General features: G+C 54.0%; 2 protein-coding genes, 2 long non-coding RNA genes and 1 pseudogene across 5 annotated transcripts; 1 reads left to right on the top strand and 4 right to left on the bottom strand.

Annotated features, from left to right (window-relative positions):
- Positions 1-61,518: 61,518 nt before the first annotated feature.
- LOC121490615 lies at positions 61,519-63,254 on the bottom strand. Its single transcript, XR_005987731.1, has 4 exons — positions 62,861-63,254; positions 62,540-62,730; positions 62,203-62,305; positions 61,519-61,740 (listed from the first exon to the last, which is right to left on the bottom strand). It is a non-coding gene; the product is annotated as an uncharacterized LOC121490615 (long non-coding RNA).
- Positions 63,255-72,518: 9,264 nt separating this feature from the next.
- Positions 72,519-194,875, bottom strand: EIPR1 (EARP complex and GARP complex interacting protein 1). Its single transcript, XM_041756781.1, has 9 exons — positions 194,692-194,875; positions 179,741-179,824; positions 170,083-170,215; positions 109,028-109,184; positions 90,586-90,685; positions 79,434-79,570; positions 76,408-76,575; positions 74,964-75,131; positions 72,519-73,061 (listed from the first exon to the last, which is right to left on the bottom strand). Exons 1-9 carry the CDS (start codon positions 194,731-194,733, stop codon positions 72,887-72,889), a joined length of 1,164 nt encoding a protein of 387 aa, XP_041612715.1. The 5' UTR covers positions 194,734-194,875; the 3' UTR covers positions 72,519-72,886.
- Positions 194,876-195,031: 156 nt separating this feature from the next.
- TRAPPC12 (trafficking protein particle complex subunit 12) lies at positions 195,032-277,202 on the top strand. Of its 2 annotated transcripts, none has more exons than XM_041755719.1 (12): positions 195,032-196,807; positions 204,507-205,712; positions 214,913-215,029; positions 226,992-227,105; positions 227,726-227,864; positions 244,807-244,919; positions 254,937-255,009; positions 257,911-257,984; positions 261,859-261,957; positions 275,523-275,623; positions 276,242-276,329; positions 276,549-277,202. In XM_041755719.1, the coding sequence occupies exons 1-12, from the start codon at positions 196,778-196,780 to the stop codon at positions 276,789-276,791; spliced, it is 2,397 nt and encodes a 798-aa protein (XP_041611653.1). In that variant the 5' UTR covers positions 195,032-196,777; the 3' UTR covers positions 276,792-277,202. The 2 variants fall into 2 exon arrangements, with proteins under 2 accessions (XP_041611653.1, XP_041611654.1); XM_041755720.1 differs by lacking the exon at positions 195,032-196,807 and adding an exon at positions 196,885-197,185.
- Positions 273,352-273,449, bottom strand: LOC121492273 (annotated as a pseudogene).
- A 1,664-nt stretch (positions 277,203-278,866) lies between the features above and the next one.
- Positions 278,867-280,784, bottom strand: LOC121491181. Its single transcript, XR_005987891.1, has 3 exons — positions 280,497-280,784; positions 279,506-279,528; positions 278,867-279,406 (listed from the first exon to the last, which is right to left on the bottom strand). It is a non-coding gene; the product is annotated as an uncharacterized LOC121491181 (long non-coding RNA).
- Between the last annotated feature and the right edge of the window lie 5,527 nt (positions 280,785-286,311).

Raw genomic sequence — 286,311 nt, 5'->3', positions numbered from 1 at the left:
ATTCCAAACTGTAGAGGAGACTGCGTGAGTCTCAGATCCCACAGCACATGAGATCCTGCAGTTGGTGGGGGATTTTCCCCACGGTAAATATTTAAATGAATAACCACATTCTAGCCACTCGGGAAAGAAACAATTTGAGAAAAGTCTTGAAGGAATTTTCTCTAAATGAAAAGGAGCTTTTCCCTGACCACATATCTTTGTGAGCGTTGACAGCCTCTGACGGGGCTGCTAATAATGAGGAGCAGAGGGTTGGCACCAGGTTAGGATTCAATTCCAGCCACACTGAACTCCCAGTGCTGGGGACGCATCTGTGCCAAGAAACCACCACGGACATGCCAAACAGGACACACAGGACCTATGTTTTCAGTGCCCGCAAACAGTAATGTAATATGTTCACAGCCCCCCTTCAGATTAGAATTTCCAGACTGAAAGCTTTGCAAAGGAATTTACAATTCTTAGGGGTCGTTCTCCGTATGCGGACCAGCAGGTAGAGAGCAGAATGAAGAATAAAATACAATTTCTGTGTATTGGGATCATTACCAGATTTCCAGAATCCATAAAATAACTGGATTTCTTTTTTAACTGCGGAAGACTCTCAGAGGAGAGGCTTTCACTCCTTCGCTCAATAACCATTAGCGAGTGCCCACGGTGTGCCCAGCGCTATTCAGGGACTTCCTGCATCATCCTCTGAACTGCTGTTACTCTCCATCTCCAGGACGAGACGCTGGCACTCAGAGGATGGAGGGATTGCTCAAGACTTCAAGGGGGAGCCCCAGACTCATTCATGCCTCAGCTCCCACAAGTCTGAGTGGTGTTAGCTGAAGAATGAATGATGGGTGAAAAAGCATACTTGTCCCAGGGGTGTTCGGTCATCAAGGGTTCAAATCTGGGTCCCCGTGACTCCAAGCCCACTGCTGTCCCTATCACATAGCTCTGGTCCCTTCAAGGCAGAGGTAGAGGGCAAGTGGCCAGGGCACTTTTTCCTGTCCTTCCATCCGTCCCATGCCAGCTGCCTGCCAGTGTGGTCCATCAGCTCCACAAATTGGTGGAGCTCGTGTGGGCAGAGTGGATTTGAGATGGTATAAACGCCCATCACAGACCTAGGAGGACCTTTCAAGGTTTTTTTTTTTTTTTAATTGATGGTAGATGAAAGAAAGTGAATACATGAGAGACTGAAATAGTAGAGTACCTTCAAGGTCATGTAGTCCAACCCTCCCACTGCACAGTGAGGAAACAGAATCCTCAAGAGGACAGGTGGCTTGCTTTTAGCAGGTTACTCAACCTTGGCACTTTACCATGCTGAGCCTGATAGTTCTTTGTTGTGGGGCTTTTGTGGGTATTATAGGATGTTCAAATAGCACTCGTACCCAGTTATGACAACCAGAGATGTGCTTAGACATTGCCAAATCCCCCTGGGCACAAAATCACCCGCAGTTGAGACCCCTGGATAAAGGCAACACAGCTGTGCAATGACAGTAAACAGGGCCTCAGGGCACCAGTCTGGAATGTTAGTATTCAAAACGGGGCTGGTTTAGCATCCATAAAAAACTCCTACAAATCAACAAAAGCAGCAACAAAATGTATTTAAAAATGGACAGAAGACTTGAACAGACATTTCTCCAAAGAAGACATACAGATGGACTATAAGGTCACGAGAGGATACTCAACATCACTAATCATTAGCCAATGCAAATCAAAGCTACAATGAGACACCAACTCACACCCATTAAGGTGACTACTACCCCCAAAAAATTTTAAAATAAGAAGAAGGAGGAGAAGGAAAGAGAAAGAGAGAGAAAGAAAGAAGAAGGAGGGGAGGGAGAGAGGGAAAGAGGGAGGAAGGGAGGGAGGGAGGAAGGGAGGAAGGGAGGAAGGAAGGAAGGAAGGAAGGAAGGAAGGAAGGAAGGAAGGAAAGAAACAGGTATTGGCAAGGATCTGGAGAAAATACACTATTGCTGAGAATATAAAACGCGCAGGCACTGTAACAAACAGTATATCAGTTCCTCAGAAAATTAAAAATCAAAGAACTAGATGACCCAGCAATCTCACTTTGGGGTATGTGCCCAAAAGAATTAAAAACAGGGTCTCAAAGACATTTGTATACCCGTGTTCATAGCAGTTACAATAAGCAAAAGGTGGACACCACATCAGTGTCCGTCAACAAGGCAGTGGGTGAGCAAAATGTGGCCCATCCATCCAATGGACTATCATTCAGCCTTCAAAAGTAATGCTACGACGTGGACGAACCTGGGGGACACGATACTAAGTGAGATACGCCAGTCGCAAAAAGACAAACACACACGATTCCAGTCATATGAAGAGTCGTCAGACCCACAGGGACACAGATAGAACAGAGATTGCCAGGGCCTGGGGGAGAGGGTGGGAAGCTACTGTTCACGGGGACAGAGTCTCAGTTCTGCAGGATGAAAAAGTCCCGGAGGTGGTTGCACAACAATGTGAATACACTCAGTACTACTGAACCGTACACTCAGAAAGTGGCTCAAATGGTGACTTCACGTTGCATTTATTTTACCACAATTGAGAATAAAATGAGAAGCAGGGTTGGAAGTGATGTCATGGGAATGGGAAGCTGTTTTCGTCTTCCCTTTCCTATCCCCGGGCAGTCAGCAGGATTTCCAGTGGCCACTCTCTCTCCACTCTCTCCATAAAACTGCCACTACCCCCCAATCCGCTGCTCAGGAAACTTCGCTCTTTCCTGGAAAGCTTTGAGAAGAAATACCAATGATGTACAATATTTAGGGAACCAGGAATCTTCAAAACACAATGGTTGATTCGTCGGGTATTTTGTAAATCTTGAACATCAACAGTCAGGAAGCCTCTGGACAAGAAAATTTTAAAACAAAACAAAGAAAAGTGAAAACCTCTTCCCCTAACCCTTGGCCCCTGAGTTCTGAAGATGATAGAAAGAGGCAGAAACAGCAGAAGAACCAATAAGATTTTTTAACATTTGTGTTTGTAGTATCTTTCTGAAATTTTCTTTGAGTTACATTTGGCCCAGAACGCCAGCTGATACCCATGGAACGATCGTGCTGGTGTTTCTGAAAGTGTGCTCCGTGGCCAGCCCACCAGCATCACCTGGGAACTTGTTAGAGATGCAAATTCTCAAGCATGAGCCTTGACCTACTGAATCCTAACTCTAGGTGTAGGACCCAGAGTCCCTATTTCAATAAGGCCTCAAGGTGATCCTAAATTTTGAGAACCATTAAAACTGCCAACTATAAAATCTCCTGAGATTCCAACCAAATAGTTTCTTACGGTGCTCTAGGTGGGTACAAAGGGCCACGAAAGCTGAAAAAAAAAAAATAGAGGCAACATCAAACACTAGGCAATCAGGGATCCCTGGGTGGCGCAGCGGTTTGGCGCTTGCCTTTGGCCCAGGGCGCGATCCTGGAGACCCGGGATCGAATCCCACGTCGGGCTCCTGGTGCATGGAGCCTGCTTCTCCCTCTGCTTGTGTCTCTGCCTCTCTCTCTCTCTCTCTCTCTCTCTCTGTGACTATCATAAATAAATAAAAATTAAAAAAAAAAAAAAACCACTAGGCAATGATAGTAAATACCATGGGTACTTGCTATTCCAGATGTTGACTCACACTCTTTAACACTCACCTGCAAAGGCAGGCTTCCTGGTCCTCCTGCACTCTAGGAAAGCTGTGTTTTTCCTTATCCCTCCTCTAAATATTCAGACAGCTGTGACCAGACCTGCTTTACGTTAACTAAGGTTTATTTCATTTCCAAGGCTATTTGGAAGAAGGCTCTTGCTTCCAGCCAATGTGCAGGTGTGGAACACCTAGAACAGGTGCCTGACCAGCAGGAACCACAGCATCCCTGCAGGAAGCTCTGCGGAACGTACGGTCCCTGGGTCTGCGTTACTCCTGCCTGTACCTATCTCTTCCGGTGATCTCTACTTGCCTCCACCAATTTTGGTGCAACCATGCACTGGAAATAAAATGCAGAGGGTTAGTCTGAAAGTGTAGATTCCCACGAGCGCTCCACTATGGCAATGGGGTGTGGGAAAGGGAGCGTCGCCAGCTTTCTCAAGCTGCAGTAAGCTCCATTCAGTAAATGTCTCGGTTTGTGCTGTGGATATTTTAGTTGCCTGTTCAGAAGCTTCCCCCACTTTCTAACCAGACTTGTGTTCCATCCAGATCCTCACCCCCCCCCCGCCCCCGTGCAGCCCCGTGCAGCCCCATGCAGCCAGGAACACCGACCCCTTGTAGCACTGGGTAGTCCAAGCCAGGTGGGCGGGGGGGGGGGGTGCTCATCAGATGGTGATTATCCAGGATCGGGCCAGAGAACACGTGGGGCAACCCAGGCCGGCGTGAGACAACGGCCCCTTACCTGCAGAGAGAGAGAGAAGCCTGAGTCCTCTCCTGTGAAATTAGGGGCTGCTGTCAAATGTTCGGGAGCTGGCCCTCGAGCTGGCGCACAGCGATGTTCTGGGGGAGGGTGGGAATTACTCAGCATCTCTTTACTTCAGTTCCTCTCCCCTAAAAGTGTGTATACTCTTGACATCAGCCTTAAAATTAGTGAGAACTACATAGAGTCGTGTGTACGAAGCCACGGCATTGGGCCCGGCGCAGCGTTCAGTGACAGCCAGTGACTGCAGACGTCATAGCGCGTGATGACCCAGCCAGAGCCGCTGTCCCGTGCGTGAGCGGGAAGGAGTGACTCAGGAAGGGGGGGTGGTGTGCAAGGATGGAAAGAAGGAGCCAGAGGAAGGAAGGAAAGTGGCGGAGGAGAGGGAAGCCCTGGGCCGGATGTGCTGGTGTCTGGGCGGGTGACTCCGGAGCCGAGGGGCAGCAGGACCGGCAGGAGGACCCCCAGGTTCCCTGCAAGCCCAGCCCGAGACAGCCCCGCTGCTCTGTCTTGCCCTCTGTGTCCACTCCCTCGCCAGGTCCTGCCGCCCCCACCACGACAATGGGAAACCTCGGTCTCTTCAATTAGCCAGTGTCCCCGCCTGCGAGGAGCCGCCCTCCCGGGAACCCCTGCCTAAAGCAGCGCGTCCTCCAGGTGAGTGCACCCGGGCAGCAGGCCAGGGCTGGCGCTGGAGCCTCTCTCCCTCCTTCTCTGTCTCTCCCCCCTCCACCTCCTCCCTCTCTGTCTCTCCCTCCCTCTCTCTCTCCAAAGCCATTTGTCCCCATTTCTCGCTCATCCAGCCTCCCACTTTCCATCCCTCTCATCTGCCTGCTGGAAAGTCGAGAGCAATATTTATCATTCCATTTTAGCATCTAACTCTCCAATCCTGGAAGGTATTTTCATTCCTCCTGTTGGTGATTATCAGTTTATCCCTTAGGTACTTCTTACGATGATCGCTTCTTCATCCGTGACTTGATCTTCCCGGCTAACCTGAGTCCTCTGGGAGTTTGGGAAATATAAAGAAATGGGAGCTTAGTACTGAACGCAAGGCACCCCCGCCCCTGAACCTATCTAGACACAGAGAGGGGGAGGGAGGGAGGGAGGCAGGGAGGCAGGATATGGACGCCTCAGGATTTTTATTCTTTCCCTAAAACTTAACAGCTTTTAAAATATTGCTGGTAAACTAAGGATTCCACTTACAAATGTCCTCAGGTCTTTCTCGATCAAGAAATCCTATGACCTTCTTGAAACTGAAGGTTTCGAAACCCAGAAACACAACAGCTGGGGGAAAGCGCTGTCGGAGGGGGAGGCAGCGGCGCGGGGGAGTGGGGAGGCCTGACTCCTGCCCACGCCCTGCCAGCCCCACCAGCGCCGCCCCGCACGGGCGCCCGGCTCGAGCACTGCACCACGGGGCACGGGGCGAGCCGGAGGGTATCGACCGAAGACCTTTCCTGAACTCCAGTCTGCCACCCGCAGCAGGGCAAGGCCGCTGAAAATCGATGGCAAATCCTGGGGGCCGAGAAACTCCACTGAAGGCAGCGGCTCTCTTTTGTGTTTTCAATTATTGTTTAACTCGGGAGGGAACCAGGTTACCACGCACATTTGCTCAAAGCAAAGGAAAATCTAATCAATGCGACCAGCAGATCCGGACGGGAGCGGCCTCGAGGGCCGCCTGGCTCGCGGCACCCGGTCGCAGGGAGGGGCCCCGGCGGCAGCCCCAGCACCCGGCGAAGCCCCTCCGGCGTGGACCGCTGTCCCCCCACGACAGAACCGATGTCCTCCCGGACCACGCAGGCCAGAAACCAACCGTCAGCAAAGCCCAGGACGCTGTGGCTGTAACTTCTAAACACGTGGATTTTGCCAACGTACACACAAGACACGCGAGGGCCGTCTTCCCTACGAGTGTGCGGGGAGGCCAGCCCTGTGGGGACGCCAGGCTCACGGGGCGACACCTGCCGCCTTCCAGGAAACGGGGGCCTGGGGCAGGGGTTTCCCTCTGGGCGGCTGGTCCCGGGGCGCTGTCCACCCGTGGCCTGCATGCACGCACCCTGGGGCCGGCCCAGCCGTGCACCGCGGCCCACCCCCAGCCGTGGCACCCCATGGACCCCGGCTCATCGGGCCTCTTGTTTGACATCACAAGACCCTGCCAGGGCTCGGGGACAACAAATAATGCCCCCCCCCGGGGGGGGGTGTTACGGGCACAGACACAGAGCAAGAGGGCGCACACGGTACCCATGTCCCCAGTGAGACAGGAAGGAACCCCGGGGGGCCCTGAGCAGGACAGGGACAGGAGCAGGTGAGTTGTGGGGACCCCCAGCAGGCGGCACAGCTCCCCGCACTGGGGTCCGGTAGGGGGCCCCATCCAGGGCAGAGCAACGTCTGTGAGACAAGAAGAAGCCGCATGGGGCTCAGCAGGTGGCTGAGAGGAGGGCCACGTGGTCTCCGTGCACCCCGAAATGCTAGACCACGGCCGACTGCCGTCTGCACTGTGGCCGCCTCTGCCTGGTGACCCCAGGCTCTCTCCTTGGAGGCGGTGGCATTTGCTCTGTGCCTCGATGGCCCAACAGGCCTAGCACGTCAGCCAGCAGAAGGGGCGCCTCGGGGTGCGGGGGCCGAGGAGGTCGGGGCTTGAGGGCACGTGACCACGGGAAGTCAGATTACAGAGGGGAGGCGGGGAGGCGGCCCAGCTAGGTGAGGCCTCTCTGAACCCCATCCTTTCAGTAGCTGGGGGGCACTGAGGCCTCCTGGGGGGGCCTCCCTGGGAGGAGTTAGCAAGTGTTTTGTGCAGACGCCCCTCAGGGACCCAGAGCAAGGGGGCAGGGATGTTCGGGGGCCCCCGCAGGACCCTCAGTTCACCTGGAGACACCCTCCTGCAGGGGCTCCGGCTGGGACCAGGGAGGGGCAACTGCACGCGTCCATCTGGCTGAGCACACGGCCCAGAACCACCGGAACCACCACACTGGCCGTCGGTGTCAGGGGGTTCCCAGCTCTGGAAAGACACCGGCCAAGTGCTCAGGAGGCCCCCCTCACCTGGCGAACGGCCCCACCCAACAACACCCCCCTCCCCTGGCAAATGACAAGGAAGGTCGTGTGGGGGCACAGGTGCAGAGCCCAGGACGGGAGGGGCAGGGCTGGACTGTGGGGGTGCAGGAGGGGGCCGAGGTGCAGACAGGGCGGTTCTCTGAACCCTGGAAATGCAGGAGGGGCTGGGGAGGGCAGAGGCCAGGGCAGCAGGGTCAGAGGCCAGGGGCGCAGGGGAGGCCAGAGGCGAAGGGAGGCCACCGCGTCAGGGAGGGCGGCCCCTGCCCTCTGGGTCGGCTGAGGGTCCCCAGCAGGCGGCAGGCAGGCTCACAGAGGCTCTGAAGGCACACGTGGACGTCGTGGGGAGAAGAGCCTGCAGGGGTGCAGCCGACGTAGGGCCGGACGGCGGCCCTGAAGGACGCAGACCTCCCTGCACCAGGCCCAAAAGTGAGGTGCCCGCAGGGTGGGGGGCCCACACAGGTGGGAGCCTGCAGCGTCAGCCTCTCCGGCCCGGGGCTGGGCCTCCGGAGGCCGGGATGGGGTCTCTCAGGGCAGGAGGGCACCAGACCCACAACCCAGAGTCAGGAATTCTGTGCCGGGACCCGAGTGGCCAGACAAGGGCACGAGCTCAACAGCGCCAGGTGAACCTTGACCCTGAGCCGCCCCGGGGCAGATTCTGGAGGATGCAGATGCAGGTGTCCAGGCTCACACGGCCCCTCGCGCAGGGTGAGCCTCCACGACACGGGGACAAGGCCAGGTGACACTGTGCCTGCCGCGGCAGCCGATACGCTCCCCGCACAACTGAACCTTTGTTCTCTGTTCAAGTCATCGTCCTTGGGTCGACCTGTGCCCTTGTCTGGACCGAAGATGTTTCTGACGTGCTGCCTGCTAGGGCTGAAAGCCCCCACATGGAAACTTCCACTGGGGCTGGGGCTGGAGGCTGGGGCTGGGGCTGGGGCTGGGGCTGGAGGCTGGGGCTGGGGCTGGGGCTGGGGCTGGAGGCTGGCAGTGCCACCATGGTGACGCTGTCACTGCCCCCCGGGGGCCCCAGGCGCTCCCGATTCCCCCTTGGCTCTGACGGCTGTTCGGGGGGATCTGTTGTTCCCGTTGTGGTGTAAGGACCCCCTCGCTCGGAGCTCCTCCCACAGGCTCTGACCGGGTGTGATCTGAGTCTGCACATCCAACCTGCAAACTGAGGCCCCCTTTAGTGGGGGGACCTTGGGGAGGGACCTCGGGGGAGGCCTGCCCTGTGCTGCGATCCGTAGGGCTGTGCTGCTCACAAGGAGGCTTCCAGACCTGGCTCCGTGGGGACACGTCTATGCCGAGGGCCGAGCCCACAACCCTGACGCAGGGCAGGCCTGTGCAAGCCCGGGAAGCAGCGGAGCCGCGGGAGACCCCAGACCTGCTGAGGGTCCTGCTGCCTCTTAAGGACCAGTTGTTCACACCTTTTTCTTCTTTCTTTCCTTTTCTTTCCTTTTTTTTTTTTATATCTTACGAAGGCGACGTCAGGGGCCACACCCAAACCCCCGCCAGCCACCTCCACACTTGAGGAGATGCCAGGTGCTTTGTAGGCCCTAAGGGTCACCTATTCGAGGCCCAGGGCCCCCGCGGATCGTTGACAAAGGCCAAGGGATGTGCCGACGTCACGCTGCCTAGGGACAGTCACAGGCCGCCAAGGCGCCCACTGCTGGTGTCGGAGCCGACGTCCGCCCGGGTCTGTGACCCGCCTCGCGGAGCTGCCCCGGTGCCGGGCGCCCAGGACCCGGCGCTCGCCCGCGTTCCCTGCCTGGTCCTCGCCTCTCCGTCGGGGGCACCCGGGCCGTCCCTGTATCTAGTGTGGTCTCTGCTTAAATCCCTGACAAAGTCAATTGAGGCAGGAAAACATACAAATATCCAAACCTTAGACCATTTTTTTCTTTGCTTCCTTCCCTTTGCTTAGCTCAGAAAGCTGATCTTTCTCAAGTTTTATTTATTTTATTGACTAGCGTTTTTTCTTTTTCCCCTTTGAGCCCTCACCCGTGCGGTACTTTCTCATTCATTTACGTGCCCAAGTGTCCCTCGTTAGCTCCCCCGCGGGCCTAGGACCCAATCTCACGGGCGCCGTGGCCCCGCGACGGAAAGCACCCGGCCTGTGATGGATGCCCAGGGAAGACTGGGGGCGTGGGGTAGATCGCCAGTGGCAATTTCCAGAAGCTTCTGCCCTTCAGAGCACTCCACTTCGCTCCTCTGTCACCGATCTCGGGCTGCGGGGGAACAGGGTGGCCGGGACGGGGCCTCGGGTGGGAAAGGGGCAGCCAGGCAGCCCCCGCTCCGTGTCCCCACAGCAAGCTTCCGTAACGCCACTCCCTTGGGGGGCGCGGACTTCGGGAAACAGCAGCTTGCTCCCACGTGGGCGGGGGGACAGAGCACATGGCAAAGCTGAGGCACGGCGTCGGGGGGCTCTCCACGGCGGGATCCTTCGTGTCCTGCTCCGTTCCCTCCTGAACGCAATCAGGGCTTGTCCCTCAGCTGAGCACAGATTACCCCAAAGTCACAGATAATTAGCAAATCAACTACTATGCAAATCGAGTGCTAATTCCAAGCAATTAAAAGCTGAGTCACAACTAAGCTGCAGTTAATTTGAAATTTTATTTTTTTATATAGTGCAAAATAGCAGAGGCCTCACGTCACGCAGAGACACAAAGCCCAAAGATGTTCTCTTTGTCACTCCAGATCGGCCGGGCGGACGTGTGACTGCGTGCGCCCTCCCGCCCATGCCTCGTGTCAGGGAGATGGCGTCGCTTCATCCCCTGTGTCCTGCCTGAAATGACCCCCCGGAACGGAGAAACGGAGGCAGAGCCGGGAGGACGGGAGGGAGGCCGCGCGGCCAACACTCTGGATGGAGAAGCAAGACTTAAAGCACCGCAGACGGGGTCCACGTGGGCAGAGAGGACACCAGGAGGACAGAGGGACGTCCCCAAATCCTGAACACCTGGCCAGGAGGGGGTTGTCGGGCCAGGTGGGGAGCCTCCCCCGTGCGACCTCAGTGGCCTTCTCGGGTGGTTTGTGAGCCCGCCGAGGAGGCCAGGGGCCTCCAGGAGCAGAGCAAATAGGGGGCCGGCCGCTCACGCCCCCGTCCAGACAGGGTGCAGGCGCACCCCGGGGTGACCCGGCGCGATGGGGGGCCCCGGTGGCCGGCAGAGAAGGGAGACGCAGGGAGCCTGCGAGCCCTGGCTGGGAGAGCTGTTTCCTTCTGGCCGGGCCACTTGTTCAAGTCCCAGTGCTCTTTATGGTTCCTCTTAACTGCGGTGGAAATGAGGCACAGAGGTCAATGTCACGCGCGCGCACACAAGCTTCAGAGGACAGGGAGACCTCAATGTCATTCTCGGCGCGGGAATGGAAAGACAGATGGCCCTTCTGTGACAGGCCGCGGGTAATTTGAGCCTGAGATTCAGGCCGCGAGGAGAGGCTATCACCAAAGAATAAATCTGAGTCAGCGGCAAAGTAATCACTTTGGATTAAGGGCACTTTCCGGGGCCAGAAGGAACAAAGACTATTCCCCGAAGCCCGCGGAATAAATGCCAGTTGTTTCTCACGATGAGAGAGGCTGGCAGAGGGACCGTGCCCACTGACCGGGGCGGCCGGGCTGCCCCCACCCGCCATCCCCGGGACCTTCGAGCCGCACACCTCGCACGCGCCGCCCCACCCCGCCCCTGCACGCGGGGCCTGCCCGGAGGGGGCAGGAAAGCTTTCCCAGGCTGGAACCTTCAGGGAGACCCACGTCACCCGGGCCCAGGGCCGTCAGACCAGTGCTGGAGGAGGAAAACCGGCGCCGCCCGCCCCCAGCCTGGCGCCCTGGCGCCCTGCGGCCAGCACCGCCCACCCTGAGCTCCGTGTCTGTTGGTTTTCCCCGACGTGCCACGCACTTCTTCCAAACAGAAGTGGAGCTCAGCACACGGCTGCCCGTCACCGCTCACCTGCGGGCAGGAGTGAGCCCGCCTACCTGGGATCCCCTCGTCCCGGGATGGCACGTCCTGCGGCCGCCTGCCCACCCCAAGCCTCCCTCGGCGCACCCCCAGCCTGGAAGAAGTCCTTCTCCAAAGCCATTATAATGGAGCCCGGGCTTACCCTCGGCGGGAGGGGTGGCTCCTGGCGCTCAGCACCCGGACTGTTTTTGGGAACCGGTGATGTTCCCTGGCATGAACATAACCTCTTCGTGGAGCCATTTTCTGGACACCTGTTTGCACCCGGGGCATGCCCCTGCCTTCTTACACAGCATCTGGAATGCCGGCTCGGCAGTCTTTGCAATGCGCTGCACCTGACCTGCGCCCACGGCTTTGCAACTCGCTGCACCTGACCTGCGCCCACGGCTTTGCAACACGCTGCACCTGACCTGCGCTCACATCTCTATACCCTGCTTCTCTCACTTGTAAATGCACACAGTCATACCCACCCCAGAGAGGTGCTTGCAATTAAAATCCAAATGCGATGCATGTGCCAAACAAATCCTGGGCCTTCTATCTCCTTTCCCTCGGCCTGCCCCCTCCCCCGCTCCCCACCACCTCCCACGCCTGGGGATGGAGGAGCTATAAATAAGGCAAGCCTTCTCTCCTAAAAGCTAAATGATTTCAAGTCGATATGCTTTTGATGGCTCTCCCAGCTCCCCCCTCTCTGTCAGGCTGTCAGAAATCCTTTCTTGCCGCAGTAAACGCCGCCTACGCTGAGCCTGGACCTCCCGCCCCCGCGCTAACGGGGCCTTAGCGCCCTCTCAGGCTCCTCCACAAGCCGCTGGAGGGGCAGGAGCCTCCACTGTCACGGCCTCCGACACTCTGGCCCGTGAGTGTTCAGAACAAGGCCTCGGTGTACAGTGCGTCGGGGCGGCAGGTGTCCCAGGGCCCCGAGGACAGTCCAGCGGCAACAAGCAGGTGATGACTTCCCATCACCTCCTCAGAAGCCCCTGACATTCCCCCAGGGCCCAGATTTGGGGATGAAAACTCTCCCTGTGGGCCTTCTTCTTGCTCACTCCCTTTAGGTTTGTAACATCTTCCGAGCTAACCAACTGAGAATTATTTATCAAGTACCACGTATTAAGCACATGACCACATTTTGAGTAAATTATAGGTAAAGAAATTATAGGGTGAGTGTAGGAAGAGAAATAAAAACACTTTTTGCTCTTTGAATATCAAATTGATAATTTTGAGCATGATTTATTTTTTATTAAAAAAAAAATCTGCATGCCCTCTGACGCAACGGTCCACGGCTGCTGGCCATCCTACCCGCCCTGCCAAACACTTGCACAGGACTCTACAGGCCACCAGGGCAGAGTGTGGTGGGAGAGGCCCCGGACCAGACTGGCTGTGTCCCTGCAGCATGGGGACACATGCAAACAAAGACCAGCACCTGCCCCTCTCCTGCAGACCCTGGGGGTGCCAGTCTGGACGCAGCACCCCTGACGCCCTCCCTGACTGCAGCAGCGATCAGAGCTCTTGGCCTACAGGCCACACCTGCGGGGTCGGCCACGTGAAAGCACATCTCGCTGTTTGCGTTCTGGCCCCCAGTGCCCAGAATGGCAAGAGGACAGGGAGCAGGTGTGCAGGAGGAGGACCCCTCCCCACAGCACAGCCACGAATGCAGCGTGAGGCTGAGGCCTTGCCCCGGACAACCCCTGACCTCTATGGGGTGATTGTTACCAGGACGGATCGTCCGTGGAACTGAGATGACCCAGCGCTGCAAGGTCAGCCTGGGGACTCAGGTAGAAGGACGAGAACCAACCAGAGTGCCCTGGAAGACTCTATAGATGCCACCCGGGTGTCATCGACAGGTGGATGGGTAAAGAAGACACGATGCATCTACACGATGGAACACTACTCGGCCGTCAGAAAGGACGAAATCTTGTCGTTCGCAAGGATATGGGTGGAACTGGAGGGTACGATGCTGAGTGAAATACGTCAGTCAGGGAAAGGCAAATACCATATGATCTCACTCTTCAGTCGAATCTAAGAAACAAAACATGAACTTAGGGGAAGGGAAGGAAAAATAAAATAAGATAAAAACAGGGAGACAAATCATAAGAGATTCTAAGCTCTAAGAAACAAATTGAGGGTCGCTGGAGGGGAGGGGGTGGGGGGACGGGGTAACTGGGTGATGGGCTGAGGGAGGGCAGGTGATGGGATATGAGCACTGGGTGTTACCTAAGACCAGTGAATTACTGAATTCCAACCGTGAAACTAAAAAAGAAAATCTGGAATGGATGGAGAAGCTGTGGTCTGTGTATACATGGAATATTCCTCAGCCATTAGAAACGACAAATACCCACCATGTGCTTCGACGTGGATGGAACTGGAGGGTATGATGCTGAGTGAAGTAAGTCAATCGGAGAAGGACAAACATTATATGGTCTCATCCATTTGGGGAATATAAATAATAGTGAAAGGGAATAAAAGAGAAAGGAGAAAAAAAATGAGTGGGAAATATCAGAAAGGGAGACAGACCATGAGAGACTCCTAACTCTGGGAAACGAACTAGGGGTGGTGGAAAGGGAGGTGGGCGGGGGGTGGGGGTGACTGGGTGACGGGCACTGAGGGGGGGCACTTGACGGGATGAGCACTGGGTGTTATTCTGTATGTTGGCAAATTGAACACCAATAAAAAATAAATTTATTTAAAAAATTAAAAATAAATAAATAAATAAGAAAGTGGGGATCTCTGGGTGGCGCAGCGGTTTGGCGCCTGCCTTTGGCCCAGGGCGCGATCCTGGAGATCCGGGATCGAGTCCCACGTCGGGCTCCCGGTGCATGGAGCCTGCTTCTCCCTCTGCCTGTGTCTCTGCCTCTCTCTCTCACTGTGTTCCTATCATAAATAAATAAAAAAAATTAAAATAAAATAAAATAAAATAAATAAGAAAGTGACAGTGCTGAAATAAAAATAAATAAATAAAAATAAAAAAGAAAATCTGTAGAGAAAGTAATACTGTTTCCTGTTTGTTTGCCACATATTCAGCCCGTTAAAAAAATCAGTCACATACTTAGGAAGAACGACACACGTGCATTCAAGTACAGAGAATGAGATAAAAACACGCAAGTATCTGCCACGCGGCTCCGTCACGTGGTGACATGTCACCGTATTTGCTTCATATTTAAAATTGTAGGCATTTATTTCAATGTCAAAACGGAACGTCCACCCCCGCGTTGACCTCTGCGCGTCCCGGCCCTCCCGTCCCCACTCCCAGCGAGGTCTGTGGCGCAGGGATTTGGCCACAACCAGCCGTGTCTGGCTCCTCGTGAGATCGCTGAGATTTACAAACACCGATTCAGAGAGAGAGAGAGAATTTAGGCTTGTTCGTTGCGATTACTATAAAATTAACCTCTCAGTACATCACGATGCTTCCATTTACGGGGATGGTCATTTAGATTACTTTGGTTTTCTGCGGCGATAAGCAATTTTGCAGACACAAGCTTATGCGTGTCCCCTTGTGCACACGTCCCCATGGGTACGAACCCAGGAGAGGAAACAGGGCTGCGTCCATCAGGTACGGCCCCGCCCACCTCCAGCGCCTGTTCTCGTGTACCCCTCCATCAGGGACCGGAGCCTCCCCACCTGAATCCCCAGTGCTCTGGGAATCATCCCCTTAGTCTCTGAGGTCCAGGCCGCGTCCCTCTGGGCCTCCCAATCCTTGTCCTTCTGGTCGACCATTCTGGAATCGACTTCTTGTTAACCAAGTGTCTGCTCCGGACCCCTTCCTCGCTAAGCATCTTGACAAAATTTGATTTATGCTGTTAAAATGACTGGTGAGCTTTCGTTATTTTGTTTTCTTAAATGTACTAATTAAATTTTATTCCTAAAGTTAGTTTATTTAAGTATCCCTTTGCCTTGTCCCTCTGCTGATGACTCGGACATTTATTTAACAAACGCTGGCTTGGTGTTACTGTGTCGCGGGCTCTGTCCTGGACTCGCACACCACACATGCAAAAGGCAAAGTTCCTGCCGACGTGGGGCCTACGGTTTGGCAGGGAACCAGGCAAGCAAAAGCAAGCAAATAAATCAATGATGTAATTTCAAGCGGTGATGACATAGAATAGAGGGTGAGAGTTAAGAGAATCACGCAGATTTGCAGATGGAGCACCTCCATCCGCGGGGCGCTGAGCCTCGGGGCACACTCTGAAGGTGGCTCGGACAGGACCGGTCAGGGATGCTGCTGGGTCTTTGCCTCCCTTCTGGAGTTCTCCATTCTCTAGAATCTCTGACTTGCAGAGAACAACGGCTCCTGAGACGCTTCGGGTCTAGACAGGAGCCGTGCGTGCTGCTCCTCTCAGCATCGCCAGCAGCCTCCCGTGTGATGGGGAGCTCCCGCCTCCCGGGCCTGGAGCGCTGGCAGCGCGGCCACGGACGAGCTCCCGGGACGCTCGCCTCCGCCTCCGGGAAGCTCACGTGGATCTCCCCGAGCCGCCAAGGCCCAGGACCAGCCCGGGTACGGGCGCCCTGCACAAGCACCAGCCCCGGGGGCTGCCCTCCGCTCCGGCCGCCCGCCTCCCAGGCCCGCCTGCCTCCTCCGCCCTGGACGAGCCCGCCCCACACGCCGCTAGGGGTTTCTGTCCAACATTCAGAACCTCTCAGCCGATGATCAGTATAGATCTCTCTGGCTTCAGCCAGTGATCAATATGGCCTGGAATCGATAGCCTCATTCACAGGATAGCTTCCATCTGACCCTCTTCTGGGGTATTTTCATATTTACAGTCTTCGAAACAAGAAGGATGAGTGGATGGTTGGCAGGTACAGCAACCCCCCCTCCCAACCCAATTCACATCCTATAAACCCCGAGTGGGAAATCCACGTCTTCTTGTGCGACCTGTACTGGCTGCATGAGGTGATGCTCACAGGGTCTGGCAGCCCGAACCAGAGGGTGCCAGGGTCCCCGCGTGGCCTGCCCTGGGCCCGGGAGTGGCCCCACAGCCCCCAGCCACACAGTGGAATCTGGATAAGGAGTCTGCTTGTGCACTGGACCAAAAGCCCAGAGTTCTGGGAATTTCCTGACTGTGGTATTAGTGACAGACCGGGTGACTCTCGGTGGGGGTGGCGGTGGGGTCCTGCACACTTTACAATGTTTATTTAGCAGCGTCCCTGGCCTCTACTCATGAGTGCTGACCGCACCTGCCTGAAGCCATGATGGTCGCACATCGCCAAGGGGCTACGTGGTCCAGTTGAGAGCCACTGATTGGGTGAATCACTGCAGCCTTGGTCTTCTTCCTATTGGGTCCAATGAGTCTAGAGCAGCTCCTCCCCGCTCCGTCCAGCCTGACTCCATTAGCCCAGGACCCCAACACCCCTTCACAGCCACTCTCTCCTGCAAGCCCCTGAGTCCCCTCTCATTGCTCCAGATGTCTGCTCCCTGAGCGTGGCCAGGGGGCCACGTGCACCAGCCCAGGGGGTCCCGACAGGCACACTGGGCCCCAGGGGGGACGTGCTGTGCTCACACAGGCTGGGGCACACTGACATTTGGGTCTTTGTCCTTCCAAAGCCTCACGGCCTGCAGCTCGGCACAGCAAGCTTGTTTTCAGCAGAAACACGGCGATCTACACACATGTTATTAGGCCCTCCAAGGAGACACAGCCGAGCTGCAAGTGTGGGATTATTTCCCTTTCTGCTTTTCCAAATGCTTTCTAATTAAAGGATTTCATTTTACTCTGAAAAGTTCTCATTCCTTTTTGAAAAATGTGCACACAAAATGCACAATCGTATAAACATAATCCTGTTCATTAAAAAAACTACCATCCTCCGACAAAAGCTCATTCCCTTTCAAGGGCTGTTTATCTTAACCTTCATGGTGAATAAACATCATTTTTCACCATAAGGAATCTAGTTCCTATGGCAAATTCTATAACAAATAGAGAAAGTTATCGGGATAATTTGGGTGGTCAACCAGGAGGCCACCATGCAGCGCTGGGCACCCCGTGATGGGGACACGGTCTGCTGCCCTTAGGAACAGCTTCTCAAGCCCTGTGTGGAGGGTTCTTCCTCTACCTTCCCTCCCCTCACCATGGCGAACCCCCACTGCACCCCCTCTGTGGGCTGACCACGTGGCCCAGGTAGAGGGCAAGACCCTACCTCACGGCTCAGCTCCACTCCATACACACGCACCAACCTCCTGGGATGAAGTGGGGCCAAGGCACCACAGGAAACCACTCTTGGCTCCTGCTCCTGGGGGCTCGCAGTCTGGGAGGAATCCCTCGTGCACACGTGCACACATGCATGAGCCCCAGCAGCACCCCAGGCTCCTTGTAACCGTCTTCCTCCCCCACTGCGTGCAGACACCTGCCTTTCTTGGGTCCACGGGGGACCAGCTGGAGCCAGAATTGGCCGAGGGTCACCTGTTGTTGGGCACCGTGCCAGCATTTTCCATATTCCTCCTCATGTGGATCCACGCAGGGGCACTTCCACATCAGATGCCACTTTGGCCAGCCCCGGTGGGCCACAAACCTGAGGCTGCAACCTCAGTGGGAACCAGGAACCAGTCCAGGTCTTTCGTCCCCCGCGGCCCCACCCACCAGCTGAAGGTACTCCCTGGGATTTGACTCCTGAAAGATTAGGCACCCAAACTTGCAGGGGTGTGGAGAGGATGACGAGAGCAGAACATGCTCACCCCACCAAGATAGTTCCACGGCCTGGAACCACAGCCTGACGACCCGGACCTCAGGCCAGAGCCTGGGGCACCTACGCACACGCCCACCCCGTCCTAGGCAGGACCCAAGAAGACTGCCAAGGAAGACACAGAACACAACAGTGCAACTGAAGCGTCAAGTCTTCCATCCTGCCCTAGGCCCCACGAAACAACGGTGAAGGAGCTAAAATGTATAAGCACACAGGGCCGGAGAGGACGGATGTAGAGGGCGAGCAGACGCAAGACTGGCATGTGAAGGCAGATCATGTGAAAACAGGAAGTGGGCAGAGGAGGGGACTGACTTACCAAAGCCAAGGCAGTGGCCCCCGGCCGCTCCTGCCTCAGGAACCAGGAGAAGAGTCAGGACGGAAAGATCAGGCCTCGAGCAGCTTCCTCAGAAGCCAGCTGGGCATGCGTGGTCGTGGCCATGAGGAGCGAGATCAGAAACGGGTGCGAGATTCGTGGGCAGAGCACGCGGATGACCCAGGAGGGCCCGCAAACCCTCAGATGACCCCCTCCTCCGCCCCTGGCCGCACGGCAGGACCTCACTAACACACGGGGCCCAGACGAGGGACACCCGGGGCCCTCAGAGAGCGGGCAAGGCCGGGGCTCCACGGATGGGGTTAGTTAAGCTGCACACGGGAAGGCCCGGTCTCCCAGGCCGCCTCCCCACTTGCGTCCCCACCCCACTGACCCTCCCGCTCCAGGCTTGAGCCCTGACGGGCAGTTAGCAGACTGAGCAGGGAACCACCGCGTGGAGGGAAAGCGCCTCTGCATGAACACCCGGTGCCCCCCCATAACCACACTGAAGGCAGCCAGTGGGCACACCCCCCCCCAACATGCCGCACACCACTTCTTGCCCCCCCAGCCCTGCGCTGCGAACCTGGGCACACAGCCAAGCGCGGAATGGAAACTGCAAGAAACAAAGGCAGAGTAGGAATCTGAAGGAAACAGATAATAACACAAAAAATTTGAGGGAAAAATCATACAGAACAAATGCTTTCAGGCCCGGGGACTGTTGAATTTGTTTTAAAAAAATAATGCTAGAATTATAGAAAACAAGGAAAAGAGAGGTTTGTTTAAAATTAAAATAAAGATAAGTGAAGTTAAAAATCCAAAGGACTGGGACACCTGGGTGGCTCAGCAGTTGAGCATCTGCCTTCGGCTCAGGGCGTGACCCCGGGGTCCCGGGATCGAGTCCCACATCGGGCTCCCTGCATGGAGCCTGCTTCTCCCTCTGCCTGTGTCTCTGCCTCTCTCTGTGTCTCTCATGAATAAATAAATAAAATCTTTTTTAAAAAATCCGAAGGACAAACTGGGATGTGAAGGACAGGAAATTTGTGAGAGGTGACAGAGGACAGGGAACATGGTAAAGGTTTAGAGGATGGACACGGGCTGTCCTGTGTCCAACTCCTAGGAGCATCAGAAATAGGACAGCGGGAAAGACCACCTTCAGATGGCCACAGAAATAACATGGGAAGTGTCTCCTGTGCCCCAGAGGCCCATGGGGTGGCCACAGCCGTGATGAGGGGCCCACTAAAAGCTACCAGAAAGGGAAAACGGGTCACATACGAAGAACGAGCACAGGACTATGTCTGGATGTCACCAGCTCCAGTTCTGGAAGACGGCGGAGTGAGGCCTCTGACTGGGCTTCTTCAACCAGTAAAATGAGCATCATGCAAATAGCAGCATTTCCAGACATACAGGAAACTCCACAATGAAAAGGCAGTAAACAAAACACGAATGAACCAAAGAAGGGAAGGTGCGGGTTTGGGGTGCGGGAGATGCAGCCGCTGCTGGGGGCACGGGAAGAATTCCAGGACCACGGTGACAGAGCATCCAGAGTGGAAGGACCAGGGGGCTGGACACAGTCCAGAGGGGACAGAGAGGCAGGGGGCTCCAGACTGCACAAAACAGTGAGAGCATCCAACTCGTGGTGGAGTGACGGCCCAGTTTCGCAGCCTCTTCCTAAATCTCCCCATAAAAGGCAGCTATAGCAGCCAGACGGCAGAACCAAAGCCACGGCTAACATTCGCAACGAAACCAGGTGCTTTAGACCGAATGTTGTGTCTACAATCAGACTAACCCCCAGTGCATGGTATGAGGAGGTGGGGCTGTGGGAGGTGATCAGGTCATGAGGGTGGAGGCCCCATGACCCCAAGAGTTTCCACCCCCACTTCACACGAGGGCAGAGCAGGAAAGGGCCCTTGATGCAGGAAGCACCACCTGCCCCAGACACCAGGCCTGCCAGCGCCTGTCTCAGACTTCCAGCCTCCAGAGTTGGGGAGAGACACCTGCCCGCCGACTGTGAGCAGCATGGTCCACAGCCTCGGGGAGAGCCACCCCGATGGGATGCCACCAGTGACCCATCTCCTGGCTTCCTAGAGCTGCTCTAACAAGCACCGCCAACCTAGCAGCTAAAGCAACAGAAATCCACATCTTCACAGTCGCAGGGGCCAGAAGTCCCAAATCAAGGCGTGGGTAGGGCTGAGTCGTTCGGGAGGGTTCGGGGGAGCATCCTCGGAGTGGCCCGGCTGGAGCTGATCACTCCAATGTCTGCCTCTCCTTCTGTGTCCTTCTGACTAATCTCCCTCTCTTCTCTTGGGACTGAGGGATGATCTCATGTCAAAGTCCCCCCAGTTGAGTGAGGTCTGCAAAGACTCTAGCCAATAAGTCACAGACAGGGCTGGCACTTAAGACTTGGACTTGTTTTCTGGGGACATACGTCAACTCACTATATAAGGTTTTCCCACAAGGCCCAAGATAGAAGTAGAGAAGGACAAACCATCGCCATCCAACAGGTATGTGTAACCCCAATGTCCATGAGGGAAAGGCGAGGGAGGAGGTGCATCCGACAGGCCTCAGCATGACAGCTGGGACTGAAAACTCTTCTGGCCACGCCGTGGCACGGGGCAGGGTCTGCAAAAGGACTGAAGGAGCTAGACGGCTCACACAGATCAGCTAGGACTCTCTCTCAGGAAAAGGCCACATGGAGAAAGTACTTCTAGAGGTTGGATCAAAATAAAGCAGGACAGGGACATGAGAGAAAACGGAAAAGAAGGCCAGAGAGAAGGGGCCTTAGGTCAGAACTTGCCTGGTCTGTTCACTCTTCAAAGCAGTCGTGTCGTTATGTCCTTTTCCAGAAATTTTAATTTCAGGAGGGCTGGTTGGTTAGGCCCTTACTCACCAGCGGGAACCCACATTGGTGGATTTTCCCACGTTGAACCCACACCTGCATTCCAGAGACAGACCCCACTTCATAACGATGTATGTACTTTTTGTACAATACTAGATTGGATGTGAGAATATGTCCAATACAGATTTTTTTTACCTTCACAGGGACACAGATCTTTAATTGGTGTTGATGTCAGATCAATACTGCCCTCCCTAAACGTGTTGGGCAATTTGCAACATTCCCTCTACATCCTGAAAGAGCTTGTATAAGATCGGTAATATTTTATTTTCTGTAAGAATTTGATACAGGGAGCTGATAAAAACCCTCTGGGTCCAGTTTTTCTCCATAGAAAAATGATTATTATTCCAATCTTTATTAACTGTAAGGCTGATACTCAGACTTTTCATTTTTTCTTGAGTCAGTTTTGTCAAGTTCTGTTTTTCAGAAACGTTTCCATTTTTATCTAAGTTGTAAAATTTATCTTGTTAAAGTTGGTCATAATAGTTTCCTACTTAAAGTATCTGCAGTATGTGTATGTGGCGATATTCCCTTGTTCCTTTCTGGTGTTGGTGATCTGTGTCTCGTTTTCTTCATTTTCCTTTCTAGATTTTTACCAATTTTATTAACATTTTCAAAGAACCAGTGTTTGGCTTTCTTTATTGTCTCTATTGTCTTTCTGCGTTCTACTGCACTGATTTCTGCACAGATATTCATTATTTTTACATTCTAGTTACTTAGATTTAACTTGATCTTCCACTTGTCACGTCTAATGGAGGAAACTTAGACGGTTGATTTTAACCTTTCTTCTCATAAAATACACATTTAAAGCCACAAGTCTCCCCTCTGGTCTCCTTTAGCTATCTCACACATAGTTTGATATGCTGTATTCGTTTGTATTTTTAGTTTGTATTTTAGTTTGTATTTAGTTTGTATTTTTTTCCAGTTCCCAATGTGTTTTCTTCCTTGACCCAGGTGCTATTTAGAAGCATGCTACGTTATTTCCAAGAGTGGAGAGATTTTCTTGATATCCTATTGTTATTTACTTCAAACTGAGTTCTCTTTTGGTCAGAAGACATTCTCTGTTACCTATTAATTTTCTAAAAATCATTGGCACTTCCTGTGGCCCCGTGTATCTTAGTGAACGTCCTGTGTTCACTTGGAAGGGACACGTGTTGTGCTGAGTGTGGTGTTCTGCAAATGCCAAATAGATCGAGTTGGCAGATAATGTCGCTCAGATAAATAACGTTAGCAAAGTTAACCGCCCCTGATGATGACTGCGGATGTTTCCCCCGTTTCCCCCTTAGTATTGTCCCTTCTTGCATCATGAATTTTGAAGCTTGGCGGTCAGGCCCATGCACACCCTGGGTTGTTATATGTCCCGCGTGCCCTGCCCGCTCACCAGCACAAAGTGGCCCTCTTAGCTCCTAGAACATTCTCCGCCTGGAAGTCCACTTTGTCTGTACGGACGGAGCAGTCACAGCTTTTCTATGCTTCCTGTTTGCAGTTTAACTTCTTTTTATTCTTTTACATCAAACTATTTGTGTCTTCAACTTTGAAGCGCATCTTCAGTAAACAGCATGTAATTGGAGATGGCTTTTCTATCCAACCTGACAATCTCTGCCTTTTAATTAGAATATTTAGTCCAATTAAATTTAATGTAATTCCTTACATGGTTGGGTTTATTGCGGCCACTTCTGTGTCTCTGTCCCTCTGTCCCTTCTTTGCTGCCTTCTTTTGTGTTAATCAAATGTTTCTCAGGATTTGATTTTATGGCCTCTATTAGCTTCTTTGCCTTTTCTCTCTTCTTAATTATTTTTCATTGTTGCTCTACAACAATATGCATCCTTAAATGGTCGAAGTCCATTTAGAGTGAATGCTACAGCATCTCACGCCTTCTGCTTCCCATCTGATGCCCCACTCCTGCCCTACCACAGTGCGGCTGCAATGACGCACCCCCTCGGCACTCTGCTTCCACACGGTGGCCTTTGGGCCTTTCCTGCTCATTCTTTATAAACGTCCCCTTACACGGTCATTATTTTGTCCCAAGCGGTCAGTTGTTTTCCAAGGAAATTACAAGGAGAGAAACCAATTTGCATTCACTTATTTCCAGTTCTAATGCTCTTCTTTCTATGAATTCCTATAAATTCGTGTTTTGCATTTACCTTCAATCTGAAGGATTTCCTTTAACATTTCCTGTAGGGCAGGTCTGCTGGTGACAAATTCTCTCAGTTTTCTGTTTGTCTGTAAATGTCTTTATTCACTCACCTTGAATGAATAACACCTTTGTTGTTGCTTTGTTTCATTTTCTTTTTCACTTGTGCCAAACTCCGTAACTTGATAAGACTCAATTTCCAAATTCTGTATCTGCAGGTCTTGTCAGGGCTTAGTTTTCACTTAGGGAAGACCCGGAATAGGCTGACCCCAGGAAGTGTTTTTTATCCCCTCATTACTGTGAGATGAAGGCCCAGGGTATCCCAGAGGGGCTGACAGTGTCCGTCTACTCTGTCCGGGCCCAGATGTCACCAGCACGGTATGGCCTCTAGTATTTCCATCCCTGTCAGCCCTGCAGCAGCTACTCCCTGGTGGGCCCCGTGCAGTCTGTCCTGGGCACACACAGCCCAGACCCCTACCGAGTGCTCATGGAGAGCCCACACACGGACTCCCGGGCTCCCCTCTGCCCTGCCCCTCCTTTCCCGTGCCTGCTCTGCTGACTCCAGGTGCATCTGCTTCCACAAATTCTGACCTTCACCTCCTTTGCTTAGTGGGATTGCCATGCTCCTTGGTGCCCAGATTTCTGTGCCACAATAGGAAATTTTAACCAGCCCAAGAGCCCAGGCAACCATAGGGCACAGCTCGCCAGTGTCCCCTGTCCTGGGCTCATAGTCTTGCACTGCCTGTTGTCTGTGCCCGACTACAGTTGTCCCGTAAATGCTGCTCATTTTCATGGTTGTTTAACATGGGGGGCGGAGGGGTTAAGCTCCTTTCCACCAGCTCAGCAGAACAGGCTGCTATTGCTGGCAACCAGGAAGCCCGCCTGAGCCACAGCCGCAACATCTCCACGACCTCCTTCGGGCAGGTGGGCTCCGCAGCACCGTCTCCCAAGCTGTCCCTCAGGCCAGTGACAGCAGCACACAGTACAGCTCAGCAGAGGAAGCTCGCTGTGGGAAAGGAAGAGAGATAAGAGCACTGCAAGGCTCCTCGCTCATCTGGCTTCGTTGGGAGAGCTCCCAAAGCATCTGGAGCCACAGACTCCAACCTACAGCTTTCAGAGCCATCACACCCTTGGGGACCTCGAGCCACCGGGGGCAGGGCGGGGCGGGCTCCACTTATCAGCATGATTCTGGGAGTTGGCTGTGGGCTAAATAACAGGCTGTTTTCAGATGTGCCCAGATGCTGCTATAATTTATCAAACATGAACCATTTTAGGCAGCCCTGGTGGCTCAGCGGTTTAGCGCTGCCTTCAGCCCAGGGTGTGATCCTGGAGACCTGAGACCGAGTCCCATGTTGGGCTCCCTGCGTGGAGCCTGCTTCTCCCTCTGCCTGTGTCTCTGCCTCTCTCTGTGTCTCTCATGAATAAATAAATAAAATCTTTTTTAAAAAATACAATAAAATAATAAATTAAATAAATTTTAAAAAATAAAACTATAAATAAATGCATGGTAGGTTTATTTATGCTATTTTCTCAGTTAACAAGTGTTAAAAGGAAAAAGCACTATTGGTGGGGAGCAGGGGGCTCTGGAAGTTGTTAAGTTCACAAAGGAGGCTTCATCTTTAAAACATCAGAGAGCACCGGTCCAGGTGAACAGTGGGCATCTCCGGAAGCCTCCTCCAACGCCGCTTCTACCGGCCTTTGGTACACGCGGGTCAGGCTGCGCTGCAATCGCCACCACACTCCCTGACAGAAGCCGGTGCAGATTTTCTGGGCTGCTCACTGAGATAGCAACCCTGCGCCTTATTAGCTCACCAGCTGAGGGTTAGGGCAAACATCCCTCATGGAAATTAGAGAACTTACTCAGAGTGTCTGGCCACCGAGAAGCTATCCGACATCTCCCGAGAGGTTTTACCCAACAGAGTAATAAGCTAAGCCCCACATCGAAAAACCCAGCTGTAAATTCCAGTCGATGCACCAAGCTCCATCAAAGCCAGCACATCCCACTACCAGCAGTGGCTGGAAATTTATGCAATGCAATAAAAGGAAAACAAGGGCCTTTCTTGTGAAATTGCTCGGTGACTTCATTCCGCTCAGCCTGGCTGCTCGGCGCTGCACCCCGGGGCCACGACCGACCGGGAGCGCAACCTCTCTGTGGGCTGCCGCTGCCGACCGGGAGCGCAACCTCTCTGTGGGCTGCCGCTGCACAGGCTGGAAGGGAAGGTGGTGGGAGGAGCTCCTGGGGCTTCAGAGGCAGCGCCTCCCTCTGCTTTAGGGGAAAAGGGAGAGAACGGAGCAGAAACAGGGCAGGGGCAGGAGAGGGGCCGGGGGAAGACAGAGGAGAGCGGGGCGGGAGGAAGGGCAAGGGACAGGAGAGCCCGCCAGCCTTCCTGGCCATTCGGGGCCTCAGGTCTGGTCTCAGATCTGCCCACGGCCTGTGCACCCAGGGGCGCGGGCCCTGCGTAGTGTCCCATGGCGCCCGGAGAAAGCCCACCCCGTGGGCGAGCCCCCGCCAGAAGGCAGAGGAGGCCGGAGGCACGGGACACGCGTCCCCCCCGCACCCCGGGGTCCCCGCCACCCCTTCCCCCCGGGTGGAGGACACCTTTCTCTTTACTGTGTACCTACGCTTTACCTACGCCTGTTTGTCCTCTCCAGGTGGCCCCACGGGATACACTTCTCCCCCTTCCCACTGCTGTAGAAACGGGTTTTCATGCATTATTCACCACGATCGATTCCCAGCAACATCCGGTGCACCTGGCGGGGGAGGGGAGCGCGGCCTCGCGTGCTCGGCTCCCGCGTGACCTTCAGGAATTTGCTCCCCAGCCAGCTTAGTCGGGTGGAAACTGGGTTCTTCCTCAAATCTCTAGAACCCTAAAAAAAACATCTCTAGAACCCTTGCAATCTGCAACAGGAATCGCCCACACCGCCCGACACCACTCCTCCTCACCAGAGCCCCCGAAGTCCGCGTGGCTCCTGGACACGCCTCGCTTCTGTCCCGCAAACCCTCGCACTGTCCCGAAGGGCGTCCAGCTGCGAGTCCCGCTGCCTCGCAGGCACAGTCCCCACGCCCCCTGTGTGGTCTGGCTGACCGGTCACCACCCGCCTCCCTCCAGTATGACGGGGTGGGGGGTGTCACGGAAACGACGGCAGTGGCCCAGCAGCACAGCCACTCACACGCCGGCGCCGCACCCACAGCAGGCAGGGGACGCTCACTCCTGCGTTCAGCCCCTCACACACACACACACACACACACACACACACACTTACTCTCCCTCCTCTCTGTCCTGCAAGTGCTGACCCCCTGCAGCGACACCCACTGCCCCTTCCCTGGCCTCTCGTGACCCGCCGGGAATCATGAGGGACAATGGGGCACATGCAGGTCCCACATTACCTCATGTTTCCCCAGAGCCTGGAGCAGGTCCCCCCAGCCCTGCAGGTAAGGCACCTGGAGGAGGTACCCCCAGCCCTGAAGGTAAGGCACCTGGAGCAGGTACCCTCATCCCTGCAGGTGCACCTGGACCAGGTACCCCCATTCCTGCAGCTAAGTCACCTAGAGCAGGTGCCCCACCCCGTGCAGGAGCAGCCCCTGCATGGCACAGTCCAGGCCAGGAGTCCATCCATCTGATTCTGGAAGATCTGAGATGCAGGCCAACCCGGCCTGAGGTACCAAAGGGCAGACTGTCTGGAGGGAAGACAACTGGCCGGACGCAGTGCTGCTGTCACCAGCCAGTGACCTCGGTCCCCCAGTGAAGCCCGTGGTCCCGAGCACAGCCATCCATTCAAAGCCTCCAGGAATTCTCGCTCACTTCCTCCCGGGCACATACCAGGGCCAAGGTCCCGCGTGGGCCCTTGCTCAAGGTCATGAAAACCTTGTCAACAAAGCTGCTCTCTCATCGTCGGAAGCTTTTTCCGACCCATCTGAGTTCTCTCTGACCGCGCTCACTGTGCGCTCAGTCGGGAGCGTGCCTGGGCAGGTGTGCATGCACTTGGATGCGTGCGCTAGGGACCACTCTCCGCAGCCGTGTCACACGTCGGGGCAGGTCACCTGAGCAGCTGTTCGTGGTAAGCCGCTGGTGGGTTTCCAAACATACCCCACGCAAGGCGCACGTGGCTGCGACCCTCTTCACTTGTCCGGAGGGCGGGCCAAGAATTCGGAGTTGTCACCGGCCCCCCGCTGCGGGTCGCAGATCTCCTTGGGAGGCGCTGAGCAGCAGGTTTTCAGACCCCCAGTGTGTCACAAACCCCGCCCTCCTGTCAGGGAGCCGGCCAGGCCCGGGAAGGGTCTCCGCCCAGATTAGGACCAGAGTCGGGAGGACGCAGCAGCAGCCGGGAGATGGGCGGGAGGCCCGAGTCCCCAGGGCGCCGACCACGGGCTGCGGCCTGATGCGCAGGAGGGAAGGTGGGAACGTCGTGGTTTTCCGCCTAGCATGACTGTGCCTCTGGGGTGGGGCTCAAACGCTGCTCTTTAAAGAAAGAGCGACACTTTGGGCCCCGGACTCTCAGGGGCACATGGCACTGAGACTCGGGTAACTGCGGGAAAGTAGGGCCGAGAGCGCACCCACGTGAACCTCCTCTCACAGCCTGGGCTGGAGTGAGAGGGCAGGCGCGGTGGGTCAGCGCCCCCCACCTTCCCTGACCTTGCCGCCAAGGGTGCAGACCCCCCTGGGGGACGCCCAGCCTCCAGGGCACCAGCAGAGTCACCGGAGGAAGCAGTCACCAGCGGCCACAGCACAGCAGCCTCTCCTCGAGGCGTTGGGGCGGCCACCACGCAAGTGGGGAGTCCCTAGGAGGCAGTTCCCCTGGGGCTGGGGCGCCCCACGACACATCCCCTCCTGGCCTGGCTCTGAGCCTCCCGGATGTGCCCGCCCCACTTGGCACGTGCACCTGCCTGCTCCCCGGCACCCACCACCTTTAGGACTCCACCCTTCAGGAAGGGAGTGGGGAGCAGGGCCTGCCTGGACCCGCCAGAACCAGCCCTGCCCTCACCTCCCTCCCAGGAGGAACACCAAGTGCTGTAACCCAGCCAAAGACTGGAGAATCCGTCGCGGGCCAAACCAACTAGCCTAGGGCAAGGGTCTGCCGATGCTGTCAAAATCCCCAGCTCCCCACCCAATGTCCCAGAGCAAAGCCCCTCACTCGCCAAGGCTCCCCCGGGCACCCAAAGCCTACATCAGGTTTCCGTGAGCCACTCTTAACAGGAGCAGGACAACCAGGTATCCCCAGATGTTTGAGGAAAGCTTCTAACACAAAAACAAACACAGCAAACAAAGAAACAAAACTAGGAAAACCCAGAGCAAGCAAAGAAAGGCAACTCAGGAAGAAAAAAAATAGGAACATAAGAAAAATATAAGAAGAAATTATAATTAATTTGCTCATAAAGAACAAGAAAAATGAATGTATAAAATTAGACCAGTGTGCTATGAAAAACAAAAGAGACAAAGGAAAAAAAATCTTAGAAATTGAAAAGTAGAATGTCAGACACTGAAAATACTGTCAGTTTGGATTACCAAGTCAAACAAAACAAAAAAGTAAAAAATTGGAATGAAAATACAAGAAAATTAGAGTATCGGCCCAGGGGAGCCACATCAAAAAAGTCATAGCCCAGCCCCAGAAAGAGAGAAAAGAGCAAAGAGAAGAAACTATCACAGAAACAACACAAGAAAATTTCCAAGAACTGATGGGGATGCGTGTCCAGATGGGCAGCACCGACGCTCCGTCCAGCCCAATGAAAAGAGACGTTGCTGCAGAGACTTCTGAAGTCAAGCTAAGGAGAAGGTAACTGGGGGCCCAGCAGTCATCCTGTCGGTGTGAGTCCCCAGTCTACTACCTGCCGTTCATGCAAATGTGGACCATTGTGCCCCTTCTGTGTCCCACAGTACTTGGACATCCTATTACAATGACTCGTTCAGTTACCTGCTTTCATTTATTCACTGAGTTCCATTAGGCTAATGACTCACTTACCTTGTAAAACAATAGGCCCTACACCCCTGGGACAGTTCTTGGACACAGCAGGGGCTTGGTGAGTATTTACTGGATGGAAGGATGGATGGATGGATGGATGGATGGATAGAAGGATGGATGGATAGATGGATAGAAGGATGGATAGATGGATGGATGGATAGGTAGAAGGATATACAGATAGATGGATGGATGGATGGATGGATGGATGGATGGATGGATACAACGATGGATGGATGGATGGATAGAAGGATGGATAGATGGATGGATGGACAGATGGAAGGATGAATAAGAAGAGCACAGGTAAGCCAAGGACTGGCAGATAGAGAACAAAAGCAGCCCCCTAGAAGCAATATCCTACTTCACTAACGGGTCATGAGGAATCTTTTTATTACTCATTTAACATTTATCAGGTGCCTACTATGCGGCACACGGTAGGGATACAAATGTGAATGGGCCACAATCCCAGGCGAAGAGGAGCTTACAGGCCAGGGTATACCGTCAATGAACATCAAATTCAGCAGCTTCTCGAACAGTGGCAGCAGTCGTTTCTACGATGTCCAGACAACCCGCGGTGAGTTTCCCGGGGCTGAGCATCTCCAGGCAACCTGGCCAGAGCCGCTCGCCGCCCACCCAAGACAGGTGCCACACGCACTTCCAAGGAGCCTGAATAATCCTGGGATCACATAACGGGTTTCACCAAAAGCAGTGTCGGGTGAGGGCCTGGCCGTGCCCGCGCCTGCAGCGCACCTGTGGTTTCTATCTTAGAAGCTTCTAATCCAGACACTCCCCACAGGCAGAAACCCGCCCGGCTTCGGGGATGTGATGAGCTCACAGCTGGAGGAGTTTGCCTTCATCAGCCTTAACCGATAAGCCTCGAGGAGCTCGCTTCTCTTTTCTACCTCATTACTGTGCAGCCCTACCACTGCCAAGCTGTTGGCATAAATATGAGCTATTTCTCCTTCACTTAGAATAACCTCGTTCTAGTTCCTTCTTCCTGAAGCAGTTATGGTGTAATGATGTCATGTATTTAAGCTTGATAAACATAATTACTATCAACATTTAATTGATTCTTGATTACAATCAATTATATTTCTGAAACAATCAAGCATCCTACAATTAAAAATAATTGATTCATTAGCACACCCCCTTACTTGACAATTACACAAATGCATTATTTATGTAATTAGACACATTTACAGTTCATTATTCCACATTTTATGCTATTGTTACAAAGCTACCAAACTCTCCAGCTTACTTTTTAATCTTCCTTTGGCTAATCTGAGATAGAACACTAAGTTATTCAAATGGATCTAGTTAAAAATTGGAAGTTACCTAAAGCAGCACAATTAAGTTATAAATCAAAAGCCTGAATAGCATGTCAATTCAAAAACAATAATTAACTAATTTACTTCCCATATTTTCAGAGGGCGATGTCAGGGCCCATATTAGTTGGCATCCAGTGATGTATTTTACCAGTTAAGCAGAATAATTGCTTTGTTGAGGCAAAAAAATCCTCCTAATGCAGAGTAGGGTAAGAGACAGAAAAGACATGAGAAACGAGGCAAACCCCGACGGCAATGCTCTGGTTCAGGGCAGGGGTAGGATCTGCGCTGGGGCCCTCCCCGCCCCTCCCTGCCACAGAATGACCCATCTGCGGGGAGACCACCTTCGGGGACGTCCGAGACTGAGCGTCCCCTGCTCTCCGAGTGCCTCATTCTCTCTGTCTCCCAATACTCTTGCCCCACCGAATTCTTTTCAAGATGGGAGAACTGGCATATGTATTTTCCTTGTTCATTCCCCAAATTGTATTGCGTGAAAATAAGAATTCACCAACGTACATGAATCTGCTCTAGAGCTAAGACATGGTAACTGGGGCCACAGCAGCTCAGATATCTGGGGGCCTTTCTGGAAGACAGAGTCGATGGGATTGCATCGGCAGGCGAGCTGGCGCAGGTGAGAGAGACCGAAGTGAAGGTGGAAGCCCTCTTCCCGCCAGGGCAGCAGGGCTCCCACAGGCATGGGGGCTGCAGCGGGACTGGGACACCTACAGAGCCACTGGCAGCAGTGGCCTTGCCCCAAGATAAAACCAGAGCGCTAAAGAAACCAAGCGAGTGCCTAGGGAGACACAGGGGTGCAGCACCTCACACAGAGTAGCAGAGAGGCTGGGTGAACCCAGACCTAGCAGACCCCTGGGGGGCCAGGGCAGGGGAACAGGGAGGGAGGAGTCCCGTCCTGGATCCACCAGGGCATGGTTCGTTCAGGCCACGGGGTCCCCTTAACACAGCCTCCCAGTGGGTTTACCCCGCCCTCTGTGCAGAGGCTGGGGTCACCCTCACCAAGGGAGCATCTGTCAGGGTGACAGACATCAAAATGGGGAGAAAGAACCCAGGAGAGTGACCGACATCAATCAACCTGCTTTTCACTTCCAAGTAGAAAAACACCACGAAGGGTCACCATACAGCTGAAGAAAATCAACAGCAAGAAAGACAAAACCCAAGGGAAGAAGAGGGTCATTCAGAAAACGTAGGAGGGAGTCAGCGTGGTACTGCGTCCCATAATGCAAGCAGGCTGCCGTGAGAAAGGGCGACTAAAGGGCATGGACGCTCAGACGCCAAAGTAAAGGAGCTCAGCAGAAGATGGGAGAAACAGAATTCGAAATATTGTGTCCCCGAAGGCTGCATTAACCTTCTAGAAGACACAGACAGGAAAAATTGAAAGCATAAAGAGAGAGAGACAGGCAATCAGAGGAGAGGTGAAGACACGGAGGATCAATCCAGAGTGTTTTGCAATAGGAATGACAGACACGGGGTGAAGATTCCCTTGTAAAGAACAGGGCAAGATTTTCTAGAGCCGAAGAAAAGCACGAGATTTTAGATTGAGACAGTCTGCAAAGTGCCTCTAAGTATGAAAAAGAGAGGATCCATACTTCTCTATACTGTGCTGAAATTTCAAGATTTCAAGGATGAAATTCACATAAATAAATTATAATACAGCCACGAATGGAATACTATGTAGCTGTAAAATAAATGAAAAATCTTAATACATAAAGATCTCCCTGAGTAGCTCAGTCGGTTGAGCCTCCGGCTCTTGATTTCGGCTCAAGTTATGATCTCAGAGTCATGGGATCAAGCCCCACATCGGGCTCCATGCTCAGTTTAAGATTCTCTCTCTCCCTCTACCCCCCCCTTTAAAAAAAAGATCTCCAAGATATATTAAAGTTAAAAAGCCACATGCAAGCAATAAGCAAAAGAGAGCCAGCACGGCTGTCCTTACACCAGACAACATAGACTATAAACAGTTGCTCCCAGAGACAAATAAGGACATTTTGTCACAGCATGAGAACAGGCATATGGACCAACCGAATAGAAAGAACTGAGAGTCCAGAGAGAAACCCCACCTGACTGAACGGGGAGAGAACAGCCTTTTCAAAATGAGTCCCGGGACGACTGGACGTCCACATGCAAGACAATGAACGGGGCCCCCTCCTCACATCATGTGCAAAGCCCAATTCAGAAGGTGCCACAGATCAAAATGCAAGAACAAACTATAATGTTCCTAGTAAAGGGGCACCCAGGAGGCTCAGTGATTGAGCATCTGCCTTTGGTTCAGGTTGTAACCCAGGGTCCTGGGATCAAGTCCCACATCGGGGACTCGATTTTTCTGCAGAGTCATTTGCATCTGGTACTACTTCTGGACACACTTTTATTTTTTTTTAACACATTAGTCATTGCTATAAATCTTTTCCCTAACTAAGCCTATTCCTGTTTTCTATCAGTTTGGTATCTTATTAACTCATATTTCAATTCCTATTTCTAGAGTCCACGTTTTCGTGGCTACCCGCAGGGAGCCTGCTTCTCCCTCTGCCTGTGTCTCTCCCTTTCTCTATGTGTCTCTCATGAATAAATAAATAAAATCTTTTTTTAAAAAGAGTCCTAATAAAAATCACAGGGATAAATCTGTATGACCTGATATTGGGTCATAAATACAATACCAAAAGAGTAAGTTATTTTTAAAAAATTGGTAAGTTGGACTTCAGTCAAAACATTTGTGCCTCAAGGGACACTGTCACTATCAAAAAAAAACAGTGAAGAGTTAACCTGCAGAATTGAGGAGGGTATTTGCAAATCGCACATCAGATAGAGGTCTAGTACACAGGGCGTATAAAGCACTCTCACGACTCAAAAATGTGGAATAATAGTAACCCAATCAAAAAAGGAGGAAAGGGCTGGGTACACATTTCTCCATAAAAGATGCTCAACATCACTGGAATGAAAGGAGTGCAACTCGAAGCCACTGTGAGGTAGCTCATTGCATCCCCTGGGGCCACTAAGATTTAACAAGACAGACAGCAGCAAGTGTTGGGGAGGAGGTGGAGAAAGTGAACCCTCATACACCGCTGGTGGGAAATGTGACATGATGCCTTCTTTTTGGAAAATATTGTAGCAGTTCCTCAAAATGTTAAACATAGAGTTACATAAACCCAGGGATTCCACTTCTAGACATGTGCCCAAGAACGCTGCAAACATTTTCCCACCTGGCGTCCACAGTGCACACAGATATTCTTGGCAGCATTAGTCACAGTGGCCAACAAGGCGAAAACAGCATGTTTGTCCCTGATGGGTGGGTAAACCCGGCGTGGTCCGTCCACACAATGGAATATTTGTTAGTTAGAAAGAATAAGGAAGGAAGTCCTGATAACGTGCCACAGCGTGGGTGAACCTTGAGAATATTGGCAAGTGAAACAAGTCAGCCGCAAAGGGCCGCGTGTTGTGATTCCATTCATAGCAAATGCCCAGAATAGGTGAATCCATAGAAACCAAATGTAGATGAGTGGTTGCCAGGGGCCGGGGAGGAGGGAGTGGAGAGGGACTGGCGAAGGGTACAGTGCTGCTTTGGGAGGTGACAAAAATATTCTGAAATCTGTAGTGATGGTCGTGCAATTCTGTGGTATACAGAAAGCCCCCGGCTGGTATGCTTTAAAAGAGTAAATTTTATGATAATGAATACGATATGAATTTAATGTGAATTACATCTCAATAAAGCTGTTATTTAAAAGAAAACGTGGACTCTAGAAATAGGAATTGAAATATGAGTTAATAAGATACCAAACTGATAGAAAACAGGAATAGGCTTAGTTAGGGAAAAGATTTACAGCAATAACTAATGCATTAAAAAAAATTAAAAGTGCGTCCAGAAGTAGTACCAGATGCAAATGACTCTGCAGAAAAATCGAGTCGATGCCTGGAAGGAAGGCTTGGGGGGCTGGCCCATGATGCAGGAGGGCAGAACAAAGCACCAAAAGCAGTGAGGAAGGAGATGCTGAACACACATAGGACGCACATGTGTGGGAGAGATGAAAACACAGAAGAGAAGTCCCATGGTGCTGGGAGCCCACGGGAGGACGCTGTCCTGGGAGCGGACAGACAGACAAACCTGCACGTTGGTGAACACTGCATATGCCTGTTACAATCGATGGTAAGATTCTAACACCTGAGTCAAACTGGGCGATTGTGACTAAATTTGCAGATAAAGCTTCCTTTTAAAAATCCAGGAGGAAAAATAGGTTTCTTTTCACAAATAAGTAGCAGTTGGGCCTCACTTGCCTTTCACGACAGGGAATACTAGAAAACAATGGAGCAGAGGCTCCAGAGTTAAAAAGGGCACTTTGTGACTCAAAATTCTATACCCAGCTGAGGTGTCAAAGCCCACATCCACTGGCCTAGAATGTGTCTAGGTCATCAACAAAGCAATCAAGGGAAGTCCCTCAACTATTAGACGTCATGGCATCCAAGACGGGCACACGGTGTTAAAACCACGTCATCAAACAAATCTGAATGATTGTATAAATTAGATGCACCTGCCACATATAATTCTTAGAAGTGAGAACAGTGAATATACAAAAAAAAAAAAAAAAAACAGCCTGGTGACAATGTAAGGGGGGGAAACACACAGAAGACAGAAGGAGAGGTAAAGGAATATAAACGTACCAGTTTCCTCCGTTTATCTAGGGAAGATCAATAAATACATTTCATTCTTGATGTTGATATTTAAGCAATATATGCTTTTCTCTTCTCTAGGAAAAAAAACAAGCCCTGTAATTGAATCAATAAGCAATACACACAAAAAAGCTGTGTATGAAATTGAAAATGTTATTCAAGAATTACCTCTCGCAGGGTACCGGACCCGGACATTTTACGCGTGAGGCTCTCAGATCGTCATGGAGCAGATCATTTCCATGCCACATAAATGTTTCCAGAGAACACAAAAAGATGTCATGCATCCCGGGAATTCATTTCACAGAGCGAGCGTATCCTAGAGACCCGAGCGAGGAAACGAAAGGCAGGTATCCATTATGAATACGGATGCCAAAAACTGGACCCGACCCACCACTTTAGGATGTTAAAGCTGGGGCACGGGTGTCCCCGGGCAGGAGTCTGCAACACTGTGATCGTTGTGTCTACTCACCGCAAGTGTAAACGGAGGAGAAAAGTGCTCTGCGCATGTCAGTAGATGCTGCAAAGACGCTCACCAAAATTTTTAAATAAACTAATAAAACATTTTTTCAGTTATATTTTTTATTTTTTATATATTTTTATTGGAGTTCAGTTTGCCAACCTCTAGTATAACACCCAGCGCTCATCCCATTAAGTGCCCCCCTCAGTGCCCATCACCCAGTCACCCCATCCCCCTGCCCACCTCCCCTTCCACTACCCCTTGTTCATTTCCCAGAGTTAGGAGGCTCTCACGTTGCATCTCCCTCTCTGACTTTTCCCATTCAGTTCCCCTCCTTTCCCCTATAATCCCTTTACTATTTTCTATAGTCCCTGTATGAGTGAAACCGTATAATGATTGCCCTTCTCTAATCGACTTACTTTACTCAGCATAAACTAATAAAACTTATCCAAATATGATTAAAAACATCTACCCAAGGGCACCTGGGGGGGACTCTGTGGTTGAGCATCTGCCTTCGGCTCACATGGTGACCCCAGGGTCCCGGGATCGAGTCCCACATCGGGCTCCCCGCAGGGAGCCTGCTTCTCCCTCTGCTTGTGTCTCTGCCTCTCTCTGTGTCTCTTATGAATAAATACATTTTATAAAGAAATCGACTGAAACCACAAAGCATAGGCAAAACCCAACAGTGCATGAGGGGTGGCATTCCCTCTGAAACCAGGGAGAAGACAAGGCGGCTCACTGTGCCAGCGTTTCCCCGACCCCACAGCAAAATAAGAAAAAGGGGGAGAGGATCTATCCATCTATCTATCATCTGTCAAAGGTAAAGTTGACACAATTCAAACATGCCTATCTGAAAAAAAAGAAAAGATTCTGAAAATACGCAAATTTATAAAATTCCATTAACACGAGTATAAAAAGCAATAGTTTCCCTACATGCCAGCATTAACGGGGCAAACATGAAAAAAGAATCCTATTCATAACAGTAAAACGGAGTATCTAGAAATCAACCTTACAAAAACTGTCAGGCTCCGATGATTTTTTTTTTAAGGCTCCGATGATTAAAGCCACAGGCCAACGAGGTGCCGTAAGAATGGATTTGAACCAGTGAGTGAAGCTAGCGCGCTCCGTGTCGGAGGATCGATGTTAAGACGATGTGCGCCCTCGCCGAACTAATACATGAATTTGATGCAACTCATGCAAAATTCCAATAGAATTATTTATGTAGAATTGATGATCAGGGCCACCTAGAATAACAAAAAGCAAGAAAAGGCATGGAAATTTTTTTAACAGAATAGTAACCTGGATGCCCACGGGACCCCTCACGTTGAAAGACGGCTGCAATAAACACAGGGGTGAGGCCCGAGGGGCTAGAATGGGGAGACCCCGAGACGAATGGGGAGACACAAGAGCCCGGCGCCCGGACTGGAGGGGCGGCCGCAGGGATGGGGAGCCCAGCCTGCCTGGCCACCCGGCCGCGCCTGCTTCCACCCGTGCAGCCCCGGGACCCCGAGCAGCGTACCCGACTCCTCTGTGCTCTCATTTCTTCATCAGTGAAATGAGGACGCGATGCTCCGTGAGGACTCAGGGAGGTAATAGGTGTGAAGCCCTCACAGGGTCCTGGCACACGGTAAGTTCCGACAAGACTTCACTAACTAGGTGGCGGCGCGGCCCGGCTCCGTGGGTGCCGTGCGGGATTCCCGTCCTCGGGGCTCTGGGCCCCACGCCGGGTGCAGAGAGGACTCAAAAGTAAGATCTTTTAAAGAAAAAGAATTGATTAAGGAAATGTATTAGGAAAGTTAGTTAATGGGGGGGGGGGGGGCTGTGAATGAGACCCAGCCACGTTCACACCACACACCCACGGACGGGGCAGGTGGGACACAGAGTTAACTTAGGAAATGTAGTCGTGAAGTCACTCGAGTGTAGACAGATCTATGGTCTTCGGGAAGTAACCTGAGAGAGAGAAAGGGGCGGGGGTGGGGGAGAGACAGAAGGTGTGGGACCCTAAATGCCCACCTCGGGACACAAGCCCTCGACGGCGAGGAGCTCGGGGCGAGCTCGAGACAAGCAGGAGGATAAAGCATCTACACAAACTTAAGGTGAAAAGAAACAGGTGAGGGCACAGTCGTTTCTGGCATAACACCAGGAGTCCTGCGCGCTCCATCCTACGCGGCCCTTCAGAACAAAACCAGGACAGCTACAATGTCTCCAATAAATGTCATTTCCTTTTTACATTAAAAACTATTTTCTAAGGGACAGATTCTCCTCATTAGAGCTACAGAACCCACACGAATACCAGAGAATGCACCGTCTCTAGTCCGGCAGGAGGATCCGCCTGAACACAAGCACCGCCGGGTCCTGCCGGGATCACCATCTCGCCTTTGCACACGGCACACGGCCGCCACCTCACGGGGCGGGGGGGGGGGGGGGGGAGGGGGAACATGCTGGGGGGCTGAGCCTCACTGTGGGGCCTGGGGGGCTGAGCCTCACCCTGGGGGGGCTGGGGGGCTGAGCCTCACTCTGGGGGGGCACATGCTGGGGGGCTGAGCCTCACTGTGGGGAGGCCTGGGGGGCTGAGCCTCACTGTGGGGGGGGCACATGCTGGGGGGCTGAGCCTCACTGTGGGGCCTGGGGGTCTGAGCCTCACTGTGGGGCCCTGAGAGGCTGAGCCTCACTCTGGGGGGGGGGAACATGCTGGGGGGCTGAGTCTCACTTGGGGGGCTGGGGGCTGAGCCTCACTATGGGGGGGCCTGAGGGGCTGAGCCTCACTCTGGGGGGGGGCACATGCTGGGGGCTGAGCCTCACTTGGGGGGCTGGGGGGCTGAGCCTCACTTGGGGGGCTGGGGGCTGAGCCTCACTGTGGGGAGGCCTGAGGGGCTGAGCCTCACTCTGGTGGGGGGCACATGCTAGGGGGCTGAGTCTCACTTGGGGGGCTGGGGGCTGAGCCTCACTATGGGGGGGCCTGAGGGGCTGAGCCTCACTCTGGGGGGGGCACATGCTGGGGGCTGAGCCTCACTTGGGGGGCTGGGGGGCTGAGCCTCACTTGGGGGGCTGGGGGCTGAGCCTCACTGTGGGGAGGCCTGAGGGGCTGAGCCTCACTCTGGTGGGGGGCACATGCTAGGGGGCTGAGTCTCACTTGGGGGGCTGGGGGGCTGAGCCTCACCCTGGGGGGGCACATGCTGGGGGGCTGAGCCTCACTGTGGGGCCCAGGGGGCTGAGCCTCACTGTGGGGGTGCTGAGGGGCTGAGCCTCACTGTGGGGGGGCCTGGGGGGCTGAGCCTCACTGTGGGGCCTGGGGGGCTGAGCCTCACAGTGTGGGGGGCTGCTGGGGGTCCGGGCCTCACTGGGGGGGCTGCCAGGTGGGAAGCCCCATCCCCGCGGGCGGCCAGCTGACTGCAATCGCCTGCAGGAATTATGAGGCACTAAAACTCTGACACCACCTTCCTTAGGAAGAATTGCGACAAGAAGGAGAAATGGCACAACATGAATCCAGTCTCTCCAGCGCGACGGCCGGACCTTGACAGTTGATCTAGAGCCGCGGTGATTTATCCCGAGACGCCGACCCCAAAGTCAAGTGCGCACCCAGACGATCCAGACGGTGCCGTCAGACCAGGGGCTCGGGGGAGCCGTGCCCTTGGCAGGACGTGAAGGGGTTTGCAAACCACCAGACAGGAGCCACCGCCCAGCGTCTCCTTCTCGAAACCGAGCCGTGGGAGCGGTTTGCTTCTAGTGCCTTCGGCGCACGCCCCCAGGCCCACCCTTCCCCGCCTCCCTCATCCTCCAGCCGCCGGCGCAGCTCCTGCAGACGTGAGGGTGGAGCGGCGATGACCCCGCAGCAGGTGCCTCCCCACGTGTCTCAGCACAACACCCTAAGGCAAACGGCGCTGTGCACCCCAAAACCAAGCTCCCCAAGGACCCGCTTGCCACAGGTGGCCCCGCGTCCAGCGCCGCCCTGCTGGGTTCCGGAGCCCAGGCAGAGGGCTGGGGACGCGCTCAGAGCCCTGGGTCTGGGGGTGGCAGGAAGAAGCCCCTGCACCCACTGGCCCCACGGTGGGGTGCACCCCCGCCTGCCCACAGACACCCCGCCTCCTCCCTCTGCCTTCCGCCACACCCCTGCTCTGGACTCCCCACGTCGGGGCCGGTGTCTGCAGGGTGATGGCGACCAGAGGCAGAGGGGGCTCAGGGATGACCGGTGCCCTCACCCCCACCCTCACGGGGCCAGGCGCAGGGTGCTGTGCCACCACCAAAGAGAGTCGCCGCGTGGACTCCAGGGGGGGCAGCAGGAGGGGGGCAGGGAGGGCGGGTGCGACAAGAAGACTGAGCTTCCCTTCCCCTGCGCCCCCTGAACACGCAGGCTTGACCACATTTGTGCACCTGTGAAGCTCTCTGCGTGCGGGATCTGCTGCTGCTCGTGCCCAGTGCTCGCGCGGACCTCTGCGGGCAGGGGTTGTTGGGGTCAGAGAGGGCAGGTGTGCAGGTGAGGCGGGCGTGCAGGTGAGGCGGGCCTGCAGGTCAGAGGGCAGATGTGAGGTCGGGCGGAGGTCACACGGGTGCAGGGCCGCGGCGTGGATCAGAGGGCAAGGGCGCGCAGGTGGGGAGAGGGGTCACAGAGCAAGGTCGCACGGGTCGGGGCCACGTGGGTTGGGTGCCCCGAATCACAGGAGCGGGGCATAGGAACGGGCAAAGGGGAAAGGAGGGCCCCCGGGTTTCCAGGCGACCAGACGCACAAGGAGCTGGATGGGCCGGAGACGCGCTGCGGGGAGGTCACAACGCTATTTGCCTCGAGACGTGACTCGTCTCATTTGGCCGGAGCAGCCGGCTGGGGACAGGACACGGATGGGCGGCGTTACCAGCGGCAGAGAGGACATCAGGGCGCGCGTCCCCGGCTGCTGGCCTGCCTGGGATCTGTTGGCAGCAGGCGGACTCCCGGCGCGGAGGACGAGTGAGGGTCCGAGGTCCACGGGCGCGCGGGTGGGCACCGCCGGGGGCGCAGGGCACCGGGCTCCGTGGCCAAGCAGGGGGCGCCCAGGGCGGGCCGGCGGCCTCACCTCGTCCTCGCGGGGAAAGGCCTCCTGCTGGAAGGCCATGGACAGGGTTCCAAAGGCCCACCGCCCGGGTGGGGACCCGCGGGGACACGGGCCTCGCGAGCACCCGGACGGAGGCCCGGGCGGACAGCTGCGGCGGTTCGAGGGACCTGGCGACAGACGCCGCCCGTCACAAGCGGAACGGGGCTCTGGGGCCTGACATCTGCCGCCGCGCCCGTGATGCCCCCTGCGTGGCCCCGCACCGCGCAGCACACGTGAAACACGCGCTTTGCAGAGCGGTTTTATTCGGGTTTCTCCGCGGAGCACACACTGTTTCTCAGCTTCTGCGGTTTCTTCCGTCTCTGGGAAGGCAAAAATCATCCCTCTGCAGAATTGGTTTTTGATTTGCTGCTGTTTACCTGACAGGGAGCATTTCCCAGGAAGAAATAGCGCTCGGCTCGGGCCGGCGTCGGCCTCTCTCCTAAATTCCGAACCATCTGCTCGCCTGGGCCCCGTGGAGACCATCCGGAGAGCAGACATCACTCCAGCCCGGAACGAGTCCCCCGGCAGCTCAGACACCGCCCGGAGAAACCGGGGAATGGGGGGGCTGCTGCCCGGGGGCGGCGGGACAGATGCCAGGGGGTGCGGGGGCCGTGGAGGGCTCTCGGAGAAGGCGGCACCCCGTGGGCCCCAGGGCCCCAGCAGGCCTGCAGCCGGCGGTCGGGGGCAGCTGCGTCAGTCCCTGGGAGCCACCTCGGGCTGCCCCCCACCCCTCCAGGGCCTGTGGGTCCCGGCCCCCAGGGAAGAAGCCGAGCGCTCAGGGGGCCCCAGGACGACGCCTCCACGAGCCGCGCCAGATGAGCTCAGGATGGGGCGTCCGGGGCACAGCGGTCAGCGGGACCTCCGCCCGCCAGAGGTCAAAGGTCTGAGCCGTGGGCATGCTGGGGGCCGGGGCCTGGTCTGCAGAGTCGGGACCCTCCCTCTCCGTCCACGGGGCAGCTCACTGAGTGGCCCCCGGGGACGGGGCTGCATCTCTGAACTGTCAGCAGCACAAGCACAGATTCGTTTTGCACGTGATGTTATTTATTTTGCATGGCGTAAAGAGGTTTAACAAATCATACATATTTATTCGCTAACAAATCAGATTTATTACAAAAATAAAATACCGTGAAATCAGAAGAAAGCCACCCGGTGTGTGCTGCTCCGGGCGGCCTCTGCGGGCACCTCCCCTGCGCACACGCGGCCCTGGGGTGAGCAGGGCCAGGCCTGCGGGTTCATGTTCTGGCTGGGGACGGAGGCGCTGGACACAGACGAGTGGACGGGACAGGGTCACCGTACCTCAGAGGATAAGAGCCATGGAAAAAGCAGGAAGAGCTGGTGAGGTCAGAGACTCACAGGTCCCTACCGGTTTCTGTCGTCGCCCTAACGAAGTGCCACCAACGGAGCAGCATCGCCACAGAACACGTTAGCCTGGAGCGCGGGTCGGAAACGTGGCCCAGGCTCCAGACCCCCGCAGGGCCCGTGGGCGGGGCTGGGCCCGAGGGCTGTCTCCCTGGCCGCCGCTCCCAGCCCCCAGGCATTGTCACCATCGCCCAGCCCAAGGCCCCTTCCCTGTGCCCCCATCAAAGCCAGCAGGTCAGGGTGAGCCCTGCGCCGTAGGGCATCTCTGACTCACGCTCCTGCCCCCTTCCCTCTTCCAAGAAACGCGATGGTCTAGGATGACCTCCTGTCTGCCCTCGGCCGAGCCCTTGAGCCACACATGGGTCAGTGTGGGAAGAGGGGCACGGCGTCTCGGGGTCCTGCACGTGCCCTCCGTGTGCCCTCTGCGTACCTCAGTGTGCCTGCGCGAGCCCTCCGGGAGCCCTCCGTGTGCCTCCGTGTGCCCTCCACGTGCCCTCTGTGAATCCTCCGTAAGTCCTCCACATGCCTCCACGTGCCCTCCGTGTGCTCTCCATGAGCGCTCCATGTGCTCTCCGCGAGCCCTCCGTGTGCCTCCGTGTGCCCTCCACGTGCCCTCTGTGAGCCCTCTGCATTCCTTCCGCGTGCCTCCACACGCCCTCCACACACCTTCTGCGCACCCTCCGCGTGCCCTCCACATGCCTCCACGCACCCTCCACGCGCCCTCCACACACCTTCCACATGCCCTCCACATGTCCTCCACGTGCCTCCATGCACCCTCTACATGCCCTCCGCATGCCCTCCGCGTGCCTGCACGTGCCCTCCATGTGCCCTCTACGCACCCTCCACGTGCCCTCCGCATGCCCTCCGCGTGCCCTCTGTGAGCCCCCCACATGCCCTCCATGTGCCTCCGTGTGCCCTCCACATGCCTCCACATGCCCTCCATGCACCCTCCACGTGCCCTCCATGCACCCTCCGTGTGCCCTCCATGCACCCTCCACGTGCCCTCCGCATGCCCTCCACGTGCCCTCTGTGAGCCCTCCACATGCCCTCCATGTTCCTCCGTGTGCCCTCCACATGCCTCCACGTGCCCTCCATGCACCCTCCACGTGCCCTCCATGCACCCTCCGCGTGCCCTCTGCATGCCCTCCACATGCCCTCCGCAGCAGCCACCCTCCTTGGGCTCGGGGAAGGGCTCCTGCAGGCCCCGTGCTGCCTGGACTAGGACGTGGCGCTGAGACAGAGCAGCGATGTGCAAACTGGGAGGGTGTCCCCGGCGGAGGGGCAGCGAGTGCCTGGTCCCTGGGGCGGGAGGAGCCAGGCCTGGCCCAGGGGTCCCACCAGCCAGCAAGCTGGGCACCCCGGGGGGGCTGGGGCAGTGTTGGGTGGGCCCCGTGTGGGGGCTCCCTGGCTGTGTGGAAAGGGCAGTCGGAACCATTAAAGATTTTAAGCACGAGAGTGACATGATCTGATTTATATTTTTTAAAGATCACTCTGTTATTTGACATTTGAAATGATATTTGAGATGTGTCTTGAGAGTACAGGTAGGATTTAGAGAGATGAGGGGGTGAGACGTGTGCTCCAGGTAGAGAGCTGGGCTGCTGGGCTGCTGGGCTGCAGGCGGACACACGTGGAGACAAGAGAGTGTGTGTGTGATGGAGGGGCAGCGGGGAGGAGGGGAGGGCAGGGCGGGGAGGACGGGGACCCGGAGAGGAGGGGAGGGCAGGGTGGGGAGGAGGATGGAAGACCCCAGGGAGGAGGGGATGGCAGGGCGGGGAGGACAGAGGACCCCAGGGAGGAGGGGATGGCAGGGCGGGGAGGACAAGGGACCCAGGGAGGAGGGAAGGGTGGGGTGGGGAGGGCCAGAGACCCCTGGGGGCAGCATAAGACCCCTGGTCAGGCCCAGGGCACGGCCGGGCGTCCCCTGCTCCTTAACAAGTGGTCAAGAGCTGGAGGTGCCCAGCAGCAGCTTCCTTCCAGCATCCTTGATGCCATTAAAGAATCAATCCTTGGAATAGGGCTGTGTGTGGCAGGTCAGACCTGGAGCCACGGGGACCGGCCCGCCTGGGCACACCTGCTCAGGGCTGGCCCACCCCAGCCGGTGGGGTCCCTGCCTAAGCACAGGAGTCTGTGGTCACTCGCGCTCTTGGAAACCCTGCAGGAACCAAGCCCTTGGCTCCCCCACTTGTCTGCTTTCCTTGGTTCCAGCACGGGCTCCCCCACCTCAGGACAGCAGGGGCCTGCAGGGCAGCAGCCAGTGCTCAGGGCGGAGGGGGTCCCGCCGGCTGGTGGGGGCTGCACCTTGGCTGCGGCGGGGACCCCAGGACGGGAGGCCCCTGAGTCGGTGGGAGACAGCGCCGCTCGCCCAGGTCCCACCTCTGCGGGAACCAGTGTGCGCCTCGCCCGGGGTGGAACCCTGTGTCCCTGACGGAACCAGGAAAACGGGAAACAAATGAGGGCGCGGCCTCTGCGTCCTTAAGTCCCACCCTCTGAGCTCCCTTAGTACTGACTTCACGCGCGGCCCTCCGATCCCCCAGAATCACAGCCAACGGGCCCCGCGACCCCCACCTCATTTGGGGAGAAACCCCCCGCTGTGACCCACAGGCCGGTGCATGCTCCTCGGGGCGCTCAAGCCTTGGATTACACGAGCTTCGGATCCAGTGAACCTCTCGGGAGGCTCTGCCCCTGCCTGGCTGCCGGGCCGCACGGGGTTTGTCAGGGAGGGAGGGAGGGAGACAAAGGAAGGGAGGGAGAGAGGAGGGGAAATGACTGTCGGGGGAGCCAGTCCTCAGAGGACAGAGGAAGTCTAGCGTCCTGTCCTCCAGATACACAGGCCACACCAGAGTCCCCGAGGCCAGGTCCTGGGCCGGGACGTGGGGCCCTCGCCCTGCCGGCCATGCGGCGGCTCCAACGGGGCTGCTGCCGGGAAGCGGGGTGGCTCGCTGTGCCCTGGGCGCCTGGCCCCTTGTCCTGGGCTCTGAAGGAGCGTCCGGAGCAGACGCTGTGCTTCTGGTTCCAACCCCGCTCATCCATGACCCCGCGCGGCAGCCGTCCGTCCTCCACGCCACCCGCAGCAGGCGCCAGGAGGGCTGGGGTGGGAGCACCCGGCCCTGCCGCAGGGAGGAGGTGGGAGGGCCCAGAGCCAATGAGCACAGGCCTGGGCCTGAGTCGGAAGGGAAGCGCGCAGCTGCCAGGAAGGAAAAGCGGGAAGCAAACAGCGGGCGGGGTCCGTGGGCCGGGCCATGTCACTCGTGAGCGGGGCGGAGGCGGCAGGCGCAGAAGCCTGCAGGACGCAGCCGAGCTCTCAGCCCCGAAGCCGTCGCGGGGACCCGTGGGGTCAGGATCCGGGCAGACACTCGAGGAACGGGGCGGGGGGGACGTCTGTGCACCCGCGTTCGTACCAGCGTTGGTCCAGGAGCAAATGGTAGAAGCGACTGAAGCGCCCGTTAGGGACCTAAAGGAAATGTGCTCCATCGCACAGGGGAGGGCGGCTCGGCCCTAGACGGAAGGAGATCCTGGCCCCCGCCACCGGCACGAGCCCTCAGGACGGGACGCCAAGTGACCAAGCCATTCCCAGAACGACAAGCGCTGCTAACGCGGCTCACACGAGGTCCCCGGGGCCGTGGGACTTAGAGGGACGCAGAGGGGACAGCGGTGCTGGGGGCTGGGGACGGAGGTCGGGGAGTTCGGGGTCATGGGGACGGGGTTCTCTTCCACAGGACAAAGAGTCGGGGGCGACCGCCCAGCCCTGGGGACGGGCCTGGGCCACGGAGGGTCCTGCGAAGAGGAAAAGGAAATGCGGGCCAGCCCTTCCCAGACAGCGGCTCGAGCTCCGGGGCCCTGGCTCCACGGCGCGCCCAACACACAAGCACCGTAGGACGGAGGCCGCCCCTCGGTCGCCGAGCCCCCTCATTTCCTCCCGCACAAAGGTGGGGGGAACCCCAGCCCCCCGCGGGCCGGAGGGAGATGCACACCAAGCCCCCGCCGCCTGCCCTCACAGTACAGGAGAGCGAGGGGTCCCGGTGATGCCCCTGCGGCCCCGGCTGCCGCATGGGCCCCGACATGGGTCTGCGGGGCCACGGGGACCACAGCCGCCACCACGGAGCCATCACGGAGCAGCCCATGGGTGCACGGCCCCCTCATCCGCTCGCCGTCCGGGACCGTCACCAAGGCAGGTGTGAAGGGCCCCCTGTTCGTGGCACTTTTTAAAAAAAGGGAATCTGACCGAGGAAGATGCGCAAACGGCCGGGAGGCACGTGAGGGGTCCTCGCTGTCCCCAGTCCGCAGAGAGACGCGAATCGCAGCCACGCCCACGGGGACAGCTTTCTCGCAGACGGAGGGAAATAATAAGCTTGTCGAGGGTGTGCGACGCCCGGGCCGCGCACGCCCTGGAGGGAACAGAGGTGGCGCGGCCACTGCAGGACGCGCTGCGGCGGCTGTGCCTGTGCGACTGCGTGTGTCCCCAGCAGACCTGCCCTCACACGTCCACGCAAGAGCTTGCACGCCAGTGTGGGTGGCCGCACCACCCCCGGCACCCCCGGCGTGGGGACGACTCAAACATCAGCATCCAGGGGCGAAGTGCTCACCCACACCTGCTATGTGTGCCCAGCGCAGTTGCATTTGGTAACAAAACAGGACCAGGTGCCGATACGTGTTACAACACGGATGATCCGTGAACACGTGATGCTGAGGAAACGAGGCCCGTCACACAAGGAGGCCACTCTGTGGCTTCATTTATGTGAAATGTCAAAAAAAAAAAAAGAGAGAGAGATAGAGAGAGAGAGAGAGGCAACTATTTAGAGACCAAAAGTAGATGCATCCTGAATTGCCCGGGGCTGGGTCAGGATGGGGAGTGAGTGTAAAAGGTGAGCGGTTGCTTTTCAGGGGGACGACAGCGTCCCAAAATGAGATGGTGGGGCTGGTGGTACAGTTCTGCGAACACACGAACATTCACCGACGTGGACACCTGGAACAGGTGAGTTTCCGACATGCAAGCTGTATCCCGGGAAAGCCATTTTTAAAGGCGACCTTAAGCGGGGGCTCCGGAGCCTGCCCGCTGGGCGCAGCCCCCTGGCATGAGCACGGCGCACCGGTGCGCCCCTCCCGTCGCATGACAGCCTACGGGGTGGCGGCAAAAAAACAGAATAGCAAAAACACACAAAGCCAAAGTCATGAAACCCACATATTTCCTGAGATCATCAAGAGCTTCTGGAGAGAGCGCCGAGCTCTGCGGAGTCCTCAGGTTCCTGCTTCCTTCCTCACCGACGATTTTCTTTCCTTCTTGGCTGCCGTGTGGATCGTGTGTTTTGTGGGAGGAGAGAAATAAGCGAGAGCCCAGGGCCCCGGGGGGCGCAGCGGTTGAGCATCTGGCTTTGGCCCAGGGCGTGATCTCGGGGTCCCAGGATCGGGTCCCGCATCGGGCTCCCTGCATGGAGCCTGCTTCCCCCTCGGCCTGGGTCTCTGCCTCTCTCTGTGTGTCTCATGGATACATAAATAAAATCTTTAAAAAAAAAAAAAGAAGTTAGAGCCCAAATTGTGCCATTGGTCGACAGGAGGGAGGGAAACCATGAGGCCTGGCCCCTGGCCCCTGGCCTCCTCCTGAGTCAGGGCCCGGCCCCGGCAGGCCATGCATCTCCATGTGCTGCGCTGTCACTGAGACGGAACAGAAGAAAAGGTGGCAAATTGGTGCTTCCAGCGGCAGGTCACCCCGATCACAGACACGGCGCGGCGCTCAGTGGTGACTACGCTCGCTAGGGGCTCCTCCGGCCCCGTGAGCCCGAGCTGGTCCTCCCCCCCACGTCCCCGGGCTCACATGCTCACGACAGCACACACGCGCACCCATGCCCACACCAGCACACACGTGCACCCATGCCCACACCAGCACACACACGCACCCATGCCCACACCAGCACACACACGTGCCCATGCACACAACACACATGCACTCCCATGCACACTAGCACATGAGTGTGCACAGTAACACACCAGCATATATGCATTCCATGCACACTAGCACACAAGTGTGCAAGGAGCATACCAACACCCACATGCACATGCACACATAACATAACATACTAATGTGCACATACCCCCCCCACAAACCCATGCACACATACCAATACATGAGTGTGCATAGGAACACACCAGTACACACGGATGCCCGTGCACACATCAGCACACAAGTGTGCAAAGAACACAGCAGCACACACGCACACCCACACACCAGCACCCACATGCCCATGCACACACACGCCAGTGTGCACACACTAGCCCATTGCACACTTGGATTTCCCTGCTGGTGGCCGGTGGCCGTGGGTGGGACTTTGTAGCCCGTCAGGGAGCAGAGACAGACGACGGCTCCTCAGCACCGCCGTGCGGTTACCGGGCCAGGCCCCTCCCCTCGCTGCTGAGGCGGGACCACGCGAACCGGCTGCCTCCTACCCGGGACTCACGAGCCCTGCCCACAGGGTGCATTGCTGGGCCAACGCGAAGGGAGGCCGCAGCCCTCTGGCATCAGGCCGCGCCTGGAGCCGTGGGAGCTCGTCAGGAGCCCATCTTCAGCTCCCAAAACAGAAAATGGTCCACATGGAGGGAAGCTTGTATAAAGGGCCCCGCACGAGAGCGGAATCACAAACCAAGTTCCGTCCAGTGAGGAGCGTGGGCTCCGGAGCCCGGAGACCTGGATTCAGAGGTTAACCCCACCCTTGCCGACCGCGGCGTGGCTCTCCTCGGGCAAGCCCCCGTTCCTCGCCCCGCTTCTCTCCCTCGACCCTCACAGTGTCAGGGAAGTCCCCAGTTGTGGACTCGCCGAGATAAGTGACTAAACTGGGTACAACTCGCGCAGTCTCAGGACAACTCCTATCACACTGAGGTGCCCAGCGCACGTCCCTCCGCGTCCTTTGCAACAACGTGCAGCTGGCTGGAGAATGAGACCCTAAAAGAACGAGGGGTCTGTCCCCACAGGAGAGCCGCCGTGGGGTCCCGTCTGCTCCCACGTCCCCAGGGGCCCTCCGTCCCCAGCCTCTCACGACACGGGACTCAAGTCCCCACAGACAGGGACACACGAGAGACCGGAGCAGGCAGGAGGCCAGGCTGGGCGTCCACGGCGGCGGGTCCGGCCAGGGAGCAGCCAGGCTGCATTTGGAAAAAAGCGGCAGACATAGTAGAAAACGGGGAAAACGTCTCATTTTATTTTAGATTTTATATTTTCAAAATGTGCCAAGGAAATGAAAGAAGAAAAAGAGAAGAGGAAAAGGCTCACACTGAGAAATAATTAGATGGGGGCACCTGGGTGGCTCCGTCAGTTGAGCATCCAACTCTTGATTTCAGCTCAGGTCGTGATCTCAGGGTCGTGAGGTCGAGCCCTGCGTCGGGTTCCACGCTGGGCGTGCGGCCTCCTTAGGGTCCTCCCTCTCCCTCCGTCCCTACTCCCCACCCTCTCTAAAAAAAGAAAGAAAGAAAGAAACGAGGAAAGAAGGAAGGAAGGAAAGAGAGAGGGGGAAAGAAAGAAAGAATTAGAGAATTGGATGAAATAAACGTTATGGCATAGAGAAGGCCGAGGTCTTGAGGGGACATCAGAAAACAGACCAGACCGTGACGTCCAGGGCACTGCTCTGGCGGCCTCGGGGCTGAGCGGCCGTGGGAGGAGCAGGTGCACAGCCGGCGAGGGCAGAAGGGGCAGCGGTGGGGAGACCCCAGGAGAACAGGGGCCGGGCAGAGGCCGGGTCCGTGAGCTCGCCGTGCCCGGGCCTGGGGCCACAAAGGGCAGGTCACGCAGCCTCGCAGGCGGTGGAGCCCGGGCCGGGCCCCCTCTGCCCCCCTCTGCCCCCCAGGGCTGTGCAGCACGTGCTGGAAAGGGAAACGCGTCTGTCCACCCTGCTTCCCCCGTGAACGGAGGCCGCTGTGGGGAACGGCGCACGCCCAGGCCGCACGCCCAGCACGGCCTGGGCTCGTTCACTCATTCATTCATTCATTCAGAGGTGCCTGGACACTTCTCTGGGAGTCACTTAGCTGGACAGGGTGGGACAGGGTGACCAGGCTACTCGCCCTGTGCCCGGAGCTTACCTGGGGAAGGCGGAGTCAGGCTGCCGCGTGGAAATCCGGGCTCTACCGCTCTAGGGCACGGCCGTGAGCAACTGTGCAAACCTGTCTCCACCGAAGATGGGGACAGTAGGAAACCCTTGGGACTATGCGAGGGGTAGAAGAGATCGGGTCCGGGAAGGGCTCCCAGCAGGGGCAGGCAGGTCGAGAGTGTCGCCAACGCACCTGTCACCCTCATGGACGTGTGACGGTGAAGACGGGGAAGCTTCCCGGTATCTCTCCTCTGACCTCTGGCCTATGTCCCTGCTTCTCACTTGCGCTCCCCCAGGCCCGGGGCTTCGTCACCTATTCATACCGCGCGGCCTCACGCCCAGGGCGCTCGCTCAGCAGCCGCGTCCTCAGTGAATCGAGGCCCCGCAGAGACAGGTGGACACACACACCGTGAAGCTCCGCTGCGTGGAGCTGAGCCAGCGCCGCCCCACGGGGACCTCGGCATCACCCCCCGGCGTCCTCTGAGCCCTGGCCCTGACCGCTGTGCTCGGAGAGGGCAGGCGTCAGCAGCCTGGTTAGATCTCCGCTCCGTTTCCATCTGGAAGCACGTCCTCCGTTCTGCTGATTTATGTCGCCCAGCTCTGTCAAGTCGCCCGTGACCTTGGTCGCAGGGACTCAATCTCTCAAAGGCTGACTTGGATTTATCGTGAGAAACGTCCCTGCCTAGGAATCACCTTACCGCCCTGCGCGGGAAGGTCAACGGCCCCACGTCCCCGTCCCACGCCGGCAGCCGCGCTCCTGCCCCCTCCTCCCGCGGCCTGTCGGGGCCGCCCTCGCCTCAGGGCAGAGCTGAGCGCCCCATTACCACCACCGGGACTGGGGCGTGCGGCGGCTCCAAAGCCGGCGGCACCCCATGAGGCTGGGCCCCGGGCACCCCTGACCATCTATCACGCGGTGGTGCAGCTGTGGGAGGGAGGGAGGTGGCCAGCCAGGGGGCAGGTGCGGGTTCTGTGGTTCCGGCTCCGAGCGCGTGGGGCAGGGCCGCCCCGGAGATGCTAATGAGGAGGACCATGGGGTGGACTAAAGGGAGGATCACGGAAGGACTACGGGGAGGATCACAGGGACCATCATGGGGAGCATCACAGGGAGGACTATGGGGAGCATCAAGGGGAGGATCACGGGGAGGACTATGGGGAGGATCATGGGGAGGATCATGAGGAGGATCACAGGGACAACCATGGGGAGGATCACAGGGAGGACTACAGGGAGAATAGGGGAGGACTACGGGGAGGAGTACAGGGATCATCACAGGGAGGACTACGGGGAGGATCACAGGGAGCATCACGGGGAGGTCCAGAGGAGCCAGTGGCCAGGACGTGGGAGTCCCTCCCTGAGTCCCGCTCCAGGGCGGGCAAGGCCGGCGTCACCCCAGCGCTGCGGCCCCACGCGGGCTCCAACATCCGGCTCCCTCCACTGGGCTCTTCCATGGTTTGTTTCCACCTCCTGGATTTTTGCAGACTCGGTGCGTGTCCTTTGCTCCCGTCCCAACAGCGGCCGCGCCCCCTCCCGCGGGACCCTCGTGCAGCCCCCGCACCTGGGAGGAGGCTACGGAGGGAGATGCAGGCTTCACGGAACCTGGGCGTCCCCTCTGTGCTGCCCCAGGCGGGCACGTGACCCACCGGCACAGGCACCTGCAGCCGGTACACACAGGGGTCCCGAAAACGGCTCTTCTTCCTCACACCGGGTTTGGCCCCCATGCCCGGGGCTGCTGGGGGGCGTCTGACTGCCAGTGCCCCTGCTCCCGGCCTCCCGGCCCTGCTCGTCCCCCGGCGACGCCAGCCTGGCCTTCGGGGCAACCTCAGAGGCCACCTTCCCAGGCAGCGGCCCCACGGCCTCCTCCCCCCATGGCCCAGGTCGCAGCAAGGGCCCGGCGCCCTGGTCCACGCAGAATCCTGTCCGAGCAACCTGCAAACGTGATTTTTCCCGACCGGGCCCCCCTGCCAACTCTCCCCACGCTCTAGCTCACCCACTTGTTCTTGTTTTTAATGCAACAGAAGTAGGCCCGGTTACACTTTGTAAGATCCGAGTAACCGCTGGGGCCCGAGGGACCCGGTGGCAGCCGTGGGAGGGTGAGAAGCCGGACCCGGGCGCCAGTCGCAGCCCCCGCTGTGCTGTTTCCAGGGGTTCCCAGGGGTGGCCAGTGGCCCGCAGCGACTCACCTTAGAGCGTCTGAAGGCCCCGCGCACGGGGGTGGCTCGAACGAGTGGGTGAGAACGGGTGCACGGCACTGTCAATGACTAATAATTGCGTGGCCCTCAAGTACTAGGAAAAACTCTTGTTCTCTTGAGTAACCTAATTCCTACTGTTTACTTACTTAGCAAACCTTTAAATATTTTAAATTTCAATAAAAGTAATGAGCACACACGTTTAACATAGAAAACAGTAGAAGGGAGAATGGGGGAGGGGGGAAGGGGAGGGCGGAGGGGACAGAGAGACCCCGGCCCTGGTCCGCCCCCCCTGCTCTGGCTCTGGCGGCAGCTCCCCCCCAGCACCCCCCACCTCCAGAACGGTAGTGCGGCCCCCGCGCAGGTGAAGCCGCGTCGGCCCGCGCGCAGCCGTGTCTGACCTCGGCGGTGGCCGGTGGCCTGTGGCTTCCCCGCGCCACGGAGGGCGGCATCCTCGTGCCCCCGCTGCTCCCTCGCCGCCGCCTCCGACGCTGACAGCGACGCTTCACCTTGTTAAGGTTGGTACCGCCACCTTCTATTTTTACTCATAATTGAGTCTCCTGTGCTTTGTCTACAGAGTCTAGAAAGTTGAAAACCAATTAACCTGAATTAGTTAGCATAGCTCATCGCTGTACCGGATAAGCCCCACGTAAAACGGGGTAATCACCATCCTTGTTTCCTGGGCCCGTGCAGGTGGAGGTAGACGGTCCGTGAACAGCCCCTGGGGCCCCAGGTGGCTCTCGGGGCCGCTGCCATCCTGACCATGTGACCTGCTCAGCCCTCCCGGTCCAGCGGGGGAGCGGGGGGGATGCGGAGGGGCCCGTGCAGGTGCGCTCACTCCCCTGGTCACCTGGACGCCCGGAGCGGCCGGCGCTGGGGGGCTGCTGTGGTGGGCAGCCCCGCCCGGGCCCCCCAGCTCTCTGGCATCAGACCCCCGTACCGTGGACCCTGTGGCTTCCTCGTTCTTGGTGTGCTCCCCATTCCCCACCCCCAGTACCTCCGGAAGAAAGGACTTAGCTTAGTCAACGCTGGTCGACAGCTGCCTGCACTAGGTGACCGGTGGCGCGGGCAGGGTGGGCACAGGGGGCCCCGGCCCAGGCAGGCGATAGTGCTCTCTGCACTCGGGCACTTACCTCCCGCACGAGTGTTTTCCCCGATTAGAAAGGTAAGGAAGGGGCCTTGGGACCTCGCTGAACCTACAAATGCCTGGGGGGGGCTCTGTTTCCTGAGAGCCCGATGACTGCATCGCTGCTGCCGCCAGGACACTGGCACACTCTGCTTTTCAAGACCGAGTGCCTAATTTTAACATCTTTGTAGCCAAATCATTTTTTTTTTTCATTAAATAATTCTTCAGTGTCTCTGCACCTGGTGTCGTGCGTCTCTCGGCAGAGACAGCGCCAGGTTCCCCCTGCACGGGCCTCCTCCCGCCCCGCCGCCCGCGTTGCCGCTTCCCCTTTGGAGATTTCCGCTCACTGGACATCGATTCTCTGTGTTGATGTAGTTCTTTCGCTTTTCTTTTATAGTGTCTCTCATTTGCTCTACTTTCTAGAAATTTTCCCCAACTTTATGCTTTTTTATTGACTTTTCTTTTTAATTTCGGCAAGTACATGTCAGGTTTCCAGGAGCCGTCTGGAGGCACAAGTGTTCCCTTTACAGCGCACCGTTCACGTCTCGTGACTGCGTCGTACCCAGACCTCTCGAGGTACTTACTGGGGTTTTTAAGTCTTTTCCTAAATTGTCTGTGTTTCCTCATGTGTCATTTGTGTCCTGCGTATTTATTTCGGGTTTTCTTAGACGCTTCCATTTAAGAGCGAGGCTCAATAGCCCAGAGGTCTGTGGGCTGTCAATGGGCAAATGCTGCGTTAGGGGGTGAGCAGAGGCCCAATCACACAGGCGCCCGGGACCCCCCAGGGCAGCCGGGTCAGGAGCGGCGCCCAGCCCGGCCCCCCCAGCACCCACACCCGCAGGCTCCGCCCGGCAGCGCACCCCCTCCACCCGCACCCTCACTGCGCTGTTGAAACTCCTCGTCTGACTTCCACTCGCTCCACTCGCTCCACTTCGTTGTGAAGAGACCGAAGTGGGAGGAGCAAGATCCGAGCCGGGTCAGGACCCCAGACCCCGCAGGCCTGCCTGTGTCCAGGGACCGGATTGGCCCAGCCACGCTGGCAGGGCCGAGGGGGGTCGGTCGAGGCGAAGGCACCGGGGTGGGGGGCTCAGGGCAGAGACTGCTCACGGCCGGGGCACGTGGCCTGGGGAGGCGAGGAGGGACTGCGCAACGTGAGCGCTGCCGCTGCAGCTGGGCCGCCAGTACTGGGGCTTGTCCCTGCTTCCCTGGAGATGGAGAAACCTGGGGGGCTGCATCCGTGGTGCAGGAACCCGTATGTGCGGGAAGGTCTCGGCCCCTCGGCCCCTCCCCGCTCCGCAGGAGGGTCGGGGTGTTTCCGCACCAGGCAGGTGAGGCCCAAGGGAGGGCGAGCCTGACTCAGGACACTGTCGTGCCCGCGGTGGCCCGTGCTGCATACCGTGCTGCCCGGGGACGTTCCCACCCTGGGACACCGCCACTGCCCTTCGCTCCCCTGACACGGGGGTGCCGGCCCCTGGCGCAGGCCTCGGCCCCGAGAGGCACAAACACCTTTTGGTTTCTGTCGGTTGAGGGTCAGATGATTTGAGCTCCTCCAACGATAAGCCAAGCCCCGTGTGGCACATGCAGAGTTTGCCCCGCTGACTGCAAGTCCGCAGAGGGCACCGTGCGGCCACAACGGGCGGGACCCGGCGCACCGAAGGCTCTCACACGGCGGTCAGCGGTGCAACCAGGACCTGACCGTGCGTCTGTCTGGCTCCAGGTCACGGCTCTTCTAAGCACCTGGCAGCTGTCCCCAAGTACCAGTTGCCGCGGCTCGCAACTATGACGCCAGTACCGTGTGGGTACGACACAACCACACACCGACCACGTGCCTGCCGCGTAAGGATCATGCTGTCATCACACACCTGCCGCACAACGTCCACGCCACTTCCGTGCAATGACCATGTGAGGACCACGCGAGGACCACGCGAGGACCACACAAGGACCACACGCCCACGTGCCCACCACTCTCCTGTGGTGCAGCTTGCACGCAGCCACCCCAAGCTGCCGCCGTGTCACTACCCTTCTACACTCACAGCGTCGGCTGCGGCAGTGGAGGAGCCCGCTGAGGACGGAGAGCCACCGAGAGCACGGATGGCGTTCAGGCCTGCGAGCCACCTGCTGCCCAGGACACCTGTCTTGCAAACCAGTAGGAGCTGCTGTGACGTGTCCCAGGGCGTGGCAATCAGAGACGAAGTCCTAGGGGCTTAGAAGCTCCTCATCAGAGCCCTGAGGATGCTCCTGCCCACGGTCCTCCGGCGTCTGCGTCACACCGCGAGAGGAGGCCGTCACAGCACCGGGTCTGGACGCCTGAAGATGCTTCAGACGCTTGAGACGTGACGCTCTGCTGGCAGGCCCAGCCACACGTATCTCACCTGCAGACAGACGCGCCCACGGAGAGCCTCCCCTGCTGCGCTGCCGGCACACGCTCTGCTCGAAGCCCTTGGCTGATGGGACTTCGCCAGGGCCTCATCTATTTTGACAAATGCTTCCTTATCACGTCTCTGATTCGGCATGAAAGTCCTACGGTTCCCTTCAGGGGGAGTTGAACGGTTCCTCAGCGAAGATTTATGGAGTCCGCGCCACATCCCTGCCACGCTCCGAGCGCAGAGACGGCGAGGCGGCCTCTCCAGACCAGGACGGCGAGGCGGAGGCGCCTTGGCGGAGCCGCGAGAGGGACACGCACACACAAGCACGCACAAGGGGAGCGGGAGACCCCAACGGGGCCGGGCTTTGCATCCGGGCCGACAGCCTGGCTGTGCGACTTGCCGCGGTCCTGCAGGGTGTCCTTGCGGAGGGACACTGATGACGGAGAGGGCGCCATCCCCGTGCGTTACGTCTTACAGCCAGGGCGAACCTACGCCTGCATCAAAATAATGAAGGGGGGGGGCACAGACTTCCCTGCCTTCCCAGCGGCCTGGCGGGGCCTGCAGGTGGGTGCACGAGGAGCCCCCGGGGGACCGAGTGGCCGCAGCTCCTTGCCCCCAGCACCAGGTCGGAGGCACCCCCCGCCCGGGAACGCCCTCCACAAAGCATCGTGCGTCTCAGCTGCTCCGCATCTAACCACTCAGGTGAACGACCCCCCTCATTGATACCACCTGGTCTCTTAAAGGAGCTTCCAAACGTTTCAACCATCTCGCAAATCAAATCGCGGGCAGAGCAGGCTTCCCCACGGTGACCCTCCTTGCTTAATTAAACCACATCTAACAAGTGACAGAGACAGGCCGAGTGTGCCGCTTCCCAGAACACTGTGCCAGGGAGTCCTGTCGCCGGCGCACGCTCTCCCCAAGCACACTCGCCTCGGCTGCGTCCTGGCGGCTGTCACGGGCACGAGGCCTACCCAAGGACACCCCGGTAATCAGGAGGGAAGGCGGCAACTGGTAGGCTGAGGCAGCTGCCTTCTAATTATCTGCAGATCTCAATTGCAGAAATGATAGTTGTGTTCCGTCAAAGTTAAGGGATGATTAATAATTTCTCTGTGTACTTGGCAGAGTGGTGCTCAAGATTATGATGATAATGATGCCTTGTCTTTATACACTCTCTTTCCTCCAGAGTTCGAAATCTTCCAGAGATTGCTTCAATTTATCTTTCAGCATTGCTGCGAGAAGAAAAGAGTAACACCAGTGGGTCAAATTAATGCACGCCAGCGGGTAGGGGCTAAGACGGGATCAGAGATGGGAAATCATTCATCAAAAGTCCAGCACGTTCCTCGATGGTCAAGCCAGGCAGAGAGTCTAATTGCCCCTTAAAGATGGTATTTGTCAGCGTGATAAACTCTCACGGCCGTTGCAGCCCTGGTGTGACTTCAACCAGGGAAATCTTAGTGCTGCTCACGTCACAGTCCGGGGTGGGCCGGGCACCCGCCACGGGCGCATCCTCTGCACACGGTGACTCGGGGACCCGGGGCTTCTCCAGCCTGCGGCTCAACCGGAACGGCCACGGAGGCCACGCTGGCCCTCGGCGCTCAGCTGCAGGGAGGCCGGATGGACAGCCCGGGGCCTGCATGGGGAGCACGGACAGTCAGCCCGAGGACAGTATGGGGAGCATGGGCGGAGGCCCGGGGCCCCCACAGGGAGCATGGACAGATAGCCCGGGGCCCTCACGGGGAGTATGGACGGACAGCCCGAGGACAGCACGGGGAGCACGGACGGTCAGCCTGAGGACCACACCGGAGGGCTCCAGGCAAGGGCTGCACGCAGTATGGCTCAGAGCTGCACACACATGGGGTCGGTCACGTGGCCACAGCCCACGGCAAGGGAGGCTCCGAGTGCAGAGGACGCGTGAGCACGGCCGAGCCTCTGAACCTAGAACCACGCTCCACTGTCCTCTCCGTGTTTGCGCTCGACCCGCCCTCTTCACAGGGACGGCGGAAGAGAATAAAATAAAATTGCCCGATGCCAACCAACCCAGCACTCCAAGGATTAGGAGAAGCTACACCGGGCACCGCCCAGACTCCCCTTTTATCTTCCCTTCTCCCCGTCTTATAAAAGGAAACCAATCACCTCTGGTGTCAGCCACGATGGGGGATGCACCACAAGCCACCTCCAGGGATTACAGCTAATGCTCTGGACAGAAGGCCACACGCCGGCATCCGAGGACCCTGACAAGGACCCTGACAAGTGCACAGCAGTGGGAAGATGGGAAAGGGCAGGTGAAACCGGACAAATGACCAGCGTGGTCCTGAGCTTCTGGGTTTTCCTCCGTTTCCTCTCAGGCTGGCTTCAGGCAGTCTGGGCCTCCGAACCACGCGGGAAGCAGGACAGAGAAGGCCGAGGGAACCCCGCTTTCTGGCCAGAGGACATGAGGAGGGGCCTCGGAGAGCCAGAGGGTGCTGGGGGCAGGTCGAGGGGATCCTCTTCCTTTGTGTCCTCCCCTGGCTTTGCTCCAAAGCCACCGCCCACCACGAGGCTGCAGCCCCGGCCGGGCTGTAGGCTCCCCCAATGCCCAGGGAAAAGCAAAACAAAATAAAAAACACTTCTCTGGTGGGGAAGCAGGAAATCAGGCCTCTGAGTTCCAAAGAATTTAGGGAAATCCTGCTTATTCTTTCTTTTTTTCTCTTGCCACCTTGCCCCCAAAGCCAGCCCAGTTATGCGAGATCACAATACAGTGCACAGGGGGGAGGACAAATCTAAGACTCGGGGAAGCGGGAACCATCCAGCCCGAGGACTGGGAAGTGCCACTGTGGTCCAGAGCGCGTTGGGGACACCCTGAGGGAGGCAGTTCAAGAAGAAGAGCCACCAAGGACCCACGTGAGCCAACATGAGCTCCAGGCCTACTTCCCAGCCATGCCTGCGTGGAACAAATCCAAGGAATCACAGCAAAGGCTCGGAAGGCTGAGCTGACATTGAAACCACTTCCCGCAGATGGTGGGACAGGACTCACGGTCTGAACCTTATTCTCTACAATCTAAGCAAGGGTTTCTCAACCTGTGCACTGTCGATATTTTGGACTGAACAATTATCTAGGGGGAAGGTGGCTGTCCTGTGCACTGTAGGGGCTTTAACAGCATCCCTGGCCTCTACCCACCAGATGCCAGGAGCACTCCGGACATCACCAAATGTCCTCTGTGGGGCAAAATCCCACCCAACTGAGAACCACTAATTTAAACAGACCTAGAGGCACGTGAATGGTTAAGCATCTGACTCTTGATCTCAACTCGGGTATTGATCTCAGGGCCGTGAGTTCAAGCCCCAAGTTGGGCTCCACACTGGGTGTGGGGCCTACATAAATAAATGAGTAAATAAATAAAAAAAAAAAAAAACCAGAACACCTCACAACATAAAATTCAATATATCCAGGATATAATTCAAAATTATTCAACGTACTAAAATCAGGAAAATACGACCAACTTTGAAGAGTAAAGACAATCAGCACATGCCAACTTTGAGAGGACCCAGCAGCAGTTATAGCCGTGGTCTATGAGAGCGAGGGGAACACTTTTGAGACAAAGGGGAAAACAGATGTCTCAGCAGAGAAGGAGACACGATGCAAAACAACAAAAAAAGAGAGGACGTTTTAGAGCTGAAAAATAAGATCTTCGAAGTGAAAGTAAAGATCACCAGGAAGATTCAACAGTAGAATGCAAATGGCAGAATGAGTCCGAGAGCCTGAATACAGATCCTCGTAAACTATTCCACCTGCAGAACGGAGAGGAAGGCAGACACGGGAAGAAAGGGCAGAGCCCCCAAAACCTGGGCGCACGATCAACCCCCCAACAAAGAAAACTCCAGAACACTTTACTGGCAAATGCGATCGAACATTCTACCAAATGGGCTCCACGAAACTGCTTCCTAAAAAAGAGAAGCAGGAACACCTGTCAGCCCATTCCAAGAGGCCAGCGTTATTCTGATGCCAACCCCAGACTGTGACGTTACAATAAAAGAGCAGACCGATATCCCTCGTGAGCACAGACACGAAAGTCCTCCAGAAAACTTTAGCAAATAAATTTTAGTAAAGATAACAAATCATAAGCAAGCAGCCTCATCCCAGGGTGTGAGGCTGGTCAGCATCTGAAAATCCATCAACGTGACTCCCCACATCGACACACCGCAGAAGCGCTACATAATCATATCTATAGATACAGGAAAAGCATTCAACAAAATTCAATATCCAGTCATGATAAAAACTCTCAGATAAACAGGAAGAGAAGGGGACTTCTTCAATTTGATATATGGTATCTCTACTTAATGGCCAAAGACCAAATGACTCACTCCCTGGGATCAGGAACAAAGCAAGCACGTCACCTCCCAGCCCTTCTTTTCAACTGGGGTCCGTGGCCCCCAGAGAGATGGGGTAAGATACAGAAATAAAAGGCATAGAGAATGGAAAGGGAGATATAAAACTGTCTCCATTCTGCATAGAATAGGATTGTCCACCTGGAAAACCCCAAGTGTCCTACAAAAACAAAGAAAGCTCCAAGAACTAGTGAGTTAGGCGCATGTAGTATTAATGAAAAGATAAATGCACAGATCAGAATAGAGAATCCGGTCCCCTCGCACAAATACGCTCAAATGACTTTTCAAAAAATTGCAAAAGCAACCCAAAGGATCACCTTTTCAACAAGTGGTGCTTGTTTGTTGATATGCATATGTGACAAAAGAAGCCTCATTATACCTCTCGTAGCACAAGAAAATTAATTCAAGTGAGTCACAGTCATGACTGTAAGAGGTAGATCTGTAAAGGTTTTAAGTGAAAAATAGGAGAAAACCTTTTAGACTTTGGGTTAGGCTATTAGATTTTAGATATGACATCAGGAGCATGATCCATGAAAAAAAAATAATAGATTAGACATCAGCACAATTAAAACTTTTTTGCTCTGTGGAAGACACTGTTAAGAGGATTTTTTTTAAAAGCCACCAACTGGGAACAAATATTTGCAAATCAAACACCTGACAAAGGACTTACATCCAGAAGATATAAAGAACTCTCAAAACTCAAAAATAAAACATACAACCCGATTTTTTTTTTAATGGACAAAAATGTGAACAGATGCTTCACCAAAGAAGATTTATGGATGGAAAATACAGACATGAAAAGCCAGCCAACATCATTAGTCATCAGGGAAATGCAACGTAAAACCACAATTGGATAGCCTGTCCACCGACCACAGTGGCTGAATTTAAATGACAGATCGCACACACGCTGCCAAGGATGGAGGTCATCTGGGACTCGGATAACTCTGCTAGTGAGATGCACCATAGGGGAGCCACCTGAGGAAGCGGCTTGGCAGTTTCTCGCAAAGTTAAACATACATTTACCACACGGCCTAGAATCCTCCTTCACGGCAAGTGAGTAATGCGGGCTATGATTGCACAGAACCCGTATAAGATGCTTACAACAGATTTATTCACACTCACCGAAATAAGGAAAAATCCAAATACCCATCGGTGGTGCTGTCCTTGTACACAGCGGAGTACCTCTCAGCACTGACAAGGGGTGGATGCAGCTCCGATGCATCACGCTAAGTGGAAGGCGCCCGACCAAGAGGCTACGGGCTGATGCCATTTATGTGACGTTCCGGAAGAGCATAGGGATGAAGGTCAGATGAGCAGTTGTTGGGGTGGAGTAGGAGAGACTGACTCCAGGGGGATGCGTCAGGACGTCAGGAGGATGATGGACTCTGCAAGGTGATTGTATAGGAGCCACACAGCTATGCATTTGTCAAAAACCAGTGGACTGTGTGCAAAAAAAAAAAAAAAAAAAGTATATTCAAACATTAAAAACTAGATTTAAAAAAAAAAGAAAACAGGTTTTAAGAGGTCCATGTGTAAGCAACAATAAACTGGCTATGAAAACCCAAAGAGGAGCTCCTGTGCATGCACATGGTCACAGAAGGGCTCGTGCAGGGGAAACACTCCAGAAGCCATACAAATGCAGTAAGTGGAGGGAAGGTCTCTGCAAGGGGACACTTCAGAAGACTTACAGAGTAAGAGGAGGGAAGGGGAGAAGCGTAGAAGCGGTCGGGTCAGCAGGAGAGAGCCTAGGTTGTGGGTGGACGGGTCGTGAGGAGCCAGCGTGCCGGGTGGGGAGTGGCCCCATGGACACAGCGGGCGGGGGTGGGGGGTGAGGCTGGGTTTAGGCCAAGACGTGAAGGGCCCTGGAGCCCGACACCTCCCTTTGCTTGACCTCTGAACCTACCAAATTCTCTTGCTCTTTCTCCGTCCAGAGTTAGGTGGAAGCTCGCGATGTGCTTCCCTTACTAAGTGCGACCGCAGACTGTCTCCTCGCAGCTGAATGCCATCTGCAGAAAGTTTTAGTGGCAGTTACGACATAACAACAGGAAAACGACCCTTTACGAATACGTTACCCACCACACATGTAGCTCAAGTCTCCTGCCGTCAGGGAAGCAGAACTTCGGGAACCCAACCAAGGGCCTCCTGGGTCCCCAGGCATCCCTCCCCCACGTGGTGACTTAGCTACAACCACAACCCTCCACCAAGGACCAATATGAGAACCATCCTTCCTCGCCAAATACCTCTTTTTTGGGGAAACGGGTTCAGTGGGTTGTCTGCCATGCTGCTCCAAGACCATTTCAGAAGAATTTGGTGCCAAGAACTAGAATCGAGTCCCGAGAGTAAGTTCACTTGTGCAAATGGATCGGTTTGTGTCTGTGCTTTGGTTTCTTTCCCTCTATTGTGTAGTCTGCTGAAAGATGAAGCCTCTTGTCTGAAAGGGAAAAGTAAGTCCATGTCCTTATCCCTCTGAACGAGCGGCCTTAACCAGAGAGCACAGGTGAGAAAGCTGAACGCCAACCCCAGCCCACTCGGACCCAGAAGGGAAGGCCCAGCCCAGGTACCTGCGCCATAGCAGGGGGACCGTCAGGGCCGAGCAGCGAGTGAGCCCCAGCTCTCAGCCCTCCAAGGAGCTGCCCAGCAGGGACGTGCGGTTCAGCCAGTTCCAACGAGTGGAAGGGCAACGGTCTGGACCAAGCGACGGCCTGTGGCCTCAGAAGGCCCCGGAGCTGGCCGGCCGCCACCAGGCATGCAGGGGGCTCGCCCATGGGTGCCAGGTAGCCCTCCAGTCCTTTCGATCCTAAGGGTCTCATGCAGAGATATGGCGACCAAACCAAGCCTCTGTGACACAAGCAAGTGTAGTCCCCTGCTATTGAGCCACTTTATCAAATATCCTGAGCACGAAAGGGAGAGGCCATGCAGTTGTCATGGGGTTGGGGGCGGGGGTTGTGGAGGGGAACGGGCCACAAAGGGAAGCTGTCCCCAGCACCCCTCAAACACCTGCCCTCCCAGGGTATGGTTGTGGTTGCCGGGACAACCACACCGTCTGCTGGGAATCTGGGACCTCCTACCCTCTTCACAGCTTCTCGTGTCTGCTCGTGCCCCCAGTGGTGTGCGTGATCACTCACTTTATAAGCCGCCGCAAGTGCCCATGTGGGGCACGGGAATGAAAGGCGGACAGACGAGAGAGACATAGAAAAGAAAGACGCAGGGAGGGCCGTCGTAGGCCTCGCCATAAGCGCAGAACTGGTAACGTGCCAAGGAGACACCAGCATTTTCTGCAAGATGTCACTTGAGTTAAGGCGTCCGTGGGAATACGGCGCCTCCAACCAGCCTGGTAAAAGCACCCCCTCCCGTGGGGCTTTCTCGCCCCCAGCCGCCCTGCAGAAAGGTTTCGATGCTGTACCCGGTGTCGTGGTGTGGGTGAGCCCATTCCCAGCCTATGTGTGCATGCGACACCAGACCACACGGCCTCGAACGACAGGGAAAATGCTGCCAACCCTCATGGATGCGTCTTGCAATTCAGCCCACGTCTTGCCACATGCGGGTCTTACTTCGGGAAGCCTCAATGTTAGTTCTTAAAAGGCCGTCCCCACCCCCCCGCTGTGTCACCCTTGCGCCCACGCCGCCAGGCGCCCGGAGGACGATGAACCGCTGCCCCCTCGAGGCACCTTCCTGGCGATCAGTGTGCCGGGGTGGGCGCTCGGACGTGACGAGTCTCAGGGACAAGCAGGCGGCCGGTCCCCTGGCCTACGACAGGCAACGGGAGTGACGGGCGAAGTGCTGCTTGTGCGGGGGCCCGGGTCCCGCCCGGTGCCACTCCAAATGTGCCGCGAGCACAGGAGCTTAATTTATCGTCGTTGGCAGCTTCAGTGACCGCGGCGCAATCCACGGCCAAGGTCAGCCGCCCCTCACTCTGCACCCCCCGGGCGCGCTCCGTGCACTGAGGCTTCACTCCTCGGGGGGTCCCAAGGCAGCAAATTAGAATCCCCTTTCCTGTATAACAAGAAAAAAAATGAGCTTATTACACAGAAGGAAACAAAAATAAATGAGAATTCTCCGTCTTCCTCACACAAGGGAGGGGAAGGAGCGAGGCCGTGGCCCACGCGGGAGAACAAGGTGCGCGGATCTAGTTCTCTGGTCCGAATCCGGAAAGGGGGCGCGAGGCCTTGGCGCTGGCGGCTGGGGCGAGGGTGCCGGCCGGCTGCCCCCCGGGCTCCTGCTCGCGGGCACGTAAACTGGCAGCTTACTGACCCCGCTCGTTGGCGTCTGGCGAAGCTCGGCCGTGATCGCGACGGCGACAGCCAGTGTGCGCCTCGGCCGGGAGGGGCCACCGGCTGCGGCTCTGCCCGGAACGCGGTCCTGGGGCATCTTGTCAACCGGGAGAGCAGGTGGGCGCGGGCGAGCCTGGAGACCGGGTGGGCCTCCCTTCATCCCCCACGCCCGCCGCCCTTCCACCACCCGCCGCTCCAGACCCGCCGCGTTTCCCCTTTATTTCCACAAATCCACCCGCGGAGACCAACCCAGTTACCGTGACTGGCAGAACAGCCCCTGGCAAGTCCCGTTTTCCCAGGGTTCGGCGTGCACGCACCCGAGAACCCCGTTCGTTCCTGCCCAGGGGCGGCCTCCTGCCCTGCTGTCGAGAGCCCCCCCCCCCCCCCCCGCGCCCTTGGCTCTGGCCGCATCTCATGGGGCCCGCGGCGGAGCCAGTGCGTGCACCTCCCGGCCTCCCCGGGCCTCTCTTGTCACCGCCCGACAGTCCGCCTCTGCCACACCTTCCGACACCCTCGGGAGTTTACCTCTCCTGGAATTCTCCGGAGGATTAAACACCTGATCGGCAGTCCGGGCCGCCGTCTGCCCGGGCGGGTCCCCAACTCTCCCAAGCAGGGGCCCTTCTGCCCCAAGGAGCAACGTTCCAAGGGAAGGGTTTTGCGAAACGGCAGACGGGCGTCGAGCGGAGCGTCTCCGGCTTACAGGGGGTCGGTCGGGCACGTTGGCCACCGGCGCGGACACGCAGACACACGTGTGAGCTGGGACGTTCCAAAGAGCTCGGTGGGCTGGGCGGCGGGGCCCTGCAGCCCTGCGGCCCACCACACCCCCCTCGTGGGCTCGGGGGCCCACGGGCTGCGCCCGTCTCTGGAGGAGGTGATTTAATTGTCCAGGCTCCCGTCCAGAGCTCGACAGGATGACTGCTTTATGGCACCCTATAACGGATGCCACCCCACACTGCGATACATCACTGCGCCAGCCGCCCCACGCCCCGCGCCCTAGTGGGCTTTTACGCACGTTCAGGGCCTTCCCTCGCCGAGACGACCCCGGCAAGCCAGAGCTTAAATGAGGCAGTAACTCACCACCTTTCCTCGGTCTAATATTTCAAAAGCGGCGTGCGTTAACGGTTTTTAAACAAGGAGGCAGGAAGGTCACGCAGACCCTGCCCCCCACGGAGCCTGGGACAAGGCCTGGCCCCCTGGAAGGCACCTGGCCCGGAGGCCCCGGCTCCTCCCCGGCTCCTCCCCGGTTCCTCCCCGGCTCCTCCTGCCTCTGCTGCTCCCCTGAGGTCAGGTCTGCGCTCACTGGAAGGGCACACGTGCCTGCACACCCTCCGTCCCCACCAGGGCTCTCAACCGCCAGGGGGTGGGTGCTCCAGGCATCAGCCTGGGACCTTCCTGATGCTGCGGGGACTCGCCTGTGTGGCAAGCAGGCCCGAGGCGGCTGGGGGAGTGGGGCCCTGGGGCTCTGGGCCCCAATTCCTCCCCCACCACCACTGGGGGGTGCGGGGTCCCCACACCCCGATTCTGCACCCGGGTGTGAACGCCCCTCACTGGCATCGCTCCCCTGCGGTTCTGAACGAGCAGACTGCCCTGTGGGCTCTTCCAGGGCAGGGCGATGCTTTAGTTGCTCTCTACGCCCAGGGCTTGGCACACACAGCAATCGGGCAGGAAGAGGAAACGAAGGGCATCCAACCTGGAAACGAAGAGGGGGAAGGGGTCTCCGTTCCCCGATGACGTGATATCATACAGAGAAAACCCTGAGGACCCTGGAATACGAAGTCAACAGACAAAGGTCAACTGGATTTCTTTCTCTACAACAGAAACAAACTACCTAACAAGGAAATTAGGAGGACAATCTCATTTACAACAGCATCAAAAAGGATAAAAACACTTAGGAATAGGTTTGACCGAGGAGCTAAAAGCTCAGTGCACAGAAAACCAGAAGACGTTGGTGGCAGAAATGGAAGAAGAAGACACAAATAAATAGACGTACCGTGCGTGAACCGGAAGACTTGGTAGCGCAAAAGTGTGTCTACTACCCGAAACAACCTACAGATTTGATGGACTCCCTCTAAAAAAAAAAAAAAAAAAATCACACCTCCTCACTTAAAATCACACTACCCACGTACGGTGATCAAAGCGGAGCGATGCCGGTATTGAAAAGACGCACCCGCGCTCAGAGGGAGCCTGCTTGAGATTCTCTCTCCCTCTGGCCCTCCCCTCCACGTGTTCATGTGCACGTGCGCTCACTTGAATAAATGATTAAAATCTTTTTTAAAAAATATTTTATTTATTTTTTCACGAGAGACACAGAGAGAGAGAGAGGCAGAGACGCAGGCAGAGGGAGAAGCAGGCTCCATGCAGGGAGCCTGACATGGGACTCGATCTCGGGACCCTGGGGTCATGACCTGAGCCCAAGACAGACGCTCAACTGCTGAGCCACCCAGGTGCCCCCCAAAAATAAATCTTTTTTTAAAAAAATACATAAAACATTGGGATAAAAATAAACCCAAATGCGTATGGTCGACTAACGTTTGGCAGAGTCTCCAAAGATACTCAAAGGGTGACGGATGGCGTCTTCAACGGATGGTGGTGGGAGAACTGGATATTCCCGTGCAGAAGAACGAAACTGGACTTTTGCCTCACACCACTCACAGAAATTAACTCGAAACGAGTCGAAGATTTAAATGTAAGACCCGAAATTGTAAAACTCCTAGAAGAAAACATAGGGAAGAAGATCTTTGATATCGGTTTTGGCGATGTTGTGGGTTTTTTTTTTCTTTTTTAATATGACCCCACACAAAGGCAACGCAAGCAAAAATAAGCAAATTGTATGACATCACACTTGATGCAAATAAATCCTCTGCGCCGCGCAGGAAACCATCCTCAAGATGAAAAGGCAGCGTCCGGGGCGGGACCGCGTACCTGAGAAAGGACCGTCCTTTGGAACACGCGAGCCCCTGGCACAGCTGACGGCCACCAAGCATGCGGGCAACACGAGACACAGGCGACCGGATTTAAAGCTCAGCCAAGAAGACACATGCCTGCCCCGCGGGCACGCGCAGGCTGCTCTCCGTCACTCATCGTCAGGGAAACGCCATCGGGCAGCCCCCACCTCAGGATGGCCGTTACCCGAAAGATAAAGGCTCCGGCTTTGGCAAGGACCCCCCCCCCGCCGTGTGCCGTCGGTGGGGGTGCAAACGGGCATCGCCACTGCGGGAGAGGACACGAGGCTCCTCAAAAAGTGAAACGCAGGCTCAGCCCTCGATCCAGCAGGCCCCCTCTGGGTGCGCATCACCCCGGGGGAGCGCAGGTCAGGTCTTGGCGGATCTGCCCTCCCAGGTGCCGAGCAGCGGGACTGGTGGCGCGGTGGCTCCGTGGCCAAGATGCACTGCGCTCCACGGCACAATCGCGTCCAGGCCCCCAAAGCAAGAAGGCAATGCCACCGTGTGACAGCACGGAGGGACCTGGAGGACATCACGCCGATCGATATGAGCCGGACCCCGAAACTCAGATGGTGTAGGATCTCGCTTATATGGGGGATCTAAAATACACCCACGGTGACAGGAGAGCGGTTGCCCCGGACGTGGGGTCACTGTGACAGGCCTCGGGACTCCTCCGGGAGCAGAGGCCTTTCAGGAGCCCTCATGGGTGACGTCATCTAGATGGACGCGTTCCGTCCTCAAGGACGCTGAACGAGATGCCCTCCTGCGTCAGCAAAGAGCCTCAGCCTGGAGTTCCTCCGGCGGCTGTCTAGGAAGGGAGGTGCTCCCATCGCCACGGGTTTGCCACCCATGGGTTTGCCACCCTCGGTGGACGGGGTGGCTGCTCGGGGTCTGCTCCCTGGAGCACCCTGGCCCCCAGGATGGACAGGGCGGCCGCTCAGGGGTCTGCACCCTGAAACACCCTGGCTGCCGGGATGGACGGGGTGGACGGGGCGGCCGCTCAGGGGTCTGCTCCCTGGAGCACCCTGGCCCCAGGCAGAGGCCATCACACCATCCCCAGAGGCTCCACCTGCCCCCCGGGAACACAGAGACCACGTGCTTGCTGCAGCCCCCGCAACCGGCTGGGACCCTTATGTAGGTCGGGTTTCCCAGGCGACGGCAGCAGGTGTAGGGGCGCGGCAAGTCCCAGAAACAGGGGCAGCAGGAAGCGGCGCACGGCCCAGCAGCCTCCCCGGGTCCCACCTCGCTGGGGCGGCTCCTCGTCTGGCGGCTCTTCCTCGTCCTGTATTTCCTGTAACACCTCCCACGCGACACGGCCGTGGGGAGGACCCTCCTAGGTGCCCGGTGGCCGCCGCCTGGGACGCCCGGCCGTGAGGGACGATGGTCTGGTACCCCCGGGGGCTCAGCTGCAGCAAAGCACACTCTGCTGCTCACCAGGGTGGACACGCCCTGAACTCCGCGCCCCTGCGGCACGGACAAGCTCAGGGCCTCTGTCTGGGTCCCGGGCCCAGCAGGCGGCAGCAGGTCTAGGCCGTGTCACAGAGTCACAGAGGCCCGGTGAGCCCGCCAGCAGAGGGCCGGGTCGGGGGTGGCCCAGGACGCCCCTGCCCCCAGGCGCCCGCACAGGGAGACTCGCGCGTCACCCCGCAGCGTCAGCCCTGCACGCCCTCGCCTCCCCACATCTTGCACGCGGGTTTCTCACGTGTCCGCAGAGGGTGGGCAGCGAGCTCACGACGATGCCCAGTACTGGCCCCCGGCCCGGCCGGTGTCACTTCGTCATCCTGCCCAGACATGCTGGTCCCCCGGGAGGCGGGGTGCGGCCACGAGGACGCCGCTCTGCTGGGCGCCCAGCCCCATGGGGACCGGCGCCCGGGGGACGTCCCCTGCCTGACCGCAGCTTGGCGCCCATCTATCCGTCTGTGCTCAGAGGTGCCCAGAGCAGGACACCCGCCGAGTGGGCCTGAGGCTGCCGCCCGGGTCAGGCTGCAGAGCGGGAGCACCAGGCCTGTGGGAAGCCGGAGCGGAGTGAAGGCTCGACTGAGTGTGGCCCCGGCTGGGGGCCTCCTACGCCGTCCCCCTCCCCGTGTGTCCCCACAGAAGCCGTGGCCCACAGGCTCCCGCTCATCCAGGGGCCCAACACCAGCCCGCGCTCAGCTGTCCCATTCCAGGCACTGCGCGCTGCTCAGGGGGCAGGTGACAGATGGGTCCCCGAGGCTGACACTCGCCCCGTGCACAAGGTGCTCCCAGGCTGGGGAGGCAGGGGCCGCTGCAAGGTCACCCATGGGCATTCTGGAGTCAGGGACGGGGTGAGCCCATGGGGGCGGCTGGCTCATGCCTGGACCCGTGGGTGGGCCACACCAGGGACGCCCCCCCCCACGCGCTCGCGGCCCCGCACCTGTCGTGCTCGGTGTGACGAAGCGTGAAACACATGAGCACTTCCCACGGCCGGGGTGTCTCCTGGACAGAAACACGGGCATGTGCGCCGCCGCTTCCACGCAAACCCAACCGGCGGCTCCTCTGCAGTGACCAGGACAAGGTGGCCACCCGCACGCCCTGTGGCGGTCAGGCCCGGGGGGGCCCGAGGGGCGTCGGCTCTGGCTGCGCTAACTGGGTGACCGGGCCGGGCTAAGGGGCAGGGCCGCGCACGGCTGGCAGAGCTCCGGGTCGCTGGTGCCTCCCCCATTGCACACGAAGGCCCAAGCGGGATGCACTGGGTGGTGGTGCCTGGAGCAGCAGTGGACACACGGAGCAGACTGGGGCGGGCACCCTGGGTGGGCCGAGCACACTCACCACGGCCCGGAGGTGCCCTGGGCCCAGGGACCACGGAGCCGCGTGTCGCAGCCCCGGGCCGTCGTGAGTGTGCTCGGCCCACCCAGGGTGCCCGCCCCACAGCAGGGCCTGCGGCTCCACGGCTCACGCGGCCGCCTCCTGGGTCAACTCCCCAGAACCCGAGGTACTAACAGCGCACACGTGCCGCTGCCCACACGTCCCGTGCACTAGCAACACACTCGGCCCACGGGACGGCGGTGCCTGAGTCCAGGGAGCACGGGTCACAGCAAACTCTAGGGTGATCCCGGGGGCCTCTGTCCTCGGGGGCCTCAGCCTGCTAAGGGAGGAAGGACGTCAGAAGGGGGGGGCCCGGGGATGGGGGGACGGGGGTGGGGTGGGGAGGGGGTAGGGACGGGGGAGGGGGCCAAGGTGCAGACACAGCTCTCTGGGCAGGCCAGCAGGACGGCCTGGCTCCACCCCGCGGACACCCAGGGGCGCACCTTGGACCTGGCTGCTTCCCGAGACAGGTCTGCAAACCAGGACGTCGGTCTGTCCAGGGCCCGTGGAGTCCGTGGGGGTGGCCGCAGTGCAGGGGCTCAGTTCCGACTGCGCAGTGCAAGGGCCACTGTGTCCCCGGTCCAGCTCAGGGCCGGCAGGGAGGGCCGGGGCCCGCAGGGCGCCCACTGTCCCCGGAAGAGGACTAACAAGCAGCGCGGGCCCCGTGGCCCCCGACAGCCCCGTCCTGGGCACTAGTGGCGGCTGCAGGCCAGGGAGGGGGCTCGTTCTCCTACAGGGGCTCCCTAGTGGGCGGACGGCAGCGATGCCGCACAAGTGGGTTCAAAGCCAAACCATGTCAGAGGGTGGCCCCTCCACACAGCCTGGGGACCCCAAGGTGCAAAGCCCCGCAGCTGCACTGGGGCATCAGAGGCACGGCCCCCCCCCGACACTCCAGCCCCATGAGCGCCTGGGAGCCCTCGGAGGGAGAGCCTTGCCCTCCTGGCAGTCAGACACCCCAGCCCAGTACCACCCGCCCCAGTATCTGCCCCAACACCTGCTCCACACCCACCCCAGGGTCCGCCCCACACCCACTCCAAGGTCCACCCCACACCTGCCCCACACCTGCCCCACACCCGCCCTGACACCTGCCCCTGGGTCCGCCCCACACACACCCCAAGGTCTGCCCCACACCTGCCCCACACCTGCCCCACACCCACCCCACTCCCGCCCCAGGGTCCAGGGCAGCCCACGGCCTGCGCACACACCCTTGTCCCCACATCCCATCCCCTGGCCCCTGTGGCCCCCTGTAGGCAGGGCACAGCAAGGCCCCACCCTCCGCCTGGATGGCTCCCCCACCGGTCATCGTCACCCGGAGCCGGGGCCCATCTCTATCACCAGCTCATGACAGATGAGGTGAGGAAGCTCTGACAGTGCCCGATGGGGCTTTACTGGGAGCACAGGAGCCGCGCTGCCCCGATCTGCACGTGTCCTCCCGGAGCGTTCCAGGTGCTACGGGCAGCTCGTGGGTGCTTCTCGTCCCCCGCCCCAGCAGCTGCATCTGTCCCTCGGCCCTCCCTCCCGCCGACCGGGCACACTCAGAACGCAGCGACCCAGGGAAAGCTTGTGGGCTTCGTCTGAGATGCCCACGTACGAGGTGCCTGAGCCAGAGGAAGCACGCTCCCCTCTCCGCGGGGCCCACCTCCCCTCCCCCCTCCCTCTGACCCACGTGTCCTCCCCTCTCTGCGGGGCCCACCTCCCCTCCCCCTCCCCTCCCCCCTGGGGGCTCACCTGTCCTCCCCTCCCCCCTCCCTCTGGCCCACCTGTCCTCCTCCCTCCCCTCCCCCCGGGCCCACAGAGGAGGCCCAGGCTAGAGTCCATGTGCTCGGTGTTCAGGGTCACCTGGCAGTGGGGGTCACACCTCGACGTGGGATTTCCCGAGTGGGAGTGTGCTGCTGGGTGACCGGGCGCATGGATGCAGCTCCCAGGGATGAGTCCAATGCCATCAGCATAACGTGAGCAGGACCCAGTAGGGAGCAGCACGTGGGACCGGGTGCCCAGGCTAACGGGCCATCTGGTCACTGCCGAGGTCCGTGCACAGTCAGGTCAGGCCCAGGATGCAGGGTGCAGGGGCCCGTCTGCCCGTCGGCCCCCCTCTGGGCGGGGACACGGAACATGCACAGAAACCAGGCGACAAGGTACGTGGGGCAGAGTCTTGAAAGAACGAGGCAGGACTCCGTGTAGCACAGCCTTGCTTGTTTTATTTTCAATCTCAAGAGAAAAATGAGTTAATGTTATATAAACAAAGATTTTTTTCTTTCTAATGAAACTCCCAACACCCTTAAAGAGACCAGAGAAAGCCGAAGCCAGGAAGACGTGGACGCCGGGAAGGGCGGCTCACACCTGGCACAGGTGAGGATGACGCCCGCCTCCGGGAGGGGTGACGTCGCGCAGGGTGGCTGTGCGGTCGGCAGGAGCTCCCTGGTGTTAACGCCCACCGGCCGGCCCGAGAGGCAGGCGACCTGGTTCTCCCCACGGGGACCCGCTGGAAAGCGACCTCCAAAGAGCTGCACGTGTTCGGGGACCTGCCAGGAGGTGCATCAGGACGGGCCTAGAGCAGTATGTGGTACTTGAGCGCCCGGGGCACCCTGTTGATGACGAGCCTCCCGTCGTAACTCAGGGAGGCAAACAGCCAGGGGTCGGCGGAGGACCAGTCCACGGCATACACGCTGTCCTCGTGCTCCTCGTAGGTGGCGATGACGCTGTCCTGCGGCGGCTCCTGACTCCTGCAAGGCACCAGAGACACGCGTGAGCGAGGCGGGGGGCGGCCTGCGGGGGCCGGGGCCTCGCTCCCCGCACCGGGCGGGCGATGGGAGGAACCAGGGCAGGCGCGCTGGGCCGCCAGGCCGCTCCGGCACCTGCACACAGACGCTCACAGGGCCGCGGGGCGCGGGCCTCCACCGCGGCGTAGGGGTGAAGAGCAGGCGTCGGGAACCTCCCGGGGCCACCGAGGTTCGGGGGGCAGGGGGTGGTGACCACAAACACCCATGAGGGCTGAATAAAGAGTGACGAGAAGCAGAAAGGACCCTGGGGACGGCCAGCGTGACCCCAGGACAGCGGGTCCCGCTGGCGGGGCAGGAAGGGGCCCCTGGGCCTGGCCTCAGGCTTCGCAGCGCGGTCGGCCAGGACGCCCGTGTCACCTCCCTTTAAACTGGAGTGACCGCGCCCCTTCCCCAGGAACCCTGACCCGATGGGGCATCACATGTGACACCGCACGTGACGGGAGGAAAGCAGACCTGGCCCCTGGGCCCTGACGGGCCATCACGGGCTGTCCCCCGAGCGGCCACACCAGACCCCAGAAGGGCAGGAGCCGCTTCTCCCCCCGGCACTTTGTTCCCGTCTCACAGAAAGCATCTACTCGGCCCCCACTCTGTGCTCCCGGACCCTGCGCAGGCCCCTCCGCGTCCAGCTCTGCGTGCCATCGACCCCCTCCCGCGACGTGGACCCGCCGTGCCCACTGGGGCTGCATTACAGACGCCACGTGAGGATCCTCTTGGGGATTCGTTCTCCCAAGTTTGGCAGGTCACGCGGACAGACCACGGGAGGACAGTGGGGACACGGGGGCACCACCGCACCTGCCAGCCTCCCCACCTCAGGCATGTCCCTGAGGCCGCCTGCGTGGAGGGCAGCACCCCTGGGCCACACGGCGCCAACCGCCCCCCGGCGAGGAGCCAGAGCCCATGACCCCGACGGCAGGGCAGTCGGCAGGTGTTTGCACCAAGACGACTGCAACCGTGTTCCCAGACTGCGGATCCACGTGCTTGAACGTGGGAAAGGCCCGAGGACAGAGCTGTCTTCTCAAAAGTGAAGCGGGGCTCAGCTCAGGTGGGGCAAGAACCTCAGAACGGGTCGGGGAGGCCTGCTGCCTGTCGGCCTCAACCGTTCCCCCACCCGGGGCTGACCCCGCTGCACGCAGCTCCCCCTCACCAGCAGGCGTCTCCTCAGAACACAACAGTCCCCTTCCATGTCGCTGACGGACGACACGGCTGCCCCCCCTCGCCCCGGCGCCCAGTAGCCACAGCTGCACTCCGTCGCGCCTGGCCTGGGGCGCCCCGGCTCTGCACCAACCAGGAGTGGGCCCCCAGGAACCCAGGGGTCTCGGGGGCGCGCCCTGGCTGGAGAGCTAGCCCCCGAGCAGACGCAGCTGCGATGGGAGACCACCCGTCCAAGAGGCGCGGCTGCTGGGACACGCACCGAGGTCTCCCACGTTCCCTGCGGAACCTCAGGCTGCAAAGGGCCGGGGCCGAAGGTGCTCACCTGGAGTCCGCGCCCCGCCACGGGGAGGGCCGCCGGCCAACGACGGAAGCACACGTCTCAGACCCAAGCCCATGGAGAGGGCGCCGACGATGACCTGTCGCTCCAGGGACTACCAAGCCCTCACTGCCACCGAAGGGCACGTCTGATCACGAGCGGCCGCCCCTCCCCTCTCCCATACAGTGTCCGACAAGAGCGGACAGACAGTGGGTCGACGCAACACAGCGTGAGCTCCCCTAATGCAACCCCCACGCCCCCGCCGCAGTGCCGACGGCCCCAGAACCAGGGCCCCTGACCCCCACCCAGACGCTTCTGGCAAGAGCCACCTGGACCGCGAGGTGGGAGGAGGAGCCCCCTCCGCCAGGCGCCCTTACTTCTCCTCCGGACGGCGCTCCTCCTGGTCACTCAGGTCATCGTCGTCCACCAGGTGGCCGAAGGGCTCGGAGGAGATGGACACCATGTTGGTCAGGATGACCCTGCTGTCGCTGCTGCCCGTGAGCACAAGCTGGTCATGCGAGTGGTTGTAGCGGACGTTCCACACCCTGGGAGGGAAGGAGGCAGTTCTGGCGGCAGGCGGACCTTCCTGGACGGGGCACCCTCGGGCTGGCCGGGCCTGCCCTGACACGAGGACGTTCCCAGCAGAGGGCCAGGCCCACTGCGTGCTCCTCTCCAGCCTTCCTTTAAGGCCCGGCACCCAGACACCAGAGCAAGCGGACGTGCAAACCTCACAGGGGGAGGAGGGCCTGCTGCTCAAAACGCCCCCCGGGCTTTCCGAAGCGCTAACGGCAACACCTGCCCCAGAAGCAAAGGACACATTAGGGAGGACCCGGCGCATGGAGCCAAACCCCAGGGCGACTTCCAGCACCAGCTGCCGCGGGGCCGGGGTGCGCTCTGGGTTTGGGCCATGGCACACGTTCCCAGGGAGCGCAGCGAGCTGAGCGGAGGCCCGGGGGCGGGGGGGGCGGGGGGCAGACGCCTCTCCTCGGGCTGTGGCAATCACAGAAACCTACCGACTTGGGCAGAACCGTACCCTGGTAGGCCGGGTTTTTAAATGTCCCGATCCCAGAAACAACATGGTTTCTGGTAAGTAATTCAAAGAAATCAGGGACACAGACCCGAAGAAGTCACCCGTCCTGAGAGGTGCCCACCCTGGCCTGAGCAAGGGCTCCTGACGGTACTTTGGTTCCTACTCCTCTAGGACTTTCTTACACACACACGTGTTCACATGCACATAAGAACAGGGACGCACGCCCACGCACAAACCTGCATGCTCACGCCCTCACAAGCACACGTGCACACAGCCTGCACGTAGTCTGTACGGGCACGCGGGTCTGGAGCAGACCCCTCACTAACTCAGCACCAAGTACCCGGCACACGGTAAACACGAAATAGCGAGCAAGGACGGCTCTCGGGCACCGCCCGCCCCCGCAGAGCTGTCCCCTCCCTCCTGCTCACGGCGTGGGTATCACGGCCCGACTTAACCCGTCCCCTACCGATGCACATCAGGGCGCTCTCCAGGTCCCCAGCCTGGCAAGCAATGCCTCCTGAACATCTGTGCACGCTGCGTGTGCACGTTAGAACTGGTACTATTTCAAGAGAACACAGAATGCAATGTATTTTCTTCTTTTCCTATGTTTATAAATCATAAACATTCGGATTTGGGATTAGTGTTTCTTTAGGAAAAATAAAACTGGGTTGATTGAACGATTCACAGCAGCACAAACTAGTCTGGTCTGTGCCTTTCCAAATGGGAAAGGAATTAGCAAAATAAATTATAAGACCCCCCTACCCTGGACCAGCATGCAAAGAAGTCCGTACCAGTGGGAGTGCTCCTCCAGGGTCTTGACGGGCTCGGTGACATTTCGGGTGTCCCAGAACTTGACCTTGCAGTCGTCCCCGCAGCTGGCTAGGTAGTACTGCTTGTTGGGGTTGAAGTCCAGGTCCCGCACCAGCTGCCCGTGGGCGTTCTCTATGCAGTATATCTGGCTGCGGGAGAGAGCGAGAGGCGTGCACAGGACGTGCAGCGGTCAGGACAACTCCACCCACGACTGGCCCAACTCCCGTTCCCCAGGGCACGCCGGCCTCAGGGACTGCAAGTTGGGCCACGGCCATGCAGGCTGGGGCTCCTGGGTCTGACGGTGGGTGCCGGGGGGGCCTGCTACCACCCGCCCCCGTGCCTCTCCCAGGGCCCAGGCTTCTCCAGGAGCACACCTGTGATCCCTGCAAGCTGCAGAGGCAATGCTGCTTCATGGCTGTCACAGACGTGACTTGGCACTTCGAGAAGAGAGCAAGTCGGCGGGACTGTGACAGCCATGAGGACTGGGGACAGACTCGAGAGAGCTGACCGAGTTCTAGAACACGGAGAGAGGGAAGCAGAAGGTCGGTGGCAGGCCGGGAGTACAGTGCTGCTGGTGTCGGGAGACGTGGACAGAGGGAAGGAAGGAGACACTGGAAAAGCAATCAGAACCAACGACGGAGACGGCGTGTCATGGCTGGGCTGCCTTCACCTGTTCATAGCACCTCGCGGTGCCAACACTGGAGGCGCCTCCACCATGGCCCGGCGCAACACAGGAGATGCAGGGCGGTGTTAAAACCAGTCACACGGCTGCTTCGGGTGTGTGTGTGTGCGCCCATACGCACACAAGCACTCTGTACACATCTTCCATACACATGTGCAAACAAGGCACACATACACACAAGCGTGTGCATCCACACCTGTGCACACACATGCACAGATGCACACACATCTGCACACATCTTACATACACGTATGTGCACACAAGGCACACATACACACAGACGTGTGCATCCATCCTGTGTACACACACGCACAGATGCACACACCAGTACACACACACATACACACAGACGTGTGCATCCACACCTGGGCACGCCCTTGTGCACAAACAGGCACATATGCACAAGCGTACACACCTCCACACATCTTCCATACACACGTGCACACACAAGGCACAGATACACACAAATGTGTGCATCCATCCTGTGCGCACACACAGATGCACAAGCACGCACATCTGCACACACCAGTACACACACATGCACACAGACACGTGTGCATCCACACCTGTGCACGTACTCATGTGCACACACAAGCACAGATGCACCAAAAGCACACATGCACACACACATGTGCGAATGGACCCAACGGAACCTTGACCTCCACAGCTCCAAGCTCAAAAGATGTACAATGAGAACATTCCATCAACTAGATCCTTCTGTTGTCAGAAAGCCAAAACCAGAGGGGCTGGGCACCCCGTGGGGCTGGACAGTGGCTGGACCTGAACGTCCCACCCCCGGTCGGGGGGGGGCAAGGCCACGGCTGCCTGCACTGCTCCGTGCATTTCCTCTCCTGGTGTGGGCCCCCGGCCTGGTCTCCCCGGCTTCCGTGCAGTGGTGAGCCAGTGGGTGGCCCTGCTCCTTGTTATCAGTGTGCACATGTGACAGTCGTGCTGCGTGCAGCTGCTCTGCCCTCGAGGTGGGTAAACTCCCTTCCACCTTCTCCCACGCTGGACTCCTTGACCCCAAACCACTGCAAATCTTGAAACGGTTTTTATATCCTGCACCTTTCCAATACCCTAAAACTTCTTCCTAAAATAAGATACCCCAAACCTGAAGACCTGCCACATGAAACGGGCAGATGCATAAAACTACAGCCCCGCAGGCCCAGGGACACCGGGCGGACAGTCCCGCGAGCACGGAGCACCGCCCAAGGGTTTTCTGTGTGCCCTGGTGGCAGTGATTTTAACACGAAAGCACAACATGTTCCAGAAGCAACATTAAAAGCACCCTGGTTAAGTAAAAACCAAAGTGTCCTCAAAAGGAGAAATAACTGTCAGCAAGGGGTCATCCCGGACAGACCCAGGGGGAGCGGAGGTGCCACCGCCCAGAGCCACCTGTCATCTTTGTGTGCCATCTGCAGTGTCCTGTCTTTAGATATTGAAATTCCTCCCGTCCTTTAGAGAACAATGCAGAGGGAAAGATGGCCTCGGGACCACAGAAGCGGGTCTGCACCGGCACGTTCCTCGGGCTCGTCGCCCTCGGCTCTCAGCTCTGGGCTTCTGGCCGTGAAACCCCACACACACCCCTCAAGCAGACACACACACCCTGAGGAAGGAGCGACTGATTATTTATTAGCTGCTGAGTTTCCAGAGGGGCCGCAGACCTAAATTTAAAGTCGCCCCCCCCCCCCCGAAGGCAGTACACGTTACTTCGTGACGTCCGTCTCTGCAGCTCGGTGATAAATTACAGCGTGCTGAGGGGTAAACTGTATCTTAAGAACGATTGCACGGCTCCCGTTGCCATGGCAACAGATGTGCACACCATCACTCCTTTGCCTATCAAACCACACCTGGAACAGAAAAATCGCTCTTATTTGTTCCATTAGAACTGCTGGCTGCTGCGCATAATGACTTACATGACAAACTACGCTTACCCGAGAGGTGTGTATCTTAAAGGCACAGAATTGGTCACAGGCCAGTCCTCTAACTTAACCTGGGGGCTGCGCCTGGCCACCTGCGCTCGCCGATCACAGGGAGCGAGAGCCCGGCCATCCCCCTCACTGCAAAGTGCCACCACTGAAGGGACAGCCACACGGAACAGTAAACCACCAGCTGACCAATGCCGTCCACCCCGGGGGTCTGCTGGCTCCGGCCGGGCCAGAGAAACGGAAAGAGATGTGTGCCTTCCTGCCCAAAACCAGACCAACTGGGACACGCCAGGTGCCCCCAGATGCACCTGCCTCGGAACCGCCCCCTGAGGGATAGAGAGGGGCCGAGACGGGAGGCAGCGCCTGGGCCCGCCTGCAGCCCACGCCCATCACTGACCTCATGCTCCGCGTGTCCCACCCTCGGATGGTCGTGTCGTTCGCCGTGGCCACCTGGGTGCCAGTGTGGTGAGGGCTCCACCGTCCCGAGGTGAACTTCAGCTGTCCCTTCCCTTCCAGGGATGCCGAACTGGCCAGCTGGGAATTGGATGGTGTTTTGAGGGAAAAAGGAAAAAACAGTAATGTTTAAGAGGACATCCTATACTCACAGAATATTGTTGAAAATAATTACTGAAAATAATTAAGCAGCTCCGTCTTTGTTTCCTTCCCTTAAAAGGCAAAAATGTTAGAACCTTATTTGGAAAAAAAAACCTTAAAACTGAGTACAGCAAAAATAGAAAGCGTATTAATAGTGCCTGCCAGCGCTGAACGTGGCCTGCCAGGGTGTGCGCCCGGATCAGCTGACGCTCCGACCTGAAGGCAGCGCCACCCAACCACTCACACACCTGGCTTCACCCAAAGGCACACAGGGCTGGCGGGGTGGCCTGCTCAGACACTGCCCTCAGGACGCTGGCCTCCGGCTCCTTCCCCTGGGGGTCTGATAAGACCTCGTGAGACCCACTGGGGCCGTCTTGGGGCAGCACCACCCTGTCCCGAGAGATGGGGGCTCCTGACGGCGAGCAGGGGGGAAGGGCCTCCTGCCCCTCGTGTCCTGCCCACGCGCCCACTGGCCCACGTGGCACTTTACGCACAAAGACGCATCACAGTGGCCACATCGTTATTCCAATTCTGAGGCCGACTGCGCACGCCCCCTCTGAGGGCAGGGGGACGGTACAGGCCTTTGTCCGCAGTGCTGCCACGCATCTCCGCGGCGTCACCTCACTCAGGCTACCTTGAACACCAGCCTCATCCTTTGGGGCACTGGCAGGGCTGAGGGAGTCGGTGGGGACAGTGAGCATCCCCTGGGACCGGCCCGGGTCCTGCGGCCCATCTCAATGCTTTATTGGGGCCCCTGGAGCACAGGTCAGGGCAAGACCCCAGGCTGGAAGTGGGCAGGCCTGGGGCGGCCCCCTAGCCTCTGCGGGCAGTTCAAGGGGATTTGAGCTGAGCCTCAGGGAGAGAGCACCTGTTTCCTGTCCGGGGAGACCGGCCCTGGTAAGAAATGTGACAGAGAAGGATCCGTGAGACCGACTCCTCCAGGAGATCCCCTCATTCTAGGAAGCAGCGCGGCAATAGCCGCCCACCCGGGACACACTCCCCCGCCCCACGCAGGAGGCGCTGCCCCTCTCTGCAAGGTTTCTTGGCTCAACATGTTCCAGAAAATCTTTCTCCAAAAAAACAGCATTTTCCTGCCTCACTGATGAGGCATATCAGGCAGACCATGAATCTCAGGGCCCCTCATGCCCTCGCTAAGCTCCTCCTGGCTGCACGGGGGCGAGAGGCCCGGGGTTCAGCAGCAGGAAAGAGGTGAGGTGTGTGACGACACGCCGCCGGCAGCCGAGCTGGCACACCCTGGGGGCCTCCGAGCGGATGGCGCGAGGCGTGCCTTCCTGGGAATCGGAGGGGCCCTCCCAGGTGCCCACAGCCACCTGCTCCGGGGCCGCCCCCGCCCCCCACCTGACGAGTCCCAGGAAGTCAGGTGTGCCTCCTCGGAAAAGCGGGGGCCTTTGGTTTATACTTCACCCCAGTGAGGGACCCTGTTCTGCCCTCACATGAGCAAGTTCCACTTACTAATCCTGTCTCCACGGGAAGTTAAAGTGTCATTTCCGTCCCACGCAAGAAATGGGTACCGCGTCCCTGCTCACGGGGATGCGCGCTAGCGAGGGCGACAGCGCAAAGCAGAGGAGCGACTGGCCCTGCACTCTGGGGACCTGGGGGCCTGGCCAGGATCAGGTCACACCACTAGAGGGCACGGTGGCACCCAAGGAGCAGCTGACCCCACGGAGACCTGGGGTGTGCCTGGGATGGGGAGAGTCAGAAACAGAAGGGACCGTGGCTGGGGACAGAGGCAGAGGCCAGGCGTGCAAACCTCTCATCCCAGGGCCTCCCCAGGCCAACCGTAGCAGGGCCAAGGGAAAGCCGCTGGTGCCCAGGAGCACCAGGCCGAGTGGGTGCCATGAGTTCCTGGCAGGCCACAGAGAGCCACCATGGGCATCAGCGTGGGGCAGGCCCAGAGGACAGGACCTGAGGCCAGCCCCACAGTGACGACAAGAGCAGGGGGCAGAGGGGCCGTGGGAACAGCAAGGAGGCCTCCGGTGAGCTGGGACCTCAGGGTGTCTGGGGGAGAGGTCAGACGTGCACTGAGGACTCCGGCACCAGGGCCCCCACACCTCACTCCTGCACCCGTCCACACCCACTCGGAGCTTCTTGGGCACCCTCTGGACCGGTGTCCTCACGGTCCCCAGGCAGGGACAGGGGCACCCAGAGCTCCAGGGCATGACATGCCACAGCAGACACCCACACAAGGCCACACTGACCTTGAGACTCATGGCAGAATTCCTGGGGAGGGACGTGGCCTGGCTCAGCCTGTCCCATGTCACCACGACCAGTCGGGCAGGTGGGGTGACAAGAACACATGGACTGTGTGGTTACCGCACGCCGGGTCAGGACAGCGCACCATCCTGATGAAGGACGTGGCTCTGCCCTCTTGCTCTCCGGACATCTCAGCGGCCCAGGCTCCGGGATCCGAGCGGAGCACAAGGCACATGGGTCTGTGGCAGGTGGTCCCGTGCGGAGCCCACGGGGACCCCGCAGGGCGCACAGGCCACTGTGCCAGAACTGCCACCAGCAAGCCACAGGGGAGGACAGAGAACTGCCGGCAAGAGATTCACGACGGGGACCCGCGCCTGAGCCACACGAGGACGGTGTGCAGGAACAAGCAGGCAGGAGGCGAAGACGAACGGCCCCAAGAGCAGCGACGAGCACATGTTCCCGAGGAGCCCTGTGACCTCAGACGCTGAAAAGGGCTCTAGAACCATGTTAGAGACACGCGGTGAGCTCACACTTGGCGTTCACCGGCCGAACTCGTTTTCACCTCCACACACACAGCATCGCTAAGAAATATTTTCATGGTTCCCTGTAGGGAAAAAAATTAAGTCACACAAGAGTTCTATGGGTGCAATTTCACTTTTCTGAAGACGGCGTCAGGTCAGCGGGAACGTGAGAGGGTTGGACGCCTAATCTAACTAGTCAGCGCTCGGTGTTCTCGGTCGTCCGTTAAAGCAGCTGACTCATCATCAAACTCTTCAGAAAGGTGGAGACGTAGGCTGTGCCTTCAGAAGACACGTCACGCGTGTTCGGTGGAGCGACTCTCCTGCGAGGCTGGCGAGGGGAAGCGCGACGTCGCCCTGAATGGGGAACACCTGTGCTCTTGGCGTTTATGTCACCCCCAACTCCCCCAGGACTCCCCTGGAGATGGGAGATCAGCAAACTGACCGGCGCTTCTGCCTCCAGAGCCCACCCCACAGAAAGTCTCCCGGACGCCAGCTCGTGGACTATTCCAGGTTTCGGGAGCAAGTTGGTAACTCATCGATCCACCGACCGACCAGCAGCCGGCTGCGCAGGCATCTGCAAGCACATGGAGGGCCTGGGCCACACTGAGTACGGCAGAGGGAGAGGCCGGCGGAGGGGGGGTGAGCCGGCCCCCATCACACCCACCTGCTGCACAGGTGCGCACGCTCCACGGGAGGTGCCACCACTGGTCATCAGCTACTGTGCGGCCCTGACCTGGCGGAGTCGCTGCAGACACGCGATGTACGCACCGACAGCTGAGCTGCCGAGTACAGAGATTCACTAACTGCAAATAAACATCAGCCAGCCTGGGCCAGGCCACGGGGAGACGCAGGCAGGGAAGGCAGCCCAGAGAAAACACAGCGGTCCAGCGGCAGCAGCCAGAGGAGGGTGTGGTGAGGTTGGGGGACCCAGGACGGGCTCTGGGGCTGCACAGGCTGAGTCAGTGAAGGACGGCAGTGAAGCATTTCTACAGACACCAGGCGGGGTGTCACATAACAGGAAGGTGAGGCGGTGCAGGCCGGGGCGGGCGGAGCTGGGACGGCCCTGGGACGGTCCGTGGCAGGTGGGTGGGCAGCACCCAGGTCCTCACGGCCTGCGGGACCCCTTCCTGGGTATCGGCCTCAGAGCAGCAGAGCCCTCCGTGCTGAGGGGCGTCCTGAGGTGACACTGTCTGAGGGGCTCCCCGTCCCACTGGCTTCGATGAGGCCGGCCACCATGATCAGGAGCCCGCGTGCCGGGAGCCGAGGGGCCTCAGGTCTGCGGGCCAACGACGTCCTGCCACAACCTCGTCCTGAGCTTGGGGCAAGAAGACACCCCCGGTCGAGCCCTCGGATGAGCCCTGGCTGCTGACACCCGCACCACAGCCACAGGGGACACAGGAGGGCGCCTGGCTCCCAGGCCCCTGGTGTCCTCACGGGGACTGCCCTGACGAGGGGGCCACGGGGGCAGCCACCTTTGTGGTCCTCTGTTAGAGGGATAAGGGACACAAGCGCCAACCAGAGGTCAGGGGAGACCGCCAGTGAATCCCAGCTGACTCCACAGCCAGGAAATCCAAGACCCGGAGAGGGTGGGCGGCTCGCCCGGGCCACACAGCCAGTGGGGCAGGAGCAGGACCCGCCTCCTGCTTCGACTCCTGGGCTCACTGCAGCGCATGATCTGCCTGGGCAGTGGCAGCCCCGTGCCCACCCGGAGGGAGACCGTGCCACCGCCGTTGAAGGCCTGCTTCGGGCAGCCGGCAGGGCGTGCGCACTAAGGTCAGGCAGCCGCGTGACACGGAGGGAGGGCTCAGCAAGAACTCCAGAGGGGGCACTGCACACCGTGACCTGGTTTTCAGCGTTGAAGAGAAATATCCGGTGCTTCCCAGCCCACGAGGAAGGACTAAAGCCACCCCACGAACTTATCTGAAGGGAGTGAACTAACAGCAAGTATGAACTCTAACCAACAGAATGCTGCTCCTCCCGCGGTCACGAGCCGCAGACGTGGGCGTACGGCTTCTGAAGACCGAAGCGGCGCTCCCTGCACCCAAGACCTGGGCTGACAATGGTGCCAGCGCGCAGAGGAACGCAGCAGAGAGGTGCACGCTGCCCACCACCACCGACAGCGGAGCAGCAGCTGGGCAGTCAGGAGGGCGGCGATGGGGAGCAAGAGCAGGCACGGCTCTCAGGGCGCGGGAGACACGACGCAGTCACCCAGGCAAGCGGCACAGCCTGTGGGGGCCACGCTCACACGACGGCCGTGGCCGCTGCCCGAACCCCTGTGCCCCGCCGGGCTCTGCACACCCACGAGCTCTGCCCTCCTGGGCCCTGGACGTGGGGATGCGGCCGGCCTCTCTCAGGCTGGAAATCCCAGCCCCAGCTTTGACCATGACGACTGCCCGGAGCCAGAGCCCCTGCGCGGCTTCCCAGGGACCTGACCAGTGACCCAGTCCCTTTGAGCCTGGCTTCCCTCCGGCAACGCGCTCGTGAAGTGGAGCTCATCAAGAACCCGCCCCATGGGGCCAAGCGCCCTCCCAGTACCGGGAGCCCTGGTCTGTGCTCGGGGTCCACGGAAGGCATGGGGCGTGTCGTCCGGGGCGCAGGGCAAGGCACGAGCATTGATGGCGCGGTGGTGGGAGTGGATTCAGCAGCACAGCACAGCCCATCGCTGCCCTCGGCTGCGGAACAGAAAGGAGAAGCGCCACCTGACGGGGGTCGGGGCCGGCCGGGGCAGGACCCTGGCTGCCGGTGCGTGTGTGGACAGGTGCCCGGGCCATGGGGGTGGGCGTTCCCGGCTCCTGAGTGTGGCCCCAGGAAAGCCTAGCAGGTCCCCCGCCCCCCGGAGACTCGGTTCCCCCAGAGGAAGCGTTCCAGGCTCCACAGAGCTGGCCTCCTGGAAGCCAGAGCCTTCCTGTCCTTACAAAACGCACACAGGGCATCAGGTGCCAGCCCTGGTGAGAGAATTTGAGGTCATTTTACATTTATTATTAGCTTATTTCCAACTGGACTCTACTTGTAGGAAGAACAGAACGAAAAGGGCTTTGCCCCCTTTGCTGCCCCAGAGCCTAAGCTCTGCAGAGGAAGACGTGTCCTGCGCCCGTGACTGCGGCCTGACTTCAGCGCCACACTCGAAACGGGAAAGGTCGTGAGGCAGATTTAAATTTTTTGACCAAGCTGGAGGAGAATATAGCCAACACCTGGTCACGCCACTTAGACGCCGGTGATCTGCTGGAGAGAGATCTAATTATAGCTGATCTCTGGCGTGGCGGAAATTCTCTTATGAAAAAGAACAAAGGAGAAGAACTTGGAAGCGCTGCCACGATGACAGCACCTGTGTCCGTCCCGTGTCGGGTGTGACCCTCCCCTCTGGGGGAAGGTTTCATTAGGAAGCGCACAGGGGTCGCTGTCTGGTGCCTCAGGTTCTCCCCTCTGGACCTCGGGCCTTTGCGCTGGGATCCTGTTGACCTGACCCTCATTCCTCTCTGTCCGCGCAGTCCCTCCCTCCACTGCTGGCTTCCTCCCTCCACCCACTCGTCTGCCCGTCCGTCCAACGGGCACTGAGACGCTGTCCTACTTTATGGATGCGGAATCCGGTCCTGACTTTCCAGATGAGGACACAGAGGTGTGGACACGCCACTCGTCCAAGGTCACCTGGGAGTGAATGGCAGGAACGGGACCTGATGTCGAGGCTCGGAAGGCTGCCTGGACTCCCGCCACGGAGCCGCGGCCTTCAGCTTCCCCCCCGGCCCTGGGACCGCTGTGGCTGCCTTCACCACAGCCGCCGGCCCATGCCTGTCCCAGCCTGTCACGGCAAAGCCCGCAAGCTGAAATGAAATCACCTCTGTGCTGTGGGCCCCAACACTGGAAGATGTTCGAACCCTGGAAGGCCGAGGCCGTGTGTCCACGTTCAGAGCCCGGCCCCACCGAGGGGCACGTATCACGCCTCCGCGGCGGCTGCGTCCCCTTAAACTCACCGAGTTTGCCAAACGCACTGTTCACTCTCGTGCACTGCTGCTAGAAGGAAGCCTTGGAGAGCTTGAGAAGTGCATGTCTGCCAGACACCAACGCCAGCCTGTTCTGTGCGGGGTGACTTTTTCCAAGATCTAATGGAAGACGATTCCTGTTGTCTCTGATTTGTGTAAAGTCAAAAGCTGTATGTAGCTCTTATGCTACGTTGAGATACGCAACTTAGGAAACAACATACTCTGTATTTTCTTGAAAATCACTTTTTTTTTTTTTAAATAACTATCCTGAAGCATCAACTCCAGTGGCTGCTGTCCGAAACCCAGGGCTCGAGGGGTTCTCTTTACTGTCAGCGAGGCAGCAGTGCTCAACTATTTGGAAGTTCTTTTTATGAGACTCACCAGAAAGCCAGCTTTCAGAGTTTTAACCTGTTTTCTGTGGACCAGTTTCACAAAGCTTGGTCAACCATCCTATTTACTAGGTTCAGCTCCAAATAAATGCTGACTGTTTGCAACACTCCCATGCAGCCTCACAGACCAAACGTGGCTGGTGGTGAAGACAGGCCGGGGCCGAGGCTCGGGCCAGCGACACACAGCACACACCTGCGGGGCCACAGCAGCCCTTCGCACGGCAGGGGAGCGCGGTCAGGGTGCAGCCCCGAATCTGTTCCTGCGACTGTGCCGCCTCCAGGACGTCCCCTGGGCCTTTGGGCCTAACTTTTTCTCAGCTGTCAAGCAAGGGCTTTGAGTTCTGTGACACCGAGATCTGGTACCTTACGTGGATTGCTTTACATCAGCGAGGGACCAAGGTCTGTCAGCGACCGGCTGAGCTCCGTCACAGCTGCGAAGGCACAGTGTGGGTGCCTGGGGCTCCACGCATCCCCTTGCCGTGTCCTCAACGCTGGCATCTGCACGTGCTGAGTGAGCACATGCACGTGGACATGGCCCACACGCCCCAGACGGGGAAAGAGCGGCCACGTCAGCGAAGATCGCGGACATCAGGTGAGGTCAGGGAGGACGAGCCCGGCCCGGCGGGCCCATTGAGTGCAGCAAACGTCCCCTCTGGTGGGATGCTGGGGGGGCGGGGGTGGGATGCGCAGGTGAGGCGGGGTCGTCTCTGCTCCCTTCTTTCGATTTTGCCATGAACCAGTTAAACTGCTCTAAATAATAAAGTCTATTTAAAAAAAGATGAAAACCTTTCAGCAGGCGAGAGGCCTTGCTGAGCAGACGGGACAGGGAGGAAGGGGACACTCGCGTGGGGTGGAGCGACCACGTCCATGTGACACTCACGCCAGCGCCACAACAGGCCCCCCAGCCCCGGGCAGGAGAACAGGTTCCCAGGGGCCGGCCAGCCGCGGCCTCGCCGTTGCTGGGCACTAGGCAGGCGTCCGGGTCCAGCCCTTCGTCCCAGGCCGCCAGACTAAGCACAGAGATACGCGAGTGAGCGAGCCTCCTTCTCCCGTCGGGGCCACGTGTGGAGACAGCAGGCCGGGCGTGAGGCGTGGTCACCGTGTGGCAGGTGACAACCAGGCTCCCAGGAGGGAGGCGACACGGGGCCAGCCCTGCATCCGCCCAGCCTCCCCCACCCCACCCCGGTCCCCAAGAACAAACGCATGTTTTCTATTTCAGGCACAGCGGACGTGCCCTGAGCTGCCACCGCTAGCTCCTCCCCCGTATGTGCAGCCCTTGCCATAGGTTTTAAACCTCAGACTGGAACATTTCTGAAAGAACGCCGCGTCCTTGAAGCCCACTCCGCTCCTTCTGAGAAGCGTTCCTGAACGCTGGTACCGCGGGCAGGTGCGCCCCGGGTTCATCCTTGAGAAGCCCCCACCCTGACGCGCGGCCAGAAGGAGGAGGACAGCCGACTCTCAAGGCACCCATCTTCCTTTTGCTCTGCTGCCTGCTGCACCTGGAAAGCTATTTATTTCCACAGCTACTGAGAGCTGCTGGGCCCCAGAGATGGATGAGCACACTCCAAAACAGCGAGGCATCCCCTCTGCCTTCATCGGGGCCGGGACCCCACGCAACCTCCCCCTGCAGACCTCCCCTGGGCTCTGCTAATGATTATAAATGGCAAAGAACCTCCGATTTAATTGCAAAAGGTAATGATGCAGCGAGCATAAGATTAGATTCACCACAGAAGGCAATATCCTCCAACAATAAAAAAAAAAAAAAAAAAAAAAAAAACAACGGAGGAGCTGGGTGTGAAGATGGCCGGAATCGATAGGAAGGTTTCGGTATTAAATACCACGGCAGAGGGTCGCAAAGTGGTATTGACAGAAGTGCTGACGGCAGATAAAAACGAAGGAGAGAAAACTAAATTGGTCTCTGCAGAAAATAAGTTACAGATTAATCACCCTACCATAAAATCATTCTGAGATGACCGAGGGTCTGGAGCGGCGCCCCCGTCTGATTACGGATGGGCTGCTGGACGTGCGTGCAGCACCGTGGCTCGCCCCTCCGCGGCCTCTCCCTGGGCAGGGCACGCCAGGTGCCCACGGACCCCCGCCATCAGCTCCCCCAGCACCTCCTGCACCTGCACTGCAGCAGGAAAGTACTGCTCCCTTCCTGCCTCTGGTCTCTGGGTACGCGGAGCACCTGCGGGGGGGCAGGGGGTGCACAGGAGGGGGCAGGAGGGGCCTTGCTGCCAACTGGACTCAGACTCCGTGGCCCGCGCCCAGGAGGGGCAGCACCATCTCCCTAGACCCACAGCCCACCCGGAGCAGCAGCCCAGGCACTGGGTTACCTTCAAGTTTCCTGTTCTGCTCTAAAATCTGGGTGAGAGTGGCATTTCAGGCCACTCCATGATACAGAAATATGTCTTTTTTAAAAAATAAAAACCATGATTTTTCCCCTTAAATATTACTTAGGCACTACGAAAACAGACCAGCTCTTCATCCCACACTGAAGGCTAGGAGACCACCCTTCTGACCACACGGAGTTTTAAAACTTGAACGTGGAACTTTATTCTAAAGAGTCTGACTTTGATGCCATGTGCTGATGATGATAAATCACTACTGGCGCCATCTCCACTGCCTACCCGAGAATTTATTTGCGTTGTAACATAAAGGAGCTAAAAACGTGTCATGGGAACAAAGCAATGTCAGACGGGCCCCACTACAGAATCTGTGCACAGACCCTGCTCTGGTCCCTCCTGCCACGCGTGGCCACGGAACCGGGGACACCGTGACCTCGTCGTGTCAAGCCTCTAGATTGTTCTCTCTAAAGGTGTTACTTTGACATAAACAAATGCAATGAAACCATGAACACAATATAAAAAATCACATTTTAAGAGAGAAAATTTTAGGGAATCAACATGTCCCGTATATACTAATCAGAATGTTTACTCTAACGGACAAAGTATTGGAGGCAACAAATACTCGAAGGCACAACTGATTCCAAAGAAAGTCAGCGCGAAACACTCAATGGTGTGAGGATGTGCGGCCCCGTGGGGAGCTGTGAGGGGCCTGCCACTCCCATCCGTGGAAACGGAGCCCCGAGGGTGACGTGCAGGTCGCCGCGGCTCAGGCAGGGAGATGCTCTGTGCTGCCCAGCCCGCCCACAACCACACGCACGGGGTGTGACTGCGACCACGGCAAGGTGTGCACTTGTGAGCGAGGGGAAGGTCAGCTGACAGGCCACAGGGCTGGGCGGGGGGAGTGTCACAGGCCACAGGGGTCACAGGCCACAGCAGGGGGCACACAGGCCACAGGGGTCACAGGCCATGGGGGTCACAGGCCACGGCAGGAGCCCAGAGGCCACTAGCGGTTATAGGTCACGGGGAGTCACAGGCCATGGGGGTCAGAGGCCGAGGACCACCGTCATTTTCAACTCACATAGAAATTTGGAAGCAGCTCACCAGCACCGGGAAATTAGTACTTTATGACAGCTCCTACCTAAAAGGTTATTTTAACCAGACTGCAAATCTGTCCACTGAAGAGACAATACACTTGTTCAGCGTCTAAACGAGACAATACCCATCGGGAGATCCCACTGCCTCTTGTGGACAAATATGGCCAAAGGGTGGGGTTTTGTCAGCCTTGGGTCCTGTGTCCTGTTGTGTGCGGGGCCCAGGGCCCGACCTCGGACAGCTCACTGAGGGGCCAATCACGCAGGCCCCCGATTGGTGCTTCTGTCCGCTCACTAACCATGTCATAATCTATGTCAAAACCCTAAGCATACACCAACCAACTGCCTTCGGAACTCAGCCAAAAGGTTCAATTAAAAAAACACAAAAGCTGAAAACTGTACGCTGGTCACTCACCACGGCCTGGCTGGAGCTTTCCTGCAGGTCCCACAGCAGGATGTGGTTGTCCGCCAGAGAGATGACCCTCTTCCCGTCCCCCGTGGGCTCCCACGTGACACTGCAAGGAAGAGGAGGCCCCATTAGTACAGAGGCTGGAGGTGCCCGTGTCTCCGCAGCTGTTGCACGCACCCCTCACGAGCAGCCAGGCTCTCCCGAGCCCACGGCCAAGGCCCACGCCCGCCACGGCAGTAGCAGCAGGTGTGTGCGGTGCGGCGTCCTCTCCCGATGAATGCCCGCGTCCTCCCGACTCAGCTGCAGCCACATGGTTAGGTTAGGAGATCGGGGGGTTAGGAGGCCAGGCCTTCGGGCGCTCGGGGTTACAGGGGGTGGTGAGGGCGGACCCGTGACGGGACTGGCACACTCGTGTTCCCTCTCTCCCTCGCTGCCGCTGCGGCTGCCTCCTCTCCCGCCAGGTGAGGACACAGTGGGAAGGCAGCGTCTGTGAGCCGTGAAGGGGGTCCTCACCAGAGCACGGCCATGCTGAACCCCCGACCTCAGACTTCTGGGCCCCAGAACTGTGACAAATAAGGTCTGTTGTTTCAGGCCCAGGCAGCGGTGCTCTGTGGTGGCCACAGGAGCCAACGCATCTTCCCGGGGACCGAGGGACACAGAGCTGACCAACGGCGCCAATGGGACGGGATGAGGCCTGCCGGGGGGCCGGGTTTCAAGGGGGCCCCACGTGGACACTGCCACCTGGGCAGAGTGCCCACAGCTTTCGTAGCCCGAGGACGCAGCCGACGGTCTGACGGTGGTGGGAGAGGGCCCGTGTCTGCCCTGCCTGTGGCATCGGGTCTCTTCCCCTGTGTCGGCCAATCTGAGCCCCGGTTCCCTGTCACTGCGCCAAAGCCACCCCACCCAACACAGTGCACGTCTGAGTAACTAGTGGAAGACCACAAATACCTGCAGGAAAGCCACGGCGATCAGAGGTTTTCAGCGTGGCCCCAGGTGTGCGTTTGTCTTCACTGACAAATTCCCCCAGGACTACAAAGGGGAGACTCCTGCTCACATACGGTAAGGGGGGGGCGGTCTGCAGACCCCCAGTAAACACCACACTGCTTCTCCTCCTAAGAGAAACAACACCGACGGGGGGTGTCCTCGGGCGCCCCCGCCTCATGCCGTCATCCCAGGACCGTCCGCGGAGCTAGGAATACTTTCAATCACAACATTAGTATCATTCAAAACCACAATTTCCTTCTCCTCTGTCGTTCAGGAAACGCTCGTGAAGTTCATGGCGCTGTGACCACAGGTGCAGCCGTCCTCTAGCAGACGGAGCTCAGCGTGTCTTTCCTGATAACAACAGCGAAAAATGCACAATATCCAGTACATAAAACTAAAACCCAAGAGCTGGAAGAGGCACCAAGAAATCCGGTTCTGGAATCTGCTGCTCCTACTTTGGTAAGATAATGGCTAATCCCAGCTGTGAACATCCTCCCTCACAGCAAGACGACCAGACCTCTCCTGGTAGCGCATTTCCACGGGTAAACCTGTGCGGAGTTCACAGGCTGACTGTGAAGACCAAGGGCCACTGCAAGCCGGGAAGGAAGGCTGAGACCAGGCCGCCCCGACAGCTCACACTCATTCCCCACAGTGGGGAGGCCGCACGCCCGCCGCCAGGGTGCCAGGGAGGTGGGGTTCTGCTGAGCAGCGTCCGTCTGGCTTGCGGAAGGCCACCTTCCCACCGTGTCCTCCACACGGCAGAAAGGGAGCCCGCGTGCGTCTCCCAAGGCCCTGATCCCACTGTGCGCGCTCCCCGCCCAGGCCCTAATCACCGCCAGACCACCTCCCCGTACCGCCACGCTGGGGATCAGGGCTTCAGCAGACGAACTGGCGGGCAGAGTCCACAGCACGACGTATCAGGAGCAGCACCCGCGGCACGGCCTGCGAGGAGCTCCTCACGGATCTCACTCATAACTGACACACGCCCCCGCCCCACCCCAGCACACCCGCAGGCAGAAGCCAGGATGGGGAGAAGCTGCGTGGCCGTGGCGGGGCCCCCAGGGGCAGGAACACCCAATCCGGTGTTTGCAAGGCTACAGGTTGAAAGGCGATGACACACACACGGGGACTTTTTAACAGACACCCCAGAAAGCCAGAGATCCCGGGGAACCGACAAATCACAGGACAAGAATTAGCCAATCTGATCCCGAGACTGACTACCTAATTATGGCGGTTTCTCCAACCAGGCCGAGGGCTTCTGGAGAGCAGACCCAGTCTGCTCGAGGTCGCTCATCCTCCCCGCAGGGGCCAGCGATGCCCGAGGCGCACGGCCCGGGACCGGTACTTGCTCATGGGGTCCCAGGAAGAGTGAAGAGCCGGGGAAGAGAGGTGCTGCCTAAAAACGTGAGATCATTTCCAAGTACGTTCAGCTACTGGCCAGTGCTTGAGGTGGAAAACTCCACGAGCCCTAAGATGAGGAAGCCCTTTCAAGGCATCTGAACAACCGAGATCCCTCCACTAAAGCCCACGTGCTTATTTTATGCTCTAAACTGCATGATCTCTCGAGCCCGTACTCAGATCTCCCCTTCCCCTCCATGTGCCCACCCTTCTAACCTGGTTGCTCACAATGTCCAAACTACAGATGGGCCCTCGAGCAGCAGCCCATCTGAGGCGGGAACACAGCTAACAGGTAGAAACATGGTAGAAACTGATCCCCACTGCGGAGGGGAGGGGGGAAGGAGAGGGGAGGGAGGAGGGAGGGGAGAATAAGGGAAGAGAGGGGAGGGGAGGGAGAAGGGGAGAGTAGGGGAAGAGGAAGGGAGGAGGAGGAAGGAAGGGAGAGGAGGGGGAGGGAGGAGGGAGAGGGAGAATGAGGAGGGGAGATGGAAGAGAGAGGAGGGAGAGAGAGGAAGGGGAGGGTGGAGGGAGAGGAAGGAGGGAGGGAAGAGGGAGGGAGGAGGCAGGGAGGAGGGAGGAGAGAAGGGGCTGGAGACTCACAGGAATTTACAGGAGGATCAATCCCAGAACTGCAGAGAAGGCTGTGTGGGAAGCCACGGGCTCCTTCTGGAATCCAAACCCAACAGCAACAGGATGTCGTGAGGAAGCCCGAGCATCAGGGAAGGTCCCCCCGGAGATGTCCCCTCAGACCTTGGCCTGGCTCTGCTCTGGGGCATGGGAGGGGGGGCATGGAAATGGGAGGTGTGAAGAGGGAGCAGGGCTGTCCTGTGGGGAACCGCGGCTCGCCCCCCTTCCCGCCACATCCACACGGGCCAGGCCTCCATCCGCCGCTGTGCAGGCCCAGGGAGCCTTGCTGGGGAGGACCCTGTACGTGTGTCGCTCATCTCACCAAAGGACACGATCAAGTGAATTCCAAGTAGCCACACAAGTAAGTTTTTACACCTAAAAAGGAAAAACACATGAGAATTCCAAAAGAGGCTTAAGAAGCCTTAGGGCACCCATGAGGTAAGAGCGGTGGGCGTCAGGGGACGGCCGGCCCGCGGGTCCCCACAGGTGGAGGGTTTCTGTCTTCGGGAACGCTGTCCTGCCACCTGTGCAGGCCGGTGGCCAGGCCGCACGCCGAGGCACAAAGCCCCAGCCCGGGCCGGGGCGCGCACGACGTGCTCCTGCCCGAGCTCATGAAACCAGCTGCCAGGAGAGGCCCGCTGCGCTTCCAGAACAGCTGCAGGGGGTTCTCTGTGCCCAGAGGAGGAAGGGCCAGGCCCACAGCATCCTGGCTCCATGGCGCCGTGTCTCGGCCTCGGCGGAGCTCAGCTCCCAAGGTCCGAAGTCGGCCACACTGCGATCCTCTGGATCCCGGACACCCAAGGCCGCGGGAGGCTTATTCCCCTGCAGCACCAGGACCAAAGCTGGAAGGAGCAAGTCACTTCAGTACAACAGACCGTCCGCACATGAGGACGAGAGAGGCGGGCCTCTGGAGGCAGAGGGGGCTCGGCTGAAACAGCACCCGCTCCAGGAGCCGGCCAGATCCCAGCCCCCCTGCCCCCCCCCCGGCCTGGGGCAGCAGCGGCCCCGGTCACGCGCGTCCACCTCCCGGCCAGACTACAAACTGTGCTGAGCCCAGGCTCACACGGCGACCCTCGCAGGAGAGGCACTTAATAAGGAGGCGTTGCAAGAAAGACGGAACGAAGAATTACGCTTCCTCTCAGCCTGTGTCCAGTGCACCTTAAATTCATAAAAAACAAAATCGGGAAAAGATTCTATTTATCAAGTACACTCAGCGAAGATTGGTCCATCCTGGAGCCCACTGAGAGGGTTTGCTACTTAGTCTCGAAAGGACCTCATCAAGAGGTCTTGCTTGTTCTCTGACCCTCTCCTGAGGCCTGCTGAGGACGCGTGAGCCGAGGGAGCAGGGAAGGTCCCCTCCGCCCTGCCCTGCCCTGCCCTCCTCCCGCGCCCCTCCAGGCCGTGAGCCACGGGGCATCGCTCCTGGCCGCTCAAACCAAGCCTGACGTGCCCAGGCTGCCCCCGCGGCCCTGTGCCCCTGCCTCCCCCGGGGCAGCTCTGCCTGCGAGGTCACACAGGCCTAAACTCCACACACCTGCTGCACCCCCCTTCTCATTCCCAGGGGTCCCAAGCCGCCCAGGAGCAAAATCTTGGGAGTAACTTTTTTACAATCATCCTACTCAAATTCTATGTAAAAAAGCAATCAAGCCTGTTGAATTTTATTTTTGACGTCTGACTTCTTGCTTTATACCAATCTGCCCCAGTTTGCCTGTGGCTTCCTGATTTTCTGACAGCGCTGGCCTGGAAACACGGTCTCCCAGGCTCCTGCTTGCCCGACCGACTCTGCACAGCCACCTGAGAGCGCGGCCCACCTCCGGGCCTGTGTTTGCTTCCCGCCATCAAAATAGGGAAACGTGACGAGGTCTTGTTCTCACGGAAACAACACCCAGGCAGTTTTAGTTCATACCAGTGACATTTTGAATGTGGGTCACCTGCCATGTTTACACGAATACTGTTGGATTTGGGTTTTGAGCTCCTGTCTGTCCAACTGCCTGTTTCTTACCATCCGGGGAACAGCCATCGAGAAGGGCTGCAGCACGGCGTGCACACGGCCCAGCAGGCCAGTCCGCCGTGCAGGACAGGGAGGGGTCAACACAACACGACATGCATGCGCGCCTCCCACCACGGCCATCGCGCCCACAAACGCTGCTCCAGAATGCCTTCTCCCGCCACACACAGACCCCGACTGGGCAAGCGCGACACCTCCCTAACACAACGGCCAGCCCCCCAAAGTCAGGCCCGACCCCAGCCTCAGATGCCCCCATCCGTACAGCTACGGCACCCGAGCCTCGCGGGAAGGGAGGCTCTGGAAGGTCGACTCGCCTGCTCCGGGGGTTGCCGGGAATCCGAGCCGACCAGGGTCCCTCAAACAGGGCGGCAATCCTCCAAGGGCAGGAAGCTCGGGACACGGTGAAGTGGCGCGCCCGCCCTAGCATGTTTTCAGGGTAAATGGCATCGTGAAAACTCGTATTATGATGCATTAAATGTATGTGTGTGTGTGGGGGGGGTCATGATGTAAAATTACCTTTTTCTGGTTTTGAAATTTGGAGAATGCTGCTTCAGATCACTAACGCTGGTCTTTTTCAGTAATCTCAAGCATTTGGGGTAGAACTTCCTCTGAAGTGCACGGCCTTCTTACCTTTCCAGTAGTGCACCCAACACACAGCCTGTCTGGCACGGTGGTGCGTCCCGTTCCTCTGGGGACAGAGCTGGTGCCCCGTGGGAAATGGCCGTACGTCCTTGGTCTTTTATATGACAGCTGAGTGTGCAACACTGCTGGCAGCTGTCTACTGCCCTCCTGGCTGCGGCGTATGCCCTGCCAGCACCTGCCTCACGCTCCCTTTGAACTCAGCTTGAGCAGCACACACACTCACGACTAACAGGTTCAGTAGTCAACAGCCCTGTGTGGATGCAGAAGGCACTCTCCTCTGAATAAAACACATGACACCATAGCCCCTGCCTTCCTGAACTCCTAATTTAGGCTGTACTATGTTATATTCTACTTTAAAGCCACAGATGCTCAAAAAAATTAATAAATAAAGTCATAGACGCTCATTAAAAATGTTTAAGCTTTGCAGAAGTGGAAGTCTCTTTTACTGCCGCCCAGCGAAAATAACTCCGATCAATAATGGACGTGTCACATCCGGGTCTTTGCTGTGCACAGGCTGACGTGGATGATATGACCACCAGTGGCACTTACAGAAAGGCAAACATGCTGATACTACTCTGTGATGTGCTGCCTTACTTACAACATGTGCTGGGTAACTTTCCACGTCAAATAAATGTAATTCTAGCCAAAGGCCATACAAAATTCTATCGTAGGGATACCTGCAATTTTTAGCCTCTTTGCGCTCTGACTGCCTCATCTGTCCAGCAGAGGTAACAGTGCGCCAGCGTGAGAGGTTAAGCGGAGACCAACAGGACAATATTTAGGGCAGCCCCCCCAAAGCAGGTGTTCACTGAGCCTCGATATGTGGTCAGATCTGCACTTCTTACAGCGGGCGTGGTGCTACCCTCTGGAGGCTTCTGGGGACGTGGGGGGGGGGGCACTTTCGGTTTTCAAAGAGACTGGGAGGGCAGTAGGCTGGTAGGCGAGAACCAGGGGTGCCAGGCATCCCATAACACGCAACAGCATTCCACGGCAAAGACCGTCCCACCCCCAACGCCAACAGCCTCGCTTTGAAAAACCATCAAACCCTACTTGGAAAGTTGGCTGGAATATTAAAATCACCACCTTTACAAACACCAAAAGAAGTCCGTCAAGATTTACGTTAAGAAAAATCTTCAGGGGATTCCTGGGTGGCTCGGCGGTTTGGCGCCTGCCTTTGGCCCAGGGCACAACCCTGGAGTCCCAGGATCGAGTCCCACGTTGGGCTCCCTGCATGGAGCCTGCTTCTCCCTCTGCCTGTGTCTCTGCCTCTCTCTCTCTCTGTGTGTATCATAAATCAATCAATCAATCAATCTTTAAGACAAATCTTCAGAAGACGTTAGAAACTCAAATCTGTACCTTTCCTGCAGGGCCACGGAGCTCGATCGTGCTTCGCTGTCCCACCCGCTTCATACCCGGTGGCTGGGGTCCTGAGTTACCAGTGTTGCCTTCTGTGGCACCTGGGTTTTCCTCTGATGATCGTCCACAAGTCAGCCAGGCATTATGCCGTTTCCCCTGGAGGTCTGAGAACATTCTGGAGCTCCCAGAATTACTGCCATGTGCACCATGATCAGGCCGCCACGGAGGAGGCCTCCCCACATTCTCGTTCCCTCGCTCTGCCTCTCTACATCCTGTCTGCACAGGCCCCCATGACACCCAGAAAAGGTCTGATGTGGGGCCCGTCTGCCTCGGCCTGCCCTCCAGCCCCAGGGAGCACACTGGGGGCAGTGGGACGCAGGGAGCACATCAAAGACCCCGAGGAGGACCCAGGGGAGGGCAGGGAACCCAAAGTCAATAGGTCAGAAAAAGATGACGGTTAAGACAGATGCCAACCTGTTCCAAAGGTTGTTCCTCTAGTTCTAGATCTCTCTCACACACGCATATATGTGCCCCACACGTGCACACCCCTACACAGCCCCCCCACTGCACACATGCACATGTGCACACCTCTACACATACACGTCCCCCATGTGCATACCCCTACGCAGCCCCTATACACACACACCACATACATGCACATGTGCATAGCTGTGCATACACACATGCCCCACACATGCACATGTACACACCTCTACAAACACAGGTGCCCCACAAGTGCACACGTGCACACCCCTATACACACACGTCCATGTGCACACCCCTATGGAGCCCCCCCACACACACATACACACATGTGCATGCCCGTGCATACACACACACCACACACATGCACATGTACACACCCCTACACAGATGCCCCGCAAGTGCACATGTGCACACCCCTACACACACACGTCCATGTGCACACTCCTACACAGTCCCCATACACACCACACATGCACATGTGCATACACACATGCCCCACACATGCACATGTACACACCCCTACAGATGCCCCGCAAGTGCACACGTGCACACCCGTACACACACACGTCCATGTGCACACTGCTACACAGCCCCCATACACACCATACATGCACATGTGCACACATACATGTCCCACACATGCACACGTACGCACCCCTACACTGATGCCACACGTGCACACCACACACATGCACACCCACATACACACCTCCCACCTCCCACACGTGAACATACATCCTAACACACACACAAACCACACACTCCCCCACACATTGCACATACACACGCAGCCCCCCCCTGCATATGCACACACACCCCCAGGTGAGCTGGAGCTGAGGCCTTTACTTGGAGTGTAACACAAGACACACGTGTGAGCAGAGCTCAGCAGCCTCAGTGGCGTGAGGAAGAAGGGCCCCACGTGGAGCGCTGACTCTGAATAACTACAGGACGTGCAATAAGCTACGCCTGTGACATTTGCCATTTACGTCTGAGAGGATTTGAATTTGTAATCTCTGATTTACACGACATGAAAAAGAAAGGGAACAAATCTGCCTTCTCCATGCTGCAAGAGTTAATCTCGCCGCAGTCATCTGGACGCCCCGGAGACTCCCGGAGCAAAACGGGGACGGAAGGAACAGGTACTTGAGGCGAGCGTGAGGAGCTCCGACGCTCCCACTTTCTTATCTCACCGGGGAAAGGCCGAGATGGAGGCGGGAGCCGCCCACTGCGCTGGCAGGCCGGGGAGGGCCTGGGCCGTGCCCCGGGGATGGTGCCAGGACATCAGGCCAGAGCGGCGCCAGGTCACCAGGATGCTGGAGAACCCCCCCCGCCCCCGCCACGCACGGACAGAGGGCGGCAACAAGCTGCCGTCAGGACGCAGGACAGGCGCGTCTACACGTAGAAACAAACCTGCCTTTCTTGGCCGTGAGGCAGGTGACCAGACGCCCTGACTCGCCGCCGGCCACACGCGGTTCCTGCCGGTGTCCCCTGCCCCCCGAAGCTTCCTCTCCCCCGCCCTCACGATCGCCTGTCACCCGGTCCTGCACACCCCCGTCCCCGGGAGGGCACAGTCTCGGGCCCTTCCTGAGGAACAGGCCGTCCAAGGCATGTCGGCGATCGGGGGCAAGCAGACCCCCCATCACACGTGGCCGAGGCGCTGTGGGGCCCCTGCTCCCGCTCCTCGTATTTCATTATCTGTCCTGGGTGATGCATCAGGAAGTACCTGTTGTGGGTTTATAGGGGGCAGTCCCCAGAATCATCGGTGTGTGCCCCTAAGAATACACACCCTGGGATAACCGGAGCACGCGCAGTGCAATAAAAAGAGAAATTCTATTTTATCATGGATCATCACCATGAAACTGGTGCCATAAATGAAAGAAAATAACCTAGAATTTCTGCTATACTTGCTACTCCAAACTAAGAAGTTTATTTCTCTGTTCATAAAATCATCCCTTTTCCTGCTTTATCACACCCTGCCAGTGAATTTGAGAGGACGTAAAATTACATTAACAAGTGGAGAACACAGTAGCATCTACCTAATGTAAGTGTGCAATATCCCTTCATAATCACGGAGAAGAAAACACAAGAAAAGGGCTGTTTCTGTAAATAAACCCAAATAAAAAATCTACACTTCTGGGAGGCAGTTAACAAGGACCATAATGGCAGGAATGATGGTTCTAATTTGGCAGGTTTCATGCTGATCAAACAAAATACATGCTTCTCTTCCTCAGATTAGTGATTCCAAATGAATGATTCACACTCTGCATTCTGGCACCTGGGGTGAGGACAGCTCGAAGGACACTAGGAATTCTTAAAACCACCTCACTATAAATTTAATAATTTAAACCCAGAGCGACTCCCTGCCCTAACTCGGCTGCCGCCGGGTGCCGGCCCCCCAGGACGTGACGCCCGCGGCTGGAAGACACGCTTCCACGCACAATCACGGCCGTGTGGAGACTGAGCTCCCACTGCATCCTGGAACCCGTCAGGCTTGTTACGTTAGTGGAAAAGGGAAACCCTCAAGAAGGAAGCTACCTAGTAAGTCGCTGGTCACAAGTCAAAATTGAAAATCCCATTAAAACAACACATGGTGTGCCAGGTTAGGCACCTCTTTTCCAACGGAGACTGGGCAACCTGGCTCACTTCTGCCTGCTGGCAAACGCACAGGATGCCCCACAAGCCCTTCCCGGTGCAGCAGAGATCAGGGGAAGGAGGCTTCAGGCTGTACTGACATGTCGGGGAGGCCCACCCCGTGCACATGCGGGCTCCCGGGGCCCGGCGCCCTGGCACCCCGAGGGGTGCGCTCCTGCCCTGGCCTGGGGTGCCGCGGGGCTGCCGTGGTTATGAGAAGGCCGTGCTTACCCTGACGTCCCTCACCCAGACATACTCCTAGCCCCGTCAGTAAACCCCACAGCTGCGGTCGCACACAGCAGAGCAGGCCAGGCCTCGGGGAGAGGCTGTTGGTCCCACAGGTTCCTCGTGTGGAGCTGACGTCGGCAGTTACAGCCTGAGCCGCTGCCCCGTGCCGTGTGGCCCAACAGAAGCACGCACCCTGACATGGGGGCCCCAGAATGGACCCAGAAATAGCCAGAGGCCCATTCACTGCGTGTGGGGACTAACAATCACCCAGAGCCGTGCTCCTGAGAAGCCTCCCCCGCAGGAGCTGGTCAAGGCCCGTGTGCTCCTCCCTGGGGTGGACGTTGGGTGGGACACACTGCCTGGCCCTCCCTGAGGGAGGCTCCGTGCCAGGTCAGCCTGGCCGTCCTGCATCCCAGAGAGAGCTGCGGGGCCCAGCGGGGGCCTGACCGTCCTGTGTGTGACAGGTTCTCGCCAGCCCCGAGGGCCCCGCTGAGCCCCAGGTTCACGGGTCTGTCCCTCCAAGGCCACCCAACACTGGCCACAGGGGCCGGCACACCCACCACACATCTCCTCCCAGGACCTGGAGAGGAGTGCGAGCTGAACAGCGCGGGGACACCACCCCCACCCGGTGCTCAAGCAACGGCACATCCAAACCCCCATGCCCTGTCTTCCCAGGAAGTTCAAAGTTCACTTTTTAATTAAAAAAAAAAAAAGTACATTTAGAGGTTCCTGGGTGGCTCAGTGGGTTAAGGTCTGCCTTGGGCTCAGGTCATGATCTTGGGGTCCTGGGATGGAGTCCCGCATCAGGCTCCCTGCTCAGCGGGGAGTCAGCTTCTCCTCTGCCTCTGCCCCTGCCCATGTGCACGTGTGTGCTCTCTCTGCCCCCCCAACTGTTTAACTTGAATAAACAAACAAAATCTTTAAAATAAATAAATAAAAGGAGACTTCATGATAAACCTGTCTCCCCAAATTCCAATAGTGGTTTGGGTGTTTCTTCTTCCTTTTGATCTACATTTATTCCTTCCTCTCCAGCCCCATTTTTCAAACAGTGGAAAATGTTTAGGATTCTCACACATGTAGGTAGTACTCCTTGAGGTTTGAACTTTTTAAATCATTTAGACCTCTCGTTTAAATACAAACAGACCTCCATGCTCCCTTCTAACCTTGCCCCTTGGACACCCTGCTGCCCAGTCATCTCACGCGCTCTGGGAGGCAGCGGCTGGCTCACAAGAGGATCACAAGAAACACACTTGGAACCACGTCCTCACGGAGGCCTGGACTAAAATCGTAGAAAGGACACGAATGTCCCTTATACGTAACTATACTTGCTGCACTTCCGACTTCCGTCCTGTGAACCCCCCGTGAGAGCTGTAGTCGCACATTGTGCTTTGCTACTTTTTCACCACCTCCCTGACCCGGAATCTGAACAGCGTCAGGTGGCGAGAGAGTCCGTGACCCATGACGACCGTGCTCGGTGCACGGTGGGCACGTGAGCAAACCTGAAAGAGGGAGGCATCTTCACGGTGCCCTAGGCCACCGCACACAAGGAGGCTGCGCGCCTCACTCTGGGCCACCTTAGAAGCCAACAGAAGTTGGCAGCGAGCCAGTAACCAGGGAAGCAACTCGGACCTCGGTACACCTCGCTGCGTAAACCCGACAAGACGGACACAAATCTTACGACATCAGAAATCTGCAATCCTCAACTGTCACGGTCACGGAGAACTCTCCATCGCGACGGCCCGAAAAACCGCGTCCCAAGATCTCACGATCGTAAACAGGCCTTGGGACCTATCCTACAGGCCGCTTCTGGGAGGGCTCAAGGGTACCTGGCAGGTGTGTCACGCTGAACTAGAGAAAGAAACACAAAGGGAGAGATGAGGCCAAACCACCTCAGGAATCGGCGGCCTCACCCTCTCCTGCCCCTACACCCCCCCCCCCCCCCCCGAACCCAGCGTCCTCCTGCTAAGAGCGCACCCGCCTCCCCGGGCTCAGCCACCTGGCGTGTCCCCGTGACAGTGACCTCCACCTGCCCGCGGAGGTCAGCCGGTCGCTGGTCGCTGGCGCCTCAGGACCCTGGGGGCTGCACTGTCAGTCACTCCCTGGCCAACCCCGAACGCTTCTGGTGACTGAGGTTAGCGACTTCTCCTCCCAAGGACGTGTTTGTTGTCCGTGAAACCAGGTGGTGGTGTGACTCCTGCTGAGCACCCCTCGGGGGGCCGAGCGCGCCAGGAATTCACTGGAGCCCCTACCATCTGCCTGGGCCTCTGCCCGCCAGCAGGGAGCGTCCGTCTGGGCGACGGGCTTATTCGGGGTTCGGCAGCGGGGGCGGGCGGGGGCCCCTTCCGGGCAGGGCCAAGGGGAGCAGCAGAGTCGCCCATGTGGCTCAGTGGCCCTCAGCCAGCAGCGATGACGCTGCAGCCCCACACCCGGGAGATCTGCCCCCTGCCCTGCCCGGGCTCCCAGAGACGCCACGAGCAGGACCGGGGTGTGGGGGGCCCGGGCACCACCCTCCCTTCGCCGGAACTCAGCGAACCCTGACCCCAGCCCTGAGCTGCCGGTCTAGTCGCAGAGGCACGGAGACCGCTCACATCACGGAGGACGACCGCATACAGGCCAGGGGAGCCGTGAAGAGCCGCCCTCCCCTACCCCGGACGTGAGACAGGGCCAGCTCCGTGCGTGCTGTGGGGCTCCCGCCTTCACCTCATTTCTGTAACGCAGTGAGTGAGTGCGGTGGGCTGCTCCATGCGGTGGGCCACCTCCCGCCCCAGACGATCCCATGGCAGCTGACACACACTGCCCGAGGGCTGATGGGGTGACACACGGTGACGACGGCGAAAGCAGCCCCGAGGGGCCTCTCCCTCCGAGTGCCACGCGGAGGGGAAGAGGGCCAAGACGTCACCCGACTCCCTGAGAATGAGGGGCGCACCACCCAGTGTGGGAGACACCTCGGCATCTCATGCTGCGGAGCGGGAAAGCCCAGCAGGGGCCCCTCGTCACCACCCGTCGCCCACGAGGCACCGCGGACGGGAGGCTGGCTGTGTCACACCCACGGCACGCGGGCCGAAGTCTGCCAGAAGAGAAAGGGGCTTTATTATTTGCAAAATGAAGAACACCCCTGGAAAGCATAATTTCCTTATGTTTGTCATCCGCAAAGGACTAGCGGGGAGAGGTGTGAACGTTCTCAAAGCATATCCTGATGGAGGAGTGTCTGTACTCCCAGCCACAGACACAACGTGCAAACCGCAGTGCGACAACCACAAGGGGCTCCTTCTGCTCCTGCATTCAGCAGGGAGGCAGTTCTGGGCGATGGGCCGGGTTCTGGGCTCGGCTGCCCGGCTCTGAGCCCCCACCACTCCGCTGGGAAGGAAAGGCTGGGTGCAGGCTCCCGGGCCCTCTCTGCAGTGGTCCCTACTTTATGGGGCGGCGCGGGGGGACGCAGTGCCCGCCGAGCTCAGGAGGGCCCGCTCTCGGTCCAGGCTCCCTCACACGGCACCTGCCACCTGACCAGGCCCCCGCGCGGAGGAAGCTCCGTGACAGGAGCGAGATCGCACACGGCCAGAGCCAGGCGTGGTCAGGCCTCTACACAAGATGCAAGAGGGTGTGAGGGCAGTGAGTATTTTCGAATGGTTAAGGAGGCCCTCTCCGAAGACGTGATCCTGAACCAAGAAGCTGACAGCTCCTGACTCGACGCCGAAGCTCCGGGGAGGCCCCTCCAAGCTCCGCTTGGGACCTGCATCCCCACAGCGTGGATCTGAGAAAAGCAGCAAGAACGGATTGTCGCCGTGCTCGTATTACGTACCCTAACAAGTACAGAAGGTGCCGCGTCTCCACAGAGATCCTGCCACAGAGCCATGGCAACAGCTGTGAAGCATTTCCTTCTTCTCAGGAATCTTCACTCACGGCTGAGAGAAATGAGTGACCTTCCAGCAGCAACCCCGCGCAGCCTCGGGGCAGGAGAGCACCAGAGCCGGGGCGAGGGGCCTCCCCGGCCCACACGCCATCCCCCTCCAGGGCTGGGAGCTCAAAGCAAACACACTGGGCCACAGGGCCTCCCAGGCCCTTCAGGGGAAGGCCGGCCTCCCGGGCGCTGCCCACCCCTGCGTGCCAGACGGCTGAGACGGGGGCGTGGGGCCACGTACGCTGGGGCCCAGATGCTCCAGGGCCCAGGAAGCCAGGTGGCCCCGAGGACAGGAGCCCCCAGGGCGCGGTGCGGGACGCTGCCACAGCCCCACACACTGAATTGTGTAGTGTTCCGGAACCCTCCCTCAGCCAGCAGCAGGGCCGATGCCCAGCACAGGTCTGGGAGCCCCTCTTCTGCAACTGCTCTCAGCCCCAACCACAAAGGAAAACAGGCAAACTAAAGTACCAGTTGCCTCACGTTGACCTCAAACAGCACCCTTCACCTTCATGTATTCACCACACTTAAATTTCCAAAAGTCAAATTCCCTGATAAGAAGGCATCACTAAGGACGTAAAAAAAAAAAAAGAAAAAAAAAATCACACACAAAAACAAACAAAAAAACCCCATGCATGATAACCCCAAAGGCCAGCAAGGATGCAGAGACGGGTCCTCACACATCGCTGGCGGGAGCGTCAAATGCACAGCTACTCTGGACAAGGCTCAGGCCGTTTGTAAAAACAAGGTGCCCCAAGAACGGCCCTCGGAGGCATCCTGCAGAGGAGTGGAAACCCACGTTCATGCGGACACCTGTACATTCCTGCTCAGAGCAACATTATTCATAACGTCCAAACTCGGGGGAACCCAGCTGCCCTTCAACAGGCGAGCGGCCACACAAACTGTAGTCTGTCTTCTTGGGCTACCACGCAGAAGAAAGGAGCCACTGATGGGCACATGTGACAACCAGGATGGACCTCCGGGAAATCACACTGCGGGCACAAAGCCACTATCAAAGCTTCCGGAGTGGACGGTTGCTTTCATGAACGTTCTTAAAATGACAAGTCTACAGGAAGGAGCACAGACGGACGCTTGCCGGGGATTAAGGGAGGGGCGTGGGGAGGAGTGGATGATGGCCATGAACAGGTGGCAGGAGAGATCCCGGTTCTGCACGTTGACCACAGCACTGGCGGCACAGACACACGTGATGACACAGCAGAGAACTCGATGTACACACGCCGTGGGTCATATCAACACCCCATCCCCAGGGGTGACCCTGCAGAGGAGCTATGCAGTGTCACCACTGGGGGAGATGGGTGATGGGCACACGGGATCTGTGTGTAATGTTCCTACAGCTGCATGTGGATCACAGCCACCTCACAGGGAAAAGGTCGACAAACACGTACAGTGATATAATGGATAACAAAAGAAATTTAAGAGACGCTTTGAACAATGGCAGCAAATTTAGAAGAGGGCAGCCTCCCAATGTGAATTGAAGGAAGACTGTTTCTCTGGACATGTTTAAAGATCAACAATTACTTCCTAACAATTTCCCCTTTCACAAGGGTACAATTCCAAGGATGGTATTCGTGGGGTATGATCATCGGAGTGTGTAACAGGGGTGCCATCACGGGGATGCGGTCATGGGGGTGTGATCATACGGGGTCACAGGGATGCAGTTATGGGGATGTGATCACAGGGGTGTGATCATGATCACAGAGGGCCAAAAGGGTGTGGGATCAAGGGGATGTGGTCACAGGGGTCAAGGGGATGTGGTCACAGGGGTGCAATCACAAGGGTGCGGTTATGGGGCCATGATCATGGGGGGGATCATAGAGGTGTGGATCATGATCAAAGGAGGTCAAACGGGTATGGTCACAAGGAGTCAAGGGGATGCGCTCAAGGGGGTGCAATCACAAGGGTGCAATCATAGGGGTGCAGTTATAGGGGTGTGATCATAGGGGGTCAGAGGGATGTGGTTATGGGGGTATGATCACAGGGGTGTGATCCTGATCGCAGAGGGCCAAAGGGGTGTGGTCACAGGGGTCAAGGGGATGCGGTCAAGGGGGTGCAATCACAGGGGTGCGGTTATAGGGGTGTGATCATAGGGGGTCACAGGGATGCAGTTATGGGGGTATGATCACAGGGGTGTGATCATGATCGCAGAGGGCCAAAGGGGTGTAGTCACAGAGGTCAAGGGGATGCGGTCACAGGGGTGCAATCAAAAGAGTGCAGTTATGGGGCTGTGATCAGGGATGTGGTCAGGGGGTGCAATCATGATCATGGGGTGTGGTCATGGGGGTCAAGAGGATGGGATCAAGGGGTGCAATCACGGGTGTCATCACAGGGGTGCAGTTACAGGGTTGTGATCATGGGCGTGTGTTCACAGATGTGCAATCACAGGGGTGTGAATACCAGGGGTCATGGGGTGTGATCAGAGGGGTGTGGTCACAAGGGTGTGATCATGGGGCTCCGGTTATAGGGGTGCGGTCACAGGGGGTCACAGCATTGAGCTCATGGGGGTGTGGTGATAGCAGTGTGACCCAGACTTAACATCTCACTGACATCCATCTCCCGATATCACACACAGACAGGTGTGACCTCTCCTCTGATGGAAGAACTGATGGAGTATCTGAACCGAGGTGGGAGCTGGGTAAGCAGACCAACAGCCGCTCTCCTAGCTCCTCTGAGCTCAGCCCATCTGTGCACTCGCCAAAGGCACTGATGCCATCTGCATATATCAACCTCCCCAAAGTCACTGCTGGCCTGCACTGTGTCTTCCCTGCCCGCCCTGTGCCAGTGTATCTGTGGCACTCACGCACACGCCTGTGTGCACAGTCATGCACACACGTGCATGTGTCTGCCAGAAGTGAAGCATGAGCTCTAGTTGTGCTGCCACGTCCAGACTCACTGTGCACTCTTGCAAGCCCTCGTGAAAGCCTCAGGGCTCCTCTGTGCAGCTCCTTTCTCTGCAGATGGGGTCTGACACTGCTGTCAGAAGAACCAAGCATGATCCGGCAGGAGCCTGGCACCCATGAAGACACGCCGCCTGCATACAAGCACACAGGCCTTCCAAAGCCACAAATGGCACCAACCTAGAGCTCTGCTCCCTTGGCCGCTCTGAGATCTGCCACTGACAATGGCAGCCGGCATCAGCCCCAGCTGCACGTCTCAGCTCCTGGGCAAATCCCTCTTCAATTCATTACCCTTTCCTCGAGGGGCCCACAGCACACAGTTCATAATGATCTCAGTGCATGCCACAGCCTGCCCTGTGTCGCTCAGGTGTGTACAGTGTGAGTCTCCCCAGAGAGATCACGCAGGGCTCCTTGAGGCCGGGTCCCCGACCCATCACCTTGGCATCCCTAGAGCCTAGCAGGTGTGTGCAGCAGGTGCTTAATAAATACGTGCTGGATTAAACTTCTTTAATTGGTAGGTCTGGCCAAAACAGAACAGGGTGCACAGAGGATACAGCTTTCTCACATGTGAGCGAGCACGCACACGGAGGTGTTACTGCATTAAGTAAATAATAATGACCACTATAAACACCCATACCAAAGTTATGCTCCCACGGTCCCTTCTAGAAAGCATGGCCTTTTGAATTCGCCAAGGCTCCAGTGCTCTGGGGAGGCTCCCCTGGGGTTTGGAGGCGAGGACCACTAGGCCTCCGCCACAACACAGGGGTGGCAACAGGCTGGGCAGCCCTGATGAGCGCTGGTGGCACGTCCATCCCCCTGTGCTGCACGTGACCCGCGGAGGAAACAGACACAAGAATAAAGGTGCAGAGGGCTCGGGGGTACAGCACATCGTCACCCAGTCTACAAGGGAAGAAATCATACGCCTTCAGCCTAAAGTAACAAATCAATGTACGCTTAGGATAGCTGGATGAAAGCAAGAGAACACTTAAGTGCTCTGCAGCGCCTGAGCTCGCCATCACTCTGGCAGGTACCTGGCAGCAACAGTGTAGATGAAGAGGACACCTGCACACAGGCTCCTTCACAACGCATGCAATCGGGTTTCTGGGATGTGTCTAGTCAGGAGAACAACTGGGACAGAGAAGCCAGAAGGAAAGAAAGCCATTTGTACCATCCTTTCACAAGCAAGCAAGGTTCCGAGCGTGTGCCACGGCCCCTGCATGACTCCCACGGTCAAAGCTGCAGGCTTGTTCTGGGCGTATGAAATATGCAGAGCCCTACCAGGCCATGCTGCCGTGGGCCGTGTTGTCAAGGTGACAGAGCAGCTCCAGGGTGTGCGCGGTGCTTGATGAATCGTCAGGGGACTCGTGGCTGCCCGGCTCCAGCTCCTTCGGCATCCTCCACACGGCCGCACACGTCAGGACTTTGCTGTCTGAAGCTAAGCAACAGAGGGTAATGTCAACAGAGCGTGGTATGTATGTGGCCACATCCCAGACAGCACACCACACCCACACAAGCGCAGGGGCAGGACACACCCGCCCTTCAAGTATTTAGAACCGCAGGCAGCACAGAGCAAGCGGAGCGAGGGGCATGGACGCGTGCATGGTCCGCCGCAGAAAGGCACAGCTCCCCGGCAGCACCCGCCTAACCCCTGCGCCTCCTTGTTTTAAAACCATCATTCTGCTTCAAGAGGAAGTTTAATTTTTCTCAAAATCAATTTCCGTCCATTCCTCCCCAACGGTGTTCCCAAACAGGGAGCACAGGAAGGGGGTGCGGGTGCTAAAGTCACAAACAGCGGGAGTGTGGCTTGGGTCTGCGGTGGGCGTCGAATGATCTTCCCCTCAGATGTAGGAGAGCACCTCACCCAGGTACTCAGCCCCCGGAGGGGGTGCCCCTGGACCCCAGGGCACTACGGTGACGGGCGTGTGGGACCCCCACCCTGGAGCACACATGACATTGCTCCTGCCGAGCCCTGGCTCTCCAGGCAGAGAGCAGCCCAGAGCCCGAGGGCACCATGAGGACACGGCACCTCCTACGGACAAGTGGCGCTCACTGCCTGCCCCTCCGAGTCCTGACACTTGATTTCCAAGATGCTCCAGGAAGCTGCGTCTTTGCAGAGCACTGTGAAATGCCACTTCATGGATAAGGAAACCGAGCTTGGGTAAGACCAGGGACACCTGCTTTCGGGGAACATGCCAGGCACCCGGTCTCTGCCCCTCTACACTATTTTTCAATAAGATAAAAACACAAATAAGACACCCCCAAAATCAAATTTAACATTGTGTGATAAAAACTTAATCATAAATTCCTAAATATAAATCCTTTCAAATGTGTTTTTCATTTAGTTCCAAACTGCATACGTGCAAAACACCTTCCCTTTTAAAGGACTATAATGCACGATGCTAAAACAAGGAACGGGTTTCAACACTAAAGCACAGCTGACATCCAGTGAGGACCATAAAGGAAATGCAGAACGAGGAGAACCCCGCACGCACAGTGCTTCCCACGTGAAATAAGAACACGAGGGGGCCGCACCCACACTGGGGAGTGTCCCACTTATCCGTTCTGTGTTCCTTCAATCCCAATACCAGCTGTCAGCCAGGCAGCGCATCAGTGGACTCGACGGGCGGGTGCCTGACTCCACGGGCAGTCTGGTTACCAGCGTCGCCCATGCTCGGAGCACCGGGGGACGGCTCGCGGGGACGGCTGGGGTTCCCACCAGGGCTCTCCGACCCCAGTCTCAGTGCTCATTTCACATCCTGCTGCTGAGCCATATATATATATACATTTCACGTCAACCTTCCTGTTTCACCGAGGAAAACGCAGTGCACCCTGGCTTTTCTACATGAGAAACTAATTTTCTTGTGGAACCCACCTCCCGGGCACACGGCCTTTCTGCAGAGCTGCGAGGCTGCAGTAGCTCTCCTAAAACACAAGGATACCTGACTGATGAGAGGGCTGGCAACTCTGAGGCAGAAGGAGGAAATGAAGGCTGAAACAGGCACAGAGGACGGGAGTCTCCCTAAATGAGAGAAAGAAGACCTACCCCACCTGCAAAGGGGATGGAGCTACCAGTGTGAGAAGCCAGTGTGGCGTCTCTGCGGGAGGGCGGAAGGGCTCCAGCCTGCCTAGGGGAGATGCGCTGGTGGCAGAGACCCACAGAACAAATCCCTCTCCGGTGTCAGGGAGGTCAGTCTTTCCCTCAACTCCCCGCTCACCCAGCAAACACAGCAGGCGGGGGGGAGACAGTAAATGCTTTCCCCCTGAGAAGACTAATCAGGCAAGAATGCTCTGTAGGGCCGCTTAGTTAGCGAGGTACTGAGGTCCTGACTACTTCGTAGAGCAACGAAAAAATAAAGCCATAAGAACGGGAGAAGAAATGAAAACACCACTACTTGTTCATGATAACGTGTCTAGAACACAAGACAACGCACACCCTACTGTCAGAAACAAAACAGGGAATTTAGCAAAACTGCTGAACACCAAGGTGATATATAAAATTAACTGGACATCCATAGATTAGCAATAAAAACTTAGAAAAATTCTAAAAGCATTAACAATCACACTTAAAAAAATCAAGTACTCGATAACATCTCAAACTAAAGAGGTGCAAGACCTATACGTGGCAAAATGGAAACCACCGCTGAGAGAAAGTAAAGACTGACACGCGGAGGGCTATCCCAGGTTCACAGCTTGGAAGCTCCACTGCTGTAAAGGGTCCGTGAACCTTAATTCAAGCTCCAAAAGTTTTTTTTTTTGTTTGTTTGTTTTTTTGGGTAGAAGCCAACAACCTGCTTTTGAAGTTCTAAAGTTTACATGGAAACGAGAACTGCCCACACGGAGAAGAACAAAATGTGCAGATTTACTAATCCAGGACGAATTTGGTGTTCGTACACAGATAGAGTCCAGAGAAAGAAAATGCAACCTAGGAGACCTTAGGAGGATGGTCAGCTGACTTAGAACAAAAATGCCACTGCACTGGAGTAGACACAGGATGCTCTTTGCAGTAAAAGATGCCACATCGATTGTATATTCATGTGAAAAATGAACTTGTAGCCTACCTCATAACATACACAGAAACCACCTCTAGACAGACTTAAGATCAAAACGTGAAAGACGAAAGGAGACCAACTTTTCCTACATTACATAGTGGAATATCCTCACAACCTTGGGATAAGCAAGATTTCCTAAACGGGACAGAATAAAACACTAATCATAACAGAAAAGACTGATAACATAGATCACATTAAAATTAAGAACTTCCATCCACCAAAACACACCAAACTTCACAAAATAAAAAACTTTTGGTCTTGGGCAGCCCGGGCGGCTCAGCGGTTCAGCACCACCTTCGGCCCAGGGTGTGATCCTGGGGACCCAGGATCAGGTCCCACATCAGGCTCCCTGCATGGAGCCTGCTTCTCCTCTGCCTGTGTCTCTGCCTCTCTCTCTCTCTCTCTCTCTCTCTCTCTCTGTGTCTCTCATGAATAAATAAATAAAATCTTGAAAAAAAAATAGATAAAACTTCTGGTCTTAAAAAGATACCATGGAAAAATAAAGCAAGGGGCTCCTGGGTGGCCAGTCAGTTAAGTGTCTGCCTTTGGCTCAGGTCCTGATCTCCGGGTCCTGGGATGGAGCACCCCCCAGTTGGTCTCCCTGCCCAGTGAGGGGCCTGCTTCTCCCTCTCCCTCTGTCCCTCCCCCCTTACCTGTGTGCATTCTCTCCCTCTCTCAATTAAATAAAATCTTTTAAAAAAAGAAAAAAATGAAGCAAAACTGGAAGAAAGTATTCATAATGCATATATCTGACAAAGGGCTTGTATCCAGAATAAAGAGCTCTTAGAATTTAATAAGCAAATAACCCAATTTTTAAAAATGGCAGAAGATGGAATCAGACACTTCACAAAGAAAACACGAACCGTCAGCAATCACCAGAAAGGACGCTCAACATCAACAGTAACTGGGGAAATGCAAAATAAAACCCAAACGAGCGGCACCACACACCTACTAGAATGACTAAACTTTAAAAAGATCAACAATACCAAGTATTGGCAAAGATGTAGAACTGGATCTCTTGCAGATTGCTGGAAATAGTGTAACATAGTACAGCATTTTGGAAAACGCTTTGGCAGCTGAGCATTCACTTACCAGACAACCCAATAATTCTACTCTCAGGACGGGCTGTCACAGAGTGTGACTTGTTGATAACGGGCTTTGTGGCCACTCCTGATTTCGGCAGCTACGCCTGGCCCCACAGCAATAGCGGCCTGGAGATGGTATGTGACGGCCAGAAGTCAGGGGTAGCAATTATCATAATGACCAACAAGGCAGCGTGCCAGCCAAGGGAAGGCCAACTGGCCGAGCTGTGGCGACAGATAACAAGAGACGGCATTCCTAGGAGCAAAACAGATGGTCCCTCAACAGAGCACTGCCGCCTGATACAGGCATGCATACATACATACAAATTCAAAAGAAAGCGAGAATGGATGAGTAGGAGGCTGAGGCGAGTCACCCCAATACAAGTCATTATCCCCTACCTAGCTCTGGTCTGAGCAGGTTTCAGACCTAAATCCACTTACAGAAAATATGGCCAGATCCCCAGAAATCAGGAACCCATAACAGCAGGGCAAGCACCCACGGGGATGATGACCCCAGTGTGCCCCCAAAAGGACTTACTGCCACTTACATGGTGGTCATAGACTGGGCAACAGGTACGACCCAACAGTTGGGAGGTCTACTGAACGCAAGGTCTGAGACCCCAAATGTCACATCTCCAATGAGGGTGGGGACGTTAAGGGGCCAGGTAAATGAAGTCCTGGACAAGGCCCGGTCTCAACAGATCTCCTGGGCAGACCCAGCCAGTGCACATTTCCATGGTCCATGAGTGTAAAATGGAACGTACGCCGATGCCCTGCCCCATCACAAGTGGTGGAGATGTGTGCCTATGTTAAGGATCAAGGGTATGGAAGTGCCATCTGGCCTCTGCACAAAGTCAGTGGGTCCTGGGGAGGACTGGGGCTCCTCTAAGCTCAACAGAGCGGGCTCCCTGCTCACAGCTGCAGTGCCAGACGTGAGTCTCTATTAGAGGAGCTCCACCAGCCTCAGGTATGTGAGGGGGACGCTGCTCTCCAAGCGCCTTCCTTCCTATGCCAATGAAGACAGAGGACTGGAAACCATCCACATTTCTATGAAGAGAAAAACTGCACGTGGTTTTGCGGCAGAGCTGTTAGTGCTCCTATCTGCTATCCTAACACACTCCAAAGGCATCCGGACACCTCGCAGAACCTCGCACGAAGCCATGACAGTGATGGCATCGCACCACGTGCAGCTGACCCCAGCAAGCAAGTGCGAGATACCCCACGGAGACTCAGGACCTGGCAACCTGGTGAGGTCTGAAGTCCAGTGGAGAAGTGGCATCCTACATCCACAAAGGAGGAGGCTCAATGGCCGAGGGCCTCTATCCCAGAGGCTGCATGCTCTGCATCTAGGAACGACGGGCCAGCCCAGATGCTTGGTAACCTGGCAGGCTGCCAGTTCAGTGGGAGTTAAGGCCCAAGGGCTCAGCAGCAGAGCAGGCTAAAGACACATGACCTGGTGGATGTGCCGGTGTGAAAGGGGTCAGTGATAGAAATGGTACAGCAGTGGCTTCCTGGGGAGAACCTCCAGGTTCCAGAGAATCACATGCATTTTGTAAAAACTGCCATAGCCATGCTTCTGGGCCCTGACAGGTAGACCAGAGGGCACCAAGGGACCACGTGTCACTCACTCCAGAGCCCTGCCATACTCACCAGGACACAGGCAGGCAGGCCAGGCCCACAGGGCACAGAACAACTCCACAGACCATATACCCCTACATGGTTCTGTGTCCCCAACAGGAGAGTTCATGGGCCTGGGGAGCTGGTACTCCTACATGGTAGTGTAGTGTGTCCTCAACATGGGAACACACCGGCCTACAGAGCTGGTACTTCTACGTGGTTCTATGTCCTCAACATGAGAATGCACTGGCCTGAAGAGCTGGTCCTTCTACATGGTTCTATGTCCTCAACGTGAGAATACACTGGCCTGAGGCGCTGTTTTTCCTACATGGTTCTGTGTCCTCACCACAAGAACGGACAGCCCTGGGGAGCTGGTTCTTCTATATGGTTCTATGTCCTCAACATGAGAACACATCAGCCTGGGGAAGCTTGTACTCCTACATGGTAGGGTGTTCCCAACATGAGAATGCACCAGCCTAGGGAGCTGGCACTTCCACATGGTTCTGTGTCCTCACATGAGAACGCACGGCCCTGGGGAGCTGGTTCTTCTACATAGTTAAGTGTCCGCACCATGAGAACGCATCAGCCTGGGGAGCTGGAATGAGAGCAGGGCTGAGTCCACTTGCTCTTCCCCTAGGACCCACAGGCCTTTCCTGTGTCCCTAACTATGGGCTTTGCAGGGCTGAAGGTCCTAATTCCCATGGTGGGGGTGGGGGTGGGGTGTGTTCTTCTCAGGGGCAGAGCAGGGATCCCCTCAAACCATAAGTGACAATGGCCAACGTGCCACTGAGGTTTTGTGAGTGTTTGTGAGGCAGCAATAAGCGGACTTAAAAAACCACCCAGCCACCAGCTATCATCACCTGTGTGTGCACTTGCCTCCATTTGGTAGCAAGATGACAAAGTCGAGTTAAATACAGGCACTGCCCACAGTGATGCAAAATAACCAAATGGTGAAATAATACAAGAACAAGATTCAGGTCAAGTGCTGCAGGGAAGAGACCCACCTTCCAGAGGGAGGAGATTATTTAGCCGCTGCCCCAGTGGGGACTGGGGTACGAGGAAATGGATGTAAGGCACTGCACTGGGAGGACTGGGGGACCAGTGGCTTTGGAGGACAGAGAGAGGCCAAGCATTCAATGTAGGACACAGTAAAATGAATGAAAGCCCTAAGAAATAAGATCTGATGCCCTACTGGGAGGGACCGGGAAGGGTCTGAAAGGCTAGCTGAGGAGTGTGGAGCACCTGCTCTAGGTAACAGGGTGGAGGCGACAACTTTGAATGCGGACCACAAGTGCCTGGCAGAGAGAGCACACGTTCCACCAATGCCAAGAAATGAGGCCCAGCGCCGTGCCTGAGAGCAGAGGATCTGGTGCCGGCGTGTACGATGGACTGAATCAGGAATGAGGCCAGCAACTGAGTCGGGAGCACTACACGGGTAAGAAGGGGAAGGGTCCCAAAACCACCAGGTAGACAGCTGGCAAAGATGGCCCTTCACTTCCATTCTAGAAGCCCTGGATAAGCACTCCCTTGTGCTGCTCCCATGGTGGCGGGGAGGGGCACCGCCTCGAGACCTGCCAGGGGCCACCAGGGGCCACACGGCCCAAGGACGCTATGGTGCAGGGCGCTTGGACCTCCTTCCTTTGCACTGCCCACGGGGCCGGAGTCGATAGTGAATGAAGGCGCGCCAGGATGGGCAACTGGGGGAGCTGCCCCCACTGCTGGGGACGTGCGACAGGACAGGGAGGTGGGGGGTCGGGGCGCTCCCACCAGCAGGCCACAGCTGAACGAACGAGCAGAGCGACGAGAACACCGACTCTGGTGGCAGCGTACAAGGTCATGTAAGACAAAAAGAATCTGTGCTAGGTATGCTTGTAAAATGCAAAGAACCAAACATTTTTCTGAAAATTGGTGTATTGAGGAAATTTCTAGCAACAAAAGAAGAAATTTGTCTAGATTTTCTGAAAGATCATAAAATTCTGTTACCAGAATTTACTATGAACATGTGATGGGTTCAAGGTGAGTCCAAAGCTACTTACTGAGAAACGTAACCCCCAGAAGTCATCCTGAGAAAGACCAGGAGGTGACATCGTGGGCACCCAGGGCACCGGCCAACATCACCCACCCGAGAAATGAGCCAAGCTGCAGAAGCTGCTGAATAAAGAGTGCGCTTCACGTCCGAGGAACGCGGTAGGCGTGATCCGAAACTCTCCAAACCCTCAGAAGCAGATGAAATGGAAGGTAAACAGTACTGAGTAAGAAATGCTGGAGTTCGCCCATCGAGACATGCAAATTGGTTCTGAAACTCGGAGGATTTCCGTATCTGCACGAGTCTCAACAGAGCATTCAACACAAATCCAGCAGCTATCAAAGAACGAAGGTGCTGTGAAGAAGGAAAGCCCGAGCTTTAGGGGGAAACGCTGTAATAACCAGCAAGTTGCCCACTTCCGCCCTGGGTGTCAGCCCGTCCTGAGCGGAGGTCCTGCGGCGCCCCCGAGGGCAGGCCCACGCGCCCACGCCGCCCCGTGAGCGAGAGGGGAAGGCCCGCCCCTCACCCCGTGAACGAGGACACCGGGGCCCGCGAAGTTAAGCGGGTGTCAGCAGCGCCAGGGTCAGAGAGGCAAGGCGGCGACCCGACCCGTCAACAGCCCACGGCTTCGGCAGAGAAGATACGAGCCGCGTCCTGAAGGCCAGCTGGACGCCGGAGTCTGTGTTTCCCACGAACACGCGAGCCCCAGGCACGTAATGAGATAAGAAGATAATCGGGGCCAAGGAATGGAGGAGCGGCCCGAGGCTGCCCGCTGTGCCCGCCGAGTGTGCCGCGCTGTCGGGGATTACCGAGGCCGGGCTTAGAGCGATTCAAAGGAGCTTAGGTCCTTTGTCAGCCCGAACAGCCGCTCCAGCCAGCTCAGCCAAAGGGCGAGCAGCGCCCCGGCTGGGGACATAATCTGATCCCCAGCCGGAGGGAGGAGGCTCCGGCGGCCGCGCAGCACGATGCGGTGGGCGCATTGGCAACCCGATGGCTATTTTTAGACTTCGACCAGCGCTGCGTCTGGCGCAGGCTGAGCAGGATGAATGAGGAGCCGTCCAGCTCCGCTAAGCAGTCACCCCGGACAGGGGGAGCTCGGCGTGCACACCACTAAGCCGCAGAGCTGTGCCCAAATGCCGTTCTCCCCTGGCCTTCACATGCCGTAGGGCACGCCGGGTACAAATCCTAGACCCTGGTGACACTGAGGCTGGCACCTCCCCTCCCGGCACTGGTGCCCCGAGAAGCTGTGAGGGTGGTGCAGGGGCAGCGACGAGCTCCCTGACTGCAAGGACAAGGGTGGAGGGGGCAAGGGGACTGATCTCCGAGACAAGGCAGGCACAGCAATGAAGGGCCGGTTGGAGCATGTTAGCCCAGGTGGCCATCGGGCAGCAGGGAAGGGAGAAGAGACCGAGACAGGCACCCCAGCACCCCCTGATCTATGTGACTGGCACGACTTGGCCGGGGCAGAAACCCACCGGGAGCCACCAGTGAAGAGCCCCCGCCTCTCACTCAGTGCTCGACCAAAGACAGGTTCAGAGACTCACAGGCCCAGCTCTTCGGGGGACCCATCCCGCCATCCCCAGGCTTCCCTATAACACTGCTGCACAATAAACAAGGTTGTCAGGGGCGCCTTGGGCTCAGGTCATGACCCTGGGCTCCTGGGATCGAGTCCCGGCTGGGCTCCCTGCTCAACGGGGAGTCTGCTTCTCTCTGTCCCTCTGTCCATCCCCCTGCTCGTGCTCTCTCCCAAATCCATAAATAATAAGTAACAAATAAATAAAATCTTTTTAAAAAGCAAATAAAAACAAAAACAAACAAAAAACCCCAAGGTTTTCCTCCAAGCTTCCCTAGAAAAAGCCATGCCAGGAGGTCTAGGACAGTGGCACCATGGGACAGTGGCACCAGTTCCCGAGCGTGTCGAGGGAAGGGGCAGGCAGGCACGGCAGGAGCCGATAATGACGGGAAGCACGACAGAAGCCCCTGGAGGTCCCCTTCCCTATCAAAACAGTCACCAAAGGCAGCACTGTTCACGGGTGGGAACGGAGGGCTCGGAGCACCATCAAAGTCTTGAAAGATGCCGGCCTGCTGACTTTTATCAGGTCCCATCAGGTCCCTGGGCAGGCCCGCGTAGCAGGCAGTTCTTGGAGGACGACAGTGGATTATGACAGACTTCAGCAGGCAGTGACGCCAACTGCTGCTATTTCTGATGCGCTGGTGCCACAGACACAGAACAATGTAGCCCCTGGCTTCAGAGTGACGGATCTAGAAGGAGTATTTTCTCCCAGAACCAGTGTGGAGGGATCGCCAGCAGCCAGGTCCCGCCCCCAGCAGGACAACAGCTGCCCAGCAAGCCCGTGTTGGCACTCCCCACAGGAAACTCATCCAGAGTGGGCACACCTTGGCCCAAATCCGGCCCCACCTGTGTCTGCAGGGCCCGGGAGCCAAGGACAGTGTAAGAGCAAGGGAATGCACAGCCCACAGAGCCTGCCATCCTTGCACCCCGGCCCTCTGCAGGCAACACTCGCCACCCTTCCTGGCTCAGAGCACGCTCGTAGCCCGCATGTGCCCTGCACACCCTGCTGTGAGAAGCCACGGGGCTCCACTGCAATGGGGTCCCCCGAGCAGTGTCTGTGAGGGTGTCGAGGGAGCTCAGCCCCTGAACGGGCCCCGGAGCCTCATCTCTCCACGACCCTGCTGCCTCCGCCTGACAACAAGCTTCCTACGGGCTCTGACACAACCCACTGCGAGGCTTCCTGCCCACACAGCTCAGTGTGTGAGGCCTCACGCTCGGGCTGGCATTCTGGTACTTTCCACAGGCCCCTGCATGGCCCCTCTGCACCTGGCCCCGGCCCCTCTGTTCTCACTCCCTCCACACTCCAGGGCACACCACACCCTACTGTGACTGCTGTGACCACCTGACACCGAGGGGGGCCTACTGCCTACCGGGTACTACACAGCTGCTCCACTGGCCACGGCTGCAGGCTGAGCCACCTCTTCCCCAACACAGTCTGCACGGCCCCTCCCCTGCCATCCAGCAGCCTGAGCCTCACCTTGTCCAGCACAGTCTGAGCTGACTTCCTTCCTTGGGTGCCCTGGGTCCTAGGGCACCAATCAGGTATGAGTCAGTCTTCCATCACAGTAATTCCTTAAACCAAACTGCCCTGGTTTCCACCTCATGACCCAAATGGTACACGATGACCGAATGGAAACGCTGCATTGCAGGGAGAGTGAGAGGGACGTGCATGGGCTGAGGAGAAAGCCTATGGAACCCCAGTGCCACCGCCTTGGTGATACCCCAACGGTCCAGCGATCAGGACCACACTGGGGTATCCTCGCCACCAGGAGGCCCAACTTTGGATGGCCTTTTTGAATCTCGGAGGTAACAGAGGACATGCTGACCATGGGGCTCTAACCCAGCCACCCGTCAGGCTGACACCTAAGTGGAGCTTGAACGGAGAGACGTGCTGCTGTAGGTCCTGGCATGGGGCCCCGCTGGTGCTCGCAGGTCCAGGCCAAACACAACCACCATGCGGAGCCTCAGGCGAGCCCCAGAGCAGAGTCACAGGCTGCCAAGCGGTGCCTGCTTACATGTGGCATCACGCTGTTGTCAGGAAACAGCTCGTGGCTGGCTCCGGGACCCTGGTGGGCAGGAGTGGACCACCTGATCGTGGGAGGCAAATACTGTGCGCTGAGTCCTGCACATCACAGAATGGGTGTCATCTGATCCACCACAGCATACGGAGAGGCAGATGCAGCCAACATCGAGTGGGAATTTTGTGCATTCCATACAAAATCGGGTCCAAGCAGGTCCCAAAGGCACAGCAGGCTCCTAATCCGGTGGCTGTATTGCCTCTACTCTGGGGATAATCCTGATCCCAGGGGAGGAACACTTGCCCTTGGCTTAGAGACTGCTCTGCCCAGACACGGCGCCAACGGGAAGCACCGTATGCAGCAGTGTGTGAAAGGAGACAAAGCCTGAGCAGATGCCTGACAGTCCACGCTGCCCAGGTGGGTGGACGGTCAGAGCACATCACACCCACATCTCAACAGTAGCTTCCATCCTGGCCATGAGGTCAGGCTTGGCAAGAAGAGAACAAAATCAAAACAAGGAAGGTATGCGGGTGGACTGCTGAGAAGCAGCAGAGTGTGCGTCTACCTGCTCACATGGTCACTCGCCCCAGCGTCTCAACTATAAGGGAGGCTCCCAAGAAGACCTACTGCAGGGATGCTGGCCGTTCCCCGACTCCCCAGCGGAGCATGTGCTGCCGGGGGCCTCCTTTAAGCTGCCAGGTTCCTAGAACATCACCACGGGCAGGGTGTGGGCCGCCTCCTGTCGCAGAAGATCCATGTCATGCCAGCAGCCCCTTGTTGCCTGAGCTCCCCATCTGCTGTATGGAATGCCCTCTTTCTGAAACACCTGGTGTGTGGCTTCTTGATCCTGACGGATAAACTCACCCTGATATCCAAAAGGACGTGGTATCATTCACTGACGAGCAATCCAGAAAAAATACTGTTGTGCTGCTCCTGAGATGCCCAGGAGAGGCCCAGGTAACGGGGCCACAGGCAGCCTGATGTTTATGTGGGGAGCCCAGGAAGGAAGTAAAGGGTTTAAGATTATTTTTCTCATGGGGCGCATGGGCAGCTCAGTTGGTTGAGCATCCAACTCTTATTTTCAGCTCAGGTCATGATCTCAGGGTCGTGAGATCAGGCCCCGTGTCAGGATCCACGCTCAGGGCGGAGTCCACTTGAGATTCTCTCCGCCGTTCCCCCAGGCCGTGCATGAGCACATGCATTTGCACTCCCTCTCTCTCAAATAAACAAATCTCAAAAAAAAAAAAAAAAAGTGTTATTTTTCAGTTCTGCTATGTTTTTCAACATTTCTTTTCATTTATCAACTTCACAGATTCTGGGACTTCTGATTCTAACAATACAGCTAATTAAGTATCCTGAAAAAAAATTATACTTCTATAAAACACTTATCTGTATTTTTAAATGCATAGTTGTGCTTTCAGGAAATTGAAACAACATGACCAGGAGCAAAAACTAAAGCTGTTGTGGAAGCCACAAAGGTAAACGATGGCTGCCCTCTCCCTATCTGTGTCCACTGGGAATCTACAGGCCACACAGTCAGCGGGACATAGGCATGAGGCCCAGCAAAGGGTGAGGACTGGGACGGGGACCTTGGCAAAAGTGTGGATTCCAGAAGGGCCACTTTCTCATCAAAAGACAGAGCTGGGATAGAGACATCAAGGACATGTGTTATCTCAGCCATGGCTCTGAGCAGACGGCATCTACCTGGGAATCTGCACCCTTCCCTGGTCCTCGCAGAAGTCTGGGCTTGAATTTACACCTTGAATTTACACCATGAAATCCTAGGCCAAGAATCTAACTACAAGTCCTCCTGGGTGTCTTCCAGATGGTGCAAACTCTAGAAGGCACCCCCAGGCCAGGCCCTCAGGACTCAGAGCAACAGGATGAAACTCACAGTGACAAGAGTGCCTGAGTGAGAGCTGGCCAGAAGAAGGAACCTAGAGTGAGGGTCCCAGTGACTTCAGACAGTAGGAGCTTTAAAATACTAAGAAAGAGAAAGAAGAAGAAAAGAAAGAAAGAAAGAAAGAAAGAAAGAAAGAAAGAAAGAAAGAAAGAAAGAAAGAAAGAAAGAAAGAAAAGAAAAGAAAGAAAAAAGAAAGAAAAGAAAAGAAAGAAAGAAGAGGAAAAGAAAAGAAAAGGAAAGAAAGAAAAGAAAAGAAAAAGCAAGTAAGCTGCAGTCAAAAATGTGATCAAGCAAAAAAGACCACCAACCAAAATTCACCAAGAATATTTTTTTAAAGAACCAAATAAAATGTCTAGAAATAACACCTGTAACTGTTGAAATAAGCATCTGAGTTGGCAATGTTGCAGCAGATCAGAAACATCTGGAAGAACTGAGCACGTGGAATGAAGGTGTGAAGGGAGTGCCCAGAGGGGAGCACACAGACACCCGGAGGTGGAGACGTGGCGGGGACGGCCCCGGGGGCCCAAGAGTAGGCGGAGACTGGAGGAGAGGTCAGGGGGTCAGGTCCACGGAATCTAGAAGGATTCCGGAGTCGGAAGGCTTAACAGTATCTGAGTTCTTTCTTCAATGTACTGAAACTAGAACTGGACACTGCAGATGACATTTTATGGGAACAATCTATGTAAGAAGGTGACACAGACGCAGAAGCCTCAGCACAGTGAACAGGCCTCGACCCGATGTCAGGGACAGACGGCATTACAGTGGTAAGGAGTGAGGGGCGGCTGGAACGGGTGGCAAGTGCCACACTACCTGCCTGTCTCCAAGGGCTTCCCACGAGCTAACCTGTTCATCTGCCTCATGGCCTTACAAAGTGGGGCCACCCCCGCTCCCAGGCGCTTTTATGGTGTCTCTCCTTTTCTAAAAAAGATTTTATTTATTTATTTATTTTAGAGAGACAAATGGAGTGTGAGCAGGTAAGGGGCAGAGGGAGACGGAGAATCTCAAGCAGACCCCACGCTGAGCAGGGAGCCAGACGCGGGCCTCGATCCCACAACCCTGAGATCATGACCTAAGCAGAAATCATGAGTCGGGCGCTTGATCAATGGAGCCACCCAGGGGCCCCTGGTTTCCCTCCTTTGTAATTAACTGACCAAAGTGCACAGGACAGGTAAGGTCCTTCCTGGGGCTCCGAAGAGACAGAGTGGCCTGTGCAGGTGTGCAGGGTCACCTGGGTCGGCTCTGCCACCAGGTAAGCCCTGCCCCATGTCCCCACCCACCTTCAACTGGCCCTATGACCTCAGAGAAGTGACCCACCTTCCCTGAGCACCAACACCTCTGGAGCCTCCGGGACTGCAGCAAGGATGACAGGCGGCTGAAGACAAAGCATTTCGGGGGGGTGGGGGTCGGCATGACACAGACAATGGCACCTCTTCTCCCTTGCTCTGGGTGTGAATGCAAGTGTCTGTCGCTCCCTGCAGGACAGGCCCACCAGCTAGGGGCGGAGCCAGCTAAGCACAGACCTTTGAGGTCGATGCAAACGCCCGGCGTCCCAGAGCGTAGCCCAGCACCTTGCCCTCCTTCAGGATTGCTGAGAATCCCAGCAGCATCTGCACCTGTAGCAGGACTTGCCCAGCCCCGCCCCTGTGTCCCTGAGGTCCTGCAGATGGATATCCCAGGACCCAAGGCCCCATGTTGCCCACAGCCACTGGGCCACCAGGGTTGCTGCTGAAACTTCCCCCAAGGGACCGCTTCTCCGCAGGTGCTGGCCGGGACACTCCTGCACTCACAGCCAGCTCCCAGCGAGGCTGCCCACAGCACCGTCCCCTCCGTCCTCAGCCCTGCCCAGCAGGACGCACAGCACTGGCACCCTGGCAGGACGCAGCCCAGGAGACGGCCAGGCCGAGCCCACACTCTGCATCCTGACCGCACACCAGGGCTGGGCCGGGGCTGCTCCGCCAGTGGCCCCTCTCAGGGCTGCCTCTCTGAGGGGATGCTGGGCTCTACCTGGGGCCTGGGTCACCTTCTGACCACCTGAGAGGTCTGCTCGTCTCAGAACCCAACTACACAGAGCCCCGGCTCTTTCCAGCTACCGACACTCGGGAGCTGTGGCTCTGTGCCCGCACTGAGGGCTGCCAGGATGGGGTGCGGGCCCGGCTTGCCGCCCAGCCTTACTCCCCGACGGCCTCGCCACCAAGCACGCGCAGCGCCCTGGCACCTACCGCAGAACTCTTCGCTGATACGCGCATTAACTTGCACTCCGCATGCAGCCACTCATTTTTCGGAACTACAAAAAGGCAACGGTGACACTCACTTGGCATCCCAGCGCTTGCTTTCTGGACAGGGACCATCCACATTCCCATTAAAACAGAGAACACGGTGATTCATCAGCATTAGCTGGAGCAAAAATGGCAGGCACCACCTTCAGCGATGGTCTCTAAAACCACTATTATAAACTGCTCTGGCACCCACTCATGTCAGAAATTAATTAACACCCCCCAAAAACGCCCTCATACCTCCATTCTTCGATAACGCCATGATTTCCTGATGGATGTGTTTAGGTTTCTACTACGTGCCCCAGGCTCAAACATCAACAACCCCCTCGTAACAATACCAGTCCACGCGGTTTCTACCCTGAAATAGCTCGTCGGTAAGCACTGGGCACGGGGCGTGTGCACACGCGGAGCCTGGACAGGCCGTGCTGAGACTGACCTGCGGCTCCGAGCCACGGCCTTGGCTCAGTCTGAGCAAGTGGGACGCGGGGGCCCGCTCCAGGGCTCTGAGGACCAAGGACACGGAAACAGAGTATTCACGACACACCCATGAAGCACGGGGGAGCTGTGTGATAAAGGGAGCACAAGAGGCCATGGGACAGGGCACCCCCGCGCAGTAGCCTACAGCATGCAGACAGCTGGGGTGCACAGGCGACACGGCCACAGCAGCACTCCGTGTGCATGCAGCACGGGCCCATCAAATGCGGCCCCTGGGGGTGGTCATGACGCGTGGTGTCCCCGGACCCGCCTCCCAGGTGTCCTAGGGCCGCCCGTCTGCAGGGAGCTTGCTGTGAGGACAGGGGCGGGGGGACAGGCTGTGACCCACTCTGCACAGTCCATCCTGGCTCACGCTTTTCTAGAACTACCCTCAACAGGAAAGGCAAGTGCCGTGCTCCACTCTTTTCTTGCTGGTCTTTGGTGGGTTCGGGGGAGGTAATGAGGGAGAACTCGGCCTTAATTCCAGTCCTTTCTCTTCCCACATTATCTGCCCCGTGTGGCAAGCTCCCCTTCATACACTTTGCTACCACAGCATCTGCCCAGCGCCCTCCTCCCCCACACCCACGTTCTGTGCCTTGATCACCCGTGTCCCCTGCCGCACACAGGCCGGCCCACCAACCTGCATCCCTCCTGTCCCTGTGCTGCCTCACGCTGCACCTCGCAGGCCATCCTGCGGCTCAGTCGGACGGAGCAGTGGCCAGGCCACGGATGGATGGACCACTGGAATCAGCACCAGGACAGCCAGGCTGCAGCGGCCGACTCCCTAGTGCACCTGCCTGGTGCAGTATGCTCGCTGGGGACGTCATATGCTCACTGTGGAAGTCGGCTTGCCTTTCCAAGTCCAGGCAAACACCCCATCTGACTTTACTGTGGGCAAGCACACCCTCGTGGGCGGCCACCTAGCATGGCTCGATTGCAACAAGCGCTCAGCGGGGCTTCCTCCAGCCCAAGGTGAGTCTGGCCCAGCTCCGTGCCAGGGCCAGAGTGCTAAGGTCGCATGCTACCTGCTGTCTGCAATGGCCTCTGGGCTCCAGCTCAGTGCAGCCCCACGGGGTGCCCCCAAGTCACTCCTAGGAGCCACCTGCATGGTGGCCACCATCCCCTTGCCTTGGCCCCTTCTCCCTGGTTCATGCACGCTGTCACTTTTCTCCTGTGCCAGGCACTGTGCACGGCTGTGGGGGCTGCTTCCTGCACGAGGAGCCCCGCAGAGGGGACAGGTAGGGCCAGTGTCCCTGCATATGCCCCCAGCGCAACAACCCGGAGGATGCGGGTCCTCTCCCCTGTGTGTGCCTGTGACCCCTCATCACTAGAGCGGTCGGCTTACACTAATTGGTATGAAACCCACCCAACTTGGAAACTTGGGAAACGACCTTTGTCTACTGTGCCCACAAGTGCCCTCCAGCTGGCAGTGGTCCTGCTCCTGACGTCCTGTCCACCAGGAGGCGGGAGTGTCTGTGGACATCACCAGCCCCAGAGGCCGGCCTGGAGGCAGAAAGGACAGGGTAAAGAGCAATTCTAAGAAAAGGAGATCATCATGAAACAGAAAACAGACCCAGGACTGGCCCCCAGGGAAGTATCTTCTTTATGAAAAGGAAAAACAAAACAAAATGAGGAGGAAAGGCAAGTGGAAGGGAGTAGTTCGAGTTCAAGAAAAAAATGAGGGTTCAGAAACTGAGTCATCTGCTCCCAACACTCGCTGTGAGCCCCCAGTGCCTGTGAGGACCACTGCTGACCGCAGTGCACGTGACCCCTCATGCGCCTCATGGAGGTTCTTGATAGGCGGCCAACTCAAGAACAGGAGCCGATCTCATGAAGTCACAACGTGCAGGTGGAAGGATCCTAATTTCACCTGTCCGACACCCCAAATTAAAACCCAATTCCAAAACAAATTATCTTGATTTCCCATATCTTTCCATAAGTAATTATGATTATTTCAAACTCCTACAGATGGGTCAGGAAAAGAGAAAAAAAAAAAACAACAAATGCTCTTAACAGAAATGGGAGATTAAAACCGAAGCCTGTATGAAGCGTGCAGAGCCCCCGAATTAAACACCAAAGGATCTTGTACTAATTAAATTGAGTCGGTGTCAGACGGAAAGGCCAAATTCAAACACCGGAACGCTTTAAAAGGTGAAGTGCTTGAAAATGGGAATTTTGTATTCAATATTGCAAAAGAGCTGACCAGCGAGGACGGTGGGTCCAGCATCATACCATCATGTGGAGGCATCCGGCCCGGTCAGCTAGGTCAGTTCATGGAAATCCGCGGGCAAGGCCACGAGCGCCGTGGTCGGGTGAGCCCGCCGGCCGGGCGCGAGTGCTCGAGGCCCCCACACCCACGCCGGAGCCCCCTCCCCACGGAGCCTTCACGGGGCCCCAGGCCCGCCCTGCAGCAGCCCGCATGGCCCAGCCGGGGACACGGCTGCGGGCTGCTCCTGGCCACACGTCCTTTCACCGAGGGAGCCCATTCTCTGCGCTTTTGTCTGGAGCAAACGTGAAACCTGACGGCCAACGGCTGGGCGTTCCCTCCCTCCCGCTCACCTTGCGCACACCCACGCACACCTACACACGCCCCGAGCTGCGGTCCCTGACTACGCAGTCCCCTCGTTCATTCCCTCGTGTTTAACCTTGAAACCCGGTTGCAAATGCTCCGACATCAGAGCCTACAGACGGTGGCGGGCACAGCGCCGGCTCCTGGCGGGTGTGCGCTTTGATGGGCTCGGGGGCAGAGCCAGCTGGCTGCGAGACGCCGTTGCCCGGGGAACGGCCACTGAAGTGTGTGCTCGCGTGGGCACGGAGGCTCTCTGCAGCCGCCACGGCCGCCGCTGTGCGCGGGGAAGCCCAGCTGGTGCCCATTAATGCTCTCGGTGTGGCAGGGACGAGGAGCCAGTTCCAGAAGCCCGACTCCTCCACTGTCAGATAGGCTGATCTCACGGCCTCCCTAATGAATGCAGCACCCCGCACCCACCCTCACACAACGCCGGGCGGACGGGGAGACGCAGCTCGACGATGCGCCCCAATTAAACAACGCCGGTCGGCTAAACACGAGGACACAGCCCTGCAGGCCACGGGATGATCCGCCCTCTTACCTACTGTGAACTCCTCTTTCCTCTCTTCATTTCACTGAAAATGGCTGAAAACGCAGGAAGAGGGTGGGCGAACTCTGAAAGACGCACTTTAAACACATCTGTTTGATCAACAACCTTTCTAAAATGCACAGGGCAGCTACTTTGAAATTCTGGATCTCCCCATGAAATGCAAAAAACCCAAGTTACGTGGGGGGCTTATGACATCTTCTGTACTTACACATTTTGCATCTGACAACCTCCAGGTGCTCGGGTGTCTACAAATACCAAGGGGGCCGAGGGTGGCCCGAGGGGGCAGTCTTCACACGACGGGTGCTGCAGGCTCCAGACGGGGGCCTGGCACGCGGTGTCCCAGAGTACCACCCTCTGCTCCACACCTGACACAGCCACGTAAGGGTTCTCCACATGGAGCCACGGGACCCTGCGACGGGAAAACAGACCCCGGAGCTGGAAGACCCGAGTTTGAAGCCCAGATCTGACTCAGGCGCTCTGCGACCCTGGAGAAGTGTTTTCCCGTCAACAGCATGGGAATAACACCTCCTCCGTGAGCGAGCCTGAGCGGGTGAAGACCTAGGAGCCACCAGGAATCACCAAGTGCGAGCTCGCGGCTCCCGTCCCCCGGGGTGTGGACTCCGGGCGGTGCTGTGCCAGCATGCACGCTGGCGTGTCGGCCTGTACTCCGTCTTCCTTGCCCTGTCTGCAGGGCCTGTCATCACACGCTGCCCCTTTCTATGCTGGGTCCCGGGAACCCTGGGCTCTGCTGAGCCCTGCCCCTGCCTGCTCCCCTCTGCACCCCCTCCGTGCCTCTCTGGGTTCCCTGTCTTACCCTCCCGAGCGAGTGGCCGTCTTCAGTACTGCTCATGGAGATCTGGCTTCCTTTCCTCTGAGCAGCCTTCGTGCCCTTGCTGGCTAGGTGCTACACCAGTGACGTGTGTCACCTCTGGGTGGATCCCTCCTGAGCCCCCCACTGCAGGAGACACCCGCAGGGGTGGCTTCCCTCGGCCCAGGCAGCAGGATGAGGAGACAAAAGCAGGGCCCGGCCACCTGTAGGTACATGTGGCCTGGGCGCAGTGGGCTGCAGGGGAGGCAGATGGGGTGGGACATGGAGTCCCCGCAACTCAGGCAGGAAGAGACCAAGGGGCGGTGAGGCTGCCTGAAGATGTGTAGAGACCCAGTGAGTCCTCCTGGGTAAATTCTTCCAGAAGGAAAACTCAGACAAGGACAAAAGATGTATGTGTAGATTCCCGTCACAGCTTTGTGTGTAAGAGCAAAGTATCAAAAATAAATATCAGCCAAAGACAAACTGGTCAAGTGCACAGGGACTCTTCACCCCACCGAAAACGACCCTAGGAAAGACCACCGCGGCTGCCATCCAGTGGGCCTGCCGACAGTCCTCCTAGGGCGGCGTGTCCTGGCCCCAGGCTGCCAGCCTCCTGTCCGTCTGCCCATGTGCCAAACCCCAGGAGGTCACCGCCTTCTGTCCAGAACTGCTCTAAATGACTTCCGAGTTCCAAAGGAGAAAGGCCGCTGCCGAGCACACGGAGATGGGTGTGCGGCGGTGGAGGGAAGGCCCAGCTTCTGCGATCACACACACGGCCACGCTCTCAGCGGCTGGCCGCTCTTGCTTCTCTCGCCGAGGAGCCCAGTGTCACGGCGTGAGGAAGCCACCAGCCACGGCGAGAGGACTAGCTGCTGCTGCTCAAGCCTCCCCTGCCAACAGCCAGCTTCAACCACGACCCTCAGGAGTAACAAGCCTTCCCAGGACCCCGGCTCCATCCTTCCAGACCCACCAGACCCGCCAGCCAGGTGCAGGCACTGGGAAGCAGGGAAGGGCTGACCCTGCCATGCCCTGCCTGATTCCTGACCTGAGAACCCACGCGTGTCAGAAAAGAGGGCTTTTTCTCAACAGAGTCAACCTATTTATAAGGCAAAAGGTATCTTACAACTGCTGCCATGAGGACAGCCACATGCATGCTGCTGATACTGGAATTGCTCCACCGTGACTTGGCCACCACGTATCTCCAGTTGGCAGATGCTAAATGTCAGAAAGCCCAGGAGAGGCACAGCGGGAGCAGGGCCAGCTAGGAGGCCGTCCTGCCGGCTGTGTCCCAGAGACATGGGGAGACCAGGGGTTGGGGACAGCCAGGTGCTCGAATCTGGGGGTGTGGGGGGCAGTCAAGCGGTCAGCGTGCATGTGTCCTGACATGTATTGTCTTCACCTCAGGGACAGGGGAAGCAGTTTTGTAAGCACATATGAAGGTGGCGTGGCCTCGGGGCCGGGGTGCCCTAGACTGCCTCGTGCCTCACGGAGCGCCCTGCAGAGCACAGGCACCAGAACCCCCTGACCACACACCAGCTGTGGTCCGTCTGCCCAGCAGCCCCGCAGCTAGGGGATCGATCCCCATGTAGACGGGAGAGTTGAGGCTCAGGGCACACCCACAGTGAGGAGCAGATCCAGCCTAGACCTCCAAGCAGATGCAGCTTGGCCTCCAAGACCAAGCACGGGACACCATGCTCCATGGCCTCGGCTCTGGGCCTGCTCAAGAGGGTGTGGGCGCAGAGGCCACCGAGTGAAGATGCACTGACCTGCTTCCCCTGAGATGTAAACTCCATGTGGGCAGGGGGTCCAGGTGACCTAACTGCTGTTGTAGTTACATCGAGACACCTGCCCAGTGTATGGCATGTACCTGATGACGTCTGCTGGGTGGAGGGAAGACAGACGCTGATGCACTGGTGCTGTGGCCCCCTCCAGCATGAGACAGCCCCCCACACACTGAGTGCCCATCTGCGGTCAGGCCCTCTGCCTTCCTAAGGGGAAGAGGACGTGTGGGGAAGGCGTGAAGGGCTTGTCCCTCCCCCACCCTGCTCCCCGCCCCGGCTCTGTCCTAACCTGCCTCTGCTGATGCTCTGCTGCACTCTCCGCACGCTCACACCACTCCTCAGTCTTATTTTTCTCTTCACCAAGAACCATTCAGAGTGACCCAGACAGGTTGCTGTGCGTGTGGTCACCGACAGGTGCATGTGAACTCCAAAGGGCCTGCTCCGCGGCCACTGGGAACTGAGGCTCTCCATAGAGTGTGGTTCTCCTCTCACATCCTCAGGCTGCTGAGTGTCTGATGTGGACTGAGAATCTGGGGAGATGAATGCAGGGAGGAGTCAGCGCCCCCCGGGGGGGTGGGCAGGCCGCACCTGACCCTGAAACACTGCTTTTATTCCCTCAACCAACAGCCAGGGATGGGATTTTTCAACTTCTACTCCGACAGAGCTCCTCTAAAACACAGATCACTATCTCATCAGAAAACAAAAAAGGAATTCAAACGCTGAATTTTAAGTGTATTCTGGGGCCCGTTTGCTAGTTTCAGAGAATTCATTTAAATCACCTAACTCCTCGGAAAGTTACCGCAGGACAGACAGACAGACTGTCAGATGCCAAATGTCATAGCTGAGGAAGGGTCCTCCACCATTTGGTTGGCTCGGGGGTCGGGAAAGTTCTTCTGCTCTCTGCCTGGCAGTAGCAAGCAAACGGCAGCCTCAGCGATGGAGGAAGAGTATAATAAGAAACAAAAAGTCCTCGCCATCACAAAGCCAGGCCACCACGCGGGCCCAGAAAGCACAGATGCGGGCTGGAATCTGTTGCTAAGCAACCGGGCCTGTTTCCCCCCCCTCCCCGGGCCCTCAGGTGTCTGCGGGTGGACCTGTCAGCCAGGAAGGCGGCCACTTGACTCGAGTGCAAGCGTGCAGATCCCAGCGGACAAAACCGACCTTGCAACTGTCTCGGAGCAAAGCTGCGGCCCCGAGAGCGCGGCCAGACTGCAGCATGGCCAGGGCACACATTCGACAGATGCGTCGAATGCTAAACACGTAACCAGGGAGGCTGAGCCGAGGGGAGGGGGCTGATCCACAGGACTCCAGCCCACGGCCATGCTTCCCAGGACGGCCCCGGGGCTCCTGGCCTGTAGTCACAGCCCGCAGCAGCAAGGGCGGCCCGGCCCTCCCGGGGTGGGGACACGGCGGCCACCCTCCCACCTGCCAGGGCACAGGCACTTTCCCGGGGCTCCTCCGGTGACGAGCCCGTGAAACCCAGGCTCCCGCAGCACCTGGCTTTCTGGAGTTCTCATCAGCACCTCTGTGTCCTCGGAAACGCAACGGCCCCACCGCTCCGGACAAGAGGGACAAGGGCCATGCCCACTCCCTGGCGGATCTCCCACGTCCTTCCTCGCCTGGGCCCCCCTTTCCTCGGTGACCCCTCTGTCACTATGCCCCTCTATCTGGGTCTTCTCCCCAAGTACAGCCCTACAGCAAAGATGCCGCCTTCCAGCATTCTCTGCAGACGGGGTGGGCAATGGGACCCGAGACCCCAAGCTGCCTGGCAGCCAGCAGCAGGACCCGAGAGCGGGTGTGGTGGGAGCAGGGCTGGCCGGGCACAGTGACCCAGGTCCTCCCCTCCCCGGCCTGCACGAGCTCCCCCTTCTCCGTCCCGTCCCCACGCAGGCCCCTCCATGCTGAAGCCCCCGTGGCGCCTCCTGCCCTCAGCCAGGCGCCCACTGCCCAGCCCGCACATCCTGCGCCCCTCCCCAGGGACACAGCACGCCTGTGCCAGTGCAAGCACGGTGGACGTTCCTGTGCCCACAGTCCTGCCTTCCCTTCCCTTGGGCCCCAGGCCTTCGTCCTGTGTGCTCCCGCAGGCCCGGGATGGCCAGCTGAACCCCCTCCCTGTGCACCCCTACACTCACTACCTCCTGGGAACCAGGGTCTGCGGGCCCCGCCGCGACCCAGACACCTCCTGCCTCACCCACCCGCCCACTTTTTGCTCACGGACGCTGGGGGTCACTGGCCAGCCTCCTCGCTGTCTGCCCCATGCCAGCTCCTCCTCCTGGGAGGCCACCCCTGGACCTCGGCACAGTGCACGCACACAGGCACACACCCAGCGATTACACACCCATCCTCACTCAGTCACACACACGGTGTATGTGAACACATGCTCATATTTGGCACATGTGCACACTCACAGCAAATACACCCCCACTCACATGCACTCCATGCACTTCCTCACACACACTTGGTAGGTGCACACACGTTTACCATGCACTCACACACACACACACACCTGGCATGTGCACACATGCAGCTCTTGCACGTACAGTATCTCAATCACACTCAGGCTCAGTACACGCACACACCCTCACATACAGCAAGGGTATGCACTCATACAGTGCATACGTGCACACACCCACACAGTGTGTACATTCATATGCAACACTTACACAAACCCTCACAGCACATGCACATGCACATGAGACATTATATACACACGCGTGGCACATGCACAGAGCCTCACACAGAGCATGTGCACACACACAGCTCTTGCACATACACTACCTCAATCACAGTCAGGCTCAGCACATGCACACACTCACACATGGTATACACACACCCTTCCACACAGCAAGTACACACACACGTGGCACATGCACACAGCCTCACACACAGCATGTGCACACCCTCGCATACACGTGGCACATGGACACACCCGTGCTCTCTCATTCCTGATCTACCCTCCCTGGACGCTCAGATTTCACTTTGTCAAAGGAGGCCGCCCCAACCCATCAGCGCCCAGCCCTCACTCTCTATGCCTTTAACTGGCTTTAGTGTGTCCTCATAACACTTTCTCTACCAGAAACCATATTTACATTTATGCATTGCTCATCTTCAAATGCAGCCCCGTGAGGGCACCCGTCTGGCTCACTGCTGTACCCCCAGGTCCACAACGGTGCCTGGTGCGCTGTAAATGCTCAGTGACAGATGCTGAATGAGTAATTACGACATGTCATATAAGGAACACAAAAAATTGTAAGAGATGCGAGACTTTTTTAAATGCAAAAGGATATAAAATCATGATCCCTTTTTAAAGGTGCTATTTTACCACTAAAATGTGAAGGGAGTTTGGGTACAGAGGTTATAATTTGGGTAATTGAATGTTCCCAGGAACCACAGTCAAGAGAAAATCTCTCCCCCTAAGCCTCGGCCACAGCAATCAACCACAGCTTACACTTACTCAGGAACATTTCCTACAGGTTCTTAATCCCAACTCCGGCTTTGTACTGAATGTCAGGTGTCCCAGGCCTCCCGCGGGGGAAAGTGATGTGAGGAGGGTGGGGGAGGGGCAACAGAAGGAGGAGAGCAGAAAGCCCTTGAAGGGCAGGGCAGGGCAGGCGTGCGGGCCGCGGCAGGCGTGCGGGCGGCAGGGCGGCAGGGCGGCAGGGCGGCAGCCCCTCCAGCAGCACAGTGAGCGGGGTCGTGAATCCTCTGGGTCCTCCTCTGGCAGCCAGACTAATCGCCATCCGATCACACATGTCAGCAGGTACAGACGTGCTTCTGTCTGCCTGAACAAAGCAGGAAGGACACGGAGAAAACCTATTGTACCCCCTAGTGCTACAGGCAGGCAGAGACAGCAGGTGACCTTCTCCACACTCCAGGAGCCAAGCCCTGGTTTGCTCAACAGGAAGTGGAACAGCTGTAAACTTCAGCTTCTCCCCAAGTTCCTAAGAGATTCCCCAGTTCCTGCATCAACCAGGACACCCGATGGACCTGAAACCAGGTCTCCACACTGCAGAACACACCTCTGGACACATCTGAGTGCCAGCCCTCACCTGGATATGAGCCCCTCCTAACTGAGCACCAGCCTCCACCTGGACATCAGACCCCCCCCCCCACCTGAGTGCCAGCTTCCACCTGGACATGAGACCCCCCCCACCTGAGTGCCAGCTTCCACCTGGATATGAGACCCCTCCCCACCTGAGCACCTGCCAGCCCCCACCTGGACGTGAGTCCCCCCCAACCTGAGCACCAGCCTCCACCTGGATATGAGACCCCCCACCTGAGCGCCTGCCAGCCCCCACCTGGACGTGAGCCCCCCCACACCTGAGCACCAGCCTCCACCTACACAGGAGACCCCATCTGAACACCAGCCTCTACCTGAATGCCAGCTTCTACCTGGACATGAGACATACCCCCCCACCTGAGCACCAGCCTCCACCTGGACATGAGACCCTTCCCACCTGAGCACCAGCCTCCACCTGCACAGGAGACCCCACCTGAACACCAGCCTCTACCTGAGTACCAGCTTCCACCTGGAAGCTTCCACCACTCCCCCATCTCAGAGCCAGCCCGTATCTGGATGTGAACCCCCACCTGAGCGCCAGCTCCCACTGAGCACCAGTGCCCACAGCAGTGGGGGATGGCTAAGGGTGGGAAGAGACTGCGCAGAGGAGAATCACAGTCACACCCAGTATTACACAGTCACTTGGAGGTCAAGAATTCAATTTTTTTGTAATTAGGATTCACATCGATGCAAAATGGGATGCCATCTTATGTGAATAGTACACAGTTCATTACATACCTGAATGCCTTCTCTGTATCAGATTCTGCTAGGCATTGAATATTTATAATTTATAACCTATCTGCTTTCAAAAAGGATCTAGGAAAGATGGCTGCTCGCTAAATGCATTGTGATGTAGATCAGGATTATATTATAAAAAATAAGTTACATCGTATTTTTAAAACTTTTTATATGAATACTTGCTAAGACAATAGTTTTAAAAGCAATCAGCACACATGTATGTTTAGTAGGTGACGCATTTATAACATATATGGGTGGCACAATGAGAGAATAAGTGTAAGAAGCTGTAGCACGTACTTTCCAAACCTTCTCTCATTTAATGGACACACCAGCTCTATAACGTACTATGCTTCTACATCACGTGTCATCATTTATAAACAGCAAAACCAGTGTTTTTGAGCATCAGCCATGTTCTGGACCTTCGTGGAGAGTCCATTTGGGGATCACATGGCCGACCACAGTGTCCCACAGCTAGTAAGTGGCAGTCCCAATTCGGGTGGAACTCTGCCGGACTCCAAAGCCTATCTGCACCCTCGCCTTAGGGCCATCACAGGGTCACCATCCCGGGTACCCACTGGGGGACAACACGGCGGCCTAAGGCCCGTTGTGTCCTGCTTTCCAAAGGTCTTAAGTCAACAGTGTCAATTCTGACCACCTGCTAAAATCACTCAAGGATAGTCTAAAACTCCTAACGTCAGGGCCTTATGCGAAACATTGAATTCAAGGTGAGGCCCAGGGAAGGGGACTTCTACAAGCAGCTCGGGTAATCCCAGCATGCAGCCAGTTTGATGACCTGTCATTTACATGATGTCAATGGTTTGTCATCCTGAGACGAGCTCTGTAACCCATTCATCCAGTGAAGGTCACATTCCTAGTATGTTCCAGATGCCTTGTGCCATCCACACCGGTGACGGTGACTGCCATGGCTCTGGTTCAGGGCTGGCCCACGATGTGCACCTCATGAATGAATCTCTTTAACCCCCCACAATCTTCCCAAGCAGCTCCTAGGAGCCCTCTTTTACAAATGCTGACCCTATGCCTCAGAGAACCTACGAACTGCCTCAAGGTCACACAGATTCACCAAGAGCTGAGGCTCAAAGCAGGTGCATCTGATCCTAATGTCTGCATCCCTGCACTTACTCCCAAAGCACCTGGGCTCCTTGGATGGACAGATAAGGACCTCCCAAAACAGCCCTCAGCTGCACAGCCTGTGCAAGAGGATGACACTAGCGAGTGGGAGACGGCAACATGGGCTGCTGTGGTCTGAATGCACCTGAATGTCGGTGCCCCACTCACATGGGAAACCCTTAGCCCCCCGGAGATGGCACCCCTGACTCACATGGGAAACCCTAACCTCCCAGAGACGGTGCCCCTGACTCACGTGGGAGACCCTAACCCACCGGGGATGGTGCCCTGACTCATGTAGGAGACCCTAATACCCTGGAGACGGTGCCAGGAGGTGAGACCTTTGGGAGGGCAGGGCTGCACTCTCACGATGGGATCCAAGGCTGCGTACAGGACACCCAGGGCACTCCCCACCCCTTCACCAACTGAGCACAGCCACCTATGACCCAGGAAGCAGCCGTCACCAGACACTCACTGGGCCTCGATTTGGACTCCAGCCTCAGACCGTGAGAAGCACAGGCCTGCCGTCTGTAAGCCAGCCGGCCCGCGATCTGCCATTACAGCAGCCCGAACGGTTACAATGAAGACTCCGTTCTTACCAAAATAATAAATATGAGGCAGTGATAGGTGGGCCATTGTTTTGTCAGAAACACCAAAACTATTTATAAACAAACCTCTGTGGCCAGGTCTAGAAAAAAACTGCCATTAGTTGGAGAAACAATGGGAATCACTTTTTCACATCAAACACATGCTAAACCAACAGCATAGATAGAACCTTCCAGTTCACACACAGGCCTCCAGGCTAATGAGCACGATGCTCTAGACTGCGGGAGCCTTCCCAAGTCTTCCGGGCTCCTCTCATCCCCCACATTCCCTCCCAGATCGTCCTGAAGACACTGTCACAACCTACAGGCTGCTGGTGGGCTCTGACCAAGGGCTCTGGCTCAGGTCACTCTGGCTGTCACAGGAGGCTGGCCCCTGGCCCCTGCCCCCAGGACCACCAAGACCACTGGCTCCCGCCCCCAGGACCACCGAGACCAGTGGCCTATGCCCCAGGACCCCTGAGTGGAGCATGGTGAAGGGCACCGTGAACGGTGTGGTGGCCTGGGTTGGAGGGGCACCTGGAGGGCCTGTGCCCGGCCTGCTGAAGGTGGCCCTGGCTTCTCGAATCACGGCGAGGCTGCATGCTCCAGGGGCAGCTGACGCCTCCAGTGGAGTTAGGGTTTGAGACCCGTGTGGGCTCAGAGAAGAGAGGCAGACGGAGGGCCTGCTGGAAAGCCTGGGGGTCCAGGACCCATGTGTACCTCAACTCCATACCCTGCACCCGGCGCTCGCTGTGGCATCCTGCCAGGGGCACCCTCTTGGGACGCTCTAGCAAACCCACCCACCCAGGTGAGAAATGGGCTGTTACCTATGGCAGTGACCAAGTCCTCAACCTCATTATGGGCAACTTGGACTCTGCCCGATGCTGTCATTTGATGTGGCATGAGGCTACCAGCAAAGCCACGAGACAACAAGATGCTCAACAAGATGCATCTCCCCGTCGCTGAATGCAGTACAGCAGTGGCCGATGGACATCATGGTCGCCGACACTTGAACAAGTATCAACTTTAATAATTCCTTGATGATATCCAAAGTGCACCTGAGATTTTCACTCCTCCACTTTAAAAGTGTAATACACAGGTGCGCCCAGATGGCTCGGTTGGTGGAGCGTCTGACGCTCAATTTCATCCCAGGTCATGATCTCAGGGTTGTGAGATCAAGCCCCGCGCTGGGCTCCCTGCTCAGTGAGGAGTCTGCTTGTCCCTCTTCTTCTGCTCCAGCCCCTGCTTGCTCCCTCTCTCTCGAATAAATAAATTAAATCTTTTTTAAAATTTAGTAAATAATTATATATAATAAACACAAGTATTTTTAAAATAATAAGCAAAAATGAATTTTGTTGTACAATAGTAATTGTTTTCCCTGGGTCTAGGACCAACTGCGAGAGATTATTATACCCGCGTGACTGTTTTCAACCAGCTCAGGTGACCTTGACAGGAGTTTGTCCCAGACCTTGATGCGACCCTGCCCTGCTGCCCCTGCACACTCACATCCTCCCCCTGCACACCCATCTCAGCTGCCTGGGTCTGAGCCTCTCACAGCCTTGACCCACCATCCTTCCCATCCAGTCTGGGAGCTGACTTTGTCCCTACTTCAGAGGAAGCCTTCAGCCTCTCCCAGCATCAGCAGGTGGGCAGGTGGTGCCCACGAGAATACCTCTCTCGGGGTGTTCCCGTGTGGTAGTGCAGCACCTCTCTTTGCCCATGATCCTGACATGAGGCACTAGGGGGCTTTACTCGTCCCTTGTGGCTCCAGGGTCTGGGCCAGGGTGGACCATGCTGGGAGCTCATCACGCACGCGTGGTGGCAAAGGAAAGGCCAGGAGAGTTGGCGTGAAGAAACACTCCAGGCGACGTGTGGACGGAACAGGGCACGTGAACACGGGCGGTAGGGTGCCGAGAGAGGAGGAAAGGCGAGCTGGAGGAGAGCAGCTGGCCTGAGCACCGGGTGCTGTGAGACGCAGGCCCCAGACCCACAGGTGCGGAGGGGCCCTGAGTGCCACTAGCCTCCCCGTGCTCGCCTGCTAGTGCAGAGATCCCTGCCTGCGTCACACGCTCACTGGGACGGAAGCTGCCGCAGGGCCTGGCAAATGCGAACTGTTTCATAAACAACAGAAGAAGGGATCCAGGCTCGGTGGCTACTCAAGTCTCTCCTACGTCGGGCAGTGCCCTGTTGTGTGGTGAGTGGACTTCTGGGCTTCCCCGGTCCAGCCTCACGCACCTGAGGAAGCACAGACTTTCTCCTGGATCCTAGTCCAGCAAACTCCTGCCGTGCAGTGCCAGGCGGTACAGGGTTTTGGCTTTCTGGGCCATGTGGTCCCTGTCACAACGACTCCAGACTGTCACGTCAGCAGAAAGCAGCCACGACATGGTGTGAGCGTGGCTCTGTGGCAATAAAACTTTATTGAGGGATCCCTGGGTGGCGCAGCGGTTTGGCGCCTGCCTTTGGCCCAGGGCGCGATCCTGGAGACCCGGGATCGAATCCCACATCAGGCTCCCGGTGCATGGAGCCTGCTTCTCCCTCCGCCTGTGTCTCTGCCTCTCTCTCTCTCTCTGTGACTATTATAAAAAAAAAAAAAAAAAAAACTTTATTGAAAAACTGGCAGTGGGCCAGAGTTAGCCCATTAATTGTGCGGTTTACTATCGTCCTAACTATATTAGTTTTATTTTTAAGTAGACCCAGAGCAAACCCTTCATGTATTTGCTCATTCACTGAATTCAACAAATATTTTTTTAGTGCTTACTACGTGCCAGGCCCTTTTGAACACATGGGGCAGAGTGGCGGGCAACGCTGATGCATTGGCCATTTCAATGGCAGTGACTCGGGGAGGACTTCCTAGTGTCTCGCTCCATTTGCTCTCTGTTCCCCTCATCCCCTAACAGATGCTGTTGGCAGAGATCGCCAGCCCTGGTCTTAGCCTCTCTAAAGACCGGGGTTCCCCACAACATGAAAACGTGGGTGCACGGCTTTAAAGAGAAGGTTTGTAAATCACTGGTTTAGACTAGGTGTCACCGTTTTACGGATGGCTGGGTGTGTGGCACAGAATCCAGTCTTGTTGACGTCAGATTACATCTACTGCTTCCCCTGGATCTGTCAGGCCTATCGCCACGTCACAGGAGGTTACACTCATTTGAAGGGACGTATGGCTCCCAGAGTCACCCTGTACTACCGTCGAACCCACAGTCTTCACAGTGTTTGCAAACTGGTTCTGGAACAACGGTTCTCCCCCCGCTGACATTCGAGGGCCATGACAAGTACATTTCTGCGTCCTCCGCATAACCTTGCAGACTCTTTGATCTGTTCCATCGGGAACATTCTCAGATGTCCCAGCTGCTTGACATGGTGACTACATAATGGGGCTGCTCCCCCAGGATGCTCTCTCTCTCTCCCCTGCAGGGAAAGGGGACCCATACAAACATGCTTCACCCAACCACAGTGACATGGGCGGCCCCTGCCTTCTGTCCTGAGGTCCCCATGAATGTGTTCCGTGCAAAGCAGTGCACTGCTCTGGGGCAGCCTCACTTAGAGCCAGGCCTGCCTGTCCTCACAGAGGACGTCATCAAAACCAGTGCACCTCGCTCCCTCCTCTGCTGGGCCCCAGGTCTGCCCTCTGGAGTCAGGAAGAGAAGCCAATCCTCTTCTGAACAGCCCTTCCCTGCAGTGAAACCCCACCTCGGCGCCACCAGCACCACCATGTCTCCCAGCATCAGTGAGGCCCAGACACACGGACGTTTGGAAGTGCGGGTTCTCACTGTTCCAGAAGACGGAATGGCGGGCTGAGTGTGTGGAGTGGCCTGGCCGGGAGTCTGGGTGCCTGGAAGCCCCGGCAGCCACACTGCACCCTGATCGGCGTCTTCCCCACGTTACAGTCACGAGTCTTGCTGTGCTCAAAAGGCCCCGGAAGCTTCTGTGCAAGAGCCCCAATAACCTACCACCTTCCTATGTGGCGCTTTGCCCTGAGCCAGCTCTGGATGGACATCAGTTCCTAAAACAGATGCCTAGGTGCCTGCGGTGGTCTAGGCCCGTCCTCCCCTCAGACTCTCTGATGTGTGTGTGTGTTCTAACTACTTCTTATGGATGGAGGTCAGATGCACTTTGTATATGGGCCTAAATACCCTATGGCAGCCCTGCTTGCCAACACCAATTTCCATGAAAAATAAATCAACGAGAAACAAAAACAAGAAGCTATATGTCACCCACTTCTTTCAGGACTAAGGTAGAAAGTCCCTATCACATCAACATCTGACCATCAACAGGGTGTTTATAAACCAGTTGTCACCCAAAGCACTTTTTCTATAAAAATACGTATGTCGTGAGTTGCAAACAACGAAAGAGTGAACAAAGCCTATGAACCCCAAAATGCAGTGGCAGCTCCTGCAGACTCCTCCCAAAACTTTCATTTGTATATCCTTCATTGTAAGACCTTGTTCTTTAGGGCACACCTGAGTTTTCAAAACAGTCAAAAATCTCAGAATCCAGCCTGCTGAACAAGAGAGGTAACCACACAGGACAGAGTAATCAGGAGCTAGGAACTACTGTATAAAGTCAGCAGAAAGGTTTTCTTAGCAATGAAGCTGACTTCTAAAGCCACTCCCAAGTGGGGTTCCAGAAAGTCCTGAGCACGGTGGTGTGTCCTGGGACAAGCAGAGGCCAGCGCTCACTGGGAGGTGCACGACCTACTCCCTCTGTTTAAAAGGATCCAACCGGCCTTGCTTTTCGAGCACCTTCCTCAACAATCACAGAGGCAGGTGTTCTAATTCTGCAGAGCACTAACCGGGAGGACAGCCACTTGAATGTCGAGTGTCGGGGACTCTCCTAGGGCCAGTTGCTGAGTCAGAGGACAGACCTACTCTGCCCCACTGAGACAGGCCAAGTGCCGAGGAATCCGTAATCACCCAGGGGCTCACCATGGCCAGTGCTATCGCTCCAGTAAACGCATCTCAACCATGTTAGCTTAAAAACAAAACAAGAGGGCAGCCCCGGTGGCTCAGTGGTTTAGCACCGCCTTTGGCTCCGGGCCTGATCCCGGGGTCCCAGGATCAAGTCCCACGTCGGGCTCCCTGCATGGAGCCTGCTTCTCCCTCTGCCTGTGTCTCTGCCTCTCTCTCTGTGTCTCTCATGAATAAACAAAATTTAAAAAAAAATAATAACGTTGGGGAAGTATTTCTGGTCTAACAACATAGCAGTGATGATTCCAACCTCTTACTTTCAATTCAAAGATTGACCAAATGTAAGCTTGGAGTGATAAAATGAGGTGACAGGATAAAAATAAACATACAAAGTGGCAAAGTATGATTAATAATCTTTGAAATCTTTGGACACAAATTCACAATTTAAAATATCATCAGTGTTGGATGTGATAGGTGTTTCCTTTAGGAACACAGGACGAACAGAAACGCAGAGGCTCGCGTCTGAACCCCTCGCTCTGATAGAGGGTGAAGAGGTCAGGAGAGAGCAGCACCCCAATTAGGATTTAACAGGACCACCCCCGGAGGCCCCGAGGGAGGCGAGACTGCCATACATAACAAAGCGGAACCCAAGAGGACTTTTTAATAGGCCTCCTGAGTCTACACAGACTGCCGCAAAATCTCCAGAGTAGAAAGGAACTCAGAAAAATCCCCGCACAGCATATCCCCACAGTGACTGGGGGGGATTTTAGGTTCAGCTGCTGGAAAACTTCTTGGACCTGATCCATTGAACTTCCCTGGACCTGATCAGCTCAGAGCTTGACCAGACGGCTGGTGGCCAGCGTCTGGCGTCTCAGCACATGGCCTGAGTCCTGCAGGAAAGCTCTGGCTGACAGTCTGCGACGCCTCCAGAAGCACAGTGGTACAGTCATCTAGAAGCAAAGGGAAAGCCCATCTTTAAAGCAGAGAAAAAAATAAAAATAAAAATTGGGGAATTTTTTCCTCGGTTACTTCTAGAAGGATCACCGTTCAAGTCACTCAGAGAAAACAAAGCCCAGACACACCCAGTCTTCCTGTGTCCGCCTCACTGCAGACACTGTTTGTACAAGCGGAGGTCCGGGCCACCCTGTGCGGAGCGCGTCCCTCGGCAGCACTGTGCCCACAGCACCCGCCCACGTCGTGTCTCCGCACCACATGCTGGTGATTCCCGCCACAGCTCAAACTCTTTCACTGCTGTATTTGGTTTTTTTTGTTTTTTTTTTTTACTTTTTTTTTTTTCACTACTGTATTTGTTACAATGATCTGTGACCAGTGATTACAGCACCGGGAGCTCAGGGGTGGTCAGCAGGTTTTAGCAGTGAAGGATTTTTAAAATAAGGCGTGTGCTCTTTCCTAGACATGCTGCTGTCACAACGCGTATCGGACCACGGTACAGTGTAAACAGAACTCGGGAAACCAAGCAAGTCATCCGACCGGCTGGACGGAGATCCTCACTCTCCCGGAGTGTGGAGAAGGGCTCCCGCAATGTCCCCAGGGCGCGCCTGGACGGAACTGTGCAGTGACCGCTCAACGGTGGTCTAGAAACTTCCCGAGATATCACAAGGCCTCCCTCCCCTCGATGAGAGACCCGGAACTCTGTCAGGCCACCTCGCTGCTCCTCCCCGCAAGTTTTTCTCGTTTTGTCCCTCAGCCTCCTCCTGTGTGACTCCTCACGCCCCGACCTGCACGGCAGGCTGATCCTGAATGAGCTGGGAACGACGACATGTGATATGCAGGTCGGTGACCATGAGACGCATCAGTGAGCGAAGGCGTGTGCCCTGTCCAGGCGGTCGCCGTCAGGGGAGCTCAGCGGGTCCCTCGGCCCCTCAAGGACTCATTAAACCTCTGAGTCCCGCCCGCACAGCATCCGCCACGGGCCAGTGTCACCTTGGGAGGGAACCGGACGGTGTCCACCCTGCCCACCCAAGCGCGCGCTCCCGGAAGGCCAGGCCGACCTCTGCCCGGGGGGCCCCGGCACACGGAGGCCCAGCGGCCAGGCCTGCGCCAGGGGTGAGCGGGACGTGCGGCCTGCCCGCACTGGGGTCAACGGGAAGGGAGCGCAGGGGGCGCGGGCGAGGACGGCAGGGCGGGCCGGCACCTGCACGCCGCCTGGCTCGGGGTCTCAGTCCGACCGCCCTGCCACGCCTCGCGCGTCCACAGCAGCTGCCTCTGCTCAGCGAAAGAGGTGCTCCGAGGGCTCGGGCAAGAGCGGGTGCCCGTCACGCAGGACAGCGGGGCTGGAAAGTGCACCAAGGCACGGGCCTGACCCAGCGCCCAGAAGGCTGCCCCATGGCTGCCGCCGCTGCCCTAGGCCTCGGGTGTGTTCCTGGCGTGCCAGGAACTTGTGACGACCTGGAAGCCACCTGCGAGGTTGCCACCGTGACCCCCGATGCCCCCAAGCCATCTGCAGCCACAGTGGGAGCCCCCACTGTCCGGTGTGGCCAGCTCTAATTGGCAGCACCTGGGTCATATGCGGGCTCCTCGTCACAGGGAAACTGCAAATTTGATTTCTTATTTCCATAATGGGAGATGGGGTAATAACCTAGGAATTTCCCCCCAAATATAGGAAGGCTATTCAAAAGATGATGAGCAGCCACAAAAAAGTCAGCTGTCCACGATGTGACTTCTGAGTTTCCCCCCAGACACAATGAAAACAACGTACAACATGATTAATATCATGGCCTCAGAATCCCAGAGAAGCTTCGCCCTCTGCTGGCTAACGGTGCCGTTCCGTCATGTGATCCAACAACAGCTTTTATTCTATTTCAAAACAGTACAACTTTAGCCAAACAGAAACAGAGCTATAATAAATAAAAACAAGTATAAAGCCCAAATAGTTTTTTGCTTATTTTTAAATAGAAGATTTTTTATATAATCACATATAATCACTTATATAATCACATAGGATTGAATAATGGAGATTAATTAACAATAAAGTTCATAAAACCCCATCAATCAAATCTGTGATTCACAACAAAGCAAAAATAAACTATTGGGACTATACCAAAATAAAAAGCTTTTACACAGCAAAGAAAACCATCAGCAAAATAAAAAGGCAACCTGCTGAATGGGAGACGATAGCTGCAAACAATATACCCAATAAGGGGTTAATAACCCAACTATATAAAGAACCTCTGCAGCTCAACGCCAAAAAAACAAATAATCCAATTAAAAATATTAAAAGGACCTGAATAGACTTTTCCAAAGAAGACATACAGATGGCCAGACATAGGAAAAGATGCTCAACAACACCCATCATCAGGGAAATACAAATCGAAACCATAATGAGATATTACCTCACACCTGTCAAATGGCTAGAATCAAAAAGACAAGAAACAAGAGGTGTTGTTGAGGATGTGGAAAAAAAGGAGCCCTTGCGCACTGTTGGTGGGAATGCAAACTGGTGTAGCCACTCTGGAAAGGAGTAGAGAGGGTCCTCAAAAAATTAAAACGTAGAACCACCATACAACCCATTAATTCCACTACTAGGTATTTACCCAAAGAAAATGAAAGCACTAATTTGAAAAGGCACATGCACCTCTGAATGTTTATGGCAGCATTGTCTACAACAGCCAAGAAAGGGATGCAGCCCAAGTGTTCATCGATAGATGAATGGATAAAGAAGATGTGGTGTATGTATACGATGGAGTATTAGTCAGTCATAAAAAAGAATGAGATCTTGCCATCTGCAACAACATGGATGGATCTAGAAGGCATTATGCCGAGTGAAATAAACCAGAGAAAGACAAATAACCATGTGATTTCACTCTTGTGGAATCTAAAAAACAAATAAACAAACAAAAAGCAGAAACAGACCCATAAAGACAGAATAAACTGACGGTTGCCAGAGGGGAGGAGGGCAGGGGTAGAGTCACAATGGGGAAGGGCAGTGGGAGGGTCAGGGCTCCAGGGAGAGAGTGAAGAAGTCATGGGGATGGAAGGCAAAGCACATGGAGAATGACACACGGTACTGTAACACTGTGTGGGGACAGGTGGCGGCCACACTTGTGGTGAGCACAGTGTAAGGTACAGGGAAGCTGAATCACAATGTGACACACCTAAAACTATTATAACGTTGGGTGTGAACTATACTCAAACTTCTAAAAATGGTTAAAAGAGTGTGGTTCACAAAAACACTAAAATGTCAAAAATGAAGACTTCTGAAATGCCATATTTTGTCTAAGCTGTAACAGCCCTGACATAAGGAAATGTATACTGTCCCCAAGCACCAACGGAAGGACATAACCCATATGACTGAAGAAACCCCAGGGCATGAGGACAGGTGACACAGCAGGTACAGCGAGGCTGGCAAGGCCCCGGGGAAGAGCTGGTTGTGCAGCAGGGCACGGGTCAGGACAAAGCGGCATTGGGATGGACCCCGGAGCTCCTAAGAATCGCCTGCCCCACCAGCCCAAGCAAGGTTATTTCAATGTCTGTGATTTGACTTTCCCTTCCCATCCCATCCCCTATCCACAAGGGGGGCCCCAGTCTCAGGCCCAGCCTCTCCCAGGGACAAGAAGGGAAGAGGGGAAGGAGAAGACACCAGATGGACAATTAACAAGGCAATCTTTCCTCCCTGCTTCTGTCACCGCTGATAACACCAACACTGTCCATCCCACGACCAGGCTGAACCCAATCCAGTAGCTCTGGCCCATGCGTCTCCTCTATTTCAGTATCCAGGCAGTCTTCTACGTGTCTGCCATGCCCACGTCCTGTGGGCCCCATTCCCACTGAGGGGTAGGTGGAAGCCCTAGAGGCATCACGAATGAAGGACACCAGGACACACTGCGAGGGCCCCCAAAATCAGCCGTGAACAACATGGAAGTGAGACAAGACCGTCTCCCCACACCTGGACAGGGTGAGTGCCTCCCAGAACAAGATCCAGAGGTTCCCAAGTGCCAGGAAAACCAGAATCTGAGTGAGAAAAGGCAGCACCAAGATGAATCCGTGTCAGCAGTATTTGACAGGGATTTAAGGCAGCTGGTAAGAAAAATGCCACAACGGGCAAGTGTTACTCAAAACCAAAAAGAAAAGACAACAAAAAAGAAAACCTCACCAGTGGGATAGAAGATATGGAACCAAATGGAAATCTGTAACTGAAAAATACAGTAACCAAAATGTAAAACCTCAGTGGATGGGTTCAACAGCAGAATGAATATGACAGAGGAAAGAATCCATGATTTTGAAGACAGAACAACAGAAAATAGCTCGATTACCAGAGAGAAAATAGAGTAAATAAACAAGTAGACTCTGAAAGCTGAAAGCGGAGGAGCCAACACTCACAACCAAGAGGTCACAGGGCAGGTCAGGGACAGCAGGGCTGCGAGACACCTGCAGAAACACAGGCTGCTAACTCCCAGGTTTGGTAAAAGACACCGCATCCAGATTCAAGAAACCGAGAAAATCCCAAACAGGGTAACCCCAGAGAAAGCCATCCTGAGATGCGTCATAATTAGACACGTGGAAACAGGAGACACGGGAAGAGTGGGCGCATCATAGATGACCCTTCCCCACAGGACCCCTGACGCTGTGATGGCAACTGTCCCATCGGGGGGCGCGGCGGCCACAGGAAGGGGCGCGCGGTTGTCCAGATGCCAGAAGTAGTAAGCTGCCCAAGGTGAGTTCTGTGGGCAGTGAAAACACCCTTCGGGAAGGAGGGGGGATGAAGCCAGTCTCAGAAGGAGAACTGAGCGAATTTGCCACCAGCAGCCCCGGCCTCACATTGTGGCTGGAGAAGGCCTCCCACCGCGGAACGGAAATTAGAACGGGTAAAAATCAGTGTGATGGACTATCCTTCTCCTCATGGTTCTTAAGTCGTATTTGATGGCTGATGAAAAACCGTGACCCAGCACTGAGGGAAGACCGCAGGAGGACACAGGCCAAGGACACCAGCCCTGCGACACCCTGGCCGGGGGATCCTAGCCTCCAGAGCGGTGGGGAAATTCATTCCCATTGTTTGAGCAAGAGAAAAAACATAACGTGTGTATATACACACGCACGTACACACACACATACATATGCATATGTATATAAAACACCACATCTGATGATAAATGAATATGGAGAAAACACTTCAGATAATTGTATTTTAAAGGTGGAAAGGGCAAAGGGACCTAATTACTTAAAGGTTCTATACGTCTTTCAACGTAGATTTGATACATGATATACGTGGACTGTAATACACTACACTACAGCAAACACTAAGTTGCACAGCAGTATATTCAAAAACACTGCACATAAATCAAAATGAAATTTTATGAAATGTTCAAGAGAAGCAAGAGCAATGATCAATGGAGAGAAGAGACAAATAAGATGGTGGCCTTCAGCCCTGACATACCAATAATTTAAATGTAAATGATCTAAGTAGGTCAATTAAAAGACAAAGATGAGCAGAGTGAACAAAACAAAAACACACACACATACAACCCAACTCCATACTGTGTACAAAACAAGTCAACCTCCAAAGCATGGTCCAGAGCACTGCGCCCAAAAGAGGCAGGGAGGGGAATGCGCACGGCGGCTGCCTGCCCAGGACCAGGGACGGGCCCCCAAAGGACAGACAGCTCCTGTGGGGGTGAGGCTTTAACTCACCAGCTCACACCTCCCTGCTCTTCTGATAGCACCTGTGCTCCTTACTAGCAAGAGGGGAATCGTGATGGAGACGTGAGAGCAAAACAGGAGAGTCAGGAAAGGCCCGGCAGCGTGGGTAAGAGCTTTGTGTAGACACGTCGTTGGAGGAGTCTGCTCCCTTGAACTGGACCTAACATGTGTGGCTCCAAGTCCCCACGACTGCAGCTTGCATGGAGGGCAGGAAGCTCCCTGTGACCCTTTACACTGCAATGTTCTGGCTCTCAGCACAGCTCCTCTAGGGACAGGAGCAGCCAGCTGCCACCCCGGGAGGTAGGTGACGGTACCCACGGCGGGCAGGGGTCAAGCGGCACATCCCCAGCCTCTGTCCGAAAGCAGGGATGAGGAGCCATTTAGATATTAGGAGCACGTGCTTGGTACAGAACAAGGTCAGGAAACAGCATTTCAGGGATCACTGAAGACTGACTACTGCACACAGATGTTTGCTGTGTCTTCTTCTCTAGAACCTAAAGAACGTAAATGGTTTCCAAAGAACAGGATATTTAAGATATTGCGAAAACTTCGTCTTTTAATGTTTTCGTTAGAACAGAAACATCAGTAGGTCTTCAAAGGCTTCTAAAAGCTTTGATAATTTCAAAATAAAAAGTTCACCTGAACTTTACAGTAAGTTTGTATCATAGTACACGTAACATACAAGGTCTTTAGGGCACGGTTGTACTTGGGGCATATTTAAGATCATTTTTTTTTAATCTATTAAACTTTGGTACTATAAGTTTTTATGCCTCGTACAATCCTAAATTTTTTATGCTTCTTTCCCCCAAAACATCAGACTTTTTTTTCAAATAAACAAATCAGTCTAAGTTTTCCACACATAGGAGAAATCATCACAGGGCAGGGGGTGGAAATGGTAGATTTCTCTCGGAAATTTGATTCTGATATGTTATCTTGGAGATCCCGAGCAAATGAATTCCTCTGAACCTCTATTTCCTTATCTATAAAATGGGGAATATGAAGATGTCTACACTCAGATTACCAGAAATACCACATCGAAATAGCCTGACAAGTGTTTTGAAAATTGCAGAGCAGCATGTGATCTAACCAGGTCACCATCTGTGTTCAGGCGGAAGCGTCTCCAGCACCAGAAGTGTCCGGACCTTAGATGCTTCAGTAGCTGAGAGACCAGGAACAGAACAGGATTTTATTCTCCTTGCTCTTATGTTTTACACTCCCAGATTAATCTGGTTTTCAAAAGTTATGGATAGGATTTTCAGAAACACACTAACTACTGGCGTGCCTGAGTGGCTCACGCAGTTAAGCCTCTGACTCTTGACCTCCACTCAGGTCTTTTTTTTTTTTTTAATTTTTTTATTTATTTATGATAGTCACAGAGAGAGAGAGAGAGGCAGAGACACAGGCAGAGGGAGAAGCAGGCTCCATGCACCGGGAGCCCCACGTGGGATTCAATCCCGGGTCTCCAGGATCGCGCCCTGGGCCAAAGGCAGGCGCCAAACCGCCGCGCCACCCAGGGATCCCTCCGCTCAGGTCTTGATCTAGGGGTCATGAGTTCAAGCCCCGTGTTGGGCTCCATGCTGGGCTTGGAGCCTATATAAAAACAAAATAAAACAAAACACTAATTATTAATTCCTTATCTTTTAGCAACCCTTCCCTACATGCAGTTTGCTACTTTTTTAGATAAATTACCTGGGCTTTGTAACTAACATAGATTTTTACAGAAAGCCTATACTGGTTTGGAATCTAGGTAGATGTCATCCTGGTGCCATTTCATCCAAGACCGGCTCCTACAAACAGTCAAGGCGTCTGTTATAAATAAGACATTACAGTAAGATTCTTCATAGATTCTTTCTTCAAAATCAAATGTAGAACTCATGCAGAGACCCCAAACTCCTGAATTCTTCAAAGTATCATCAACTTCTTATGAAAGCATCTTGACAATCCTGATGTAGGTCAGTAACCAAAGGCACGAGTTACTGAATGTGGCAAACCCAACACACTTTCAACAATTTAGGGATAACGGAAAGGATTTGTTTTCACAGGTTAGAAAACATTTTTTTAAAGTAATTATAAACAGTGTTCTTTTCCTTTGGGCGGGGAGGGGGGGTGGTTAAGTACAAACAAACCCAAGAGGGCAAGAACTTGGAACCGTCCACACTCAGAACACACAGGAGGCAGTCGAGTACTTCAAACCCAGAAGCGAACCAACATTCCCCAAGAACAGTCTGTGTCTCTTTCTTCCATGCACTTAAGTCAACAGACGCTGAGACTCGGGGGTGGAGGGGAGGCACCTGCTACCAACCCCCATTTTACCACCTCCACCTAGAACACGGGCACAACGTGGGATCTGCAGGTACGCAGGGCTGGACGGGGTTTGAAGGACAGTCACAGAAGCCCGAGCCATCGGCATCTGCTGCACACTCCAGGAACAGAACAAATGGGGGGGGTGTGGTGGTCTCCTGTGTCTCTGGATGACAGACGGCTGCAGCTCCTCACCCTGCTGCTCTCACTGGCTGGCCCACAAACAGCGCTCCCCCCGTCAGACAGCTGAAGACAGCGCTCTCAAGTGGGCCCCTCTCCCTCCACGAAGCAAACTGAGGCCACCCTCTCTCTGTGGCAGAGACTGCGGCATCCCAGGTGTGCCCTGACGTCTCGTCCCACCACCTCAGCCGCCACACCCCAGTCAACAAAGGCAACGTTTGCTGACTTCTGGGGGGGCTGTGGTGTAAAACAGAGTTTCCTGGCAAAGAAGACCACTAGTCTGGCCATGTCCTCCCTAAGGAGAGAAAGCTTACTTCCAAAGTGTGTGGTTCGTTTTTTGGATCCAATTACAGGACTTTGCAGAGATCTTCTTAAAACTGCTCTATGATAGTCCAAGTCCAGTTTCCCTAGATACTCCCAAAAGCTAACTTTTGCCATTCAGGGCTTGCTCATCCTTTTCAGCGCACATTTCCAACACACCACAAGCTTCGAGCTTTGCCCCGGCAAAGGGTGAGAGTCCCAGAGGATCACTGGGCGGGGGCCGTGACAACCCAGGGCAGACACCAAGGCAGGTACCTGGAGAAGAACGCACGGCCTGCTGCCCACCTGCCGTCCAGGCCCGCAGGCACCTCGGGAATCGAGGTTCCTCCGTCACGAGACCTGCCGTGCAGCACGCACTGCTCCCAGCCCCTCTGCAGCCACCTCGTGTGACCTTCACGTGCCTGGGAGGTGAAGGCCAAGCACGTGTTTCCAGGGGAGGCCTGCGGCAGGGCCGAGGGCACTAGCCCCACATCACACAGAACCCAGCAAGCTCTACAAGCTGATCGGCCAGGGTGCCGAGGGAGACAGCTCCAGCAGGCCAGACGGGCGAATGAGGCCCATTCCCTGCTCCGTCTTCCTGGGCAACTCCTTGCAAAGACCTTGTCTAACAAGGCCCGGGAGAGGCTCCCTGCTGGTGACCTGCCAAGTGCCTGGGACAGATGGTGGGAAATGCCCGAGGGGCATTGGGCTCTCCTGTTCACCTCCACTCTCACGGCCTCATTCCTCACCTGTCCCACCCCTGGTCTCCCCAGAGCCGGGGGGTCCTCTCAAGGGTGTGGAGTCTCGGGAGGCTTGTTTCTGCCTACATTCTCAGACCCAAAGCACGTGCTCCACCTGACATCCAGGTGGAATGATGTACGGGTCATTCTGGAACAAAGGATGATTCATAAACCTGCACCTTCACTTTCAGGTTTCCAAAGTAACACACTGTTCTTTTTTTTTTTTTTTTTTTTTTAATTTATTTTTTTAAAATTTTTTATTTATGATAGTCACACAGAGAGAGAGAGAGAGGCAGAGACACAGGCAGAGGGAGAAGCAGGCTCCATGCACCGGGAGCCCGATGTGGGATTCGATCCCGGGTCTCCAGGATCGCGCCCTGGGCCAAAGACAGGTGCTAAACCGCTGCGCCACCCAGGGATCCCAACACACTGTTCTTACACGCGGTTCCACCTTTCCCACCACACTGCCACACGAGATGACGTTGCTTCCTTGCGGATCGACCCCGACCTTTAACCCTGACTTCCTAAAACCTCTGAGGTTACAGCGGCTGCTGGTGGTTGGGGTGGAGGGGAGATCTAAGTTTTGCTACTCAGCCTTCTTTGTTGTTAGAATTTTTTCAGCAGGTATGTGATCACGTCTACAAAAACCTGTTTTTATGTAAACCAAAAATAAGATAAAAGCCCAGACATCAGGCCTCTCGAGAGCCCTTCCCGGGTGAGAGCCAGAGCAGCCCCTGCACGACTGGAGCCCGGCCTAAGCAGTGCCTCAGCCTCCGCGGCACAGGCCGTGCCCACGCGGTCAGCAACCTGGGCGCACGGGTGACGCCCCCCGCAGGGCTGTCCCCGAGTGCGCACACGGGCACTCTGACCTCCAACTCCAGTCAGAGGCGGGCAGAGGGGCAGATGAGATGGTGCCCCTGCGAGAAGCAGCCCAGCCTTGAGACGCGGCTCCCGGTGCAGCCTGAGAGGGAGAAGGGCCAGGACCCCCGCCATTCCCTGCGCTCTGTGGACAGCGGCACCTGCCTCAGTGACTGCCGCTACATCTCTGGTGTCCCAGGCTTAAGAACGTTCTAGATGGTTAGAGCTGCTTCGCCCACCGCCTCTGTCAAGCTGACAGCCACCTCCTCTTGACGACCCAGCGTCACTCCGGGTGGATGACACCTAAGCCTCCTGTGCCGTCCGTCAGGGGCTGCCAGACTGAAGAGTAAAAATAGTTTGCAGAGGGCATAATTACACTCAAAATTACTCCTTATGTGTGTGAAATTCAAGTTTACTGAGGTGTCCTGCGTTTTCTCCGTCAGCCCTAGTTCTGCCGCGCTCTCATCCGGGCCTCACCACAGATCTGGAAGAGAAGCAAACACGGCCCACCCGCCCAGGGGGCCCAGCGACCCGGTGAGTCTCTCGAGTGCCCAGAGCCAGAGCCCACCCGGCTCCACCCGCAGGAGCCAGACACCCGGGGTGCCGGGCCCAGAGATGGTAGGGCACGGCGGGTGCCACAGGGTCCCCGCAGGCTGAGACCCATGTGACAGGCGCTTACCTGCGGGCAGAAGGTTTAAGGCGGGGAGCTGAGCATGAAAGGCAGCCGGAGAACCACAGAAGCGGGTGGGGGACCCACCTGGGAGGCGGCGTGGGGGAGAGCGCGCAGGAGACAAGCACTCGGGGCCAGCCCCTCACAGGACTCACATCGTCCCACCCCGTAGTTGCAGTTCCACAGGCCCAGGCCGAGCCCGAGAGGGTCTTCGGCGCTCAGGGCCCACGCTGAGCTTCCTCCGCGGCCCACGGGGGAGCAGGGAGGGCTGCTGAGCAGCACAGCACCCAGCCCGGATCTGTTTTGAGGGGAAAGAGCCAGAGGGCTGGAATCTAAGCACGGAGATGAGACGGAGAGGAGACGGGAAGGCCCAGCTGGGCGTGCGGAGAAGGCAAGGGCGGGAAGCAGGCTCCGGGTGGGAGTGCGGGAGGAGGGAGGGCTGAGACCTTCACCTTCACCCCGGGGTCAGCTGCCTCCCACCCCCACCCCCACCCCCAGCCCCACGAGGCCCCAGGGCCCGCACGGGCTGAACCCCGCCTGACCGCTGGGGCCCAGGAGGGCTCACTGGCGGGAGGCGCACTGCTGGTCCTCTGCAGCAGAGCCGGGCGGGATTCGGGGCACGGGGCCCACGCACAGGCCATCTGCCACACGGCCGGTGCTCCGTCAGCGCTTCGCGTTCCCATTTCCCGAGGACTCCGTGCTGCCACGATCTACCGGCTTCCTGACGCGTCACCTTCCTCTGCTGGAAAGTGCAACCTGGCCCTGACGTGGGACGCTCTCCCGCAGATGCGGGGGGCCACGGGGAGCCGCGGGGGCGCCACACTGACTCCCACTGCCAGTAACAGCAGCTGCCGCCCAGCCGCCCTCCCACGGGGCCACAAGAGGAGCCAAGCAGGTCGCCAGTGATAGAGACGACTTCCAAAGAATCACAGCCTACCAACCTATGCCACATCTGTTTACCTTTATTCTCCCATCCTGGGCCCACACTTTTTATTTTTAAATACTTTCTTCTGTCTTCCTGAAACGTTACCAGCGCACTGAGAAGGGTTTTCTCATTTTCGTAGTACCTGCGCTGTTTTTTAAAGGCTATTTTCACACAGTTTTACGTCTGGAGAATCACAGGACCACAGAAGACGAGCATGACCTGGACGGAAGGAGCAGAAGCCGCAGCAGGGCAATCGCCCGGGGCCCTGGGCACCCCCTCCTGTTCCTGGGTGATCTTTTGAAAATACAAGTCTGACCTCAAACCCCCTTGGCTCTGGGGTGGTTATCTCCCTCCAAGCTGCCCTTTGCGAGCCTCTTGCCACGCCCGCTCCCACCTACCCTAGCCCGCCCTGAGATGCCGCTGCCTGGCAGTCCTGCGCTCTGCAGGGCCGGCCAACAAGCGTGCTCACCGCCCCCGCCTGGCACTTCAGCTGCTGCTTGCAGGCCTGGGCTGCTCTGGCTACGTGCCCCCACCACCATGCCCCCCCCAGGGCCTCCAACAAAGCAGGCTGCACACACAGAGCAGCTGATCCTCTGTAACACGCCCGTGGCCACACCCCAGGCCTCCCTGCAGGGCCACGCGCCTCCCAAAGGTCCTTGGGCCAGATCTCCCCTGCCACACCCTGCTGCCCACACTCTCCAATCACAGCCCAGTCTCAACAGTAAGCGATTCAAAATGCCTCAGCAAAATAGATGGCGGGACCCCAAGGTCTTAAAAACACAAAAGCAAAGCATGTGCCACCTCACCAGGGAACTGGGTCGTGAAACGCCAAGAAGGTATCGAGTGATGACAGGCAGGTTACCTGACATTTGGTCTGAGAACCTGATCGAGATGGAACCCCCTCCGCAAACCTCTTGCATAAATAAATGAATCAATCAATCAAATAATCCACGGCTGTTACAGGCTGAATTGTGGCCCGTGAAATTTACATGCGAGGCCCTAACCCCCAGTATCTCGGAACGTGACTGTATTTGGGGACACAGCCTTCAAGTTAAATGCGGCCATCTGGGTGGGCTCTAATCCAATAGCTGATGTCCTGGCAGGAAGCGGAGGCGAAGACACAGAGGGACACCACGTGAGGACACCGGGAGAAGGTGGCCGTCCGCAAACCAAGGAGACAGGCCGCGGAGAAGCCAAGCCTGCTCACTCCTCAGTCGTGGACTTCAGCCTCCAGGGCTGGGAGAGAATACACGTCTGTTGTCTGGGCCCCTCAGTCTGGGGCACCTGCCACGGTGACCTGAGGAGACTAAGACAACGGCGAGACGCCTCTGTGCCAGGGGCATGGCCCTGAGACACAAGCATCCTGGGGCCGGGTCCTGGCCTTCCCGGGCCACGGCCTCTGCTGCCACGGCGGGGACGGGGGGGGGGCGGTGGGGGCAGGGCACACACCACTAGCCTGGGGAAGAACAAAGCGAGGAACGTATCTGGGGTGGTGGGAGGAATCTGGCACAGTGTTTCGTACAGTGTTACTGGAAAAAATGAATTCAAATTGAGCTTTGTGTAAGCACCCCCTCGCGGCTTGAAACCTGGAGAAAGGACATAAAGGAAGCGCACTGATAAATGACGGAACGTTACTGTGAGGAGGTGTCCGGCGGGTGCTCTGGGGATCAAGTCTTATTTAACATCTTCATTAGTGATCTGGAAGGAGCAGTAAACAGCACATTAATTAAATTTCCAGATGATACTAAATTTGGAGGTGCTACAGAAAGTCAATGAGGACGGCGATACGACACAGATGGGATCCAAAGAGGTTAGTTAGGAGTGGAGACACAATACAGGATAAAAATCTCAAAAAAAAAAAAGAAGCTAATTAAAAACATGCCCTGTGTCCTGGAATTCTAGCTCCTGTAAGATGACGGCCATGGAACAGCGCAGGCGTCCTTGTGGTCTGAGCTCTGCCCACTCGAGCCCTCGTGTCCGAAGCCTGGAGTCCCGGGGGCTCCGCAAGGCTCAGAGGGCCCCTGGCAATCAGAATTCTCCCGACCTGTTGTTCACAGCTTGGAAGCCCACACACACTTGGTAACACGGCAACGTAAATCCGCAGAAGCACGTGCAAACCCAAGCTGCGCGGATACCCCTGAGGATGTCTGCGGCTCCCGCACCCACGCCTGGAAGGACAGGAGGCCCCGGTGGCAGGCCCCTGCGCCTGCGGGAACACGCCGGGGACAGGAAGGCAATGGGACCAGCGCCGGCCACACCGCAGCGGGGTCTGTAAACGTACCTGGACGTCCGAAGGGGTCAAGGGCCTGCGCCTAACACCTGCCGTCTCGTGGCCGCTCAGCTTCGGCACCTGCCCGGCACCACATACGGCTCCCAGGTGGCCCGGGCGAGCCCTAACCTCGTGACAAAGGGGAGAGAAGGGCTGAGGCCCAGACGCCCGCGTCCAGCACGCTGCCAGCCTGCAGGCACCACACTCCTCCTGACCCGGAGGAGACGCCCGTTAGAGCCCAGCAGCGCAGGTGCTGCCCCGGCCCGGCGCAGGGCGGCTGCACAGATCGCACGCACCCCCACCCCACCCCACCCCGCGCACACACACACACACACACTGAAACAGGGCTGTGCCGTACACACCGACCTTCCGTCTGTCCGGGGACGGCGTTACAGTAACGAGTGAGTCACAGGGAGAAGGGCGACTGCCTCAGGACCTCACACGCGAATCCGACACAAAAGGGCCGTGGGCGCACCACAGGGCACCGCCGGGGGGCGGGGGGGAGCGGGGCCGAGGCTGGGCTCCCTCACGGGGCAGACCCCACCGCCAGGGCCCACGTGCTCGGTGCCGCCCGCGAAGTGCCCGGGTGCGGCCTGGGAGCTCGCCGCGGAGCCGCGCGGGTGGGTCGGGGCTCCCTGAGTCCCGAGGACTCTCGCAGGCTTTGCTACTGGGGTGCGTGTCACTTCCCCCCAACGCCCTGCGCAGACGCCTTAACAAACGTGCAGACTAGACGATCCACGCAACGCACGCGGCCCGCGGCCAGGGCGCCAGCCTCTGTGATACCGCCCGCAGCCGTCTCCACGCTCACGGCGCCTCTGGGCGCGGGCGGCCGCGGGGACCACGGCGGGAGGACCAGGGCCCGCGAGACGCCCCCACCCCGCGCAGGCCTCTCCGCGGCTCCTCGCGCGCCCGGCGCCCAGCGCACCCTCGCGCTCTCACACCCCACGTCACACTAACCACGCAGCCTCAACAAACCTTCACACCCGACTCCACACACCCACACCCACGGCGCACACCCCCGCAGGCCCATCTGGGCTCCCGCCTCCAGAACAAGCCCCTCGGCAGCACCTCAGCGCGCCGGCCCTGCTCTTGCCGGCCCGGGCCGCGGGGACCCACCACACGTCTAAGTGTCAACGTGGGACACAGGACGCTTCCGTTCCCGACATGCTGCCCCGGGGACGGGACAGTGGGAGGCCGGCAGCGGCCGCGGGTGCTCTCACGCAGGCCTGACCGGACGTCGGACGACGCCCCCGCCGTGCCACCCTGCCCCGGGCCCGCAGGGCTCCCCCAGGCTCCCCGGCGCAGTGCTCCCGCGACACCCTCCCCCCCTTCCTGTCCTATTCCCGCGCCCCGGGACCCCGGAAGACCCAGCTGTCGCCTGCCCCCGAGCGCACGTGTGCACCAAGGCGGCGGCCCCTGTCCCGTCTGTGCGGAGGGTACCAAGTCGTCACCAGAGGCAGACGGCTGTGTGCCTCGGAAACGACAGGACTGCGGTCACGCGCCTCCCGGCCCAGCACTCCCGCTGGCACACGGCCTGGCAGTGGCCCGAAGGCCGCGGTTGTCCCCGGCTCCCCGGCGCCGGCCCTCGCGGACTCGCGGCCCTTTGCTCAGAATTATGGTCTCACAGAGACGCCTTCTAGAATTCCTTTCCAAGGAAAAGCTCCTTCCTCCCTTAGCTTATTTTCATAAGAGAACCGCTGAAAGTCAAAAATGCAATTTTCTAATTTGATGCAGAGATAAACGAGAAATTGCACCTTTAAACAGCAACCCTGGTGTTCTGGTCCGCTGCTACCAGAAAGCGCTGGGCTGCGGGCTCTGGGGAGCCCCGGGCACCGTCCAGGGCCGCCCCCAACTCCACACAGCGGGGGAGGCGGCAGACCCCGAACCAGGTGGGCTCAGAACACCACCTGCAGGCTCCGCACCAAGGCGGTGGCCCCGGGACCCAAGGAGCTGAGGCCGCTCCCAACTCACTCCTCGGGGGAACCTCCGCCCGGCCCCCCGAGGCACCTGGGCCGTAGTTCGTAGTGTCCTCCCAAGAGCCCAAAGGATGCTCGTTCCTCTTAAAAATCAGCTGTTCTCACAGGCCATTATCAGAGCATCCATGCCTCACGGAGCAGAGGCCAAGCCCCGACCACGACCACGGAGCAGCCCACGGCAGGGCGCGGCCCGGGCTGGGATCCTGAGATTCTGAGCCACCGCCCCGCCCCGTTCCTCACCCCCCTACTGCTCAGTGTGCTGCCTTGGCCTCGGGCCTGGCGTGGAGGTCAGGCTGCACCCACGTGGGAAGGATCTAGAAGTGGTCTGAAGCCGAGCTAACCAAACCGGCTCCCGTCAGCACCGCCTCTACATCTGCCCTGTGGGACGTGGTTCTGCTGCCGGGTACCCGGTGTCTCATCTCTCTGTCCTCAACTTTCCGTGCGACGTCTTGAGTACAACAGAAATTCAAGCAATCAATCACAATAATTTTAAAATGTGGAATGCCTACAAGTGCCTAAAGCTGGAGATTCTTAGCAAATCCATCTGTGACCTCGGAATGAACTAGTAGGATCGAAACAGCCCTACTGTGCACCGAACTCCAACTGACAGGCTGTCTGGACCAGTGAAGGGCACCACCGGGGCCATAACCCAGGGCCCAGAGGAAGTGACCCAGGAAGCGATCCGCATCACGGCCACTGTTACTGTAGCGGCTGCGGATGACAGAGGGACAGTTTGGCCACAATGACTAGTTTAAACACAAGTCCTCACTGTCACCACATCAAATCTGCAAATTAAAAGCAGCAAGCAAAAAATAAAAAAATAAATAAAAGCAGCAAGCGTCATTCACACGCAGGAACAATAAATCCCGCATAACCTCCGGCTCTTGCAGGGATTCTGAAATTGACAGGTAAGCTACATTACGCCACGGTTCCAGAACCCTGGCCACAGATGACCACTAACAGTCTCTGGGAATGACACAATCTCATCCCATCATTGCGAGGATTCCATATGACACGTCAGGAAGCCTGGAATGGCGAGTGCTCTGCCTAAGAGATGCCCTGGGGTCAGACGGTGGAGCACAGGGTCAGGTCTCTGAGCACCAGGTAGGGCACCAGGTGATGCAGGAAGCGTGTCCAGCTCGAGGGTGGGAAAGCTTCCCAGAAAGTCCACTGCAGAGCCAACAGCCGCGGTGTACCTGGGCTCTTCCCTGTGTCACCTCAGGCGCCACGCCCAGCACTGTCCTCCGGCTGCATACTCTCCTTCCAGCCTCGACACACCAGCCCCCTCTGCAGATGACAGGGAGTGAGGCTCACCATGCTCAGGCCTTCATGAAGCAGACGGGCCCAGGCTCCGCCCAGAGGCACTTTCTCCCCATGCTGAGCATCCTTAAGATCGTCCTTCCAGGCAGGACAGCGGTGTGCGGGCCTGGGATACACAGTGGCAAGTCACCAGGCATTCAGAGCACAACCTGTGGGTGGTGGCGTCTATGCCTGGTCCACCAGGGTCAGTCAGGTGACCTCTGTACACCTGCTTTCTCATCTGTGACATGGGGATAGGGGCAGAATGTGCCTCCTGCTAGGGGGTTAGAGACCATCCGGCAAAGAGCTCAGAGCAGCGCTCAGCACAGAGGAAGTGCCAGTGTTAGCCTAAACACTCACTCTCCCCAGATCTCGGGTGGAGGCGCAAACTTGTAAGGAAATGACATTACCAGGGGACCAGGGCTGAAATGACAGAACAATGTGAAGAAATGACATAACACAGACACAATCACAGATACTGGGGTTCGCGCGGCAGTTCACGCATACAGTCTTCCTGTGAATTCCAACAGCTCCGCATATCGAGGCCAGCATAACTCTTCCCATTTTATAGATGAGAAAATGGAGGCCCAGGGACATCAAGCGGCCTTGCTGGTGACACATGGTGACATGGGGACTGGACACAGATAAGCGTCCTGAATCACCGTTTTCGGGGCCATTTCCAGTTTCACCACCCCAAACAGACATTATTTCAAAGTGTTTACATGGACCCTTTGAGTATTTCAAATATTCTCCAGGCTGGAATTCCAGGCCACGGACACACTGATCCAACATCTCCACACAGCTGTCCACAACCTCTCAAGAGTTCCATCCTTGGATCGTAACCCAAGCTCGGAGCAGGCAGGCAGCTCACAGCAACTCTTGCTAACGTATTAAGTCCGACTGCCCATGCTGACCTCCCCCACACGCGGTCTGTCCACGCGCTCATTCACGATCCGGACATGTCTGAGTGCAGACTCTCCCCATCACTTTACGGGAACTACTTCTGTCCAAAGCTCTCCGTGGCCTCTCCCTGCTATCATCTATGAGGGCCTCTTGTGTCCCAGGGGCCTGGAAAGAACTTCCATCAGACTCTTGTGCATGGAAGGCCAGGAGAGCCCTTGGACCCAGACTCCGGGCAGACCCCAGAAGGGGCCCGCGTGGCTGCCGGCCACCACCTCCTGTGCTCTCTGGAGGCCAGCACAGGTGTTGAGGGGCCCTGACTGTCACCAGACCAAGGTGGAGGCTCCTTGGTTCAGAAGCTGCATGACTCACAGGCGCCAGCTACAGCAACAACCGGTTCCCACAAGGAGCAGGACCAGCTGCAAGAACCACCACCTACAGGGAGGCCCCAAGAACGGCCCACCAGGGGATCGGAGAGCCAGAATCCTGCCCCAGACACAGAGGCCAGGAAGGAGTCATCATTTTCTACCAGAAGCAACATTAATAACCTCACCTAGTAGCACACTTGAACACTGTCCTGATCTGGGCCCCACATCAACAAAGCTGGAAAGAAAACCAAAGCTCAAACTCTCCTGCAGACCAGCTGACAGATGAGAAGGTCACAGCTCAAGGCTCAGGATACTGGCCAAGGCATTAGGCCATCCTGGATGCCCTAGTAAGGAGCCCCAGTATGGTTCGCCAAGAAGACCCTGCTTGGGCCTGGTGCACCACCCTGGCTCATTCAGGAGTCAGACTGGAAGTTATCCACAGATGTTAGGGAATCTCAGAGAGGGAGACGGAGGGAGGGAGGGAGGGAGGGGGGGGAGAGAGAGAGAGAGAGAGAGAGAGGGAGAGAGGGAGAGAGGGAGAGAGGATGTGCAAAAGGAGGCTGGGTCTCAGGAAAGGAACACCACCTGACCTACTTAGGGCCCTTTGGATTTGGCAAAGGGAAGTGAAGGCAGAAGCCAGGACCATGGGATGTGTTCAGGGGAAGGGCCAGTGTCACCACAAAGGCTTTCGTGTCATACTTGAGGCTTCAGCCCCCCGCGCCCACCCCACCCGCCCCTCAACACAGAGCCTTCACTGGGCCACGCCAACGCCAGCAGGAAGAGAGCATGTCCTGACATGGGAAGACGCTCTAGACTGTCATGTGTTGGCCTAACAGATCCGAGGACATTATCAGAAGCCTCGTGTGGTGTTAAGGGGTCCGTGTAAACGTTGCATTCCACTCCAGAACATACCTATGTTCATTTTAGGCTAAAAGTAACGCTTTCATTACTTAAACAGAAGAAACATTCCAGAGACATACCACATTCATCCTGTACCCTCAAGGGCCCCTGGCATCTACCTCTGATGGTTCCTTACCCCAAATTAAGAAGCTCCCACAGTGATGGGAGTGGGAAGGATGGAGTGGGAAGCTGTGAGCCTCAATGAAGTCTGTGCTAAGGATGACTCTGAGGAGCTCTGGCGACTATGTGCCCAAGGGCTCCTATGGCAGCTAACCACCAACACAAAGGAGGCCACAGCTGCAGCGAGGCCCAGGCACCGCCGCCCATCACTCCTGGTATGAAACTGTCAGGGTTAGGACACTCTCAGGACAGTCCCCCAAGTCCTGCTCTAAGCTGGGGCCTCGGGGACGCAGCTCCTTCTCCTGCTCCAACCTGGGGCCACCGTGGGCATGGATGCTGCTCTGACATAACATAACATAATCTAACATAATCACCTGACATTTCTCCAACTCCTGTCTTTCAAATAATAGTGTAGTTCAGACTGTGCCCATTTTATAGATGGAAACCCCAAAGGTCACCTGACAGGTCCAGGATCACAGATCTGGGTAAAACAGCAGGGCAGCAAAATTGCCTGACCCGGGCTCTTTCCACTGCCCATGTCCCGAGTGGCCAAGCCGCCTCTGCTGGCCGCCGTGATCCCTGCTCCCCTGTAATGGAGAAGTACTGGAAAGTAACGAACTATATGGCAGAAATCACCAGACCACTCTGTATTTGGTTCCTTTTTCAATTTTTCACTCTGACATTGGGCCTAATTCACAAACTACTGCGTGAGCTGTGCAAAGCAGCACCTGTGTCTAGTGTAAGGTAGAGGACGTGGGGCAGAGGGGACGCCGGTCTCCTTCCTCTCAGGACACTGTCTCCCCTCGGAGCACAGAGATAATTCAGCATTATCTTGGCCGGGCCTCCTCCCACCTCCTCGCTCGCTGCATCTCAGCACGCTCTGTCCTAGGAAGCCTACTATGTCTTATCAAACCTCACCGAGACTAGTATTTCAATTCTACTTAAATTAACCAATTCAACCCATAAGTATTTTCTGAGCAGCTATTACATAGCTATGTAACTGATCTTCCAAACTGGGCCACTTTTTTCCCTAATAGTTCATTTTTAAGTAATCTCTACACCTGGACATGGGGCTCAAACTCCCAACAGCACACTCCACCAACTGAGCAGGCCAGGAGCTCCAACACTGATCACTTTGGAGGGAAGAGTGTGCTGGCCAGGAGGGCACAGGACAGGAGGCATAGACCTCACCGGCTCAGGAGGCTGCAGGCACAGAGGTGAACGGGGCACATGTGCCGGGGCCCTTGGGTATCCACTGCCAGCAAGAGGCTCAAGAACACAGGCCGGAATGTCATGCCAGCACCCCTGAGTCGTGAGTCCAGCCAGAGGCCAGGATGGGAGAGGAGAGCTTCTGTGAGGAGGCACTTTCGGGGGCAACGGGAGCTCAGGATGTGTGGGAGGGAGAGCATAAGCCGGTGAGGCATGGGAAGGCAGAGGCTCGGGGGGCCCTGGGGGAGACACAGAGATGCCCCCTCCAAAGGACATTTGCACCTGGGATCCGGCCATGCATCCCTGCTGCTTCCGGGGGCCTCGAGGGTCCCCCCCCAGCCCGGCAGCCTGGGGACTGGGGCCGGGGACTGAGCTCAGTGCTTGCCAGGGTAGGAACACCCATCCACCCGGGGCACCTTAGTGAGATGCCAGCCGTGAACCCCATTCTACCTTTTCAAGCAAGGTCTTCATGTCCGGGACGGTATTTAGAAAAACATCTGAGAAATGCAGGAAAGCTTTTCAGAAGGCATCAGGCTAGGACACAGCCAACGGGTACCCAGGAGGGGACGGTGGTGGGAGGGACCAGAGTGACGAGGAGGGCACAGAGGAGGACGCTGGTGCCCCCTGCTGCCCAAGAAGGGGCCAAAGGGAGCAGTCAGCAAGCACACACAGGCACACCCACACACCCCAGACACACACGCAGGCACACACGACAGACAGGATGCACAGACACACACAACAGACATGGCACACACACACAGATGCACCCGACAGGATGCACATGACAGATGTAGCAGACACAGGACAGACACGACACACACCCAGGCACACATGACATATGTAACAGACACAGGACACACACATGCAGGATACACGCAGGCACACTGGACACATGTAACAGACACAGGACACACACATGCAGGACACACGCAGGCACACTGGACACATGTAACAGACACAGGACACACACGTGCAGGACACACGCAGGCACACTGGACACATGTAACAGACACAGGACACACACGTGCAGGACACACGCAGGCACACTGGACACATGTAACAGACACAGTGGCATAAGTAGACACACAAAAACAGATACACACTCATTCAGAAAAACGGAAATTAAAGTGGCAAAGTCACAGTTTTTAAACAGCCGACCTATGAAGTTCATCTGACGCACAGACTTTTCTCAAGGAACCTCCAGTGAACCCGCCTGAGGACAGGAGGGCTGATGCCCCAGAGAAGCCCCTGGGGAGGTAGAGCCAGGTGGGGAGGGAGGCAGTCTGAACACCTGCAGCTTGGAGGCAAAGTGGTGGAGAACATGTGCCCGCCTTCCCGCGATGACCACGACGCCTTGGGACGAAGGCTTTCCTTCCGGAGGACACGCTGGCCCGTGTCCCGAGGGGCCCCCTCGCCTGTCCCCACCCCTGCTCCACACCCAGCTGGCCCCGTGCTCCGCTGCGGCACCGACGCCCAGCCCCGCCAGGCTCTGGAGCCCCGCTGAAACGGCCTCCATCCTCCCACATGCCCTCGTGTTGCCTCTGCAGTGACGCATTTCTTGTGAAATTATCAGAAAGAAAAGCTAGAGTTGGGTTTGTTTTAAATCTTCATTAGGCAGAAAAAGTTCCAGAAGAGTTCAGTGTCCATCCAACCCTGCCCCCAGCACCCAAACTCCGAGGTTCTCATCATCATCCCAGGTGACGGCTAAAATCACATTGTCACCTGCTCCTTGCACGACACAGATGTCACAGCTAGCCCACGTGGGTGCAGAGTCTGGTCTGAAAGAGTCTGCATGTTCAGGCTGCTGACAAGAAGCCCGGCCTGCACGTAGCAGCTACTTCAGTTGTGCGAGGGGAACTGAATCCTGCTGCTTACCATCCCTCCTGATAGAACAATGGAAGGTACGGAGGGAGCTCTTCTCATCTGCATTTTTAGAAATGAGCTGTGAGTTGGGGCACCTGGTGGCTCAGTCGGTTGAGCATCTGACTCTTGGTTTTGGCTCAGGTCCTGCTCTCAGGGTCGGGGAATCAAGTCCCGCGTCAGGCTCTGCACCCAGCACAGTCTGCTTGGGATTCTCTTTCTCCCTCTCCCTCTGCCCTCCTCCGCCCCACATGCGCTTTCTCTCCAAGATGAACAAATGAATCTTTTTTAAAAAATGAGCTGTAAGTTAATCCAATTCTCCACATTCACATATAAGGCCATCGTGATGTCCCAGGGTGTGTGTGCGTGTAGAGCACCGGAGTTCCACCGCAGTGCAGACATTTTTTAGCCTACTACCTATCATATGTGGATATAATTTAGAGACGGTTGTTCACAGCAAACACAACTTCCTAGATTTCTCAAGAAGAGGCCACCACTCAAAGGGGACTCCACATGTTAGGATGGCACCAAAGCCCACGTCTCCATGGGTCCTCCCTCCTTTCCCCCAATGAGATCCACGGAGAAGGGTTTCTGGACTCATGTGAACAGGGACACGATAACTGCTTTAAGTGAGGACAAGTCTCTGCTAGAAGCAGGTCCCTACTAGAGGTTCTGGGAGGTTGGTGCCTGGACCTGCTCCACCGCCACCCATCGGCCCTCCTTCCCACTCCCCGCCCTCCCTGCCCCTGGCAGCCCCCTCCTCGGTGGGGCACAACTCAGGGTGTGAGACACACAGCTCAGAGGCTCTTGGGCTCTCGATTAAAGGATGCTACTACCACTGTCTAAAATATGGTGCAAACCCATGGAAACAAGGATGGGCCACAGCAGAGCAGGGACATACACAAGAGGGGCAGCAGGGCAGCCAGGACACCTGTGTCTATGCAGTGCTCACAAGCATGAGCCAGACGAGGAGCAGGAGGGGGAGTATGTGCTGACACCCGCACACGGCCCTCAGCAGCCCAGACACTGAGACATGGAGAGCAGGACACAACACAAATTCGCGGGAAGATAAAGAGCAAAGTGCACTTGTGGTCTTCACACAAAGATCCAATGAAGCAATGGTGATGACCTGATTCCTATCCTAACCCACATCAGTGAGGCTCTGGGTCTAATCCACATCTAAGGAGCCGCAGGGTGGAGCCTCAAATTGGTGGGGAGCTCGGTGTAAAGGACAGACCACAAGTGTCTGGGTGCAAACGTGTGCTCTGCAGCCTTCTGTGCACGAAGCCCGCGTGGTGAGCACAGATCCTTGCTCCAAGTTCTTCAACGGGTGTTTGTACTGGACGGGCTGGGCCTAATCCCAGGACCGGGACTTACACAGACAACCTGGTGCGGATCAGATGTGGACTGGAGAGGGGCAGGGAGGGGCGAGGAGGGGCGGGGAATAGCAGGGCAGCTCCTTCCCAGTGAGTCCAGAAAGAAGGTGGTGCTCCCGGCACCTCCCCACCTCCCCATCTCAACCCCTCCCCACCTCCCCACCTCACCCAGGCAAAGAGCCTGCGCTGCAGGCCTGGAATGTGTTAAGTCCTGCCTGTGAGCAGGAAAAGCTGAGCTTTGCCATGAGCTTTGCCATGAGCTTTGCCATGAAACAGTCATCTCTGTACCCAGAAAGGCTGACCTGGGAGGCAAGCCTGGCACAGGGGGCTGACCACCATGGAGGAGCAGTGGCAGGGGATGCAGCAGGCTTTCCGAGGTCCTGACGAGGACCTGAGACGCAGGCGGCCCTATGATGCGCTCCCCCCTTCCCCCCCCCCCCCCCCCCCCCGAGCTGTGGACAAACAGGGCAAGACCAGCACTTCAAGGCACAGCCGCTCACAGCCCCGGGGACCGAGCATGGGGTCAGCAGACAGCCAGCAAGCCCCTGCCGAGGCCGGGACACAGTGGCGCCAGGACCCCCCAGGCCGGGTCGCCCCAGATGGTGGGGAATGTATTTGTGGTGCTTCCCCACGCAGCCTACAGAAGGATACTGAACCCAGTGCCGAGCCAGGGGACACAGTCTTCGAGAATCTGAACAGCCTGTTAGAAGCCACGGACACACAGAGGATGCTGCCAGTGAAGGCTCAGAGGGAGGGGAATGTTCTGGAAACAGGAGGGAGGGTCCCTGTTAGGAGGTGGCAGAAACAGAAGCGGGGCAGCGGGCTGGGTGGACCAAGGGTCCCGCGCGGAGAGCGAGGTGGCACCTGGCCTGTGTCTGGCTGCAGATTGTGGAAGGTGACAGAAGGAACAAGGGAGTCACAGTGAGAACAAAGGAACCCAGATGTGAGACTCGAGGGCTCTGACGTGCTCAGCCCCACTGGCAGGAACACCCGCTAACACTCAGAGACTTGCTGCTGGAAAGCGCCGCAGAGAGAATAGGCTAAACCCTCAAGACCAACAGGCCAGGGTGCAGGGACAGGAAGTTCCAGCTGGAGGGTCAGACAGAGGCTGGGCAGAGAGGGTGAGGGCCTTGTCCCCCTGGCAGGCACCAGGGGAGACAAGAGACCATCTCAGGAAGACCTGGGGGTACGGCTTGGTGTATGGACTGCGGAACCCGCCTCACAAGACCCTGCCAGCCTGCACCGGACACGGGTGGCTATGTGGCCCAAATGTGCCCGCAGGGGTGAGCTGGTGGTGTCCCTGGCTGCACCTGCCAGCTGCCCCATGAAGGACAGAGGAGGGCCGGCGGGCAAGGCTGAGAGACGGACCTGGAGCCACTGCAGGCCCTCCAGTGGCGTCTGCCCTAGGAATGGCCATGGCCAGTGGCTCCTCTGACCTCCCATTCTCCTGTTTGAACATTATGTCAGCAGCTATCACCCCACACCTGTCCCAGAGCCATGTGACGGGCAGATGACTTCATCGCTTCACGGGTCAGATGAGGAAGGAACGTGCGGCAGGCAGTGACCCCAATGGCACATTATACCCAGAAGCCAGATGCACGCCTGGAGCTGACCCAAGGCTGCTGCTGCCCTTGTGGCCAAGAATCTAGAGATGACAAGTATGCTCTGCATAGATGAGGTCGTGGCCCCTGGGGAAGCAGGTGCCGCTCACATATGCAGGGGCCTGGACGCCACCCCTAGAGCGACACCTTTTTGCAATCTGCTCCCATGAGTACAGGCAAGACCCGTGACCGACCTGCTTCTGACAGGATATGAGAAAGGTGGTGGGATGTCACTCCTGTCATTCTGCCGTGTTCTATGGCAAAGGTAAAATTCAGGTCAGCTGATCTTAAGTTCATCTACAGGGAAATTGGTCAAAAAAGTTTGAAAGTCACTTTTCCAGAAGAGGACCAACTGCACTTTCATTTGCAGACCTCTGGCTATCTCTACCTAAGGAAGGCTGCCAAGCTCTGGTGTCGGGGGGCGAAGGCGGCAGCAGCAGCACCAGGAGGATGGGGGACAGCAGACCCGCAGCCACGTGGCCTGACATGCAGTACGGCACGCCGTCTGGCACAGGGAGGCGACGCAAACCACCATCAGTAAGGGCGCTGGGTCGTGGGGGCGGGTAAGTGTGAAGACTGCTGCGTCCCAGATACGCTACGGCAGCACCGCCTCGGTCCCTGTGGGCTGCATGGGGCAACCTTGCCCCGCCCCACACTGCGCTGCTGGGGGGATGGCAAGTCTGAGCAGGCTCCCAGGGAGGCTGTTCCCAGCCAGCGAAGGCGCCAGTCCACGCTAGGAATAACAGGAGTAAGAGGTAAAGAACACAAGAGGCTGGGGGTGGCTGGAAGACCTTTCAGAAAACAACTTTTCTGCCCTGAAGAAAAACAGCATTAAAAACATAAAGGTAGGCGTGACGTGAACTAGAAAGCCATGGAGGGAGAATCCCGGGGAGCAGCGTCTCAGCACGGGTTCCTAGCAGCAGGGCACCAGGCCGCCCAGAGCAGACAGACAGCCGTACACACGAGGCTGAGGCCGGGGCAGGAGAGAGGAGATGGCAGGCGGCGCCTGTGGGTAGACGTGCACAACGCCCAGACGTACCTGGTGTGCGGAAGACCGAAGGAAACATTTTAGAGACGACCTGGCACAAAACAGACTTTATTCCGGCTTACAGAGAAAGATGCAATGGGGGATCTTTCCCCAAGGCCAGAACTTGAACACCAGTTATGGGCAATGACAGAGAGAGGAGGAAGTAGGAAGACGCGCGGCCTGCTGGGTACTAGGTTGACACAAACGTCACGAGCCCCAGAGCCAAAGAGCACAGGTGGCAGACACTTATTAGGAGCACGGACTCCCAACACGCCTGTGCGCTGCACGCAGGGAGGGGTGACTGAAGAGCACCATCCCACACTCTCGTTACCCTGTAACTGTTACCGTGCGCACGTACACACAAATCGCTGCCCTCCGAGGGGCCCAGCTAACTCACACAGGAGGACACTGACCTCTGTCGTTTGAGAGCCTCCAGCACATCAGTCCCCAGCCCCGAGAGGTCCATGTGCCTGGAACAGCCCTGAGCCCGGCTTCCAGTCTCAGGCTGTGGGTCATATTCCCTGCAGCAAAGCATCCGCCTACAGCATCACGACTTCCCTGTGAGCGCAGCACCTCTGCCCATCACCAACCCCGTAAGTCATGCGCTGACCCAGTGGCCACGTAAGCCCCAGGCTGCAGGTGCACAGAAACCCCGAGAACACTCACGTTTGTTGTAGCAGGTGGCCAGCACGCCTCTGTCCGCAGGACTGGTGCTGATGTGCCAGATCTCACCCACCTGATGGAGAAGGACGTTTTTGTTGATAATGTTGTTTTCATCATCAAAATCTATGATGTGGATCTACAAATACAATGAAAAAGAACATCAGGACCTCACTTCCCATGTGCCTGAGTTAAACAGAGTGACTACAAAGAATAATCACATGCATCTTTAACATCTTTAATTAACTGTTACTGTTACCACACTGATGGTAGATACACTTCTGTGAGCTCACCTCCCTGTGTTCTTCTCAAAAGACAAGTCCGAAATCCCCACAGAGTATTTGGCTGGCACCAGGGCCAGAGTTGTCAAGGGTTGTGCCAAAGAGCCTAGAGCCTCTGAGGCCCACGCGTGGCTGCGGGGCACAAGGAGTGGTGCGAACAGAGCTGTGAGAACAGCACGCAGCCTGGGCCAGGAAGGAGCCTGGGTGAGGATGGTTACCCGCGGACGGTGGACTGCGGCAGCTTCTCCTCTACCTCTTTGTGGTCTGTATTTGTGATTTTGTGGGATTAATATGCATTACTTTGCAATCAGAACAAACAATAAATGCTGTTTTAAAAATGTTTCCATGAGTCAGAACATGAGAGACTCCTAACTCTGGGAAACGAACAAGGAGTGGTGGAAAGGGAGGTGGGCGGGGCGTGGGGTGACTGGGTGACGGGCACTGAGGGGGGCACTTGGAGGGATGAGCACTGGGGGTTATTCTATATGTTGGCAAATTGAACTCCAATAAAAAATAAAAACTAAAAATAAATAAAAATAAATATAAAAATGTTTCCGTGACACCCAGAAGCCTCTCTGTGCCACGTGTGGCCCAGTGGGCCTGGTGCCTGTCTTCACTGCTTCCTCTTGTGCCCAGTGTTAAGAGAACAATAATCACCAGTCCCTGGAAGGGGTAGCTCTGGACTCAGGATTCAAACCCCACATGGACACCGCAAGCCTGTGTGACTGTGCGTCCGTGCAACACTGAAGATAAAGATTACAAGAAACACCACGGTGAAGCCAGTGCACACTCGGGCCTCTCCTCGCCTCTGCAGGAAGAGATGAATAACCATTCCTGTTACTTTTACTTCTAAAACTGCTTTCAGGAGCACCTGGGTGGCTCAGTGGTTGAGCATCTGCCTTGAGCTCAGGTCGTGACCCCAGGGTCCTGGGATCGAGTCCCACATCCAACTCCCTGCAGGGATCCTGCTCCTCCCTCTGCCTGTCTCTGCCTCTCTGTGTGTCTCTCAAGAATAAATAACTAAAATCTTCAAATAAATAAATACATAAATAAAACTGCTGCCTGAGCGGCTCTGTCGGTGAAGTGCCTGCTCTCTGCTCAGGTAACCATCTCGGGGTCCTGAGATTGAACCTGGCATTGGCATCAGACTCCCTGTTCAGCAGGAGTCTGACTGTCCCTCTGCCCCCGCCCCTGTCCCTCCCCTGTGTGTCCACCCTCTCTCCCTCTCTCTCAAATAATTTTTTTAAAATAAATAAATAAAACTGCTTTTGGTAAGTTTTTCCCTCCACACATGAGAGAATTTTACCTGTAAATATTTTCTCCCTCCATGGACATATTACACATTTAAAAAGCCATCAGTAATTACTAAATAATTGATTCCTGAGAAAAATATTTGGCAGTACTTACTAAGGTTAAACATGCACATGTCCTATGCCAGTACCTACTGCTGGCTCTATACCCAGCTGACACGTGGGCAAAGGACACGCACCAGAGAGCTCACGGCAGCTTCGTTCATGATGCTGCACTAAGAGCGGTGCACAGCCCAGACGTCCATCTACAGTGGGACCGGGAAGTAAGCGGTGGCATATCTGTAAAACGGGCCGCAGGGCCTGTCGGTGATGGTGGTGGTGGTCCTGTGGGCATGGGGTGGGTGTCAGTGTGTGCATGAGTGTGTAAAAGGTGTCAGACTGGCTACTTTAGACACATGGAGTGTGGGTACATTACACCTTACACACAAATCCACTAGAGTGAGTATAACCACAAAATTCAAAAGTGAGAAAAAATCATTCTTTATTGTATCTCATGACATTAACATTTAAAATAAGAATTCTGTGAGGCTGATTGAATGGTGACAACGCACCCTGGGAAGGCTGTGGTAAAATCGGTACACATCGTACATTTGAATAATTCTTTCTAAAGATTTATTATAACATGTAAATAGAAACTACATAAATGTTGAAATTGATATAATTTGATTTCTTAAAACCTGTCCCAGAGAATGAATGAACAACAAGAAAATTATGGATTATTATATAGTTTTAAAAATCATGAAAAAGACGGGGCGGAGCACCTGGGTGGCTCAGTCAATTGAGTGTCTGACTCTTGGTCTGGGCTCAGGTCATGATCTCAGGGTCATGGGATCTCAGCAGGGAGTCTGCTACTCCCTCTCCCTCTGCCCCTCCTCTCTTTCAAATAAATAAAATCTTCTTTAAAAATCATGATAAAGAGCAATTATAAATACCAAAAATACTACGAAAGCATTAAAGTTTACAAGCAGAATATAAAATGGCACGCAATTATATAAAAGTCACACGTGAACACAGACTACTAGGCAATATACAAAATCCGGAATAACTTTTGTGTTGTTAGGGTAATGAGTAAATGTTTTTCTTTATTATTTGACAGATTTCCTACTTATCTGGAAATCCATTAGGACTGAAAACGTGAATGAATGCGCCGAAATGCACTTCTTTCCTGTTCCCTCCTTTTCTGTGCCTCTGCCCTGCGCTAAAGGGCCAGGAGCCCCACACGGTGACACCACCAGAGCTCTGGCGTCAGAATTCCCGTTTGCTGGCTCCATCCGCCCACCCCAAAGCAAGCCCGCCGTCCGCTGCACTGACCCCCAGCGCCCTGCGCCCTGGCCTCTTCCCGCTGGCCCAGGACCCCTGGCTGCCGGGCCCTCCTGCCCAGCGCCCCCACCCTGCTCCAGGCCGCGCTCACCTGGGGAAGGGCCTTCCCTCTCACAACCTCGCCAGGACACCTTCCGTCACCAAGAACATGCTGTCCACAGGCTCCAAGGCCTGCCCCAAAGTTCCTCTAGGCTCCTTTCTACGCCTCCGGGCACACGGACACAGCAGGAAGGAGGGCCAAGCCCAAGACCCCCCCCAAGTCCTCCTCTCCTAATCTGACACGCACTGATACTACGGCCCTTAACCTTCATCTGCAAGCCTGACAGGCTAAGGTTCTTCCACATAGCGTCGCTCACAGTGGGTTCGTGGGCAGGCCCACAGAACACATCTTCATGAAATGTTATGTTCAGGAAGGACCGTAAGACGCCAGGACAATGAAGAGATGGGTCATAACGGCCAAGAGGTACGTGGGCCAGGCACGGTGCTATTTGACGCACATTATTTCTACTAATCCTTAACAGAGCCGCGTGCACCATTAGCCACAGTCCACAGGTGGAGGAACCCAGGCCTCAAAGGTGAAGCCGGGTGTCTCATTCAGTCAGAAACAGCATTCCAGAGCAGGTGCTCTGAAGCCCCAGGCCATCCGGGGCGCACGGAGGCTCCCCGCTCTCCCCTGGGCTTTGCAGCAGGTGAGCAGAAATCAGCTCCTGACTTCAGAGGAGACCAAGGCTCCAACCATCTGTCCTCAGGACACGACCCACTCCCCAGCTTACGCTGGACACACAATGAAATACTCGGAGGAATACATTTATGCAGCTCCAGGCCAGTTATGAAGACAATTCCAAGACAACACTGTAACTCGTGAGTGCAAAAGATTATGGGGGCACAGAAGGAAGACCAATGAACACTGGCTAAGAGGGCCGGGCAGACGTGGTCATCTGGGTAGCGCTTAATCTTCACTTGATGTGCTTCACACCATATCTGAGTTTTTTAAATGTTTTAACAGCTTATAATGAAGACCAAACTCATCTATTTTGAATTACCATTATTAAGTCTTTTACAGTCGGGTTTACTAGTGCAGGGTTACGGGCCCAGATGACTCTCTATATAAGAAGTTAGGAGGAAGAGTCATAAAATTCATTAGGAAGCCCATAAAGATGTTCACGCTCGTCATCTTCCTGGAGAATCGGGCCTTAGAGTAGGGCGTCCCTTGTCCCTTGCCCACAGACCCTGGCTCCTCTGTGGCCTGGAGCCAGACTGGAGCCTGTCATTGTCACTCCAGGCCATTGTATGGTCTCTCCACTTCATCTCTCCTCCTGAACTGAAGGTAAACAAATTCTTATCAATTTTTTTAAAAGAAAAAAAAAATAAATAATGGATAAAATTAGAAATAAAAACTTAAAAGCTCCCTTCTTAGGGAAAGCTAAGAATCAGCGGCTTGGCCACAGGCACATCATACTGTGGCTGGCTTTGGCCTGTGAGCCACCAGGATAGACGGGTCCAGCCACCAGGATAAAGGACTGGGCTCGCCCACCCTCAGCAGACTGTCATGCACAGAAAACGAATAGGCTGCCTCCAGGCAGGTCCTTAAGAAGCACACAGGACACCGCAGGTGGCTAGAGGCCTGAGAGAGCAAGTGGTTCGGATGGCCTCGTACCTCTGCGCTCTCTCCTCGTGGCTCTAGTCAGCACCCCTGAAACTCCGTCTCAGCACAGTGCGTTCAGCCTCAGGGGATACACGGGATGCCCAACCGTCTGGGATCCGAGGACCTGCTTCCAGGCTTGATTATGCCACTTTCTGGCCACTTCACCCTGAGGAAGTCACTTGTTCTGGGTTCTTGCTTCAGCTTAAGTATATTTAGGAAAATGGATTTCTAGGATTGCTTTCTGAACTGAAACATCTAGTGATCCTTTAGCTAAGACTTTAAGTGACAAGTCAAAGGAACTGGAGGGTATTATGCTGAGTGAAATAAGTCAATCAGAGAAGGACAAACATTATAGGGTCTCATTCATTTGGGGAATATAAAAAACAGTGAAAGGGAATAAAGGGGAAAGGAGAAAAAATGAGTGGGAAATATCAGAGAGGGAGACAGAACATGAAGACTCCTAACTCTGGGAAACGAGCTAGGGGTGGTGGAAGGGGAGGTGGGCGGGGGTGGGGGGGACTGGGTGATGGGCACTGAGGTGGGCACTGACGGGATGAGCACTGGGTGTTATTCTATATGTTGGCAAATTGAACACCAATAAAAAATAAGTTCATAAAAAAAAAAAACAAAGTTAACATCAAACATGCTGCACTTTCCCCAATACCTAATACACCCACATGGCCACCATTTACCTGTCTGTATTACGTCTATCCTGAAGCTAATAAGTCCCAGTATATGAACATCCTTCTCCATGAAGCCAAAGCATGCCTGGCAGCCAGGAGAGAGGGAGGGAGGGGAAGAGAGAGAGAGAGTGAGTGAGAGAGACAAGGAGGGAGGAAGGGAGGGAAAGTGAGAGAGGAGAGAGGGAGGGAGAGAAAGGAAGAAAGGAAAGAAGGAAGGAAGGCAGGCAGGCAGGCAGGCAGGCAGACCTGCGTTCTACACCCTCTTGGCACCCAGTGAGGGCATTTCCTAGAAAAGCAGTGTCCTAGTCCATGTGGGCTGCTGCAACAAATCCCACCAACTGGGTGGCTTATAGACAAGAGAAATTTATTCCTGCCAGATCTGGAGGCTGGAAGTCTGAGAGCAGGGTGCCAGCATGATCGGGTCTAGTGACAGCCGTCGTCCTGGATCAGATGGCCACCCTCTCGCTGTGTCCTCCTGTGGTAGAAGGGGTAGGAAGCTTTGGGTCAATCCCATCCATGGCAGCTCCACTGTCATGACCTAAGCACCTTCCACAGGCCCTACCCCCTCACACCATCACCTGGGGGGTTAGGTTCCAACCTATGAATCTGGGGGAAACAAACATCCAGACCATAACAAGCGGACAAGATGGAAGCCTTTCACAGCATCTGCTCCAGGGCTGGGGGAAAAGCTGGAACCTAAACAGGTCACCGCAGTACCTCCAGCTGTGTTTTTATTATATGCTTTTAGATAAAAATCCAACAACTAAAAAGACATAGAGAACTCTATGTTTCAAAAAGAAATTCTGAGGTGTAATCAATAATGGGAAGAAGGGGTGTGGAGCGGGGAGACGGGGTTCGGTTAGTCTGGGCTGGGGCTGAGATCCTCCATGTCTAACAAAGGCCCAGGTGACTCTCAGGGTCACTGAGGACAAGCTTACAGGCAGCAGGGCTCATGAGCAAAGCTGTTCTTACTCAAAACACAAACAAAAAAATGGAGTTTACAAATTAAAAACAAAAAGGAAAAAAATCGATCCAGGCGATGAAGCCACTGAGTGTCACTCCCTTCAGGGATCCGCCTTTCCACGGCCTGTGCTGAGAGAGGACAAGTCTGCGTGCTTGTCACCCTGGCACTCATCTCCCAGGTAGCAAAAGACAAAGGAAATCTTTGGGAAAAGCACAGCACAGAAGCAAATCAACTCCTTCAACCTGGAATCCCTTGTTTTGAGTCTCTGCGTAAAGTGCCCCCACTGGAGGTTCCCGGGTGGCCCAGTCTGTTGGGCGTCTGTCTCGGCCCAGGACGTGATCCTGGGGCCCTGGGATCAAGTCTCACATCAGGCTTCCTGCTTAACAGGGTGTCTGCTTCTCCCTCTGCCCCTCTCTGCTTGTGCTTGCTCTTTCTCTCTCTCGAATAAATAAAATCATTAAAATATAAATAAATACATACATACATAAAATCCCCCAATGAACGTGCCCTCTGTGGAAAGAACCCCACCTTCCCCACCTTCCCATGAAGGAGAATCCAGAAAGATGAAAGACTCCACGCACACTCATCCTGCTCCCAACACGGAACCCCGTGCAAACTACGGACAGAAAGTAAAGCAGTTCATCTGACAAAAAAAGGCCAGCAACTGTGACAGCTCCAAAAACTTTCAGAAAATAGCACAGCTGAATTAATTGGGACTGATTCAGGGACTGGCACTTTCTAGGGAATTAATGACTGCCCAGGAGCTGATGGCCCCAGGCAAAGCCAGAAGCCATTAACCCTCACCAGCCAGCCAGCAGCCAGCCCATCAGAGGCCTGTGAGCAGGACCCCCCAACCCCCCCCACCTCCGCCTGGGCGGCCTCATCTGGGGCCGCCCCCATTACCAGCACCAGCACAGCCCCCAGCACTAGCACCATCTGTGTGGGTATCTGCAGGGAAGCAAGCAGGACGCCTTTAGTTCGCAACCCTAACCACCTGTGCTGCAGGGTGGGGGGTGGGGGGATAGGAGGTGGAAGGGGAAGGGGAACAGCTGTGTTTCTGCCACATTCCAGCTCGCTCATCTGTGAAAACCCTCACAACTGTGCAGGGCCAACCCCCCACCTGCCTAGAAATGGGGTCGATGACATGCGTCCACTGAAGTCACAGGTGTGAGACTTGTCCCCACCCAGTCCTGAGCAGCTCCCCCGCTTCCCCATCCTGCAGGTGTGTGTGTCTCTGACCCTTGGCCAACGAGCCGCCCCTGGGGCACAGGCCCCACTTCCCTGGCCTATCCCAACACCTGGCTGTGGAGCCGGCCACCCCCAGCATCGGCAGACAAGCAGGAGGGGCCGCAGGAGCCGGGGTGCAGAGGGGCCAGTTGTCATCACTGGCAAATGCACCAGGTAATCATGTTATAACCAGAACATCAGTGGGCAGGGCGCCTGGGCAGCTCAGGGAGAGGAGTGTCCGACTCTAGGTTTCAGCTCAGGCAGGATCTCAGGGTCATAGAATCAAGCCCTGCTTCTGGCTCCACACTCCATGGGGAGGGAGTCAGCTTGAGACTCTCCCTCTCCCTCTCCCTCTGCTCCTCCCCACCCCCCACGTGGACTCTCTCTCTAATAAATAAGCCTTTAATAATAATAATAATAATAATATCATCATCAGTGGGAAACAGAGGAAGGACAGTACTGCTTCTAGAGAGCAGCAGGATGGGGAATGCTGTGCTCACGCCTCCCGGGTTGGGGGGTGGGTCCTCTTGGCAGCCCCGGCTGGCAGCCAGCCTCTGAAGACACACGTGCTGCGTGTGAGGGGAACCAAGCCCATCACGCAGGAGAGAACACAGGTTGTACAGAGGAGGAACATGCACGGGACATGTGAGCAGGGCACGTCATGTGTGAGGGGAACATGCACACGCATGCTGTGAGCGAGGGCCCATTAGGCACCCCCTCCCTCAAGCGAGCAGCAGCCCCCAGACTGCACGAGTCCCTCTTCCCTGAGAGACAGCCACTGGAAACCATTTTCATAAATAAACCATTCTCACCTGACATTCTTCCAGAAGAAAAGTGACACACACACATGTTCAGAAAAATGAAAATTACCTCACAAATGTTTGCAATACCCAAAGGTAACCGGGGTCAAAGTGTGAGGCTTTTTGACCTGTTTCCTCCTAGTCTTTACTGTACATAGACACTCAATTTTGTACTTTATCCACAGCTGTTCTAATTGAGGTGTAACTGATGTGACATAACATTAGTTGACGTATACGCCTAATGATTCAATGCTTGTGTCTACTGAAAAATGATTTACTTTTCTAACACAATCGTGATCACACAATATATACTATTTTAACATTTCACTGAATCGTCTAACGATTCTTAAATTACGAACCATACGAGTTTATAACTTAATGAGCGCAGTCAATGACAACCACTGCACCATGAGGAACCAGGTTCAATCAGATCCAACCAGGAGAATCTGCCAGCATAGACAGCAGCTTCAACCAAACTAACACGGGCACGTTTTGTTTGCTTCTAATTGTTTTGCAATTATTTGTACCATTACAATAATATTCCTTGCATATAAAGCCTTCCCTATGTTTTGGGTATAGAAAATGAGGGTTAAGTAATATAAACATTTATTTATAAAGCTCTTAATATATGTCGCCAAATCAGTTGCCAAAATGATTACAGCAATTTAAAATCCCTCGTCAGCAATACGAGGGTGGCAAGTTCACTACACACACCCAGCACCAAACACTCTTTCACGGCTATGTTAAAGCCACTGCCCTGTGTGACAGTGGTACCTGGGCAGAGGCCCTGCACCAGGTCATGTGGCCTGTGGTGCTTTTCCCCAGGATCCAACAGTACACATCTTTGCGACATCCTCAGCGTCTGTGAGGTACAGAAAGCGGGCCGCTTTATCTCTATATCGGTGATGAGGAAAATGAAGTCCAGCAAGGTTAATCCTTGTGTGTCAAGGTCATATGTGTGCGTCAAGTCATGAACTGAACGCTGATCTGTGAGCAGACAACACTCTCTACGACAGTGGCCTGAACAGCCATTCCAGGACCTGGAGCAGGTAGCAGCAAAAGCCTAGAACTTGATGGTTTACGGGCCCACCCAGGCTCAGCTGGGAAGAATGCTGTCAGCACCTCGCATGGCCACCCACCGGCCCGGGTAGAAGCAGGGGTGCCGACCACGTCCCCTGGACTGCTTCCCAATCACTTACACAGCAAACCCTTCATAACCACAAAAACTATGACAGTGATACTATACAGAGTAAGTTTCAATTATTGAACTCAGTTATTACATACAGTTGGATATTTAAATCCCAATGCAAGTTTTATTTTGTTTGTGTGGCACTGATTTTCTCAAATGTTACTTGAAAAATGAAGAGCAAAATGGTTATAAAACTAAGAATAGTCTTAGTAATTAACATGTATACATATGTCAAAAATAGTTACCTGATTATCATATTTAAGAGACTGCGTCCCAACCAAAAACCGAATGGCATCTGTTTCTGCAGTCTGAGGTGTTAGAGCACGTGCCTGCGGGACGAAGGAAAATGCACACATGTTTATGAAGTTAGATTTCACAGTTAGAGATTAAAAAGGCAGTTACCTCCTCTACTGCTGCTGGAGTATCAATTAGTACAAAGTGCCCGCCACACAACTTAGAAACGTCTATGCAAAGCCTTTATCTGTTTATACTTTATGACACAACAATTCCATTCAAATGTAAATGGAAACAATTATAAATGAGCATAAAAATAAACAATAAAGATATAAATGGTATTTTTAATAAAACCATAATTTTCAACAGAAATAGATTGATAAAACAAATCATCCTTCACCAGAACAGCAGAAAACGGCTCCCAGCAACAGCAAGGCAGCCTCCAGCAGAGGATAACTATACAAACTACACAAGATACTCTGAATTTGTTTCAAGGTCTCAGAAGCTACCACAGTGGTGAATGAATGCCCAGATCTTGGAAAGGAAGGAGGCTTAGAAACACAAGCCTGACCTCCGTGCCCCTCCTTCGGCTGGAGGTAATCTGTCGGTCTGGAAACTGTTGCTAGCAGCTGACACTGAGGAAAGCCTCTGACAGGCTCATGGGTGGAGGGTACAGACGGAGCACAGGGCCCACCACAGAGAAAGGTCAGCGAAGCACTAAGTGCTGGGTCAGGGACCCGTAGGGCACAGGCCAGAAGTGAAGGTGAACTAGAAGGAGGTCAATCTGCACAGAATAACGCTCCAGGTCATCTTGGTCCACGACTGGATTTTAAGTGATCTGAGCAGACTGGTGCTCCAGAGCCAGCCAGCTATCCACCAGAAGTAACAGTAAACCCTCTGGAGGAAGACAAAGACATCCAAAGTTTCCATCGTTTTTTTTCCCACGATGTCAAACACTCAATCAAAAATCACTGGTCATAAAACAAGTCAAAATCATATGATCAAAAGCCAAACAACAAATAACAAAAAGGGGCCTGCCAAGCATTCAGATGATCAGGTTCTCTGGGAAACAAGCTGTAAAACATCAAGCTTTGTGCACAGATTTGCTAGGAATACTCTTGGAAACGACACCATGGAAGAAGCAGGAGTGAAGGCATGAAGGAAGCAAGACTGTGCAGAGGACACAGAGGGACTGCAATGCCATGGGGAGGCTGGAGATGGGGTGTCCCCCCCAGAGTGGAGCCATCATAGCCAGGCCCTTCTGCTACCCAGCCCCCACCCCCATCCATCAGTCATTAGAGGCAGGCTGTCCCTGGAGAGGGGTGTGACTTAGGACAATGTGGCTCTGTTCAGCTGAGGGCAAACTCTAAAGCAGGACCCACTGAGAGCTATCAGCCACTCATAATCCCAGAATCTGCTAGACTTCTGGAAAGAGAAATCTGGATGGTGCACCACAGCAGGAATTACAATACCTAGGCTACACAGGTTCAATAATTAAAAGACAAAATAATTTCAAGTGAAGAGTCTGAGGCCTAAAGAGGAAAACTGGTTACTATTAGTGTTGTGACTAGTATTTCAGGCTTACAAAATCAAACCTGGCTCTCTTGCAATACAACCAGTAACTGCCTAGATCAAGTCCCTATATCCCTATAGTTCATGCTTTGATGCCTAGGGGAAGCAGAATAAGGACCCCCCTAAAGTGTCCACATCCCTATTCCAATCCCCACAACCTGTGCATACATTTATTTATATGGCAAAGAGACTCTGCATGTGTGATAAGGTTAAGGATCTTGAAATGGAGAGATTATCCTGAATTATCTAGTCACATGGGTCCTTAAAAGCAGAAAACCTTTTGTGGCTGTCAGCAGAGAGATCTAGCAGAAGAGAGAACCAGAGGGGCGCCTGGGTGGCTCGGTCGGTAACGCATCTGCCTTGGGCTCAGGTCGTGATCTCAGGGTCCTGGGATCAAGTCCCATATCGGGCTCTCTGCTCAGTGGAGAGTCTGCTTCTCCCTCTCCCTCTGCTCCTCCCCCTTACTTGTGTGCTTTCTCTCTCTCAAAATAAATTTTTAAATCTTTAAAAGAGAGAGAGAGAGAGAACCAGAGAACCAAGAGGTGTTAGCATGAGAGGGACGCAGGAAGCCTACGAAGGGTGCAAGCAGCTGGGAGGATGGGGGCAGCTGCTGCAGACTTTGGAGATGGAGGGACTCCATGGACTGAGAAGGCAAGGTAACAGATCGTCCCCTGAGGCTCCAGGTCCCCGCCCCACCAAAGCCTGGATTTAAGCCCAGTGAGGCCCATATTGGGCTTCGGAACTACAGAATGGTAAGGTAGGAAGTGCTGTTCTTTTAAACCATTAAATTGGTGCTGACTTGTTATGGCAGCAATGGGAAATGGATACCGCCCTGCACAGTTCACTACATGGGCCACTGTCCACATGCTCTCTCCCCACCTGCAGCTAGAAACAGGCATAACACCCCACTTCCTTCTCTATAACATCTCATTCCTACGTGTTTTTCTCAATTTCTAGATTCATTCATTTTAACACAGGGTAAGAGAAACAGTATAGCAGTTGTCCTGACCGTTCAGTCTGTCTGGTTTAGACTTGGTTTCCATGACTGGGGTGAACCACAAGACCTTCTGAGTATCCTCTACCAAAAGGTCTGGAGACAACAATTTCAAGTCATGCTCTCAGAAAATGCAATCACAGCACCTATGGCCCAAGCCTCCTCACAAAAACGTCAACTGTTTTGTGTTCCTGGCACAGAAACATCAACTATCAGAATACATTTCGGTAACACCAAGAAAATACACATCCAGAGCAGTGTTCACATTATTAGATATTCTAGCCGATGAGCCTACAACCTCTTTAACAAACTGGAGTCTTAGACCTCTTTGCAAAACTGATTAATTCTTTGTGAATCTATATATTTTCTGCCAAAAATGTGCATATCTACAATTAGAATTTTGCACATTAATACCAGGAAATTCACAGACCCCCTGAATCCTATCTAATTTGAACACCACTTGGTTAGAGAAAAATGGTGAGGAAGCGTCTACACCGTCACAGAGACAAAACCCCGGCTGCTCCAAAGGCAGAACTCAAGTCAACAGAGGGGATGCAGGACTGGCTCCACCTTCAAACAAGAATGCTAAGACTCAGATATAGGGACATACCATCACCTCAACAGAAAAAGCCTGAAAGTCTCCAAAACAGGGCCCAGAAAAGGATTTATCTGAGAGGAAATGATGGCTTTCCATGAAGACTTGTCTATGCTTCAAGTCAGCAATACCGAGCCGACTACACAACCCCCGCCCGGTGGCCGTGCTGTGGCAGGTCCCACGGATGGGAAGTGACCCGTCCTGCCCTCAGGAAACTCACTGGTGCAGGCAGCAGACAAGGCCCAAAACAAAGCAGGTGGGAAAGGACCATGCACCAGAGCCAGCCCAGACCACAAGACAGCAAATCCACATTTATCCAAACACAGCCAGGAGCTCAAGTCCAGGCAGAAAGCAGGACCTAACGCCATCACCGTAAAACAGAAGATACCAGAAGGAAGTAAATTGTATCAGGCCACTGGACGGAACGGAAGGGCAGCTCGGGGCCGCAGAGGCTGCTGTGTGTCTAACAACCCAGCATCCAACCTGCTTCATTCTAAAGCAATTTACGGAGCCCAGAACTGCAGCCCCGCGCGGGGCTGACGGTGAGCGTGCGAGGAAATAAAGTCTAAGAGATCATCAGTTTCAGACACAAAAGCTACCGTGGTTTAGAGAAGACCCTTCTTTCTTAAAAACCTAAAGAGGGGATCCCTGGGTGGCGCAGCGGTTTGGCACCTGCCTTTGGCCCAGGGCATGATCCTGGAAACCCGGGATCAAATCCCACATCGGGCTCCCGGTGCATGGAGCCTGCTTCTCCCTCTGCCTGTGTCTCTGCCTCTCTCTCTCTCTCTCTCTCTCTCACTGTGTGCCTATCATAAGTAAAAATTTAAAAAAAAAAAAAAACTAAAGAGGAGGGGGCTCCTGGGTGGCTCAGTCAGTTGGGCATCCGACTCTTGAATTCAGTTCAGGTCATGATCTCAGGGCCATGAGATGGAGCCCACTTTGGGCTCAGTCTGCTCAAGATTCTCTCTCCCTCTGCCCCTCCCCCAGCTTGCAAGCACACACACTCTCCAAAATAAATCAATAAAAATAAAAAACTGAAGAGAATTATTCTGACAAAAAAATCTAAACTGAATCTTTAAAAATTACAGTGAAATCTTAAAAACATTTAATCTAAGATCTTGGGATGCCTGTGGCTCAGGGGTTGAGCATCTGCCTTCGGCCCAGGGCGTGATCCTGGGGTCCCAGGATCAAGTCCTGCATCAGGCTCCCTGCATGGAGCCTGCTTCTCCCTCTGCCTGTGTCTCTGCCTCTCTCCGTGTGTCTCTCATGAGTAATGAATAAAATCTTTAAAAATAATAATAATCTAAGATCTTTTTAGTACATTAGGTAAAATTATAATAATAATTTAACTCTGGCCAATTGGGTAACATATGTATATCCGTCCATAATTCTGGTCCTTTGATGAAGCGAATGATCAAATGACCTTCCTAAGTCTAGTCATAATGATGACTTTGAGGTATTCCAATGACCTCATTATTACAAGATCAAATTTTAGGGTGTAAGAGGTCACAAAACAGCTCCATGTATTTTACCTTGCTTCATCTCCATATTCAATGAAGGAGACCCAAAGTCAGGAGGGATAATATTATTCCTACTTAGAAAACAAAGACACTGAGGACCAGAGAAGTTAAGTGACTTAGTCACGATCACGAAGCTCCTAGAGAAGAACCACCCTGACGTGTAGCCTTGAGTCTGGTTCTTTACTGTTATGGTGACGCAGGGACCTGGCAACACAAGTAAGATATGTATATATGAGATTGAAGGTAGAGTATGGGTCACGTTATTATCATCCCATGACCTGTTCCCAAAAGAAAGGGCACGGTGCTTTCCTGACACAGCTCTTTCCCTCTATCTCACCGTGTAGTGAGCCAACACAGGACAACTGGAGATGCTGTCAGTGGGGCAGGGCCATGGGAGCACTGGAAAGTTCTATTCCATGACAGGCACAAATCCTAGAACCTCCTGGTACCGCCAAGTACCCAGAATTCCCTTGGGAAATTCAAGATTGTAGTCATGTGTTTACTAATCTGAGCAAGTAAACACTTCCTCTAGTTAGCGTCCAGCCTCTTCCTCACCTGAAATGCCCCCACCCCCCTAACCCCCCCCTCCACAAGCACACCTCGGGCAAGGTCAAGGTGCTGCTGGGAGGCTAGCAGGTGGGGCAGGACCTGTGCTTCAAGCCGCAGAGACCCGGTAGGTCTAACCTGCTACACTAAGTGGTCTCCCCTGGAAACGGCATGTTTATGGAGAGCTGCCTCTAGTTCATCAAGACGACCCTGCCCACCTGCCCGGAGATGGAGGCGCCCCTGCCTGCCCACCCGGAGATGGGGCGCCCCTGCCTGCCCACCCGGAGATGGGGGCGCCCCTGCCCACCTGCCCAGAGGAAAGGGGCGCCCCTGCCCGCCTGCCCGGAGATGGGGGCAACCCTGCTGCCTGCCTGCAGCACAAAACATTGGGCAGTCCGCCTCTTTTCTGTCACTCTCTTCTCTGGCTTCTTCCCCTCAACTGGGAAAACCCAGTCACATGTCCCCTCATCCTTTGAAAATATCCTACACCTTGACTCATCTGCTTCTCCAGCTGCTGCCAGACCTCCACTCTTCCCGTCGCTGATGGTGGCGTAGACAGGGAAAGCCCTCGTCAACTCTGACCAACTGCCCCCCTTCTGATGACCTGGCCCCGCTACACCACCCTGCAGCACTGGCCTCGTGGTCCCAGGCATTGCAGCCGCCAGACACCCCTGACACAGGGCCGCTCTGTCCCTTGGCCCCCAAGGACCCAGTACATCACCACCCATCCCCCTGCTCTCGCTGTGGCTTTGTGCCCACACTTCCTTCTAGCAAACGCCCCTCCCCGCCCGCCCGGAGATGGGGGCACTCCTGCTGCCTGCCTGCAGCACTGTCACCAGGTCCGTGGTGGAGCCCCCAGCACCGCTCTGTCAGCTGCACTGATCTGAGGCCCCTCCCCAGGCCTGCACTTCTGGCCATCAGCCCCTCGCCGCACCCCCTCCTGCCTACCAGGCCTATGACACGGGAACTCCGAACCCCACATCCTGCCCTCTCTCCAGACACACCGCCACCCCTCCCCACACCTTGCTTGAACTACATTTTCACAACCTCTTACTCAACTTTCCAGACATGAGTCTTTATTCCAGTTCACCCTCCCCTTCCCATCTCAACAAGTCAAATCGGGACCTCAGGTTTCCGAGCAGTAGGTTAATGTCTTCATTTCACTCTTCCAAACCCTAGGGAATTACACAAAAGCAAGGAGAATAAAAGCAGAAACAGCGACTATCTTCAATGAAACTTGGAAACATCTATAATCCAAACACACACCATAAGAACAAAGACTCAAACGCAGAGGTGAGAGCCGAGAAGGGTCTGAAGAGTGCGCGGGCAGCAACACCCCCAAGAAGACAGGTGCACAGGTGTCAGTGCAGGCACCGCAGGGATGGGACGGCAGGACAGGCACACGGCTGGTGGCAGGGCTCATGCGTGGGCTTTGGCAAGAGTCAGAGCAGGCCGGGCAGCCGGGCAATCCCGCCTGGAAGCATGCTGGCCCCACAGAGTGGAGGGGGTGCTGCACTGTGGGAGCCCGCCAGGGCCACCATCTTCACCAGGGATGAATGAGGGCTGCAGAATTCACCCACAAACCAAAGCCTGGGCTGCAGGAATTCCTGCCCAGCTGGGGCTCGGGCCTGGCCCGACTCCACATACAGATCCCAGGGCAGTTGGACAGGAAGGCTCGCCATAAGAGCTCAGGATCAAAGGAGCCCAGGAGCCCTGCGAGGATACCACCAGGAGGGACAGCCAGGCAAGGACAGCGGGAAAAGACCTCAGAAGATGCACATGTGCTGGCCGCACACTGCCACAGGCCGCCAACAGAAGAGCTGGAGCTCATGCTATGCACACCAGCACACAACTGTAAACCTAACAGAGCAATCAGCCTTGAAGGAGAGAGAAAAAAAGAACAGAAAAGTAAACGGGGGGTAAAAATCAAGGCACGGCTGGGAGACAATAGGGCAGGACAACCACAGGCAGGGCCAGGGAAGAGCAGAGCCGCCACAGGAGGGGCCCCCACACGCAGCAGGGGATGGGAGCAGGGCTGAGAAAGAGTCCAGAGAGTGTCAGGTAACAAAAGACATCAAGTTCAAAACCATGAGATACCCAGAAAACAGTAAAGTCAAGAAGTCAATGTTCAGAAGAAAATTCGTGGTCTAAATGCTTCCGTTAATAAAAAAGAATGAAAACAAATAAAGTAGGCACGCGACTGAGGAGTCTTAGAAGAACACCCGACGCGGTGCCCCCACACTGGCCTCCGGGAGGGAGGGCTGCCGGGCTTGGGTTTGGCTCCTTCCCCGCCGTGTTCCAGGGCGCAGAGTAATGCCTGGCACGCAGTAGACCATCGGTACCTGGCAACCAAATAAATGCATTTCCTAGGAAAACACAAACTACCACACCTAACCTCAGAAGAAATCAGAACAGCTAGTGACCACAGATCCAAAAGCCAGTGTCGGGAGAGTGCCCGAGGCTCGGGAACAGGCAAGGCGGACACGCCCAAGCCACCTCAATGGGCCACAGCGGGTCTGCCGAAGGACCAACGGCCCTCCCAACCAGAGAAGGTCTTCCTCTTTTTTTTTTTTTTTTTTAAGATTTATTTAGGTATTTGAGAGAGAGAGAGAGAGAGGAGGGGCAGAGGGAGAGAATATCCAAGCAGACTCCCACTGAACGTAGAGCCTGACACAGGGCCTGATGCCATGACCCTGAGATCAGGGCCTAAGCCGAAACCAAGAGTCGGACACTTAACCTACTGAGCCCCCCAGGGCCCCAAGGAGGTCTTCTCAAGGCCAAAAGTTTCAAAGAAACAAGCGTGCAGGAGAAAAATCATCTTGTTTGTACAGACTTTTGAAATATCATAAAGAACTACGGTCCTGTTAACTGAGAATTACAGATTCAACTCAAACCCGGGAAGCTGATCGCTCCTGCCCTGACGCTGAGAATGCGTGTGAAGCCATCTGTAGTCTCACTTACACTATTTCAAATTCAAACAATGCTGTAGAAACATCCAAAACAAAAATCATGATCATTAATAGACAATAACGTATACAATATTCAAATAAACAACAAATCTATAAAGCGTAACTGTATGACCTTTGTGTTGAAGTGCGAGACCGTTCAGATGCAGGGTCTTAGTACCGAGTTCAGAAGCAGCCAGTCCATTTCCCATCTGACCACGATTGTGGTATGTCCTATAAAATAACTCCCCTCCCCTTCAGAAAAGAGCCCTAAAACTCGGCCAAGGAGCGGTAGTAGTATTTCTTGTCTTAATGTAAATAGACTTCCATCATCATCTTGCAAGTAAGCACGATAGGATCAGCACACCCTGGGTTGTCTAGGCTCACAACAGAAACACAGTACAGAAGGATGAAGACTGGGAAGAGGAACACCCAGAAGGGGAACCAGAGCTGTACCAGCAGCGCCGAGCCAGCAAGCGCAACATTGACCGGGAAATTCAGGATACGCATATACAAAAATAAGGATTAAACTTAAAATTCTGGGTGGCTCAGTGGGTTAAGCATCTGCCTTTGACTCAGGTCATAATCTCAAGGTCCTGGGATCGAGCCCCATATCAGGCTCTCTGCTCAGAGGAGGAGTCTGCTTCCCTCTCTGCTTCTCCCCCTGCTTGTGCACACTTCCTGTTTCTCTATTAAATAAATAAGCACCACCTGTGTGGCTCAGTGGCTGAGCATCTGCCTTCAGCTCAGGGCGTGACCCGAGGTCCCGGGATTGAGTCCCATATCAGGCGCTCCGCAGAGAGCCTGCTTCTCCCTCTGCCTGTGTCTCTGCCTCTCTATCTCTATGTCTTGAATGAATGAATGAATGAATGAATGAATGAATGAATAAATAAATAAATAAAATCTTTTTTTAAAAAACCTAAAATTCAAATTGTTCTTGGGCAAACATCCTGAAAAGCTCCCTAAACAAGTCTAAATCAAGAAAAATACACACAAGTCTTTATATCCTAACTTCAACATTCTCTGTATCTTGACTTCAATGCTTTAAATTAATTGTATATTTACTAACGATCTATCGATGTGAGTTCACAGGCTGCTAAGTCCCGTCCAGTCCAATCTTCTGCCCAATGCAAGAACGCTCTCAGGACATACCTCCTAACTCCCAGACAGACATGCTCCTCAAAAACCATACGCTGACCACCTAGTACCACAAATAAATTCCACACTTCCAGCAGGGATGTCAAGACCTCCTCCTGCCCAATCCTGTCAGAATCTCATTTATTCTTTCCTATAATGATACATCTCCAGCTTCAATACACCAACAAGCAGCCCAGGGAGCCCGGGCAGTGCAGAGTCTGATTCTACAGGTCTGCCTCCGGGTGACACGGCTGCCGCTGGCTGGGAACACTCTGAGCTGCATGGTCTACACAGCCTTCCCGACTTGGCCGTCAGAACTCCCCAGTCTCCATGGCCACAGAATCGGTTTCACGTTGTGGAACAGACTTTACAGGCCAGAACTTCCCATCTCTTTTGCCATAGCAGAAGGGCGGAATGGGGTTAAGTCAGTATTCACCCCAACACGGTGGGATGTGAACTGTGATCCTCAGAACCACCACGGAGGAAGCCCCACCATGTTACAGGCCTCGAGGGCGGGCCGTGAGGACCAGGCTCTAGGACTCATCAAGGTAGCTCCCCAGCCTTGGGAAAAACAGGAGCAGCTAACACTGCCTGCGAGGCCCCTGGGCCGGCGTCCAGGGGATGAGGATGCCCTTGCCTGTCCCATCCCAGACCGCCTTCCCCCTCTCCCCACATCTGCACACTGGAGCACAAACCACCTCTCCAGAACCAAGAAGGAAAGAGAGCGAGGGTATCAAGTGAGGGAGCGACAAGGAGCCATGACCAGCAGTGAGGCTAGGAGCCTGAGGCACTGGAGGGTCTCACAGCAAACTAGCCCAGAGCGACGTGCACTCAGGTACCCAGAGCCGTGCAAACACACAGATCCCGTCGAGGGAAAAAATCAGATGCATAAATACACACGTGTACATATGCAAGTTACATAAAGACACAGAAGTAACATACACACACGTACATACATAGCCAACGTGAGCCACATAGTTTGGAGGGAGAAAAAAATATTATAAAAAGAAAAGCAAGCGAGTGAGTGAGCTGGAACGTGTCTGAGGTTTCTATGTCCATAACATAAACAAACAAATGATAATAGAAACCAAGCATCAAAATCGTCTCCACAAAACATGAGACACACCTAACTCTGGGAAACAAACAAAGGGTAGTGGAAAGGGAGGTGGGCGGGGGGGGGGGGGGGGGGGGGGGTGACTGGGTGATGGGCATGGGCACTGAGGGGGCACTTGGCGGGATGAGCACTGGGTGTTATGCTATATGTTGGCAAATTGAACTCCAATAAATAAATAAATAAACAAACAAAACAAAAAAACAAAATCGTCTCCAGATTGCACTCCACATGGCTGAGCTCTCCGGGCTTCCCCCAAGTCCTGCTATATCCCAGGAAAACATTCTCCTATATTCCTTTTAACTACGTAAGCAAAAGCATGACAGTCGGTTGAAGAGCAGTGGAACGTCAGCCGCCTGACCCCTCTCAGATGACCCACGGGCCGGGGCAGGCGGCGTGGCCTGCACACCGGCTGCAGTCTTGCTCACAGGCAGCTTGCACACGGGGCTGAGACCGCCTCACTCCCAGCTGCCAGTCACCTCGACTTCACCTTGACCGATACAGTGACTTATCGGTCTGGGGGACAGAAAGGAGATGAGTCTTCTCTGAGCCCTGTGGCCCTCTGAGAGGAAGGTGAGGTCTGCACTTGAATGTCGCCTCTGGCCTCTGATACCAGAGGTCAAAGGACCTGAACATGGAGGCGCCAGGTGTCTTGTTCTGAATAAAAGGCCCCAGAGAGCAAAGAGACCTTTGAGCAGGAAGGATCCAGGCCTGAGCCCAACCCTCTAACAGCTACGAGAGGTCTCTCTAAACCCGGAGCCCTCTGCTTTAAAACAGAAAAGAACAAGCCCGGGGATCCAAGGGCTGTGTGACAATGACGCGGCCCTGTCAGATGACTGGCACATACTACCTACTCAACTAAAGTCTAATGAAAAGTAAACACAAAAACCCCACACATGATGAAAGGGGGTCCACCTGAAGCAAAGGAGGAGGCGGGCACCGGGACAGATGTCTTCAGGAAAATGGAAGAGCAGAACAGACGGCCACCGTTCCCACAGACAACCAGACTGCGCAGGACAGGTGCAGCAGCTGCCAAGCATCAACACTCACCATAAGACACAGGAACAACGAAACAAATGGAAAAAGGAAGCACTTCACAACAGGGAAAAATGGAAAGCTGTACAAGAAAAAAAAAAAAAGAAATCACAGTACCCTTCTTGAAGCAGCAGCTAAAAATATTTATATAACTAGAAAGATGAAGACCCTAGGGGTGCCTGAGTGGCTCAGCTGGTGAAGCATCTGCCTTGGGCTCAGGCCGTGATCCCGGGATCCTGGGATCGAGTCCCATATTGGGCTCCCTGCTCAGCGGGGAGTCTGCTTCTCCTTCTCCCTCTGCTGCTCCCCTTGCTTATGCACACACTCTCTCAGTCAAATAAATAAATAAAAACTTAAAAAAAAAAAGACCCTAAATATAGATTTGGCAAGAATTATGATAGAACTACATGAGCCTAAAGAAAGACAAGGGAGAGCACAGAAAAAGCTAAAAACCCTCAGGTAACAGGACATCCAGTCACCACATAATATCCAAGAAATAAAAGCAAGTGGGCAAAGACAAGACACAGTTTTAAGTTGAATGTGGTTGTCAGGGAATCAGATAAGATAGAAAAGGCGTGTTTAGGGCCTGCAGACCTTAATCAGATTTTCAGCAATTTGACATCTTAAAATACTAATAAGAATTTCTTGGATTTTCTTAATTTTAAATAACAAAATCATAAAAACAAGTCAAAAGTTACTTTTTATGAGCTAAAAGATGTTAATTACATGATACCATAATGTCCCATAAACAGAAACGTGCTCAGCATTTCTATTTTAATGACCCCTGTATGGCACTCTTCTACCTTTTATTTGCCATAGTAGGACCTCATTTTACCCTCAAGCCTCATTACCTCAGTCAAGGGTCAGCAATCAGATCCCCATCTTCTTTTTTTTTTTTTTTTAAGATTGTATTTATTTGACAGAGAGAGAGCACAAGCCGGGGGAACAGCAGGCAGATGGAGAGGGAGAGCGAGAAACACCCTCCCCATGGAGCAGGGATCCCGACATGGGCCTCGATCCCAGGACCCCAGGATCATGACCTGGGCAGAAGGCAGGTCCTTAACCAACTGAGCCCCCCAGGCGCCCCTTCTGTTTACTGTAGTAATGAATTCTTAGAATCCAACAATATCAAGGTCCACAAGCTGTCCAAAATAAAGAAGGGCAAAAATCTGCTACTTCTTTTAAGATAAAGGAGAAATTCAGATAAAACATTTGATGCCCGAGGCAAAGATCCACTCCTTGATATTAATCCCAGAAAATGACATTTGTTACCTCAAGGATCCAACAATGAAGATCAAAACCTCTGGGTTATTTAGAAGATTTAATGAGACAGACGGTATTAGGCACACTGGAGGCAAACACACACTTTAGGAAGCCCGAGGTCAGGAACCCTCCATCTCCCCATATGCCCCCACACACCTGCCCACACGTGCACCTTGTCCAGGAGAAGGCAGGGCAACTTTGTGGTTCAGGGGCCCTGAGCTGGCTTGGGTTTGAGGCTTCCCTAGATTGGAGTCCCAGGTCTCACCTGCTGGCCAGGCGGGCTATGCCCACGCCACAGCATCCACAGGCAGGACTGAAAGAGTGAGATACGCCTGGGGACATCTCAAAAGCTGCTGTCAAGGCACAGTCCTGGGTGATGGAGCCTGTGGGCAAACCCCGTAACACAGCTCATCCTCACAGGACACTGATACCGCCTTATACCTTATACGGACTGATCCATGAGAACTTTGTCTCATGGTAATAATTAGACCATTTCCTGAATGCTTATGAGGTGCCGGACGCTGTGCTAAGTGCTTGAAATCAGTGTATGAACTCACTTAACTTTCCTAACGGCCACAGGGGATCCAGGTCCGTTTTCCCATTTTATTGGCAAGGAATCTGAAGCCCAAAGTTACACAGACAGGAAGTGGTGAAGCCAGGGCTGAAAGATTTGGGGAGAGGGAGAGGGAGAGGAGGGAGAGGAGGGAGAGGGAGAGGGGAGAGGGGAGAGGGGAGAGGGAGAGGAGAGGGAGAGGGAGAGGGAGAGGGAGAGGGAGAGGGGAGCGCACACATGGGCAGGGCAGGGGCGAGGAGGGAGAATCTCCAGAGACGCCCCCACAATCGGGTTATCAGGTCCTTCGCAAGGCGGTGCTCTGGGCTTCTGGTCTCCGCATCTGTCCGTAGGCGCCTTCAGGTCCTCGGAGGAGCGGAGGCCAACCCAGGGCCGCCCCCCCACCCCCCTCGGTGCACAGCCCCCCGGGTGCCCCCACCCCCACCCCCTGCAGGTGCACGCCGGCGCCGCTCACCCAGCCAGCCAGCCGTGTGCCGAGCACCTGCAGGGCAGGGGGCCCGGGGAGCAGGCCCCGCACAGCACAGGACACACACGGGAGACAGCGGACGACAGCGGAGGACGAGGGCCCGCCTCCCCCAGGACGGTCACCCAGGGCGCGGTCACGGGAGGCCTCAACGTTAGGGGAAGCTGGGTGAGGGGTGCGAGACAACTTTCCCGTTATCCCTGCAACTCCTCTGTCCAAGTTGCAGACAGAGGCCACCTCCCCCTCCCCCTCCCCCACCCTGAACACCCACAGAGGCGGGCCGGCCTCCCAGAGGCTCCAGGAACCCAGCGCAGGAGGAAACCTACACAGGCAGGAACCCGGATGGGTGCGGCCCAGCAGCCCCCAGCAAGGAGGGGGGAGGGGGGGCCCAGGCCAGGGAAAGGAGGGGCGGGGGGGGGGTGGAGGAGGAGCAGGGGGGGTGGAGGATGGGAGAAGGGGACAGGGCAGGGAAGGAGGAGGGGACAGGGGAGGGGAGAAGGGGATCTGGGAGGGGGGGCTGGGGAGGCGGGGCCAAGGCCCAGGAGAGGAGGGGCAGAGGGGGGTGGAGGAGGGAAGGAGGGGACAGGGGAGGGGGGAGGGGGACGAGGGGATGGGGGGGCCCGAGGCCCGGAGAGGAAGGGCAGAGGCGGGGTGGAGGAGGGAGGAGGGGACATGGGAGGGGGGACGGGGGGACGAGGGGATGGGGGGCCGAGGCCCCGGAGAGGAGGGCAGAGGGGGGTGGAGGAGGGGAGGAGGGGACTGGGGAGGGGGGAGGGGGGACGAGGGGATGGGGGGGCCGAGGCCCCAGAGAGGAAGGGCAGAGGGGGGTGGAGGAGGGGAGGAGGGGACAGGGGAGGGGGGAGGGGGGACGAGGGGATGGGGGGCCGAGGCCCCGGAGAGGAGGTGCAGATGGGGCGGGAGTGGAGGGAGGAGGGGGTGGGGGTGGAGACCGCGGGAGAGGAGGAGCGGGGGGGGGGGGGGGGGGGGCGGAGGAGGGGAGGAGGGGACGGGGGAGGGGTCCGAGGTCCGGGAGAGGAGAGGGGCGAGGGGAGCGGAGGCCGCGGGGGCAGAGCTGCGGCGGGGGGGGCTCCCCAGCGCGGAGGACGTGGGCACCGGCGCCCACCGCCCCGCACCCGCCCGGGGCCCACCCGGCGCCCGCCTCGGTGCCCGCCCCGCCCCACGCAGGCCCGCGGGCCCGCCGGGGACGCACCTGGAACTCCAGCCCGTAGATGACCGGCGCGTCGTCCTCCATGCCGCGGCCGCCCCCCGCGCCAGGCCTGTCCGTGCGGCGGGCGCGCCCCTAGCTCAGCGCCCATTCATTCCCCCGCGCCCGCGGCGCCGACCGGGAGCCTTTCGGGCCCAGCGCGGCTCCCGTCGGCCTCACTTCCTGTTTTCCTGCTGCGTCATCGGGACGCTCCCCCGCGGCGGCCAATGACAGCGGCGCCCGGCGCGTGCGCATGCCCACTCGACTGCATCCGGGGCCTCCACCTCGCGGGCCGCAGGTGGAGCGCGGGCGGGGAGGGGCGGAGCCGGGGTCCGGGATGCGGGGCCGCGGCGGAGCGCTGGGGAGCGGGGCGGGCGGGCGTCCGTGCTCCGTCGCGCTCCGCGGGGCCTCGCTCCCCCGCATCTGCGAGCGGCTTGCTGGCCGCGGTGCTCGGCGGCGCCCTGGAGCCGTGCGCCCTGACCCCGAGCCGAGCGCAGCACGCGCGCACTTGAGAAGTGCCAGGCCGCAGTGCCAGGCCGCAGACCGCCCCTGGGGCGCCGACCTGAAGGCTGGCGAGCGGGGTGCGAGCCCGAGCTGCGCGCGGAGCCCCGAGGTCAGGCCCGAAGCTCGCGCGGGCGGCAGGCAGCCGGCACCCGGGGGCGGAGCGGGGGCTGGGCAGACCCGGGGCGGCCATGGGGGACCCGCTTACACCGCCCTCCCGAGCTGCCTTCCCGGGCGGTATCCGTGACACGCGGAGCCCCAGGGCGCCACAGCACAGCGCGCTCCGCCAGGCCGAGCCCCGCTGCTTTCCAAGACCACCCACCTCACCGGCTGTGCGGCTCTGGAACTTTCCTTTCAGCCCCCAGTCCATCTTCACGACGGGTGGCCCCGGTCGGGTCCGAACGACGTCCATGCAAAAGATGCCCAACGTCGCTGGTCATCAGGAAGAAGCCGATCAAAACCACAGTGAGCCGGCACCTCGCACCTGTCAGGATTGCCAGTCTCGAAAGTCAGAAACACAGCAAGCATGGCAGGAAACGGAGGAATTGAAGCCTTATACGCTGTGGATGGGAACCAAACTGGTGCAGCCAGCGTGGACAGCAGTGTGCAGGATCCTCGAAAAGTCAAAAAATGGAACTACCGTGTGGTCCAGCAATCCCTCGTCCGGGAGTCAAAGGAAGCAAAATCACCGTGTCGAAGAAACGTCTGCACACTCATGTTCATTGCAGCTTTATTCGCAGTAACACGGAGGCAACCTAAGTGTCCATAGATCCAGGAGTGGATGGACAAAGTGTGGCACAAGTGGGTGCCCCCTCCACACACACACACACACACACACACACACACACACAGAATGGAATATTATTTAGCCTCAAAAAAGGAAATCCTGCCATTGGAGACAATATGGATGAATCTGCAGGACATTCTGTTAAGTGAAATAAGCCAAACACAGAAAGACAAATACTGCATGAGTATACGTACATACAAAATACAGAAAACAAACAAAACAAATGTTTGGACTCATTGTAGGAGCACTGGTGCTTACCAGAGGCCGGGGGTACGGGGATAGGAGAGAGAGTGATCAAAGCATACAACTTTTCAATTATAAGGCGAATACGTTATGCAGACCTGATGTACAGAACGATGACTACGTTTAATAATAAGCTATCCTATCCTTGAAATCCTAGAGAGAGGTCTCAAGTGTTTTCATCACATACCCACAAAAAAGATAACTGATTGGGACCGTGGTTATGGACTTTGCTCCACCGTGGTATTCATTTCACAATGTATACCTGGGTCAGAACATTCTATTGTAGACCTCGAATATATAGTGTATCTGTCAAAAAGGGAAAAAAATGTAATCATTGCTGAAAAGAAGACAGAAATGGGTTTTCCCTGCTGTGTCCTAGTGCCCTGCTGGTCACGGCTAAGCTTCAGCAGACACCTGTTGGGAGAATACAGTGAATACAGTGAAATCAAGGGAGCAGAGGCACGGCTGGAGCATCCTATTCACTGCCTCCAGTTGCCTGAGGTCAAGTTGTGGCGCAAGGAGAATGCAGCCTTCCTACTCCTGGATTAAATCTACCCCCGTATGATTGGTACTATTACCGCCATCTTTGTGGTTAGTGTTATTACACAAGTCGTACAGGTGCACAGAAGGAAAAGTAGAGAATACTGATAGGCATAAACGTTCCAAAAAGTATTTTTGGGTGCCTTGGCTACCACCTGCCCCTAGGAGGTCACCTGGCCCCGCCCATTGCCCCGCCCCCATGCCCCTAGGGGCACAGGCCCCGCCCACCACCGCTCGAGCCGGAAGCGCGCTGGGCGGCCGGCTCGCACTGGGCATGCGCGGAAGCGTCCGCACGTCCGGCGCGCGCAGGCGCCCAAGCCCCAGGCAGCGCCGGGTCCAGTTTTCCCTTCCGGTTTGCATCCACCTTCTCCCCGGAGTCTGGTCCCCGCTGCAGGTGACCCGCTCCCCAACCCCGGGGGCAGGGGGCAGGTGAGACTCAGGGCCTGGAGTGGGGGGGCGGGTCGTCCGTAAGCGCAGCGCCGCCGCCCTGACCCCCGCCCCTCCCGGGGGACTCTCCTGCCTGGGTCCCCGCCCGGGTGGGGCCTCGGCCCTGGGTCCCCGGGGTGGGGGCTCGGCCCTGGGTCCCGCCCGGGTGGGGGCTCGTCCCCGGGGCTGTGCCGCGGGGCGGGAGGGTCCCCCCGGTGTGTGCAGCCTGAGCTCCTGGGGGCTCGGCCCTGGGTCGGGTCCCCTCTGAGGGTAGGAGGGCTGGTCCCCTGGAGTCTCCCCGCGGGTGCTGCCCCCTGACCTCTCCGGGGAGCCCCCCTGCGCGTCCGGGCCGCAGCACTCGGTGAGCGGCTTGCCCCTGGATTGCTCTCCGGCCGCCCGATGTGGCCTGCCCGGCCCAGCCCTGGGGTTGGGACAGTGAGTGCGGCTGTTGGTGTGAAAGTGGATGTTGCCCGTCGCCCCCGTCCTGACCCTTCCAGAGCAGTGGAGTGTGTACCTGTGAAGCCTGAAAACACTTACTTTAGAAGAAGAGCAAGGCTCAAAGACAGGCTGAGACGCGTGTGTGCCTCTCGCTTGACCGCAAACGTCGGGCCCAGCGGCTCCGGACCAGCTTCCAGCCTCCGTGGCTGCCGGAAGATGCCGCGTCCTTGTATCCGCGCGCTCTCCTCCTGCTGATGTACAAGTAGCTCCGTGGGGTTTGGACGTGCCCTGTGCAGCGGTTCCTGTTGAATGTGACCCCAGTTTACAGACTGGGAAAGCAGGGCGAAGAGATTAAGTCATTTTCCAAAGGTCACTAAGAGCAGTGAAGCCAAGACTCAAGCGGTAATTCACTGCCTGCGTTCAGTCCTCTTGTCTAGTCACCTCCGCTGCTCTGGACCATGACCCGTCCTAGCAGCCTTCCCAGGAGACCGAGGCAGAAAGCTGTCGGCATCAAATACGGTCAGCATGCCTTTGGCCCCATCATCGGGTTTTCTCTGCGTAACGGGGGTAATAGTGGTACTTTGTAAGTTGGTCCTGAGGATTAAGTAAAATAATCCACGTCAAATGCTTGATCTGTAGTGGGTGTTCTTTACATGGGGCTTTCGTAAGTACATGCTAGTTAGAGTTCCACAACATGGCATATGGTTTCATGGAAATAGGGTTTACATTATTGCAATCTGGTAGAAGATTTATAATTGCAGCCTCATGTCCAGAAAGGGAACCTGAACGACTGTAGTTTGAATTGTTCGTAGTGAATTGTTCTTAATGAAATTCCAGTTCTCAAATAATCACTTAAAGTCCGTACTTAAGAACAGTCGTAAGCTGGGACACCTGGGTGGCTCAGTCGGTTAAGCATCTGACTCTTGATTTCAGCTCGGGTCATGCTCTCAGAGTTGTAGGATTGAGCCCCGGTAGGGCTCCATACTGGGCATGCAGCCTGCTTGAGATTCTCTCTCTTCCTCTCCTTCTGCTCCCCCAACCCTGCTCATTTGTATTTTTGCTCTCTCTCTCTCTCTCTCTCTCTCTCTCTCTCTCTCTGTCTCAAAAACAAAAACAAGGGGCACCTGGATGGCTCAGTGGTTTAACATCTGCCTTGGGCTCAGGGTGTGTCTGGGGTCCAGGGATCAAGTCCCACATCAGGCTCCCCACAGGGAGCCTGCTTCTCCCTCTGCCTGTGTCTCTGCCTCTCTCTGTGTCTCTCATGTCATGAATAAATAGATAAAATCTTTATAAAAAAATGATCATAAGGTATTAAGGACATCATGCAAAGCCCACTCGCCTGAACATAATGTCCACTTTCTCTGCTAGCATTTTGATGCTAACATAAGCTAAAAATCATGTCTATGATTTAATAAAATGATTAAGCTGATAATTGAAGTAATTATTTATATTTCACCAGAATCAAAAACAAATACATGTGCTTTTCCTTTTTTTAATGTGAAATATAAAGACCACGTGTAGCTTTCATGGAAGACGTAAAGATCAAATGCAAACCTTACCCAGCCTGCCCACCAGCAGAAGAAATGGACAGTTGCCAATGGCTTGTTCATGTGGCCGTCCCTAATCAAACCTTCTCTTGCCACCACCTCCAGCCCTCTCCCCAAACGAATTGGGTATTATCACCACCTTGCTTTTGCACTTGTATTCCTACAACAGTATATTTAATTTACAAGGTTTTGAACCTTATACAGAAAATCATGCTGCTTATTTTTCTACTCATTCTTTGTTGCAAAATTAGATTCGTGAGGTTCAAACACTGATGTGCTAAATATAGCAGGGTTCATTTGTTTTACACGTAATGCTCCATTTTTAATATACTATTTATTATTGTGTCTATGGGCACATAGACACAATATGGGCTTGTTTCCAGGTTTGTTTGTTGTTGTTTTTTTTTTTAATCTTTGGGAGAGGACAGGTATTTTATTTAAAGTTGCTGTTTATAAGCATTCACGGTTCTAGCTTATGGTACCAAGTGAGGAGTTCGTCTGTGATACATAGGTCATAGAACTGTTTATTGTCTTAACCAGTACTCTTGAGAGCTCAGAGAGGTACTTAATTTTACAGTAACCGTGGGTGTGCAATGGAAGTGTCCTAGAAAAATTAAGATGGATGGCTTGAGTCACAGGAAACATGCTTGTGAAATGTGTGTCCCTCTCAGCCTGTTCAGATCTTTGGCCTATTTTTCTGTTGGGTCATTTATTGTCCTGTTGAGTTACAGGAATGTTTTATGTATTCTTGATATTAAGAAATCTGACAGTACCAAGTGTAGGTGAATGTGTTGAACAAGAATACTTTCACACTGCTACTACATAGGTAAATTGGCACAAATACTTAGGAAGGCAATTTGACGTTTTCTAGTAAAGATGAAGAGATGCATTCTCTATGACCCAACATACACAAAATGTTTGATAACGTAATAAACAAATTTACACGTGTACACCAGGAGACATGTACAAGAATATTCTCGATGGCACCGTTTGTACTATCAGAAACCTAAAAATACCTCAGGAGTCCATCAGTGGTAGAGAGGGAAAATTAAGCCAAAAACTGAAAAATCTAAGTAACGTGTTAAGGAAGTAAATATGTGGAAGATTAAAGAAAAACAAGAGTATTACAAATTGCAAGATAGTACCCCAAAGGGGGTGGGAAGTAAATATTAGAGTGTCTCGGCCACTTGTTATAAATACTGTTTTGTATCCACTCAAAATTTGTTAAAAGCTATTTATAGAAATTGCACCTTTAGAAGAGAAGGGGAAGATGCTTAACCGACTGAGCCACCCAGGTGTCCCACCCTACGACTGTTCTTAAGTACTGACTTTAAATGATTATTTTGCTGTCATTAGCAGGGGTTCTACAAGAAAAGAACCTTCTAAGGTCTCCTGCTGAGAAAAGAAAATTTATACGTGAGCTCTTCCTTTCTGTCCAGGATCTCTCGATCCCCCCAGCACCATATTTCTTTTTGCCTCGTGTAAGTGTGTTAACTACCTGGCTTTCTCTCTGTCACTCCCTGGAACACGGGAGTACCGAGTTACCCTGGGACCTAAGACACCGAAACATGCCCTGAGTAATGGCTCCTGGTTTGCAAGACATTTCAACACACCCTTTTGGCTGTGGTTTTTAATAAATATGTAGTTTATATTCAGAAATTGAGATCAGGGCACCTGTGGCGCTCAGTTGGTTGAGCGTCTGCCTTCGGCTCAGGTCATGATCTGAGGGTCCTGGGATCGAGCCCCGCATCCTGCTCTGCACTCAGCAGGGAGCGTGCTTCTCCCTCTCTCTCTGCCCCGCCCCAGTTGCCCGTTTTCTCTCTCTCTCTCTTGAATAAATATTTTTTTTTAAAGAAATTAGGATTAATAATATAATTTTTACTCTGGAGTGGACAGGATCTTTGTAAACTTTGTCACTAGGAAACATTGATTTTTCTAATTCATTTTGGATTAGAAACAAAGTTTCTGAAGAAAATCAAAACATAGTTACAAACAAGCATTGATGTGAAAGAATGTTGATTTTTTACTTCCCTTTCTTCCTTTCAGAAGATTGTTACTTTAGAAACATTTTAGGTAAATTGGTAAACAATTGGCTGTGTCAGGGTTTTATCCTTTGCCTAGTTGCTCTGCAGAAAAGTTATATTTCCACTCTTGATAAATAAGCTTCCCTCAGAACTCCCTAGGAAATGTCATTTCTAAAAATCTGCCTATTTCATAGACTTTTTTTTTCTAAAAAGAAAATCATAGTTTCAATCTGTTTCTTTAATTACTGCTGAAGCAGTTGTTTCTTGCTATAAGTATCCAATCCACATAATGAGTGGATCTTGCATAGTGATTCGCTTTCTCTTATTCCAGTGTCTTGTGGGAAGTAGCTCAGCGTTGTCTGTGGACAGTCTTTCCTACGATATCCCCATTTTTGTCTGTCTCTGTAACTAATACACATAAGTTAACTTTGGCAGTTATTTCTGTTTAAGAGTAGAACTTTCTCCACCTTTCCCTGTATGTAAAGAAAACACTCTGATTTTGCCAGTTCTGATAGTCTTTACCTTTTCCTGTAATTGTATCAGACCTTTTCTTATACCCTACATTATTCTACAATTAACCATTAGTGTAGCATTGGAATTTCTGGAACAATCTGAACTGTGTTTTTTGTTTTGTTTTTGGTTTTTTGTTTGTTTGTTTGTTTTTGTTTTTTTGGTTTTTTTTTTCTTAGAGGGGCTCAGAACCAGCAGTTGACCCAGCTGTGGTTACTGACATCTCCCAGGCACTGTGCTAGGGGCTGGGATAGTTCAGTCCTCATGAGGGTTAGTCAAGAAGGACCAAACTCCATTCCTGGCAGTGTCATTTACCACCAGTAAGGTTTTTTTAAGATTTTATTTAAGCAGGGAGCCCAGTGCGGAAATTGGTCCCAGGACCCTGAGATAATGACCTGAGCCAAAGGCAGACACATCACCAACTGAGCCACCCAGGCACCCCTACTAGTGATTTTATTCTTTTAAATATTTTAGTTTTTAGTAATCTCTACACACAACATGGGGCTCAAGCTCACAACCCCAAGATCAAGAGTCATATGCTCTATGGACTGAGCCAGCCAGATGCCCCACTACCAATGATTTTGGATGAATTCCATCACTGCTCTGATTCTCAGTGTCCCCTTCTGTATATTAGGGCACTAATGGCATCTCGTTCAGCTACCATAGAGGTGAAATGAAGTCGTGCTTGTTCTCATGGCTTTCCTGCCCAACCTCTGTTTGCTATACAGAAAGGACCCAGGGGAAATCCCTACATGTGATGCCACATCCATTTTTTGATGTTCCCTAAGCAGCCTTCAATCCGCCTTGCTGTGAGACATTACCAGAAGGAGCTTTTGTTCCTTCTTCATTTCAGGTTTGACTCATTTATAGCTAATCAAATGAATATATAACAAATGAAAAATTAGTAACTGACTGCTGGACAAGAAACTCCTCTACTTTATCTACTTTAAAGTCATCTTGTTTTTAGATTTCAGGGTGACTAGGCTATAAAAAGGAAGGACAGCTAATTTGGAATACTGTGAAAGCGTTGACAAAAATACTCTCATCTAGAGACCAGTTAAGATAGTTTTTAAAGGTCAAGAAGGCATTTTTTTCCCCAGAAAAACCCTCATCCTAATTGGACTTTGTTCATTGTTAAGAATAGAACTATACAGTAGGTTTTGCTCAAAAAGTTCTTCAAGAAAAGGAGCACCTTTTCTTTAGAGTTCAAACTCCTTGTTTCATTCTGTGGCCTCTACCATCCAGCATGCACCTAGCGATTCAGCTTTAACCAGCCCTGGTTTCCCTGCTTACTAGCAGCACAGCTTTGAGCAAGCTACATGACCTCCCTGAGCATCAGCTTCCTCGTCTGCAAGATGAAGGAAATGATAGCAGTTGTATCACAGGGTTGTTCTGAGGACCAAGTAGGAACATATATGTAAGACCCTTACCAGAGTGCCGAGGACAATGCATCATAATAATTGATCTGGTTTGCTGTCATTAGCAGGGGTGAGCATGCCCCTCCGCCCGCCGTGAGTGGGCCTTTGTCAGCGTATAGTTTTTCTTTCTCTTCCATTCAGGCAGACGGTGTCCCAGGGAGGATGAGGAGATTATTACAGGTTGGAGTGTCTTGGGGAGGCCTCATGGAAGAGAGGGTCTTTAAGTGAGTCAAAAAGAACAAGTAGGGTTTAAAAGGCTGGAGACCTCAGCCCCGTTAGGATGGCTAGGATCAGTCAGGAAATAAGTGTCATCAAGAATGTGGAGAAATTAAAACCCTTGTGGACTGTTGCAGGGAATGTAAAATGGTGCAATGACTGTTTTCCACAAAACAGTTTTTTGGTCACTCAAAGCATTAAAAATAGAAGTGTTGTATGATTCAGCAATCCTACTTCTGGGTATATACCCAGAAGAATTAAAAGTAAGAACTCAGACATTTGTACACATGTGTTCACAGCAGCAGGCAGAGTAGCCAAAGGGTGGAAGCAACACAAGTGTTCATCAGTGGATGAATGTTTAAACAAAATGTGATATGTATCTACGACGGAATATTATTCAGCCTTAAAAAAGAAGGAAATTCTGACAGGCTGTAACATCAGTGAACTTTGAGGGCAATATGCTAAATGAAGTAAGCCAGTCACAAAAGGGCAAATACCATAGTGTCCCACTCTTGTGTAGTACCTAAAGTAGTCACATTCGTGGAGTTATAAAGTAGAAGGCAGTCATCGGCTGGCGGTGGGGACTGGGGTGCTGGGAAGTCATCGTTTATGGATACGGTGTTTCAGTTTTGCAAGATGGGAAGCGTTCTGAGGATGGGTGGTGGATGGTTGCACAACGATATGAATGCACTGGATGCAGCTTAGCTGTAAACTCAGAAATGATTAAGATGGTTCTGTTACGTGTCTTTTACCATGATCAACCGATCAGTAGGTGCCTGGAGAAATGGAGTCTTTTGAAATTTGAAGTTTTTGAATATATAACTGGAAAACATTTTTTAGTAGACTTTATTTTTTGGAGCAGCTGTCGGTTCACTGCAAAATTGCACAGAAGGTTCAGAGATCTCCCGCATATCTTTGACTCTTCCGCCAAGCAGGACATCTGTTACCATCACTGAACCTGCGTTGACATGTCATTATCATACAAAGTCCACAGTCCACATTCGGGTTCGCCCTGGGTGTTGTGTGTTCCGTGAGTTTGGGCAAATGTATAATGATGTGTATCCACCATTTGCTTCTTAAATTTAAGAAACGGTTTTAACAGGAAGGTTAAATCAGCTCAACAGTAAGATAGAAAGCTGATGGGGTTGGTTCATATCTGTCTTTGCTGCAGGGGACCATGGAGAACGCTAACGGCACCGAGCAGAGCGGGACTGAGGACTCGCATCCGGCCCAGGAGCAAGCTGGGAGCACCACTCTGCAGGAAGAACCGGGGCAGCTGCTTTATCATGAGGAAACCATTGACCTCGGTGGAGACGAGTTCGGGTCTGAAGAGAATGAAACTATATCGGAAGATTCTAACAACTTCGTGGATAAGCTTAATGAGCACATGATGGAGAGCGTCCTCATCTCTGACTCCCCTAACAATAGCGAAGACGACACAGGTGACCTCGGCTGCTTGCAGGATGTAGTGGAGCCTGCAGAAGGCAACTCAGGTCCCAGACTGGAAAGCCTTGTGGATGAAGGAGCAGTGGACACCCTAAGCAACAACAGTGCGAGTGACGGGGAGGGGGTGTCTAAAGACATCTCTGACACGACCCCCGACTCTGAGCACAAAGAAGTCAAAAGTGTGCCCGCCTTGGGAGAGGAGGGTGCAGAGGACCTGGGCCCAAGGGATGAGCGCAGCCGCCCAGAGGGACCGAGGTGCGCACCCCTTGCGAAGCAGTCCCCTCCCGCCGAGGAGCCCGTCCCAGTGTGCACTATTTTCAGCCACTCGCTTCCTGCCCGCTCCCAGCCACCTCTGCTCCTGCGGGACGGCTTCGAGTCCCAGATGGTGAAGTCCCCGAGCTTCAGCGGCACCAGTGACACGGTGGCCAAGACCCCTCCCCAGGCAGTCCAGCCAAGCCCCAGCCTAAGTAAATTTTTTGGCGATCCGACCAACACTAATTCGTTGGCCTCAGACTTTTTCGATTCATTCACAACTTCTACTTTCATCTCCGTTAGTAACCCCAATGCCGGTTCTTCAGTTCCAGAAAAACTGTCTTCACTCTCGACCCCGGTGGGTGAGAGATCCCCAAGTGTTGCCGAGCCTTCTCACTCCCCAGGGATCGAAAAATCAGAATCCGGTGTTTGCACAGCTTCCCTAGAAATTCCTCAGTCTCCAAAACCGTTTTCACAGATCCAGGCTGTGTTTGCAGGGAGCGAGGACCCCTTTGCCACAGCCCTGAGCATGAGCGAGATGGACCGCAGAAGCGATGCCTGGCTCCCTGGGGAGGGGACCAGGGACGTCCTGATTTCATTGGCAACCCAGCAGTACAGCACGGTGTTTGTAGACAAGGAGAGCCTCACCATGCCAGGCCTCAAGTTTGACAACATCCAGGTAGGTGCAGGACATCTGTAGAGGGGCGCTCGCGGCACGATGCCTCAGGGGCTTCTTCGAGTTCCTCTCCGTCTCTCTCTTTTCCCTCTCACTCCCACCCCCCTCCCTCATATGTATGTCACATAAATACCTTTCAAGGACTGAAAAATTCTCATTTTGAACTCTGTGTTACGTCACTGGTTAATTTGGAACTCTGTTGATTTCCCTGATGTGATGATTTAAGGCACTAATCAGTCTTAGAAGTAACTGTCAGCCAGGTAGATAGTTACATCATACTTCTTTGATGTAGCTGTGAGCTTCGCATGGTGAGGTTGTTTGTGACATTTAACCTTCAACAAAAGATTACCTTTTTTTTAAATCTTGGGAATGTATTTGTTTAGCATATTATATCCCCAGTGTAGAAAGAGTTTTTATAGACTCATTAAGAAAAATATGGATGGCCCCACAAAGTAACGAATCACAGAAATGTTTCAGTGTTCTGTATAATAAATAGTAACATAGAAAAGTTTAGTCTCGCAATCAGAGATGGTACGATTATCTCCATTTTCCATTATCTAATTAGGCATTTCATTCATGATTATTTCTCGCTTGCTAAAGCTTGGGAAAATAGCCTGCCTCAGGCAGCCCTGATGGGACCATAAATCAGTACAAACTGTTTTAAGTAAAATTTTTAAATCACCATCCAAATGTGCATATTATTTGATCCAGAAATCCCAATCTTAGGAATTTTTTTTTTTTTTAAGATTTTATTTATTTATTCATGAGAATACACAGAGAGGAGAGAGAGAGAGGGGCAGAGACACAGGCAGAGGGAGAAGCAGGCTCCATGCAGGGAGCCCGAAGTGGGACTCGATCCAGGGTTTCCAGGATCACGCCCGGGGCTAAAGGTGACACTAAATCGCTGAGCCACCCGGGCTGCCCTGGAATTTTTTTATAAGGAAATAATGTCACTGGTATACAAATACCCAGCTTTTGGGATGCCTGTCAGAGTGTGGTTTATTATTGCAAAGCATCTAAAATAATCCAAAAGCCCATTGTCAGGAGGCTGTTTGAATACATTTGACTCCTCTTTAGGATGAAATATTTACATAGGTATTAGCAATAATGATACAACAGCGCCTGGGTGGCTCAGTCAGTTAAGTGTCTGCCTTCAGCTCCAATCGGGATCTCAGGGTCCTGGGATTGAGCCTGGCATTGGCATCGGGCACCCTGCTCAGGGAGGAGTCTGTTTCTCCTCCTCCCTCTACTTCTCCTCTTCCTCCTCCCCTGCTCATGCACTGTCTTGCATGTGCACTCTCTCTTTCTCTCAAATAAATAAAATCTTTTTAAAAATAATAATAAATCTTTAAAAATAATGATAGAGCAGAATTTTTAATGAGGTTCATACTGTTAAATTTGAAAAACTGGATATGAGATGGCATCTGGCACGCACAGTACAGTAAGAACGTATATAAGTACGTGTAACACGTACCTATAAAATGAGTTTGTCCGATGTCGGCCACAGGTAGGATCATTAGTTGTCACACGGCTCAGTGTGTGTGCGGGGGCCCACTCCCGGCTGCTGGCCTTGGGGCCTGCACACGTCTGCCCTCCTGGAACTGTCTCCAGCAGCCCTCTCCGGTAAGCAGGTGGCCGGCCCTGCACACATGTGGCTGGTCAGGAAGCCCAGTGCGTGGGATGCATGGTGTGGCATTGGTGGACTTGTGAGCCCTGGGAGAGGGGCCACGCCAGAGATGCACAGCCGTTAGCTGTCTTCTAGGGATCTAGAAATCTAGAAATTGGACCCTGTAGGCTTCGGATGGCAGTCTTGACCGAGTATTCAGGTACCAAACGCACATTTACTGTGCGGGTACTGTTCACCAGGCATTGTGCGGAGCTTCCTTCTCCACTCTCTTAAGAGGAATGTACTGAACATAAGCTTACTTTTGCAGGATCTTGTTAAAGAATTCCAGTTATAGACTCTGAGTTCGGGGGATCCTTGGACGTGCAGGATTTGATCTGTATACTCACAGATTCCTCCCCCACCATTCCCAGGCCCTGTTTGGATCCACTGTACCTGGGGTGGGGGTGTTTACGTTTCTGCTTCAGGTTTCTTCCCTCCTCCTCTCCCTTCCCCTTGTGGGGGACTTTGTGCTCTGCTGCTAAGTTCCTGGAACCTCAGTGGGCCTGGCCTTTTGGCCCTTCCTTTCCAAACTATCTGTTGTTTGCAGTTTGCTTCTCCTACTGATTGTAATTCAGGGGAAAATTGAAGGTTGCCATGGAAATGACTTCGCCCAGGGGTTCTGGGGGTACATTTGGAAACATGTAGAGGTACTTCGCTCCAATTGCCAAGAGGTCTGGGGTGAGTACATGGATGAGGCCAAGAATGCTAAATAGCCTGCAGGCTGGTTATTGTTGGACCAGAAAAATAGTGGTGGCCCAAATGGCAGTCATTCTTGAGTCAGGAAACACAAGCCCTGGAGGTCGGGACCGGTTTCCCCTGAAGTGAATCAAATACAGAGCCCCTGTCATAGGTCCTCCCTTGCTGCCAAGCTTACCTCCACAGTTCCACGTGTCTAAACGTGAGAAAGTCAGGACCCTGCACCAGTCGCAAGGGTTGCGGAGCTTCTGCCGTCTGGGCACGGCGTGGAGAGGCCACCAGGACCTGAGGAGAGCATAGGAGCCCACCAGGGACAAAGCAGAGCATGGGGAGCCCTCCAGAGTCAGGGCTGAGCACGAGGAGCCCTCCAGGGCCAGGGCAGAGTGCAGGCAGCCCTCCAGGGACAGGGCTGAGCACAGGGAGCCCTCCAGGGCCAGGGCAGAGTACAGGGGGCTCTCCAGGGCCAGGGCTGAGCACGAGGAGCCCTCCAGGGCCAGGGCTGAGCATGGGGAGCCCTCCAGGGACAGGGCTGAGCACAGGGGGCTCTCCAGGGCCAGGGCTGAGCATGGGGAGCCCTCCAGGGCCAGGGCTGAGCACAGGGGGCTCTCCAGGGCCAGGGCTGAGCATGGGGAGCCCTCCAGAGTCAGGGCTGAGCACGAGGAGCCCTCCAGGGCCAGTGCAGAGTGCAGGGAGCCCTCCAGGGCCAGGGGCAAGCACAGGGAGCCCTCCAGAGTCAGGCTGAGCACGAGGAGCCCTCCAGAGCCAGGGCAGAGTACAGGGAGCCCTCCAGGGACAGGGCTGAGCACGGGGAGCCCTCCAGGGACAGGGCTGAGCACGGGGAGCCCTCCAGGGCCAGGGCAGAGTACAGGGGGCTCTCCAGGGCCAGGGCTAAGCATGGGGAGCCCTTTAGAGTCAGGGCTGAGCACAAGGAGCCCTCCAGGGCCAGGGCTGAGCACGAGGAGCCCTCCAGGGCCAGGGCAGAGTGCAGGGAGCCCTCCAGGGCCAGGGCTGAGCACAGGGGGCTCTCCAGGGCCAGGGCTGAGCACAGGGGGCTCTCCAGGGCCAGAGCTGAGCACGGGGAGCCCTCCAGGGTCAAGGGTAGAGTGCAGGGAGCCCTCCAGGGCCAGGGCAGAGTACAGGGAGCCCTCCAGGGCCAGGGCAGAGTGCAGGGAGCCCTCCAGGGCCAGGGCAAAGTACAGGGAGCCCCCCAGGGTCAAGGGTAGAGTGCAGGGAGCCCTCCAGGGCACAGCGTTCCTTCTTTTCTTTTCCTTTCTGTCCTTGGGGAGATTTTCCATACCTCCTGCAGTTCCCAGTAATTGTTTTGGGAACCTCATGGCAAATTGAAATTTGAACAGAGAATAGTTCCCAGAATACCTCTGGCTCTCCCACACCTGTGTCTCTTCCTTAGTATATTATCCTTCAAAGACCCTTTCATTCCCAAGACAGAAAAGAAAATATATGGTTAACCTTGAACGGACATGCTGTGTTTGTTTGCCCGAAGATATAAGGTTGGTTTCTCAATTAACTTTCTGTGCACACCAAGTGTGTAAAACCGTCTTGGATTTACCTATTAATAAGCTCCTCCTTTGCCGCTGTTATTACTGCAGAATTGTTCATAATCAGCTTTCTAAAACACTTACATTTGATTTTTTTTTCCAAATTGCCTAATTAAAAATTACCTTCCTGAGGGATAAAACTTGAAAAGACTTTTAATTTGTTTCTTTATGAGATGACATCTGTGGCAGTCGAAGCTAAGGTAGAAGCCTAAAGGTGAACGTGTAACACCTCCGTACTCGAGTGGCATCGAGGACACAGCGGTTTGCAGCTTATTACGGCTGCACGTGATCTCTGTTCTCAAAAAAGTAAATGGAAAGTTTGTGGGGAAATGGTAGTTTAGAAATTTTCAGAATGGAAGTAGACAAACATTTGTATGATGCTTGTTCACTTAAGAGAGAGAGAGAGGAAAAAGGCAATAAATAAAATAGAAGCAGCAGAATTTCAGTGGTAAAGGTAACAGGGCGGTGAAGGGGAAGGAGATGGGACCGGGCCCCATGGCAGGCATCAGAATGCTCCAGCCTGTGCTGCGGGACTAGAAACTGGCACACGGACGTGGAGACTGGATCCTTCCACCTCCCTTTCTCATTCTCTTCCCCAGTTCTTGGCTTCTCCTTCCCGCAGTTTGGATTTCACAGGAATCTCCTCAGGGAAACCCACACAATCCATGTGGACACCCCTTTCCTGGGCCATTGCAGGTCCTGTGTCTGGAACCTCCAGGAAGCCAAAGGCCCACCTGTCCTGCAGGGCTACCAGCTACAGATTTTCTCAGTTTTAATTAGTCTGCAAAAAGCATTTATTTCATCTTCACTTTTAAAGGTTATTTTTTCTGGATATGCAATATGTTTACAGTGTAAAATTCAAGGTTTGGGTTTTTTTCCATTCATCGTGTTAAAAATGCCCTTCCATCATCTTTTGGATGTGAAGTTTATAAAAATCTTTATTTTTGCTTTTCTGTGCCCAATGTACGTGTTTTCCGCTGGTTTCTTTTAAGATTCCCAACTCTGCCTCCTCACCTCAGCAAGCTTGCCACGCTCTGCTTGGGACTCTTCACACTGTGCTCCAAATGTGCCTTTGAGTTCAAGAGTTCAAGTCCTCTGTCCCCTTATCGCAGACCCCAGCCCTCTTCTGTGTCTGAACACAATCGCTTCATCCCTTTTCTCACACTAGGACAGTCCAGTCTCAGTTACTCTATAACAGACAGAAGCAGAAGTCACCGCCGCTACTTTTGTTCACCACCCTTGCAAAGGGTTCCTGAGCTCCTTTTGCTGAACCATGGGAGTGAGCCAGGGAAGTCGGGGGGAGGCCAGCCCAGGCCGTTTTGTGGCGGCCTCACACTGTTTTTTCCCTGTTGAAGCATTCTCTCAAATTCTGATTTGTTTGGGCCTCACAAGAAAAGAGGGTTAGATTTGGTTTTGTTTTTACAGCTTTATGGAAATATAGTTCACATGCCATACAGTTCACACATTCAACCTACAATTCACTGGTTTTTAGCATTTTGGCAGAATTATGTAACCATCACCATAGTCAAATCTTAGAATGTTTTTATCTCCCCAAAAGAAGCCCCAACCCCTTCAGACTCGCTTCCCATCTCCCCCTCCCACAGCTCCAGGCAAGCACTAATCTTGTGTCTGTGGAGTCTCCTGTTCTAGGCATTAACTGCAAATGCAGTCATACGACGTGTGGTCTCGCATGTCTGGCCTCTGTTACTTAGGATAACGTTCTCAGGAGTCATCCATTTCGTAGCATGCATCAGTACATCATTACTTGTTATTGTCAAATAATACTCCCCTTTATGACTATTTCACATTTTACTTACCATTTATCCCTTGATGGACATTTGATTTATTTCTACTTTTTGGCTGTTGTGAATGATGCTGCTTATGAATATTCATGAACAAGTTTTTGAGTGGTCAAGTTTCCACTTCTCTTGGGTACATACCTCGGAGTGGAACTCCTGGGTTACATAGCAACTCTGGGGGTCACTTTTTTACAAAGATTAATTTATTTAAGAGAGAGAGCATGTGTGCACATGCGCAGGAGCAGGGGAGGGGCTGAGGGAGAGAATCTCAGGCAGACTCCCCGATGAGCGCAGAGCCTGATGCAAGGCTCCATCCCAGGACCCTGAGATCATGACCTGAGCCAAAACCAAGAGTCGGACCCTTAACCGACTGAATCACCCAGGTGCCCCTGGGGTTCACATTTTGAGGACTGTCCAGACTATCTTCCAAATGGTACCATTTTACATTCCAACAGACGGGGGTTTTGCTTTGTTTTTGTTTATTTGATGTGTTTGTTCGGGTGGTTTTGCTTACGCTGGGAGAGAGCAAACGCTGGAGCTTCTCCGTAGGAGCCGTGGCAGAGAGCAGAAAGTGCCTGTGTGCTGGGTCAGGCGCAGGGGCCACCGTCTCTTCAGCACCACTGCCCCGCGACCATTGTGTCTTCCGGTTTCCCAGACAGTAAAGCCTATATGCTGTGAATCAGCTGCTCTGGTTTCCGTTTTGTCTTTGTCCATTAAAATCAAGAAGGGACTGCGGAACTGTCCCCACACTGCAGGGGGGTGGCAGCCCACAGCCATCTGTGAGCTGAGATCAGCCACTTGCTCTTGCATAAACACGTCTGACGGATGAGAGGCAGACATCCTCCCCATTGCCTGCCCGAGTCCTGGCTCATTCCCCTGCCATCTCCCCACATTTCCTGCTCTGGCTTTGGATGCGCTGGTCCCTCACCTAAGAGTGTGCTTATTTGAAGGGCCCAAGGGTTCCAGGTGGGTGCCATCCCAGGTGCAGCAGCATTCCTCTCAGAAAAATGCTGTCATGGGGGGGAAGTTTGATCTCCTCTCTCCAGTGGCCATCAGAGGATGGGCAGGTAGGTGCCATGGCCCCTGTGCCATAATCACCTCCAGCTTAGTGACACATTTTATCACATCCCTGGGCTTTCATAGGTGAGATGTTTCTTAGTCATGCACACGCTCATGTATCAGGAACTTCCATGCTAACGAAATTGTTAACCAACAGAGAATTTTAAGGGCAAAAGATTTTTGCAGAGTCGTCTAATTAACAGAATGTTGCAAGGATGGAGAAGTTAAATTGGTCCTCCCTCTGCTGCATAGAGATGTGATTTTGCCCTTTCCCGGTTTGCAGCTCCTCCCACTCAGATAAAGCCCTTTGTCTGGTAGGAGTTGCATTCCTGCAAAGCTTTATGGAGCCATATGGCTGAGCTCTTTTTATTCTGCCCTTTAATTGTCCCCCCTAGACCAGTTAGCCCTTCTGTGGCTCCAGCATTTGAAGCACTTCACCTCACTCTGAAAGCAAAAACATCATAAAGCTGTTGTTTCTCAGTTTTCGCTGCCCTGTAAGTGAGAGGTGTGGCTCAGCCTCTTAGCCAGAACCAGACTGGTGACCTGGAACCCTCCCCTGCCAAGGCCACTGCTCCCCCTTTATCAGTGGAAGGGAAGCCGCAGCCCCCCACAGTACCTTTCAGCCTCTCCTGCATGCACCGTCCACCTGGTGGTGCTTTTTAAGTGTCCCCACTCTGGACGATAACAAAAGATTAGCCTTGTATATGTGTATGCCAAGGGTAGGAAACAATAGGAAGGGACCTGGGGCGCTTGTGAAATGTGCAGGGAACACACCCACACTTATTTTCTGTCCTCTCTGGCTGTGTATGTGCTCAGTGGCCCCTGCAGGATTAGCACTCACTGGCCTGCAGCTGAAAGCAGACCCTTTGCTCCCGGGGATGGAGAGGTTTCTCATTCACCAGCACCGCCCCCACCTCCCCAGGTTGGATTTCTCCCTGGCCATTGCAGCCATCGGTAATCCAGCCTCTCCTGGCACCTTGCCCTCTGCCCTCACCCTTCCATCATCCCTTTATGTTCTGTTCCATTTTTTGTTTTTAATCTAGGTATAATTAACACATCATATACCAATTTCAAGTGTGTAGTTGTATACATTGCAAAATAGTCACCACATAGTTAACATCCCTCACATTACATAGTTACAGAATTACTTTTCTCGAGACAATAACTTTTAGGATATACTCTTTTAGCAAGTTCCAGATATGCACCTCAGTATTATTATGGTTGCACTGCTGTACATTAATCCCCAGGGCTGATTTACTTGATAAGTGAAAGGTTGCACCTTTTGACCACCTTTCCCGTTTGGGCCACCACCACTCCCCACCCCTGCCTCTGGCTGCCACCAGTGTATTCTCTGCGTCTGTGAGCTTGTTTGGCTTTTTGGATTTTGCTTTTTTAAGATTCCATCTAGAAGTGAGATCCTACAGGATTTGTCTTTGTCTGGCTTACTTCATTTAGCATAATGCCCTCAGGATCCATCCACATTGAAACCAATGACCAGATTTCATTCTTTTCTTCTTCTTCTTCTTCTTCTTCTTCTTTATTTATTTATTCCTTCCTTCCTTCCTTCCTTCCTTCCTTCCTTCCTTCCTTCCTTCCTTCCTTCTTTTCTCATGGCTGAATAATATAGCACTGTGTGTGTAGGCTAGCCCTCCTTTATCCGTTCACCCGTGCACGGACACTTAGCCGGTCTCCACGTCCTGACTGTGAACACGGGGGTGCAGACATCTTTTCAAGTAAATGTTGTTATTCCCTTGAGTTAAGTTCTCAGAGGTAGAAGTGCAAGATCGTAGGGTGGCTCTGTGCTGACCCTCTGCGAACCTTCGTCCAGTCCCACCACGGCTGCCCCATCCTTGTTCCTGGCAGCCATGCGGGGGCCTCCTCATCCACAGCCTCTCCAGCGGCCTTCCCTCCTGCACTGTGGGGCCCGCCCTGCTGTCCCTATGGCCCCGACTGCAGACTGCAGGGCATCTAACCCCGGGGAGTCAAACTGTGGGGCAGGAGGCCCGTGTGTACCCACAGCCTGGCCGAGGACCTGCAGGGGTGGACAGTGCTTCTCTCCCCACCGCAGCCCCCCCCCCCCACCATGGGCAGGAGTAGCACACTGGTGGCCTCACGGCCAGGGGCCACCCAGAGTTCCCCACCCCATCCCATCCCCTCCCCAGCTTGCTGTGTCTCTCATATGAGCCTGGTCCAGGTGGTGGTAATCCACCCCTTCTCTGAAAGAAGAAAGAGCAATTCTAAAGTACACATTTTATTAAAGGTTGTGATGTTTGAGCATCTGGGCAATTGAAGTTTTACTATACTGTAACCACATTTTAACCTCCGTATACCAATGGAGAAAAAAATTTCATTTAGTTACAGGTTCTGGTTAGCTGAGTTTAATTAACATTTTATTGTCTTGACATATTTTTCTTACATTCCTTCAAGGGGGATGCAGTTAAAGACCTGATGCTTCGCTTCCTGGGTGAGAGAGCCGCGGCAAAGAGACAGGTCTTAAATGCCGAGTCCGTAGAGCAGACTTTTGTTGGGTTGAAACAGCTCATCGTAAGTAATGATGTGTTTGATTTCAATATTGTTTTTTTTTTTTATAAGTGCTGCCTTTTTTCATAGTATTTTCCTTACAGTTAATTATTTTGAATGTATTATCTAAAGCCCTTGCATGTAAATAAAATTTTGTTGAATTAGATACCAATGCTGTGCAGCAGAAAAGCATATTAACATACTTTGAATTTAAGATCAATTAGTTTAAAATCCATTATTTTATTTTATTTTTGTTTATGTATTTTTTTAATATTTTATTTATTTATTCATGAGAGACACAGAGAGAGAGGCAGAGACACAGGCAGAGGGAGAAGCAGGCTCCCTGAAGGGAGCTCGATGTGAGACTCAATCCCAAAACTCCGGGATCACATCCTGAGCTGAAGGCAGACATTTAACCACTCAGCCACCCAGATGTCCCAAAAATCCATTATTTTAAATGATCAAGTTGCTTGAAGCAGAATATACTTTGATTAAAGATGCTCCATCAAATGCAATAACTAAAGATAAGTAATTTTTTATGTTGGGTTTTTTTTTTTTTTTTGAATACTCTGTTTTCTCCACTTGGTATAAAAGGTTTATTATTGAGTGGGTGGGTACACCAAAAAATGCATACAGAAGTCTTTGTTCTGCATTTCTACATTCAAGAGTAAATGTGACTATCCAGGTAGAGATGCAGTCTCAAATACTGATAGGAAAATATTAAAAGGCATAAAATATTAATAGGAAACTCTCTGAACTGCAGGCATGTTAACACGATGGGTAGATGTTTCTGGTGGTCTTTGAACCCCCAGAAACTGTACACCCCCACAATTGCCTTTTCCTTGGTACCTTTTTTTTTTTTTAAAGATTTTATTTATTTATTCATGAGAAACACAGAGAGGAGAGAGAGAGAGAGAGAGGCAGAGACACAGGCAGAGGGAGAAGCAGGCTCCATACAGGGAGCCTGACACAGGACTCGATCCCAGGTCCCCAGGATCACACCCTGGGCCAAAGTCAGCGCTAAACCCCTGAGCCACCCAGGCTACCCCTTCTCGGTACCTTTTATCCTGTTTACGGAAGTTTGCGTCCTCAGAAAAGTAACTAAGAATCACTTGTTTAGGTGGTTAGCAGATATTTTACACATAAAGCAACTAATGTTTAGGGGTGCCTGGGCGCCTCAGCCAGTTGAGCGTCCAACTCTTGATTTTGGCTGAGGTCATGATCCCAAGGTCCTGAGATTGAACCCCATATCAGAATCCCTACTCAGCAGAGAGTCTGCTTCTCCTTCTCCCTCTGCTGCACCCCATGCTTTCTCTCTTTATAAAATAAATAAGATTTTTTTTAAAGCAATTAAAGGTTAATTTTTTTAGTAAATGTGAATCAAATGTTTCATTGGGTTTCTTTTACTGAAGTGATCCTGGAATTATTGCTATAACTAAGGAGCTTTGGGAAGGAAAGAGATAGAGATAGCCTGGCTGTTTGTTTGTTTTTATTTTTTATTGGAGTTCAATTTGCCAACATATAGCATAACACCCAGTGCTCATCCCATCAAGTGCCCCCGTCAGTGCCCGTTTGTTTTTAAAACTTTATTTTTTAAGTCATGTCCACACCAGTGTGGGTCTCGAACTCACAACCTGAGATCAAGAGTTGCATGTGCTGCTTATTGAGCCAGCCAGGCGCCTAGAGATAGTCTATTTCTTTTCTTTTTTGTTTTTAAGAATTTTTATTTATTTATTCATAGAGACAGAGAGAGGCAGAGACACAGGCAGAGGGAGAAGCAGGCTCCACGCAAGGGGCCCGATATGGGACTCGATCCCGGGTCTCCAGGATCATACCCTGGGCCGCAGGCGGCGCCAAACCGCTGCACCACCAGGTCTGCCCGAGATAGTCTATTTCTAAAAGGGACAGGAAACAACTAGTTTTTAAATATTTGTATACTTAATCATTTGTTAATGAAGGGATAGGTCTTAACAGGTGCACGTTTCCGTGGCTACACAGCATGGAAACTCATCACATGATAGACTCTTGCACTGTCGGGAGGGTAATTGTCATTGCCTTGAAGCAGCTGCTGTGATCCGTCATCATTAGGCTAGGCTGCGTGAGGGGGGTGGGGGTCACTTTGTAGTGACCAGTTGATTTTTATTTTTTTAATTTTTATTTTTCTGAAGTAAATTCTACTCCATACATGGGACTCGATCTCAGGACTCTAGCATCAAGGGTCTCACGCTCTCCCAGCTGAGCCAGCCAGGCACCCCTATAATGACCAGTTAAAAAGTACACACAGAGCCACATACATTCATGGTAACTGAATTGTTCCCACAGGCAATCCTTTTCCCTCCTTTAATTGTTCATAGTGTTAATAAATATAGAAAGGGGTTTGGGGCTTTTTTTCATATATTGAAAATACATATCACCAGGAGAGATTTTATTAGAGCCCAACATGGAGACCTATTTAAGGTGGAAAATGTATTTATAAAAAAAGTTGTAAATACATGCCCTGGTGTTTTAATTATGTCCTAAAATAATTCCTGTCCTCTTTAAGATTAGGAAAGAGTCTTGAAATGTATTTTCCCAAATAATGTCAGAGCATTCTAAGATTGTAATTTACAGGGAAATGAATGTCATAGCCTGTAGAGGAGGATGTTTTAATCACTTTAATGGTATCATATATAGAGTTAATGATTCCTTTTGAGTTGTAGATGGGGAAAAGTTATGTACATAGCATTAGTTACTTGAGTGACTTTTATTGGACTGTTTTTCTCATCTTTTGGAAGTCATCGTATGCCTGTGTTCATTTTTTCAAATAGAGTTATATCTTATTTCCTAATATAAGAAAAGTCATGTTTAAGTTTAGATCTTTTTCTCATACCAAAATAACTTTATTATCAGAGTTCTACATGTCATCTACAGTAATTATGAGATTTTCATAAGACTTTTCTCTAGCATTTAAAGTTTTATAGGGTATGCTTTAAATTGTAATTATAAAAATAATTTCTTCACCAAACACTTTTGACATCTAATATCAAAACGGAGGAGGATAAGCAGGAAGAGGACTAGGAAGTGGAAAAGAATGGAATAAAGCAGCAAAAAGCACTCTGAGAAAACACATAATTACAATTTCACATGGGCAGCATGTCGTCAAAAGCTCTAGGTCCCAGGTTGCTGAGGTGACACCCCACTGTTTTGAAGGACAGAGTAGCAGCCTTTAGAACTCAGCACTGTGTTGGGTCATCCTGGCCTGTCTTTTAAAGAGTCTCCTTCATCCACTCCCTCAGACCTCCTACCGGGCTCACCAGTCAGGCTGCCCAGAGCTGTGCAGGATTCCAGAAAGAGGAGCGAGTACAGGCCAGCCCTGGTCTCCTCTGGCCTTTATCTGTTAACAGAGGCGTCCTGGGCCTGCTAGGTCCTTGTCACCCCTGGGGCAAGTCCAAAGAATGAAAAAGAACATCAGAAAACTGGAGGCCATGCCCTTTGGAGGCTGGAGAAATAAACTGCGGGCATGCGTGCACACACACACACACACACACACGCCTGCTTGACATGCACGAATAGGGATGTGTCCCCAGGCCTTTCGACATGGATGCTCGGGTGAGGACAGACACTGGGAAAGGGTGACAGTAGAATGGGAACCACGTATCTGCCATGGCAGCTGGGTGGGAGCCAAAGGCGGGTCAGGGAAATGACAAGGGCTCTGCACTCCTGACACAGAGGTACCAGTGGGACAGGACAGAGCCCGAAACACACACTTACGTGGAAAGAACAATGTTACAGGTTACTCGGGAAAGGAGGAACTAATAAGTGATGGTACAGAATTAATGGGATATTCAAATGGGAAAAGTTAAAAAGATCTCTGTCTTTTAGCACACACAAAAATAGATTCCAAACAAATTAAGACAAGTATTTTTAAATTCCAGAAATAGAGTAGACTCTTAATGACTCGTGGTAGAAAAACATTTCTTAAATGTTTCAGGGAGAAATGAATGAATTTGACTACTTTAAAACTTAAAACTCATATGCAACAAAAACACTGTAAACACTATTAAAAAGTGAGCCACAAGGGGGCCTGGGTGGCAAATTTAAGCATCTGCCTTTGGCTCAGGTCATGATCTCAGGATCCTGGCATGGAGCTCTGCATTGGGCTCCTTGCTCAACGGGGAGTCTGCATCTCCCTCTCCCTCTACTTAGGCTCACTCGAGCACGCGTGCTCTCTCTCTCTCTCTCTCTCTCTCTCTGAAATAAATAAAATCTTTAAAAAACAAAAAAAGTGAGTTAAAGAATAAGAGGTTTGAAATACGCATTAACGCCTTCCAAAAATGAGTAACAAAAACAACCAAGTAGAAAAATGGGCACATGTTATGAAGAGGCCTTTCAGGAAACCAGATACCTGCAGACGTGGAAACAGCGCTCATCCTCGGTGGGAATCACAGAAATGTGCAGTACGTTTTAGCCACATGAGCATGGCCTGGGTGAAGCAGTGTGCCTCCTGGTGGGAGAGGCAGCTGGAACACCTGCTCTGCGCCACCCTCCACCCAGCATTTCCACCTGCAATCCCATGCTTTAGAAAAACTCTTGTACTGGTGCATGAAAGGACAGGTTCAAGGATGTTTGTTGCTGTATTGTTTGCATTAGCCAAAAATTTTATTGGAAAACCTTAGTGTTGAGCAAGAAAAAAAAAAAGTTATGTTACATAGTCAGTTAAATCCTTTGGAACAGTTGAAATACATGCAGGAGAACCTCATCCAGCAGTGTGAGTAAATGTCCAGAACAGTGTTGAGCAATCAAAGCAACACGCAAGGGCTGCTGTAACGTGCCAGCTTGTGTCAGTGCTTGAAAATGAGCCGATAATCCCTAAGCCACAGCTCTGCAAGCCAGGGGAGCCCGGAAAACCTAGTTATTTTTGGTAGCAAAATCTGACCTAACCAGGCTCATTTGGTGCCTACCTCCTACCCCCCACCCTGCACCCTGCTCTCCAGGGAAGAGTAAGCATGGGGCGCTCCCTCCAGGCGGGGCAGCCCCCTGTGGCCTCAGCTCCCCTGCAGGCCCGTCTCCTCCTGCCTGGGCGTCCCTCCATCCCTTCGTGGACCTCCTGGCCTTGCCCACACCTGTGCAGGTAGCCCCTCTCCAAACTCTTTGGGAAGCTCTGGGAGCCGTCAGGGGCGTCCCATTGCTGCCAGGTTCCTGGTGGACAAGAGTCGTGCTCTTCATTGGTCCCGCAGCGTCAACAAAAATATCCCAGCCTGGAAATCTTTTTGGTTGTATTTGTTTTTAAGTTTGTTTGTTTGTTTGTTTGTTTGTTTGTTTGTTTGTGAGAGACACAGAAAAGGAGTGAGCATGAGCAGGGGGGAGGGGCGGGGAGAGGGAGAAGCAGACTCCCCACTGAGCAGGGAGCCGGACAGGGGGCTGGCTCCCAGGATCCCAAGATCATGACCTGAGCCAAAGGCAGGCACTGCACAGACTCAGCCACCCAGGCGCCCCTGAAATCTTTTTGAATTACCGAAGGAAATTTGAATCATACACTAAGAACTACTTTTGTATCCTTTTATCAGGAAATAATTACCTGGAGAAACGTAAATTGTAAATGGTAAACTTGTCTGACAACTTGTTTGTGTTCTGTTTAAATTGTGATGTGAGGAAAATCTCTGCTAGCATGTGTGACCCCCAAACAGGAGATAATCCAAATCCAGCCTAGTTTCTAAAGGAGCCTCGCGGTGTCACCCATAGCTGGTCCTGGCTCACAGAGAGCCTGAGGAGCTGGATATGCTCTGAGCCCATCCAGCCCCTTCCTCTCTCCTAGGCTCCTTGTTCTCAAGGAGCCACCAGGAAGGGCAGGGAGACACCCCAACCCCACCACCTGCTGTGCCTAATTGTCTTGAGAAATTAGGTCATCCTGACTCCTGGAATATTGGCTGTCAGGTTAGTGTCAGTTTGTTGAGGTGTTGCTGCATGTCCTTTATAGACCATCAGCACCCATCAGCAGGTGACCTAGCCCAGTACAGAGCAGCAGCTATCCCCGTGCGTCTTCTGTACTCACTCACCTGTGCGAGAATCGTATGGGGAGAAATTGTAATAGGAACATTAGTATTTCTGCTCCCTCTTTGCATTTAGAAAGAAGCCACTTTTTAAAGACTTCCATTTACTGAGAAATGAATGATTAAGACGATAGCTTTTGGCTTCATTTTTAGTAATTGTGATCTGGTTTGAGATATAGAAAACATGTCTTAGTATATGAAATCATAGCAAGAGTTGAGGCTTTTTATATGATACATTTTATTATTTTTAATCATTTATGGAGCACTTCATATTCACAGAGTACTTGCAAACAATTTTATTACACATTTAAATGTTTTATTAGCGTGGGTATCTGTACATAGTGTTCATAAAATAAGATAGAGTCTTTACTGTGTAATAAATGTTTGTTTCAAAAATGTATAAATACTCATGATCAGATTTTCTCATTTGTATATTTTTGCACCCACACAGATTCTGTGTGTCTCTGAGGTTCTGTCAGATAGATCACATCGGAGCTCACGGGGGATGGTGGAGTGTCAGGCAGCTCCTATCTATGACAGCTAAAGCCTCCCCCCACCCCCAGGACAGAGTCTCTTTCCTCGTGCTCTCACAGCCATACTTCATGACTTATACCTCCATACTTGGTTTTTTTAAAGTTTTATTTCGACAAGCATTGATTTGGTTCCTGCATGAAGCATGGTTCAAGGTCATAGGTGGTGTGCAGGTGCCCCCTCTGCGGGACGGAGGCAGATGTGCACACCATCCGTGTCTAGATGGCCACCACATGCTGGCCTTGTCTGTAAGTGTGTTGTCCCCAGGTGGCCTGTCGTCTGATTCACAAACCTCTGGTCCCTCCTTTTACAAACAGCATGTTCTTAATTCAGAAAAATGGAGAAGAAATTGTATAACCACTGTCAGTTAACATTTTGAGTGTGTGTGTGTATATAGTATGTCCACATGTGAATATGAAAGCTTGCATATGTGTTTGTATATATACTAGACAAAACCTCATTCATAATTTTCTATCTTTTTAATATCATGTCTTAAGCCTTATCCAATATTAAAAGGTCTTTGCGAATATTTTTTTTGCATAATCTGACGCTGTTATAGATAACCTTGGAACAAACCGGCTTGTACAGAAATCTTTTCTTCGTATGTGATTATCTCTTTAGTATAAATGCTTAGAGGACAACTAGCAGGTCAGTGTATGGGCAGTTTTGAGGCTGTTTATAATACTATTTTTCAGAAAGATTATACCTGTGTACATTTACCAGCAGTGTGCAAACACCCTTGCTTTAGTGTCCCCTTGTCTGCCTGAACTTAGATCTTTAAGAATTTTTTTTTCTCATTTCTTAGGCTGACAGGGGCATGTACTGCCTTTTTTTTTTCTGCTAGTAAAAATAAAAAGTTATAATTTACATCTCTTTAATTATTAGCATAGGGGTTTTTTTACTACTTTTTTGTAGTTCTGTGAATTTACTATTTCACCATCTTTTGAGGGAATGTAGATGTAGGTACAATACTGAAGAAACACAAAAGTATGCCCTCGCCAAGACCCTTGCACCCGGAGCTCAGCTAGAGGAGATGGGACATGACCACAGTTAACGTGAACATGGACCAGCAGGCTGTCCTTGCTGCGTTTGCAGAATGGACGAGGCAGACTGTCCCCCAGAGAATGCTTCTTAACCTTTTCTCATCGTCAATCCCGAGGAGCATTTTCTCCCTTGTTTCCTGATTGCTCACCTGCACACTCAGCCCCCAATGAAATAGAATACTCAGGAGTAAGATCTTGTTGGGTAGGGTTAATACTTGGAGGGCCAAGGATGCCTGGGTGGCTCAGCCGTGAGCCCCTGCCTTTGGCTCAGGGTGTGACCCCGGGGTCCTGGGATCGAGTCCTGCATCGGGCTTCCCACAGGGAGCCTGCTTCTCCCTCTGCCTGTGTCTCTGCCTCTCTCTCTGTGTCTCGGATGAATAAATAAATAAAATCTTATTTAAAATAAATAAATATTTGGAAGGCCAATAATCATTGTTATCCAAGAAGCAAATTTCATCCCCCTTGGGGGCTGTGGCCACCCCAAGAATGAGTATGCTGGAGAATTAGGAATAGGAGGGCTCACTGTGGGCAAGAGAGGCGTCCCGAAGCTTGGGTCTGAACCAGGTCGGAGGTGGTCGTCTTTGCAGCCGTTCCTAGCTGGAGCTCAGAGGATGAGCAGGTGTGACAGGGGTGAGCACAGACCGCTGACCGGAGAAGAGGTCATGAGGAGCCAGAGCAGGTCCAGCTTCCTCACAGACACACTGTGCCCTTGTTGCCACCTCCAGGGTGGCCAGCTGATGTCACAAGGGGGGCTGAGGCCCGGTTAAAGTCACCTACCTGAGGTCACCTAGGTGGTAGGAGCTAAAGGGTGTCTACCTGCTTATCTTCTTACCCAGCCTTACCTCACCTGGTGATGCCGGGTCCCTGCAGACGAACTGGTTGGCCACTGAGCCTGCTGGAGAAGTCCCACGTCCAGGCCTAGTGCAGGCGGTGACACCTAACACGGTCGTCTGCTACCAGGGGACCTTGAGCGTCGTGGGCCACCCGGCCCTCCAGGCGTCTCTGCTGGCTGCCAGTACCGTTTTAAGCTGTCTCTGCTGCTTTCAAGCCCCCCCACTGGAGCTAGATGAGTGGCCCCTCGCCCCAGCTTAGAGCGGAACCTTCCCTGACTTCCGGGACCTCGTGCTGTCAATGATCCGTTCTTTCCAGTATGCCGTCAGCCTTTCCCCAACGAGAGCCTTTTCTTGCGTTCTCCCACACTGGAGCGTTGGTTTAAGCAGGCACACAACAAGCACCTGTTCTCTCCCCCTCCTCCACCACCCCCCTTAGCTCGGCGACTCAGACGTCCCAGGGTCACCTGGCTCATTGGTCCCTTCCTCGTCTTCCACCTGTTTCATTCGGACTTCCCATCCCGTCTCCCCAACGGACCAGCTCCCAGCAAGGCCACCAAGGATCTGCTGTCCCCTCCCATCCCACCCACACACTCCCTCGGGCGCACCTCTTCACATGTCACACCCACACAGTAGCTGCTTGTTTTTCTTTTCCTCTTGAACAGCTCAAAGGCCCCTCAACATTGTTGGCATCCAATCTCAGATTCTGAGCTCTGACCCTTTCCAGCCTTCCCTGTCTCTGGGACTGGCCCCCCCGCCACCGCCATCTGGCTGCATGTCAGGCTCTCGGATCCATCCTGCCACTGTGCTCTCCATGGTCCCCACATCACATCGTCACATCGTCACCCGATCTTATTCCCCTGCTGTGCCTGCCCCCCACGCTGGTACAGGTGACCTGTAGCCGTGCTTTTCAGGCTTGCCTGGAAGGGACTGGTGTTTAACTGTTCAGTCTTCAGACTGAAACTTCTGTAAAATTCAATCTAAATTAATGATGTGAAAGACATGTACCAAGTACCAGCCCAGCTTTTGTTATTACATCAGATATCCTGTCAAGCTGCTGTAGAAGTTTCTGCTTCTTGGCCTTTCTCGTTGAGGACCAGTCATAAGCCACTGAGGTGACGTCCACAGTCTCCCTGGATGTGGCACTGGCCAGGTGGGGGATGGCACATGGGAGTGTCTCAGGCCCTAGGGCCACCCCGTCTTCAGGCAGCTACTTAGCTCTGCTGTGACCGCCCACCTCCATCATGGGAGCATAGAACCAGCCTCAGACCGGGAAGGAAGCTCAGCCCCAAAACTGTGTCTGTGTGCAGACACGTGCTGGGCGGATCCAGCCTGCGGGCCACACGCACACTGTCAGCTCCAGGCCTGGACGACGGCTCTCCTGACACATGCTTCATCCTCATGGGGGACTGATGTTTCTAGAATATGAGCAGGACACGTTGCCTTTGCTCTTGGAGCCTCTGCAGGGACAGGACTGCCCTGGTCCTCCCCTGCCCCACCTCCCACCCTCACCCTCACCACATCCCCTGGACCACACTGGCCTTCTCTCTGCTGTCCCCTGTGCCCCCGAGGCCGCCACCCCAGGGGTTTTGCCCCCTGGAGCTCCTGTTCTGCCGTCCTCACTCGGTCTCTTACCCATCCTCAGCTGAAGTCCCGGCAGTCCGGGAAGACTGCCCCGAGCACTCCGTTCAGATATAATGCCACCAGCAGGAAAGCCCAGCGTGTGACATAGGCGGTTGGGAAAAGAGCAATAATTAATTGCCCCAGCATACAGGATCTGCTTAGATATGTACATAGAGGGGCGCCTGGGTGGCCCAGTCAGTGCAGTGTCTGCCTTCGGCTCAGGTCATGATCCCAGGGTCCTGGGATGGGGCCCCAGGTCAGGCTTCCTGCTCAGCGGGACGTCTGCTGCTCCACCTGCTTGTGCTCTCATGCTCACTTTCTCTGTCTTTGTCAAATAAAAAAAAAAAAAATTAAAGATATATACATAAATTTGGTTCCAACTTGGCCGAATAACTTTTACTCTCACCTTTTCACATTCACAATTCAAGAATGTCCGTAGCTCCACTTAGGATCATTGTCTAGAAGTCAGAGCACCTGCCTTGGCCCGCGCCCCAGGGAGTTCCCTCACGGGGCCTGCAGGGCTGCTGTCAGGAGAAGCCAGGGATCGGTCACCACCCAGGGGCCCTCAGCAGCAGCGCCTGTCCTCTCTGGGTCCTTACTTAGGGTCCTCAAGGCAGCGCAGGGTGCCAGCAGGAGCAGCATGTGCCTGAGTTGGTACCTAAGAGAGGGGGGCGGTGCGCTCCAGGGTCTGGGTGAAGCAGGACCATGCCATTCCCTTGCCCAAAGCCCTTCCGTGGCTCCCCATGCTCTCAGGATGCATCCAGATCTCTCGTGGCCTGAGGCCTGCCTTGCTGACATTCCCGCCCTTATCCTCAGCCTGCCTGCTCCTGGCCGTGTGCCCGCCACCTGGCTGATTGCTGTCCCTCACGCACACTGGCTTACTCAGGCAGCTCCCCCTCGGCCGGGAGGGTCCACCCCCTTCTTGACCTCTCTGTTCCCCCTTCACATCTGGGCTCCAGTAGCTTTCCATTCCCTGAGGTTAAGTCTGGCCACCTGGTGACGCACACTCCCATGGCCTCTTGTTCAAAAAGCACTGTGAGTACACGCAAAATTATTTCACTCATCTTTGAAAAAAAATGTTTCGTATCTGCCTTCCTTGCTAGATCGTGAGATGAGTGCATGCAAGGAGGTGTGTCCCTCCACCACTTTGCCCTCCGAGCCTGACAGGGTCCCCACCATGTGTTGGCCACACCCGTGAACATGTGCGTCTGCAGCGTCCACAGGGAGTTAGTGCCTGGCCTGCCGAGGAGGTGGGTCAGGAGCTTCTCCTCGCCTCTTAGGAGGCTGCAGCATTCTCTCCGACGTTTTCACGTCATTTCCCTGGTGGCGCCCCGTCTGTTGTATCAGGGCAAAAGGGTAAACTCAGCAAGTCCAACTTGATCAGCCAGCCTGTCTGGATAGGCCGTCTTTTTTTTTCATATTGGTAAAGTAGGATTATGCCAAGCATTTGAAACCGCTTATTTTATCGTCACACAGATCTTACAGATACAAATGAATATATCCGGCATATAGCATAGAATTAAATTATGATTTTAAATTCATGGAAATTACAAAATAAAGCTCTGGCTGAAAAAGGAAAGCAGTCTTCGAGATTTAAGAGTTGGCTCATGCCAACAAGAATCGATGGCATGGACACCGGGTGTTAGAGAAGGCTGTTGAGTCTCTGGCCTCTGCCTCTGAAACTAATAATACACTGTATGTTAATTGAATTAGAAAATAAAAATTAGAAAAGTTTTAGAAAAGAATTCTCGTCCCTATGTTCCATCAGTTGCTAAATTCTGATGTTTTAAGGATTTGCTCGTGTCAAACAGCATCTCCTGCACACCGCAGAGGCCGTTGTTGCCAGCAGTGGCAGGAGCTGGGTCCGGTGCGGCAGGTGCCACATGTGGGGGTGGCTGTGCTTGGTGACATGTCCTGCTGTGTCTTACAGAGCTGCAAAAACTGGAGGGCAGCAGTTGACCTGTGCGGGCGCCTTCTCACCGCCCACGGCCAAGGCTACGGCAAGAGCGGGCTGCCCACCAGCCACACGGCAGACTCGTTGCAGGTACAGTTCCCATGGTTTGGTCATCATGTGGGGACGAGGAAGGGACGTGACCTTTCATGCCATTAAGAACAACATGAGGACAAAAAAAATGGATTTTCTTAACCCAAGTGTAATGTCAGCGTGAGCCTATGTCCGTCTGCCTCTCCCACTTCCGGCGCTGCCTCCGCACCCAGACCCCCCTTCCCCCCAGGCCACTCGGAGCTGACTGCCCACCTGCATCTCACTGTCCTCTCTTGGCCTCCTTCCGTGGCCATTCTGTGGCCTTCAGTGCCTGCCCCAGACATGGCTCCAGCCTCAGCCCGCCCTGCCCGCCCTGCTCTCCCTCCCCCTGACCTACATCCAGCTCCCCTTCACCCACACCCCTGCCCCCTGGATCCCATTCTCCTGCTCAACAAGGTTGTCAGGTAAAGCTGAATCAGACAAAATCATTTACATCATTTTTATTAAGCTGAAGAGTATTTTTATAAACGTGCAAGTAGGCAAATGTGCTAAGAAACACAGGATAACCTAGTTTGGATGTACTGGAAGTCAGGCTCTGCTACCAGAGGAGTGGGGAATGGGAATTTCCCAACTAGACATACGTAGGTAATCCATTGTTTCAATTATATTTTGTGTTTTAGCTTTGGTTTGTGAGGCTGGCACTGCTGGTGAAGCTGGGCCTTTTCCAGAATGCCGAGATGGAGTTTGAGCCCTTTGGAAATCTAGACCAGCCAGATCTGTATTACGAGTACTACCCTCACGTATACCCTGGGCGAAGGGGTAAGGCATTGCTTGTCGTATTTATGCCTTTGCATGTATTTTGCTTTGCTTTACTTTGCGTCACACAAAATAAGCATCCTCAGTTTTCCTAATATATCCGGTCTAGAAAAATCAAGTGAGTAGCCTAGCAACAACCCTGACTTACAGACCTCACTCAGTTTTCTAAACACGCTTACCCGGACATCCCCACTGGTACAGCCGTTCATTCTCTAACAGCCATGGCTCAGGCACCTGCTGTGGGACAGCAGTGGGGTTTGCTGTAAGACCTGGGTAGTGGTTTTTATTCAGAATTCTTGACCTTGCTGCAGTGTAAACAACATAATCCTCATCATGACATACTACAGGTACACAGAGAAGCAAACCCACACGTTCTTGCAATAATACCGTGTGCCGTTGTCTACCGGTCTCTGTCCTGATATAATTTACATAAGACACTGGTTGCAGTCCCCCAGCGAGTCCTAGCCATCGTTTGGAAGATGCCGGGCTGCAACCCGGGATAGTTGTCAGAGAGCAAGAAATAAGGACTGGGGGAGGGAGAGCACAAATGATAGCCTCCCAGGGTGTGAGCAGCCTGGATGTGGAGCGAACGTTTCTCGGTGGAGAACCTTATGATCTGTCGAAACCCATCACATGTTCCTATTGAACATAAAGCAGTTTAGAGAGGACTTCTGCTGAGAGGCCAGGGCTCCATGGTCAGCCTTCCTGGTAAGTCCTGGCCCTTCACTGAGCTGCGTGGGGTCCTGGCCAAGTGATCCAGTGTCTTTGTGTCCCGGCATCCTTACCAGGACAGCAGGGGCAATTCTTTCTAGGATGTCATAAAGATCAAGCGAGGTCATATATGCGGGTGTTCAGAACAGTGGCTGGCACACGGTGACAACTGTCTTAGCTTCTTGTCATGTTCTGCTCTTAATCCATCAGGAACACACTGTAGATTACTGTCTTCTTGTGTAAGATCAGCTGGCCAGCATCTGTTGGATGTAACAGTGGAATAACAAAGGAAAGTTCTGGTTGTCAGGAAACGTGGAGTCCATGGCAGGAAGAAAATATAGTAATAGAACAAGAGAATACAGAGGCCTGATGGGTAATAGAGATCATGGTGGCCATAGAATGTTCAAAAAATTACATCAGCATCTCACTTGGTTAACACGAGCAGTAGGTAAACACATGACCCGAAAAGACTAGAAGTAAAACACAGTTCTCAGCTTCTTTTTGTGTTTTTCCTTACAACGCAGATCCTGTTTCTTTTGAGGGGACACAGAGAAGGAGCAAGCTTTCTGTATCCCTAGAGCTTCCTCCTTGATGGTGCTTACCCTCCAACAGGAGTGACAAGAGCCAGACCACATGACCTGGGCTTGCCCAGACTCGAGGGAGGTTTCTAGCACAGGGTACTCTTGCACCTTTTAGCCTCACTAGTATTATTAGTCCAGTTTCTTCCTTCTGACTAAGGGAACTTACCCCTCATAGAAAAGAAACAAATGGAAAAGGTAGGTACCCAAAGCCAGGCAGAAATCAGACCAGTTGGCTTGACTATGTTGGCTCAACAGTGGAAGTGCAGCAGCCAGGCTGGAGTAGACTCAGAGTCGGAAAGGGAAGGAGACAGCAGAGCCCCCATCCCAAACTTGTAAAACTTCTCCGCAGCCTGTGGCCCGTCAGGTCCAGGGTAGGGACAGAGGGAAGCAGGGAGCTGCTGGCAGCAGTTTGGGAGGACAGCCCTGGCCACCTGGTGTTGCCACAGGTGGAAGAAGTGGGTCAGGAGCTGCCCAGGCCAGGTCTCTGAGTGTGTCTGCTCCCTCGCTCCAGCTCTAGGAAAGCCCCAGGGTAGGGGGCTCTGTTGGTGGGAGCAGCTGTGGGGGAGCCCCACGTCCTCCTGTGCACTGGAAATTCAGGCCATGGTGTTCAGAGGGTACAGCTTTCTCCTGGGTACTCGGGATCCTTCTCTAGCTCACCAGTGAACTGTGTCCTTTTGGTCTGCACATTCCAGCCGTTGGAGCTCCCTCCCCTTCCTGGAAGGTGATGAGCAGACTTCACCCCAGAAGGGAGTGAGCCTCTGTGGTCACTCCAGATAGCTCTAAGGGTAAGGGCAGTGCCCAAGCGGGACGTTTGGGCATATTTCTGCTTGATAAATTGTGCCTGGAGGCTTTGGAAATCAAGACCGGACAGGATATTCTCATATTTCTTATGAGGAACAGCTATGGTTTCCCTTCAACATAAAAATAATGTTTCTTCCCAGTCCACCTGACTGCAGTGGAGCATGTCCAGCGACCCTGCCCCTGTTGTGTGATCATGCTGCCAGCTCTAGGGTTTGGCAGCTGGTGTCAATAGGTATCTCAGTCCACAGCAGACAAAACTCGACTTTGGGTCCACAGGCCCATGCCTCGGTAGCTCCGAACGACCAGATACCCTAAAGCACACAACTTCACAGATGCTCTTGTTTTGGTCCCTTTGAGGCCCATGAGAATTGTAGATTCAGGATGACAGTGCCGTATATCAGCTGCTCCTGGATTTACTGCGGGCGTTCAAGAACGATAAGAGGCAGGAAGGCAGCTATTTCCTGTGGTGGCCACTGACACCTTCCGCTCCTCACTACTTCCACCCCGTTCCTCTGTGGACACTGCACCCACTGGTGCGCCGTATTTGGTGTTGCCATCCCGCGTACTTTAGTCCTGGAGACTCTGCCCCTCTTCATCTGCCTTTCAGGAGCACGCCTTGGTGGAGGTGGTACCGAGTCTCCCATAAAATGAAGCATGAGATCCGGGCAGGTGCAGCACTCCCTGTCATCCTTAGCCTCAATTTTAAGGATGTATTTTCCCAAAGACGCACAAACAAGAAAGCATGCTTCTGATTCCGCCTGAAATTGAATTGCACTGGGATCCAGATAAAGAGACGACAGTAGCCATGCATCATTAAGCAGCTAATTTAAATTATGAAATAGACATAAATCATACATACACTTTAGCTGTAGTGTGTTAACATTCATCCACAGTGATATGCTGAATGTTTACTAATTTTTCTTCTCATTTTGTGATGTAACAAGCATAAATGTAAGATTTTGATTCATTCATTTCATTTTAGCTTGCAGTATATAAGCAAAGCAAGTCATTAAGATGTGCTTTAAAGAGGAGGCTATGACAATATAAACAAATAAATAACTTTTATGAATGAGCTTTAATATATTCTATTTAAATATTGGGCATAATTTTTACCCATTCACAATATTCATAGCAAGACATATAATGAATCATGAGTAAAAATCATGAAGCACTTTGTTTTGTTTTTTAAGTTTTCATCTGGAAAAGGAACAGCATTGTGGTCTGATACATATCTCCAGCATGTCTCACAGTTTCATAGTGTCTGCCTGTCTCAAGGGTGGAAACTCAGCACTTTTTTTTTATAATATTTTATTTATTCATGAGACACACAGAGAGAGAGGCAGAGACATAGAGGGAGAAGCAGGCTCCCTGCGAGGAGCTCAATGCAGGACTCAATCCCAGGACCCCGGGATCATGCCCTCAGCCAACCACTGAGCCACCCAAGTGCCCTGAAACTAAGCAGTTCTTATAATGGGTTTGAATTCTCCTTCTTGCTCAGAAGACGGAACAGCAGTGAGTGCTGGGCTGCCCCAGGCTGAACCCTGTCCCTTCGTTTCTATCTTCTGCTCCTCCCCTGCTCTTACCGCTTCCTCCCTTGTGAGGCTGTACGTCTGTCCCTGTCCCGCAGAGCCCCAGAGGCTGGGTTAGGAGCTGCTTGCATCGGGCTCTTGCCGACTTCCAGCAGTGGGGGGAGAAGCAGTTGTTCAGAGTCAGACTCCGTGTTCAGCAGTGAAGCAGTGGATCATGAACAGATTTGACACATTAGGGTCACACTTGGCCACCGAATTCTCCCTGCACTTGTCACCAGGTGCGGGAAACTCTGAGGATCAGTGCTGGTGGTGAGGGTAGAAGATGTCAAAACAAGAAGGAAAACTGAGCTCCGTGGTGACACCATGTGGCCTCTGTGTCCAGGGGAGAAAAGAAGAAAGATCAGCATATTGCAGGGTTCTTTCTTACTTGTAGTGCTCTGATTTTGAGACAGAAGTCCCCTAGTCGTGACTTCTGTGTCTGGTACTCGAGATGCCATCCTTGCTTCACGGGAACCGGACATGTTTCGGGCACACTGATTGGTTTGTGCAGGTGGCATGTTTGGGTTTTCTGGGTCACGCGCATCCTATTCATCCCTATTCTCACCCGCTTCTGTCCCCGAGAAACCCTGTCTGGAGATGCCCCCTGCTTGAGTCCTCCTTACTCTTCACTCAACCAAAAAGAAAAATTTTTTTAAGATTTTATTTATTTATTCATGAGAGACACAGAGAGGCAGAGACACAGGCAGAGGGAGAAGCAGGCCCCATGCAGAGAGCCCGACGTGGGACTGGATCCCGGGTCTCCAGGATCACACCTCCTGCTGAAGGTGGCGCTAAACTGCTGAGCCACCCGGGCTCCCCTTCACTCAACCAAAATTGAACATTTATTTTTAATTGTAGTTCGACTTGCCAACATAAAGTAAAACACCCAGTGCTCATCCCTAAATTAAACATCTTTTAAATACAAAAAAGAATTTTATTAAACACTCAATTAATAAATATTGGGCAGCCTGGGTGGCTCAGCAGTTTAGTGCCGCCTTCAGCCCGGGGTGTGATCCTGGAGTCCCGGGATCGAGTCCCATATTGGGCTCCCTGCATGGAGCCTGCTTCTCCCTCTGCCTGTGTCTCTGCCTCTCTCTCTCTCTCTCTCTGTGTCTCTCATGAATAAATAAATAAAATCTTTAAAAAATAAAAAGAATAAATAAATGTTAACTTTTTCAACACACTTATTTCAGCCATTCTTGTAATAAGCTCAAGTACACCTCACCGACACGGCCTCTCAAGTGCCCCAGTCCCGTCGTCTCCCAGCGGAGTCACTCCCATGCGTGTGTCACGTGTCCTCGCAGGTCATGTTTTCACACTTCGGCCACACACACGTGTACATACAGACACATGGAAGTGTCTGGTAGACTTTAAATGCACCTAATGGCACACCTGTCTTCTTTGGGCTTCTTCGTCCCAGTTAACATTAATTATTTGCACACACGTCCATGGGGATGGACACGAGGGACCCTTCTGGCTCTGGGCTGTGACGCACACCCCGGTCAGGAGCAACAGTCCTTTTTTGGGTCTCTCTGCATGTGTTCTTGGATTTCTGTAAGACATACATTGAGCGTGCCATTGCCTGGTTGCATGACATTTGAATTTTCAATTTTACTTTTTTGAGGTTTTATTTATGTGACAGAGACAGAGTACAAGCAGGGGGAGCAGGAGAGAGAGAGCAGACTTCCCACTAAGCAGGGACCCTGATGTGGGACTTGATCCCAGGACCCTGAGATCACTACCTGAGCCCAAGGCAGATGTTCGCCGACTGAGCCACCAGGTGCTCCTATATTTTCAATGTTATAAGAAACAGTGAAGTTGCTTTCCAAAGCAGCTATCGTAGACACCCCCAATACCAGTGTCTTCGAGTTTCTGTTTCCCAACCTGTGACTCAATCCGTTCTGGTCAGACTTCTCTCTGGAGGGTCTGAAATTCTAACCTCATGTTCTCACTTAATGCTTCTGAGTGAAGTGCCTTTTGTATGTGAAGGTGGGTATTGGAATTTCCTCTCCGGGGCTCACTGTCAGGATCTTTGCTTGTGTTCCCGTTGGGTTATTTCTTACTACTGATTTGTGGCAGTTCTTTACATCTTTCTAGCATTTTATCTTTTGTCTTTTATAAATCTTGCAAGTGTCTTCTCCTGGAAGTGTTATTTCTAACCCTTAAAAAATATAATTAAAATTTACCAACATAACCTTTTTTGTGTGCAGCCTATCCCATTTTAGGATTGTGCTCACCTTGCTTCCTCGTGTCATATCAGAAATAGTAAGTGGAGACTGAGCACAACGGTGTCATTGGAGCGGTGCCCTGCCGGCTAGAACGGATGAAGCACCTACCATCCAGATGTCTGAAACATTTCCTTGCTGAGCTCCAGTGCACCATTGCTGTGACCACCCCGTGGGCGTAGAAGTAGCTTTATGAGGAGGATTAGTAGAAAGGGAACGTGTATAGCACCTAACGTGCCTCTGTGCCTCTGGAAGGCCATGCGGAACGCCCCAGGTTCTGTGTCAGGGGCACTGGCAGAGACCATTCCTCCCATGTGCCTCGATGTACCCAGGCCCCTGGCTTCCCTGCCACCTTAGCTTTCTGTAACGGGTGCAAGACGGGATGCAGAGTTGGCTTAGCGAGCATTCCCTGTGCTTCCCGGCCACGTGATCTTTCACCCTGTAGACAGACACCCGGTGAACTCCCTGCACACCCCAGGGAGCAGTCAGCCCCCCCTTTGAAGGCAATGACAACGGGGTTGTTGGCACCAGCCTTTTGCCGAAATTAAACAATGTCTTTGTTTTTGTCCATCTTTGACGTTTTGTCCGTCTTTAAGTTGATAGCTGTAGAATTACCGTTCAGTGTTAGGGCCTCAGCGTACCTTTCCAAACACTATACACTGTTTTCCTCTTGAGAGTCATTCTTCGTATGCCTGTAATCGCCTTCTCTCCTTAATTTGCTTTTAATTAAATTATACTTATTTTGTAATTGTTAATTCTAGAACAAATTGCTTTTCCCTCTGAAGGGTTTGTATTCAAGAGACTTGTAGACGGGGCTGTATCTGCAGATAATATAACCACGTCATTCATGGTGTCTTTCTATTAACATGTTGCTTTGGTGTGGCCTGTTTGTCACAGTTGATGAACCAGTATCAATCCATGATTGTTGACAACCGTGGATCGTTTACATTTGGGTTCATGCTCTGTGTTATACATATTCATTGTATTTTTATCTTCACCAACAATGAAATATGCATTCCTGAGAGGTGTTTGTATCCATTCATTTAGATTTGGCCTCTTGTGGGACAGTGAGATTTTCCAGAATCTCACCACCATCTTTTTAATCTGCTGTTTGGGATTCTCTCTCTTGTTGGAAAGAAAGAGCCACGATGAAAGCAGGCAGGTAAACCTTCCATAGCACTGTGGGTTTCAAAGTACTTCTCAACATTAAAGATTTCACTCAACTTTCTCTGCATCTAGAGGAAAACTTTGAAGCCAAAGGTGGGAAATAAGGTATATTTTGATCCCCCTCAGTGTGGCGTTGAAGACCTGCAGCGGCTCCTCTAACGCCGAGGTCAGGTCCGTGTGCTGAGTGCAAGCCATTACAGTTCCGTATAATGCTATCATACGAAATCGTGCTTCAAGACTCAATCCTTATGGATTACCAAGTCAAAACTAAAACTAATGAGGCAGACACCTGAATTGGATGCCAAGTCTCTGTCCCCTTCCTTCATCTATCCAATCCCCTGAAAATAAAGGTAAATTGTCGCTGGTCTTTCGTCCCTTCCTATCCTCCCTCCAGAATCATGAAGTTCACATTTCTAGCTCCCAATCTGAATTTGGAGCCTTTTTTTTTTTTTTTATACATAACCATACATGATCGCTCAGGATGCATTGTTAAGCCTGTCTCAAATGTCTTATTTTGTTTTCTGTGACAAAATTAGTTCACCCCTCACAGTTCACATCTTCTGCTTAGGGTACATTTCCAGTTTACGCCAAAGCTCCTGAGCATTTATCATTTGAAGCATATTTTCCTCATTCTGAATGAGCTAGTTACTGATCTTTGTGCTTTTCACTTTGCTTGCAGTTTTAGTGAACTTTGGCATTTCCAGCCTTCCTAGAACAAATCGTTATAGACATGGAAACGTTCCAGTTGGGGTTCCATTCATGAGAACACCCAGCCGAAGGCCTCTCCTGAACCCATCTCACCCCAGAACTGCTGCGGTGGTGGACCCAGATCACATACAGCCCAACCCCTGTGCAGACGCTGTGGTCAGTGGGGTGTTGTTCCGTGCCTCATGGCAGTGGAATGGAATGGCACTGGATTTCCTGCTTAAATAATAAATCACCTAGCATGCTTTAGGATGTGCTCTGTATGGTTGTGGGGCTTTTTTAAATTTAAAATGCAGCATTTTTTTTTAAAGATTTTATTTATTCATGAGAGAGAGAGAGGCACAGGGAGAAGTAGGCCCCATGCAGGGAGCCCGACATGGGACTCAATCCCGGGACTCCAGGGTCACACCCTGGGCTGCAGGCAGCGCTAAACCATTGAGCCACCTGGGCTGCCCTAAAATGCAGCATTGGGGACACCTGGGGGGCTCAGTGGGTTAGGCGTCTGCCTTTCGCTCAGGTAATGACCACAGGGTCCTGGGATCGAGTTCTGCGTCGGGCTCCCTGCTCCAAGGGGAGTCTGCTTCTCCCTCTCCCTCGGCTCCTTCCCCATTTGTACACGTGCTCTCAAGTAAATGAATAAGTAATCTTTAAAGAAAATAAATGCAGTATGGAGGTTACAGGCAGTTCTGTTGAGGATTGTTTTATGGCAAAGGTGAGGGGCACCGTGTTCTTTGTCAGACATAGTCATCCAGTGACCTGACCTGTGTCCCAATAACCGAGCAGTGAAAGGAAAGGCACCAATGATGGGACTCCTCCTGGAGGTGCCAGAGAATGGAGGAAGACAAGAGCAGCAGAGCAGAGGGAGATGTCGAGGGAAAAAGGCAGAGAGGTAATCCCCACCCAGGGCCCAGCACAACTCAGAAGTGAGGCAGAAGTGCCCGGGCAAAGATCCTTTAAATGTGTGCTGTTAACACAGGGCAGGGGATCCAAGCAGTCCCTGTAGGTGCTCCCTGCTGGACGCCTGCGCAGCTGGGCCTGTCGGCACCATGGCCATGTTCCAGAACCCCACCCCATCCCAGGAGGACACCGTCCGCCCAGCACACGCAGCAGATGAGAGATGTTCCATCTCCTGTACACAGAGGAGCTAAAGTTCCTCCGTTTGTCTCTGTTTTCTGTGCCCAGCATGAAGCCTGCTTCACTTCTGGTGCTTTCCTCTCGGACTCTGTGCTGGCAGCGTGTGCTCACTGCACTGCGGGGACCGTAGGAAATGATTAATGAGAATGCCTCTACCCACCTAGATTTAGGCAGGTCATGACTCTATGTGGGAATCTTCCAGAAAAACAGACCGTCTGGGAATTATCCGTCCTTGCAGACTTTGACTAGCCCTTTACTTCAAGGCGCACTCTCCCTGCAGGAGAGAGGGCTCTGGGCTAGTGTGAAAGCCGGCACGTTTCAGCTAGTTTGGCACTGCTCAGCCTTGGGGACTCCAGAGAGTCTTGATGTCATGCACGGGGAGGCTGGGTCTGGCCAGACAAATGGAATCAAGGTAAAGGTACTTTATATGCGTGTCTGTAAAACAAACAACACTGAGTCGATAGCAGCATTAGGGAAGGCCTGAGTCCCGTCCAAGCTGTTGCTGTCTGCGCATTCTGAAGACGTGGAGTGGCTTACCTGGAGACAGTGGCCACCCCCCCTCATCTTGTATGCCCAGGCCTGGCCTTGCATTTGGCACCTCAACCTGCTGAGTAAACGTTTGTCCGCTTACGGTAGTGTGCTCAAGCTGGAGTGGATTGTCAGTGTTTCTCCAGCGGCTGCTTTTTCGTGTTTTGTCTGTATAAACACTTTGAGTGTATTTTTTTCCTAAGAAGGAGCTTTTTTTTGTTTTGTTTTTTCCTGAATGGTTCCATTTTTCTCCTTCCCTGGAGGCTGGGAGGCATATGCTTTCCTCTTAATTTTTTTAAAGTTATGTGAGACCTTTCCAGTGGTGCCAAGAGAGGATGAAGGCTTTTCCTTCTTGATCCAGCTTCCAAATCTGTCTGAGAAAGTCACAGGTGGAGACAGTGTGCTTGGTAAGGAAGGCACACACAGGCCCTCACCTGCCCGCTTTCTGTGTTCACCGTCGGGTCGGGCCCAAACTCCCAGACTCCAGCCATGTCGAGTGTCACCTGCTGCTGGCGTCTGTCCTGCTTCCATGCTGCCCCGGGGCTCCCTGCCCAGCAGTGTGGTGCGGTGTGCTGCGAGGGGCTGGGGCTTGGCAGGTGTGGGTGAGCCAGGAACAGGGATGTCCGCCGGCTGATGCGAGGGAGCAGCACAGCCAGCACAAGAGACAGCAGGGCCTTCTCGGCCACAGAGCCGCAAGCACATTCCTTCAGGTGTCTGTTTCCTGTCTGGATGGGAGAACCAGTGAACAGAGGAGCAGATGGCCTGATGGCAACGAGGATCTGGGAGTTCTGCGGAGTCATTGCCTTTAACTGTTATATCAGGGTGAGGGAGGATGCATTAATATTTCTAAAATTAACATGCTGAAATTTTTTTGAACAAAAGAGTTTTTGTTCCACTAGTATTAGTTTTGTGATTTTATTCATGGCCCCACGTTCAAGGAAGACATGGTAAATTTTGTCTTTTCCTCTCCTGAAAAGCCACTGTAGGAGCTACTGTGCACACCTGAGTCTGAAGGGAGCCAAGAAACCCCACGTGGGGGGGCAGGAGGAAGGTGCACCGTGGGTTCCCTCTGCCCGCACTGGATCACCTCTACCCATGCTGGGTCCGCTGTGCCCACACCAGCTCCATGCAGAGGGGCGGATGTGGGGACGAGCCTAGCCCAGGCTCAGTTTCTGCACTCTCTCGTCCCCTAGCCCCCGCCTCATCTCTGAACACCCATATTTGTTGTAGAAAGAGCAGGCGATAGGAAACAACATGCAACTAAGGAGGGAGACTTCTGTTGTGCCTCACATGATGGATATTGTAATACTGGCTGCCAGCTTTAATTTGACCCTAATGAACGAGGCTGTGCCTGTTGAGACACACTCAGACAAATATAAATCGTGACTTGACAGCCTTGGAGTTAGTACACTTTAATCTCACGTCAGCGAGGTAAGGGTTCAGAGTAGGGCTGCTCCAGCTTACCTGTGCACTCAGGTCCCCCGGGCCTTGTCGCAGGCGGGTTCTGGCGCAGTGGTCTGTGTGGGGCCCCGGTCCGCAGCTGGGGGAAGGACCACTCTGAGATGTGGGGTTCCCTGTATTTCCCCATAGTCCATCGGGGTTCCTACTAGCTTAGAGCCCCCCTTTGTCTCATTTTCAAAATCTGTTGCTAGCTCCCTCTACCTGCCTGCATAACTTTATGCAATTAACTGAAATCATTTTAGTCTACTTTTTCATCTCTTTCAGCTAAAAGTAAATGTTTCATTTGAATCTGTGAACTTTGCAGCTACTCAAACCATATAGAAAAATTATATTTTTATAACATTCATCAAACTACAGACCACTTTTCTGTGGTTTAACTATGAAGCTGACTGCATGCTTCACCAGTGGCACGCCACAAGTTCACGTGCAAAATAGTGGGTACTTAGAAGGTATTTTCTGTACCTAGTTAGGCCCTTAGGTCAGCCCACAAAAGCCTGTTTAACCATTAAGTGCACCTTGAACAGAATACTGATACTACTCTTTCAACTATAACTAGCTACCATATTTAGTTATTTCTAAGAAACAATATTTTTTTAATTCCAATTTGAGATCCCCAAAACACGGTCTTTTTTTTTTTTCCCCCTCCCCTTAAGGAATGGATCTAATTTTGTCTTTTCTCCTGTGGCTTTCTACATACCCCATCAGTGTTTATTAAAAATTATATTTTCCTTTCAATGATTTGGGGATACTGTCTCTTATACAGTAAATTCTGGGATTCTGGGTGCAGTTGGGCTTCTCTTTTCTTAATAATATTTATTTTTTAGGATCCCTTCAGGTTTATAGAAAAGTTGAACACATAATACAAAGAGTTCCATATACCTTCTCTTTTGCATACAGTTTTTATTAATATCTTATATTCTGATTATTAACATTTGTTAAATCTTGCATTTGTGTGGGACATTTGTTATAATAGAGTGCTATATTATTATTAAAACCCATCATTTAGAACTCACTCCAGGTGTTGTACATTCTTTGAGTCTGGACAAATGGATAATGACGTGTATGTACCCTTAAAATATCTGCAGGGTAGTTTCACTGCCTTAACATCGTCTTTCCTCCCACCCCCCACCCGCCACCCCCTACCCCACCCCAGGAAACCACTGATCCTTTTACTGTCCTCATAGCTTTGCCTCTCCCAGGTTGTCTTATTGCTGGAATCATCTCATATGTAGCCTTTTCATGCTGGCTTCTTCTACACAGCAATGTGTGTTTAGGATTCCTCGCAGTCTTTTGTGATTTGATAGCATGTTTCTTTTTATTGCCGAAAAATATTCAGTTGTCTGGATGTACCACAGTTTGTTCATTCACCTATCAAAAGACATCGTGGCTGCTTCTGGTTTTTGGCAATTATGAATAAAGTTCCGTCAACATTCTCATTCAGGGTTCTGTTTGGACATAAATTTTGAAGTTACTGGATAGATACCTGGGAGCACTGCTGCTGGATTATATGGTAAACCTGTGTTTAGTTTCATAATAAATGGCGAGGCGCTCTTCCAGAGCAGTTGTATCATTTTTCATTTTCACCAGTATTTGGTGTTGTCGGCTTCCTGGATTTCAACCATTCTGATGGGTATCTGCTGATATTATTGCATTGTTGTTTTAATTTGTGGTTTGCAGCTCCCTGATGACATATGTATGATAGGAAACATTTTCCATGATTGTCATCTGTATACCTTTGTCGAAGTACCTGTTCAGATCTGTTGTCCATTTATTAATTGAGTTTTTTTCTTACTATTGATTTTTTTTAAGAGCTCTTTGTATCTTTTGGATACAAATCCCTTATCGGAAGTGTGTTTTGCCAATATTTTCTCCCAGACTTTGGCTTATCTTCTTGTTCTCTTGACATCATCTTTCACAGAGCAGTTTTTAATTTTAATGAGTCCATTTTTTTTTTTCTTTCATGGATCATGTTTTTGGCTTTGTATCTAAAAAGTTATCTCTAAACCCAAGTCACTTAAATTTTCTTTATGTTCTGTTCTAGAAGTTTTAACAGTTTTGCATTTTAGATATTACCCATTTTGAGTTAAATTTTGTGAAGGATGGAAAGTCTGTGTTAAGATTGATTCCCCTCCCACCCCCTGCACATACATGTCTAGTCATCCCAGCACCATTTGCTGAAGGAACTGCCCTTTCTCCATTGACTTACCCTCACTTCTTTGTCAAAGATCAGTTGACTATATTTATGAGGCCTATTTCTGGGCTTTCTGTTATGTTTCATTGCTATATTTATTTTGTTCTTTTGCTACTGTCACAGTCTTTGTTACAGTAGCTTTATGTAAGTCTAAAGTTGGGTGATGTCTGTTCTCCAACTTTGCCCATCTCTTCAATGTTGTATTGGATATTTACAGTCTTTTGCCTCTCCTCATAAACCTGAGAATCACTATGTCAGTGTCCACAAAATAACATGGGGGTTTTGATTGCGATTTGAAGCTGCAGATCAAGTTCTGAGAACTGACAAGTGTGGAGTCTTCCTGTCAGTTCACATGGAGCATCTTTCCACTTATTCATGTCTTTTTTGATTCTTTCACTAGAGCCTTACAGTTTTCCTCATATAGCCTTTGTACATATTTTGCCAGATTTATATCTTACTATTTCATTTATGTTAGTGCTAACGTAAATAGTATTGTGTTTTACGTAAATAGTATTGTGTTTTACGTAAATGGTATTGTGTTTTACGTAAATGGTATTGTGTTTTACGTAAATGGTATTGTGTTTTTAATTTCAAATTTCAGTTCTTCATTGCTGGTGTGGTAAGTCAAACCCAGTTGACTTCTGCAGATTAACTTTGTGTCTTGTTCTTTTTTAAGATTTTATTTAAAATCTTTATTCATGAAAGACAGAGAGAAAAGCAGAGATGTAGGCAGAGGGAGAAGCAGGCTCCAGGCAGGGAGCCTGATGTGGGACTCGATCCTGAGACCACATCTCAAATGCGTTTTCTGCATCTATTGGTACACTATGTGACTTTTCTTGCTTAGCCTCTTTAATGTGATGAGTTACATTGATTTTTGAGTGTTGGACCAGCCTTTCATACCTGGAATAAATACCACTTGGTCATAGCATATAATTCTTTTTATACACCTTTGGGTTTAATTTGCTAATTTTTTGTTGGATTCAATGTAGTTGGATTTGATTTGCTAATTTTGTTGAGAATGTTTATATCTGCATTCCTGAACCATGCTGCTCTATAGTTTTCTTTTCCCATAATGTCTTTGTCTACTTTTGTTACTAGGGTATTGCTAACCTCATAGAATAAATAAGAAAATATCTCTTGTATTTCTATTTCCTGAAAGAGATCGTAAAGAATTGATATCATTTCTTCCTTAAATGTCTGGTAAAGTTCACCAGTGAAACCATCTGGGCCTGGTGCCTTCTGTTTTGAAAGGTTATTTCTTGATTTAACTTTTTTTTTTAATATTTTATTTATTCATTCATGAGAAACACAGAGGGGCAGAAATACAGGCAGAGGGAGAAGCAGGCTCCATGCAGGGAGCCTGATGTGGGACTCGATCCAGGGTCTCCAGGATCAGGCCCTGAGCTGAAGGTGGCACTAAACCGCTGAGCTCACCCAGGCTGCCCTGTTTTGTTTTTTTGGGTTTGTTTGTTTGTTTGTTTGTTTTCCGGGCTGCCCCTTGATTTAACGTTTTAAATAGATATTGGCCCATTCAGATTATCTCTTCCTCTTTGTGTGATTTTTTGCTAAGTTGTGTCTTTCAAGGAATTGGTCCATTTCATCTAGGTGACAAAATTTATGGATATAGAGTTGTTTTAAATATTTCATTATTGGGGCAGCCCGGGTGGTTCAGTGGTTTAGCACTGCCTTCAGCCCAGGGTGTGATCCTGGAGACCCGGGATCAAGTCCCCCATTGGGCTCCCTGCATGAGCCTGCTTCTTCCTCTACCTGTGTCTCTGCCGCTCTCTCGCTCTCGCTCTCGCTCTCTCTGTGTCTCAAATAAATAAATCTTTTTTAAAATTTCCTTTATTTTCCTTTAATATCCATGTGGTCAGTAGTGATGACCCCTCTTTTATTTCTAATATTAGTAATTCATTGTCTTCTCTCTTATATCTTTGTTAGCCTGGTTAGAAGTTTATCAATTTTACTAAATTTGTCAAAAACCAATGTTGAGTATGGTTGGTTTTCCCTGTTGATTGATTTTAAAATCTTCTTTTCAAATATATTCATATAATGCTGTAAAATTCCCTCTTAGCACTGCTTTTGCAGCATCTCACAAATTTTGATAAGTTGTGTTTTCACTCTCATTTAGCTCCACATGATTTTGCATGTCCTTCTAAATGCAGGAACTTCCTCTGGTGTGTAGATATTTGCCAGAATATGTAGCAAATTACTCCCTACCACCTCGTCATGTGTCCAATTCATTTATAAATTGGGTTTGAGAATGTGCAGTAGACAGTTTGTTTTTGTGCTTATTTTACAGAACCTACAGAGTTCTCAAGATATTCTCTCTCTGCAGGTGAATTCTCACCCACATGGGAATGATCATTGCCTATTGTTTACTTGATATGAAGGGGTGGAAATGACACAGCTAATGCATGGCCTACCATGTTAGCATAGTCCCATAGTTAGTGATGCTCATGTCAAGACACTTTTCTTTCTAGGAAGTAGGAATTAGAAACAACTCATTCCAGAGTGTAAACTCAATCATCCATCCTCTCTTTTTTTTTTTTTTTTTTTATCCATCCTCTTTAAACATAGGAATTATTTAGTATCCCTAAAAAAAAAAAAAATCAGATATTTAAAATTCAATAATTGTCATCTTTCTTTCCTCTGGACTTACAGTCACTGTAGAACCTATTTTTTGTGGAGTTCCTTATTTGTGACCCCTGTAGATCTTTCTTCCATCTTTATTAAAGACCATAGAGCATCATACCATTTCAAGGTAAGAAGGAGCTCAGTTGAGAAGCCGTCTTATTGTGGTACGTGACAGACTCTCCCTGTTGAGTAATGGTCAGGCAGGTTGGCAGACCCAGGCACAGAGAGGGAGTCACTTGCAGGTGTCACACAACTTGTTTTCTAACCATCTTCCAAACTGTATCTAAACAGTTGACGCCTCCAGTCTGTTTTGAAAAGCCCTCTTCTGACTCTTCAGGATCACCCTGTGTTGTCATGTTCATATCCATTACCTCACTTATGACAGGCTGTTTGCAATTTTTTTTTAGGCTGTTTGCAATTTTGATGGTTTTTTTATGTACTTCCTGTATTTACTGTATGTCAAATTCCAAATCCTATGGAAGGAGCATGATATTAATAAAAAGGTTCCCTTGTTCTGAGGGACAATGCAGCCACATCCAGATACTGTGTATAAGTTCATTTCAGGTGCAGCCCTTCTTCAGAGAACTGCTCTCATTCCCCCTCAGCACACTGATGGAGTGTTCCCTGCCAGGCGAGCCTGGAGGGTAGAGTTTCCAAGTCCAGCTCCCTTACCTTCTGTGGGGGCACCTCTGAGGGAGAGAGCCTTTGCTACAGAGCCACACACACGCATGTGTGCACACGCACACACACACATACACATTGCCGAATCAGACGAAGCTCCATCCTCGGGACCTGGACCTGAGACGCACCTTTGCTCACTTTCCTTCCCTGGACCTGCATCAGCCACATTCTTACTTGCTTGCAGAGCCTCCTTTGAGGGTCTCCTTCTAGGTACCCCAACATAAGCGACCTTTTATTTGAGCTTGTCATACCAAAAAAATATTTTAAAAACCCATGAGTGTTCTGTGGTTTCTTTTATTGGAGGAGGAAGCAGTCGCTAGTTGGAGCACGGCTATGGAAAGAGTAGTGACATCACCGTTCTCCTTTGATAGTTGTCTAGAACATATGTATTTATGGCTTTACTTCATAACTGACACCTTTGCATACCTTAGCAACAGAGGAAGAGCTTCTGTCCTTCCTTCCTCTGGGACATCAGCAGTTCCCTCCTTCAGGTGTGTTAAGTATGAAAGTGTGCTGAGTTATAGCAAACTAACTCCACTTTGACTTCCATTCTAGGCTCCATGGTCCCATTTTCAATGCGGATCTTACACGCAGAGCTTCAGCAGTACCTGGGGAATCCGCAGGAGTCCTTGGATCGACTGCACAAAGTGAAGGCCGTCTGCAGCAAGGTAACGACAGCTCCATGGTAACCTGTTCTCTCCTCCTTCCTGAAGAAGAGAGGACACCCTTACTCCCCCTTCCCTCAGGGGAGCACACCGCATTACCTTCTGCCCAGCCCGCCCCAACCACTGCCATCACCACTTCCCCAGAAGGGCAGGGTCAACCAATGCATCATGACCATGGTATTCTCTGTTCTCACTAAAATTGTTTTCGGAGGCAGTGGATGTTTTTTGGCAAAGCTTGCAGCCTGAAATAATTCATTTATAGTTTTTATTGTTGTTCTAAAGGAATAATTGATGTACAATATTGTATCCATTTCGGGCGTACCACATAGTGATTCAGGATTCATATACATGTTGAAATCGTCACAATAGGTCCGGTTACCACCTGTCACCATATAAAGTTGTAACAATATTATTGGCTGCATTCCCCATGCTGTACGTTATGTCCCTGTGTCTTACTATATACCCGCAAGTGTGTCCCTCTTAATCCCCCCTCCCTTTGGCAACCACCAGTTCATTCTGTCCCTGAGTCTGTTTCTGTTTTGTTGTTTAGATTGCACACGTAGGTGAAGTCATACAGTATTTATCTTTGACTTATTCCACTTAGCGTAATAGCCTGTGGAGCCATCCCTATTGTCACAAATGGCAAGATTCCATTCTTTATCGGCTGAGTAGTATTCCATTGTATATATGTACCACACCTTTTTTACCCAATAGTTCATAGATGGGCATTTAGATTGCCTCCATATTGATTATTGTAAGTAATCTTGAAATGAACAGAGGTGCAGATATCTTTTTGAATTTGTGTTTTCATTTTCCTCAGATAATTACCCAGAAGTAAATTGCTGGATCGTAGGGTAATTCTATTTTTAATTTTTTGAAGAACCTCCATATTGCTTTCCAGAGGGCCTGCACCAGAGTACATTCCCTCCAGCAATGCACAGGGTCCCCCTTTCTCTACGTCCTCACCAACACTTGTTATTTCTTGTCTTTGATACTAGCCATTCTGAGAGGTGTGAGATAATTCCTCATTATGGTTTCGATTTGCATTTCCACGATGGTTAGGAATGTTGATCTTTTCATGTGCCCATTGGCCATCCATGTCTTCTTTAGAAAAAGGTCTATTCAGGCCCTCTGCCTGGTTGGGTTTTTTTTATATTGAGTTTTTGAGCACTTTATATATTTTGGATATCAGATATGTCATTTGCAAATGTCTTCTATTCAGTACGTTGCTTTTCTGTTTTGTTGGCTGAATTCCTTTGCTGTGCAAAAACGTTTTAGTCTGGTATAGTCTCATTTGTTTATTTTTGCTCTTGTTTTTGTTCTTAAGGAGAAAGATCAAAAAAAAAAAAAATCACTAAAACCGGTGTCAGCTTACTGCCTATGTTTTATTCTAGGAGTTTTATGGTTTCAGGTTTTATGTTTAAGTCTTTTCTCCATTTTGAATTCATTTCTGTGTGTGGTATAAGTGATCCGGTTTCATTCTTCTGCATGTGGCTGTCCAGTCTTCCAAACAACATTTATTGAATAGACTGTCCTTTCCCCATTGCATATTCTTGTGTCTTTTGTCAGAGACCAATTAACCATAAAAGTGTGGGTTTATTTCTCAGCTCTCTATCCTGTTTTAATCTGTGTCTCTTTTTGTGCCAGTACCATACTGTTTTGATTATTACAGCTTCTAGAATAGTTTGAAACTAGAGAATGTGATGCCTCCAGCTTTGTTATTCTTTCTCAAGACTGCTTTGGCTATTCAGGGTCTTTTATGGTTTCATACAAATTGTAAGATTGTTCTAGCTCTGTGACACATGCCATTGGTGTCTGGATAGGGATTGCATTGAATCTGTAGACTGCTTCAGGTATTTTAACAGCATTCTTCCTGTCAGCACAGAATATCGTTCCATTTATTTACATCATCTTCAGTTTCTTTCATCAGCATCTTCCAGTTTTCAGAATACAGGGCTTCACCTTGGCTAAATTAACTCCTAGATATTTTATTCTTTTTGATGCAGCTATAAATGGGATTATTTTCTTAATTTTTCTTTCTGAAGTTTGGCATTATTGTACACAGATGCAACAGATTTCTTTATATTGATTTTGTATCCTGCAAATTTAATGAATTCACTTATTGGGTCTAATAGTTTCTGGGTGGATGCTTTAGGGTTTTCTATACATGGTATGTCATCTGTGATAGTGACAGTTTTACTTCCTTTCTCATTTGGATGCCTTTTCTTTCTTTTTTTCTTTTTTTTTCTTAAGATTTTATTTATTCATGAGAGACACACAGAGAGACACAGAGACACAGGCAAAGGAAGAAGCAGGCTCCCTGCGGGAAGCCCAATGTGGGACTCAATCCCAGGACCCCAGGGTCACACCATGAGCCAAAGGCAGACACTCAACCACTGAGCTACCCAGGCGTCCCTGGATGCCTTTTATTTCTTGTCTGATGGCTGCAGCTAGGATTTCCAATAATATGTTGAATAAAAGTGTCACAGTGGGCAGCCTTCACTTTTTCCTGATCTCAGAGGAAACGCTTCCAGTCTTTTAACATTGAGTATGTTACCTGTGGGCCTGTCATATCTGGTTTTCATCATGTTGAGGTACATTCCCTCTGTATCCACTTCACTGAGAGCTTTTATCATAAACAAACATTATGTCAGATGCCTTTTCTGCATCTATGGGGATATCATAGGATTTTTATTCCTTATTTTGTTATTGTGATTTATCACATTGATTTTGGGATGTTGAACCATCCTTGTATCCCTGGAACATATCCCACTTGATTATGGTGTTTGATATTTTATTATATAGTTGAAATCAGTTTGCTAACACTTTGTTGAGGGTTTTGGCATCTATATTCATCAAGGATGTTAGCCAGAGATTTTCTTTTCCTTTTTTTTCCCTAGTGTCTTTGTCTAGTTTTGATTATCAGGGTAATTCTGGCCTCGTAGAATGAGCTTGGAAGTGTTCCTTCATCTTCAGTTTTATGGAATAGTTTGAGAAGAATAGGTATTAACTCTTTTTTTTTTTTTTTTTTTTTTTTTTTTTTTTTTTATTTATGATAGTCACAGAGAGAGAGAGAGAGGCAGAGACACAGGCGGAGGGAGAAGCAGGCTCCATGCACCGGGAGCCTGATGTGGGATTCGATCCCGGGTCTCCAGGATCGTGCCCTGGGCCAAAGGCAGGCGCCAAACCGCTGCGCCACCCAGGGATCCCGGTATTAACTCATTTTAAAATGTTGTGTAGGGGATCCCTGGGTGGCTCAGCGGTTTAGCGCCTGCCTTCGGCCCGGGGCGTAATGTCTCTGCCTCTCTCTCTGCCTCTCTCTCATGAAAAAATAAAATCTTTAGAAAATAAAAATAAAAAATAAAAATAAAATGGTGTGGAGACTCCACTTGTGAAGGCATCTGAGCCTAGAGTTTTGTTTGGTGGGAGTTTTTTGATTACTGATTCAATTTCATTACTAGTAATGAGTCTGTACAGCTTTACTATTTTTTGCTTATCCAGTCTTGGAGGAGTGTATATGTTTCTAGGAATTTATCCATTTCATCTAGGTTGTCCAGTTTGCTGGCATGTAATTCTTCCTTACTATTATTGGTAAATTAAAAGCAAGGAAATATTCTCTTGTGTGAAAATCGTATGCCCTTAAATGTAGCAGGCCATTCACAGGTCCTGCAAATACTGTAAGCATCTATCTCCTTTATTACTGAGGCACTGGGGCAATATTTAAAGAGCTAATGGTTTAAAATGTTCCAGAATCAAAGCAAATTATATTGTATAATGACAACTGTCATTTGTAATACTGACTCCAAAGGCGGATAAGGTTCAGAAGTGCTTTCTGAATTGTTCCTGGTTGTAAAGTAACAATTATATGGAAGGTACCAAGCTGCATCAACAGAAGATCAAATTATTCCATTCAGTAATATTAGCAGGAAATAAGAGATTTAGAGTCTCTGCGTCTCCAGGCTGCGGACCACCCCACCTCCCAGATCTCTCATCCCTGGGATGGAAGTAAAGTGCCTTTCCTGCCTGCTGTGCGGTGCTGCTGGACAAGTTGAGTGAAGTCATGTCTGTGGAGGGCTTGCAGAACTGTAACAACAAGCAGTTAGGAGCAGCAGCATGTCACAGCTCTTTTTTAAATGAGGTTATATTTGTTGAGTTCCTCCTTTCCATTTCCAGTTATTGTTTTTATTTTAAGATTTTATTTATTTATTCATGAGAGGCACAGAGAGAGGCAGAGACACAGGCAGAGGGAGAAGCAGGCTCCCTGCAGGGAACCCACTGCGGGACATGATCCCAGGACCCCGGGGTCATGCTGTGAGCCAAAGGCAGACACTCGACCCCTGAGCCACCCAGGCGCCTCCATTTCCAGCTATTCTTGATGGAAGTTCTGTGGAAGTTCTCCACAGAAGAAGGTGGTATCCTCAGGACCCGCAGCAGGGGGGTAGTGGACCTCACTCAAGCATAGGCAGGTGTCCTGGGCACCTTACACCCTCGAGCTGTGTACCAACTTCTGGTTCCTAGAACTCCAGAGATCAACAGAAACCCTGTTTTCCTATACACTGATCAGTTGACAGGGAAATTGCATTAACTGACATTTTTTTTTTTATTCTAGCACTTTTTTTTCCTTGAACCTTGAAACAGAGTTAAGAAATAATTATTTTCAGAAATAAGAAACACATAACTTGTTAATGAGAAATGTGAAGTTAGTGATTTTCCACACTGTACACAGATGACTTGCCTCCATATCACTTCAGGGCATTTTATGTACTTGAGAGGGAATTCTAAGTGTTCCAGGGACTTGAGGGTGGGGGAGAAACAGGAGTTCTGCAGGTTCGTTTTCCCAGCAGTGAGGCATCCTGTATCTTCACTATTGAGCCCCTTAAGCACAGGATGCAGGGTAATGATGGGAGGGGAAGGCAGGTCTTCTGCCACCACTGCTCTAGGCTCCTCGTACTCGTTGTACTAAACACATTGTGTTTGCTGGAAACCAGTCTCTGGTCCTAAGCATTTTTCAATTATAGCTTATTTAATCGTTACACAAACCCTATGACTAGGGGTTCTGTTACCCCACTTAACAGCTGAGCGACCTGAGGCACAGAGAGGCTGACTTGCCCGTGATCACATAATTTGACCCAAGTTGTCCGGCTGTGGGTTCTGTGCTCAAAATCAAAACCTGCCCTCCCTGTGCCATGTCCCAGTTGAAATGAGAAAGGCCTAAGATCTTCCTCCCCATGCAGAACACGTCTCACTGTGATCGAAATGCCCTCTCGCACGGACCTATCCCCAGAGAGGGGATCATGCCTGTGCTCTGTTGGACTGGGCCCCTCCTCAGACTCAGGTGGTTTCATCCCAAAGTGGCCAAGTGATGACAGCTGACAGCTCAGCATGGGCATGAGAGGTAAAGCAGGTGTAGTGCAATCATACCACGGGAGCATTTCTTGTAGGCTGACACGCTTGGAGGAGACAAGGCAGAAATAGTGCAGGGACCCGCTGCCAGTGTGCATGTGACTTGAGTCTCTCGGGTGCCACCTGCTTCTCACCGTGGGAGCATCCCACCACGCATCACGGAATTGCACTGTGCACCAGTAGATGTTTCTCTTATGGCGTGACCCAGATGTAAGCCCATCCTTCTCTTGGTGCCTAATTGATGAAATGGCAGGTGGTCCTTATTCTGGAAGAAAGACAAGCAGTTGGTTGTGGAAGATAGTGTGTTGGTCTCTGGCCAAAAGGATGTTCATGGCTAATTTCAACATGTAATTTCTATGTGTTCCTTACGTGCCAGCTTAAAATTTGGCCCCACCTCCAAAGAGAGGCAACCTCATGTCACATGACTGGCTGGCACTAAAGAGAGAAAGGGAGAAGGCATGCCGGGGCCTGCAGCGCCCTCAGGTCTCTTCGCCGTCACCCCAGCAGATAAGCAGGTTCCCCACAGAGCTCTCTGTCCCGTGTGTTTTAATGCTTGCATGGTGCCTGTTGGTCACCGAGGTCACTTTCGCAGCCTGGAGGTCAGCAGTGGTTGTGGAGTGAAATGCTTGGGAAGGGCTGAATGTGGAGCAGGAAGGTTGTCATCCCTTGGGAAGAAAGTCAGCTGAGGCGCGTCAGGCTGCTCAGAGCACACTCCCATTTGTGCCAATAATACGCTCTGAGCCATGCGGTCTGATAGTTGCCACAAGAGCAGGTTCAGTCCCAGCATGATTTCCCAAACGAGAAGTGACAGCCTTCTGTGGCAGCCGCAGTGAGGCGTGGGAGGCAGGAGCGGCCGGGGGTGCATGGGGAGAAGTCACCTGCTACCATAGCCTCCTCAGCCCGGTGGGGCCTGCGAGTCCTGTCACCCGCCCTCTTGGGGGACATGCCGAGATAGAGGTCTCCCCCTGATTGCACTCTGTGCCACCTTAACCCCAGAAGGAGGGCACCAGACGTGGGTGTCCCAGGACCGGCCAGGCCTAGGGGTCAAGGCCTGATGTGGTTTCCACAAGGTTACCTCAGCCCCACAGCCACAACATGGAATGTTGGCGACATAATGCTAATTTTCAGGCCAGCCTACAGACTTAGAGTTGCAGTATGGTCTTAGTGAAGTGAATCACATCCACCGAAGGGAAGCCACAGCATCTTGTGAGCTGTGTGGGTGACAGGAACACAGGCCGTTTTGTTCTTTTTTATTTTCTGTCTTTTATTAGTTATGTTAGCACATATTAGTTTTATAATCAGACTTTTTTTTTCTATTGAAAAGAGCTAAACGATCCTGCAGGAGAAAGGGAGGTAAGGTAAGGCAGTGGGGCACCCGGGGACAGGACGGGGAGCCAGAGCAGCGCGGGAAGCAACGCCAGCTCTGGAGTTCCGTGTCCGCAAGCCAGTTGTTGCTCAGAAGAGGCCCGGCTTTTCAGCATAGGGAACATTCCCAGACGATGGTTATAGACTGTGTCCGACCAGTAAGCCTGAGCTTGGGTCGTGGCCGTGAATTTTAGCACAGGCCCAGCTTCCCTTGTGATCTTTATGAGTGATCCCAGGGAACAGTTTTCCCAGCTGTCTCTGAAGTCGAGGCTGGCAAGAGCCTGTGTGGCGAAGTAGGAACTGTTTGGTTCAGTGTAACTGTCAATGAGGAGTGACATGTGCCTCGATTTAAAACAAATTGGCCGTGCTACCAGGCCTTGGAAACGGTGACCGTGGTCCGAGCAGCAGGTGCCTCCGTCCTGCGGGCCCTGCTTCTCTGGCTTCTCTGCAGCCTGCCTCTGCCACCAGCCCCAAGAGGCCTTTAAAGAGGCCTGGAAAGAGCCAGGAGCATGCACCTCCCCAGCGCCATGTGCATTAGTAGATCCTGATCTACTAATGATGCCAAATAATGATGCCAAAGGAGCTCCCAGTGTGGGTCCGTCGCTGATACGGACACACCGGGTGTGGTTTTGAGTCCAGCTCCATCCCTCCCACGACCCAGCAGCCTCCGCCCATTCCAGGCTGGCCTGGCGGAGGGTAGCTTGTAAAAGAAGTGCTACATTAGAGACCCCCACAGCTGAAGGAGCCAGAGGGTAAGAGCGTGTGTGCACCCTGGAAAAGAAGTACCTTTAGCGGCGTCCATACGGCTTGTTCCCTGCTGATGACCGCTGATAAGGCAGTGGTGAGAGCTTTGTTTCTGGGAAGGGTTAATATCCTTTAGTTAAAAATGGAGCCGGGAGCAGCTGTTGTCAGCCCTCACTGGCCAGCTCCCCAGGGAAGCGCTCAAGGAGGCTGGTCACCGGCACGCGGACGACGTCTGGGCGCTGCCAGGCCTCACCTGACCCACACAGCGCACGTGCCCTGCCTTGCTGCTGCCCCAGCAGAGAGCAAATTGTCTGTGGCTTAATCAGATGAGATGGGAGTGATTGGCAAGTGGAGAGAGGTAATTGAGTGATTGGAGACGGCTCCTGCTTCCTGGCTCGAGGCGGCATCTCTGCCCTTTGCCATTGACGCTCAGGCTTCTGGGCCCGTGCATGCTCAGAGTGCACAAGCAGGAGACGACAGTAGGGCCCAGGACTTTCTAGAGAAATCCGAGCCCCTCTAGGGCGGGCCTGCTGTCACTTTGGTCTGGACTCAGGTAGGTTTTTAGTGAGTCTTTGGTCCTTGAATTAGGGCCAGCCACCAGTTGTTTGTACATAGGATACTTTGTGCATAAAACCCATTCCCCAAAAGAACCCCATGCCACCTGTAATCCGTGGCAGCCCACCAAAGAGAGAGGTTGGAGGCTCCTTCCCCAGGGCTTTCCGACAAGCTGTGGTCCCAAGAGTGTCACCTGAAGCTCATCAGAAGTACGGGCTTTGGGATCACGGCAGAGGCATACAAATCAGAACCTAGATGCCAAAGTCATGTGTACGGTCCGGTGCCCATGAACTTACAGGATCTGGAGGCAGGTGTAAATGGGGTGCTCCCTGCAGGCCAGGGGGTGCATCCTGCCTTGCTTGTTGTAGGGAGCAGACCCAGGAGTGCTTGCCAGTGTCCGACCTGGACATGGGCCTCGGTCATGTTGTCAGGGACAGAGGGATGGAGAAGGGAAGTGGGACCTTACCACGGTTGCAGACAAGAGTGTTCAGGCTTCGCGTAGGCAGTGTTTGTGTCACTTTCCTTCACAGAACTACCACCTTAGAGGTAGGCACACTGGGACTGTACAGTCTGTGCATGGCATCAGAGGGGCGGGGGGCTCCCGCTTTCTTTCCTTGGGCATTTCTCCTCCTGTAGCCTCCCCGGAGTGGCCCGCCCCTCTCTATCCTCCTCAGTCACTGCTCCGACACAGTGTCCTGTGATTCGGCCCAGGCGGCAGATGCAGGGCCCCGGAGGTGGGTTCTCAGCAGCCACAGGGATGCCGTGGTGTGAGGCCAACCCATGGGCCCGTGCATGCTTGCCCTCATGGCGTCTGCTGCCCGCCTCTGCAGGACTCCTCCTCACCAGCTCTGTTGCTGTGGTTGGTTTTACGCTTCCCCCACGTCCCACCCAGTGACCCTGGGGGTGGGCCCTAGGGACAGGGAGGATGCCTGCTCCTCTCAGTAACTGCTGCCCCGTCTCCTGCCCTGCCCACCCTCCGCCCCAGCCAAGGTTAATTCAGTGGTACCATCAAGACTTCCTTCCCTGGTCAGTTTCTGTGTTCATGTTCCTTTATCAGAAGACAGATTAGCTAAGAAGCGTCACTAGATGACCTTTGCCATCATGGTTTTGAACCCAGCGCATCCGGAGTCCGCGAGTGGCCCAGGCCTCTGTGACTGCAGGGAATCCTGCAGGTGCAGAGAGGCCCCACTCACCCTCCTTGCTGGGACCCAACACGGGAAAGCCCAGAGCCGGTTCCTCACGGGCGAGTCACTGGGGGAGACGTTAACTGGCAGGACAGTCCGATGAACAGAAGGATTTCTTCCCACAAGCACATGCCCTGAAGGCAGTAGCAACGGGACTGGGATACAGACTTTCTTCAATTAACACTTCGGTTTTCTCCCTAGCAAAGTCTGTAGTCTCCACGCTCTGCTCTCCTCGTCCTGCCACTCAAAAAACCCATCCTCTGCCCAGATTCCAGTGGAAACAGCCTTTTTTCTTTTCAAGAAAGGCCAAAACACAAAAGAAGCAGCCCAAAGTTATTAACCAAACAACGGAAACCATGTAAAGTGACAGTTGCTCAGAATATATATTTGATACGTTTCAAGAGGCCACATCCCTCATGGTGCCCTGGAGGAATAAGACTGATGTTTTCACAGAAGTTAATAATCACCCTCGTGTGTAACATACTTGATGCTTTTCTTAAAAAGAGAAAACAGCTACCCTGTGTCTGATGTCTCTGAGTGCTTTATGAGCATCATAAACCCAACTCCACACCAGCTAGAGGATGGCTTCCCCTCTGCTGCGCCTCCCTGTGTAGGGAATGGCGGTATTTAAAATGTGTCCGTGTGAAACATTCCTTGACAAATTGGCTTTCATACAGAGTAATCTGCTTCTCTTGGAATATATTATGACAAAGTCTAAAAGCAAATTCATTTTTTATGATTTTGTCGTTCTTATTTGGAATTACTGCAGATCCTGACAAATTTGGAGCAAGGCTTAGCTGAAGACGGGAGCATGAGCAGCATCACACAGGAGAACAGACAAGGTCAGTGGCCAGAATTTTCATTAAATAATTATCCAGCGTTGTCAGAAGATTCGCCTTTCTTCTGTCTCAGTCTCCTTTTCCCTTCTTGCTCAGTAATGCCTTGGTCCTTGCACACATTCGTTGGCAAGCACCAGACCTGGCACTGCTGATGCATGAAGAGCAAATGTGGGTGTGGGTCCTGCCCAGGCAGCCCCATCGGGTGCAGAAGACCCGCCTGTACCCCGTGATCCAGAAGCCTTGGGTGGCTTCCACAGTAGGTGGAAGGGTGCTGGGACGGAGAGGAGCCGGACCTTCCTGTGGGAAGGGCGTCCCCAGGGTGGGGGCTACCTGCTGGAGCCGCAGCCCAGGAGGCCAGGCTGATGAACTCAGCCTTGACCCCAAGCACGGGCTGCTGGGAGCCGACTGCACGTTGAGAAGACCTTCCTGGCAGCGATGTATTGAGAACACTAGGGATGAACTTCTAATTATGCTTCAAAGCCCAACTCAAATGGTGCCTCCCTGAGAGGCCCCTCACCTGCCGCTCCTTCCCCAAGGCCCGTCGTCTCCTATCCCCACCAGTCCCACTCTGTCTCACCTCCAGGAGCCTGGCGGTTTCCACCTCTGTGTGCCTGACTCGGAGCATGCTCTGCTGACCTCTGGCCAGCGTGGGTTATTCTGGCAAGTGATGGGCTTCCTCTGAAGCTGCTCTGAGTAGACCGATGGGCCTGAGGCAGGCAAGGTAGCCTGGGGAGGGGAACACTGCAGGTAGAGAGAGAGCCATGCTGGTGCCCCCGGGACCGTGGTGACCCTGGACGGCCCATGAGCATGGGCGTTGCGGGGGGAGGGCAGTAGGGAGAGAACAGCATGGGCAGGAGATGTTTGGCTTGGGAGCCAACAGCACTGGGCTGCACGTATGCAGCAAGCACAGCGACCTTTGTTTGAGAAATCCCAACCTACAGCCAGAGTTGTAGGGAGTGTGTGCATGTGTGTGCACATGTGTGTGCATGCACGCACATCCCTCTCGGCATTGTAGCTGCAGGTGGGTCTGAGGAGGGCCGGCCTCACCCTCCGACCTCCCTGGTGTTGTCTGCACGTGGTCACTATTCCCACGGAAGCAGGTAGGGACTGGATCTCAGGAGGCACTTCCTGGTCCTAAGGGTCAAAATAAACAGATTTCAGGGTGAATAAGGAAGAATTCGCACTTGGAGAAGTCCGTGGGTACGTACGCTGCACTTCGCTGAGACAGCCCACCTTTTACGTTCCTCAACAAGATACTGTTCCGAATTTTCCTTTTCATAAAATGATGTTGTAAGCAGTTAGTGTATTTTTAATTGCTGAAAGGCAAAGTGAGTTGAGTTCTTAACTTTGGCAATTAAGTTACCTGTGTTCCGAAGCGTCCAAGGACAAGCATAGTTTCCAGGCAGTGCTGAACCCTCAGATGACGTCGGTCAGGGCGCAGCGGGAAGGTCGGATTCTGGAAGTGGGCAGATGAGGGTGAGGCCGGTCAGGCTCCCTCCCCACTCCAGCCTCCCCACTCCAGCTGAACCCTTTGACCCAGCACAGGGGCCCCGCCACCCTCCTCCCCATCCTGCCCTGCTCCTCTGTCCTCCCCACTCCCACCCTCCTCCCCTTCCCGCCCTGCTCCTCTCTCCTCCCCACTCCCACCCTCCTCCCCTTCCCGCCCCGCTCCTCTGTCCTCCCCACTCCCACCCTTCTTCCCACTCCCACCCTGCTCCTCTGCCCTCCCTCCTCCCACTGTGCTCCCCATGTCCCCCCATTCCTGCCTTCCTCCTCATCTACTGTACTCGCACTCTCCCCATTCCCACCGTGCTCCCCTGCCCTCTCCACTCCCACAGTGCTCACCATAACCCCAATTATGACCCTCCTTCCCATCCCTCCATGCTCCCCTGGGAGCATTTCCACCTTCCTCCTGGGCCACGTGTGTGACCATAAACCACCACTGGGCAGATACCCCCAGGGAGCCGGCTCCGATTCTGCGCCATTGCCATCCTCCCTCTCATGTGAGGGTGCTCCTGACCTTTTAGGCAGCACTTCTGTGCCCTTCCCACATTGATGCTCACAGAGCCTATGAAGGCAGAATTGGAGTTACGGTTTTTCAGTTAAGAGGTTGTGCAGTTAGGGCCTGGAGAAGGAGACCTCGGAAAGCAGAGCTGGGCGTGCAGACACCCTGGTGGGTGAGCCAGCCACCAGCCCTACAGCAGGAGGTGCCACAGCTGGGCAGGATGGTGCTCCCAGGCAGGTGGGCGGCACCTCCTGCAGCTCACCTGGGCAGTGTCTAAGCCCTGAGCAGTGGCTCAACCGTGACCACGCAGTCACCTCCCAAGCTGAACCCAAGAGTTGGGTGTTCAACTGACACACCACCCAGGCACCCCAATATCTAATGATATTGAGCAGGTTTTTTCCTTTATTAATATATCAGCCATCCAGCTACTCTTTTTTTGAAGATTTTGTTTATTTATTTGAGAGAAAGTGAGAGTGTGTGTGTGCGTGTGATACGGGGGAGAGGAGTAGAGGGAGAGAGAGAATCTCAAGCAGACTCTGAGCCAAAATCAAGAGTTGGGTGCTTAACTGACTGAATCACCCATGTGCCCCTATGCTACTCTTTTTTAATGAGATTTTTATTGAAATTTCATGCCTGTTTTTCTATTGGGTAGACTGCAGGCGAGCCCATGTGTTCGTTCTCTGAGTGCGGTGCTGGTTGGGCTGTGGGGTCTCCCGTCTGCCCCGAGCAGACCGGTTGCCCTCCTGCTCTTGTCATGTCACTTCTGCATCCATCCTCCACCCAGAGCCAAGAGCCCTGGCCTGATGCCCGGTGCCCAGCAGCCCTGGGGCCAAGACTGTGGCCGAGAGCCAGGACGTGCCTCCGACCTGCGCACTCTCACCACTGCCCCTCTCTTGCAGCCTCCATTCAGCTGTGGAGGTCCCGCCTGGGCCGGGTGATGTGCTCCATGGCAAACTGCCTGCTCCTGATGAAGGTACGTGCGTCCTGAGGAGGGTGTCAGCAGAAGCTGCGGGGGCCCGGCTGGGACACGGGTGCAGGAGTGCCCCGCGGTGGGCGGGAGGCTTTACTGAGCAGAGGGCTGCGTACCACATCCGTGCACGGCGTTAGTTTATACTGAAAGACATCTCAGCAGAATATACAGCTTACATTGTCGAGTTCCATTGTTCCAACTTGGGTCTCGGTGATTTAATTAAAATCATCATTCATCCTCCCTCGCTCTCACATAGTTTCCTCTAGATTCCATCCCAGAAAGGTGGCCCTGCCCTCCCCATGGTAGGGGGCTGTTTTCCCTTGTCCTGACCAGACGTGCTGACGGATGCCCGTGGCTTCCCCACCCCCGTAAAACCTGCGTCTCAGGGAGCCTTCTGCCCTGGAGGGCGCAGCTCACACCCCAGGAGGCTGAACTCAGGCATTGCTCCTTTGTTTCCTCCAGCCTGTTCGTCTCACACAGGCCCTTGCAGCTGAGTGCAGTGTTGGCAGCTCCTCCCTCTGATGGGAACCTGCAGCACAGCCGCCTGGTGACCTGCATGACCTGCATCCCGCTGGTGGCGCTGCCAAAGCTGCGGGGTTGGGGGGTGGGGGGTGGGCGGATGGGGCGAGCTGCCAGCCACAGACCTCTGGGCCGTCATGAGACCAGACCCTGAGTCCCCCACAGGTCAGGCCAAGGTCATTCCTGAGCTCGATCTTCAGCAAAGCCCAGCAGGCAGTTCCTCGGGTGGCGGAGTCCAGCGGTTGGCCCTGGCGTGACAGCCACCTTACACACCCGCCCCTGGCAGCCCTGTGGGAGGGCTGAATTCTCAGCACAGCCCGTGCACACTCAGTCAGGAAGAGGACGGGCGGCCTGAACCTGCTTCGGAGCAGCCTGCCCTGGCTGTGCCCATGGCTCCCATCCAGGTGGCTCCAGCAGAGGTGAGACACTGGGGCACAGTGACTCTGCAGCGCCCTTCATGTCCCCAAGCCATGTTTGAAGCCCCTCCAGCTCTGACATTCCTGCAAACGCCCGCCCCCACCCCCAGCACCCAGGGTGAGGGCAGTGTGGGTGGAGGAGCTCAGAGCATTCCGCCTTCTGTGTGCACAGCCAGCAGCTCTGACAGGGTGGCAGCCCGTGCAGTGACCACAGTGTTCATGCTCCTATACCCGAGCCTTGAGCCTGCCCCGGGCACGTGTGTGGGCAGGGGGCCAGTTGTGCCCTCACCCCCACGGCCCTGGCAGCAGGCAGGTCCTTCCCTAGAGCCGGGCCCTGTCCCCTCCTCCCCTCCACAGGCCACGCTCCCAGCTCTGGAACCCACAGTCCAGCCCGCTCCCCTGGGGCCACTGCAGCTGCCGCACCGGCTTCTGCAAACAAAGAGCAAACTGTAAATCTACAGGGCCAACGTCTCATTAATCATGGGGCTAAAACCCCCTGGAGGGAAGTTACCTGTTCCACTGGTAGATTTTTATTTGCATCGCTAAGACACATTAATAGAAGATTATGGGATAAAAGTGCTTTTCTTTGTTGCACTGTGGTGGTAAGAACACCGTCAAGCACCAAATGGAAGTTTCCACCTACATCGTTGGGACTCAAGACAACCTATCATTGTTTCAGAAATGCCTTATGATGAATGCAGTGTAATTTGCAATTTTCAGCTAATCTTTCATTTTCATGAGTTACAAAAAGTGAAAATTGTGCCATGGAGGCCTGAGTGAGCACGTGCACGCGCCTTCCCTGGCTGTCGGTGAGCACGTGAGGCCTTGGTGTATGCCTTAGCTGTTTGTGAGGCGACACTGAGTTATGTCATCAGCCATTCAGTTATTTTGAATAACGTTCTGTTACGGTGAAAGAAATACTTTTTTATGATGAGAAATCTACTCAGACGTCTCAGCCCCAGATACCCGCAAGACATGTTGTTGGGCCCAGTGACGTGCCTTCTGGGGCCTGGGAGATTTCCTGTCTCACATTTTAAAGGCCAGTCCCTTTCCCTAGACCCGTGGTAGTGCTAGGGCGCCGACGCTGGCCGGCCGCTTGGGTATGCCGGCCGCTTGGGTATGCCGCCGACCACCTCAGGTGCGCCGAGGCGCTGTGTCCCCGCCCCACACAGGTGACACCAGCTTCTTCCTGCCTCTGTCACTGCACACAAACCCTTTCTGGCCGCAAACAATTGTAAATCCAGCTTCACAGCCACCAAACCCACATAGCTGCTGTAGGAGAAGGGTGAGCACAGAGCTAAAACAGGCCTGTCCTGTAAGCAGTCCCTCGTGGCCTGCCCCGGAGCCAGCCTGCGTGCTCTGCAGCGCGCAGTAAACTCGGAGAGCTCAGCGGAGACATCCTCCTTTTAAGAGGCCGTGTTCCCTCCACTTCCTGTAAATAAACCATTTCAGGTAACGACAGTCCACTTAGGGGCGCTTTCCGACACACTCCTGCTCTGCCTCATGTGATAAGAAGCTCCTTGAGCCCGTCCCCGAGGCTGCAGCTGCTCCCGGGCCACGTCCTGTCCAGGCGGCAGGAGCGGGCACCTGTCCCCACAGCCGACCTCGTGGCAGCCCCGCAGGCCCTGCTCCTCTGCGGCCTGACCTCTTGCCAGGAAGCCAGCTTTCCCACCTGCTTCCCACGCCTTGGCTCTGCCCTGGTTTACTCTCCCAGGAGACTCGTGTTTCCACAGCTCCGCGGGGATCATTGCCTGGCTTTTTAAAGCTGTCCTTTCCGTCTCAAATAATCTTTGGAATTCACCCGGCCTCAAGGGCTGAACCAGAGCCACGAGGCAGTGACATTGGCTTCCATGGACTTGCCAGCCTTGAATAAAATTTGTCTTAATGAGCTTCACTGAAGGGGCCAGACTAGAGTTTTTTCATTCTTTTCGTGCTACACTGGAATTTTACTTGTCACCCATCTTTAACTCCAGCCCCAGTTTGGATCAGACTGAAAATGTGGAGGAATAAAGGAAGTGCTCATGGGTTAGGAAGAATGAGCTAGAAGGGACGTGCGTTTGGAGCCGTGTTTCTCATGGTCTGTGCTGTAACTCAGGGAAAACACAGCGCCCGACACAGAGCCTACTCAGTAACCATCACAGTGATCACTGCTGTGCCCTGGAGCCTTGTGGGGACCGGAGACAAGCCAAGGGCTGTGTCCAGGTGACTCTAGCAAGTGACTTTCTCACACTGGAGAGAGGTGACTGGGGTCACCACGTGTGGGTGGACAGGGTTTACAGCCCTCTGCATTAGCTGAGTGCCCCCCTGCAGGCCGGCTCTGGGTGCAAGGGAGTGCAGATGGGCCACAGACAGGGCTCCAACGGAGGGGAGGGCGGTGAAGGCGCAGCACGGGAGCCAGCGGAGCCCGTTCAGTGTCCCACACACACACCTCTGACTCCTCTGAGTCGCCGCAGCACATGCCAGCGTCCACTGTGAGCCCCGCCGAGGGTCCTGTGCTGCTCTCAGCGAGGGCATCTGGTGCTGTTTTCTGTGTGTTTGCACTTAAGGACTTTCCCTCAATTTCTAGCGTAGAAAGCGTTTAAGATCCTGTTATAAATTTGGTGCGTGTAATTGGCAGATGGTGACAAGATGAAATTCACTGATTCGCTTAATAATTTTGTCAGGAAGAGTGAGAGGCAGTCCAGGTGAATGAGTGTTGCCACCTAGATGGTGGGAGCAGCAGGCCCCACAGCGAGAGGAAGGGGTTTCCTGGCTTCCAACAGGACTTGGAACCCCGTGTGACGTGTGGTCAGGCAGGCCTGTGCTCACCTCGCGGGCCCGGCTCCCGTGCTGGCGGGCCCCCTCTGCACACGTGAGTCTGCAGGTGCTTGAGCTTCTAACTTCGTAAGACAGAGAGTGATCTTCTTAACTCAAAAATGCCCTTCCACTTTTTCTCCCCGTAGGACTATGTGCTGGCTGTGGATGCTTATCACTCAGTTATCCAGTACTACCCAGAGCAGGAGCCACAGCTGCTGAGCGGCATCGGCCGGATCTTCCTCCAGGTAGGGGCCGCACTGGGTGCACGGGCTATGGCGCACGGTCCCTGCCTGGGGGGCCCGGGAGTCAGTGCTCATTCTGTATTTAAGAAACAGCACAGAGGGCCCCAGGAGGCCCAGTGGGTGAAGCGTCTGCTTTGGCTCAAGTTGTTGTCCTGGGGTCCCGGGACTGAGCCCTGTGTCGGGCTCTACACTCAGTGGGGATTCCGCTTCTCCCTCCGCCCCTGCTCGTGCTCGCTCTGTCTCTCTCAGATAAATAAAATCTTCAAAAAGAAAAAAAAGGAAAAGAAATAGTTTCACATCAAATGTCTCTTAAAGGTTATTTAGGGTAGTTCTGGTTTGACAGTATTGGGTATGAAGTCCTTGGTGTGATTGGGAAGCCCGACTGCGGAATGTGAATCTACATAGACCTTCATTGGTGACGCCCTGAAACACATTACCTTAGACGTCATCCTGTTCCCTCAGAAAAGTGCCGATAAAACCATAGAGAATCTTATTAGAACGTGGCTGATAGGGCAGCCCGGGTGGCTCAGCGGTTTAGCGCCGCCTTCGGCCCAGGGCCTCCTGGAGACCTGGGATCGAGTCCACGTCAGCCTGCCTCTCCCTCTGCCTGTGTCTCTGCCTCTCTCTCTCTCTCTTCTCTCTCTGTGTCTCTCATGAATAAATAAAATCTTAATAATAAAAAAAAAAAAGAACGTGGCTGATAATAGAGAAACTGGCTGATACTTTGCTGGAAAGACCACATGAAGCTGCGTAGACTGCACAGAGGACATCCAGCTCGAGGCAGTGGCCCCAGCACTGCAGCAGGGGAGGGCACGTCGCTGAGGCCGGGATGCGCCCTCCTGGACCGGCGGGTGGTAGAGGCATGAGCTCCCCTCCTCACCTGGGTCTCCGGACGGCGACCCCGCCTTCACACTGAGCCTCAGCGGCCTCTGCACCCCACACACCGTCAGTCTGTTAGGGTTTCTGCCATGATGTCCCAGAGCCGGGCTTGGGAAAAGGGCGGTGAGCAACGGGCGCTCCCTGATGGTCGGGGAAAGGCCAGACGTCTGCGGAGCACCACTCACCCTGAGCGGGCGCCGTGCTAGACCATTCCACCGCGGGCGCCCCCCGCCACTTCACACGTTAGCAGGCTAAGGCTTCCCTGTGGGTGGGTGAGGTGAGCCCTCCCGAGGCCCGAGAGGTGAGGAAGAACAAGGGCCCCCTGAGCCCAGAGCTCGGGTTCTCACGGAAGGGTGGTCCTGTCCTCATGCACCCCCGGGTCCGTGCACATGCACACCGCCCTCCTCCACACACACACATGCACACACTCCTCCCCCAGTCATACACACACACACACACACACACACACACACACATACTTCTCCTACACCCCCGGGTCCATGCACATGCACACCGCCCTCCTCCACACACACACATGCACACACTCCTCCTCCCTCAGTCATACACACACACACACACACACACACACACACACATACATACTCCTCCTACACCCCCGGGTCCATGCACATGCACACCGCCCTCCTCCACACCACACACACACATTCCTACTCCCCAGTCATACACACACACACACACACACACACACTCCTACACCCCCAGCTGTCCACACACACACTCCTACACCCCCGGGTCGTCCATGCACAAGTGCACACACTCCTTCCTCCTACACCCGCGGTTGTCCACACACACACACACACGTGCACACACCCCTCCTATACCCCGGGTCATCCATGCACACATGCACACGTGCACACACTCGTCTGACACCTCTGGTCGTCCATGCACACACGCCCATCCTCCACATAACACGCACACATGCACACACCCCTCCTACACTCCCAGTGATCCACATACACACGTACACCTCCCTTCCCACCACACACACACGCACACTCCCCTCTTCTCCATGCCACATACACATGCACATGTGCACACATGTCTCCTACTCCTCCCCACCCCCAGGCCATACTGTTCACAGGAAGCAGATGAGACATGCACTAGGGTCCAAGGAGAGTCTGACAGTGAAGGCCCGGGTGCTCAGGGGCCTCTGTGGGGCTTTTAGGGCTTTTTTCACTAAATAATGGCGTGGATATCCAGGCGCACACTGTAGAGTCTGGAAGACCCAGGTTTTGGTCAGTTCTCGGTGCTCAGCTAGCATGTGAGCCCAGGCAAGCCACTGAACCGTGCACGGTGGATGCTGGTGACCCTCCCCTGGGGTCACCGTGCAGACAGAGCAGGACAGGCCAAGCAGAGAACACAGTGCTGTGCCTGGAATCTAGTAGGACAAACTCAGAAATTTCATTTCTGAGTCTCGGTTCACATAATTTGAAGAATATATGCCGGGTTTCCATTTAGGAATCCCGAGACCTGAAGCACGTCTTGCAGCGGGAGTCATGGATCCGACCGAGTACCGAGGTCGTGTCAGGCTGGGACTGTGTGAACATTTCCCTGCAGACATTCCTGGCCCCAGCTTGTACAGAGAACTCTCTAGACACCGAAATCCTGGAGAGAAGTACCGGCTTCCACAGTGGGTTTGTGGAAGGTGGCAAACAGTGCAGGGGCAGCTCGTGATCCTCCTCGCTCTCGGGGCGGAGGGAAGTGATGCCTGGTCGGGAATTCCCACCGGGTGAAGACAGGAAGACAGACAAAGGAAGCTGGTTGACCTGACTCCCTGAATCCCAGTCGAGTGGCCAGGAGACCTCATCGCTCGGAAACTTTGTCAGACACCTCTCACTGATAGGTTTACCGCTGCCCGAGAACACGCCGTCGGAACTCGGTGACTTAGTAAAGGAGACCAAGACTGCGCTGCTTCCCACTTGCGGCACGCCTCCGCCAGAGCTCCTCAAGGGGTGACCCGGCGTGCGCGCCCGAGGCACGGATCGCCCGGTGGGTCAGCGTGCTCTGCAGCCTCTGGGTCTGAGGGGGAGCCGTGAAGACGGCCGGGCAGGCCTTCCCCGGAGCTCCCGGGCCGAGCGCGGAAGCTGAGGTTCCTGCTGGGACACGGCGCGAGCAGCCAGCCCGGCCGTGAGCCTCCTGCGGCCCATCCTGTGTTCTGCGGGCCTGGGGTGCCCTACCCCCTGGGCCGGGGTCCTGCGCCGGCGCAGTTAGCGTTCAAAGGGCCAATCTCCCTGGGAGAAAGCACACGACGACCTGAATTCACAGAGGGTTTCTAGAGCTTTCTGGCCCCCTGGCTGTGATAAAGAGCAAGTCTGAGGGCCCGAGGGCCTAGGCACGGGACTGGCCCCCATCTCTCTGCCCAAGTTGGCCGCGCGCTTTGCCCTGACCTGACCCCCAGGCCCGGGAGCCCTAACCTGCCCCGAAGCCTCACCTGCTTCAGGACACACGCACCCAACTCTCCAGGCCCCAGGTGTGCTCGCCACAGAGCCATGGTTGCCTGGCAGGCAGCTGATCCACACCCAGGTTCGGAAACAGCCCCAGCCCGGCCCCTCTGGGCCCCGTGGCACCCGAGCGTGCTTCCTCTCTGCCTCGCTGCCCCCGCAGAGGGGCCCAGGGGCGGGCTTAGCGCTGCGTGTGGTCTCACTGCCTCCGACGCCTCAGGCCGCTGCCCTGGCCTCCTGGAGAATGCTACTCCAGGTGCGGTCAGGACCTGGACCTGAGGGGCGAGCCCGTCTCTCACCTTGGCACATTACCTCCTGTCAGTGCACCTGCAGACCAGGTAACGCCACCTGTTCAGAACTTGTGTCCCTGGTCCTGCTCCCGTCCCATGCATCTTCCTCCTGGGGGCCACCTTCAAACATCGCCCTGCACACAGGTGGGCTGAGCGGCCGGTTAGAGGGGGAGTCGGGTGGAGTAGGAATCTCTCCTCCTGAAGGGACATCGAGGCTGCAAATGCAGCAGGGGACAGCGTGTCCTCTGAGGGAGTTCCTCGCACGATCTAACGAGAGCAGTGTAATCAGACAACCACACGTACGAGGAGCATTTATTCACACTCGAGAGCCAGTCCCCCGGAGCCAGCCCACTCAGGCTTCCTGGCCTGTGACTTTTCTGTCCTCGCTCCAAGGAGAGCAGGTCCCAGGGTGCTGTCCCTTACAGCAGGAAAGGAGCCTTTTGTGCTCCAGTGAGGTCCAGGAGCCCAGGGCACACGATCGACCACCTGAGAGCAGGTCCACCACGCTGCAGACCAGGGTCCCCGCGTCCCGGCCAAGAGCTGGGGGCAGACAGTGACCAGGCAGGGAAGCCTCCACCGCGGCGGAGTTCAGGAAGCACCAGGTAAAATCAGTCTCCTGGGCAGCATGGACCAAAGCAGGAAGTCCTGTGGTGTCACTAAAGTAGGGCGCACCGTGCTCCAGAGGCAGCGGGAAGTGTGGACGCGGGAGCAGGCGGCTTGCTCATTCACCCTGCCTCCTTCCCAGCCAGGCAAAAGGAGACGAGAGCCAAGATCCGCCCCAGGGCTGTCTGCGCTCAGGATGCTTCACGGGACATGCCGTGGAGAGCACCCGCCGGAGGAAGGGAGCCCCGTGGGACAGCAGCGGCTCACGGCACCGTCGTACACCCACTAATCTGAGGGCTTGGCCCATCAGGAGCATACCGGTTTGATAAGCTTTAAAGTATGAAAATGTTTTATAGATACAAACATAAAAACTTGAGCTGAATGGTTTTTCTAGATGAATTCCCCACCCATGTTTCCGTAACCGAAGTTGGCCAGCAGGACACAGGAAGGGCCCTGGGGCCTGGCGCTGCCTACAGAGTCAGAGGGTCTCCCAGCCTGCGGTGGCAGGACGCCACCTGATGTGGTGGCACCGGAGCCGTGCTTCTGACTGTCCTCTCACCACACGGCTCCCGACGCGGAACACGGAAGGCTCAGCCAGGGCCCAGGCGGTGATGGCTGTGCTAGGATCTGTGCTGGGGAACAGGTGTGAGTCCGGGCGGGGGGCCTGGGCACAAACTGGCCTGGCTCCCAGGGACCCCGCAAGGCCACCGTCTCTGGGACAGGCTGGAAGACAGGACGAAGCCCCTGCAGCACCTCCACCCCCCACCCCCCGGGAGGCCGGGAGGAGGGAATCCGAGCGGGGCCTCTGTAGTCTCGCTGCAGAAACGCTGTGGCATTTGTCACCGCAGAACCGTCGCCTCTCGGGCGGCTCAGGCAGGCGGGTTTCCCTGGACCCTCACGTTGAGAGGCTCGCAGCCACGAGCACCTTTCGCATATGCTGCTGCCTTCCTTCTTCATGAAAAGGAGTTAAAGACTTTCCTTCTTTTGCTGATCTCTGGCAAATTTTAGATATTTTGGAATTAGCTATTGTTCCTTGAAGGTTTGAATAAGTCACTGATGAAATGCTTGGGCCAAGCATGGGTTTTTATTTGTGGCATCGATGCTGATCGCGCTTCCTAACTTATCACTGTTAGTAACGGGCTTTAGTGTTCTAGCCCGAGGGCTCTTCTCTGTTCCCGAGATCAGTTGTGGCACGTCAGCGTCCTGGGACATCACCTGTTGGGGCCACGAGTTCACACATGTGTGCGCGGAGTTCTGTAAACTGCGATGCTCTTTCATGATCGATTTCTTTCCTACCTACAGCGATTTCTCCTTTCACATTTATAATTCTGTTCATGTCTTCTGTTGGCTAATTCATCCACTATTTATCTGGTGTCTTCTTCAAATAATCTGGGTTATTAGGTCTGGGCTTCTTTGCTTGCTAGATATTCTGCAATAATTTTAATTGCCTTTTGACATTTGATTTTTAAATGATTGCAACACATAAACATACCAAACCAAACACGTCCTATACCTCAGATTTCCACAATGTGTCAAATATATCTCAGTATAAAAAATGGTGCAATAAATACGGACACCAGAGGCCAGAGTGCGAGAGCTGAGCAGTGTGGGAAGCTCGTGGCACAGCGCCCACCCGCCACATCCGCAGGGCTGGGTAAATAGCACTGGCCCCCGTGACTTCATGGAGTCTGCAGCCTGGTCCTCTAAAACGAGGCCCTGGGTAAGGTGGACGGACACACGTTGGAGGTTCAGATGTTTGAACTGGGGACATGGCGTGGAGCCTACAGACTCCAGCTTCTTCACCTAGGGAGACATCACCTAGGGAGATGTCTGCTGCAGAGGACTTCAAACTGTGGAGCACAAGAGGGGAAGCAAGCGACAAATGCCATTCTGCCTTCTGTGCGTCTTCTCTTCCTACTAACGTGGCTTGATTTGGGGTTTTGTGTGGGTTCGCATGACCAACTGGGAAAGGTCTGAAGCTCTGTCCTCCGTGCGAGCTCTGTGCTTCACTGCGGGTTTCCTGGATGCTGGCAGAAGTCAGGACGCTCCCAGAAGAGAGGCGAGGGGCACTTACTGCTCACAGCAGCAGCAGTATAGTCAGTGTCCTTTCTGTCACCAGACAGCGAGCCCCTCTCTCAGGGTAACGGAGGGGGGCCGAGACGCCAGCAGCAGCCGCTGGAGGGTAATCCTGAACTGAAGGGACCCGCCTCTATGCCTCGGGGCGGTGAGCGCGCCTGCCCTTTGCTCCACTGGGACACATTCCAGCTTCAGGGCCACACAGGCTTCCAGGAAAACAGTGTGGAGCTCAGAGCATCCGGTGTCCCCACTCACACACTGGTTGTCTGGGGCCCCCGCCAGGGCCTAAGATCGGGATCTGGATTACAGACCCCCGTCCCTCTCTCTGTTCTGTAACGTAGAGCTCACCAGCCCCAGGTCCACTTCCCCGGGCTAGCCCTGGAACACTAAGGACATTGTTTCTATATGACCCTTTTGTGAGGTTTGTGCCCTAACAGGATTTTTTATTTTCCATATATTCTCAAGATATTAGGTTAGGTCTCTCATTCTCTTCCTTACACTTTGACGGCAAAAGGAGATCTGAGTCTCTCTGCTTCCCAGAGCCCAGGCTGTGGTGCCTCAGCAGTGGCGGTGCAGGAGATGCCAGCCGTCAGGAGTCAGGGCCGGCCCTCTCCGCGCCAGGGACAGCTAAGGGGCTCCCTCAGGTGTTTCACCAGTCGGAGTGGCTTGGTTTTGTTTTGACAAAAAGTAGAGTTCTGTGTTGGATCCGAGTGTGACTTTGAAATTTGTGAATGTGATGGTTGCTGTCATTTCACCAGTCACAGCCCAAAAAACTGATTTGGGGCCTGCCTTATTGTACCAAAACACAATGTGCCTCTTTTTTTTTTTTTTAAGTTTATTAAATATATTTAAGAGTTTTTATTTTTAATTGTCTTTAAATTGCAATGTAGTTAATACACAGTGTTATATTAGTTTCATGTTCACAGTATAGAGATTCGACACTTCCGTACATCCCCTGCTGCTCGCCACCACAGGTGCCTCCTTCATCTGCATCACCTGTTTCCCCCACTGCCCCCCCCACCCCGCCCACCGCCCCTCTGGTGACCGTCCGCATGTCCTCTGTAGTTAACAGTCTATTTCTGTTTGTCTCTTTTTTCCCTTTGCTCATTTGTTTTGTTTATTAAATTCCAAATATGAGTGAAATTGTATGTATTTTTCTGATTTACTTCACTAGCATTATACTCTAGTTCTATCCATGTCATTGCAAATGGCAAGATTTCATTCTTTTTTGTGGCTGAATAATACTTCCTTATGTACAGACACCACACCTTTATCCACTCATCAGTGGGCACTTGGGCTGCTTCCGTGTCTTGGCTACAGCAGGTAATGCTGCTTCTAACATAGTGGTGCATGTATCCCTTCGAATTAGTGTGTCTGTTGGCCATCTGTGTGTCTTCTTGGGAGAAATGTCTGCTCATTGACTTCTTCCAGTTTTTAAATTGGATTATTTGTTTCTTGGGTGATGCATTCTATAAGTTCTTGATAGATTTTGGATACTAACCCTTCCCCATTCAGTAGGTTGTCTTTTAGTTTTGTTGATTGTTTTCTTTGCTGTGCAGAATAGAAGCTTTTTATTTTGATGTAGTCCCACTGGTTTATTTTTGCTTTTGTTTCCCTTGCCTCAGAATACATATCTAGAAAAATGTTGCTATGGCTGATGTCACAGAGGTCATAGTCTTTGTTCTCTTCTAAGATTTTTATGGTTTCAAGTCTCATATTTAGATCTTTAATCCATGTTTGAATATTTTTTTATGTATGGTGTAGGAGAGTAGTCCAATCTCATTCTTCTGCGTGTTGCTGTCCAGTTTTCCCAACACTGGTTGTTGAAGAGACTGTCTCCCCCCCCCCCCCCGCCCCATTGTATAGTCTTGCTTCCTTTGTTGAAGATTAATTGACCATGTAATTGTGGGTTTATTTCTGGATTTTCTGTTTTCTTTCATTGATCTATGTATCTGTTTTTGTGCCAGTACCATACTGTCTAGATTACTACAGCTTTGTAACATAACTTGAAATCTAGAATTGTGATGCCTCCAGCTTTGGTTTTCTCTTTCAAGATTGCTTTGTCTATTCAGGGTCTTTCGTGGTTCCATACAAATTTTAGGGTTGTTTGCTCTATCACTGGGGAAAATGCTATTGGTATCACAATAACGATTGCATTAAATCTGTAGATTCCTCAAATATAGACATTTTAACAATATATGTTCTTCCAATCACTGAGCATGGAATGTCTTTCTTCCATTTCTTTGTGTCATCCTCAGAGTACAGATCTTTTACCTCTTTGGTTAGGTTTATTCCTAGGTATTTTATTATTTTGGGTGCAATTGTAAGTGGGATTGATTTCTTGATTTCTCTTTCCGCTGCTTCATTATTAGTGTATAGGATTGCAGTAGATTTCTACACGTTGATCTTGTATCCTGCAACTTTACTGAATTTGTCAGTAATGGTAGCTTTTTGGTGGAGTCTTTAGGGTTTTCTATATATAGTGTCATGTCATCTGCAAATAGTGGGAGCTTTATTTCTTCCTTACCAATTTGGAGGCCTTTTATTTCTTTTTCTTATCTGATTGCCGAGGCTAGGACTTCCAGTACTATGTTGAATAGAATTGGTGAGAGTGAACATTCCTGTTTTGTTCCTGACCTGAGGGGGAAATCTCTCAGCTTTTCCCCATTGAGGATGATATTAGCCGTGGGTTTTTCATACATGCCTTCTATTATCTTATGTTGCCTCTAAACCCGCTTGTTGAGGGCTTTTATCATGAATGGATGTTGTACTTTGTCAGTGCTTTTTTGCATTTATTGAAGTGATCATGCAGTTTTTATCCTTTCTCTTATTGATGGGATGTATCATGTTGATTGATTTGCAAATAGTGAACCACCCTTGCATCTCAGGGATAAATCCCTTTTCATTGTGGTAATTTTCTTTTTTTTAATGTGTTGTTGGATTGGGTTTGCTAATAGTTTATTGAGGATTTTTACATCTCTGTTCGTCAGGGATGTTGGCCTGTAGTTCTCCTTGGTGGTGGTATCTTTATCTGGTTTGGTATCAGGATAATGCTGGCCTTGTAGAATGAATTTGGAAGTTAGTTTTTCTTCCTTTTCTAGTTTTTGGAAGAGTTTGAGAAGAATTAAGTATTAACTCTTCTTTATGTGTTTTGTAGAATTCCCTGTGAAGCCATCTGGTCCTGGACTTGTGTTTGTTGGGAGATTTTTGGTTACTGAGTAAATTTCATTGCTGGAAATTGTTTTGTTCAAATTTTCTATTTCTTTCTGCTTCAGTGTTAGTTTATGCTTCTAGGAATTTACCATTTGGTCTCAGTTGTCCAATTTGTTGGCATATAATTTTTCATAATCTCTTATAATTGTATTTCTGTGCTTTTGGTTCTTTCTCATTTGTGATTTTGGGTTTTGTTTTTTTTTTAAGATTTTTTATTTTATTTATTAGAGAGAGACCATGTGCGGGGGGAGGGTGCAGAGCAGAGGGAGAGGGAGAAGCAGACTCCCCACTGAACAGGGACCCCAAAGCAGGCCTCAATCCCAGAACCCCAAGATCATGACCTGAGCCAAAGATGCTTAACTAACTGAGCCACCCAGGTGCCCCTTGGTTTTTTTAGTTTCTATATCATTTATTTCTGCCCTGATCTTTATTATTTCCTTCCTTCTGCTAGTTTTAGGTTTTATTTTTTCTTATGTTCTACCTCCTTTAGGTGTAAGTTTAGGTTGTTTGAAATGGGCTTGTATTGCTAGAAACTTCCCTCCTTAAACCACTTCCATCCCAGAGGTTTTGGACCCTTGTAACTTCATTTTCATTTGTTTTCATGTAATTCCTGATTTATTTGATTTCTTGTTTGACCCATTTATTGTTTAGTAGCATGTTATTTAACCTCATGTGTTTGTGGTCTTTACAGATTTTTCTTGTGGTTTCTAGTTTTATAGCATTGAGGTCAGAAAAGATGGACAGTATGACTTTGATCTTCTTGAATTTGTTGAGATCTGTTTTGTGGCCTTATACATGATCTGTTCTGGAGACTGTTCCGTGTGTACTTGAAAAGAATGTGCTTTCTACTGCTTTTGATGGAATGTTCTGAATATATCTGTTAGATCCATCTGGTCCAGTGTGTCCTTCAAAGGCACTCTTCTCTTATTCTCTGTTGGAATGATTTGTCCATTGATGTAAGTGTGTTGTTAGAGTCCCTACAATTATTACTTATTATCAGTGAGTTTCTTCATGTTTGTTATTAACTGTTTTATATATTTGGTTGCTCCCATACTGGGTGCATAAATATTCACAATTGTTATATCTTTTTCTTAGATTGTTCCCTTTATTATTCTATATAGAATCTTCCCTTTGTCTCTCTCTCTTAAAGTCTATTTTGTCTTATAAGAGCATTGCTATCCTGGCTTTCTTTTGATATCCATTTGCATGATAAATGCTTTCCCACCCCCTCACTTTCAATCTTCAGGTGTCTTTAGGTCTGAAATGAATCTTGCAGGCAGCATATGGGATAGGTCTCTTTTCATTGTTTTTTGTTTTGTTTTTTACTATACTCTGTCACCCAGTGTCTTTTGGTTGGAGCATTAAGTCCATTTACATTCAAAGTAATTATTGATAGATTTGTACTTACTACCATTTTGTTATACTCATTTTGTGGTTGTGTAATTTTTCTCTGATCCTTCTCTTGCTCTCTTTCATGGTTTGTTGACTTTCTTTAACGATATATTTGGAATCTCTTCTCCTTATTCTTTGCACATCTATTACTGGTTTCTGAGTTGTGCTCACCATTACATCTGTAGCCAGCGTCTTCTGTGTATGGCAGCCTATGTTAAATTGATGGTCGCTACAGTTTGGGCCCATTCTTTACTCCTCTCCCCCACCACACATAGGTTTTAGGTATATGGTGTGTCACATTTTACATCCTTTTATTTTGTGAATCCCTTGACTGACTTTTACAGATATACTTCTTTTTACTGCTTTTGTGTTTTTACTTTTATTACCCTCACTTATGGTTTCTTTCCACTCCAAGAGTCAACCTTTAATATTCATTGCAGGGCTTGTTTAATAGCCATGAATTCCTTTAGTTTTTGTCTGTCTAGGAAAGTCTCCATTTCCCATCCTATTCGGTGTAGGGGCCCTGCTCATCTTCTCTGTGTCATTCCAATTTTAGTATACTTGCTGCTGAAGTGAGCACTCTTCCATGTTGAATGATAGACTTGCTGGATAGAGTGTTCTCAGCTGCAGGTTTTTCCCTTTCAGCACTTTGAATGTATCATCTCACTCTCCCTTCTGGCTTGGGAAGTTTCTACTGAAAAATCCCCGATAGCCTTTGGGGTTTCCCTTGTGTGTAACTGTCTTCTTTTGTCTTGCTGCTTGTTGTGTCTCTGCTTTTTGACATTTTAATTACTGTGTATCTGACGTGGACCTCTGTGGGTGGTTGATGAGAATTCTCAGTGCCTCCTGAATGTGGGAGTCTATTTCCCTCTCCAGATTAGGGAAGTTTTCAGCAGTTATTTCTTCAAGTAAATGTTCTTCCACTTTTTTGCACCGTCTTCTTCTGGGATCTCTGTAATGCAGCTGGTATTACACTTGACAGAGTCATTGAGGTCCTGAAGTCTGTTCTCTCATTTTGCATAATCTTTTTTTCTCTCACTTGCTTAGCTGGATTACTTTCCATAACTCTGTCCTCCAGGTCATTAACTTGCTTGCTCCTCAGCTTCCTCTAACCTGCTATTTATTCCACTTAGTGTATTTTTTATTTCATTTATTGTGTTCTTCATCTCTCATTGGTTCTTTTTATCTCGGTGTTAAGGGTTTCACTGATGTCCTCCATTCTTCTCTCAAGCCCAGTAAGTATCTTTATGATCATTAAATTCTCTATAGGGCATACTAATCTCCATTTGGCTCAGGTCTCTTGCTGCAGTTTTGTCCTGTTCTTTCATCTGAGACATACTCCTCCATCTCTTTATTTTGCCGCACTGTCTCTGTTAGGAAAGTCAGCTACATCTCTTGCTGTGGAAAGTAGTGGGCAGGTGGCATGCTTTCAATGAAGTGGCCCTGGTTCTCTTCCACAGAGGATGCACAGCTGCTGCAGAGCCCAGGCTGGCCAGGGCCACTCTGCAAAGCACCCACGGTCAGGGGCACCATGCCACAAGCTGTGTACACCAGTCCTCTTCCACAGGGGATGGCAGTCACTACAGAGACCAGGGTCAGCTGGGGCCCCTGGGAAGTGTGTACAAGCACGCAGGAGGGGGCAGGGGGGCAGTTTTAACAAGTTGTGTGCATCCTCCTAGGGAAGTCAGGGGACACATTGTTGGCAGAGTTGGCACAGGTCCTCTGGGTAAGGGGACCCACAGCATCTGAAGCAGGCCCAGCTGGAGGGGTCAGGGCACAGGGCGAGCAAGCTACACATGAATGCAGGTGCCTCGGTGCTTCCCACACATGCCCCTCGGGAACTCTGAGATCGTTAACTCTCCCTCCTGTACACTGCAGGCATTTCTCAAACCTCTGCTTCTAATATAGATCTCCGTGGGCTGTTTGCTGTGCTGTCTTTTTGAGGGCAGGGTCCCAGCTTCCTGTCATCTCTGGGCTCTCCCAGAGCCAAGCCAGCTGGTTTTTGACGTTCCAGAGTTGACGTCTGGCTGGTTGTAAGAACTTCCAAAAATCAGCCCCTCTGATTTTCAAAGCCAGATGCTCTGAGGATTCCTGTTCCCCATCTGGGATCCCTGGTGTGACGGTCTGTTTCGGACCCCTCCCTGCGCCCAAGGCCCCTCTCCCCAGCCAAGCCGCCGGGGCGTAACTCCCTACCTCGTCTCTGTCCCTCTTACCCTCTCCTACATGGTGTCTTCTCTGCCTTTAGTTGTAGAGTTTGCTCTGCCTGTGGGTCATTTTCTGGAGTGTTTGCACTGATGTGTTCTCTGGCCGAATCCGTGGGCCCAGGTGGACTTAGGACCCTCCTACTCTGCCGCCTGTCTGGAAGTTGTCATTTATTATTTTACTTACTACTAGGATTCCTCTCAAAAGGTACAAATTAAAACCTAAGACTTAATAAGGCAAGTGCATTTTCCTTCCTGACCTACAGGCATGGATGTTCCACTGTATCCTAAGTGGCATTCGCTTTCACCAAACGTAACGATTGGGGAGGTTCCCAGAGTTTCCCCACCTGTGCAAGCATGTCCTCCTCGCCCAGCCCACCAGCAACTGTAGGTGTGGATGTACGTTTACTAGTTGTGTTACCTGAACTGATTAAGTAACTCTGTCCAGGCAGATTGGAGACATAAAAACAGCTGAGAAGTATTTTCAAGACGTGGAGAAAGTAACACAGAAATTGGATGGACTACAAGGCAGGATAATGGTTTTAATGAACAGGTAAGCCTCATGCGACAGTATTTTCTCAGATTTCCTGAGGGCTCAGACTCTCCTTAGTAAAGCCCTCTAGGAACGGCCTCCCAGCCCTGCACCCAGACCTGACCCGGAAGTCCTCTCCATCACCACCAGGACATGTGCTGCTGTCTCCTAGAACTTAAAATCCATTAAGACCAGAAGATGCCTAAGATTTTTCCCCTTGCTGTTGATATTGCCCATCTGCACATAAATGTGTGTAAATATTTGTTGTAAGTCTAGGCCCCCTCGTGCCCCCTGCTGCCTTAGTGCCTCTGTTTCTGTGTCCTCATGAGTCAAGCACACTGTGGGGCTGGCTGGGGGCAGAGGTTGACGATGGAGCCCGTGCCCAGGGCAGAGCTCACGCCATCATGCAGATGTCCTTGGAGAGCAGGAGTCATTGAGGTGACATCGTGACCTCTGACCTAATGAGGGTTTAACTTGGCAGCCAGGACACAGTGTGGTTCGTTCAGCTGCAGTGGCCCCTCCCCAGCACCAGGCTGCTCAGGATTATGCAGGGGGCAGATGGGGCCTGCTCCTGTCCGTGCCACCTGGGGAGCTGCCCTGCCCCTCTGGTTAACTGTTTACTTGTCTGTTATGTTCCAGAGCTTTCCTTCACCTTGGTCAGAATAACTTTGCAGAAGCCCACAGATTCTTCACAGAAATCCTCAAGATTGACCCAACAAATGCGGTGGTAAGGCCCCAAAAGAGCCAGGAGCGCACACCGTGAGCCTGTCCTGTGTCCATCCTCATCAGTCCTGGCAGGCGTGGGAGGGTTTCCGACAGAGCCAGCCACAGCCGTGCCCACTGCCCCTCATGCACGCAACCAGGGGGACACGTGGGCCCCGGACGTGACCCGTGAGCAGAGGCTGGCAGCCGTATCCGACCCCGTGCGTGTGTTCCTCTTCCCCAGGCCAACAACAACGCCGCCGTGTGCCTCCTCTACCTGGGCAAACTCAAGGACTCCCTCCGGCAGCTGGAGGCCATGGTCCAGCAGGACCCCCAGCATTACCTGCACGAGAGCGTGCTCTTCAACCTGACCACCATGTACGAGCTGGAGTCCTCCCGCAGCATGCAGAAGAAGCAGTCCCTGCTCCAGGCGGTCGCCAGCAAAGAAGGAGACAGCTTCAACACACAGTGCCTCAAGCTGGCGTAGGGCACTCGCCTTCGGAGCCACCAGGGCCTCTGTAAACCGTGTACACTGGACCTAAGATATTAGCAGGACTGACGGACTCAATAAAATCTTTCACAGGTGCCTGGGAACAGGTCTTCTTTGGAGCCAGGGTGGAGGCCCAGACCATTCTGGCGCCGTCAGACTCCACCGAGCTCCGTGCCCACAGCTCTGCCGTGGTTCAGGAGTCCAGGGGGTGAACCTGCTCTGCACACGGGGGGCATAGGCAGCAGTGGCCCAGAGGATGCACTGGGTCCCTTTTGTTTATTCTTGAAAGCTGGGCTGCTTCACGTATTAATTCTGAATATCCTCAGAGACAAGCTGAAAAACATAAGCTCCCTTCTCACCCTGTACATCTTCTAGTTCATTTGGGCATAAAAGCAGAGAAACACCAAACAGACTGCCATGTGCCTTCCCTCTCATTCCCTCCTCTCACATCCCAGAACTAAACACATCACTTTTATTCATCTGATTCTTTTTCAGCTGATGCCACACACCGTGGACAGGCCTGGGGACGGTGGAAAAGAAGCCACCGTATTTCTTCTGTGCTTTGTACATCACAGGGAGACGAGAAGAGCTCCTAATGCATAAAACAACCAGGGAGTCAGGTGGGTCAGGAGGTATTTCTGAACCAAGCACATGTAATATTTATGTGTTCTTTCATCCTGAACATCAGCACATTTGCTTTAGTATTTACACAGTATTGGGGAGGAGAGTTTTCTCCTCTCCCCTGCTAGGTTCTTTGCTTGGTCTTATAAGAAAATTGACATTGTGCAGATTAACAGGACAAAAGTTTAATTATGTACATACAAGGGACCCATAAGAATAGGAGACCCAAGGACAAGCCAGGCAATAGAGGCTTCTGTGCCTAAAGAATGAGCTAGGGGCCTGGGGCTTCCACGGGAGAGGAGGAGGATCACGGAGCTGGAACAACCGATATTGGTCATTAGATGCTTACCCTGCTGAACAGCTAAGTCATGCAGATAAAAGTTGATAGCCGAGAAGAACAGCTGCCCCCGCCCCCAACCCTCACCCCAGCACGGCCTCCTACCCAAACCCTTCTAGGGAGTTAAGGGAGAGGCAAACATTTCTTAAACATGCTGCATCTTGATGGTCTTCAGCTCAAACTAAATCCACTTGCCAAAGTAGCATATTTGGGGCTCACATACTCTCTCCCTCCCTCAGGCCCACCTTTGAAATTCCTGAGAGTTTTGCAGCCCAGAAATTGAGCTGTAGATTGCTCCAGCCCACAGACCCCATCTCTTAGTCCTGAGAATTGGTTCTGTTAAGCAGTTGGGTCTGATTTCAGGAGGCAGCTATGCAAGAGGGCTCCCGGGTTAGGCCTGCGTATGAGGAATCAGGTGTTTGATAAGAAGCTTTTCTGTGGGGACAGAAGAAAACAACAGGGCGTAATGACTGGAGCAGACTGTAGTCCCCATTTCTGAGCTCCGGAGCTTAGAGCATCCTCAGATGCAGTGAAGCCAGGCAGTGGAAATCGGGCAGATGGCCCTAACCTGCAGTGTGAAGGTCTCTGGCGAGCTTTCTGAGCAGCCCACGCAGCAGCAGGCAGAAAGACTGTGCCCACGTGAGCTCATGTGGTTCCTCGAGTGCCTGATGGGGTGTCCGGCTCTGGTTTGCGCAGCTTCAGGAAGAGGGCGGTTTTAGTTCTCAGCAGCTCCAAGTAAGAAAGGCAGGGTGCACTGGAAACATCAATTTGTGGAGAGTTACAGCCAAATATAACAGGAAAACAGAAGAATTTGGGACCTAGTCCAGTTTACAGGTAGAAAACGAAACCTCACAGCCCGTTAACAGCACAGAATCTGCTGGCCACGAAGGCGTACTACTGAAACATGATGTCTCTCTGCAGCCACCCGGCTTCCATCAAAGACAACTGCAGTGAGACTAAATCTGTTTTCCAGTTAAGTCTCGTTAGAGTAAACTTAGCCTGGTTATTTACATAGATGCAGAAGAACAGTACCACCATCTAGGCTCTACTAAGTCTGCTTTGCTGGAACTTTCCATAAGGAGTCTTGGATGAACCTCAAAAGCCTCTCCAGGCTAAGAAGCCACACCAAGGACCTGCCATCAGACTTTGTCTGCAATACACACCAGTTTGGGTAAATTCATCTCTTCTCAAGGTCCCCAAAATACCCTGAGGCTCCTGGGTAGCCGACCAGGTCACGCTGCTAGGAACCCTGTGAGCAAGGGGCCAGGCTGATTTTCCCCAAGGGTCTTTTTTTTTTTTTAATTTTTATTTATTTATGATAGTCACACAGGGAGAGAGAGAGAGGGGCAGAGACATAGGCAGAGGGAGAAGCAGGCTCCATGCACCGGGAGCCCAACGTGGGATTCGATCCCGGGTCTCCAGGATCGCGCCCTGGGCCAAAGGCAGGCGCCAAACCGCTGCGCCACCCTGGGATCCCTTCCCCAAGGGTCTTTATTGGCTTCATAAGATCAGCCTTAGCTCCTGAAAGCTGATCATCTCAGTCTTTACATCACTCTCAGGACACTCCAGTCGAAGCCTCGTAACACAGCCAACATTCCCAGTCACGTCCTGTTGCAGGGCCGGGTTCTACTGCACTTCCACACATAGATCGCCACTAAAATGAGAACACGAAGTTTGCAAAATCTGGAGAGATCAGGTGAGGAGAAAAATTGTTTCGTCTCTGCTCACAAAGGTGTATTTAAATTGTTAATACCTCAGGAGAAGGTTTCCTCGCATCTGGAAAAACAAAAGGAACAGGTAATGCTTCAAAGCAGACGTGATAAGGTCATAGTTATCCTCCTAAGTTCACGTGGTTCCATGTGACACTTGTTCTGCTTGAATCTGGTTTTCATTAGTTCTGGAAGTTCCTACCCAGCTCACTTTCCCGACGTAAGGCTGTCAGCAGCCCACCCTTGCCAGCGTCCTGTCCTTGACTGTCCCTGAGCAGGAGGTGCCTCTGCAGGACTGTGGCGGAGCAGCCAAGTCGAGCACGAGCTCCCTGTCATGGACAAGCTTACACTGTGGTTAGAGACCCAAGGAGAGTTCCTTATCCTGGAATCAACAGAACTGCTCATTTATGAACATTTTAAGGTAACTGGAATTCTGGCCAGTAAGATTATCCAGGACTACCAGTTTCTAGTAATTTCATATACTCATAGAACATTTATATAACACTCACCCACACATGCAACCTCAGGTTTATCATCGTGATCGCACATGCCTTCCATACAAATTCACACACCAGATAAGCCTAATCAGCCTGCCCTCAGTCTTTGTGTAAGAGAACCAAGCTTATGCGATGGTCTGGGGGCCTTCTGGGAAACCCCAACACTTCGTCTGAGGCCAGTGAAGGCCTTATCTAGTATTTGATTTTCGGAAGTTTATCGAAAATAACACATTTGGACGCTTGACTGAAGAGGGTCACAGACCTCTGTCAAACAGTACTCAGTTCAGGTTGGATTTAGGCAAAAGTGTCAGAAACCAAAGACCTGGTTAAGGTACAGAACCTTGGCTTCCTGGCAGATGATTTAAAAGTTAAACTTTCCCAGTCTATTGTCAACAGCAAACCTGAAATCCAAGAAAATTTCATTTTAAGAGCAAAAACCAATCTGTACCATTCATTTACTTTTAATATTAAAACTAAATTTTAATCTTGGCTTCATCACACATTAAAAGTTCTCTTCAAAGTTTCCTTTTCCACAAACCTGCAGCTTTGTCCTCAACAAAAGTACATCGGGCGCCTGGGTGGTTCAGCGGGTGAAGCGTCTGCCTCCAGCTCAGGTCTTGATGTCAGGATTCTGGGATCGAGTCCTGCGTCGGGCGCCCTGCTCAGCGGGGAGTCTGCTTCTCCCTCTGCCCACTGCTCGTGCTCTAATAAAATCTTTATTAAAAAAAAAAAAAGTCCATCTCCGTTCCTCAGACCTCCTTTTATCCAAATCACTTTCCTTGCATATGGCAATGTTTCCCTTGTTCTAGCTGCTTCAGTCGCATCAGAATCTTTTAAGCCTGAGACCCTTCCAGTGAATGGCAATAACCAGTTGTGAACCGTCACGGTATTCTCTGGATCATAGAACGTTCTCAGATTTGCCTAAGACCTAGGCTTCCTTATGTTAACAGACCCAAGAATCTTTTAGTTCCTCTCTACGAGGAAGCCCAAAGTAGATAAATCCCATCCTCTCCCTCCCTAAAGTTTGCATCTCAAATCATGACTGAGGTCCTGGAGTAGCTGGGGGTAGAAAATCCACATCTCAAAGGCACAGAGGAAGTCTCCAGAACGCTCCGGGAGGGCAGGGCGTCCAGGGCCGGGTTCACCAGTCCCCACAGGTCCGGGTGAGCTCTACCGAAAGCTTCCCTTCGTGTTCGGAAGGCAGGACGGCGGTCTCAGCGCCGGCCTCTTCGTACCTGTGAGCGCAGAGCGAAGGGGAGGTCGTGGGACTGGCAAGGAGAGCTGGGATATGAGTTGCTTCTAGAGCCCCCCGTCTGGTTTCGAAGAGCTCTGCTAGAGCGTTACTTCCAGTCCCCCAGGGAACAGGGTTGCTGCAGCCTGACGGTCCGGTCCCCGGACTGAGCCACCCCACCCCACCCCGACTCCACTCCCTCCAGTTTGCTGCTTTCCCTCCGGTGCACGCTCTGATCTTAGCTTTGGGAGAACAGGGCGGCAAAGAACTCCGTAAGTAATCCCAGCAGGCTCCGAACATCAGCTGCGGCCACAGGTTCAGTCACACCAGCGGTCTCCCCTCTCATTTTCTGCCCTTTTATCTGCTCATCGCGGGAGGTCACCCGGCTGAGGACCCTGCTTAGGCAATTCTCACCCGACGGGCATCCCCGCGCCCCGTGGACGGCAGTGGGATACAGGGGGCGGAAGGAGCTGGGTTCGGGCTGTCTGATGTTTTAGGAACCTTTTCTAAGAAGCTAATAAGAAATTAAAGTTACAGAAGTTCTTTCAGCAAAGTGATTTTGGAATTTTTTTTCTTAAAGATTTTATTTATTCATGAGAGACACAGTAGCAGAGGGAGAAGCAGGCTCCATGCAGGAGCCCAACGTGGGACTCGATCCCGGGACCCCAGGGTCACACCCTGGGCCGAAGGCAGACTCTAAGCCACTGAGCCACCCTGGGATCCCCTGATTTTGGAATTTTAAGTCTTGGAGGCGTCTGCCCACTAATTAGGACAGGCCTCCCATTCTGCTGGATTCGGACACCTTGCGGCTGAGAGTGCGGCTCCCGGGCTCTGGAGTCCCTCCCGCCCATGGGCTGCGCCGCCCCCCAGGGCCAGGCCCAGCGTGGGGCCCCTGGCCACCCCCGCCGCTGCGGAGCCCCTCTGGCCCGCCCCCCCTCCGGCCTCGGCGCCCCTTCAGGCCCAGGGGTAACGGCGGGGCGCACAGGCCACCCCCGGCCGGGGCCTGAAGCGAGGCCACACTCGGGGTTCCCAGACCATCGAGGCGGCTCCGCTCAGGCCGCGAGGCCAGGACCACGGCGCTGCCTGGGAGACTCGCACGCACGTTAAGAAGGCTGCAGGCTGCCCTTCGCTGACCTTCGTCCTCCCGCGGCCATCACCCGCCCCCCGGGTCGGGCCGCGTGTCCTGGACCGCGAGGGGTACAGCAGCCAGCGGGCGGTGTCCTCGAACCTTGGCGTCGGCGATGGCGCGGGCCGCGCTCTGTGCCCCAGGCTCTTCAAATAGAAAGGTCGCAGAGGTAACAGCTCATGCTGCAAACTGGGGGAGCCGCCAGACAGCCGGCGCCGGAACACCTGCCACCGAGGAGGACGCCCCAAGCCGCGTCTCTGCCGCGGGGACCGGCCGCTCTGCGGGGCTGAATCCTTCCAGGTCGCCGTGGGGCCACCTCCACGAAGTCCTGTCGGGTCACAAGGCACGAGCCCCTCTGAACCCCCCCACGTGGCCTCACCATCCTGCACGCGCTGAGAAGCTCATGAGCCTGGCGGCCCGGCTTGGCTCGCCGCGGCCTGGAAGGGGAGTGGGCACAGGTGTTCTGGAACGGACCGGACAGTCGACGTGTGGGGCTTCAGGGCCACGCACCGGGCCTAGCACAAGCTCTGCTTTGGCCTTTGTGTTCAAACCTTTAAGACTATAAACGCCACTTGAAGCTCGCAGGACGTCCAGACCCAGGCCACGGTCCAGGGCTGGCCACAGGGCTGTAGCCTGCAGGCCCAGTTCCAGCTCTAACGACCTGGGAAAACACGGCGTGAGAGACGTTGACACAAGCGACGTATGTATGAAAATACGTAGGTTTTAGGAAAGTTACAGGTAGACGGGCACAGGGTCATTTTTACTTTCCCTTCTAGATGTCTGAACTTCAAGTTTTTCTATAAAATGAGTGTCTTTGCTTTTTCCTATAATCAAAGGGAAGCATCAAAATTGGTAAAGGTTTTAAAGGGGGATTGAGGGGCACCCAGTCGGTGAGTGTCTGACTCTTGGTTTCAGCTCAGATTGTGATCTCGAGGTCGCGGGATCGAGTTGCTCTTTGGGCTCCGCACTCAGCACGGAGTCAGCAGAAGACCCTCTCCCTCACGTTCTAAAATAAAATCTTCAGGAATAAAAATAAAGGGCGTTTAAACATCGGGGAGAGGGTGAAAGGCCCTGCAACGGCCTCTAGACGGTGATGAAGAGGAGTGAGCTGGACGGCCACCAGCGTGCGATGCGTGAGACTTCGCAGGAACAGGTAGGATGGGAAAACCGCGCGTACAATGAAACACGTTACAGACACAGAAATACGCACCTGGTTACAGACCCCGTGCTCAGAAGCGGCCGGAGACGGGCTGGAACCACGCAGCCCACGGAGGGGCCGTCCCAGGGCAGCAGCGGGGGCCGGGGGTCCTGGGAGACCACGTCTGTAAACTCAGTTTTTTAAAAAGATTTCAAGTAATCTCTGTACCCAACGTGGGGCTCGAACCCACAACCCCGAGATCGAGTCACATGCTCTACTGACAGGCAGCCAGGGGCCCTGGTAAACACCGTTTTAAAAGACGCCTTAAGGTCGAGAACCGGTGGCTTTAGGACGGTGAACCGGGGGGCGAACCGGGGGGCCTCCGAGCTCCCTTGCTGCAGAAAGCAAGCTTGTCCCTCCAGGTCCCTGTCACACGGGGACACTCAGGCCGCCTGTCCCCCGAGGGCCGGCGCAGTGCCCAGGGGGCGGTCAGGGCTCCCGCGGCCACGCACTGGGCTCTGGGACCGTGCAGGGGTGAGGGGCCCTCTGGGCAGAAAAGTCGTTCCTGTCCCTGACGGCACATGTGCGCACCCCCACCCACACGGGTGTGCACCGGCCGCTCGCTCCCCCCTCCCCCGCGCTCTGCGGAGCCCCAGGGCCCTCCCTGGGCGTGGGGACTGCGCAGCGCCCGCCACCGGGAGGCTCGGCCAGGGCTGGATCCCACCCAGGGCGCAGGTCCCCAGCCACCATCCGGACGGGGTCCTCCCTCCCGGGAGCCGCAGCGGCCCAGCAGCAGCGCCGGGTTGACGGCAGCCTCCACGCCGCGGTGCCTGCAGGTGCTCCCCGGGGCCACCCGGAGGCGGACACCGTGGCCCCCACGGGCGGTACCGACCCACACGGGGCGGCCCCGCACCCCCCACAGTGCAGGCCAAGGCCTCACCCCCCACCGGCCCCTCGCCCCACGCTCCCCCCACGATGGCCCTGGGACGACACCCCTGCCCCGGGTCCCCTGACCGCGCCCCCGCCAAGTACAGAAGCGCGGCTTGGCCCGGAGACTTCCCGAAGCACTGGCTCTGCCGGGCAGGGCCACCTGGTCACGGAGCTGCGGGTGGCGAGGCGGCGCCAGTAAAACCAAGGTCACCGGCTTCCAACCTCCGTGGCTGCTGCTTCCACAGGGGCTCCCCTGGCCTAGGGTGGGCCGCGGATGGGGGGGGCGGGGGGGGCAGGGGACACGCCCCATGCCCCAGGGCTCTGAGGGGCACAGACGACACCAGGTGGGACCCGCGCTCGCAGGACGGGGCTCCTGGGGGCCTGGAGCCACCACCGCTTGCCCTCCCAGGGCGCCTATCCCCCCTTCCTGGGGCCCTGCTAGCCCAGAAAACGGGGTCTTCCTGCCCCAGGTGGGAGTGGTGGACGCGTGTGGCTCCTCCACGGCCACTGCCGGCCTGGGGGGGACACACTGGTCCTCCGGGGGGTCGTGGCCAGGCCCGTTCCAGGCCCAGACGGGAGGGGACGGCCACTCACTCCACCGGTGGCCAGGCGGCCTTCCCAACCTGGGGCCTGGGTCTCCGCAGCTCGTGTGACCAGGCCCCCCAGCTCCCCGCCCCCCAGCTCCCCCAGCCTCCCCCAGCTCCCAGCTCCCAACTATCTCCCGGCCTCAGCTCCTAGCTCCGCCCCCCAGGTCCCAGTCCCCCAGCCTCCCCCAGGTCCCAGTCCCCCAGCCTCCCCCAGCTCCCCGCCCCCCCAGCTCCCCCAGCTCCTAGTCCCCAGCTCCCAGTCCCCCAGACTCCCCCAGCTCCCCACCAGCTCCTAGTCCCCCAGGTTCCAGCTTCCAATCCCCAGCTCCCAGCTCCCCACCAGGTCCCCCCACCTCCCAGTCCCCAGCTCCCAGCTCCCCACTAGCTCCCCCCAGCTCCCAGTCCCCCAGCTCCCAGTCCCCAAGCCCCTGCCCAGGCCCCACCGCCGCGCTGCACCACACAAAGCAGATGCAAGTCCGGGTGCATCCACCCGGCCCCTTCCAGGACGAGGCCCAGCCCGGAGGCGCTGGATCAGGACGGGGAGAGACCAGGAGCCCCACTAAGGACACACAGGGCGCTGCCACCGGGGGCTGAGGCAGAGGCAGAAACACGGAGCACCCGGGGCCCCCACGTGTGGTTCCCAGGACCCAACAGGGCCGCTCTCATCACACTCAGGAACCTTCCATGAAAGGCCACCTGAGGGCAGGACCAGGCCACCCACTTGGCAGAGGCCAAAGGGTCCAAGGCCAGAGGGACGCCCCCCGCAGAGCCACGAGGAAGGGGTTCTGGTCTGAGGGTTGGGGGGGGCACCACGCACAGGACCCCAGGCCACCCTGCACTTGGGGTCAGCCTCGGGATCCCCACAGCCCCCCATGGGTGCCGGGTCCCTGGCGGCTGCCTGCTGGCACCCTGGCTCCCCCCCCGCCCCTGCCCCCACCCCACACACAGTGTGGGGGGGGAGCCTCCTGCACCCGCGTGCCACTCCCCTTGCCAGGACTCTGCTGGGAAGGTGGGGAACCAGACCGCGGGCTTCCCGAAGCTGCTGCGGCAAACCGCCAGGAGGGGGAGGGAAGCAGCCCCATCTGTCCTCGCGGGGCTGGGGGCTCAGGGGTCTGCAGGCTGGTTCCTTCTGGGGCTCTCGGGGAGCCCCCCGTGCAGCATCAGGGGTGGGGTGGCGGCCAAACCTCCACCTGCCACAGCTGCCTCCCTCTGGGGTGTCTCTGTGTCTCATGGGCCCCTGCCTAGCTCAGGACGACCACACCCGGACCCCATGGGATCACCCCCACCAAGACTCTACTTCCAAATAAGCACCTCCGGGGCTCCCCGCTGCCTCCCCGTTCT

This window comes from Vulpes lagopus, chromosome 5 (assembly GCF_018345385.1).
Source record: "Vulpes lagopus strain Blue_001 chromosome 5, ASM1834538v1, whole genome shotgun sequence".
NCBI classification, from domain to species: Eukaryota; Metazoa; Chordata; class Mammalia; order Carnivora; family Canidae; genus Vulpes; species Vulpes lagopus.
Note: the sequence above shows the minus strand (reverse complement) of the source record. Positions and strands in the feature narration are given on the sequence as shown.

Excerpts from the sequence above, each read along its gene's own strand:
- EIPR1 (XM_041756781.1), bottom strand. The coding sequence starts at position 194,733 with ATGGAGGACGACGCGCCGGTCATCTACGGGCTGGAGTTCCAG. Across the intron at positions 179,825-194,691 it reads TCTACGGGCTGGAGTTCCAG|GCACGTGCTCTAACACCTCA; the intron begins GTGCGTCCCCGG and ends TTCGTCCCGCAG. Across the intron at positions 75,132-76,407 it reads CTGGAGGAGCACTCCCACTG|GGTGTGGAACGTCCGCTACA; the intron begins GTACGGACTTCT and ends CTTCCCTCCCAG.
- TRAPPC12 (XM_041755719.1), top strand. The coding sequence starts at position 196,778 with ATGATTGGTACTATTACCGCCATCTTTGTG. Across the intron at positions 205,713-214,912 it reads TCAAGTTTGACAACATCCAG|GGGGATGCAGTTAAAGACCT; the intron begins GTAGGTGCAGGA and ends CATTCCTTCAAG. Across the intron at positions 255,010-257,910 it reads CACACAGGAGAACAGACAAG|CCTCCATTCAGCTGTGGAGG; the intron begins GTCAGTGGCCAG and ends CCTCTCTTGCAG.